This window comes from Grus americana, chromosome 26 (genome assembly GCF_028858705.1).
Source record: "Grus americana isolate bGruAme1 chromosome 26, bGruAme1.mat, whole genome shotgun sequence".
Taxonomy (NCBI): Eukaryota; Metazoa; Chordata; class Aves; order Gruiformes; family Gruidae; genus Grus; species Grus americana.
In genome coordinates, this window is record NC_072877.1 from 2424062 (window position 1) to 2630605 (window position 206544).

The 206544-nt window shown below is 60.2% G+C and overlaps 17 protein-coding genes across 47 annotated transcripts; 6 read left to right on the plus strand and 11 right to left on the minus strand.

Annotated features, from left to right (window-relative positions):
- The first annotated feature begins 8111 nt into the window (after nt 1–8111).
- EGR3 (early growth response 3) lies at nt 8112–10949 on the plus strand. 3 transcript variants are annotated; one of them, XM_054804515.1, is made up of 2 exons: nt 8112–8379; nt 9449–10949. In XM_054804515.1, exons 1-2 carry the CDS (start codon nt 8226–8228, stop codon nt 10486–10488), a joined length of 1194 nt encoding a protein of 397 aa, XP_054660490.1. In that variant the 5' UTR covers nt 8112–8225; the 3' UTR covers nt 10489–10949. The 3 variants fall into 3 exon arrangements, with proteins under 3 accessions (XP_054660490.1, XP_054660491.1, XP_054660492.1); XM_054804516.1 differs by lacking the exon at nt 8112–8379 and adding an exon at nt 8558–8607; XM_054804517.1 differs by lacking the exon at nt 8112–8379 and adding an exon at nt 9024–9140.
- A 5571-nt stretch (nt 10950–16520) lies between these two features.
- On the plus strand, nt 16521–58919 carry BIN3 (bridging integrator 3). The gene is made up of 9 exons (XM_054804636.1): nt 16521–16571; nt 26651–26699; nt 33690–33730; nt 34349–34410; nt 38199–38335; nt 38664–38704; nt 48206–48347; nt 50159–50293; nt 55824–58919. The coding sequence occupies exons 1-9, from the start codon at nt 16564–16566 to the stop codon at nt 55968–55970; spliced, it is 762 nt and encodes a 253-aa protein (XP_054660611.1). The 5' UTR covers nt 16521–16563; the 3' UTR covers nt 55971–58919.
- Nucleotides 57103–61768, minus strand: CCAR2 (cell cycle and apoptosis regulator 2). Of its 16 annotated transcripts, none has more exons than XR_008574202.1 (8): nt 61472–61705; nt 61309–61376; nt 61100–61233; nt 60295–60901; nt 60073–60170; nt 59780–59936; nt 58085–58225; nt 57103–57923 (listed from the first exon to the last, which is right to left on the minus strand). XR_008574202.1 is itself a non-coding variant. In XM_054804632.1 (8 exons), exons 1-6 carry the CDS (start codon nt 61572–61574, stop codon nt 60168–60170), a joined length of 798 nt encoding a protein of 265 aa, XP_054660607.1. In that variant the 5' UTR covers nt 61575–61705; the 3' UTR covers nt 57103–57923; nt 58085–58225; nt 60073–60167. The 16 variants fall into 16 exon arrangements, 4 of the variants coding, with proteins under 4 accessions (XP_054660607.1, XP_054660609.1, XP_054660608.1 ...); XM_054804632.1 differs by lacking the exon at nt 59780–59936 and having other exon boundaries at nt 60073–60195; nt 60295–60596; nt 60819–60981; XR_008574210.1 differs by lacking the exon at nt 59780–59936 and having other exon boundaries at nt 60073–60501; nt 60819–60866.
- Nucleotides 61769–61988: 220 nt separating this feature from the next.
- C26H8orf58 (chromosome 26 C8orf58 homolog) lies at nt 61989–65397 on the minus strand. Its single transcript, XM_054804630.1, is given in 6 exon segments — nt 61989–62173; nt 62255–62358; nt 62445–62532; nt 62620–62832; nt 62882–63366; nt 65349–65397. Coding segments are annotated over 6 exon segments (1023 nt in total). The 3' UTR covers nt 61989–62089.
- A 1293-nt stretch (nt 65398–66690) lies between these two features.
- PDLIM2 (PDZ and LIM domain 2) lies at nt 66691–73087 on the minus strand. Of its 3 annotated transcripts, none has more exons than XM_054804628.1 (10): nt 73023–73087; nt 71232–71338; nt 70577–70728; nt 70128–70197; nt 69955–70046; nt 69811–69856; nt 68043–68197; nt 67583–67728; nt 67401–67506; nt 66691–67251 (listed from the first exon to the last, which is right to left on the minus strand). In XM_054804628.1, exons 2-10 carry the CDS (start codon nt 71322–71324, stop codon nt 67056–67058), a joined length of 1056 nt encoding a protein of 351 aa, XP_054660603.1. In that variant the 5' UTR covers nt 71325–71338; nt 73023–73087; the 3' UTR covers nt 66691–67055. The 3 variants fall into 3 exon arrangements, with proteins under 3 accessions (XP_054660603.1, XP_054660604.1, XP_054660602.1); XM_054804629.1 differs by lacking the exon at nt 73023–73087 and adding an exon at nt 72669–72898; XM_054804627.1 differs by lacking the exon at nt 73023–73087 and adding an exon at nt 71480–72078.
- A 775-nt stretch (nt 73088–73862) lies between these two features.
- SORBS3 (sorbin and SH3 domain containing 3) lies at nt 73863–80956 on the minus strand. Its single transcript, XM_054804731.1, is given in 21 exon segments — nt 73863–74345; nt 74432–74538; nt 74625–74704; nt 74812–75243; nt 75348–75473; nt 75554–75668; nt 75839–75885; nt 75974–76053; nt 76138–76262; nt 77228–77283; nt 77740–77826; nt 77951–77992; nt 78095–78188; nt 78289–78427; nt 78498–78561; nt 78632–78855; nt 78948–79053; nt 79167–79301; nt 80641–80780; nt 80783–80923; nt 80926–80956. Coding segments are annotated over 21 exon segments (2433 nt in total). The 3' UTR covers nt 73863–74283.
- A 2241-nt stretch (nt 80957–83197) lies between these two features.
- On the minus strand, nt 83198–121037 carry PPP3CC (protein phosphatase 3 catalytic subunit gamma). Of its 4 annotated transcripts, XM_054804594.1 has the most exons (15): nt 120883–121037; nt 105344–105541; nt 104922–105046; nt 98952–99063; nt 96776–96921; nt 96456–96595; nt 95806–95883; nt 95613–95707; nt 94811–94936; nt 93784–93861; nt 92930–92956; nt 91937–92018; nt 91344–91441; nt 88615–88644; nt 83198–87265 (listed from the first exon to the last, which is right to left on the minus strand). In XM_054804594.1, the coding sequence occupies exons 1-15, from the start codon at nt 120932–120934 to the stop codon at nt 87087–87089; spliced, it is 1566 nt and encodes a 521-aa protein (XP_054660569.1). In that variant the 5' UTR covers nt 120935–121037; the 3' UTR covers nt 83198–87086. The 4 variants fall into 4 exon arrangements, with proteins under 4 accessions (XP_054660569.1, XP_054660570.1, XP_054660571.1 ...); XM_054804595.1 differs by lacking the exon at nt 92930–92956; XM_054804596.1 differs by lacking the exon at nt 88615–88644.
- A 1473-nt stretch (nt 121038–122510) lies between these two features.
- On the minus strand, nt 122511–134920 carry SLC39A14 (solute carrier family 39 member 14). Of its 4 annotated transcripts, none has more exons than XM_054804643.1 (10): nt 134865–134920; nt 131602–131681; nt 131062–131337; nt 130788–130974; nt 129955–130124; nt 127528–127650; nt 127248–127433; nt 126803–127010; nt 126100–126284; nt 122511–125757 (listed from the first exon to the last, which is right to left on the minus strand). In XM_054804643.1, exons 3-10 carry the CDS (start codon nt 131320–131322, stop codon nt 125611–125613), a joined length of 1467 nt encoding a protein of 488 aa, XP_054660618.1. In that variant the 5' UTR covers nt 131323–131337; nt 131602–131681; nt 134865–134920; the 3' UTR covers nt 122511–125610. The 4 variants fall into 4 exon arrangements, with proteins under 4 accessions (XP_054660618.1, XP_054660617.1, XP_054660619.1 ...); XM_054804642.1 differs by lacking the exon at nt 129955–130124 and adding an exon at nt 128199–128368 and having other exon boundaries at nt 134865–134913; XM_054804644.1 differs by lacking the exons at nt 129955–130124; nt 134865–134920 and adding exons at nt 128199–128368; nt 133742–134339.
- Nucleotides 134921–136145: 1225 nt separating this feature from the next.
- On the minus strand, nt 136146–144648 carry PIWIL2 (piwi like RNA-mediated gene silencing 2). Of its 3 annotated transcripts, XM_054804777.1 has the most exons (22): nt 144269–144648; nt 144092–144191; nt 143522–143695; nt 143313–143423; nt 142885–143002; nt 142617–142741; nt 142428–142508; nt 141955–142068; nt 141546–141734; nt 141326–141410; nt 141093–141179; nt 140825–140965; nt 140615–140728; nt 140050–140238; nt 139804–139905; nt 139579–139698; nt 139275–139363; nt 138835–138940; nt 137880–138133; nt 137650–137757; nt 137011–137170; nt 136146–136846 (listed from the first exon to the last, which is right to left on the minus strand). In XM_054804777.1, exons 1-21 carry the CDS (start codon nt 144483–144485, stop codon nt 137014–137016), a joined length of 2781 nt encoding a protein of 926 aa, XP_054660752.1. In that variant the 5' UTR covers nt 144486–144648; the 3' UTR covers nt 136146–136846; nt 137011–137013. The 3 variants fall into 3 exon arrangements, with proteins under 3 accessions (XP_054660752.1, XP_054660753.1, XP_054660751.1); XM_054804778.1 differs by having other exon boundaries at nt 136146–137170; nt 139804–139899; XM_054804776.1 differs by having other exon boundaries at nt 136146–137170.
- Nucleotides 144649–145577: 929 nt separating this feature from the next.
- On the minus strand, nt 145578–148898 carry POLR3D (RNA polymerase III subunit D). Of its 2 annotated transcripts, none has more exons than XM_054804548.1 (9): nt 148749–148898; nt 148143–148320; nt 147793–147836; nt 147469–147620; nt 147241–147368; nt 146986–147160; nt 146633–146886; nt 146384–146536; nt 145578–146086 (listed from the first exon to the last, which is right to left on the minus strand). In XM_054804548.1, the coding sequence occupies exons 2-9, from the start codon at nt 148305–148307 to the stop codon at nt 145964–145966; spliced, it is 1194 nt and encodes a 397-aa protein (XP_054660523.1). In that variant the 5' UTR covers nt 148308–148320; nt 148749–148898; the 3' UTR covers nt 145578–145963. The 2 variants fall into 2 exon arrangements, with proteins under 2 accessions (XP_054660523.1, XP_054660524.1); XM_054804549.1 differs by having other exon boundaries at nt 145584–146086; nt 147241–147365.
- A 667-nt stretch (nt 148899–149565) lies between these two features.
- Nucleotides 149566–154421, plus strand: PHYHIP (phytanoyl-CoA 2-hydroxylase interacting protein). The gene is made up of 5 exons (XM_054804571.1): nt 149566–149853; nt 151345–151528; nt 152302–152476; nt 152684–152801; nt 152938–154421. Exons 2-5 carry the CDS (start codon nt 151364–151366, stop codon nt 153470–153472), a joined length of 993 nt encoding a protein of 330 aa, XP_054660546.1. The 5' UTR covers nt 149566–149853; nt 151345–151363; the 3' UTR covers nt 153473–154421.
- Nucleotides 154422–155385: 964 nt separating this feature from the next.
- Nucleotides 155386–176822, minus strand: BMP1 (bone morphogenetic protein 1). 2 transcript variants are annotated; one of them, XM_054804646.1, is made up of 20 exons: nt 176582–176822; nt 167361–167474; nt 167128–167280; nt 166915–167032; nt 165781–165959; nt 165561–165666; nt 165065–165189; nt 163324–163439; nt 162922–163024; nt 162278–162394; nt 162054–162199; nt 161540–161735; nt 161328–161453; nt 161063–161223; nt 160741–160921; nt 156997–157122; nt 156783–156910; nt 156481–156694; nt 156127–156377; nt 155386–155903 (listed from the first exon to the last, which is right to left on the minus strand). In XM_054804646.1, exons 1-20 carry the CDS (start codon nt 176718–176720, stop codon nt 155769–155771), a joined length of 2934 nt encoding a protein of 977 aa, XP_054660621.1. In that variant the 5' UTR covers nt 176721–176822; the 3' UTR covers nt 155386–155768. The 2 variants fall into 2 exon arrangements, with proteins under 2 accessions (XP_054660621.1, XP_054660622.1); XM_054804647.1 differs by lacking the exons at nt 155386–155903; nt 156127–156377; nt 156481–156694; nt 156783–156910; nt 156997–157122 and adding an exon at nt 157454–157879 and having other exon boundaries at nt 176582–176812.
- Nucleotides 176823–179526: 2704 nt separating this feature from the next.
- LOC129196823 (collagen alpha-3(VI) chain-like) lies at nt 179527–188318 on the plus strand. Its single transcript, XM_054804789.1, has 33 exons — nt 179527–179631; nt 180452–180600; nt 180719–181035; nt 181147–181225; nt 181311–181459; nt 181535–181630; nt 181925–181978; nt 182087–182158; nt 182246–182272; nt 182532–182576; nt 182702–182755; nt 182847–182909; nt 182984–183049; nt 183188–183250; nt 183354–183386; nt 183482–183544; nt 183626–183688; nt 183821–183883; nt 183969–184031; nt 184185–184235; nt 184354–184389; nt 184483–184545; nt 184620–184682; nt 184803–184838; nt 185011–185047; nt 185288–185787; nt 185896–185995; nt 186074–186727; nt 186869–186965; nt 187127–187377; nt 187508–187549; nt 187743–187918; nt 188091–188318. Exons 2-33 carry the CDS (start codon nt 180525–180527, stop codon nt 188151–188153), a joined length of 3615 nt encoding a protein of 1204 aa, XP_054660764.1. The 5' UTR covers nt 179527–179631; nt 180452–180524; the 3' UTR covers nt 188154–188318.
- Nucleotides 188319–188789: 471 nt separating this feature from the next.
- Nucleotides 188790–190957, minus strand: LOC129196697 (pulmonary surfactant-associated protein C-like). Its single transcript, XM_054804546.1, has 6 exons — nt 190800–190957; nt 190220–190546; nt 190026–190145; nt 189835–189945; nt 189565–189669; nt 188790–189452 (listed from the first exon to the last, which is right to left on the minus strand). The coding sequence occupies exons 1-5, from the start codon at nt 190839–190841 to the stop codon at nt 189574–189576; spliced, it is 696 nt and encodes a 231-aa protein (XP_054660521.1). The 5' UTR covers nt 190842–190957; the 3' UTR covers nt 188790–189452; nt 189565–189573.
- A 1701-nt stretch (nt 190958–192658) lies between these two features.
- SFTPC (surfactant protein C) lies at nt 192659–194211 on the minus strand. The gene is made up of 5 exons (XM_054804738.1): nt 193963–194211; nt 193707–193853; nt 193429–193569; nt 193234–193344; nt 192659–193054 (listed from the first exon to the last, which is right to left on the minus strand). The coding sequence occupies exons 1-5, from the start codon at nt 194194–194196 to the stop codon at nt 192947–192949; spliced, it is 741 nt and encodes a 246-aa protein (XP_054660713.1). The 5' UTR covers nt 194197–194211; the 3' UTR covers nt 192659–192946.
- A 110-nt stretch (nt 194212–194321) lies between these two features.
- LGI3 (leucine rich repeat LGI family member 3) lies at nt 194322–198863 on the plus strand. Of its 2 annotated transcripts, XM_054804737.1 has the most exons (8): nt 194322–195156; nt 195987–196058; nt 196152–196223; nt 196343–196414; nt 196521–196592; nt 196731–196900; nt 196971–197135; nt 197223–198863. In XM_054804737.1, the coding sequence occupies exons 1-8, from the start codon at nt 194945–194947 to the stop codon at nt 198038–198040; spliced, it is 1653 nt and encodes a 550-aa protein (XP_054660712.1). In that variant the 5' UTR covers nt 194322–194944; the 3' UTR covers nt 198041–198863. The 2 variants fall into 2 exon arrangements, with proteins under 2 accessions (XP_054660712.1, XP_054660711.1); XM_054804736.1 differs by having other exon boundaries at nt 196971–198863.
- A 1493-nt stretch (nt 198864–200356) lies between these two features.
- On the plus strand, nt 200357–203672 carry REEP4 (receptor accessory protein 4). The gene is made up of 8 exons (XM_054804547.1): nt 200357–200453; nt 201521–201593; nt 201666–201742; nt 201904–202024; nt 202175–202288; nt 202544–202676; nt 202774–202943; nt 203022–203672. The coding sequence occupies exons 1-8, from the start codon at nt 200422–200424 to the stop codon at nt 203085–203087; spliced, it is 786 nt and encodes a 261-aa protein (XP_054660522.1). The 5' UTR covers nt 200357–200421; the 3' UTR covers nt 203088–203672.
- Nucleotides 203673–206544: the final 2872 nt, after the last annotated feature.

The following is a 206544-nucleotide window of genomic DNA, read 5'->3' on the forward strand; positions in this document are numbered from 1 at the left end:
AAATAGGTCAAGATTGTTAATCGCCATGTGCCGGTGGGGATGCCGCGGCACGATGCGCGGATAAACAACGCTGCCCGTTTTGGGTGCCAATGCAGGGGATTTTCCAGGCAAGCTGAGTACCAGCATCCCCAGGGCACCGCGAAGGGACCAGGCTCTCCAGATCAGCCGCGGGGTGGACGATGGGCACCGCTGGTGGGATGCTCTGGTGCCCGGTGCTGAGCTCCCAGCCCTCAGCCTTGCACTGTGGATACACAAAGCCCCCAGCCCGGGGGTCCCCCACATGCCGCGGTGCACGGCCGGGCTGGTGTGGGTGGTGGGTGCACGCGCTGGGAGCAAGCTGCTTGGCTTCGACGGCCGCCGCGAGGTGCCGGCCGCGACGGACGCCTCCCTGCCGCTCCGTGAGCGGTGACCCGGCAGCCGGGCGGGCCCTGGGAGAGGCAGCCTGGGCTGCGGCAGGAATTTAGGGCTCCTGAAGTAATAGGGGAAGGCGGGCCAGGCGAGGATGGGGCCGCGTCTCCACCTCCGCATGCCGTGCCAGCACCCAGAGGGGACCGGCGGGCAGCAAGGGGCGTGCAGGCTGGTCCTGCAATGATGCTTTTGTTAATTAGCAATAATAATTAGTTCTTACTGGGCCTCCAAAATGCTGCATGTTGTCAGAGGAGCTTTGTGGGGCCGGCTGAAGGAACCCAGTCCCCCTTGCTGCCCCATCGGGGGGGTCCCGGCTCCCCGTCCCGCTCCTGGGGGCTGGTGGCCATCGGGCTCTTGCAGCGCCCTGGGATGCAAACGCCGTTACTGACGGCAGCGGCTGCGCCTGCATGAGAGGCTGCCCTGGATGCCCAGACATCCCATCAAGGGATGCTCAACAAAGACGGGTTTTGTTTCCTCTTTCAGCTCGCTCCCCGAGTCGGTTTGGGCTGGGTTTGTCCTCGCGGAGCTGCAGCCGTGGGAAGCTCGCAGCCTCACCTGCTCTGCTGGGAGCACGAGCACCTTCAGATGTGGTTTGCCCCAAGCGCTCCCCTGTAGGAAAAAGGGTTGTTGATACAGTGGTCCCGGACCACCAGGCTTTGCTCCTGCCCAAAAGCAGCCGTCATCCTCGGTTCGTGCCTGGGTGCCCGGTGCTGCCCTGTTTACGCCCGGCTGTCTGCAGGGTGAGGCAGATGCCTCTCGGGGTTTGCATCCAGAGGTGTGGTGGAAGGTGCTGGATGGCTGCGCGGCTCTGCCAGCCTCCCCTGCCTGCACCACGGGCAGAGGACGGTCTCACCCCGCAGCCCCCGGCCGGCTTGTCCTCACTTGTCTGCAGCGACTGGCTTCCCGTTGCCTCCTCGCAGCCCTGCAGGTCCTCAGCTAACCCCACATTTCCTCATTGCTAGGAAATGGCTAATTCCCCCCGGGCTGGTTTCAGTGGATGTGCAGATCCCTCGCCTTTGGCCTCTCACCAGTTTCTCCTTCGGTGGTTAAAGCCGAGCCCTGCAGCCCTCGGGAGCAACGCTTTCCCAGGCTGCACAGGACGGACATCCATCCCCTCGCACGGCATCCTGAGATGGATACCCCGACTCTGCCGGGCGCTGGGTTCACCCCCTGCTCCGGTTCTCCAGCCTCCGCGTTGCCTTTGCACAAGGTCGAGCCCCTTCTACCAGCACCGTCCTCGGACGCAGTGGATTCGGAAAGTCTCTGCCGTTCTTTGGTGCTGGCTGTGCCACCAGCTCCTCTCCCATTAGGGAACCGCTCACGTCTCCAGGGTTGTGTGTCATGGCACAGTTCTCAGAGCTGAAACGCAAGCATCCATTTCCTCTTTTGTTTCTTGGTTTCAGGTTTAAAAAAGCCTCCATGGTTATCTTTCTGCAAATCCCTCGCAGCAGTTCCCAGTCCTTCTGTGGTTCTTGGCTGGGGCCACGATGCCGAAGTTCCGTAACATCAGCTTGTCCCACAACATCAGCCCTGGCTCTGCGGCCCCGTCTCTGCCAGCCCTGTGCCTGATCCCTGCTAGTGGTCCTCTGGCTGGAAACCCCATCGTTCCCAGTGGTGCTGCTCCCTCGGGACCGCTTTTCGCTCTGGACCTACTATTTACTTTGCCTGCTAATCACACTGTCTCCTTATCTCTGGGTCACACTGCCTCGGCCGCCACTGCTATTGTTTCCCTGCTGCGGGCTGGATAATAACAGGAAAGACCTCCGGGCTTGCAAACTGAAACCTGGCTCGGACTTAGATGACCCAGAGGTTCCCAGCTCCCCGGTGCACGCAGCGGTGTGCCCCTCGCTGCCGCGAGCCAGAGTCACCCGCTGACCCCAGGCCCCGAGCGCAGCAGAAAATTGTGGGATGCTCTGCGGGGTGGCACAGCGCAGCCGGCACGTCCTCGCTGCCGCAGCACCAGGGTGATGTGAGGAAGGGGACAGCGGTGGTGTGGGGACTGAGGGGGGGGGTGGGGGGATGCAGGCAGAGCCTCCCCCAGCAGCCCCCCCTCCACACCCGATGCTGCTGTGGGTGCTTCACTGGCCTTCAGCCGGTTCCCAGTGCTGTCACCTTCAGGGACCAGCCCCGGCCACCCAGCACCCATTTTCCTGTGCAGGGTGCCCAGGCTTGCCCCACTGCCCCAGGCTCTGCAGGGTGGGTTCACAGCTCCTGTCTGCTCCAAAGGGCTTCCCCCCTCCAAGCTTTTCCTACTGCTGCTGCGCAGGGCGAGGCAAGGCTGATCGCTCTCTCCCTCTTGCCAAAGGGGAAACTGAGGCAGGAAAGGGCCTCCCGCAGCCACCCACGGTGCTCCCGCAGTACCCCGCTGCCTGGCTCCCTCCCACCAGCCGCCCTGGGGTTCGGCTCACAGGGACTTGCCCTTTGGGACCGACCCAGCAAAGCAGGCAGCAACACCCCAGGGCAGCAAGTTCTGCCTGCGGGTCCCTTCACCCCTCAAAAGAGGAGGGAGCCGTCCATCTCCTTTGGCATGCATAGTTCAGTGCGAGCGTTTCTGAATATTTCCGGAGGTGGAGGGTGTGTAGTTTTCACAGGCAAATCAGGAAAACCTAGGTGAGGCAGGAGACGGCATTGTGGAAGGACGCAGGCCGTGCCGGGAGGGTGTTGGTCCGGGACCAGGAAGGCTGCCCAGCAGTTTCTCCTGGCTGGAGTTCTCCCAGCCAGAGTTTGGCCTGAAATGAGGATTTCCCACGCCCAACAGCAGCGGAGAAAGTCTCTCCTCCTCCAGAAATTACAGATTACCCTGCATCCCATCCCTGCCGGTGCTGAGCATCTCTCACATCCAGGCCACGGGTTGCCCAGAGAATAAATTGCTGCTGATGCAGCATCTTCCACATCTGGGCAGCTGGTGTTTGCCAGAGGGAGCTGACACCCCCAAAGAGCCGCATCCCGCCCGTGCAGCCTCACAGCTTGCAAACAAAACACTCTCAGCCCTGAGAAACTACAGCGGCTTCATCAGATACCTCCGCAACACCCACCTCGTGGTTCGGGTGGCTGAAAAACTTGGGGTTTGTTTGTTCCCCTTCTCCAAGCTGCTCGAGAAGAGCTTGTGTTGTTGACCATCCAAGCAGCCACCTACGCCTATGGCCCCGGTACAGTCATGCCTGGGGGTAGGAGGGAGGTGACCTTTCAGGTCCCCACCAGCAGCACTCTGTTTACAACTCTGTGACCTTATCAGCCCCAGATCTACATCTACAGCAAATCCAAGGGGCTGGGGAGGAAAGTCCTCATGTTCTGGCAATGTAAGAGCCTCAAGCTTTGTGTCTGCACATCCCCTGTAATCCAGGATCGGAGGTATCACCACCGCGGGTCCCCAGAGCCTGAAACCCGCAGCCAAGCACCATGCAGAGTCTCCCAGAGCTCCTGAGACGCCGAACCACATGGTGGGACGGTGATGAGCATCTCTTCACGTCCTTCAGCCTCTGAGGCTGGGCTCTGTCCAAGCTCAGCTGAAGGCTCAGGACCACCAGCAAGGTTTAGACGTGATTTTAATGGGAACGAGCATTCCATTTGCCTCACCACGCGACATGAAAACCAGGCTCATGTTCTTCTCCCTATAAGTACATTTATGCTGTCATTAATTAGGTGAAAAAAACCTGAATAGTTCCCCTTTCAAAAACCCTGGCGGTCCCTGGAGAGCCGGCATACAGCGTGGCCTCTCGCCCCGGCCGCGGCACGGCCCGGTGCACCTGCGGGGCTCACGGCACATGAATCACCCGGCGGGTGGCAGGGCCCCGTCACAAGACCGAGAGGAGCGGGGAGAAATCACCCGTCAGCTGACAGCACCCAGAGGGACACGGCCACGGCTCCCCCCGGGGGTGCCGGCAAGGGTTTTTGGCATGCCGCGTGCAAGGATGGGTGCGCATCTCTCGCTCTCGGCATCGCTCAGCCCCAAAGGGAGGACCAGGGGCTGGGGGCGGCGGGAGCTGGGGGTTCTCAGCGCTTGCACGGGTGGCTGCGTTTGCTTTCTTGTCCAAGGGAAGCTGCCAGCACTTTCCTGGTGTGGGTATTATGGGGACTGAACCCGGCTGGGACACTGTTAAATAATGCCAGGGCTTATCCCAACCGCTGCACAGGCAGGCGAGGAGAGCCGAGGCGCAGGGGGATGGAGATGGGTGCTGGGGGCAGAGGAGGTTGGGCTCGCCCGTGCTGCCTGGGCATCACGGCATTATTCCTCCCGTTATCTGTGGGGTTAACGAGGCAGCCGTCTCGGCCAGCTCTGCCTTCCTCGCTTTATTAACACGACGTGCTTTCGAAATGCAGGGGGTGGTGTGGGACACTGCATCGGCTTTGAGGGAAGGACCGGAGCATTTCATGCACATGGATCCATGCTATGAGATCACTGATGCCAGCAACGGTTATTTACGTTACAGAGACACCCCGCTCAGGATGGGGTTCGTGTGGCCTTAGACAGGCGTGTGGGATGACCAAAATAAGTGAAAGCTCTCAGCTACAGACTCCATCCAGACCGAGCCACAATTTAAAACTATTCAGAGCATCCCAGGTGAGATTTTTTTTTTTGTTTTGCTCCCTTTGGGTAAACTACTCTGCTCGGGGATACTCCAACCCATTAAGCTGAGCTGTAACTAAGCCAGCCCAACCCCCACGCAGCCATTTTCATGCCAGTCTAAGGCTGCCTTGGTTTATTTTGGCTTAAGGCCGTTCCCCATCAATTGGCATCAAACCACTATTAGTAACTGAGATGGTGTCCGTGCGGGATTAGGCCGTTCTCACAGGCTGGGTTTAGCGGCGCACCTCCCTCCTAACCCAGCTCCTTGTGTAAACCGGGCCCTTATGACTCAGGAGCTTTGAACCAGGCTTAAACCCCGCCGCGAGGGGTTGGGGCGTTATCGCTGCACCCGCAGCCCCAGCTGCCCGGACTTGGCGGGGACCAGCTGCGTTCCCGGCGGGGAGCAGGTGCCACTTGCAGCAGGGGTGGGGTGTGTGGGGGGGGGGGGGGGGTACGGGGACACGTTCACGCACCCGTGGCACCGTCACCTGTCTGCCCACGGCGCAGGGGGTAGATACCCACCTGGGTCGGTACAAGCCAAGCGCGGGGCTGGGCTGCCTGGCACCCGCTGGGATGCCGGGCTGCTCCGTCGCAGGGCGAGGAGCCGGGCCAGTGCCTGCTTGCTCCGGCACAGCAATTCCCAGCGCAAGCCTCGCCGGTGCGTGCCAATAAGGCCGAACAAACCCTCACCCCCTCCACTACGAAGTCTGGAGCAACTGGAGAGGAGTGGTGGTGGTGGTGTTGCTGGACACACTTGGCGGTAGAGGAGGGGCGGCTTGATTTTGGGGTGGGTCTCTGCTCTGATCTGCGTGGGGCTGCCGGTGCCCGTGGGAGCCGGGCATGCAGCGTGGGACCCGCAGCATCCCCAGCACCGCGGATGCAGCCGGGCTCCGACCGTGGGAATGCGCTGGTGAGGAAAGGAGGGAAGGGGGGGTCGGCGGGACCCCCCCTCTTCGGGTCGGGGCGGTGTATGCCCGGGGGGTGCGGGCGGTGGGTCCCCCTCCGCGCCCCGCCGCGCAGCGCTGCCCGCCCGCCCCGCACCTCCCCAGCGCCGGAGGCGCCGGAACCGGCCGCCAAAGAAGGCAGCGGAGGCGGAGCCGGATCCAGACCTTGTATGGTTCTTCCCCTCGGCCGCCCGCCCGCCGCCGCCCCGCTCCGCCTCGCCTCCCCCCCGCCGCCGCCGCCGCCGCGCTCCCCCGGGCCGCGCCGGGCCACGGGTGGGGGGTGACTGGGTGTGGGCTGCGTCTGAGGGGGGGGTGCGTCTGGAGAGGTGCAGCGGGGGGGGGGGGGAGGCAATGGGGGGTGTAAATAGAAGGGAGTGCAAAAGAAGAGGGGTGCCCTGCAAAGGGGGTAGGGGGGTCTGCAATGGATGGAGCGGGGTTGCAAGGGATGGGGGTGCTCTGTGAATGATGGGGGGGCTCTGCGCAGGGTGAGGGTGTTTCTAATGAAAGCGGGGTCCCGAGGTGGATGGGAGACGCTGCAATGGATGGGAGGGTTGCAGTGAAAGGGGGGCTGCAGTGGAGGAGGGGGGGCTGAAGTGGATGGGGGACCCTGAAGTGGACAAAGCACACGGGCCACCCGCCCCCTGCACTCACAGATCGGCCACCGTGGGGGCTCGCTGCCCCCCGCTCCCTGTACATACTCCCCCGCCCCGCGCACGGCAGCATCCCCCACACCCACCCCACACCCCAAACCGAGAGGCTGCTGGCACCGCAGGATGAAAGTCCTCGGGCCTCGCAGCACCGGCACCCTCCTCCTCCGCCCCCCCGGCCCCCCCCGCAGCCGGCAGCGAGTGCCCGGTCCCCTCCAGCTGCAGCACTCCCGTAGCACGGATTTCACTCCCATTGCAAAGCCGGCCCTGCAGGAATTGGGTAAGTGGAGCTATTGCAACACAGCATTTTTCCATACATTTGCTATATAACTCGGAGGGTTTTAAAGATAGCATCAGTTGGCACACTTAGCACGAAACCACCTAATTACTGACGCCTTGGAAGTGCCAAACTTTTAAAGGGGGGAGGTGAGGTTAAAATCACAGGCGACCAACAAGTGTTACCTGTTTTAAAGTATTCAAAGCACTGTTCTCCATGGGACCCGGGGCATGGGGAGGGGGCAGCTGGGTGCAAAGCCATCTCCTCTGTCACCACTAGCTCGGGAGGGAATTTTAGGCTTCTGCAGCTCCAGCGCCTTCCCCGCCGACCCCCTCCTTCCCACCAAACTCGGGGCTCTGCCTGGCGCTGTGGTTTCCCCCGCACATCTCCCATCCCGCTTCTCCTGGGTTGCGGGATGGGGTTTGTGGCCCCCTCCCGCGCTGCTCCCCAGGGAGCGGAGGGATAACACCTCCAGGAAGGAGCCTGTCTCTGAGCATCCCCGGGGGGGGACGCAGGGACGGGCACGGCAGGGGCGGGCTGCCCCGCGCCCCGGCTCCTTCCGGGGGAGAACGAACGATCCGGGCAGGGAGGGCCGGAGCCACCGCCGCCTGCCTGCCCTCTGCGGGGGGACGGCATCGCTCGGCGGGTGGGGTGTGAGTGCGGAGGAGGAGATCCCCGCCCGGCGCAGGGTGCCCGGAGCAAGGTGCCCGGTGCGGGGTGCCCCATGCCCGGTGCAGGGTGCCCCATGCGGGGTGCCCCATGCGGGGTGCAGGGTGCCCCATGCAGGGTGCCCGGTGCCCGGTGCAGCGCTCCCCGTTGCCCGTCCTCTCGCGCGCCGGCCCCGCTTCCTGCTTTCTAATGTTCCATTGTGCGGAGCTTCCATTGTGACGTCTCGGCCTCGGCTCGGCTTTGTCTGTCCATATATGGGCAGCTACGTCACGGAGCGCTCCCGCCGCCCGGATAAATGGGCTGCGGAGTCCCCGGCGGAGCAGTCGGGCGGCAGCGAGGGAACCTGCGAGCGGAGCCGAGCGCGGGAGGGAGCGGGGACGGGGAGCGGGGACGGGGAGCGGGAGCGAGCGAGAGGAGGGGTTAAATCCTCCCACCCGCTTCTACAACCACATCTGCCAGCCAGATCGCCCCCTCCCCCTCGAGGAAACACCACCAGGGACCCACGGAGGACCGCACCCCCCCCCCGCGCCCCCTCCTCCGCGGCCACCCCCGGCTCCCCCCCCCCTCCTCCTCCTCCTCCCCGGCCCCCCCCCCCGCCCCCGCCCCAACTTTTTCTCTTGCATGATTTCCCTCGCACGGATTTGCCACTCGGATGTTGTTTCCTCGGGAGCTGAGCTCGGAGCCACGTTGAACCAGCCTTTTCCTCCAGTGCTATGACAGGCAAACTACTGGAGAAGCTGCCGGGGACCATGAACACTTTGATGAACCAATTGCCTGACAATCTGTACCCAGAGGAGATCCCCAACTCTTTGAATATCTTCTCCAGCAGCAGCGACTCGGTGGCTCACTACAACCAGATGGCTGCAGGTAAGAGGGGGGGGGGGGGAAGGAAAATGGGGAGAAGGGAGGAGGGGGAGCCGGTGGGGCGAGGAGGAGGACGCTGTGGGTAGGGTGTCATGGAGCCTCGGAGGGAAGGGAAGAGCTGGGGCTGGGGAGCGTCCCCCCCCCCCGCACCCACCCACCCCTTTTCTCGCCGTGTCTCCGCGCGATCGCTGCAGGGCTCCGCCGAGCGCTGCTGCCGAGCCGCCGCCGCAGGTACGGGGACGGCGGCCGGGCTCCGTGGGGAGGAGGACACGGGGCGGGGAGGGAGGAAGGGGGAACGGCCGGACCCCCGTGGCGCGGAGGGGCCACCCACTCGCGCCGGGATCCGCGCGGGTGCGGAGGCGCCGCGGACGCGCGTGGCCGTGGCGGCCGCCCCCCCACACACACACCCCGCAGCGGCGGCGGCAGCGTGGGCCCCCCCGGGACGCGGCGCTGACTTTCCCGGAGCCCGGGGTTGGGGTTTGGGGGGGGGGGGGGAGGCGGAGGGGAGCCGCCGGGCCGGGGACATGGGGGGCACAGGTGAGCGCTGAGGGCGAGGGGGGCCGCCCCGCGTGTCCCCGCTCCCACTCGGAGCCTCACCGGGCTATACCATCCCCCGCCCACCCCCCACCCGTGTTTCTCCTCGCCCGGGGCTCGGCGCAGGGAAGGCGGCGAGTCGGTAACGGCGTCGGCGGCCGCAGCCGGCTCCGCGGAGTGCCCAGCGCTGCCGGGGGCTGGACGGGGAGGAAGCCTACCTGTAGCCGCAGGTACCTCCTTCCCCCGGCCCCACCTGCGGGGCGGCGGCGTGTGTCCCCCCCCACCGGGGGCAGCCCGGGTCCGCTCCCCGCGGGGGTGGCGGGGGGCGACAGCCCGGCCCCGCATCGCCGGGACCCTCGGCAGCCAGCGCCGCAGTACGCGGAGAGCGGAGGGGGGGGGGGAAGCAGCGAGAGGGGTAGGAGGGAGCGGGGCGGGGGGGGCCGGCGCATCCCCGGTGCATCCCCGGTGCCCCCCCCCCCTCCCCGGGGCGGCGCGGCCCTCCCGGCTCACCCTGCCCCGCTTCTCTCGCACTTTGCAGATAATGTTATGGACATTGGCTTAGCGAACGAAAAGGCCGGTCAGGAACTGTCCTATTCGGGGACTTTTCAACCCGCCCCGGGCAACAAGACTGTCACCTACCTGGGGAAATTCGCTTTCGACTCGCCCTCCAACTGGTGCCAGGACAACATCATCAGCCTGATGAGCGCGGGCATCCTGGGGGTGCCGCCGTCCTCGGGCGCGCTCACCAGCACGCAGAGCTCGGCGGGCAGCATGGGGCCGCCGCAGGGCGAGGTGGACCAGATGTACCCCGCGCTGCCGCCCTACTCCTCCTGCAGTGACCTCTACCCGGAGCCCGTCTCCTTCCACGACCCCCAGAGCAACCCCGGCCTCACCTACTCCCCCCAGGATTACCAGGCGGCCAAGCCCGCCTTGGACAGCAACCTCTTCCCCATGATCCCAGACTATAACCTCTACCACCACCCCAACGACATGGGCACCATCACGGAGCACAAACCCTTCCAGAGCTTGGACCCCATCCGCGTCAACCCGCCCCCCATCACCCCGCTGGAGACCATCAAGGCCTTCAAGGACAAGCAGATCCACCCGGGTTTTGGGGGGCTGCCGCAGCCACCCCTCACCCTCAAGCCCATCCGACCCCGCAAGTATCCCAACCGGCCCAGCAAGACGCCGCTTCACGAGCGGCCCCACGCTTGCCCCGCTGAGGGTTGCGACCGCCGCTTCTCCCGCTCCGACGAGCTCACCCGCCACCTCCGCATCCATACGGGCCACAAGCCCTTCCAGTGCCGCATCTGCATGCGGAGCTTCAGCCGCAGCGACCACCTCACCACCCACATCCGCACCCACACCGGCGAGAAACCTTTCGCCTGCGAGTTCTGCGGCCGCAAGTTCGCCCGCTCCGACGAGCGCAAGCGGCACGCCAAGATCCACCTCAAGCAGAAGGAGAAGAAGGCCGAGAAGGGTTCGGCTGGGCAGCCCCCCACCGCGCCCCCCACTGCCGCCGCCGCCACCACCTCACCCCCTGTCGCCCTCGCCCCCGCCGTCACCACGTGCGCTTGAGGGACCGCGGGGAGCGGCGCGGTGGCACCCCCTCTCCTCCCCAGCCCTCTGCACCGCTCTGGGGGGGGCCCTGGGGTGGCCTCGCCCCCCAGGTTCAGGATGTCGGGGGCTGCGCTGCACGGGTCCATTCTGCCCGCACCTGGATTGACCGGGTCCAGGCTGCCCGCACCCGGATCCTGCCTGCACTTGGATCGACAGGACCCCGCACTGCCTGGATCCAGGCTGCCTGCACCCGCACTGCCCGGACCTGCACTGCCCGGGTCCCGGCTGCCCGCACTCGGATTGCCTGGACCTGCACTGCCCGCATCTGGGCTGCCTGCACCCGGATTGCCCTGTACCCGCACTGCCCGGATCCCGGCTGCCTGTACCGGCACTGCCTGGACCTGCACTGCCCGGGTCCGGGCTGCCCGCACCCTCCTTGCCCGGACCTGGCTCACCCGGATCCCTGCTGCCCGCACCCCGGTGCCCGGATCCCTGCTGCCTGCACCCGGATTACCCACACTGCCCGGATTCCGGCTGCCCGTACCCGGATTGCCCAGACCCGAATTACCCGGATCCGGCTCTCCCGGCTCCAGCTTGCCCGCATCCCGGCTGCCCGCACCCCGCCGCCCGGATCCCGGTTGCCCGCATCTCCCGGGTCCAGCCCGCCCGCACCCAGCTTGGCCCGGATCCGGGCTGCCCGGGTTGCAGATCCCTGGGATCCCGGCTGACCTGGATCCCAGGTACCCAGCTCCGACCCGCCCGGCTCCCCAGGGCTGGGCTGCTCAGGATCGGGCCCTCCTGGATCCGACCCGCCCGGCTCCCCAAGGGCTGGGCTCGCCCGGATCCGGCCCGGCCGGGTGGGGATGGATGGATGGAGCCGATCCGGCTCCTCTCTGCCCCGCTGGGCCTGGATCCGGCCCCCCGTGCCTCCCCTCCCCGGTAGTTTCCCCCCCCCACACCCCACGCACCGGTTCCCCGAGGCGGAGGTAAGCGAGCTCGGGCCCCCCCAAGCCGGGCTGGCGGGGCGGGGGGCGGCTCTGCGGGTCCCCCGCAACTTCGGGGGGCGGCGGGGAGCGATGTCCCGGCAGCAGCTTTTGGTTTTGTTTGGTTTTTTTTTTCTTTTCTGTTTTTTTTTTTTTTTTTTCAGCAGAAGGGAAATTCTTTACAGAAATGCAGAAAAAAGCCCAGTATTTTGCTGAATACTTTTTATAATGTGAGATATTTTTATTTTATTTTATTTGGTCACTTTAAAACAACCAACCAACTACGGAGGAGAAAAATCAATTAGTCCTCTATTTTATTTTTTTTTTTTCTTTCTCCTTCTGGTATGTGCATGTCATTGCATGACTGCTCTGATTTTTTTCTTCTTTTGTTTTAATAAAACTGTGCTCAGACATTTAAGCTAAACTAAGCAAAAATAATAATGACTTAAAAAAAAAAATCTTTGTTGCCAAAAGGTCGTGCTATCCAGGTTTGATGTCTGCATGTGAAAAAAAAAATTAAAAACGTACAAAAAATAAAGAGAAGAGAAAGAATGCAGTCTAATTTATGTGAACCGAAAGGAACAAAAAAAAAAACCACAATCAGGTTTAACCACACAAACCTAAGGGAATGATATTTTTTGAAAGACTTTTGTATAAAGTTGAGTACTTAGAGAAAAAAAAATCATACCAGATGTAATATATTTTGTGGATGTTTTTATTTCTTGGATTTATAGTACCTTATACTAAGGTTAAAAAAAAAATTATGCTTGATATTGTGAAAAGGTGATAATTTTCACACACATTTCATTTGCTCATTTGTCATGTTGTAATGCAAATATGATAGTTAATGCATACAGCATTTTTAAGGGAAAAAATCAGAAATATTGAACTGATGTATTGTTGTACCATTTGCACTGTGAGCAAATGCTAATGCAGTAAATATATTGTGTTTGCTGACAATCAAAATCTGTAGTAAATATCTTTATTTTACCTTGCTTAAAAAAGATCTATATTGGTTTGAAAAAAAAAAAAGCAAAAAGAAAAAAGAAGTCTCTAATATGTAAGGGGGGATGTTAAAATGGCTTGAAATGTGCAGGACAGTGGGCGCTGTGCCTCTTTACGGGCGACTTTGAAACCTGTTTGTACAATCTTTTCTAGTGTTGTATTTTCTTAAATACTTTTTTTTTTTGGTATGTTTTTTTAAAAATAACCCAACCTTTTCTCAGCCCCCCCTCTCCTTCAGTTCTGTTCGCAGGACGGCGTGGCAAGACCAACCGGCCAGGACGCTGGGTGACCCCGAAGGCGACCGGCTCCGTCCTCGCGTCCCCCCCCTTTCCCAGCCACGCAGGGATGGGGTGCACCCCGCAGCCCCCCCTCTCCCCCCAAACCGCCACATCCTTGGTTTGCCCTTGACCTTGCGTCTTATCTTTCCGCGCTCGTGCCGTCGCCGCCGCCTTGACCCCGTCACCATTTTGCCAGCGGCTTTCGCCGGGTTGCGTCTGTCGGATAACGGTGGGCGAAAGAGGATCGCGTCGCTTCAGCCGGTAATGCCCCCGCGCCTTTCGCCGGCCAAATCACCCCAGGTACAGAGCGGAGAGGGGATTTTTGCCGGGCTGGGTGGCTCGGGTTAAAAATAACCCACCGGGTTTCAGAGCCGGCGCTTGTACGGGCACGAGGGACGGGTAGGAGAAGGAGCAGGACAAGGCGCTTGGGTATTTGGAGTAGGCGCGTGGTGCGATGGTTAAATCCTTCCCCGAGGATGGGGCTGGAGCCCTGGCTCTCCTGGAGCTGGGATGGTGCTGGAGGTGCAGGATGCTGAGGGGCTGGGGGTCCCTTGGTCTGCACGGGTCCAGCTCTGCTGGGCTGCAGCGTGACCGGAGCAGTTGAGCATCCCCGAGCTTCCCCTTTCCCCAGGACTCGCCGGCGGTGCTGGCGGCAGGTGTTGGCACCGCGGTCTTTCCTGGTGTTCCCGGGACGTGGAGGTACCGGCACCGCCATCAAATCTCCTGCTTTTTGATTTGCATCCGCAGCCGGGCCCCGGAGGAGCTGCTGCTCCTGCCAGGCCAGGGCAGCTCTGCGTGGCCCTGGGGTTGTGCTGAGCTCCCTGGACTGGAGAGCCTTTAATTTTGGGGAGAACCCGAGGGCAGACGGTGCCCGGTGATTCAGGGAACGCCTGGCCCAGCCCGGGACGGGATCTTGTGGTGTTGGGGGAATTGGTTCCGGAGCCCACAGGCACTGCGCCGGGTGGGCTCCTGCGTCCCCACGTGGATTCCCGGGCGGTTGAGCCTTTGCGACCATTAAGATGAAGCCAAAGTGGTGGCTGGATTCGGCATGGGGGGCGGTGGGGGCTGCTGTCGGTGGCGTGAGGTCGGGGCGACCTGGGGTTGCCCTCCCCTCGGTGCTCCGAGCATCTCGGAGGTCCTGCAGTGCACGGGAGCTGCCTGCTGGTTTTGGAGCTGCCAGCCCCTGCGGTGTCCCCTTGCGTGGCTCGGACAAGCAGAGGTGGATGGGTAGGAGCCAGAGCCGCCGTGGACACAACCGATGGCACAGGGAGAGCCACCGCGGCCCCCAGCGTCACCTGAAGGTGCTGTGGTGGTGGTTGCGCCCGTCTCCGCTGGTGGCTTGTGCTGGAAGACGTTGGAGATGGTGGGCACGGGCAGGCTGCCGGGAGCTGCCACACCAGCATCACCGCGCCATGGCGAGGAGCCACCCAAGGTTGCTCCAATGCTTTGGGCTCCTTCGCTGCGGGCGAGGAAGAGGAGGAAAGGAGTCCACCAGGCATCGACGGGGCATCCGTGGCCCCAGTGCCAGGCTGGGGACCTGCTCTGCCACCTGGGCACAGGCGTCCCACCGGGCAGGACCCCTCCCCTGCATGGAGCAGGAAGGTGAGGAGCACCCTTGGGTGGCAAAACGCATGGAGTGCGTGCAGCACCTTGCACGAAAATGTTGGTTGCTACGGAAACACGGCACTTTCCATCCCCGTTCTGGGCTATCTGTGTTCTGGGGAGGAGGGAAGGGCTTGCCAGTCACGTACCAGCTCAACACAACTTGCTGCCTTTCCCTTCTCGACGGTGGCTCGGGGTTCCCGAAGAGGCCACCAACACCTCGCTCCTCTCTGCTGAGGGTCTTCAGGGCTTTGCAAGCTGTGGTTGAAAGCCAAGAGCTCTCCACGGGACGGGATATGCTTCTGAGGAGGAGCACCAAGAGCTGAGACCCCGTCCCCGGGGTCAGGAGCGACAAGGACCTGCGCCCAGAAGCTCCTGGTTTACAGCTGGTAGATCTTGATGCCACAGATGGCGGTGGGAACTTCTCAGCCTCTCCTGCTGCCTCGGCAGGAGATATCTTCTGCAGAAGGTCTGGATGGTTTCTGGATTGCCTGACCCTCGTCTCCCACCCTGTGCTGGCACCGTGCAGATCCATCCCCCCCCCTTCCTCCCCACCCCTGGCCGAGGTGCCAGGTCTGACCTCTGCTCTCAGCAGACTGTTTCGGAGGAAGGTCCCAGACTCCCCCCCCCCAGCACGTGTCCGGGCCAAGGTGCCACACGGGGCAGAGCCTCCACGGAAGATGCTCCCGTAGCCCCATGGCCATCGGGACGCCCAGATGCCAGGACCTGCTTGTCCCAGCTCTGCCCCCGGCCCTTCCCCACTGTGTCCCTGGCACCCTGAGGTGCCGGTGTGGGGCACCACAGTGGGAACGGCGGCCGGGAGCAGCAGTGTGTCCCAGCGGGCGGTGGGAACCGCCAGCAAACCTTTCCTGGCACCAGCCTCGCTCCATCCTTCCTCTTCCTCTTCTCCCTGCCCACGCCTTGGCCGGGGGGCATAGTGGGGTCCTCCTGGCTGCCTCCCCTTGGGGTTTGCTCTGACACCCCATCAGCACCCCAAAATCGATTCCTTTCCACCATCCCACCACCCCACCTTACATCCTCCCCTCTCCGCTGCTGCCCCCGGCTCCTTCCCCCCATCCCGGCACAAAATGGGTGCTTGGGGTCCGTGCCGCCCCGGCCCTGTCCCCGCTGGCTGCCTGCCCAGCTCTGCCCCCTCCCTTCGCTCCTTTTCGGCTAATCCCCTGTCCTCACCGGTGTCGGTAACACCTTCCCAGTTTAGCATCATCCTCCCTGGCTGTAATTACCGCGCTGTTTACCTCCACCTGCTAATTGATAAAGCCACCCCTGGCGCCCATCCCAGGCCTCCTCCCCTCGGCCCCGTGCGGCGGCACGTGCCGTCGCCAGCCCAGCGTCACCAGGACCAAGCCCGCACCCCACCGGGATGTCGCCCCTGGCTGGCAATGGGGGTCCGAGGGCACCCAGAGCTCGGAGGGTGTTTTGCTTCATCCCGCCATGGCTGGTGGTGGCTGATGGGGCCGGTGCTGAGGTCGGGGGGGGGGGTGGTTTTGGTCACCAGAACAGCTTCGCTGCCCCACCTGCCCCCCGCCCAGCCTCCTGGAGCCGGATTTGGGGGGTTCCTCCCCAAACCTGGGTGCTCCTGCCCTTCCAAACGTGCCGCACATCCCTGCTGCCCTTCCCTTGGACCTCCTTGGCTGGGGCAGCCCTGCCCCTCCCCATGCTCTCATCCACCCCAGGGTGCTCCCGGGCACCCTGCGCCCTCGCCCACCCCAGGGTGCTCCCGTGCATCCCCTCCCCGCACCCTCGCCCACCCCAGGGTGCTCCTGGGCACCCCGTGCTCATGCCCTCACCCACGCCAGGGTGCTCCCGGACACCCCTCCCCCTCGCCCACCCCAGGGTGCTCCCGGACACCCCCTCCCCTCGCCCACCCCAGGGTGCTCCCGGACACCCCTTCCCCTCGCCCACCCCAGGGTGCTCCCGGTTTTGGGAGGCCGCCTCGGTTTTACTCCAACACCCCCCGCGCCCTGTTCCAGGGGTTTGCACCGAAACCGGAGGATTTTAAGTGTTTTCTCCCCGGTTTCCCCTCCGGACGCAGCTCCGGACCCCCTCCCCTGCCCCGTGACGTCACGCCCCTCCTCGACGTCACTCCCGGCGCGGCACGCGGCGGGTTAACGCTCCCCGCTCCTCCCGCCCTGTGGCGGTGATACCGGAAGGGGCGGGGCGAAGACGGCGGCACTTCCGGGAACGGCGCGGGGCGGCGGGGGACCATGAGCTGGTGAGTGCGGGACCTCCGGGCCCGGCCCGGCCGCGCCGCGCTCCGCTGTGCTCCGCTCCGCCACCGCGGGGCCCCCGGGCCCGGCCTGGGGCTCCCCATCACCCCCGGGGCTCGGCCCAGCCCGCTGCTGCCCTCGGTCCGCCAGGCCCCGGCTTCTACACCGCGGGTGCCACCGCGGCTGGCGGCCTAGGGAGGGCCCGGGGCTGGCACCGGCGTGGGCCCTGGGGCTGGCACCGGCGTGGGCCCCGGGGCTGGCCTGGCGGGGGCCCCGGCGCTGGCTCCGTGCGGGCCCCGGTGCTGCCGGACTTGGACTTGGACCCGGTGCCGGCCCCGAGCGGGCCCCGGTGCTGCCGGACTTGGACCCGGTGCTGGCTGGGCTTGGCCCCGTGCAGGCCCCGGGGCTGGCTCCGTGCAGGCCCGGTGCAGGCTGGGCTTGGCCCTGAGCAGGCCCCGGTGCTGCCGGGCTTGGCCCCAGTGCAGGTGCCCCGACGCCCCGTCCATAGGCACACGTACGGTACGTGGGTGTCTAACGGGTGTGCACCCAGAGGGCCTCTTGCCCGTGCCCCCGGCAGCTGCTGCCCGACCGGTGAGGGGGAGCACAGCCCCCTGACCCCCACCCCTATCGCTGCCCTGTGCCCGGGCGCCGCTGCAGGGCGAAGGGTTCGCTGTGGGGAGCTGGGGGGTCCCCAAAGGTCCCTGGTGGCTCTGTGCATCTGAAACGCAGTGAAACTGCCTTGGACTCCATCACAGTAAAACTTTTTGGTTAAAAACAAAAGAATTCCCACGTGTGTCCGCATCAGACTTGTGAAAGGCTGGGTTTGGATGCGGCGGTGCCTTTAGCGTGCTGCTTCTGCCTGTCTCCCCGCCGCTTGTTTAAACTAATTATATCAGAAATTAATCTCGACTGCCGTGCGCAATATCTCATCCTGGATAGTGACGTAGAGCCAGCGCCGTTACGAGAGGTGAAGGATGCGATGGTTTAAGGAGGAAAAGGCCTTCCCCTTGCCTGGCAGTCTTGGGCTGAGTTTGCCGGGGCGGCGCGTGGTGAAAATTGAAGATTTTTTTTGGGTTGGGAGTGGGGGAAGTTGTGGTCTGGAAACACACTTCAACAATATAATGACGTGGATGCAGGTACTTATTAAAATGGGGCCTTTTGGTTAAAAATATGCACTTATCCACCAGGTTCATTTTTGTTCTGCTTTACTCAGAGCAGCCATGATTATAGGCAGCCTCGGTTAATGAGGGTCTCGGAGCCGCCTTTTGCACGAGGGCCCTCGAGAGCTCTGCATGGCCTGGGGGCTGGTTTCGGAAAGCTCTGTGGTGGAAGAGACCTGCTCCGCTCTCCTGGGCTGGGAGGAGCTGCAGAGCTGAAAACGTAAGAAATCAATATTCCTTTCATGTGATGGATGTGGAATAATTCGCGGCATCGCTTCCCCTCTGTGCTTCCCAGTGTCCGGCCGGCCACGCTGCTCCTGGGGACTTCGCCTGGGGACCGTAGTTTATGGTGTCTGGTGGCTTCCCTACGACACACGTGGCTTTTGCCAAGAGATTGGGTGGTTTTGCCTTTTGCTGGGGAAGAATAAAAGGTCATTGCTGGAAGGAGGGGGGCACTCCACTGAAATCTGAGTCTCCTCTTTCTTCATCCAGCAGCGTCAGTCCTTCGGCGCGTCGTGGCTCCGCTTACGCGCGAACGCGAGGGGTTCGGACCCCGCGGGGCTTCGGCGCCGTGTCAGAGACACAATCGCTCTCAGTTCGGCCGGCCGGCCATGCCAACCCTCCTGGCCGATAATTCACGCAGCCGCCCGCCCCGGATGAATCGCCCTATTCATGGGGGGGGCCCGGAGTTCAGCGCCCGGCTGGCAGGCACGGCCTCGGCGTGACGTCCGCCTCGCCACCGCAGCGAGGGGTTACGCTCCCACCGGCAGCGGGCAGCGGTAACAAATGCCGGCATGCGTGCCGGGGAGGGGAACCGATTGTGCTAGGGTCGTGCCCTGCTCCTCAAACGTCACAGTAAAACACGTCCGGCCATGATGCCGCGGCTCTGCCGTCCCCGCGGAGGGAACAAGCTTTGTTCCAGCCCGGCGGGGTGGGAGGTTGTGCAGCAGAGCGTGTTTGCTTAGTTTGCACGTGCGTGTCTCTCTCCGGCAACGGGCACCGTTAAACCCGGGGCAGCGTTGATTAAAAGCCCTTTTTTGCAGGGGTCGGCTGTCGCGGCTGATCAAGCGGATGGAGCTTCATCCTCAGCTCTGTCCCGCAGAGCAGGCTGGGGAGGCGGGACGTAACTCTGCCTCCAGTTGTGCTTCTGTACGCTCGTTACCTTATGCATTTTTTTGCAGAGGCCCGGGCGAGATCCCTAGAGATTAAAGGGCAAAGAAGCTGTTTGCAAGCAGGATGGTGGATGCTTTCTGACTTGTGTGTGGTTAATCCTTTGCTTTCCCTTGCTCTTTGTGAGCGCTTGATGGGTTGGGGCTCTCTGCGCTGTGTCGGGACTGGGAACACAAGTGATGCTTGTTGTACCAACATGGGAAAACTCTGCTCCAGAGAGTAGAGTAACTTGCTGGTGACAGAGACTGGACTAAACCCCTAAATTCCCGACTCCTGCACCTAGGCAACTAGGCAGTGCTGTCTTTCTAGGCTAAGCTTTATTTAGAGCAGGAGTAGGCTTGTTTTGGGAAGCAGCCTTGCATGGGCAGATGAGATGTTTTCTAAATCTTGGCGGAGCTTGGTGGCTTCCTTTAGGTTTTTGCTGTGTGGATTGGGGTCTCTTGAACACATTCACATCCCCCTCTTCCTCACTGCTCACCTACAGCCATGCATTTTGGAAGAGAGAGGGGAAAATACTCCAGTGGTTACCTTGGCCATCACTCCTTTAAAAAAAAAAAAAAGGGAGAAATAGAGTGATGGCTTTTACTGTATCATCACACTCAATTGCCGCAAGCATCTAATTTGTGACCATGTAAAGGATTTTTTTAAGGTTTGTGGAACCGCATAGAACCAAATGTTGTTGCAGCTCATAACCAGGCTCCCAAATCCCTCTTCTTTTGGTTTCCCAGCTCCTGCAGGTGATTTTACAAACGGGAAGGGGGTTTTAGTAGTGTGACAGCTCGATATCCGAGTGCTGCCTCTCGGCACCGCTGCAACAGCTGGTATTTACTGGGAGAAAAAATATGTTAAGCAAATGTTGATAGTGAGGCAGTGCGAAGCACGTGTTTTCTTGTTGCACTGCAGCGTATTATTGGTCTGCATGGGGGGTTGCCGTTGCCGGACTGCTAAACCATATGCCTCTTGGCAGGGAGCTCTTGCTAAGTGGACTAAGGAGCTGGCATCGATTTAAAGTCGGGAGTGGAACTGTATGGTTATGCGCTGTTTAACTCCCCACATCTTTCTCAGATGCAAGGCAGAGTTAACACGAATGTGTTTTCAGAAATATTAGGGTGTGGAGGTGAAGAAGAGGAGCTGCCCGTCTCAGAAGGGACGGTTGGCTGAATGGGTTTATGCCTGCTAGCAAGGGAAGAGGAGAGCGCGGGGAGGTGTCAGGCATCGCTGGGTTGTAGCGTAAGAGTAGGTTTGTTGGTTATTCATTTTGTTTTCCGTGTTTTGGAGCTGTGCTGTGGCCATGTTGGGCAGGTGCGATGCAAACACAGACCAAGGCGCCGTTTTCTTTCCAGTGAATCAATATTGATATTTTTTCGGAGCCCGAATTGCAGTCGCCTCGTGGTCAATGGCAACGCTTCCCCTTCTCTCCGGGTTTCAATGAAACCAGGATTTGGAGATGAGCACGGGATAAAATTAGATTGGATGAAGCAACTGGATACCAAAGCGATGAGCGAGGTGTGCGCAGCTCCCAAACACCTCCCTGCACGGTGCTGCTGCGCGTGGCACCCGTGCAAGGCGGTTTGCACATCCCAGAGGTATTATTGCAGCGAAACCGAAACGCTGGCGTGCCCTTCTGCGAGCCGGGCAGCACCGGCACCTCAGCTCGTCGCAGCATCTCCCGGGGTGGAGCGGCCGACAAGGGCCGTGCGCCGCGTCCTCCGCCGCGGTGGGAGACGGCAGCGCCTGGCGTGGTCCTCAGAGCGCGATTAGCACGTGGTTGTTTCTTAATTATTATTTTTTCCGCCTTCTTTGTACAGGTAGCTAAAAAACAGTGTTATAGTTGAGCCACAACCGTGTTTCACAACCATGCTTAAAATGGATATTTTTGTAGCATAGTCAGGGCCTAAAACAGCCTTGCAAAATTCTGCTCGCCCACGCGCCTGGCGTGAGTAATTTTCTTTTGATGGGTGAGTAAAATATCATTATTTTTTTCATGCTCATCTTGGAATGGGTGGGAGAGTAGATTCTGACATTATTTTTGATTTGCTTAACACTGACACCGTGCTTGGCTCTGTGCAAGATGCAGAGATACGAGCAGCCCCTGCTCCGAAGCGCTCGCTGTCTGCAGGCACACCTCTCCGCTGCCGAAGTTGAGGAACGTGCCTTGTTTCCCATGCCTGACCTAAAACATAAAATGGATGTTTACGTCTTCTTTTTCCCTTCTCCCCTGTGCAGGGGCTCACCCTGACATCCATTTGTGGCTTAATGCCTACAAGTTCACAGGGATGGGGTTGAAACGCAGATGGGAGCGCATGTCTGTGGGGATGGATGCATTTATTTTGGAGGGACCGTATCCCCGCATCGCTCCTCGCCACCCCGTGACCTCCCCTCTTGTCTCCACCGGAGAGAAAACCCAAACCAGAATTTGGCGCAGAGTCTCCCTCGACATAAGCTGTTTGTGATCCGTTTGAATAATTTTTTCCTTTTTTTGCCTTCGTGCTGTGTTTGGAGCGGTTGCTATGAGTTCCTGCGAGGCGGGGGGAGCGGGGTGGGACGATGCATGCAGTTTCCATGGACACGATGTAGTACAGCGAGGCATCCGGAGCGATGCTCGAGATTAATGTCTAACCCGCGTCTTGCCTTCGTGCCTTTCTCACCTGGGGCAGGGCTGGGTTTCACTCCCTGGGCGCTGGGGCAGCTGACATGGCCATGGATTTACAGCTTTTGGTGGTTTTTAGGAAGCCCAAAGTGGTGACACCCGTGGTCCAGGTGCCCAGAGTTGGTTTGCACGTGTGCAGCACCGCGCGCCCTGCCAGCCTTCGCCGCGTTGTCTCTCCTTGGGTCCTGCGCAGGCTGCGTTCAGCACTCGTTAGGACTTGGGAACGCTAATGAGATAATTAGTCCTGTTTCAGGAGCTACCGATGGTGGTTGCAGCTGCCCTTGAACTTCCGGGGTGCCCTGGCTTTCCCTTATCACATCACGGAAAGCTCACTCAATAACAGTAAAGTGAAAGTTGTTACCTCCACGTTCGCATCCTTCCTCGGATGCTCCCGACCTTCCTGTTGATGTTCGCAGGAACGCTTTGATCTCTCTCAGATAGCAGCTAGTCCCATCTCCTACTGCAATTACGCCTCGAGCTGAGTCCTTTCCCAAGGCAGGAGCTCAGCACAGCTTGGGCAAAGGGAAGGACCCCTGAATGTCACAGGGGGAGTTTCTGGGGTGGCTTAGGGCCAGTTTTTGGCTTCATGGAAGATCAGGTATAAATGGATGGTTTTATTTGGGTTCTTCTTTTCGGAAGACCGGCCTCGGGGTGGGTTGGGGTCACCCCTTGCAGCATGGGAGGCTGGGTGTCGTCCTCCTGGCTGCAGGCAGAGAGAGGTTTCTTTCTGGTGAAAGAATTGAGATTTTTGGTGGAATTTCAAAGAGTGAAAAGCTTTGGCAGAAATCCAGGCTGTGCTGGCTTGCTGGCGCTTGGGGTTTCGATTGAAAATAAAAAAAAAAAAACAACCAAAACCCAAAGCAAAACCCCTGAAACTTTCCACGGGAAGCAGGCACTTTTCACAAAACATGAATTTAGTTGATGCTCTGACAGTGGTGGTGTTACCGATAAAAACCAGTCATTACCACGTTTAGACTGTGGGTCCCTGGCAAACGCCGCCCGTGTCCACCACCGCCCGTGGCAGAAATATTGATTTTGATGGTGCCTGGTTGCCAGAGACTCAGCGTTACTTTTCCTAAGCGTCTGGGTAATTAACCTCCAAAATGTGGTGTGAGCGAGCACATTGCCCCGGCTCTCCCCGCTCTTTCCCTGGCGTGCTGGTTGTCAGTCCGTCCGTCTGTCCATCCCTCCCTCTCTCCCCAGCCCCTGGTTCAGCAGCAAGTGGCTGGGCTCGGCATCCCCAGGGGCAGCGGCTTATCAGCTGTGGGTGAAAACGCTTCGTGCTTATCCCTTGCTTATCTTCCAGGAGTCTTCTGGGGCCTGATTAGGAGTTGCAAAGCGATGTTCAGATGAAAGGTGCTGTGGGGGAAAGGGTCACATCCGACGATTATTTATCCCCTGCGCGCGCTCCGAACGCTGGCCGTGCTCCAGGCCGGGGATGGAGCCAAGGTTTGATGTCCTGCTCGGTCCAACGCGGCAAAAGGACCATCGTCTCCCTAAATTAGAAATTATTTAGTCTGATTCACGCTGGCAATTCCTGCGTGCCTTCGTTTCAGGGGACTGGCGGAGAGTGGGAGGGGGAGCTACATGTTTTAAACTCCAGCTCCCCGCAGACCTCATTGAGCTGTATTCCCCCCTGCCTGCGAGGTTTGTTTGCAACTCTCCTGTGCATCCAGAGGAGAACTAGCTGCTTTGGTGTGTGGCCCTCGGTTTGCACATGGAAAAGCCAAGTAAATATATGACATTGCTGGGGAAACTTCAGAGAAAATTAGCCACAGCTTCTCCCACCTTCCCCTCCCTGGGGTTCCTGAGCATCCCCGAGTAGAAGCTTGCAGGATTCTCTCCACCCACACTTTTTTTCCTACTTTAAGCTCTTCCCACCCCCTCCCTGCAGTACTTTGCCCTCCTCCCTCCTGGCTGAACCCCACCGCTTTCCCAAACTCCTGACGACCTCCCCAGGGGAAGATGCAGGTGGCCTGTCCGGGGGCCGGGATGCTCCCCCAGCCCTGCAGCGTGGCGGGGACCGGGGTGGGAACGCTCCGGCTGTGACTCAGCGCGCTCGCGCTCTTCAGGAACAGGATTTCAAGGGATTTCACACCCCAAACACAACCCCAGCTTTCTCTCGCTCAGCAGAAATGAGAGATCAAAAAAATCCACCGATTCTGGTTTTCCTTTCCTGTGCTCAGCTCTTAAGGTAACGGTGATAACCGTGGTACACCAATAATCCACGGCAGTAAGAGATACCGACCCATCCCTCTCCAACTTCTTTGCACTATGCCCATTGTACATTTTCTAAACAGAATAAAACACCCGGTGGCTCTTAATTTTTAAGCAAATGGTTGTAATGTGGCTATATCAGGCATATGTTGTCCCCCATCATTTTGCGGGCTGGGACGACGATTCACGGAGGGACAAAAATTCTCGGTGGTGGCAGCAGCTTGCCGTCGCGTTTCAAAGCACGGGGTGTATCCATTTGTTTTAAAAGCTCGATGAGATCCATACCTCTCATCTTTTTTTTTTTTTTTTCTCTTCCTTACTCCTTTTGTTCCTGCTTATGCATCTTTTTTTTTTCCCCCCACAGAACCATATTAAAAGGCAAAGATTCAGAACCTAGGAAGATTATCTCAAATTGTAAAATAGCAACAAAAAAAAATAATTGGTGAATAGACTTTACTTGCACGGGGTTATTTTTTAGAGGTTTTACTGAGACAGACATAATTAGCCAACTGGCATCACGATGCTAATAGAGATATTTACTGCTTCAAAGTGTATTTGCAGCGTTGTGAAGCGCTCCAGTGACTTTCTTTTGTTCTGGAAGAAAGTAGCAGGGATTTGGGGTTTTTTTCCCTTCCCCTCTGCGGTGCAGCGGAGATGGGGAATGGGACGGGACCCTCTGTGCTCCCCGCTGCCTTCCCCTCGGCTGCTGCTGGCTCGGTGGCACCCAACTGATGCTGATTCACAGCTTTGCCCTGCCTGTTCCCTACATCCCTCTTATTACCAGAATTACCTCGATTTACCACAGCTTGCCAGTGGACAACAGCGGTTGGGATTGCTTCTCTAAATAACCTGTGTCGGCAGGGTTTGGCCAGACAAGGGAGAGGGGAAGGTTGTGTGCAGGTAATGCTTTAATCGCCCTTTTAATTGTGCTTTCCCGTTAGGAACCAGCCTAGCTCCAGCTTAAACCCTGTGCTTGCTCCTGTGCTGCCAGAGATCGCCCAGCAGCCCCCATGGCTCGTCGTGCAAGCTGTTTTTTCTTGGGGTGACTGGGTAAAGACCGCATCTTTTTCTCCTCCTTCCACCCAGATAGGTTGATGCCATCACTGCCAAAACCATCGAGTGACGGCACCTGGCTGCGGATGGGACAGCCTGTGCCTGCGAGAGTAAGGGAGGTGGCTCATTTTAGTTTATATTTGACCCATGTTGGAAAACACAAAGAAAAAATCCTTATTTTTTTTTTGCTTTCTTCCTGTAAGGCACCACACACCCAGTTATTGACAGGATAATTATACACCAGACGAGTGTTTGTTTATAAAAGAAGTGTGATTCACGGCTGCCGGGCCTGCCACGGCAGCTGGAAAGGGTTAACAACCTAAAATTATATCGGTCCAACCAGAGAACCATAAACAGGAAGTTCTCCAGAAAAATTTAAATTTAAACCTGGTGACTCAGGTTGGCTTGTGCTCCCTGAGCCGCTCAGGAGGTACGCACGGGTTGCAGCCCCGGTTTATTACCAGTGGCTAATTACACCGTTGGTTTGAAAAAAAAAAAAAAAAAGCAGCAAAGATGGGCAGAAGCAGGGCCGGGAGGGATCAGGTTGGTGGATAATCTTGGTTTTGCTTCGTCCGCATGGATGGCGTGTCGCTTCGTCGCAAGCGCTTCCTCCCATCGTGTGGCGTTGTTCATTTTACAGCGCTTCATGCTAATAAAATTGTTTTCTGGGGTTCCAGTTGTCCGATTGAGCAGTGTTATAGCAGCGCCGGTGCAGGGGAACTTGTAAGTGAAGCTGATGAGAAACAAATGGAGAACTAGCCACGTGTTTGCTGCCCGGCAGTGAGAAAAGCCAGCTTGGGAGGCAGTGTGACCAGCAGCCAAGCCAGAGTCCTAAAATGCATGTTATTAGCTTAGACTTTGGATAGCAGTGTGGGAATTTGGACTGGTCCAAGAGGGGACTTGGGCACCTTCCCAGGACGTGCCTGGTGCGGATTTGCGATGAGATGCTGACTGATGAGCTATAGGCAAGCTCTAGGTGAGGCATCTCTGGGAAAAAGATACTTGCATTTCGTTATGGGACCAATTTTTCCTCTTTAGTTAAAGCAGTATGGTGCAGAAAACATTGGGAGATTGTGGATGAGATGCTTTAACCAAGCAGCACCTCTTTAACTTAATTAAATACATTGAAAACAGCAATTGAATTCCTGGATTTTTATGATACTGATAGGTGAAAGAAATCCAATTATTTTCAGGATGGCTGCGTGGCTGTAACCATCTGACCCAGCCACCCTTGCATATGTTGTGTAATTTATTTTGAGTACTCTTCACCTTTGAGCTAGCTCGCGTGGGGAAAATCATTCAGGTAACCCAGATTTTACTAGCAACCATATTAAAGATTTTAAGAATGAAGGCTGTTCTGCTGGCAGGTGAGCCGCTCCTACAGCTGTTGTATCAGAGAAATCCTTTGAAGCAGCTCTCAGCTCCAGACACTCGGGTTGTTACTTTTTTTAATATCCTCTTTCTAAATATTTACAGGGTTTGTTATTTTTTGATTTTTTTTTTTTCCTCCCCTTCCGATTTGTTTTTAAACATAGCGTGTTCTTCAGTCGTTTTATTTTGCCAGGGAGTGCCTGGAGCATCCATTGCATTTATTTGCTTTTCTAGGATGGTGGGAGGGTGGGGAAGGGGGCACGCTGCGGCTGGAGATGGAGGTGCTGGCCTCGGGGGAGACGCCGGCTCTCGGAGGGGGAACACGCTGTACAAAAAGGGGTGCTGCTGCCCCAGGATAAACTCTGCTCACCCCAAAACCCAGCCCCGAGGACGAGACCTGCGGGGCTGGGCTCTTTGAGGCCAGCGTCGCTTGCTTACACGTTCCCTCTTCTCTCTTTTCCAGGATACCGTTCAAGATCGGGCAGCCCAAGAAACAGATTGTACCCAAGACAGTGAGTAAACCAGTTCCCCCTTTTTAGATCCAGCCTTTGATCATGTGGCTGATGAGTCAAGCCGGCACTTTGACTCGTCCCATTTTGTGAGCGTGTGCGTGTGCGCGCGCGTGGGAGGGAGATGTGAGCGAGCAGAACCTGTTGCCGCGTGTGACCAGCACTTGGTTCCTCGTGCGAGGAGTGAGGGGGAGCCCCAACCAGGGAGAGTATTTTGGTTTGGGATCGGTTTCTTTTTTTTTTCTTTTTTTCTTTTTTTTTTTTTTTGGGGGGGGGGGTGAGGGGAAGAGCTCTTTTGGGCTGGCACAGTTTTCCTCGGAGATGGCTGAACGGGCTTCCTTCCTTCCTTCCTTCTTTCAGCAATGGCTTGTTTGTTCATCCTTTCTGAGCAGATGGAGGAGGAGGAGTGGTTCAGATCGCTGAATATAACTGTTTCCAAAGAAAGGCTTATAAGCTGAGATGCTTAGTGCTCGGGCGTGAATTAATTTGTGCTGCACAGCATTTGCTTTAAAAGCAAATTAAAAAAGCATTTTGTATTCTCATGTATTTGAGACTCCTATCCCAAGTGCTGTTGCTTGCAGCTGGCTGTGGTATTTTCCCTTCTTAAGCAGATGGTCTTTGCCTTTGTCCCGTGCAAAAAAAGCTGTGGGACCTCACTGTAGCTGTCCCTGAAAACCAACCTGCGTACCTGCTCTAAAATAAGTGCCCCGACAGCGAGCGCGGTGGAGACCTTGTCTTTATAACGGCATTGGTGACCTAATCCCTTGAACAGACTAACATCTCTGATCCTTCCTCTCTGGGACACTCATCGCGGCTAATTCCTCAGGATGCGTGGGCACTCGTGTTTACGGGGCAGTTTCTCCTTGGGACATGACATTTTCCCCAGGAGGCAGAGGGCTAATTCTGCCACTCCCTTTATGTCTTGATTGTCATGTTTTATTTTAAAGGATTTGGTAGTTGTCTGCTGCCGTAGAGCAGCAATTTTCTGTAACAGCTCCAAACTGTCAGTACAAAATTTAAGCCAGGCAGGCGATGAAGACAAGGACTGATAAAATCCCTCATCAGTGGTTTTTGCGTCTCTTTGGTTGCCCTTTTTCCAGGGGCTGGTGACCAGCCGGCAGAAGGTCCTGCTGTCTGCAGTCCCCCAGAGCAGCAGCCCACCAGCCTCAGGTCTTCACACCCGTTCCACTTTGTTTCAGGAGCCCCCACATTGCCTTGCTCCACAAGATTTTGCCTCTCGTCCTCTTTCCCAGTGTTTCCAACACCAGTGTCCTTCCAGGCTGTTGCAAGAACCAACTACTCTGCAGCTCTGGGTGTCTTGGCCAGCTTTCTTGGACATCTCCATGCAATCCGTTCTCACATCCTTGACTATATTTTTTTTTTTTCTCTTGCCAGCACTTGCTGATTTCCCTCTGCTCCTGCCGTGTTTGCTGTTGCGAGATTTTTGTCTGAGACACCTTGTACGGATGGAGGCGGCCCGGCTGACGCGGCCAGTCTCCCCTGTGCCGTGCTCCATTGCTGAAACCAGCTGTCCCCGAGCTGTGGCAGGAGCTTGGGCTCTGTGCAGATGAACAGTTACACTTTTGAGAGCTTTCCTTCCCCTGAGCTGCTGGTATCTGCTGAGGCAGTTGGCAGGCATTGCTTGTATATATATGTGTGTGTGTGTGTGTATTAAGTAGAACAGCTCAGAATATCCGGCAGGCAGAGGTTCATTCAGCAGCGCGATCGTTTCCAGTCCTTTTCCCTTTCCTTCCTTCCTTTCCTCCTTCCTTCCCCCTCTTCCTCAGCTCCCCCCAAAACAACAAGTTTTTATGTCAACGACTCAGTAGCTCAGAGTCGGATGTCGATTTTTAAATGCTTTCCACTTGCCATGGATTGATGATGATGATACTCTCCAGGCAGCAGATACGTGGAAGGCGGAAAACAGGAAGCCCGAAGCCTTGTAACGTCACAGTAAGTGTAAAGTGCAGCTCTTCAAAGAACAAACGGCAGGAAACCACCGATCTCCCCTGGGAGCGAGGCATCCAGCATCATGGTGTGGAAGTGTTGGGGCTGCTTTGTAGCTTTAGCGAGCTCGAGGCCCCCAACTTTACCTCCCAGTTGCAGGCTGAGACGCTCCATCTGTGCGGGCTTTTGGGAACAGCGGTAGCAGCCGAGGTCTGTGATATTCCAGATGTTGGCCTCTGGAGCCCGCTGCAGGAAGTGGGAAGGTGTGGCATCTCCAGGGCTGCATCCCAAGCCGATCAGAAGGGAAGTGGTTGCGGGTAGAGGATCTCCCACTCACAGAGACTGGACCACAAAAGAGGAGGGGGGGAGAGAGGGAAAAAAAAAAAGCAGCATTTGTTAGGATCTAACTTATTTGGCTCTCCATGAGGCATGTAACTCGAGTGCAGCAGAGGGGAGAATCGCTTTGCTGACAGAGGCTTCGTTTGCTAGTGAGCCTTTTTTTTTTTTTTTTTTTTCCTTTTCTTGATGAAACGATGCTGGGGCTGGTGTCACATCTAGGCCGGCAGTAGTACTGAAAAGCAATTTGCCTAGGCTGCAGTGGGAATTAGTCATGACTCCCTATGCCCACTCGCTTCTGATCCTTTGAAGAAGGGCATGGTGTCAGCCGCAGTTTAGCTCTTCAGGTAGAAGGAAACCCCCATAGAAAATATCAGCTGGTGAACTGAAGTGATCTCCCACCCCCCAGACATGCCTCTGCTTTGTTTCCACCTTAACCTGGGCAAATCCGATTCCAGACAGCATAATCTCTCCCCTCCTCTCCCCTGAAAAGAGCAGCTGTCACCGGGCTTGCCGAGAGGCCAGGAGCCGGGTGGGAGGATCTAATGCGCAGAGAGGACCTGCTGTCAGCGGAGCCACAGAGGACACAGTAACACAGCCCAATTAAACTAATGCCCAGTGATAGGAGTTAAACCTGTTAGAATTATATCTCTCTGCAGAATGTTTATTGCTCAAATCCGATGCAGCGATGAAGCCTCTTACAGCAGAGATGTTCTTCCCTCCCCCAGGACAACTTCGGTCCGAGCAGAGGTTACGCTGGAACCAGAGCTGTTGTCTTCTGAGCTCTGTCGCGGCTCCAGCTCGCTGAAGTTCATCTGCGTCACCCCGAGCTTGTACCCTGCTCTTCACCGGGGCTCGGGTTATCCAAGCCGGCAGGTAGCCGGGAAGAAGAGCCGGCCGCGTGTCCCCACAGGGCGCAGAGCCAGGTTGGCAGTCGAGGGAGTCAGACAGCTCTTGGGATGGAGCAACCCAGCACGCAGCCCCTTCGTGTCCCCCAGGTTTTACCCCTCCCTCCCTCCCTCGGCAGCGCTCTGGGCTGACTCAGATGGCTCGCCTTCCTCCTCCTCGCTGGCTAACCTTGGGTGAGTCAGCTTGGCAGGGAGCGGAGACCTGAGCTGTGGGCCCGCACGCCTGCCAAGCCTCCCTTCCTTGAGTCATCCCAGCAGCTCTGCCTTCCCCTGGGATGTCGGACGGAGGAGCTCCATGAGCAGGAGGATTCCACTGCAGCTGCTGGCCATCAGTGCCTTTCCATTGGGCTCCACCAGCAAGCTGGAAATCCCAAAATAACGAAGTAAATGTTGCAGAAATGGTGGGGTGAAATCAAGTGACACCAGTTAAATAATTTTGCTCATTTTCACTCTCTTCCTTCAATCTTCAGGGGGACGTCACCAGTCTCTGCACTTTGGAGGTGCATCCTTTTTCCCTTTTAGCATGCCACCTAAGCAGCTTTTCTTGAAAGCTTTCTTGCTAGATGGGGATTTGGAGAGCTCGCTGGGTGGCGAAGCCCGTGAAGTCCCAGATACACCTGCGCTCTGCAGCACTGCTTTAGCTCAGGGCTCCACTGTCAGACACAGAGTGAATATTCACCCACATTACTTGCCTTGAATCTCCTCTTGCTTGATGGGATGGCAAAAGCTCAGCAGAAGTTCCAGGTTACAGCAGAATTTCTGGCCTAATTATATGGGGTTTTTTTTCTTTTGCAGAGGAGGGAGGAGGAAGCATATGCTTTCCTCTTTTTCCCCAAGACCCACGAAGAGGGTGAGACCACTGGAACATGTAGAAATCAGCTAGTCCTCCTCCTCCAGGAAAAGAAATTAACCTCAGGGGAATAAGAAGGTTCATCACAGTCCCTTATTTCCATCTCTTTGTAGTATTGGCTTTGGTCTTGCTTCGTTGCCTTGTAACCATGGTGTCGATTATGATATTGCCCTTAAAGCAGGAGGGATGTTATCGCAGGTGGAAGGCCCAATGTTTGTAAACAAAAATAACTGGGTGAAAAAAGAAGAATGTCGTTTTATTTCAGTGCTTTTAAGAACTCGTCGTTCTTTATGTAGATTTATATAAAAACCCAGAGACGAGCAATCTTGCATTAACTAGCCTGTATGCCTAGAAGAAAAAGCATTCGATACAGAAACACGTTTTGATTTTTGAGTTTTCAGAAAGAGGCTGCAGAGAAGTGGGATTATTTAAATATTACGGAAACTTCCCTTCAGGATATTGTAATTTTCTTGCTTGTACTTCTTGTTCTCGTTACTCTTAACGTGATAATCCTATCCATAGCCTTTTGCCGTAAGTGTCAGATATGTGTGGCCATTGATGATAGCTACTGGGAGCGGGAATTACTGCGTACTCTGCAAAATGTACTTGGCTTGCTCTCAGCTCGTCCTCCTTGCACGCCTCTGATGCGCCGGTCGCTGCTGTAAATCTGCACGGTGGGAGCACGTGAGAGCAGGTCTTATCTGTCTAGTGCCCTGCTCCTCGCTGCTTCTGTCGTATATCTGGGCTCCTGCGATGCGAACGAGAGTAGCGGTGACTGGGAGGGCTACATCAGCCTGCAGACTGTGATGACTGGTAGCCAGTTGCTACTGTGGGCGTGAAAAATAAGAGCAATCCTTGGGCAGCTGTCTCTGCATAGATGGCACTGGAGACGTGAGTCAGGCCGGGCAGCTGAAGTGCTGCCTTGTAGAGTCACCTCGATCGTATGTAGAAAGCGCACGGGCAATCTGGGTTGGGTGTTTTGGGGAAGCCCTGGAAGATTTGGGGGCTCACATCACCCGGAGGGTCGCAGGGTGGGGAAGTTTTGCCTTCATATCCATTAGGCAAGGATGCCTTTTGCTCATCTCCGCTTGTTGCACAGTAAACGGGGGAATCAAACAGCAACAAAGATACGGTGAATCTTCGCAGGTAGTTTCATTTCATGACCAAAACCTCCGGTTCTTGGAGGAACCGACTGCTGAGCCTCCCGAACCTGGAGAGGGCTGGAGCTCCATGCCAGGGGAAGGATACCACCAGCCTTCAAAGGACATATTTTTGAGTCGTGCCCGACCCTCTCTGATTTGCAACCAAAACAATTCACACATAAGGCATATAAATAGAGTGCAATACTCCCTGGTTATTTTAGCAGCCGGAACAGCCATAGAAATCGAGGGTGATTTTTACTATGTGCTGGTTACCTGACCTCCAGGCACCAGCTGCTGCGGATTTCTGCAGAACTGTGAACCAGGCAGAAGTCGTGTGAGCTGCCCCCACACTGCTCCATGCCTGTTCTCCAACGACCATTTTTAGCAGCACGAAAGGGAATTGGGAGCTCGGTGGAGGTTTTTCATCGGCAGAGAGAGCCAGCATGCATCCCCCGGATGGTGGGAGCTGATGGTGCGGACAGCTGTCCGCTGGGGATGGGGCTGAAACTCGGCACGCTCGCTGCGCCGGTCACCGGCTGCCTTCAGATCGGGCTGGTCGTGTCGCTGTGGAGTTCGAGCGTATCTGAAAGTGCAGACCAAAAAGATATTTAGAAAAGGAGGTTTCAAGAAAACTGGCATCACTAGGCTCCATCTTAAAACACTGGTCTTTTAATAGCAATTTTGATTGAAAAGCAAATGTCCCTATTAAGCTTTCTGGTTTCACGTAATGCTGTTAGATTGAGCCTGGGTTTGAAATCCCGAGGACAGCATGAAGATTTGGAACAAACCTTTGGATCCTTCTAGTCCTGGCTGCTTGCAACACTTTGCATTTCCTTAATAGCATGGTAGCTTGACAACACAAATGAACCTAGTTTTGATCCCATGACAACAAAAGCGCATGTATTTACTCTTGGCTGGTCAATTGAAATCCATTTGCTTATTTGGTCGACGAGGTGTGGAATGAATGTTTAAGTGTGTGTTAAAACAGTCAGCATGGAAGGAAAGTTCCTTAAAATATCTTGTATCACTGGAGATTTGCTGCCAGATAGCAAGTAGGAGGAAGCAGTCATTGATGTAGCATCGGGAGAAGGCTGTTCTTTAGCTCTGCGCTCTTCGCCAGCGCAGGTTTCTCCTCCCTTTGCAAGGTGTCGCAGTCCGCTCGGACCGCTGCTCCAGCTGAAGTGTTTCATCAGAGGGAGCTGTTGTAGGAATAAGGAGCCTTTCGAGGGGGCAAATAATACGGAGACTGGAGGGCTCGGTAATGGCTTGTGGGTTTTTGGGGGGAAAAAGCCCCCGTCCTGTTGAGGATGGGGAAGGAGAGAGCGGCTCGGAGCGAGCCACTTGCAGACCCACCGCAGGGGTCCTTTGCAGCATGCTGCTGGACGAGAACCGGCTCCTCTCAGCTTCCGGGACGATTGTGTCGCTGGAAGAGAAAACGGGCTCGTCCCCTGCCAGCACCGAGCTGAGCTGTGGGTGCCTGCGTCAGTGCGTGCTAAGTTGCAATCTCTCTGCTTTTAAGGCATTCCCATTTACTCTATCAGCTTCCAATTCATGTGCTGGAGCACATCCTTGGAATGAGCTGAGGCAGTTGGTGGCGGTGTCTTTTGCTCTAAGAGAGTCTGGAGGAAAAAAAACAACAAAAACTGAGACTTCATTTACTTTTGAAGCCTAACTCCCATTATAGCTGCAGCGTATGCTTCCCTGCGTTCACGTAGGCATTTCCCGAGGACAGGTTTCCCTGCGCAGGTTGTTGCCACTCCGGGCTCTGCTGCAGTGGCTTTGAGCTGATTTCCATCTCTTCTTTCCACAGGTGGAGAGAGACTTTGAAAGGGAATATGGAAAGCTTCAGCAGTAAGTATCAACCGCACTGGTAAAACAGGAACAGTAGCATACTTCTCTGTTGTGCCCTCTTATTGCATCTTCCCAGGAAATTTTAGCCAGTTATGCTCTTCCCAACAAATCACTCGCTGCCCTGTAATTTCTAATTCTTCAGCGTTTCTCTGGTGGCTGGGTGTTCAAAGGTGCCCTAAGAAGTATTTCCAGTGGGGTTGAGGTTTGCAGATTATGGCAGCTCTAAAGCAAAGAGTGTAAAATTACCAGAAAACCGTGGGGTCACCGAACAGCTCAACACCTCTGAGGACGAATATTGGTTTTACCATACTGACTGTGTCACATAAGCTCACGCTTATCATCTGGAAGCATTTGACTTTCCCATTTGTGGTAAGTGTGAGGACTTAAGAAAATATGTGACTTTGAATAAGAGATTCCCAACCTGAAAAGGTTGAAAAGCATCTGAAAACAACCAGAAAAGGTTGGGCAGCGCTGAACTTCATAGAGCCTTGCCTGGATATTTTTAACTCACAACAGAAGCCAGCATATTCAGCCCGTAAATGATTTGTTGCATGTATGATACACTTCGGTTTGTTTCTTTCCAAGATTCAGACTTTGCCTTGTTCTCCCATCTTTCAGATTGGAAGATCAGACCAAAAAACTTCAGAAGGATATGAAGAAAAGCACAGATGCAGACTTGGGTATGTGACTGTAGGATACATAGACTGTGAACTTGGCCACAAAGAGATGAAGTGACTTTCTCAAGATCACATGAGTAATCTGTGACAAGTCTGGAAAACAAATCTAGATCTCAGTCCCACTCAGTTTGCTTAGTTACAAGGCCATCTGCATGAGGGCTGCCGAGCAGTATCTCAACCGAGGGAACAGAAAGTATGTTATGGGCTTCGTCCCTATCTCTTGAGCTGCGGCTTGCTGTGTGGCCTTGGGCAAGTCACTTTCTTTTCTTTGCCTCAGTGTCTGCAGCCAAAAAATAGGAGTAATTATTCCAGTTTTCATGTTAGACAGGCAGGAGCAGTCTCCAGCTGAGCCTGTTGTGTCAAGCCGTGCATATTCACCTACTTCAGTTGAGGGCTCCTTGTGCTATCTGAAGCCAAAGGGAGGTGGGACGAGGCTTTGGGGGGATCTGTAGAGCCCTACGTATGCATCGCTCTACGTGTTTCACGTGTGGACTGCTGACCTAGCAGCTCTCATTCAGGAATAACCCTGCTCGTTCCCTTGGTGGCTGCTTGCTTTGGCTTGACCTCGTGGCAGTGGGCGATGGAGGAAGCAATAAACAAGTCATCTCTGCCTGCTGCTGCCTGCTGCTGCCTGCGCGGGGTGACATCAGCCCTGCAGGTGTCCTGTCCCAAGGCACGGCAGCTCCTGCCCGCTCCATTCATAGCTTCTTCGGTAGGAAACCGGTGTGACCGCACCACGTGGCACAGGCTTTAAATGACGATGGGAGAGAGGAGAAGACAGAGCGATCTGGCGGAGGGGAGCTGGGAGAAGTGGATTTGGTGGATGCTGGTTATTGAACTGAGCAGGGCAGCCTGCAGAAACATGCAGCAAGGAGCTGTTTTAAACACAGATGGTTTTTCTCAGCATGTGGTTTGGAGTAGTCCCTATTTGTACCAGGCCCCCACGGCTCCGGAGCCAAGGCAGATGCACCAGCACAAACAGGTGTGGGCTGGACTGGTCCAACACTCATCTGGTGGGAGTTCGGTTCACGGAGGGGCAGAGGAGTGGGAAGGAGCCCCGTTGGGCGCTTCGCCAGCGGGAGGGCTGGCAAATTTGGGGCTTCCCGTAATACAGGTTCTCACCTGTATGTATGTGTGTGTGCATGCTCCGATATTGCCAGACGTAAACACGGATCCCAGCTCTTGCCCGCGCTCTCCCACCCTGCCCAGCGCCGTGCTGGCACGTGCGTGTGCTTGCACAAGGGGAGCAGTGGGAAAGGCACTAGTAACCAGTGCTGCCAGGACTCCTTTCCAGGGTGAAAACTGCCCTTTCTGGGGACTTTGGTCATTGTCAGGGATCCTTGGTAAGTTTTTCCTTGTTAAGGATTCCCCTCCCCTCCCTTGCAGTGGGCGTTGTTTATATGGAGCATTTCAAGTCCCAGAGGAGCTGTGGGAGGACTTTCTTTTTCCGTTCTGCTACATGGCAGAGTCACAAATGAGCCTTGGCCAGATCCAAGATCTGATTTCTCATTTAAACGCATGAAATCATGAGTGTAAAGGAAGATTTTGAATGTGGTCCGATGAAGACTGGGTGAAGGAAAAAGGAGGTAGATCTGATCGAGCACTGAGGACAGCTTTCCTCACCTGGCAGTGCCCATTCCCGAGAGGAGAGAGCTGTGCTTGCTCAGCCAACATCCAGCCCCCGTATCTGATGAGGATGGCAGTGTATCAGCATTGTCATGTCCTCCGGAGCGTCTTATTTCTTCCACTGTACCTCTGTGTCGAGGGGGTTGATTATTCACTGCTTGCAAACACTCCCTAGCAAACTGGACCTAGTAGCTTAAGTCTCCACCTTCTGCCAAAAAAGACTCAGCTTGAAACGAGACCGATTCCTCTGTCTGCACGAAAATGTTCCTGCGAGGCTCGGCCGCTGCCCTGCCAGCTGCAGCAGCATGGCTGGGAACAGGGTACGGGTTATTAGCAGCACTCTCTGTACTGTGGCTAAAGATCACTAACCCCTTTCCCCACCCTCTTTCCGAACAAAATATGATCTTAAGGAGCAGGAGGATGTTCTTTAATTGGAGACAAAAGCTTTCTTTTTGAGTTGAAGACAGGACTTGTCACCGAGCATGTGGAGCTGGGACCGGGGGATGCCCTCCCGAGGCCCCGGGTTTCTGCGCACAGTTGGGGACACAGCGTTTGCTGGGGTCTGCGAAGCTGCCGTGGAAACCGCAGAGCCCACCACGGCTGCTTTGTCAGAGCTGTTCAGGTGAGGGGAAGTGCCTTGCCCAAAGTTTCGCTGAACGTGCCTGAAAAACCCCAGTTTCTGGCCTCCCGGCGTGACCCCGCTGCTCGCTGCAGCTCCCCTCGCTACAGTATGCTTTCAGTCCTCTCCTTGTGAAGGGAAACTAATTTTTCTTCCAGCTGAAGGAGTTCTGCCATTCTCAACTCCGTCCCATTTTGGCACAAATCCTTCCTCAGATGTGGTCACACATATGGATTATATCCCATCTGTTTAAAGGTTTAAATGCCTAAACCCTTAATGTTTGGATAATAGACGGATACGGTAGCTTTGTTATTCCGTAGTTAGCATCTCGTTCTGCATTGAGCTTCCCAGCTATTTAGCTTCTGAGCTCTCTGTATAATTGTGTGTAACCTTTAAATCAGAATGTTTAACCCCTTGATTTATGATCTTAAGCCCCATTACTCAGATGACTTTAACTTTTAATATCTGAGTGAGTACAGTAGGAGTCTTTCCAAAGCTCATCTGTAGCATGGCTCAAGCATCTGGCTTTCTGATCTTAAACTGGAATAACTTCCAGCGACAGTGCTGATGAAAAAGAACACTTTTTTTTTTTGTACCATTGACTTTTTTTCTTCTTCTTTATTCCCATTTATATTGATGCTTGCCTTTTGCTTCATCTTTTTTTTCCATTCTGTACCTTAGCTATTTTCTTGCTCTTTTGTAGAGGTACTGTCATAGAGATTTAATTTTCCTTTTGAAGACCAAGCGCGTGGATAGGAAGAGAGATGTGTCTGATGGAAAACAAGCAAAAGTGCTCGGCGAGACAGGAACTGAAGCCCGTCAGAGTGTGACCCGGTGTTTCTGGATTTCTCGGTGGCTGTCTCGGGGTCTGAAGAGACTTTGGCCTTTGCATTGTCCCCTGGCTTGTGGCGTTGGTCTCCACAGGCAGAAAATTTAGGCTCATTGCGGGAAAGTGCTTAGCCAGCTTGTGTCTCTGCTGCTTGTGTAGTGCTTATTTTGAGAGTAAAAGAGAAACCTCGTCTTCCAGTCCTGTCAGTCTGGTCCTTTTCCACCAGCACTAAATCCACTTCAAATATATATTTTTGTAAAGCCATTTGAAAGACTTAATGGACTGTGATTTTTCTCATTGTGGAAGAGCTGTAGTGAGACTGAGAGTGACACTTAATAGTCTGTCGAGAAAAGACGTATAAAAAAACCCATCTACATTTTTTTTAAGAGAACAGTGCTTTTGTTAGTCTGGTATTATTTCTGGCAACATCACAAGCCGTACATCGGAGCGGTTCAGACTTAACTTATATAAAAACAGTTCTCTGGGTGTTTACGTGAATGAATTGGTGGCTCTTCCTTTCTTTTCTCTCAACCAGCAGTGAATATCTTCCTGGAAAGTTGTGCTAGCCCCTCGCTTTGGTGGCTGAAGTCCCCGATTTTTGCCCGTGGATGCAGGTGCCAGCCCTGGCAGTCAAGGGTTGTATGGCTGTCCCACCAGCAGGCAGCTGCTGAGACGTGACCCTCTCTGCTTTCCTTTGCATGCTCCTGGTGCCCACAGCCATGTCCAAGTCGGCTGTCAAAATCTCTTCGGACCTGCTGTCTAACCCCCTGTGCGAACAGGAGCCTGCCTTTCTGGAGATGGTCACGGCCTTCGACACAGCGATGAAGAGGATGGACTCTTTCAACCAGGAGAAGGTGAATATGGGTTTGGCTGAAGAAGGGGAGGCCAGGGTGTGCCAAGGTGCTGTTGGTATCTCCTCCTTCCCTTTTTGTCATTGTCTCCAAGATGCTTCTCACACGAGTTTCTCTATAATCTTACTTTTCTTCTGACTCGGGCTGTACTGGGGATTTCAGCTCAGCCCAAGCACGTGGGAGAAGTTTGCTATTTTTTGGTTAAAGGGCATTGTGGTTGTGCTCAGAAGCCCCCATCGTCCTATGGTAGGCACTGTGCAAACATGTATCGTTGTGCAAACAGGCTTTTTCAACAAGCCTGACATATAATCATCCCTTTTGCTTTCAACAGGTGAATCAGATCCAAAAGACAGTCATAGAGCCTTTGAAAAAGTAAGTACCAACATTGTCTTATGAGCCATATCGAGTGTTTGTCATAACTGTGTACTTTAGGGATGTGTATCATCGAAAGAGGAGACGTCAGGTTAGAAATCAGCCCTTCCTAAAGAGGTAGTAGTTCACAGCCCTGTGACAAAATGCCACCCTCCTTGCTTCGCAGCCGGGGCATGGGGAGGTGGGATGGTTTAGCTGAGCCCGTACTCTTATTCTGTGGCAAGGGTGAAGACCTTGTGTCTTAGCCTGCCGGATGTCTTTATCTGTACTTTAAAGAACACCTGAGATGAGTAATACTGAATGCATTAAAGCGTCCAGCTTCTCTCTCTCTATACGTTGGTTACCACCAACACTTTGCTCCATCCAAAGGACAAAAATTGGCTGGGGAGCTCCCTGGCGGGCAGCAGGCACCGACCGTGCCATCCAGCCCATGGCAGTGAGTATTCCGGGGTTTGAACAGAAAGTTTCTTTCCTTTGGAAGTTTTCTAAATTAAAAAAAAAAGCAGCTTGCTTTTAGTGAAAGTTCTTTCATGTTTATAAATAATATATCCATGCAGGAAAGAAAGAGATGTTACAGAGCTGTTGTAGCTAGAGAGTGAGCAGGTGGGAGGTACGGACAGAAAACCACCGGCATCCCCTGTCCCGGGCTGGTAACTGATCCAGGACGGGATGTCTCGGACCCTGGAGAAAGTCTTGCAAACCTCTGCAGGAAAAGCTTCAGACCGTGTGTGGTCCAAAGGGCCAGCACAGAGTGCCCGTGGAGGGAAACCCACTGGATTTGGAGCCGGACCTCGCTCCAAACCGTGCCTGTCCGCAGATTGCATGGCTTGGAACTAAATCTTTATCAGAGAGCAAGAGCCGGAGCTGTTGACAGTATTGTTCTGGTAGCAGGTTTCCATATTTCCCCCCGTTCCTTGCTAGCTGGTGCCATACGGTGCGTCAGTACTCAGTCATGCCTCGGCACCGCTGCAATTTTGTCACCTAGGTCTCATCTGGTGCAATTCCCCACTGTCTGCACAATTTCCACTGGCGTTAGCAGCCATTACCGGTGTCACAGGCTGTACCCCCTAAACGTTTAAGGAGTGCTTCAGTTGCTATACCAAATGTCTTCTGAAATCCTGAGATTTGCTGTTTTGTTACAAGAACAGAGCAAGCGAGCGAAAATAAAATAAAATGACTTTAATATGACAGTAAGTGTTGCAAATTGCTGAATAACAATTTTAGTTTAGGTTTGACACAGGGTGGTTGGTTGGTTTGGGTTTTTTTTAAGTTGTTGTTTCTGCCCAAATCTGAAAGTAAAATCTCATATACCACTTAGCGCATGAGGTTACCGTGTGTTTCTATCTGGGGGATGTTTGGTGACTCAAGTTTTACCTTGGTCGTCTATCCACGACCAGAAATTCTTGATTATTTAGGGGGAAAAAAAAAGAAAAGAAAGAAAGAAAAAAAATCCCAGGCTTGTGCTGTGGAATTGTGTTGCTTATTATCTAGATTGTCCTCATGAAAGATACATTAACTTTTTCTTCCAGCATTCTGTTAAAATTGGAAGAAGGGCTTGTGTCTCTGAAATCTTCATGGGTTTTTGGTTTTTTCCCCCCTCAACTTGTGTTAGTTGATGAAATGAAAGATAATACCTTTCCCTGCAAACCTCGCCTTGTGTTTTAAACCCTGGGCAGTGCACGGGGCCGTTAATTCAAGCCAATAAAGCCATTTCCACATCGCTGATGTCATCTTCTGTGTTTGTGCAGCGTTTGGCTTGGGATGCTGTAGCACAAACAGAAGGAGAAAGACCCCGTTCCTCCTGCTTTGGGTTTGAGGCAGCTCTGTGAGATCTCATTGTATTTATTATTCCTGCCATAGGGAAATAGTGGAGTTTTGCAGGACACGGGGGCAGTTGGTTTGTTCCTCCTTGGCTCAAGGAGGGAGCGCATCTCACGAGGTGTAATGCTCAACTCGCTGGTTATCAGTCCAGTCCTTAGTTAAACATTAAGGGTGTTTACTTCAGCGTCCTGGCTTGTTTCCAGCCTTGGCAGTTCTCTCAAACTTCCTAAATTTCCATTGGACTCGAATATGGTATTTTTTTTTCCCCCCTTCCTGCCCTTTGGCACCTGCAAACAGTTGCTGTGTGCTCTTAAACAGCTTATGTTTCATGCTCAGAGAGGCTGCATCTCCACGCCGAGCAAAAAAAGAAATAAAAATGTTCCTTTCGTTCCCTCTTTCTGCCTCTCCTCGAGCGTCGGTACGTGCATGGCCGAGCCGTGCAGCCAGGAACATTTCTGAGGAGCCCAAGGGTCCATTTTGAGGCTAATGAGATGCAGGAGAGAAATGCAGAGCTTGCACCTCCCCTTGTCCTGCTGGCAGATAAACCCCAGCAACGCTTGTAGGATAAAAGTTTCAGCTTAATGAAAGCTGCCTTGAGGAACTCTTCTTATTTCCAGTTAGGTATTGCTTCCCCTCGCAGAGACAGTCCTCCCCAGCCTCTCCCAAACTTGCTCTGACCTAGAAAAAGGCTTTTTGCTACAACAGCTGCACTTTATTACATCTTCACTGGTGGTCTTTTATAGTTTATTAGCCAAAGAAACAGATAAGTATAATCCAGGCAATTATCATTAGTGGTAATATATTGTAATCGGAGGCACATGTGCAGCAAAATCTCCATTCAGTTGTCCAGGGTTATAGGTTTCAGACAAATACTGGAGAATTTGCTAAACTGTGTAGAAGAAAGCGGTAGTAGATTTAGAGGGGGGGTGAAGGCTTGTATTGTTTAAATCCTTCTGCTTCTGGGGACGTAGGGTTATTCAGAGTTTTGCTTTTTGAGCCCCAAGAAGCCCTTGGCTGGGAATCACTCATTTAACTTCAGGGAAAGAGCAAAGCCCTAGTGAGAATATTCCATATTTCAGTGTGTGGGTTGGGCGAGGAGCTGGGGTGGCTGGGAAAGGTCGGGAGGGATCTGCTCTCCTCTTTGGGAGATGCCTGCATAAATTGCACGCCAGATCAGCGGATTTGGGGCAAGGGAGGAGGAAAAACAGCTGGTTTTTACTTCACTCTTCCAGTTCTTTGCTCTGGCTTGGCTGAGCAGCAAGGTGTATTGGTGATAGACGGTGGACTGTCAGCTCGGTATTACAGATTGTGTGTCAGTATTTAAGGAAGGAAGCAGCTTAAATAAGCCGGGTGGTTTGGAGATCCATGGCTTCGAATGCCTTTCACGTTCGGAGCCGATTTTTGTTGCCGCAGGGTCTTGAGTTAACAGACTCTAGCTGTCTGAACCTCCCCGAGCATCGGGGACCATCCCCTGGGCTCGGAGTGTGGTCCTGCTCCTGCAGCCGAAGCTGGGCAGGGGTGTCACAACGGGTGCTGCCGCCTGGGTGCCGTCAGCCGGGGCTGGGTGTCAGCACAGCAGGAGGTCCCAGAGGCACAATCCAGGCGCGGTTCACAGCAGATTGATGTACAAATTCAATTAGGGCTGTATGTCAGGAAATATCTGCCAGCGATAGCAACCGGTGCTTGGCATCTACGGAGCGGGGGGGTCGTCGTCTTCTTCCCATAACCCTGCCATTAACGTGAACCCTCGAGCTGCCTTTCCTCTCCGGCTGCCGAAGCAGATAACCGGCCTCGAGCAGCCCCAGGGGTGCCGGGTACCGGAAGCAGGAAAAGCCGCTTTCATGTCCTTAACGAGCCCCTAATGAGGATTTCATGCACAAAGCTAGCCACATGGCTGCCTGGCCCCCTCCCGCCGCGTGGGGCTCTCAGCCTAATCCCCCAGCTCGCTGCTTTTTTGTACCGTCATCTTCATTTCTGTTCCTTTTCGCTCTAGACGGAAGGGCTGGTTTTAATTTCCCCCTTCCTGGTGGGTGGACGGGCCCACGACGGACGTGTGGGCACGGGCTGAGGAATGGCAGGCATCCCCGAACATAGCCCAGATGCTTTGGCCTCACGCTGAGCCATCCTTGTGCCTCTCCAAACTTCCTCCTTGTCTCATCCACCATCGCTTTCTTTTGCGTCTCACGCTTCCCAGCTCTGTTATTCCTTTCTCCCCTGTCCGGTGCCAGCCGTAGACCCTGCCCCGCTTCCTTTTGCTTTCATTTTCCAAGCCGTTATCCCTAAATAACGCTATAGGAAAGAGCGCACATGCATGCTGGCCTAGTCCAGCTCACGGGGAGTGCTTGAGACGCTTGCAAAGGGGGAGGAATAAAGGTTTTACTATTATTTTTCCCCATGCCAAAGCCCCAGCACCTCTTTTGCATCGCTGACACTAAAAATGTGGGGCTGGAGGAAGCCGCTTGCCAAAGACCGCAGGAAGAATATTGGGACGAGCATCGGGGTGGAGAGGGAGAGGAGGAGACGCGTGGTTCAGGGACCTGCGGGCAGGGAGGTGATGGGATGGTCCCACTCCTCGAGCATCCCCGCAAAGCTGGGCTCGCCAGCAGCCTCCCGCCAGAGAGAGAGAAGTTTTCAATATTGAAGCACCAGACTTGTCAGCTGGGCTGACTAACGAACGAATCCGGCAGCGATGGGAATCCTGATGGCACTTTTTATCTTCCATGGCAGTGTCTCTCCAGCCCCGTCCTTTAATTACAGGAAGCTGATGGGAAGCTGGCGTGGAGACGAAGTGGCAACATGATTTATAATTCAGAGAATCGGATGATTTTTTTTTTTTCCAATGCTAAACTGTCATCCTAAGAGGAGTTCACCGGTACGTTCCCCCTCTCCCCCCCGCCCCCCCCCCAGCAGTGGGGAGACAGTAATTTGTATTTTCTTTTAGTTATCCCTGCGTATCTCCCCTCACCTGCTCCTCTTAAGCCGCCTGTACTATAATCCCCTCTCAGCAGCCTTGCCTAAAAAGTGACAGGGAACAACGGCGGCTTATTCTGCAAGCTGCTTTCATGGCAGGGGCTTTAATGCCCTGTGCTGCTGTTTTACCTTCACTCCTGCTCTGTGCTTTTAGCACCGTACCCACCAAATTTTCCTTAAGTCAGCTTCAATTTGCTTTGCTTTGCATTAAAAAAGAAAGTATCGAGTAACAGAGAGCGGTCCTGGGGAATTTGTGAGTGGGTTACGGCTGTCAGACCCTCTCATGCCCTACAAAAGCAGGGTCGGGGTGGAGCGTACGGAGGAGGATGGTGCTGGGCTTATCAATAAATACCCACACCTACTGCAGGGCTTTTCATCTGTGCTTCTCGGAGCACTTTGCAGCAGGAGGAGTAGTTGCCCTTGCTCCATGGGTGGGGGGAACGGTTGGGTGAAACGACCAGGGTTTGCTTGTGAGGCTTCCCTGGTCCTGCTAAAACACAGCCTTTTCTTCTGGGCTTAGTTGTTTTAACTTCATTTCCAGAGCGGCGGATGCTGTTTGGATGTTGCTCACCACCCCTGGCACTAATGATGGTCCTTGTCCCTTCTCTCCTGGCACCGCTGCTGCCGGGATGGTTTGCGATGCTCAGCCAAAGGCTTTGGAAAAGATTTGAGATCCTCGTAGGGTTGTTCTTGCAGGGCTTGGGAGACCTGAGGGATGTGTTTGTGGATGGCAGGAGCTTTTGGAGGGTTTGTAGACAGCCTTTCTGCCAGGCTTTCCGCGAGGAGCATTTGTAAATAACATGCATGAGATATTTGTGAAGACACTGGGGTGACTTGTGAAATGCAGCAATTTATTAAGTCATCAGAATAACTTGGCAGTGGCGGGAGCCCGTATCTCCCTATCACCCTTCACGGGTGTTTACCACCCCTGGCACTTCGCTTGAGATCCTATTTCTGTACACAAGGGGAGAAAAACCCCGGGCAGGACTTCAATGTGGGCAAGAAACCCACTCCTCTCTGAACTCCAGGGGAATTTCAGAGCTGCTGGGTTGACGGGGAGTTCATTTGGAGTAATTCCTTCAGGAGCTGGAGGCAGCTTCGCCTCAATCCAGATCAGTCCAAGGAAGGAGCATCCTTCCCTGCTTGAGCTGAGCTAATCCTGCGTGAAAATTAAACCAGGTGACTCACGGGGAGAGGTCAGTCAGCATGGGGAGAGCTTGGTTGGCACGGGGAGAGCTCAGTCGGCACGCTGGCGGGGTCTGGAGGAACCACGGCTGGCCTGGTCCGTCCTGCTGGTGCCGGCAGTGAAGGACCACCGCGCCGAGACGACCTCAGCTGCCACGTGGAGTTTGCAAGCAACTTAGAAATCCCCACACCGCTTCGCTGCTGGGCTGCAGCTGCTGAGGAAAAACTCAAGTGGGTTTCAACTTTGCTGCTCACAGCCCTTAAAAGCCCTCGAGCATCTCTGGAGGGGCGGGGGAAGTGCGTTTTGAGCCCCCTGCGCGCGTCCCTCAGCAACCCATCACTTAATGCTGATGTTTCCAGCGCCCAGGCTGGAGCCTGGGGCACCCGTGGGAAGGTGGGTTGGAGCCAGGGAGCTTTTTATTAATGGCAGCTTGTGGAGCTGAGCTGCCCCCCCCCCTCTAAAATACAGCATATTATCTATGCATTAAAAGTCCTTGTGAGACAGTAGTTGCTGTGCCTACACGGTAACAGCCTCTTCAGATCCAGCGCTGTAGATATTTTTTTAAAGCACTGCCAGAGTGCAGTGTCCTTCCATTACGGGCTGCAAAATTGCACCGAGTTGATATTATGAATAAGAAGGGGGGTGGAAATCAAGCCTTTTTCATTTTTAAAACCAGATTTAACTTCAAAGTAAATGGAAACTGTGTCGCTGATCGTCTTCTGCGTTCTCACTCGCTGCGTTTCTGAGCTAAAGGGTTCACTCTTCCCCTGCAGTAGCGAGTTTGTAAGATGTAAATGGCTGCGTGCTAATTCTCTGGTGTCTCGTGGCTCTTTTAATGTACGAGCACCGTGGAAGTGCCGAGCATGGGAGAGCGTGCGAGAGAAAGGGCTCAAAAGCTGAGCCATCAGAAAAACGCCATTTAGAAGCTAGCGTTGGGTACGAATGCAAGGCTTGGCGTTTTTGAGGCATCTTCTTGATAAGCGTTTTCCAAGAGTTGATGGATGCGTGGGCAGTGACGGCCACATCCAGACCACGCTGATGGCTTGGCAGCCCCGGAGGGGACGGCCACGGCTCAGCGTTTGGTGCACAGACCAGGGAAGGGAGGATTTCCCAGCCCCAGGCCATCTCCTCCCATGTTTCCCAGGCCCGGAGGCACATTGTGGAGGAGCAGCTCGGTTCACCCCCATAGTCCTTAGTGAGCTGCAACTTGCTCCTGCCCTGCTTTTGGGTGCGATGCAGAGAGGTGGTGTGCCGTTACCAAACCTGCCCCCAGCAGGGATTTAACACACAAATAAAGCCGAGAGCCTCTGGCCTGATGGGATCCTTCCTTTCCATTGCCAACTCATTAATAATTGGGAAAAATTTCTGCAGAAGCCGCAACCTCAAGCTGCTGACGTTAAGTGTGCGCCGTAGCAAAGAAGGTCTGTGCTTTTATACCGAGGAGACCTCCCAACCTGGGTACCCCTTTCCCTTCCTCCGTGCAGTCCTTACAGCCCGTCCCTATTTCCCCAGCCCTCTCACGGCATATTTTTGGACCTTATGTAGAGGGAGGAGGTATTTTAGCAGCGGCCCATAGCCCAGGAGATGGTAAGTCCGTGCTTGGAGCCCGGCACAGCCAGGAACCGTAAGCCAGCGCGGCATTTAAATATAATGGGGAGCCGTATGCGAAGGTTACCATAAAAAGCAATGTCAGGGCAGCAGCATCTGATCCGCGGGCGGGCAGCTGGGCGGCAGGGTGACGCTGGGCAAGCTCCCTGATGACTTTTGCAGGTCGCTCCTCGTGCCGCGGTCCCAGCTGCAATAGTCTGGGTCAGGAGGAGAATATCATCGGGGGAGCGTGTGAGAGCATTGCTGGTTCTGCACGGACCGGCCCTGGTTGTCCTCGGCCAGCGGGACTGGGAGAACACAACCCCGGTTCACCATCTCAGTGAAGGATGCTTGAACACACGCAAATGCTTGAACATAAATGCTTGAACACAAATGTTTCCCCTTCCCCCTCGCTTCTGGCACTTGCCCTTTGCAAAGTGGGAAAGCTGAGGGACAAAAGCTTCGCCTCTGCGCCCGCCAGACCGGCACATTAGCACCCTCCGGGGTGAGCACGGCGTCAGAAAATGAGATTTTAATAGGGGATGGAGTGGCTGTGCAGGGCTGCAAATGCCCGTGGTTTTGTTTGAACCCGAATGCCTCTGTCTTAGCCCTGCGTCTGATTACATCCAGAGCAAATTACAGCCGTAAAGTGAGATTTGTGTTTTTCGTTTTGCTAATGTGTCCCCCAGCCTGGATTATAGTTGGTTGGGGTTGGTTTTGGGTTTTTTTCAATTTAAGGAGATCAGAAAGCTGTTTGCTTGCCTCTCAGAAGTAAAAATCATCACCAGGCTGTTCAGACACATTTTTTCACCACCGGTTCCTGGCCTTGCCCCCTCCCCAAAATGACCCTATAGTTTGCGGAGAGTAAATTAATATATCCAGAGGCAGCGTGACCTGTTTCGTACAAACCCATAGCCCAGCACCAGCGCAGTCCCCCTCAGTATAATTTGATTTACTGAAATTTGGGAGACAAGAACAATGCTCCAGTTTCTGGCTTTTCCTCTTCTGTCGCATTCAAAAATATTCTCTCTTGTCTTCGCCGTCAGATGTTCATGTTTCCTCAATTTGTAACACATTTTAATAATATGAATCTTCCCGTAGCCTGGCTAATTGTTGGCTGCTGTTAATCCTTCTGCGTGGGGTACAGAGCTCCTCTTCAGCTGGGCAAGCCTTGCTGTACGGCAGGCTGGGGTTTGCAACCCCAGAAATTACCCGAAAAAGCAGAAGTTGCTGCAGTTAATAGTTATTTTGCACTTCCTATTTATTTTCCCCGGACTTTTGATCCAACTCTTCTCCCTGCTCATTCCCTTTCCAAACATGTAATTGGGGAAATACCACATTAGCTAATTATATATGGGGGAAAAGTTGTTTATTTTTCTCTCTTTGGTTTGCTCGGTGGAGTTAACAGCTTTGTTTTCTGCAGCAGCTTCCGTCCCCCGTCCCAGATAAGGCAGCTCTCCATGTTCTCAAATACAGCAGCTGGAAGAGAGAGGGAAAACTGTTAAAAATAAAGAACTAATGGCAAAAGCATAAGGGCTGGCAGGAGAACTCAGAAGCAGGTTGGGACCTTCAAAGTACTTTTACCAGGCTTTGCAGAATTGGCTCAATTTTTATTATTATCATTTAAAAACACACCCTTCGACACATGAATTGACCCTCACAAAAAAAACCCCAAGCATGTGCTTCTAGCTCTCCTCTCAAACACCGTACCCTGGCAAGGCTTTGCAAATCTTTATATATAAACTTTATCCTTTCTTCCAGTCTCCTGGAAGATTGCAATGAAAGCTTTTGTGTTTGGAATGGGCTTTGTTTAAACCCATGGCTATTTTTGGTCTGAATCCTGAATCATTTGGGGGCTTTTGGCTGGGGGGATTGTCTTGGATGTTACATCCGACTAAAGATTTCCCCCAAAAAAACCCTTCCCATCCTTTCACCAGGTTCAGCAGCGTCTTCCCCAGCCTGAACATGGCAGTGAAGAGACGGGAGCAAACGCTGCAGGACTACAAGCGCCTGCAGTCCAAGGTGGAGAAATACGAGGAGAAGGAGAGGACCGGCCCCGTCCTCGCCAAGCTACACCAGGTACCGAGATGCTCACGGACCCAGAACCCAAGCAGGGTCACCAGGAAAACTCGGGAAGAGCTTTTCTCTTGGCGTTTGACATCCGCGCCAAGCCCCCGTGAAACAGAACGTTTTGGAAGGATGTCTTTTGTCGATGTAAAATTGCCACGTAGGGTGCTTGGTAACAGAATTGTGAATTAGAGCGCTCGGTGAAGGGAAAGAGCCAGTTTTCCAAAATAAAATGGAATAAAAGCCACGGGGGCCTGGGATGCTCAGAGGAGCGGCCAGCGCTGAAGTTTGTGGACAGGGGGTTTCCCCCGACCTCCGCGTCTGAGCAGGCAGCTGGATGTGAAGAGGGGAAGATCAGAGCGTTTTCAGGCTTTATGTTTGCCACCTGTTACAAAAATTCGTCTTGGAAAATTGCTGTAATTGGTTAACAGGAAGCTTTGCCAGATTCTTTTCTCTCTCCAAAATTTTAGCGAAATCATGATTTTATTCTTTTTTAATTAAATCTACACCAGCATTTCTCCCCAAATCTGTCACTCCTGCAGAACGTTGCTTGATCCTCGAAGGAACAGTTGACTTTCTTGGCGTCAAAGAACATGTATTTTCTGATGACTTTCCCCACAAAAATTAAGTTTTGTGTTAAAGAATAGCCCTATCAGCCTTAACAAAAGAGACCTCCGATTTAATAGTAAGCAGCTTACTTTGCTTAGCCTCGGTGACTAAAGCTGTGGCTGGAAAAATGTGAATGCTTTTGTCCTCGTGATTAAGCAGGTTTTAGTTATTTGAGGGGTTTTTTTCCCTTAATGAACTTCTGTGGGATCTAATCCCCTCCCCCCCAAAAAAAAAGATCTTAACTAACCACTGCGTGAGCTTAAACGCCTGCAGGAGCCTTAAGCAATCCTGAACCTGGGGCATCTGAGAGGTCCACAGATTTGATGGAAAATACCATAATCTCATCCAGGTATTTTTATTGAGCTGCAAATTTGCATCTTCCCTTCAGAGCTGTTTGCTCAAAGTCTTCTGCTGTTTGGTGCCCCACGTGAACTCCACCCCGGGAGTCGAAACGCTCCTTGTTTCATGGCAGACAATGAATTTGCTCGTTTTCCTCTCAGACCTACTTAAGCCTGATATGATTTAAGGCTTTGTCCGTGCCATCCCTCCGGCGTGCCGTCACAGGGAGCAGGACCGGCGCCGCGGCTGGGCTGGGCTCGCCGGCTTTCTCCCGCATCCCCCTCCCGTCGGAATGGCACCGGGATTAAGTGGCAGACTTGAACCGGTCTAATATTTCACAGCCCACCCCCTCCTGCCCTTTTCCACACCATCTCAGAGACATTTCCCTTTCTCCCCACGCTTCTGTTTAAAGAAGCCAGTTGGACGCACTGAGCTGAAGGTCATGGGCGAAAAAGACGGTGGGGGCAGGATCCTCTGGCGATGCTCTTGGGAATCGCAGGGCGAGGGGACGCAGACGTGGATAGGGACGTTCTCCAGCCTGGCTGAGCTTTGGGGCTGGTTTTTGTTCCTGTTCTGAAGGGGAGAAGACCAGCTGGCTCGTGATCTCTCCAGCAGCCTCTCTAGATGTCCCATGGCTTTCCCCATGGTCCAGGGTCAGAGCTTGGGTCCCACCAAGCTCCATTAGCTGGTCGCTTGGGTCCTACCAGGCTCCATTGGATGGTCTATGGGTCCCACCAGGCTCCATCAACCCGTCACTGGTTGTCCTTGGGTCAAAGCACAGCAGTCTGCTGGCCTGGGGTGGCCTCTGTGCAGGTCTGCCCAAGGGAAGGGCATTTTCCCAGGTGTCTGACTCCCCATCCTCTCTCCGTTCCCAGGCCCGTGAAGAGCTGAGGCCGGTGAAGGAGGACTTTGAAGCCAAAAACAAGCAGCTCCTGGAGGAAATGCCCAAGTTTTATAGCAGCCGCATCGATTACTTCAAACCCAGCTTTGAGTCGCTGGTCCGGGCGCAGGTGAGATGCTGTCCCCTGTCTGCCAGGTGTCCCTTCCATGGGCAGCCTCACTGCAGAGCATCGGGGGGTCCCACCTGGGTGTGACGTGCTCTTAGAGCAAGGTACCTTCTCGAGATGAGTGTTATACACTGGTAACACACAGCAAACCTTTGCCCAAATGCCGTTACCTCCAGGAACCTCCACACCGAGCGGTGAGAGGGCATGGGGAGCAGTGGTGGGACAGGTGGGACACTGGGCAGGTAACCGTTGGACCTCGTGCTGGCAGAAGGGCAGGTTGGCATCTGCCTGTACCTGCGGCGATGCTGGATAGAAAGGACAGCCGGAGGTGAGTTTTTGCTGGTTTATATGGATCTGCCTCGTATCAGGGACGCTCCTGGTGTGCGTATGATGTCCCGGCCCATGAGATTGTCTGCGTAACGCAGTTCGAGCCCTGGTTATACATTAGCTGCAGGTGTTTGATGGCTTTATTCATCCGGGTATGTCGTCTCTTTGCATTTGTAGTCCTGAGCTCGGGGTTGGATCTTTTTTGAGATGATGATGCTCATGGCTCATCTTAAGGGTCTCTTCTGGCTCTTGGTAACCAGAGCCGGCGTGTGCTGGCAGGGAAAGAGGAGGCTGCTGCGTAATCTCCACACCAAGGATTTGCAGCAAGGGGTGGCCTAAATAAACCACAGCCTGCTTTAATTTCCATCCTCCAGCTTCCTTCTGTGACTTGCTGTCGCTCCTCCTCCATCTTCCTTCTCCTCTCGCCCTTTTTTTAAGGCTGGAGAGGAACATTACCAGGATCTAATCTAGCTTTGAACTTCTGGCATCTTGGGCGTACGTTGTGCCCTGGATCACGGGGTGGTCCAGCGCCAGGAGGTGGGCGAAACCACGTGCACGGGCGTTTTCCTATGGTATTTTTTGGAAGGGAGCTGCTGCAGTGACACAGGTGCAGTGGGGTGACTGCAAGGAGGTGCAAAGAGCACGTGTTTCATCTCACCTCCGACTTGGGGCGGGGGGGGGCCCTCTCCGCAAAGCTGCCAGCAAGTTGTCTGCAGGCTGATTCACCTACCAGATGGTGCCGATGCACCCTGCCGCCGCCTGGGTGGGTGCTGGGGATGCTGTTCTTGCTGTTCCCTTAGCAATCGGGCACGCGGGGCTCCCTGTTCCAGCCATCGCAGCCGAAATAACCAGACTCCCTGGAGCCACCGCAAAGTCTCGCTGGCCCTTCCCCTTGCAAACCCTCTCCAGCCACTCGCTGTGGGTGGGTCGTTTGGATGAGACCTTGAAACCCGAATGCCGCCGGCCCCGTCTGGGTGTTTGTGATCCGCTGGCAGTTTCCTTAGAGAGCGGCTTTGCCCCTCTGTCCTTGGCCACGATGTCCCTCGCTCTGCTCGTGCTGGCTCCCGGCTGCCAGCTGGCTCCTGCCTCGGCTCGTCGGCAGCTCGGGGGGGAGCGATGCGCTGGGGGCACCGGGAGATGTGAGCAGGGAGCGGCAGGGTGCCGTTGCCAAGACTCTCCATTCATCCCCTCTTCTTTCTTGGGAATCCTCTATTTTGTTTCTTGGCCGTCTGCCCTGCCTCTCTTCAGGTGAGGATTTTTGTTAGGAAAGGCGAGTGAAATCTCGCTTTTAATACCCAAAAGGCAGCATCATAACAAAGCTGATGCATCTCCCGTAGGCTAGACTGAAGCTGGTCCCAGATGGATGCTAAAGCATGTCCCACCCCGCCCTCCCTGCCGACCTAGATGGGAGCCGCGTCCCTCTTGCCCAGCGCTGGCTGCATCCTTCCACCCCCCCAGGGAGGGACACACCGGCACGACGGCATCTCTGCTGCCGGGAGGAGAGCTCGGCGCTCCCCTGATGACTTGTTTGTGCCAAGGTTGGGCTCAGGCTGTTCTTCCCCCCCCCCCCGCCCCGGTCAGGAGCTCTTACCTGGCAGCTGCACAGTGTTTCCCCCATCACAGGTGGCTGAAATAAAAAAGAAAAGGGAAGTGACTTGCCCAAGGTAACTTAATGAGTCAGTGGTGAGCCAGGAATAGCACCCAGGAGCCCTGACTCACCACGGTGGCTGCTCACCTGCAGGGACCTGGGCAGGGGAGGGCAGCCAGAGGGGCTGCCATGGTGATGCCGGGAGCATCCCCATCCCCACATCCCAGGTGTGAGCCGTGACGGGAGGCATGCGAATACAGGCGGTGCTGCCGCCCCTGACCAGCCCCATTCATCCTGCTGCTGCTTCCCGGCTTATCTCTCCCTCCATGGCTCATTGAGCTTATTGAGCATCTTGAGGGTTTCGTGTTACCCAGTGGAATTTCTATTTTCAACCTCTTCTGTGGGTACCACTAGGAGCGATGGTTGACCCACGGGGCTCAAGCGTGCATCCCTCAAGGAAAGGGACAGATGGGGACTGGGAGGCTGGGGCTGCCTCTGCCCTTGGCCGCAGAGGCTGGCACCGTGCTGGGGGCCGTGATTCCGGGGTTGTTTGTCCCCGGGTCAAACCCACCATTCAAAGGTGTCCCTGGGTGTAAAACCATCTAGTTTTTCCCTTTTTTTTTTTTGGCCCTGGAGAAAGCAACAGGTTAATGTGAGACAAGTGTGTGACAAGTGGCACCGGCTAGCGTGACGATGCGCTGCGAACGGACCGGCTGCCTTGCTGGTAACGAGCTGTGCCGTGGCAGGGGGAAGGACCCCGCTTCAACCCAGCTCCGCAGCAGCAGCTTTATGGCTTTGACCCAACGAGACCCCCCCAAGACCTTCTCGCCAGGCGGCTGGGTTCCCATGGCACAGCTTGGCCACGGGCCCCAGTGCCGGGTGTCTCCTGACAGCGTGACATGCCGTGAGCTCGCAGAGGCTGTAACATTCAACACCAAATACTTCTGTCCACCCACGTGCCTGGGTCAAGCCAACGGAGACAAATATTTCCCTGGCTGGGGACTTTGAAGTGGCCACATGAAGATGAAAGGGGGGAGATTTAGAGCTCCGTCGCTGGTGTGAGCGCACGAGCAACACTTCCTTCCCGCCTTGCACTTTATTTTCAAGCTAGAAAACATGATATTCCTCTGGGTTTTTAATGAAATGGGGGAAAAAAGATGGGGCTTGTGAGGCAGGACTGTCCGTGGGGCAGCGCTGTGGGCTGGGGTGATCTACCGCAGTCCATCCCTGGCAGCGACCCCGGGCTTTTGTTTTGTGTAGGGCTGATACGAACACGAACCGCTGCTGCCCGGCTGCGGCATTGTAAACGCGATCTATAGAAAATCAGGAGAACACGGTGTCCCGAAACAGAATTAGTTCAAGACAGGTGGACTCGGGGCTGTTGGCTCGGTCTCAAAGGCGAGTTGGAGATGGGATTTGATGGGATGGGGACGGAGCATATGGTATCCATAGCTGGAAAAGTACTGAGCTGCAGGCAGGCGCGGGGCTGCCGGCAGCAGGTACCGTGACGGCAACCGTGGGGCGAGCTGCCTGCGGTGGGGCAGGTCCCCCCCCCGCTGCTGGGACTGTCAATGCCCATCGGTCTGGGCTGCATCCCCTCCCCAGCACCCACCCTGGTGCAGGGACACCCCCCCCACCCCCCCCGCCCCCCCCTCCGCATAGAGGCAGAGATGGTTTTCACCCATATTTCAATGGGAGAAAAGCACCGGGGGGATCAACGCCTGTGGGATCTCGTTGATAAAGCACAGGGGACTCGGATGGCAATGCACGCCAGCGCCTTGAATGTCTGCCTACTGGTTAGGCACTGGGTCCTACTGGGGGAGAAGAGCATCCCCAAGGAGACCCGCTGGGCCCTGGGGACCTGGCGTCTCCTGCAGGAAGGGCTCAATGGCTGCCACACGTGGGCGGGGGGGGGGGCGGGCAGCGGCCAAAATGTTTGCTCTGCTTTGCCCAGTCAATACAGAGTGGATGCTGGCATGCCCGGGGCTCGGGGGGGGGGGGGCAATCCTCGGGGGGCAGTGGCTCCCCCCCCGGCTGCACGCAGCTGCCTCTGGCCCTGCCATCCCGGGGAGATTCGTTTCAACGTGCCGGCGCCTTTTCTGTGCCGGAATTGGCAGCACCGCTTGGCCATATGTGAATGAACTGAGCCCATCAGATGCCGGGCTAGGGACGAGGGACACGGGGGGGGCTGCTCCAGAGCGCTGCACTGTCCATCCGGGCTCTGTGTCACCCGTGACATTGCCAAGGGATTTTATTATGGTGGTGGCGAGTGTTTTCGGCACGCTCAGCTTGGAGCAGCATCTCTTGCTTGTGTGGGACTGGGGCTGCAGCCAGCGGGGAGGATGCACTGGGGTGACCTGGCTGTGGGATTGCGGTTTGGTGGAGGGGGCTGCAATGGCAGTGGGTGGGGGGGTGGGGGGGTCCCTTACCCACACGCCTGTTGGCTCGGCCCTGCTGCCGTGGAGCGGGGTTCATTAGTCACTGTGTAAATGAGCATTGATGCTGAATCACAGCGCCCGCTGCGTGGGGAGACCCAGCCCCAGAGCAGCCCCTGCCGCACCCCAGTACGGATGGACCCGAGGGGGGGGGTGGGGGTGGGGGTGGAGGGGGATGCAGGCTGCTGGCAAAGGCGTGTGGGTCCCCAGCATCTCCCCTCGGCCCTGCCCAAAAGCAGCATCATTTTGAGCGAGATTAGGGGAGCCGGTCTCCATGGAGACTGTGCATGTCTCTGCACCGGGGCTGCTGGAGATGCTGGGGCCGGCCCCGGGTGCCCACCAAGCCTCGCCTGTGCCTCTCTGCAAAATGGGGGCAATGTCTGGCCTGGGGGGCAACACTTTCCCGTCTGTCCCTGCCAGAGCTGGAAGGATGCCCAGGCCAGGCATCCCCATCGCCCTCCTCCCCGCGGGGCACAGCAGCCCTCCGAGCCGGGGGCCCAACTCTGCCACCCTGCCCGCAGCACCGGGTGCTCCCGCAGGCAGGGCTCGCCGCCAGCACCCGCCGGGCACCACGGCTCTCCTTCAGCAAGGGCCCGCGCCCGAGCAGGCAGCCCGGTGCCATCTGCCTGCGCTGACCCACTGGCTTCCACTCCGGGAAGCGCTGCTCGCTGCCGGAGTTAATTGGCGGTGCTAATTAGCACATTATTAAAACACCCCTCCCCCTGCTTCATGCAGAGTATGGCGCTGCCAGGCGCGATGCTCGCCACGTTTGCCGTGCCCCTGCCCGGAGAGCAGAGACCTGTTGCAGAGCCGGGCAGCGTAGGCAGGCGGCTCGCCCCGGTGCCAGTGACACCGGTGACAGGCAGGGGACAGCCCGGCTGCGGCACGGGGCTGGCGGCTGTATGACGGCGCCGGGTGCCGGCGGTAGCCCCGTGCGTGCAGCTCCCCAGATGGGAAGCGAGCAGAGAAGGGCAGGGTGTTATTAAAATGTGTTGAGTTGTAATAATCTAAGGGGGTGGTATTAACACATGGGAGGAAGCTATTTTAGAAACAGAAATGCTAAGGCGAGGGGCTGGCTCGGGCAGCGCCGCACCTCTCCTCTTGGTTCCCACGGCGGGGTGGGAGGAGACCCCCCAGCCTCCTGCCCCACTCACCCCCATCTTTTGCGCCCCCCCCTCCCCAGGTTGTCTACTATACAGAGATGCACAAGATCTTCGGGGACCTTACTGCACAGATCGACCGGCCTGGCTTGAGCGATGAGCAGCGGGAGCGGGAGAACGATGCCAAGCTGAGCGAGCTGCGGGCTTTGTCCATCGTGGCCGATGACTGAGCAGCTGCCGGTGATGGGGAAGGGGCTGGGGATCGCACCCCCCTCCCACAGCCGGGCTGCTCCCCATCTCCTCCCTCCTGGGGATGGACTCAGGGGCTTTAGCCGCTGGCTGCTCCCTTTGCCCCGTGCCTGCCAGGACAAGGTATTACCTGGGGCCAGGGTGGGGGGCACAGCAGGGCTCCCCTCTCCAGCCAGGCAGTTTCCATAGGCAGCGTCTGGATCGTCTCTGCACCCCTGCAGCCAGGCTTTGCCTTAAATAGGGGTTGGCAGTGGAGCAGGGAAGCGAGCCGTCCCGTTCAGCTAAAAACAGGAGGCAGGCTGGGTGCTGCCAGGTATCCCCAGGCCCAGAGGCTGCACCATCACACTGCTGCATGCTGGCCCAGCACACCTCAGCACTCCCTGCATCCACCCCAGGTCCGGATCAGGCCCAGGCTCCTTCCCTTTCTGGCAGGAGGACGGCACCACTCCTGCTGGGCCATTCTTTTTATGCCTTAGGAGCCTAGTAGCGCCCCCGGGGAGGGTAAAATCATTCAAATTCCATTTTTTGAGGCATCCAGAGAGGGTGATGAAAGGGCTGCACGTCCCGCACAGAACATCAAGCAATGCCGCAGTCTGGTTCTGCCCCCGTTCAAGCAGGAATGGTACAAAGTGGGTGCAGGGAGGCGCACACCTGCACAGCAGTGGGTGCCCACTGAGGGGTACGGGGGAGCCCAGACGCAAGGGGAGTGGGGCCAAGAAAACCGAGGGGATGCAAAAGGGAAACGCAGCCCAGCCGGGAGCAACCCCAGGGAAAACCTGGGCCGGGGGGGGAAGCCACAGGCTGCTGTCGCCACCCCACAGTGCCTGGCAGGGGACAGGGGCTCTGCTGCTCCTCTCCAATAAAGTTTTTGGCAGCGCAGCGCCCGGGTGTGTGTCCAGCGCCGGGCTGCTGCCGCCCTCTGCCGCCGCCTGCCAGCCACTGCCGCCACGCAGGGACGTTCCCCCCGTGGGACGGGGCTGCCACGGCCCCCCAGGGCCCCCGGCTGCAGCGCAACACTAGCGGAGGTGCAATTTTAGGAAAGGTGTTAGGGGGCTGGAGGGAAAGGGAAAAGAGAGATTAAACAGCACTAAAGAGACACAGAAAGGAAACGGCTTCAGCAAAGCACGAGAAAGACAATTTTACAGTTGGATACAGTGAATTCCATCCTGAGCTGGTGCCTTTCAGCACATGGAGAGGCTGCAGGAGCCCTCCCTGCTGCTGTCCGTGTCCTGGGATGAGCCGCTGCTGCGCAGGACGAGGGGTTGGAAACCAATTACAGGGCTGGCACGGGGTGGAGCTGGTAACTGCAGCAAAGAGACGCGCTACGGGCACAGCAGCATCCAGAGACAACTCCAAGCTGCCGGGCAGCCTGCAGCACAGCGAGCACCACCCCTGCGTTTGGGTCCCTCCGTCCTAAACAAGCCCATGTGTCCCCCACTTGTGCGTCCAGCTCAGAGCACCAACGTGGCCCATGGCCCGTCTCTGATACGTGCATGGCTGCAAGATTTCCTACCAAAAAGGTTTCCATTAAACACAGACAACCGGTCAGAGCAAACCCTGCACATCCCTAAGGCTGCCCGGGCTCTGCATGCCCAGGGTAGGAGCCAGCTCAAGCCCATCAGGAACAGCTGGCAGGGACCGTGCTGCCATCCACGACCCCGCTGCGTGACGTTTGGGGGCTTCACTGTCTCCAGGTGGAGATCTGGAGGATGCTGGTTCCTCGTCTAAGCAGTCATTAGTCTAGAAGAGAGGAGAGGGGGTGACTGGCAGCTCACAAAGATGGCACCCCATGTCCCAGCACCCTGGCTCACCCAGCTTGATCTCCACGTGTGGATTTTGCTCTCCAGGTGGAGCTGGCTGCTCTGCTTTCTCCAGAAAAAAACCAAAACACTGGGAGACCTGGGCTGGGGCAGGAGGCAGCAGCGGGAGGTTTCCTGGAACAAGAACAACTCGTTACCCATCGCACAATCTCCAACAGCACAGGCTCCACCATACCCCCCAGCATCCCTACGCCTACTGAAGGGCTCCTCTTCCCAGAGCGCCCAGGACAAGCAGGATTGAACCAGGGACACTGGGCTCCCCCCTGGCTACCTACCTATGTCTGCTCAGCCTCCTCCTCCGCCGTTTTGGCAGCCCTTTCTGGCTCCAGGTTCCTGGTCTCCGGCGGCTCTTCCTCCTCCGGCAAGGCCGGGAGCGCCTTGTAAGGTTTGTAGCCAAAACCCCGCATCAGCATCTCCTGGAAGAGTTCAGCCACCGTCACAGCCGCTTCGGGGAGGGAGAAGGGTACAGGGGACCTGTGCCTGCCCTGTGCCGAGCCTGCCTCGCAGCAGAGCTTCTCCCACCACCCTCCTGCACTCCAGGAGGGTGGCGGAGGGAAATGTCGGAGCAGGCAGCCTGCCCGTCCTGCCTGGCCAGGTGGGGATGGGCCATGAGGGCTGGTTCCCAGGGGCTTCAGGCTCCAGCAGTAGCTCGGTGCCTGCGGCAGCCCCGTACTGTTCGGGAGCCTCCATCTCCTGCCAAAACCCACCCTGTTCAGGTGGGAGTGGGAAGAGATGGTGCTGGGAGCTGTCACCCAGAGCAGGACCTCACCTTCTCCAAAACACAGCCCTTTCCAAGCACCCGCAGAAATGAAACTGCCTTTTGGGACTGTGAAGACAGGAGTGGAAGGGATCAGAGTCCTGACGGATCACGGAAAGGCTGCTGACCGTCCCCAGCAAGGCCATTTGCACGGACACGGAGCGAGGCCCCAGCCCGAGAGCATCCCCTGCCCAGCCCGCACCCGGATCCCGTACAGCCGCTGCTGGGACCCAGCCAAGCCTCCTCCCCCAGCACGGAGAACTTCATCTCCCCTCAGCTGTTCCTTCCCAACCGCATCACATGCCGGGCCAGGTTTAAGCAAAATAAAATCAGTTGCCACGGTTACCCGGAGCAGGGATGCTATATATAAACTGCCACGCGAGGAGCCGAGCCCATGCGAGGGCCACGCTCTTCCATGGGCAACGCGTGGGGAGCTGAGCCCAGGCAGACTCCACACCGGCTCCCGAGTGGGCAAAGGTCCGTGGCAGCCCCGCGGGGGGGGTCTGCAGTGCCCTGGGTGGGCAGCGGCCACGTGCTGCCTCTTGGCCAGCTGCTCCGTGGCCCGGAGGTGCTGCATTCCTCGCTGCCTCCTGGATTAAACCCCACCTGGGCTCTCCTAAATCCACCTTGTTTCCCCTGTGGCTTCGTCTGCATCGCTGTCACCCCACGCAGGGCTGCCAGCCCTCCCCTGCCACCTGATGCCCAGCAACCTGCCTCTCCTCCGTCCAGCGCATCCACCCATCCTTACACCCTGCGGTCCCAGAGCTGCTCAAAGCCCAGCTCCTGCTCTGTGCTGTCAGGTCCTCCTGCCGTCCCTGCACTCAAGAGAGGGATTTCACCCAATGGAAACTTAACCCGAGGATTCCCAGCGGTGCAAACTCTGCTCTTGTCTGGAAACTGCTCCTGAACAAGCAGCCCTTTGCCAGGGCTGGGTCTGCACGCTGGCAGGGACACACGCTGCACGCTCTCTGTGCTGGGCTGGGGAGGACGACTCCATCTTGCACGGTAAAAAGTGGATAATTACTGGTTTCTCGCAGCACCCACAAGATCCCAGCATTAATAGCGAGTGCTTGCAGAAAGGGAAAACTAACTCTGCAGTGAGGTGCTCCCAATTTCTGAAGCACTACTGAGTGAAGTACGTCAGCACTCACACCTCCAAAAAGCAGAGGGAGGCCATGCCACCTTCAGAGATGCCCAAGCTGGTGGCACTCACCGCTTCATGCAGCCGCTCAGGTCCAGCCCAGCCTACGCCACGTGAATGGCCATGCGCACCAGGACCGTGGGGTCAGTGTCAGGATGGGGCCATCCCGTGATGGGGACCGTTCCGCACTGATGGGCGCAGCTTCGTCCTCTTTCCTCCCCAGCAGTAACTAGGCAGAGACAGGCAGTGAGCCTGGCTGCATCGCAGCATCCCAGCTGTCCCCCTTCCTCCCCAAAGCCCCTGTCGCCCTTGGGGACAAATGGAGATGATGGCATACCACCAAACCTGAGGGCTTTCCCCCATACCTGGGTGAATTAGCCCTCACTGGGACCGCCCAGTCCAGCACACACCTGGGTCCACACCTCGGTTTGCTTTGTCGGGTGTTCAGGAGTCCATTTGCTCACTGGAGTCGTCGATAGAGAACAAACCTGGTGAGACACCCTGCTCCAACGATCTGGGGGTATCGGGGCCATTGCCTCATAAGCCAGGCCCCTGCGCCGAGAGCAGTCCTCCCTCCTCCTCCTCACCTGAAAGCAGAATCGGCATCATCCAGAGTGGCCTCAGCATCCTCCTCGCGGTCAGCCCCTGGGATGTGGCTGGGGTACTGCCAGTGAGGGGGCGGGTGGGGAGGGGAGGGGGCCAGCCAGCGCAGGCAGAGGTGGTAGAACCCATGGGGCAGCCGGATGCTGCCGTAGCATCTCCCTGGCATCGCAGAAGGGGCTGGAGGCAGAGAACTGCCCCGAGGGCGATGGGGCTCGCCCTGAGTGGGCTCACCCGCCAGCGGTCCCCGTGCACGTGGTGTGGGAACACAGAGCTGGCTGCCCTGAGACTTAAAGAAACCAGAGAGATCCTCTCTGACCACAAATATCCCCCCCCACTCCCCCCAAAATCACTGCACGGCCAGAGCACCCAGCAGGGAAGGGCCCCGTGTCTTAAGGTCTGGCCCAAGTGAAGGTTCAGCGCTCCGGAAGGCACAGGCAGTGCAGGGCAGCAGGGGAGGGGGCTGCCCAGATGCCCACCCCACAGAGGGAACACACATCCCAATCCTTACCATCTGCCCGAGTCGCTCTTGCTCCTGTCCTTGCCCCGGGCATCTCAGCTGAGCGGATGGGGGTGATGGGAAGAGGTTCACTGCTGGGGGGGGGGGGGCAACAAGGATCCTAAGACCCCGTGGCACCACCCAGGAGTGAGTCTGCTCCAGAAAACCTAAACACCTGCAGCACCCCCTCGTCACGCTGTGCTCACAGCCAGCCTTCCCCGGGGTCATGACAGGGACCCCTGTACCACCCTCGGTGCCCGGATCTGTCCCCCGCATTAAGGACGAGCACTCACCTTTCCGGGGAAGGAGCGGCGGGATGCGGTAAGGCTGGAACCGGCGCTGGGCTCCAGGGATGCTCTGCTGCTGCCCAGGGGTGGCACGGGTGGGAGCTGTGCCGGGGTCTCGGGAGAGGCTGCGGGATGCACGGCTGGGAAGGAAGAAACCCAAGTCACAGTAGGAAATCGCCAGGATAGAGGGGGGATGGAGACTATAACGGGGGTACCTGGTCGGAGAGAGCCCAGGGCTGCAGGCAGCTTTCACCAGCATCTTCCCCACCTGCGGTACCCGGCCCTTCGCCGCACAGACCCGACGAGACGATGAGGGGCTCCATCAGCACCAAAACACCGCGGCGGAGCATCCCCCCCCCCGCCCCGGCCCCTCCTCACCTGAGCTGGAAGAAGAACTCATCCACCCCCCCAGGCGCTCCTGCAGGCTGGTGACCACCGTCTTCCTCCCACCCGCGATGCATCCCCTCCCCGGCGGGGACATCCCCACCCCGCACCACCTCCCCACCCACCCGCGGCAGCAGCTCGGGGGGAGAGCGGGGGGCTCAGCAGGGAGGTTTTGGGGGGGAAGGACAAGATTTACACCCCACCCCCCCGCGAGGCATCAGGATCCCCCGGAGCTGACCGAGGAGGGGGCTCGGGGGAGGACCCGGGGTGGGGGCGGCAGCCGCTTGAACCGGGCCGTGGGACCGGGGCCGGGCAGACAAAAGGGGCGGAAAAACCGTCGGAAGTGATGTGGCCGTGACGCGTCCTCGCGTGACGTCACGCCGGGTTGAGAAGAGTGACGCCACCGCGCAGCAGTACATCACCTCGCAAAGAGCCGCCTCTTTGGCAGTGAAAAGGCTTTATTGTGGGGAAAAAAAAAAGGGGGGGAGGGGGGGCGCCGGGCCGGGGACCGGCCCCGGGTGGGCGTGACATCATACTGTGGCATGTGATGCAATAGGTGCAGTGCAGTTCCTCCATCCAGGGGCGGCAGCAGGACCGGGACCCCCCCCGGCCCTACCTGCACCGGCCGCCCCGCAGCGAGCGGCGAGTCAGGCGGGTGAGCAGCACCTTCATCCGGCCCCAGTGCGAGCGCCCGTCCTGCCGGGGAGACGCGGCCATCAGCGAGGGGGGACCTGCGGGACCCCCGCCCGCCTCCCCCCGCCGCCCCCCAGCCCTTACCTTGTCCGGTGTTGGGACACCCGCCCGGGTCTCGGAGGGGTCCAGCAGGCTGGGGGAGCTGGCCGAGTGCCCCCACATCCTCTGGCACGGCCCAGGGTCAGGCGCTGCATGGAGGGGGGGGTGGGAACAAAGCCGGTGTGGGGGTCTGGCTGGGCATGGCCCCACCGTCCCCACATCCCACCCCACTCACCTGGTGCCTGGCTGTCCGAGCAGGAGCGTGGCCGGAACCGCTCAGCCCTCCACACGGCCACATCCTGCCCCGGAGCCTCCTGGGTGTGCTGTGGGTGAGGAGAGGCAGGGTGTAAGCTGGGACCCCCCCAGAATCACCACCACCTCCATGCACCCCACATCCTGCCAGCCCTCACCGTGGTGTCAGAGCAGGTACGCCGGGCATCCGCCGCCTGCTGCCGGAGGAGCCGGTTGTCCTGCTGCAGCCGGGCCAGGCGCTCCAGCATCTGGCAGACGTGCTCCAGGTACCGCAGCCCCTGCCCCGGCACGGGCAGCACCGCCTCTGGCACAGCCTGCAGGCGAGCGAAGGCTCAGGGGCTGCTGGGGGGCCAACCCCCCCCCACTCCGAGCTGCAGCCACCCCATCCCCGGCACACACCGCTCCCTCGGGGTCCTCCACGCTGGGCTCCTCCGGCTCCCGGGGGTCCCACGCTGGCTCTGCCCGCAGGTTGGCCGTGCTGGCACTGCGCCGGCCGAGCTGTCGCGGGCAGCACCCGGGTGCCCGCTGCCTTCTGCTGCGCTGCGCTGCCTGCACCAGCTTCTTGCTGGATGAGCGGCTGCGGGGTGGCCGGGGGGGCTCGGTGCCCGGCTCCTCTCCAGGGGGGCTCTTCTCCGGTGGGAAGCCGTCGAGGGAGAAGCTGCTCTCTGAGCCCAGGGGGGTGGAGGGCGAGTGCTCGTTGCTGGCCATCTCCACCCCGGAGTCCTCTGACTCCGACTTGAGGAGCTGCCCACTCACCGGAGGGCTGCCGGGGCAGAGGGGTGGCGGTGGGGGGGGGCCCCAGGAACTCATCCCCCCCGGGGGCTGCCGTGGGCTCTCCTGCAGCCGGCGGTAGACGCTGGCAGAGGTGCGCACCACACAGCTCTCCACCGTCTCCCAGGGACCATCTGCGGGGCGAGGGAGGCCGGGTGGTGTCAGATGGGGGGGTCCCTGGGCAGACACAGGGCAGGGTGCTCCCAGCCCCCGCACACCTGGGCGTGGGCCCGCCACCCCTCCCAGCCCCCCGAGCCACCCCGCGGCAGCTCCAGCCATGCCCGTGGCTGCTCTCCCCGCCACCGTGCGGAGTTACAGCCCCCCCTTGCCCGAGGACCCCTCTGCAGAAGGTCCCCGCAGCCCTGCCCGGTGCCGGGGATGCTCGTATGATGGCGGCGTGTTGTTGCTGCTCCCCAAAAACATACCCCCATGCCCAGCCCCATCCTCCCTCCCCGTGCTGCTGAGCTGCCTGGGCAGCACCCGTGGTCCTCTACCCGGACGGGGCTGCACGAGCAACTGCTCTCGCCGCACCCTGCTCCGGCTCGGTGCCGGCCAACCCAGCACACAGCGGGGCCAAGGGGTCCATCCTCCCCCGCCACGGGATGACTCCAGGGACCACCAGCTCCTCACACTTGTCCCTGCAGCGTGGGGGGCATCGCTGGCTGGGATGTGCCCACCATCGCCCTGCAGCTCAGGGTGGGATTGCAGCGTGGCGGCAGGGGTCTCGGCTGTCCTTGTGCAAGCACTCACCTCCCTTCCCAGCCTGGCCACGGCAGGGGGCTCGGGGAGGTGGGGAGCGAAGCTTTGGCACCCTCCTGGCACTCAACTCGCGATGCAGAGCTGCCCGACCCCCCGACAAGCCCCTGCTCGGAGGCTCACGCCCCCCCACACACACTCACAGCAGCTGAACCTCCTCTTCCAGATGGTGCGGGAGCCACCCCACATCGCCGAGAGCCAGAGCCGACTGCCGGGCGCGCGTCCCGGCGCTCCCTTTTATAGCCACCCCAGCCGGCGACGGGCCCTGTATCCAGAGGCACCTCATTACAGGACTGGTTCCCAACTGGTTCCTTTCAGGATTTGGGATCGGCGATACTGGCTGGGCCGGTGGTTAAGGGCTCCCTTCCCACCCCAACCGGGAAGGCAAGAGGTTTATTTGGGCACCGGCAGGCTGCAGGCAGACAGCCGGGTGCCGGATGAATCCCACCGCTTTGGGGAGAGCCTGCTCAGGGCCGAATCCAGCGGCCGGGGGTGCCTGGTGCTCCCAAATTCCTGCCCCTACGCAGCCACACCGCTTCAGCCAGGGGCTGGAGCCACTCACCACGCATCCCTCCTGGGCTGGCGAGGCCGGTACCCACACGGCACAGGAGCCGGTACCGGGAGGTCACGGGCACCCGGGCAGACAATCCCGCTGTTCAGCGGCCGTATGAATCCCAGCAATGCCGTGGGGCGGCCCCTCCGCCCCGGCACAGCCGGCTGCCAGCAGCCCCGCTCCCACACACCGAATTTCCACGGGCTGCTGGGGATGCGCAGGACGGCCCCACGCGCCGAGGGGCTGCTTTCCTCCCGGCCACGGTGCTTCCCCCGCCACCATGGGGGCTTCACCCCGGCTCAGAGCCCTGCCAGGGTGGGGGGCACAGGGGGTCCCCATCACCGGGGGAGTTCAAAACTCCCCTGTGGGAGCTGCTGCCGCGTGCTGGGGGTTCCCCTCGAGTCCTGGTACCTCCCAGGCTCTGCTGCTGGAGGGGGGTCCCAGCATGGCCTGACCTGGGAGCGCACAGAGATGGGCTGTGGGTTACTGGGCCCCCACACCGCATATGGGACCCGGCAGGCTCGATGCCAGCGCAGGCAGAGGCCAGGCAGCCCAAACACACACTCAAAGGCAAAGCCTGGTTTGAAGTCCCAGCACAGGCAGCACCCTGGGGGGGGGGGGGGGGGGGGGAGCACAAACTAGGGGTCCAGGGACCCCCAGAAACCCCCTTCAGCACAGACACCCCAAATCAGGGATCCCTGAGGATCCCTTCCAGCATAAACTTCGCAGGCTGAGGACCCCAGGTGACCCTAAATCCAGCCCAGACCCCGGGGGCGGGGGGGGGCTGCGCGGGGGTCCCCAACTCACCGCGGCCGCAGAGCGGCTCCACGCTGAAGGCTCCGCGGCGGCGCAGCATCCCCGGGCGGGGGTGAACCGGGGTGTGGGGGTGGGTGGGGGGGGGGGGCACCGGGCCGAGCCGGGCACAGCGGGAGCCGGGCAGGACGGAGGGGGTGGCCGCCTTGCTCCTCCACCGCTTTATGGGGCAGGGCTGCGGGGCGGCACGGCCCCGGGGCGGGGCGGGGGGGGGGGCGGGGGGGCCGCCCCCTGCCCGGGCAGCACCTTTGCCCCCAGCCCCGGTGCTGTGCTACCCCCGAGGGGGCTCACGCCCTCCGGTTCCTCCCCGAGGCAGAAGCGTTTTTCCCTCTTTTGCCCCTGCACCGAGGCCGTGCGCAGGCTGCCGGGCTGGCAGCGAGGGCAGGAGAGACGGGCAGGACCGTCCCCATCCCTCCCTGGGGATGCTCAGTTAAAGCTGTCCTGTACATCGAGCACTGCAGGCCTGGGGCTGGCAGGGGGCTGAGCCTGCCTGCCCCCCTGCCTGCCCCCCTGCCTGCCCCCCTGCCTGCACAGGACCCAGAGGGACCCCTGGCAGAGGGACCCCCCTGGCTGGTGCACGGGCAGACCCGCACGTGTCCGGCAGCGAAGGGCTGATCCCTCCTGGGGGGCTGCGGGAATTTGGTGCCTCGATGGCAAGAGCTCGGCTGAGCCCGGGAACACATGGGGGGGCTGCAGTGTACCCCAAGAGGAGAGTGGGCAGTGGGGTGGGGGAGCCAGCTGGGGACGTGGGGAGCCGTGGGACGTGGGAAGGGGCTGATCATCACCCAGGCTCAGCAGGGAGCTGGCGATAACAGCAAAGCCCAGATAACAGCAAAGCCCATCTCCGTGCAAACAGGCACGGAGGGTGGAGAGCAGCGATAAGAGCCCACCTGGGCCTCTGCAGGACAAAGGGCCAACAGCCCACAATAAAGCCCCAACACCTCCCAGGGACGACCGGAGCAGGGAGGGGACAGTCCGGCCCCGTGGGGAGCCCTGACCTTCCCGGGAGCAGCGCAAGGCCAGTCGGCACCCAGCCCTGAGCATCACCCGAGCACCGGACCCGTGGAGCCTGTGCCAAGCCCTGGGCCCACCCCTGGGGTGGGGGGTTTGCTCCCACCTCCCCACCGCTGCTACGGGTGCAGGCAGGAGGGCTGAGGGGGTCCTTGCCTGCACCCTGGGGCTGGGGGGAAGCCCATGGTCCCAGCCCTGGGAGGTCGCAGGCTGCCTGCCCCCTGCCCCGACAGACCAGACACGGGAGTGGAGCAAGTATATATTATATTTATATAGAGATCTGGTTTAATATCTCGGAGAAGCCCTTTGCAGTCAGTGTACAAAGCAGCGCCAGCCTCCTCTCTGGTACCTAAGTGCTCAAGCGTCCCTGTGCCCCCCCCCCCCCATGTCCCCACTGTGTCCCTGGGCATGTGCAGCTGCTGCAGCCCAGGCTGAGAACCGACCCAGCTCATCACACACACACTGACACAGCAAGGGCGAAGGCCGGCAGCTGCAGCGCATTCACCCCCCCATGGCCATCCGCAACCTGGTGATGCCCTCAGCCCCCACCTCGACAACCCCCCACCGCAGACCCCGATCCTACCAAAGCAGCGGGGCTCGCAGGGCATCCCAGGGGGATGGGGTACGCGCCGCTCCCCGGGACACGGTGGGATGCAGGCAGTGAGCTCCCCTCCACACTGTGCCTTGGGCTCAGGAGTGGGGAGAAACGGGGGGGGCAGCAGGCCCCCCCGGGGCACCCTGGTAGCGCAGGCGGGCGTGCTTCTCGCAATAGAGCTCGTCGCCCACCCAGAAGTGACCCCGCATCTTCAGGTTGAGGCCGCAGTCGGCGCAGGTGTAGCAGGACGGGTGCCGGTAACGGCCGTCCTGGATCCTCACTGCCTGTGTCCTGGGGGAGACGGGGAGAGGGGGCATCAGCGGGGCACCCTGTGTCCACCCTGTGTGTCGTCCCCCCCCAGGATCAGCCCTGTTTTGGCCCTGCTGGGAGCGATAGCAGGGACAGATCCTGCCCAGGGAGCCCCCCCCAGCCCCACTCACGCGATGGTGCTGCCACACTTCTCGCAGACGTGCAGCTTCTGGACACCGGCCACGGGCTTGCGGGTGCTGGGCGAGAGCCGGCTTGGGAACGGGGCTGCAGGGCCGGCTGCGAGGAGACGAGGCCATCAGGGTCCTGCCGCCCCCTCGGCTGGACCCCCCCAGAGCCCCCTGTACCCCCTCACCTCCACCCTCATCCTCCAGAGCCTCCTGGAGCAGACGGAAGGTGCTGGACTGCCGCGGGGCCGCCCGCAGCTCCCGGTTCTCCTGCAGCATCTTGTAGACCTCCGAATCCTCCTCCAAGCGCCGCATGGCCGGTTCCGAGCCCAGGCTGCGGGACAGCACCCCAGGGGGAGACGGCGGGGCGGGGTGGGGGGGGGATTCCCGGCACCCGGACGCCTGGGTCCGCCAGGCTGCACCCCGCCGCCCGCCACCTGCTCCCTCCACCCTGGGGACCTGCCCCAGCCTGCCCGGCCCTCCCACGCCCCTACCTACCTCTTAACTCTTTGCATGGGCTCCCTCGGCACGGCAGCACCCAGCGTGCACCCCGGGGTGCGGAGCCGCCACGCTGGGATGGGTGCATGGGGCTGGGGGCTCCCCCATCTCCGTGTGTCCCCCCTGCACAGCCCCAAGCCTGCTCCGTACCTGTTGCACGGGCTGGGAGAGGGCGAAGAGCGGCGCCACTCTCTGCACGTCTCCCAGGGGCCTGGGGGGGCCCCGAGACCCGGTGAGGGTGGGCGGGGGGGTGGAGGCAGGACGGACCCCGGGGAGCTGTTCTGCTGACTCAGGCTTCCTCGCTCCTGGCAGGGGGAGAGAAGTGCTGGGTGCCCTGGGGGGGTGCAGCAGGCAGGGGCTGGCGGGGGGGGGGTGCTGCAGCAGCCCCCCAGCAAGCCCGGGGGTGAGCGTGGCATCTCCTGGGCAGAGCACCGGGAAGGGTGCCTGGAGACCCCCACCTCCTCCTGGGCACCCCAGGGACACCTGGACCTGGCCCAGGGGCTTTTTCCAAGCCCCGGTCCCCAGAGGGATGGGGGCTCCGCTCTGCTCCCCAGGAAGGATGCAGGGATGCTCCACAGCTCGGCATGGGGCAGCTGCTTCTCCTCCGCTCCCGGGCTGGGGCCAGTGGGACCCCAGGGGTCCGGGGGCAGCACCCCTGCCGCTCCCCACGCCGTAACCCTACGCCTGCGCCCGTCCCCTCCCCGGCATCTGCTCCTGCTTAGCGGCTCCGGCGAGGCAGGAAAGGCAAAACCCTGGCTAAGTGGAAGCCGATGTTCCCGGGAGCAGCCGCCACGCAGATGCAAACCCCGGCAGGAGCCCAGGGACGGGGACAAGAAGCCCCTGCCCGGACCCTGCCGAGAGGGCGAGGGGCAGCGCCGCGGCTCTGCGGGGTCACGAGCAGGCGAGGGACGAGCTAAAATTAGGCACGGGAAGAGCTGGGCGCCTCGGCCTCGTCCCCACCAGCCGACCCGCCCTGGGATGCGGCGAAAAGCACGGTCAAGGGCAGCCCTTCCCCTCGCCGCCCCTTTGGGCAGGGGGTTTTCGGGCACGGGATGCTGCACAGCCCCAGCCCCGTGGCGGTGGGGGGTCTCTGGGGCAGGGAGGGACCCTCCGGGGCCGGCACCAAAGCAAATAAAGGGCTGGGGAGGAAGGAGGGAGCCAGCGGCTGGAGGAGCCAAGGGGCGGCTGGGGCCACGGCCAAAGGCAGCTGGGAAGGGCTGTGCTCAGGGCCACCGCGCTTCCCGATTTGGGCTTGAAAAACAAGAAAAAAGAAAGAGGGGAGGGAGGAGAGGAGGGAGACGCCAACCTCAGAGCCAGCAGCTGCCCCGCGGGGTGCAGCAGCCGCCCAAAACCGCGACGGGGAGGGATGGGGCGGCCGCGGGCGTCCCAGGACCAGTCTGGGCAGCGGGGGAGGCATCCCGGCCCCCCGGGCATCCCGGCCCCACTCCCCGGGCATCCCACCATGGCAGGGGCCAGCGGGTGCTGCCGGGGGTGCGTTGGGCCGCGGGTCCCAGCCTTGCCAACGCCCCAGCCCCCCAGGCTCACGGGAGCGGGGCCGGGCCTCCCCAAACTGGTTTGGCCTCCCCAGGCTGGTGCCGTTGCCAAGAGGCGCCGGGTAGGAGCGAGCAAAATCATCCCCGGCCAGGTGTGCCGGTGCCCGCGGGGTCCGGCGGTGCCTGCCGGTGCGGCGAGGAGCTGGCCGGCGGCACCGGTGGCGCGGCAGACACAGTCCCCGAGGCAGAGCAGGGCTGGGCGATAATGCGGCAATGGGGCTGCAAAGGGGGGGTGGTTTGGGGCTGCAAAGGGGGGGTGGTTTGGGGCTGCAAAGGGTGACAGTCTGGGGCTGCAAAGGGTGAAGGTGCACGGGTGCCCCCCCCCAGCACAGCCCCCCCACAGCCCCCCCCAGCTCCCTGCTCACCTGGCGGAGGCTGGGACGAGCGAATTCCTCCTCCAGAAGCTGCGAGCTGGGGGGAGAGGACAGAGCCATCAGCAGGGTCCCCAGCCCTGCCTGGCCCCCTGCCCACCCCCCGCCAGCCCCACACACAGCCGGGTCTGGCCGTACCTGCTGCTGCCGGGCGTGGGGCTGAGGGATGCGGGGCTGGAGTAGGAGGCTCTCAGGGCACCCCGGCTCTCCTCCTGCATCTGCAGCACATCCTGGGGACGGGAGGGAGATGCCAGCAGCTGAAATCAGCCCTGAGCGGGGTCCGGGGTGTGCAGGGGCTGCCCAGGGCTCACCTGGAAGTGTGTGGCCAGCCTCTCCAGTGAGGTGTCCCCGTTGGTGTGGCTGGGAGTTGGCATCGGGGACCTGGGGACCAAGGGAAAGTGGGGGATCCTGCATCTGCCCCAGGAGCATGCAGACCCTGTGCACCCGTGGCACGGCAGCTCCCCAGGGAGGTGGTGAGAAGCAGCAGCCCCAGGCCCCCAACAGGGACCGGTCGGCCAGGTAACGGCTGCCAGGGCTGCCCGTCCTCGTTACCGCCTGACTCTTTAATTACAGAGCCGGGACAGGCTCCCACAGGGATGGCACAGCCCCAAGAGTTGCTGGAGGGGAAAAACAACCCATGCACACGTGGTTGGGGACCCCAGTCTGCGTGGGGAAACTGAGGCACAGCATGGGGACCTCACTTGGCAGCGGCTGGGGACCCAGGCGTCCGGGCTGCCATCCCCACCGTCGCAGCACCCACCTCTCCACCTGCAGCTGGAGCTGCCCGGGGCTCTGCTTGATCTTATTCTGCGCCTCCACATTGAGCATCTCGGCCGCGCTCTCCCCATTGATGGCAACGATGACGTCCCCCAGCCGGAGGTCGCCCGCAGCCGCCTTCCCACGCTCCATCACCTCCACAGAGAAAGGGACACGGGGACATCCCTGGTGTTATCTCGGAGGCGCTGGGGGCAGCAAGCCCCCCGCCAGCCACTCCTTGGCCCCGCCATGCTGGAGGGAAGCAGCCTTTAATTGCAGCATCCCCACGTGCAGCCCTCGTGCATCACTGTGACTGAGGCCCCAGTGCCCGGTCGGGCGCAGCCAGCTTCACGGCGGTCCCAGAATCCCACCCCACTGGAGCGTTCCCACCCATCGGGGTCCCCACGGCCCTGCCAAAACAATGCCAGCCCCTCTGCCAGGGTGTTCACCGGTGAGGGGGGGCCAAGGCCACAGCAACAACAGCCAGAAAGGCGGCACAGCCCTGAGCAGCCCAGAGGCGGCACGAGCCCCCACCCGCCGTGGGACCGTTCCCATGGAGCAGAATCCCTCAAGGACAGTAACAGGATCTGCTCCCCGGAGCAGCTCGGCACCCCGACAGCCCTCCCCAGGGCAAGGGGGCATGTGTGGGGGGCTCCTACCTTGGACACGGTGATGGGTTTCCCAAAGTCTCTTCCTCCGGTGATGCGGAAGCCCCAAGGGGCCGGGCCGGCCAGGGTCACGGTCACCGGCATGGCAGCGGGCGGCTCTGGGCGGGCAGGGAGCCGTGGCGTCAGGAAACCCAGGAGTGCCACGAGGACGAGGCAGAGGAGAGCCCTCTCCCGCTCCACGAGGCACAGCCCAGCTGACCACCCACTGGAGACCTCCCCCCGTCCCCGCTGCACCCTACCGGTCCCCAGTCCCGCACCCCGAGGGTCCCAAGCACGGGGCCGATGGAGATCGTCAGCGCCTTCCTTCCGGGGAGGGGACCCACGTCCCCGTGCTGTCACAGGGTGCCGGCAGCCACCGCCGCTTCCTCTTGCTAACACGGCCAAGGCTGGCGGCTTCCTCCCCGGCCGAGCCCCCCCGGGGACGAGGGGGTCCCAGGCACCCGCTGCCGGCCGCGGTGGTGCAGCCGGTGGGCCGGGGCAGGCGAGGTCACCCCGCCGGCCCCGGGGCCTTGTGCGAGGCAGGAAATCGGTGCCGCCTTGGCGGCGAGGCCGGCGGCTCGTGGCACGACACGGCACGGCAGGGCCAAGCCAGCGGGGTTTGGAGAGGAGGATGCAGCTGCGAGGGCAGCCAGCGGCCGGCGAGGGAAGGATCCTGCTGCTCACCGCGGCGGGGTCCGGACACGCAGCGGGGTTGCAAGCACCACCACCTCGAGTCCTTTGCCCCGCAGCAAACCCACGCTGGGAAAGGATGCTGAGGATCCCCCGGGGATAGCAGGGGGTCCCCGTGGCACCCCAGTGAGCGCAGCAGCCCTTTCCCTTCGATGGGATCCGTGGGAATGGGCAGCCTCCTCCCCTAAATGTCAGGTCTGGCATCCCAGCTCCCTGTCCGGCTCTCCCCCACCAGCCCAGCCCCGTCCCATCCCGTCCCGTCCCGCCGCAGCCGGCAGCCAGCAGCCCAGCCGGGCCCGACCCTGCCGGCACAGCCCCGGGGTGGCCGCGGGAGCCGGGCACCCCATCCGCAACCGCCGGGGAAGGCATTTTAAAAATCCCAAGCACACAAAGAGGGGCTTGAGAGGCTGCCCGGAAGAATTTCCTGGGCTGGGCTTCACAGCGCGGGAGGAAACCCCAAACCCCCTCCCCACGCCTAGCCCCGCTCAGCATCCCTGGGCAGCGAGGTCTGCCGCCCCGGGGACCCCAACACCTGCCTGGGCACGACCCCTGAATCCCCCAAAACTCCTGCACCCCTCCTCCAGCCCTTGCACCCCACCTCGGTCCCCTGCACCCCTCTTCCAGCCCCTGCAGCCCCTCTCCATCTCCTGCACCCCACCTCGGTCCTCTGCACCCCCCCCTCCGTCCCCTGCACCCCACCTCGGTCCCCTGCACCCCACCTCTGTCCCCTGCACCCCCCCTCCGTCCCCTGCACCCCACCTCGGTCCCCTGCTCGGTCCAGGCTCCGTGCCCCGGCGCACAGCGATGCTTTTGTGGCCGTGGCGGCTGGCGGTGCCGCCTGGCACCCTGCGAGGCGTGACTACGGGTGACAGGCGATGCCGGGGGACACGGGGGACACGGGGACATGGGGACACACCTGCGGGACAGGCTGTCCGCACCCCCCCTTCCCCTGCCCGGGGTAACGACACCCCGGGCACCCCCGGGCACCGGGACCCCCGAAAGCTGCATCCCCGAGGGACAGGCGTCCCCCGACAGCCTGCAGCATCCCGGGGCCAGCGCCCCCCGCGCCCCCCGCTCCATCCCACCCGCAGCCCCCCCCACGGGCGCACTCACCGCCGGGCGGCCGAGCCGGGCGGCCCCGTGGGGCGGCGGAGCCGAGCGCGGCCCCGGCGCCGCCCCCTCGGAAGGGGCCGGCGGAGCCCAACGGGGCCGGGCCGGGCCGGGCCGGGCGGAGGCTCCGCAGCGCCGTCTGCGGGCACGGCCGCCCCGACGGGGCGCACGGCGCTCGGCCTGGCACGGCACGGCTCGGCTCGGTGGGGCGGAACGCCCCGGGGCACACGGGCCAGGAGATGCCCTGGGAGGCTGCCCGTGGGCTGTGGGAGGATGCCCCGCGGCCCCACGCAGCATCGCCGCCCCTCGAGCATCACCGCCCCATGCAGCGTTGCCGTCCTGTGCACCGTCACACCCTGCGCAGCATCGGCCCCGTGCGCTGTCGTAGCCCCCACGCAGCCCTGCATGCACCATCGCAAACCCACCCCCGCCCCCCACCCCCGGGCACTGCTGCAGCCCCACGTGCCCCCTTGCAACCTCACGTGCACCGCTGCAAACCCCCACGTGCACCGCTGCAGCCCCGCAGACCCCGTTGCGACCCTGCCAAGCAACACTGCAGTCCCGCATGCACCGTTGCAACCCCCCCACGCGCACTGCTGCAGCCCCATATGCCCTGCTACAGCCCCCCCTGCCCCATGGCAGCCCCCCCATGCCCCGTTGCAGCTCCATGCAGCGCTGTAACCCTTCACAGCACCGCAGCTGCACAGCGTCACCGCCACGCAGCATGACAACCCCACAGGGGCCACCACAGCCCTAACGTGCAGCCCCACCGCCCCACGTCTCCCCGTGGGCATCGTCCCACCAGCTCCCTCCCATCCCAGCACCACCAGGCTGAGCCTTGGCTCGGGCTGAGCTGAGCTTTAATGATGGACAAGAAGCAAACGCATCTCCCGCGCATGGCACGGTCCCGGACCGGCATCTCGGGTCACAGCCGTCACAGTCAGGCCCGGCACCGGCCAGGCGTCCCCAGCACCGGCTGGAGAGGGAGGGAGAGGTACGGCCACGGGCACAGCGGGTGATAAGGCACCAGGCAGTGGTGAGGAAGGGCTGGATTAAGGCACTGAGGTGGGGGAGACCCCCCCGCGCAGGGGGGAATGGTCCCTGTTAGAGGCAGCCCCATAGGGGCGGGAGGGAGCTGGAGGCACTTCGTCCCCGGGGGGGGACACAGAGGGGAGGCAGCGGGGATGCAGGGTGGCCGAGGCGGGATGTCGGGGAGTCTCCGGCCCCACACCGCCCGCCGGGCTCCTCTTCTCTGCACCGCAGGTCACACCGGCGCCACGTAATTGCCAGGGAAAGTGCCAAATTTCTGTGTCCTCCTGGACACGCCTAGGGGGGGAAAGGCAAAGTGATGCAGTGAGGGGCTGCGGTGGCATCCCATCCCCGTCCCTGTCCCCATCCCGGCAGCCACGCACCCACGAACCAGCCATCGTCGCACTGCTGCATGACGTCCACCCGGTCCCCCTCCAGCAGCTCCAGCTCGTCAGCGTTTTGGGGACGGTACTGGTACAGTGCCCGGTACCTGCAAGACAGCGTGGCCAGAGCCCATGCTGCCACGGGTCCCGCGTGGGGACACCATGCCACGGTGCCGCTCCCGGCCCTACTTACGGGGTCCACTGGATTTCAGAGCCGTTGTAGGATGGGGTGGGCTCGGGGTGGGTGCTGGTGGGTGCCCCTGGGGCTGCACTCTGCCAAAGGGAAAGGATGGGTGCAGCGTTACAGGGCAGCACCCACATCCCCGGTGATGCCGGGGCACGATGGCAGGGGCTGGGGGCTGCAGCAGGGGGTCTCTCACCTGCCAGGCTGGGCGGCAGGGCTCCTGGGGATGGGTGGCCGCAGGGTGGGGGGGGCCAGCGGGGGCCAGCGAGGGGCGAGGGGCACCGGCATGGGGCAGCTTTGGGGAGGGGGGGAAGGCGAAGCCGAGGTGGCGGGGTGAGGACGGGCGCCCACTAGCCTCGCCGGGACCTCGCTCCGCCGCCCGGGGGGAGCCGGTGGAAAGTGGGGGTCCCCGGGGACCGGGTGAGCGCTGCAGGGACGGGGAGCCAGCCGGGGGACGAGGGCTGGCGGAGGCAGGCGAGGGTGGGAAGTCCTCGGCAGTGGCTTTCACCCGTGGCTCCTTCAGCAGCTGCACGTAGGTGGCGGGGAAGATGCCCTGACGGCTGGTGCCGGAGATGCGCCCCTCGTACCAGTTCTCGTCCACCCGCCGCACCAGGCAGACCCGCTCGCCCTGGTGATGGGACAAGAGGATGGGTTAGCACGGCATGGCGTGGCACGGCACGGCACGGCACGGCACAGCACGGCACGGCACGGCACGGCGTAGCACGGCGGTACCTTGCGGAAGGAGAGCTCGACGGGCAGCTCCCCTCGGAAGTTGTAGAGCGCCAGGGCCTCGCCGTACTCCAGCACCTGGATGGTGGGTGCCTTGATGGGCTTGGGCACCTCTGTGGGGGGCAGGATCTGTGGGGGGGCGGACATGGGTGACAGTCAGCACCGGGCTCTCCAAGCCCGGCCGCCTCCTCTCCATCCCCTGGGCTCACCTCCACGTAGTTGGAGGGGAAGATGCCCACACGACCGTGGTGTTCGCCCTCCAGCCAGTTCCTGTCCACCTCCTTATGGATGTAGACGATGTCCCCCTTCTGCAGCGTCAGCTCCCTGCAAGCAGCAGCGCTCAGGGACACCGCTTGTGCCAGTCCCAGCGGACACCGACCCGTCCCCAGCCCGGCCAGCATGGCCACCCCACATCCCAGGGCTCCCTGGTCCACATCCACCACCCTGGGGACTGCGGGGGCACAGCGGGGACCCCCGGCAGCGCCGTGACTTACTTGGGTGACTCAGCTTGGAAGTCAAACTTGAGGCGAGCGGCTTTCATCTGAGGAGAGAGAAGAGCGGTTACGCGGGGACCGCCCCCGTCCTGGCCATCCCCCATCCCACATGGGACGGCACCATCCCGGCCTCACCTTCTTCTCCTCCCTCCTGACGGCCTCCGTGGGGTCCCCCATGTCGGACAGGCTGGGGAGGGTCCCTGGCCTGAGGGTGTCTGCAAAGAGTAAGGGGTCACTGGGCGGTGGGGCCATGGAGCACGGGGTGCCCCATGGCACGGCACGGCTCGGGGGGGGCTCACCTCTGCCGGGGGCTGCACGGCTCCGGTCGCTGGCCAGCCCCAGGCCACCCCGCTCCATGCTGGGGCTGGCGGGCAGGCGGCGGGCGGCGGGGGGGCTCTGCAGCTGGCGGGGTGACGGGGGGCTCCTGCGGGGTGAGGGCGGCTCAGGGCAGGGGCTGAGCCCCATGTCCAGCCCCACTGCCATGCACCCCCCTGCCCTCCCCGCTCCTGACCCCACTGCCCTCTGGGGCCGGGACCCCTGGGTCCCCCAGCACCAGGACCGCTGGGTCCCCCCGGGGTCTCGTCCTGGAGGCAGCCGGGCAGGACGGGTCCAAAGTTTGCCGGCGGTGCTGGCAGCACGTCCCTGGCTGCCGCCGAGCAGGAAGCACGGAGCAGGCGAGCGCTGGGAGGGCCGCCTGGCTAATGGATAACCCCGCTCCCGGGGGTGCTTAAAGAGCCCAAATTCCCCCACAGCCCGGAGGAGGGGGTCAGGCAGGGCGACAGCCAGCCCCCCAGCCCCCGTGCACACCCCTGGGAGGGTTTGGGTAGGTCCTACAAGAAGCGGAGCACTTGTTTGTTTTCCTCCCGCTGCCGGGGCAGGGCACGGGGCTGTGGGGATGCCCTGGGGTGCCCACCCCATCGCTCGGTGCGATGGCACTCACCGGCGCAGGTGTCCCCTTCCCCATGCCGGTGGCAGCGGGGACGTGGGGATACGACCGCCGTCACCTCCCCTGGGGCTGAGCCAAACCCTGGGACACGCCGTCCCCGCACGGGCCGGACGGGGGAAAGGGTCAGTCCCGGTCTGGCTCCGTCCCACCCACCGGGCAGCCGGCCCGGCGCCGGGGTCCCCCCACCCGTGGTGGGGTGTGGTGGGGGCGAGGCGGCCAGCGGAGCCACGGAGGGCTCCCTGGGGGGTCCGTGGGGAATGCGTGGGGACCCCCACCCCGCCACGGGAGCTGGGACGCTGGAGGGACGGTCCCGCCTGCCCCCCCCCCCGCACCTCCCCGCCCCGGTGTAGGGCCCCATCCCGCTGCTGCCCCCCGCCTTGAGTGGGGCCCGGGGCAGCGTGATTTGGGGTTCCAGCGTCTGGGGAGCAGCCGGCTCTACTCACCGAGCCGCCGGGGAGGCCGGAGCAGGGGAGCGAGTGGTGGGAGCAGCCGCCGAGCTCTGCCGGAGAGGAGCGGGAGGGGGTGGGAAAGAAAAATTAATCATCCAAGAGGCTGAGTCTCCGCGGGAAGCGAGGGAGTCCAGCGCCTGGCTGTGCAGAGCCAATAACCGCCGGACGGACGGCGCGGCGAGGCAGGGTCCTAGCGTCCCATGGCCACGGTCACGGCCAAAGCCACGGCCACGCCGGGTGGGCCACGGCCACGGCTCCACGCGTCCAACCATGCATGTACCCGGCCGTGCCTGCATCCAGCCGTGCCTGCATCCAGCCGTGCGTGCATCTTGCCACGCACACGTTCAAAAGCCGTGCACGCAGCTGGATGTGCACGCAGCTGGATGTGCACGCAGCTGCACGTACACGCCATCAGCCCTGCGTGTCCCTTCGGTGTGACCCGGTCCCAGGGAGGGACGAGGGGCAGCAGGACGGCCCCGCGCTGGCGTGGGCAGGGGCCGGGGTACCTGGCAGGGGAGCCGGCGCGTCTCCATGGCCCTCATGTCCTTGTCCAGCTCCTCCCCGAGCTGCTCCAGCTCCCGCTCCAGCAGCACCTGCGCGGGCAGGATGGGGCTGCGGCCGGCGAGGCTGGCATTGCCATCGCCCTGCATCCCAGCGGCACGGGCACCGGGACCCCCGCTGCCACCCCCGGCCCCCCGCCTGCCATCGGCAGCTTACCTCGATGGACGGAGCCCGCGCTGGTGGCACCGCTGCCGGGAGCTGGAAAGGGCAAGGGGCTGGTTACGTGTACGCCTGTCGCAGCACCCGTCAGCAGCCCTCCGTGATGGGGCTGGGGGGGCCGGGGGTGCTGGGCCTGCCTACCTGCCGCGGCTGCTCCACCACAGAGGATTTCCCCGGTTCGTAGTCAAAAATGCTACCGGGCTCCGCGGTGGCACCGGTGTCACCCCAGCTGGTCCTGTGGGGAGCCAGGAGGAGCTCAGCCCCAGCAGCCCCCGGCCCCCCACGCGGGGACGGGTCCCCGGCACCATTTAGGTGCCGCCCTGTGCCGCACTCACCAGTCCAGCCCGTTGGACATGCTGGGGGGCTTGGCCGGTGACAGCCCTTTCCTCCATGGCTCTGGGGGGGACGGAGGCACTGCAGTGGGCGAGGGGCCGAGCTTACCCGTGGGGCAGTGATGGGCGTCCCAGTCCGGCTCTGCAGGGATGGAGGAGGAGGTGAGCGGGTGCCGTGCTGTGCCGTGCCGTGCTGCAGCACCGGGACTCACCTGGCAGCTTGCGGTGGATCTGCCGGAACATGCTGCGGTACCAGTCGCGGGGCTGGTCGACGCTCTGCGGGGACACGGCGGGACGGTGAGGGGGTGACAAGGGGGGGAACCCCAGGCCCATGGCCCCGACTCACCGAGCGCGAGGCGATGGGCATCCCTGTCTCATCCACCGGCCCGATGCCGTCGTACTTCACCCAGCGCCTCTCCCGCCGCTTGCTGTCCTTGGTCCAGGTGGCCGACCAGCCCGGTGGCCGGGGGCAGGCGGAGGTGGCACCGGGGCCGGGCATGGTGCCGGTGGGCACCGGGGTGCTGGGTGCCTTTGCCTCCTTGGCCGGCCAGGTCTGGTACCACTCGTTCCCTGGGCACGAGGCGGGTGAGGGTGAGCTCCTTGGGGGAGCATCACTCGGGGGAGCCCACGGGGATGTCCCCAGGGATGCTCGGGGCAGGTACCTGAGCTCCTGGGGGCTGCCCAGCCGCGCTCGGCCACGCTGTGGGTTGCTGGGTCGTGGAAGTCAAAATTCAGTGTGTTGGAGCCGCGGTGGCGGATGACGGGCACCTGCGGCACAAGGAGGGGGCTGGCGCGGGGGCGACGTGGCGGTGGCGAAGGGATGGAGACGGAGCGGCTCCCCAAATCCCCCCGACATGCAGCAGCCCCCCAGCCCCACTCACCCGCGTCGCCGTGCACTGCGGTGGGTGGAAGGGGGACACGTCCTCCACGCCCAGAGCCCGGCCAGCGTCGGGGGGCAGGAGCTGGCCCGCCATGGCCGTGGGGTGCCGGGACGGTGCCCCGGGGCTGCCCGTGCCCTGCAGGGAAAGCGGCTGCGCTCACGGCGGGTCCCGTCCCCTCCGGCGGCTTCACCTCACCGGGCTTTGCCGAAGGGCTGGGGGCTCTGGGGGAGCGTCATCCCGGCCCCATTCCCGCTGCCAGGGTCCGTCCCCTGGTGCTCTGAGGCACCGTGGTGGGGTGACGACCACCGTGGCACCATCCCCAGCCCGGGGAGCCTCGCGGTGCTGGGGAAAGGGGCTGTTCCCAGCCACAAACAGCCCTGGCACGGCTCCCCCGCGTGCTCTGCGTGCCTCAGCCCCACTGCGGCTGGATGCGGACCACCCGGCCCCTCTCCCTGCCCCGGCTCTGCAACACAGATGGATCCAGGCACCCCCCCTGCCCCCCCCCCCACCCCAGGGCTCTTTGGGGAGAAAACACCCCCGGGGTGGGCTGGGGCAATGGCCCGGTCGCCTTGCCCATTCTCCCGGCATCCCGATGCGGCGCGGTGGGATGTGGCTGGTGCCGGTGCCCTCCCGCCCGGGCATGTGGCGGCAGCGGCGTCGGGCAGTGCCACGCCGGGAGAGCTGCCAGGGCTGAGCTTTGCCGGGGCCGAGAAACACGAAAAGGCAGAAGTATTTCCCCGCCCTGCAGCGCAAACAGGGAAGGGAGAAGGGAAGGAGGGGAGAGGCGGCGGGAACGCGCGGCCGGGCCCAGCACCACCCCACCGGGAGGGCAACGCGTCGTGACTCACCGCTGCATCGCCGTGCCAAGGCCGCGGCATGGGGCGGGGGGCAGCCGTGGGGGACGGGACCCCCCGTCACGGCTCCCGACACCATTGCGGGGAGATGTGGGACGGTTCCAGGGGCGAGAGCAGCCCTGGGAACCTTTGGGGGACACCCGTGTCCTTGCTCGTGCCCACCGGGTCACCGGCATCGCCCGTGGGACTCGCGGATGCCGCGGGAGACGTGCTGAGCCCAGCCCGGCGCAGACCCCCCCCCCCCTCGAACAGGGGGGCTGGTAGCCCGGCACGGTGCCCCGTGTGCCACACGTGGGGCAGAGCGGGCTGGGGACCCCCCGGCTCCCGAGACTGCCAGAGGCTCTGCAGCCCGCGAGGCTGTAATTAACGGTTATTAATGCCACGAGGAAACTGAGGCACCGGGAATGACTTGCTCCAGGGCACAGAAAGCGGGGTGCAGATTCCCACCCCGCCAGGGCACCCCAGCCACTGCCACTCCCCAGCGCAGTGCCCCCCCCCCCGCAGCCCCATGGGGCTCAGCCCCATCCTGCTCCTACAGACTGTCCCCCAAAGCCTGGACCCCTGGGGAGCAGGTCCCCGTCGGTCACCCCCTCCTCACCAGCCCCCCATCCAGCTCTTACCTCCTGGGTGGTGCCGGCCGGGGGCCCCCAGGCAGCGCTGGCCTCGGGGGGGCCGGGGGCTCGGGGAGCCCCACAGCGAACGGGACGGAGCTGCGAGCAGCAGGGAAGAAAAATGCACGGCGCAAACTTTGCCGGGGGAAGGAGAGCGGGGGCCTCAGAGCGCTGCCAGCAACCGGCAGCAAGAGCCCCCCAGCAGCATCCCCCGGCCGGGCCAGCAGCCGCCGTTCTCCCCGCCGGCGGGTACCCGCGTGCCCCGGCCCCCCTGGGGCGCGCTCGCCCCCCCAGCGCTCCCCGCTCTGGAGCGGGGCCGGCCCATTCAGAGTTTCCAGTGACATTTCCAGGGACGGGATCCAGGGAGAAGAGCCAAGAGGCTGAACTCATCCCACGCCCCGCGCACGCGTTCCCGTGCACCCGGCCCCCCGCTTACGAAATGGGGCGAGCCCGGTGTCGCCGGCCCCCCACCAGCAGCCACCACCCCCCCACCCCCCCCGCGCTGGGATGGAGCCAGGGACTTGGAGGGGTTTTGGGGAGAGGATGGGGAGGGAAGCGCCCGGCGGAGGTGGGGAGCGGGGCTCCGTGCTCCCGTAGCCTGCCAAGCCTCGGCACGGGGGGGGCATGCTGGAAGCGGAGTCCCTGTCCCCGCTGCCGCCTGCTTTCCCACCGGTGACCCTCCATCCCCCAGGACCCCCGTTTAACACCTCCGTGCCCGGCTTTGCACCCCATTGCCCACCTCATCCCCTCGGGCAGTGCCCGTGCCCCAGCCTCTGCCGTGCTCACCCGCCAGCCGCTTCCTGCTCGCCGCTCCCCAAAACTGCTGACAGCCCCGAAACGGGGCAGCCCCGGCCCTTCCTCTATCCCGCGTGCTCCCACGTGAGCTCAGGCCTCCATGGGATCTCACGTGGGAGGATGGCGGCTTCGCTGCCGACCACCAGCCACCCCTCGGTCCACGCCAAGCCACCCGTCCCCTGCCAGAAGCTGCTGCCGGGGATGAAGGGGCCGATGGCACGAGCGCTGCCCGGCTGCGATGCTGCACCCAGGGGACAAAGGGGACAGGAGCGGGTGTGCTCCCCAATGCCACAACCCTGGAGGACGCAGCTCCCGTCCAACAGCCATGGGGACGGGGCAGCTTGTCCTGTGCACCGGTGCAAGGTGGGGACACGGCAGGGAGGAAACTGTTTGGGGACAGGAGCCGGTCCTGCTGGGGAAACTCAGGGAGACGAGGGCAGAGAGGTCAGCAGGGCCGGGGACAGAGCCACGGGCACCCGAGGAAAGGGTTAAACCCTGCGAAGGGACCCCACAGCCCATCCCCTGCTCAACAAGAGGGTGACGGTCCCACCTCGTGCTGAGCGATGTCTCTGGAGGTCACAGCGCCCACCACAATCCCCTCCCACAGGCAGCGGGGTCTCGGCCACCCCACGCCGTTGCAGCCCACCCTTGGGGGGCAGCTCCCCCCAGCAGGGACCCGACTCACCTCCGCAGCCCCATGCACCGTCCCCTCGCTGGGCGAGCAGTCTCCGAGCCGGCCCTGCCTCCCTCCGCCCGGCTCCCAGCACCAGCCTCCGCTCACAGATAAATATTTATCGCGCAGCCAGGGACAGGATTAACAAAGGGCGAGTGTTTCCTGTTTGCTCGGCGCAGCGATGCCAGCCGGGAGCGCACGGCCCGGCTGGGCGATGGTCTCTGCCGTGAGCAGCTGCCGGAGCCCCTCGATGCCGAGACTGGTGCCGTGTCCTGCCCACGCCGGGGGTCCGGGAAGCCGGGGCTGGGCGGTGATGCCGGGGGAGAGGCAGGTTGCTGGTGGCTCCCCCCCGTTTGGTGGGAACACCCAGGAAAAGGGGTGGGAGAGCCGGAGCATCCCTTCCCCGGTCATACCCTGGGCCACTTCTGGCAGCTGAGGACTGGGGAGGGCAAACGGATTGCACATGGCGAGCTAAAATTCAACAGCGAGATGTTGACCCAAGCAGCGCCAGGGAAAGGCACTGCAGGGGACAAGCCAGATGTGGCAGCCACAGCTGGGGGCCAGGGCACCCCAATTTCCCGGCCGAGGATGGAGCGGGCGATGCTGGAGCCAGGGCGCAGGCTGGGGGACCCAGGCCAGCTGCAGAGCTGTAACCCAGCGGGATGGAGCCTGGCCACCACGAACACCGGGGCTACTAGCCAAAGCCCTGCAAGCCCGTGGCACGGAGGGGGCATCCTGCAAGAGGGACGAGGAAGGAGCCGGGGGGGTGAAACAAGAGCAGACAAATACCATCCTCTTCCTCCTGGCACCCAGGAAGGCAGCGGGAGGAGGGTTATTTGCTCAGCCAGCGGCGGGGAAGGATGGAGGGTGAGGAGAGGGAGCCGAGAGCTCTCCAACAAAAGCGACCGGGAGCGGCTTCGCAAGTGCCGACATGCCGGGGAGGTTGGGAGACGCCGTCTCGGCGCTGCCCCGGCCCTGGAGAGGGGCCCCGAGCGAGGCAGCGGCTGTAAAACAGACCCTAAAACCTTTCTCCCCACAATTCCTTCCCAAAAGCCAGGCACCCTGCTGCACCCCAAAATAAACCACAGCGGAGCCAAGTGACTGTGTCAATTTTTAACTTTTTTTTTTTTCTTAAAGATGACTTCCAATTTACATTAAGACAGTTCTAACAAATTCATTCCTTGTTCACAAAAAAAAAGAAATTATATTAAATAATTTCTGCCAATAAATAACATTTTCACCATTTTTTTTTCTCCTTTAAACATAACTAAAAAAAAAAGAGCAAGAAAAAAAAATAAAAGGAGGCAGTCTCCAGGCAACGGGCGTATGATCCTTCAGCATCGAGAACCCTAAAATCACCATCACTGCACCCAGCACACGTCCCGTGGGGCTTCAGGTCCTCCCTGGCAGAGGCCGGTGGGCCTCCGTGCATCCCTGCCACCGCACCTACCTAGGTCAGATCTGTGCCCGGGCGCCGTGACAGGCTCCCAGGCTGGCATGGGCAGCAAGAGGTTCTCCTAACGCCAAAAAAAAAAAAAAAAAAGAAAAAAAGAAAAGAAAAAAAAAAGAGGAAAAAAAAAAAAGTTTGAACTCAACCCACCACCCGACCCATTGCTGACTCCCCTCCTTGTTACATGCACCTTGCTATAACATGCAAAAAAAAAACCCAGGCTGCGAGGCCAGCCTGCGGAGGAGGCAGCTGGGCTTTCCCCCGAGGCCGGTCGTGCTCCTTGGCTTGCGTTCCCGGAGTCCTGGTTGCCAAACTCCGGGCGACAGCCGGGGAGGGAAAGGGACAGGCGGGAGCTCTGAGATGAGGGGTCTCGAGAGGTGCGTAGCTCCGAGGCGCTGGCTTTGCAGGGGAAGGGGGAAGGAGGAGGAAAGGGGGGGCAAAATCTGCGTATTTCTGGCATTTTTTATTTTGCCGCGGTGGGGATCGGGGCAGGGTGCTCCGCCGGGATGAGCGAGGGACCTCGCCAGCGGCTGCCGGCCGAGGTCTTCATCGCCCTCTTCCCCAAAAGCTGGCGGAGAGGGGATGGGGTAACCCGGCTCGGCGCTGGGGCAGGGGAAAGCTCTGCCTTCCCCGCAGCTCCTGCCGGGATGCCAGCAGGGAGAGGGTTACGCAGATGAGTGTTAATCAATCGAGGGGGTAATTAGCACCCACGCTCCCCATCGCTGCTCCTCACCCCCTCGGGAACTCGTGTCAAGGGAAGGGGGGACCAGCACCGGCGTTGCTACAGCAACGGGAGCCTGCGCTTCGCCTGGCAGTATGGCATCCATACGTGCCGGCTGCCATACGGCTCCCGGGCAGGGCTCCCTGTGCGGGGGGGGGGGGCCAAATCCAGCCATTAACTGCCTGCCTTGACAGGCACCAGCCCCTCCTGGGCCGGGATGCTGCGAAGCTGCGGCCCCACCAGCCTCAGGGATGTTTTCGGCAACACCCGGCTCCAGGGACAGGGGGGGCGTCACAGCTCCTCGCAACGTCGTCAGCCCCCCCCCCCCGCGTGCTTTGCAAGGGCAGCAAACCACGAACCACAAGGGTCAGATAGGTTGGGGGGGGGCATGGAGCTGGCAATGCCGGAGCACGAGAAGAAGGTTGGGGGACAAACCACGAGCAAAGCAAATTCCCCTCCGCAAAGGGACGGTCCCCGCTGAGCCCCCACGTGCAGGCTGCAGGGCTCGGGGCACGAGCATCCCCCCCCCCACCCCGCACCCATCCCAAAGCTCCCGACTAAAACTGCTGCTTGGGTTGAGATCCCAGCCTGGGTCAGAACAACATGCCCGAACATGCACGGGCAGCACCTTTGCACGGTTTTGCGCTCTCAGAGGAAGATACCACACATCGGCTCACTGTGTTTCAGAAAAAGATGCCGTTAAAAAACAGAAGAAATACTCACAGACAAAGGCAATTGGCCCCACGCCTCATATGGGGTTAGAGAAGCTTGCTCAAAACATCTCGCACTTTTTGCAAAGCAGTGGGCGTGTGGAAAAAAAAAAAAAAAGAAAAAAAAGAAAAAAAAAAGTGGAGGCATGCGACTCAAAAGTCTCTTGTGAAAACCCAGTGGTCTGCTCACAGATATGGTTTCCTAAATAGCTGGCATGAAATTAAGTGACACATGATTATAAGACAATTTGAAAGCTTCCTGCAAAGTTGCTGTTTTCCTCTGTCGCTGGAATGGCAGCTTAGGGCCGGAGCACAAAGGGAAGACAGCAAGATCCAGAGAAGGGGCTGGCAAATATCCCTTATTAGAGGCTAAGCCCGCTCACCTGCTGCCCTTGCTTGGAAAAAGCATAATAGACGGTTAAGTGGGAAAAGAAGTGAAATCTGGCAAGGGATTTGCTTCTGAAAGCTGCTGCTCTGACTCTGTGCAATCGCAGGCAGAAGAGGACGCGGCTCAAACGACAAGTGGGGAAGGGAAGCGACCGAACGGGAACCTCACAAAATTCTTTTTCAATACTCACTTCAGGTCAAAGTTTAAGAGAAAGAACGAGGCTCTGCTTAACAGATCCAAGCTTCAAAACCCCTGACACCACAAAGAGGGCGTCCTCTCGAAACCCTCCTGTCTCGCCAGCTCTGCACAAACACCCTTCCAAAATTTCTGCCCAGATCCACTCTGTTCTTCTACCTGCCAACCTACCGTAAAACCATCCTCCCTCCCCTGCGGCCGAGGGAGGGATACGCTTCCCAAACCAGCGGCTTTTTTACCAAAGCCGCCTTGCCACTGGCCAACAAAGCCACGTCTCTATAGAAAACGAGCAGCACCGTCAAACCGTCCTTCCCCAAATCTTTACCACAAGCTGGCGAACCCCCTCCGGCTGCCAGGAAAGGCCGATGTGCCCATGGCTCCTTTGGAGTCGGAGGAATAGCCGCTGGCTAACAAGGGGTAAGCCCAAGCAGGTGAAAGACCCCCCCCCCAAAAAGATGCATGCTGGCTTAGGGGAGAGCAGCTCGCACGCCCACCGCTCACACACTGATCAGCAAGGGCCGATTCGAGAGCCGGGCGCAGGGGAGCACGCCGCGGGCTCTGCAGTATGCGGTGGTGGTTGCGGGGGGGGTCTTTCTGCCCACAGGTAATAAATCGCCCCCTTTTTTCCTTTAAAATTCAGGCGGTGCAGATTTCCCAAAGACCTGCCGATCACTAGAGACCGGAGATAATTCCTCTGCTCTGAGTCAGAGGGATTCCCAGAGGGATTTCTGCTGCACGGGCAGCCTCAGCTGACAAACTCTGGCTGCGCCGAGTCCAAACGACCGAAGATTTGGGAAAAGCTGCAACAAGGGGCAGCGCTTCTCCCGCCTGCCTTCCCCTTCTCACAAAAAGGTTACTTTTTTGCTTGGGGCTCCACTGGAATAAAATTGAATTACTGAAGGAAAAGGTGCTGTGATTGGTATAACACACCGGAGTCCTTTAGAGCTATTCCTGAATATTTTTGAATGTCACCTTTGAAGAGGGACGGATCCCAGCCAGTTGCACCACGCCTTCCACAGAACTGGTTGCTAAAGCAGCAGATGCAGGTAGGCAAGAAGTTGAAGAAAACAACAGCAAACTCTGGGAAGAAGACAGTTGTGAAAAGAAAAACCAAACCAACCCTATCTTCAACGAAAGGACCTGCTTTTGAAAGCACAGGCTAACTTAGAATTGTACCAAAGTCAACGACCCAAGTTGCCTGGGACTGTTTTTTGTTTCTTTTAATCCCCCCACAGAGGTTTGCCTCTCGTGGAGGAGGTCAGCTGTACAGCACAACACTTCATATATGCACTAGCAGTTAGATTGGTTTCTAAATTAAAAAAAGATGGACTTTTTATATATTGAACATAAATAAAAAAATTACAAAATGGTCACCTTTCTTACAGAATGGATGCAAACTGGATTATGAACGTGCCTCCAGGTGAAGTTGGTTTCTCCCCTGCCCCCACCCCACCCCAATAATAAATAAATAAAATTCATTAAGTTTTGGATCCTTTAGTGGTGCAGATTGGGTGCCCGGACCGTTACTGGGCTTTCTTCCCTGTGCCATTCTTGTCCGCAGAGTTTGTTGAGGTTACCAAGTTCACCGGCCCGTCTGAGTGCATTGAATCTTTGCGTGGCGGCATGCGTTCGTTAATGCGATCCAGCCCCCTGGCTTCTTCGAAGCTGCGGATCTTGTGCTGCGGCGAAAACCCACGAATGGCTGCGGAGAGAAGGGCCGAGATAAAAGAGTTAGTCTGAGCTGCGGATTCCCCGGTAGGAGCCCTTTAGCACACGCCAGACACGTACAGGACAGAGTCAGGGCAACAGAAAGCACGTGTCTGGCTACGGGAACCGCGAGATGGGTCCATAGGTGATTTTTGGCATCGCCAGCTCATGCGGGTACCACAGCGCGGCTGGGAAGTTGAACTGCGCTAGGTCACAGCAGCAAAGTCAAGGATCCAGACCCGCAGCGACTCGCTCTGCTCCCTAATGGTTTCTCTTTTAATACAATTTATTAGCGGGAACTTGAAGACCAGACAAGTGCTCCATGTCCCCAAACAGTGAAATCTGAGGAAACTTTCAAAGGTGAAAAACAGGATGCTAAAAAAACCCAAAACAAACCACGAACAAAAAAGGCAAAACCAAAACAACACAAGGAAGACACCACCACAAGGTTTTAACTCCAACACAAACCACACACTGCAACACCAGGAGAGGGAAACAGCTAGTCCTCGGATCACAAACACGAGGCTTCTTGCATGACCAGGAGACGCACAGGCAGTCTCAGGAGTGATGAAATCCCACCAAGGGCAGGCGTATCTCTGTTTCATCACTACGAGGCTGAGGACATCACCCTTGCAGTGATGATACGGACCAAATGTTTAACTTCTTTGTATTACAGATAATTTAAGGAAAAAAAAAAAAAGGGGTTGTGCCAAATCTTTTTACAAGGACTTGGCTGTGTTACAAACAAACTTCCCTTGATAATCAAAAAGTTCTCTACACAGAGGTATGGCCCCATTCATCAGTAGCTGAATGGAGCTATCGAGGAGAAAACCTCCCCAGACAGTAACCTCACGAGTATGTCATTTCCACACGAACTACGGGGAGAAAAACCACTCCTCCACACTGGGACCACCTCAGCCCACCTGCGGGGAAGGCAAGGATTCCATCAGAGACGCGCAATCCGCTATTTCCTAGATGATTTTGACCAAACGTGCTGGCAGCCTTCACCCGATCGAGTTAATCCAAGGGTTGAACTCAGCCACAAGGCATCCGAGATCAGATTGCAGGACCCCAACAGCATAGTCTTGAGACACCAGAGCACAAACCGCTCCGGAGGCAGGGTGCTCTCGGAACAAAGGTATTGCACTAAGCAATAGCCTCATTAAGGCTAAAATAGACTTGAACCAGCACACTGGGTATTTTTTGCTTCCCAGCAGGGGCCCATCCTCCCCCAGTTCTGGTGATGCAAGAGTAAAAAGCTTCCATAAGGCTGATAAAGCTCTTTAAAATTAGCGCACGCACACACAGAGATGATTTGAGTCTCTCGCCGGATTCTAGCCATACCTTCCCGTGCCTCTACCGCTTCTACTGTGGCTGCAATACAGAAGAACAGTGGCATGCAAAAATGAAGACAGAAAAAAAAGAGTGACAGTGAGTGATCTAACATCATCGCTGCGAACGCAGAGCCCACAGCCTCCCAGCCCCAGTGGAGACGACCATAATCAAAACCAACTGGCAAGAGGGAAAAAAAAAGGTGACAGGAGCTTGAGAGGAAGGCTGAAAGGGGACTCCCTCGGGTTTAGCGTCTGCTGAGCACTGACACGGGGGAGTCTCCTTTCCTCACGTTTGCTGGACTCATCGCACAGATAAATCCGATGGAAGAAACAGAGAAGCAGAGAGATGGCTTTCTGCTGCATGCTCTGGAGGGCTCGGGGGTGCAGGCATCCCACTGCAAGGATGGTGATAGTCTCGGACTAAGCCGTGGGTCTCCACCTGCATATACAGTCCCAGTTTGGGGGCTCTAGGGCAGCCTGGCCACCTTCAGAAGGTAAATTATGTGGAATCCACCCTAGAGCAAAGCCCTATCAACCAGAGCCATGTAAGGGAAGTGACCCCAAGGGACGTGATGACATTCTGGAGCAGTGGGGAAGAGAAGGGCAGTTCGTTCTCCAGGGGAGGGCAGGCAGCAGCAGATACCAGGCTGCTCCGCTACCAACGCCTTGAATTATAATAACCCCCCCACCCAAAACCATAGAGGCTGATGCTTTAAATCCAGTTTGGCTTCAACTCCACCTCCTAAAAGCGTTACCAAGCAACAAGGCACCATAAAGCCAAGCAACGTCCCCCTTCCTAAATCTGCTGCAGCAGCTGTCCAAGTTTTGGTAGTCCCTGCCTCAACATCTGGGAGGAGGCACTTCCCTTGAACAGATCCCCCAACTTTTCGCCTCAAAACACCACTTTTTTTTTTTTTTTTTTTTTTGCTTTGGACACAATACAATGGTCCATGAGAGGCCACGGAGAAAGAATGGGAGCTGTGGCTGAACATCTTTGCTCCAGACTCAGTGACTTTACTCAAGCCAATTCTGCTAAGCTGTGCTGTGAAAGGTTGGCAGGAGGCTCAGGGAGGGAAGGGGCAGCCCTATGTCTCCTCTTTTTGGGGTGCAGAGGTGCCACAAAAGGGGGGCAGCCCCCTCCTCTCCCGCCTTGAGCGGGCAGGCTCCCAGCACGGCTGCCGAAGGAGCGCCTGCACCGTCACCAGGATGCTGCTGCGAGCAGACGGCGCGAAGGGACCTGCGCAAGCGGGAAGGGGCGAGAGAAGGAGGCGCGGTGGGGAAAGGAGCGCGACAAGGGCATGAAAAGAAAAGCGGGGTGCTGCTGCGGGGAGCATGGGGCGCCGGGAGCAGCAAAGGGTGGGAAGCCTGCGGCTGCGGGAGGAGGCAGCAGGAAGAGTCAGGTGAGGTTCAGCTTGTTTGTCCTGTCCTGGGGAGATGCACAAATCTCGCCTTCTTACTGGGGGGAAGCTGCCTGGTAGCCCCTTAGAGGACCCCGCGGGAGGGGAAGGTGCAGGAGAGCGTTGCAGCATGACCCCGCTCCCTGTGCTGTCAGCTACAGGGGCAAAGCTGTGGCACCACAAGCGAGCCGGTTGCTCGAGCCGAGCTGTAACAGCCGCCTTCCCACTCAGGCTCTGTTCCCATGCCTGCAGCAGAACTGGGGCGACACAAACCATTATGGTTGCTATAAAAAAAGGAAAGAAAAAAAAAAAAAAAAGCCATACTCCTCTGCAGGCAGAGAAACCCATGAGTTTGGGAGCAATACCGCATCCTCCCCACTCCCCGGAGCGGGCAGCAATATTTACACGTTTCTCACTCGTGAACTATTTAATCAAGGCAAGGCAATCCCAGAACAAGCCCTCTCTTCGGAGCCTGCAGGAAATTACCCAGCGCTGATAGGAAGGGGAAAAGCAGGCTGGTGAGATGCCAGCATTCAAAGGCTGGCGGCAGGAAAGGATTAAAACACTAGATTACAGGATTCCCTCCGGGGACACATGTTACTATGATAACTCATTCCCTGACCATCAGCCAATCTCCCCTGCCCTGCAAGTTTCAAGCACGCAGATCGCCGGCCAGGCCTGCTCTCGGCACACTAATAAGACAGACCAGTTGGCTGCTGAGGGAGGGAGCAAAGAATTTGCCAGCAAGCGCAGAAGAGAAACCTCCAAAACCAGATCAAAAGCAGGGGGCCGAGAGAAGTCTTAATACGAAACATACAGGCCTGGAAGAATCTCCTTGCTTCAACTAAATCTCAGCTTCCTCTGTTTGGGGTTCACGATTTCATAGGGTCAAAATGGGAGGGGTTTCGTTTAACGAAGGACAAACAAGCAGGCGTGTTTACCATTACATTCATATATATGCTATCACACAACAGCAGCAGATAGGTGAAGCAGAGGGTGCTTATCGTGCAGCGTTAGAAGGGAAATAAATGATAAAAATTGTCGCAGAAACATACAATAAAGCAATACACGTGTTAGGCAGGGTGCTGTTTGTTGTCTTTTTTTTCCTCGCGTTCCCCTCCTCGAGGGTACGCAGGGACGTCTTGGAAGGCTCTCCACATCCCCACCTACATTTCTGCTTTTTCCTATTTCTGAATCCTTCCTCCCCGTGGGCCTGAACCATCTCTCAGGTCCCCTGGCACCCTGCGATACGCCTACGGGAACTGATCGAACGGTTTAAGGGCCAGGTACAGAACCGCAGAGGGTGTGCAGTGTTGCAGGGAGGAGGATGGTTCGTACTCACCAGTCTGTAGGGTCTGCCTCCCCCCTGAGAGCACTCCCAGGGGCAGTGTACCTGTGGGAGTCAGGCCTTTGAGAGTCAGCACGCTCTCGCTCTCCTCTCTGCAAATAAGAGGCAACGCAACCAGTTACCGAGAGATTAACGCAACGCTCGGTTAAGTCCACGCAAGATCGTTTAGCGGTGAGCGGCGTGAAAACTGAGGTCTGCCCTGTGCTGACCACAGGCAGCGCGTGTCTGATCTGCTGGGCACCGAGCACAACCCTGCCTCGTAAATACAGGACCTCTGCTTGCTCAGCCACGACGCATCAGAGCTACAGCACAGCAAATGCATCCTGAAAGGGCTAAATATACCTAATCAGCGGCATTTCTGCTGGCAAAGGTGCCGGTGCTTGAGAAGGAGGTTTTTGAGAGTCAGACCGCCAGGCACCACCGCACAGAAAGCACCACCTCGAGCCTTTGCCATCCGCTCAGAAGCGAGAGTCTCTTCAGATTTTTCCCCAGCAGGACTCTGCCTGCCTGGTGCACTCTGACCCATGTCCCCCATTACCCAGACCTCATACGAAACTCAGACCCCAAATCACAAGCTGCTTCCTTACCGAAGAACCGAGAAGACACGTGCCATCTTCCCAATGGCTCTAATCTTATTCCTGATGATCTCTTTACGGACTGTTGTCCCACCTTAGGGAGAGAAAAAACAAAATACCCGCATGTTTAAGGCTTCCTGCTTTCCAGGCACAGGTAATGTCAATATGAAGCACCTGCCTGACTCCAGGAAAAGAAATCATGGTTTACAGATTCACAGTTACACTCTCGAGAGAACAGTGCTGAGAGGATGGCGGTGAGAAGGGCAACACCAACGAGATGACACACGGACTTAAAGGTCTAAAGAGAGTAGAACCACCAAAGGAAACGGATCGGATAGGTCTTGTTCGAAGCTCACCGGGTTTGATCACACTACACAGGATGTAACACAAATGACTCAGCCATGTAGACACAGTTTTGCAAGGCAGAACATTGACGAATCTGACTGCTGATGAACACCGCAGAACGCCGGGGCTGTGCTCGCCGCGGGGAGGAGTGTCACGCAAGCATCAGCTTTGGCATCCAACGCGCACAGTGAACGGCTGGCCGGAGCCTTGCAACTCTGCTTTGACCCCATACAAACACAAAGTGAGATATGTGAACTCCCCTTCCGCTATACAGACCGAACATGAGAGAAAAGCATGGAGGGTAACTGAAAACAAACAAAAAATCAAAGTAAAAGAGGTAACAAATACATCTCCTCTCAGCTGAGATTCCTCACATGGCCCAACTACACATTAGGACAGTACAAGCCAAACCGGAGGTCTAACATGCACCGATGGCTCAGCCATGCACTAAGTGGCTGCATTCAGAAGTCAGATAGAAACGTGACCCCGTTTCTCAAGTTCCTGGAGGAACGCAGAAGGGTTAAAAAACACACGGCGCTTATGTTAAAACTGAAAGGGGATGAAGAGACTGCCCAACTAGTCAGCTATTCAAATCCACTCCAAGGAATCTGGTGGCACAGGCAGTGAAAATTAAGCTTGTAGCAAATTCTAGCTGGGTACCTTTCTGATAGCTTGAAATGTAGTGATCTTCAGGGAGAGGAGACACCAAGAAACAAGTAGATGAAGACAGAGATAGAAGAAACAAATTTAATTTTCATGGGAGGGAGAAAGAAAAAAAAAAACCAAACCAAAAACGAAATGCAATGGGAGAAGCGGGTTAAAGTCTCAACCTGTTGACCGAAGCAGTGGCACCTTGTTGTACCACAACAGTGTTCTGCTTCTCGGCGGGACTGACTGTCCTCCACCTGACACGGATCGGTACAGGCAGCTCCCCCGGCCCCCCCCGCATGCTCACAGCCCCACGTCTGCGCCTCAGCTTCCTCTGGGTCACCCCTCGCTCTCAGGCGATCCCCCCCCATATACAAACTGCAGATCAGCTCAGCAACTGTTCTGCCCCTTTCATGCAAAGCTTAAAACCAGGGCCAAAAACCGCATTCTACTTTTCTGGGGGTGACACAAGAAGCCACTTTACAGAGGAGTTCACTGCAACAGATGAGAAGATCGGGTAGATATTTTGGTGCAGAAAATTCTGAATTGGGGGAAAAAATAACCACTTGGGAAGCAGTCTCTGTAAGGAGCAGGAAATCATTCTCCAGAGTAGCTGGCAAGAAGCGTCTGTCGCAGTGAATGTAATTTAGTTTTTCTGTGACTGAATCGCAAAAGGGTGAAAAAAACCCAAACCAACCAAGTTTCCTACCCAGAACTGCACAAGGGTTGGCCAAAAAGGAACTGAAGACCCTGGCTGGGCATCCAGCTATAAATCAAGCGCTGATGACTCTTGAGCTGGCATCACACACCTTCCCCACCTTCACCCCCCCACTGTTACCAGCTCGGTTGTAACAGCGTTTTTTTACCTTCCAATGTCTCATCACCATCTGAAATCAACTCATCATCGGAGCATATGTTGAGGATGTTAACGAGCATTTCTGTGACTGTAAGAAGCACAGACAGGAAGATTAGAGCGGCCTGGTGCGCACGCTTGGCAGACAGAGGTATTTGGAGGACGAACTGGACAAGCAAACGATTTCAAGGTCATTTGTACTCTGGAAGTGGAAACCCAAAGACACTTTTAGCTGCACACTGCTGGTACCTCGCAGCAGTACCCAGAGCAGACGACATACTTTACACCTTCTGCCGAGGAGGTGGATGCGGTCCAAGCACATCACAGATGAAACAGACGTGAGGAGCAGGGTGCCAACATTCCTGCAGAACAGCCTGGGCTCGCTGAAGGTCCCACCTCCCCACCCCGACCCTCACAACAGGCCACCTGGCTCCAAGAACATCAAATCTTGGAGGGGGGGAATTCAACCTTTGATTCCTCAAAGTCAGAAAAGCTTTAGGACTTCAGACCTTTAAGTCATGCTCCAAACATACAATGCTGGAGTGGAATTTAAACTCATCAGGAGATGTAAAAACCCTTTTGCTGAGAGATTGAGACAACGTCTTGGTCATATTTTAAGCTGCCTCACCTCCTTCAGAATGAAATAAGCCTTTAAATTGAAGTGAATGCTTCCTTTTTGGTGGGCCACAAGCCAAGAGGAGATTTTCATTCCTCTGCTGCAAACCCAAAGCAAGAGAAATGTCTCCAAATTCTGAGGTGGGGCTACACCACCCAAGATCGGCTCCATCAGCAATGCAGAAACAGCAAGAAGGGATCGTTTTATTGATAAAAGCTTTCTAAAACAGGTATCAACAATTATTTCACATGAACTTTACCCAGTAATATGCAAATCTCCTTGAACTACTTTCCAGTGCTATCTGATATTAAAGAGTTACAACACTCTCCCAACACATTTATAGCCCACGGGACAGGTTTCTAACTCTAAGGGTACTACGATCAGTTGCTGGGCAACTCGAAGCAGAAATCCAAATATCTCTTACCCTTTTCCCCTACAAAAGGCAAAGACCATGTGAAGACATCCATGAAGTTTGGAAGCCAGTACGGATGAGGGGAACAGTTGAACTGCCTGATGTTCATGACATTGTTTTCGTATTTCAGTACAGCAGCTAGGAGAGAAAAGGAAAGACAACGCGTGTCCGTAGGCGCCGTCAACTTCTGGGAGCTGTACCTGCGCTAATGAAACTTCATTATCAACACGAGGTTGCACTCAATGCAGAATCAAACTACCAGCCCTCCAAAACGAGAAGGTTTGAGCAATATTTTTCAGTTTACCCATTACGTTGTTTCACAAAAACTTATCATAATAGCCAAGGTCAATTTAACAAAGCTGTTAAAATTTATGCAAATTAGAAGCGATGAACACAGAGCCAAAGCGAGGGGTAAAAAAACCCCACAGTTGAGGAAAGTTCCCCATCATACTCGTACGGTTTTAGGGGCAGAGGGAAGTTAAAAGCTTGCCTATACTAGCAGCTTCTCTTTTATGGCAGCATTCATCAACTGTCATGTGGCTGGAAATGAAAGCATTATTCTAGGCTTTATAACTTGACAGCTAATTGCCACAGTAATACATTAAGTCTTCGAGTCAGAGAACCCAGCCACTTCCAGCTCCCCAGCTGCCGTCAGTTTAACATATAAAGCTCTTTTTCATTTCACGCACAAGAATGCGACTAGAGGAGAGGGCAGAGTGGGCAAGGCGAGGGAAGATGGAGAGGGATTTCCGAAGCGCACAAGGACAGTACTGGCATCAGAACAGCAGCAGAGCGCTGGCCTTGCCGGCCTTACCCTTGTTGTTATAGACATCTAGGTAATTTGGTGCAGAGAAGATTGTGATTAATGACGGAAAGCCTGTTGTTTGGCTCTTCCTGTACATTCGGTACCTGAAAAACAGGTCAAGTGTTAAACACACTGGGCTTGCTAAGGATAGCACGTAATGCAGACGGAACCAGCTCAGCTACTACCAGGCTGCAGCACTTACCCAGCGTCCTGGGCTTCGTGAGCTCGGATTACAGATAACAAACTATTGTTCTGCAAAAATTCACAAACTGCAGGATAACTGGAAAACAAAAAGCGAGTATACGTTAGCATGTGGCACAGGAGAACAGACAGCAGCGTGGTCTTGGTTTCAGGAACCAGCCACTTGCAGCATCCATTCAGTTTGTGGCCAGCATCCCCAAACAAGGCCAGTATGTATTACATCATTCAAAAATTAATTGCAAAGCATTCTGTTAAACAGACCCCTGGTGCCAAATCCTCCCTATCAGCCTGGCTACAGGTCTGTCAGCACAAATGCCTCTCTTTCAGACAGGAAAAGATTATTTCCTAGAGCTCCTTGTACTGTCCAATGCCTGAAAACCTCTCAGAAGGCACCTTGCCAGCTAAAAGAACCATCTCTGCTGTCAGATACCACAATTTCATTGAGCAACATATCCAAAGAGAGCTCAATATTATAGGAGGAGAAAACAAACAAGATTTTGTGCATTAGAGCCAACTGAAGGCTATTCCAGAGCCAGGTACGTTGTAAAGTTCCACAGAGTGATTTGAATAGCAATTTATCTCCCCATACACCTTCGTATAAAGGGAGACAAAAAGCTTTAGTCCATCAGAGTCCCTTAAAACACCACTTACCTGTAGAAATAGGAGCAGCCTCGGACAGTGTTGTGGGCGAAATGCTCCAGCGTTTTCTCATTGCCGTAATCCTCTGATGGATCGGACCAGAGCAGGTCACACATTGGACCAAACGCTGGAGGCTCCTTAAACCTGTCTAACTGAAAAACGTACCCAAAATCAGGACAATGCTGGTGAAAACTGCAGCAGCACATGCACACCTACGGTGTGGACATACAGAGCACAGGAGCCTCAATCTGGAACTCCATGCAGGCGTCAACCAAGCCATTAACCACACCGCTAATTGTAAGCTACGTGAAAGGACCACGGAGATTACTTACTTTCCTAATGTCATCTAGACACGTGATTTCTGGAGACAGTCCTCCGTGAACACACAGAAATTGCTGGTTTAAGAGGGCAGCAAGAGGAAGACAGTCAAATGTATCCATACACGCATCATACACTCGCTCCGAATACTTGATTCGACCTGGAAAGATGGAGAGCAGGGGGAGGAAGAGAGGGAAGAATTGAATTCATTTACACAACAAAGGCTGCTCAGGCTGAAAGCAGAGCTTTTTTTAGTTTTTTTTTTAATCTGTTTTTTTTAAGAGGGAGTCATTCATGCATCCAAATCTACATGATATAAGAAGCATTAAGCACAGCTTTGATCAGCCAAAGTGCTGATAAATAAGTTCAAGGAACCTAACTCCTAAGGTGATATGGAAGCTATGTGTATGGCCCACCAAGTCGAACTTTGCACCTGTGTATTACTGAAAATGCTGACTTACAAAATGCTTGTTGGACATGACAATAGAAAGGCTTCACAGTAATCTGGACATGGTCAAGAACATTAATCTCCTCTTCGTGTTCTTTTCTAGAACACCTGCACTAAGATTAACATGGCAAAGAGGTCAGGAGTTTGCCACAGTAATAGAAAACTTGGGATGCTAATAAATCCACCCCACCACTTTCCTACATTCCTGCTGCACCTCTAGACTCAAAGAATCTTACCCGCCTCAGCTGCTAGGCAGATTATACACCGGGAAATGCAGCAGCTGTTTAATTTGGCACAGCAATATTACACAATCGTTTCAGATAGGAATTGCCTTTTCAGCTGGACACGGGTGCTTTGAGTCAGAATTTGACCAAGATGCCTGCAGTTAAATGGATCTTCACACGGGATCTTTCAGGGCTACAAGTGATCACTATCTCCGCTGGATGCCTCACCTTAACAGAGGTGAAGAGGATGTTTCAATACACTAAGCAGAGATACCAAGGCCCTTCTGAAAGCAGCTTAGCTTTTACAGCGAGCCTCCAAGTACGTTCAGAAATCTCTCTCGACACTTCACGTTAGAATGGAGAGCAGGAGCAGAGATCGCCGCATGTCGAGCGCATGTCTTCTTGCATCTGCAGCCCCTTCGCAGGGCAGCGATATGCTAACATAGCCAGATCTTTAAGAAAGCCTCATTACTGCTATAAAACAAGTCTCTGTCTAAAGCAAAAAAGTGCATGAATGGAAAGTTTGCCTTTCCTCCAGCTTTATTTCAGAGATACTAACAGGATTTTTCAGCTGCATGCTATGATACAGGAAGTGGAAAGGTAGCATTTTCTGTTTTCCAAGGGGGGGGGGAATAAAAAACCATCACCTCTGGCTTTCTGGTTCAAATTCAGCCCAGCTCAACAGGAGCTCATCTACCACCATCTGATCACTACAGTATCCAGCAGAGAGCTGGCTGGTGTTTTCCAACGCATTTCTGAGTAAACAGATGTCATTATCTCGGTACCTATCAGCCTTACTCTGTCCAGCAGCATCCAAAGCTGAAGGGGTAAAGATTGGACTTGTGCCTTGTCCCTAACTATTTCTTGAGCTCGGGTTCTTGAGCAACTATTCCCTAATAAAGAGCTGCACGTTGTTGACGTATACCTTTTTTATTGCTTGGAGGAATCGCTGTCATCCTCAGGGGAGAGGGGTCATTCCCCGACCTTTCATCATTGCTGGTTTAAAAATATGTAAATGCTGCATGAAACTATCTTTAACTCAACTAAAATGATCTTAAAGGTAATGATTCTCCCTAGTGCAAACACTGAGGAACAAATCCTTTATTTGCTTCCAATTGTAATCACTGATCCCAGCTGCACAATCTGGAGCTGAAAGTCATTTGGCAGTAATTATACGTTGCTGGGCCTGAAAGTCAGGGAAGGGGGGTGCGTGCAACTGGCTCATCAGCGAGACAGGGAAGATGCGTTCGCGTTTCTTCCATCCATGCTCATTCTTTGTAACCAGAAGGCCAGATCAACGTGCACTCAGTACTTTACAGGACTTGTATATTTGGGTTGGTTTGTTTTTTCAGCAGGAGCTGAAAGAGGAGAAGAGCTATGTACGCAGGAAAAAAAAAGACGATGGGTTTTTACAGCTCCAGAGCTAACTGATGCCGCTCGTGGCAGGTACAAAAATTAAGACCCACACCTGGTCACAACACATTAATAGATTTAAATCCTTATACTGCTGATACTTACATTCCTGCTTAAAGGTGAAGTATTCTGTGAGGTGCCTGCACTCGTGGTTCCCTCGAAGGAGGAACAATGTTTTGGGATGATTTATCTTTAAACTCCATAAATACAGCACGCACTGCAAGAAAGGAAAGGAGGAGATGGCATGTAATAAAAACCTTTTATAGGGCACTAATCATCCGTAGACTTCACTAAGTGTTTCTGGGAAGACACCCAACAAGCTGAATTCAAAGTAGAACCCTGATAGAAACCCAGCTCCATAATCGGCAGTAGATCTTATCTTGGCCAACTTCACCAGTGGGGGAAAGCCACACTGAGCATTTCTCTATATTAGGCCTGAGTTGGAGAAGTGACAAATGAGATCGCATTCAACTGAAACCAGCTCTGGGCTGGGTGGGGGCAGGTTTTTTTTCTCCCTTCCAGCAGAAACCAAAGCAAAAAGCACCCATTTTCAGAGCAGCAAAGCAAAACCAGCTGCGCAGCGAGATGTGCGCTCCAGATGTCCCACTGCAATCGAAACCAGAGACCATCAAGCATAACAGACAGCCATCTTGACAGACAATTTTATCAAGTGCATTAAACATCAGAAAAATTAAACTTGATCTTCCCCACTGTCTTCCTCCCCCGCCCTCTGTTTTTCTGCTTACACTACAGTCATGTGAAGTTCAAGTTCAAAACAGGAAAAGCCTAGCCAAAACCCAAGCTTAGTAAACCCTTCTAGCTTTGAAGAGGGCTTTCCGCATCCCCTATCTGAGCAGCAGCACCTGTAAAAAGATCGCCTTTGATGAGGCACAGACCAAAGTCAAACTGAAACAATCATTTTCAGCAGGCTCCCACAAATATTTCACGGTGGCTTTCCAAAGAGGCTACGTGAAGAAGGGAAGGGCTGGGAAGCAAGCATGCTCACCCTTCTGTGCTATACGTTGTCGAGCTGACAGCTAAATCAGCTGGTATCTCGTATGGGGAAACGTTATCACATTTCTCTTGTTGATTTTGAGTGCTGGAAGGACAACCCATAATGACAGCAAGCTTGAAGATCTGGATTAAAGTCTCTAATAAGAGCTTACCCTTTAGGCTGACATGCTACAGAAACGACACACACTTTGAGAACATGAACCATGAAGTCTGTCAACAGTTTTACACTTAAAAACATTGCTGATCTGGCGCACAGATCTCCGGGAACCAGCTGTTGTGGCACGGAAACAACCTCCAGAACCAAAAAAACCCCAGTTTCAAGTTAGTTTCCAGTACAGACACCTTAGATATCGTGGTATTTAAGAACTGAACCTGCAAGGTAAGCTCTACGTTAGTCATTGCAGCTACATGCAGGGATCCCTAAAACCTCAAGGAGCTGTAAAGCACCCGTCTGTGTCCAACTCAGAGTTCAAGCCCGCAGAAAAAGACTGGATAGCAAATTCTGAATTTTAAAACTGAACAGAAACAGTGCCAGTGGCAGGTAATTTAAGCTGTGGTTAAGGCTAGCAAAAATAATGGTTTATTGCATCTGTTAACAGGAGGAATGTTCCAAACAAAACCATTTATAATTATTCTCTGATTTAAAGCTTTAACCTCCTGTGTTTGCAACCTGAATGACATTTTTCTGGGCTAGCATGAGAACTGAAAAGTGAAAGTCACTATAAATGAACGAAGCGACTTGCTAAGGACTGGAAAAAGCAACCAGCCCTGGCATCACCGGTTCAAAGCAAAGCAAGAAAGTAGAGACACGCCATCAATCAAGAGGAGGATTTGGGACGTAAGAAGGTCAGCAACTTGCAGAAGAGATATTTAAAAATACATTTGAAGTGTTTTAAAGTAAACCAGAAGTGGACAGAGTCACTCGGCACCACAATTCTTCCTAGACACGCAGCAAGCAAACCACAGATGTTGAGAGCAAACGTCTGTGCTATCGCTGTGGTGCCCCACGGTTTGTAGCTGTTTCACAAGGACCTGGGGGCTGCCAGGTACTCGTGGGGTAACGATGAGTAAAGGACATTCAGCAGCCCTTGCCAGCTCCAGAGGGGCTGGAACGAGGAGCAAGGGAGGTTTCTACACTCGCATGCCTCAGATGCTTCCTGGTGTTTTGTACAAGATCCTTTTCCCAGACTTTGAAGGCACCGTGCCCAGGAATTGATTACTGCGCGTTTACATTAGCCTAGTAGCAGCTCAAGACAATTATGGCTTACTAGGCTTAAACAATCTACTTCTCTCCTTATTCTGGCTATTGGTTCAAAGCCCAAAGCTGAGTGTTCATGCCCATGCCCCCCTTTGGTGCCCCCCCCTTTCGCTCGCAAGGGGAAAGCTCAGCAGGTCACAGTGGGGGAGCCGCAAGAGAAATTGCAACCTGCAACCCATGACAAATGCAAGAGGGGCTGCCTGGAGCAGACACAGAAGAAACAGCTCGGCAAAATTCCTGCATCCCGATCACGAATCTACCTTCGCTCATGCCTTACAACATTGACTGGATCTCTTTAATAATATTCTGACTAAAACAGTGCATTCAACTGTACATGCAATTCTGTAATTAGACAACAGTCCTGTGTCCCATTGTAACTGGGTTTGAAAAAGTAGTCTGGCAAAGGTGTATGCCATTATCACGCCATCTTTACTGACAAATCTACTCTTTCCATAGATTCTATTTTTGGTCATAATAATTGTTTCACTTTATAATTTAATAAAACAATTCTATCTGTTGTATTCTGTCAGTTCTGGCTTCACGGACCAGGATGGTGCCTCATCGACTAACATGGGCACAGACCTCTCTTGCGTAAGGAGATGGAACTAAAAGCTTAAAGCACTTTGAAGGAAGCATCTTTCCCACTTGCAGACTGACGAGAGAGTCCTTCATCTGTCTGATCAGCATCTCCAAATGGAGGTGTTCAGCCCAATTTCCATGCTGCCTGTCAGCCCCATCACTATAACGTGTGAGTCCGTGGCCGGTTAGTCTCGCTGTTGCAGCGGGCTTTGCGGCACCGACTGAAAGCAGACGCTTTGCAGAGTCCTCTTCCGCTAGACATCAGCTTTCACACAGTTGCTTCCCTCCCCTCTCCCCCAACAACTCTTTAAAAAAAAAAAAAAAGCCCCTAACCAAACCACACTTCATGGCCTCATTATGCTTACTGGGAATGAACGTTTTTAAATGAGAATTTCCCTAAGCCAGAGGCCCAGAAATAATTTGTTGAAGACATCCAGCTGAGCTGATGAACAGAGGCTTTCGGGGTTTTTAAAGGTTTTGTCTGAGCCACAAACTGCTCCTTTTACCTTGACAACCAAGTACTCACAGCAATGGGGAAAGCTTGCAAGGGTTGTTTGGGCTGCTAACAAGCAACACGGTTTGCCTTAACACCTCTTTGGCCCCCAGTTTTGCATCTTGTTTCCTGATTGCCTGCATCAGGATGCAATTATACAATTACCTCCTATTTCATTCAGTTAAAAGGTCATGATTATCAGCTGCTCTGGGCAGGCACTCGATAATATCCCCACCCAGCGCATGGATGCACAAGTTTGTGCGGTGACTCATGAAAGCCTGATGATGCTGGCGCTCTCCACCTTCCCAGTGGTGAAAACACAAGGAAACCTGGATAGCTCTCCATCACCTGAGCCTCTGGGATAAAGCAATCACAACTCCAAACCCAAAACATTTACAGATCAGCCATCCCTGCACTTCAGAGGCCAGCTGCTACAGCTTTGCATTTTATAGAAGTCTTTAAAAATATATATAATGCAAAGATACCCATTCGGTGCCGTTAACTCTTTGCTTGTAGCGATCCTCCACACCAGCAGCAAACCTCCTGTTGTTTCACTATAGAAACCAGTTTCTGCACACCCAGGTGGGAATCTCTTAAAACACATCGGCTGCACTTTGCAGTAGGTGGAAAGAAGAGGCACACATCAATAGGAACAAGGGAATCAAGCCTTCTAGATTCTGCTTTATCAGTGACATTTGGATCAGCCCCCGCATGTACTAATCAAAGCCCACCCTGATTCGTGAAAGATCAATGCTAGTTCTGTGGGGTAACGGAGCACTCGGTGGCTTTCCCTCTGCAGACAGGGGGGAAAAAGGGAAGGAGGAGGGTCAAGAGCAGCATGAAAGAAGAACTTTGTGCTCAGAACCGATGAAGACTGATTGTCCCAAGGCTCTCAAGCCCAAAAACACCAGGCTGCCTGGCACAGGCCCTGGGTCAGAGCATCAGGCCACAACAGAGACCTGGTGAGGTTTACCTGTAATTTTCAGACCCTCCTCCTCAAAAAAATAAAACTCTTCTTTCCACCACCTCTGTTCTCCAAGACGGACTCATTGTCCATCCCCCTGGAATTCTTCCCTACTATCATGGCATGGAGGGATGAGGGCACCAATCTGGGAGTAAAATCCCCATGTCAGCTCAACCACAGGGTAAGAGCAAAGAGTGGGAGAAGCACTTCACCACCCAGGATCTGTAAAATTGGTGCACAGACACAGGGTACAACAACTCTCCTTTGAAGGTTTCTTGGTTAATACAAAAAAAAAAAAAAAATCCGCATCTTATCTCAGGAGGAGTTGCTGTGCTATAATATAATCTCTTTTCCAGGTAAAAATACTGCAAACTCAATTTACACAAGCCAAGCCATTTAAACGAGAGGTCAGATGCTCTTCCCCTTCCTCCCTAGGGGTTACGAGGCTCCTCCTGCCAGCACCACCAGAAATCGCAACTCCACCTTTCCAACATCCATCCCCGCTACCCCGGAAACTGCTCATCGTCACACCTTGGCTCAGCGTCACTATTTAGGAACACACGAAGCGCAAGGCTGGAAATAAGCCAGAACGCTGCTAAAGCACAAGCTGTCGGCGGTGCCCTCCTAAATCCTCTGCAGAATCTTCCAAAGAAGCACTTGCATTAACCGCCTTCATCGCTGTCCGTGAGAGTTCCTCCCCAAAATTTAACTGAGAAAGACTCCTCTGCAGACCCAATGGCTCAGCTATTCCTGCTGAATACTGCACACTGTGGCGTGCACCTTCCCTCTTCGAAGGGAAACCACTTACTCTGTTATTCCAGACCAGTTTCGCCACCTTTCATGTCCCCGTTTCCCTGAACAACCCCCATTATGCTGCCTCCAACTGAAATAAGCTCTCCTTTTCCACCAGGCTCTGCCTTTGCGAAACCAGAAGGCTGCAATCCCTTGGGGTTTGCGGCATTTGCTAATAGCTCTCCCATCCTGCCTGCTCTGACGCTCCCAGGTCTTCAGTGAGCCAGCAGCAACCATGGGGACCCATCGATTACTTTGCCCTTTAAGACCAAAAACTCGCAGTTACCCAATACTTGGTCGGCGACATCCCACAGAGCTGCAAAATCCTAACACAATGCCAGATGTTCGGCTGATGTCTGTAAGGTGACAGCGTTATTGCGACAAGGCAGATTGTCACACGGGCACAGCATGGCCAGATACGCAATTAAATGCCTCTGCACTAAGCTCCTGGGTCACAGCGAGACGTACAACAGCCCAGGTGATTTATTGCTCCTTTCTCCTGACCCTGTCTCTGGCTTTGCAAGGTTGATGCTTTCAGGGGGACGGTAGGGAAGCAGTGACTCAGTAGTGTAGCGCTTTCTTTTCCCTGCTAAGCTGAATCCTGCAAGTTTTTAAACATTTGCTTCCCACTGCCTGGTAGGATCCTGTTGCCTGCAACATACAATCAACTCTCCCTCTTGTTCCCCTGACTGACAGCTACAAGTGATATTAAAACTCGAGTTCAGAGCTAGAGTTTAGTCATTAACCCCACCGCTGCTGTTTAACTCAGTCACTGGGTGAGGACCCAATTCAAAATCGTGACATTTGGACATCGCTTTTCTGCCATAAATCATGCCCTAAGTTACCTACGACATGTTCTTTTCCTTGCACGCAAAACTAGGCTAGAGAATGAAATCCAGCATAAGATTGCTAGTTTAGTTCAACCCTTTTGGTTAGTTTAGTACTAGCACCCCCAGGCTCAACTGTATTTGTCACCTCTATACTGAAGTAGCCTCTGTCCACGTAGTCTCCCAGGAAGAGGTAGCGGGTGTTATTGGGTGATCCTCCAACTTCAAACAACTTCATCAGGTCAAAAAACTGCCCATGAATGTCACCGCACACTAGGGGAGGAAGAACAGCACAAAAGAGGGACAGAATTACATGCTAAGAAAAGAAAGGTCATGACAGCAACAACGAGCATAGCATGGCTGTGCACTGACCCAAGCCACCCCTGCTTTACATCCAGCTTCTGCAGAGATGTACTCGATCTACACCAGCAAAATCCTCTCTTCTGAGAGTTCAGGCAATTTAAAAACCTTGCTGATGGAAGGAACACAGCAGAAATCCTGCTTTTCTGAGCCGCTCGTGTTTCCTAGATGGCTCTTATTTAGAACTCCAGCCGCAGAAAGCTCTCTGACCTGTGATGGGAGCCTCCACTTCAATCATTGTCTTCTCATGCCTAAGGATGGCAGCCCCATCGTTGATGATCTTCAGCGCCGCATCCTCTTCCAGGCGCCCTTCCTTTACCAAGTGGCTCTTCAAGACGTCAAGCCTAGGCTTCCCATCCTCAAACACCTCCTTCAGAGTGAGCCGCTGCGTGGGAGGAAATGGGACAGCTGGAAATGGAAGCGAAGAAGTTAGCAACATGTCTCTTTTCGGGGGGGAAAAAAAGAATTACAGTCTTTTCAGCAGGAGGCTTTCGTTCCAAGCCTCAAGACGAGCATACACTCAGAAACATACTTTCACTGAAATTATGCTCTCAAATACTGAAAGAAGAAAAGCTATGCTGCCAGAGCAACTGAATACACCCCTCAGCATGTTTAAAAAGCCACCGTATGCAGACTAAATGCCATATGCATCCCCGGAAAATGCAGGCACCAAAGCTGTCTCCTAGTTCGGTGGGGATAGTTGTCATCATAATGTTGCACTAAAACAGGACAGCATGCAAATATCAGCAAAAGCAGGAGAAAAACACACCGGTTCCCAGGCCCTAGCAATTAAGGTAGGAGGACCAATATGTAAAATTCTTGCTTATCAGGAAACCACATATACCCGTAAAGCAGAAGCTGCCTTTACCAGGCAACAGCCTTGCACCTTCCAGTATGGGCCACTTCAAAAAGCTTAACCCCAAGCTTAGTAATTGGTAAATCTTGATGGAATCCAACATTTAAGGTAAGGCAAGGCCTCAACTATTTGCAACCCGTTCCCTGGTTTTTAACTCTAGATAGAAAAACACCCCATCAAAAGCCACTGTTGTTATTATTTTCGTGTTAGGCAAATGTATTATTTGTGAGAAGGTGATGTCTAGCAGAAAGGACGCATATAAAACAAAAATAATAGTTACAAGTGAGAACCACCTGACCTCCTCATCTACCTTCTCCTAGGCCTGGCTAATTTAAAAAAGAAAAAGATGGGGAACACATGACACCCGCATAGTATTTAAAGGCTATATAGTGTCTTGATTTAAAATAAATCCCAGGAAGGAGGCCTGGATGTTTGAGAAAAAGAGAAAAACTGGAAGTAAAACCCTGTCAAAGACCCCCAAATGCATGGCCCAGCTGCTGGCGGCTCCCGCGCACCACCGAGCAATTTGCATCTTATCACGGCGATGGTCTCAGGTCCCCGGACTCCATTTCCTTCTCAAAACATCTCGAATAACCAGCATCTCCTCAGTCCTCTGGGTTCAGCCCTTTCAACACCCTCCTTGGGCACAGCAGGACCAAAACGGTTATGACCAAGCCCTGCCGAGGGAGCGATCCTGCGGTACGGACAAGGAGATGCTGGGATGGGGTTTGCTTTGGGGTGCTCCCTGGGGTGTGGTATGGGTGAGAAGGAGACGCTGGGATGGAGTTTGCTTTGGGGTGCTCCCTGGGTGTTGCACACTCACGTGGCGCGCACAGCCCCAAGAAGAGCCTCTTACCCCAGCATGGGTACCGCAGGGAGCTGCCGCTCACCCTCCCAGCCTTAGGGACAGGGCAAAAGTCTCAGAGGCACCGCTGTCCGTAAGTCCTCAGGCAGCCGGACAGACCGTCTGATCTCTGCTGGGCATCCCCCAGACTACCCTAAAATCTGGAAGGCAAATGGGCCTTTTACAGCCATTTTAACGATTCCGGTGCCAGCCTGCTTCTGAGTAAGCAGTACCTCCAACACACGCCGCGTGTAACGAAACCCACTCACTAGATAATGTACCATCGCTTCCACATCTCCCGCTTCTGATGCGATCATGTCATGTGGTGAAAGACAGATTTGCACTTAACTGTAATCCAGCTAGAGAAGAAAAATATCTGATATGCAAATTAAGTTGATGTCCTTACCCTTCGCCTAGTAAAGACATCCCATATGCTAAAGTATGTTGGATTTAACAGGCAAAAGGATAGTGCTGGTCAAATAATACAGTGACTAACAGTAATGCAACCGATCTCTTTTAAATGCAAATAGAGCAGCTATTTAGTTTGGAAACCCAGGGGGCAGAGAGAAAAAGCAGAAAGGCAGCGCAAGAGATTCGTTGCAGCCGAACATCAATTTTCAAATAATGTGAAAAATGTAGGACAGAACAAGAGTGGATATAATGAAAGAGGAGCTGGTGTCTGCAATAAGGTGGCCCTCTTTCATCGGTCGCTTTGGAAGTTTCGCTCTGCTGGGTACTTGCTAAGTGCCCTGCATGCCTTGAACGGTCCAGGGCACACACAGCGCTTTCCCCACGGAGCTGCCAATTAAAGAGGTTTAAGCAAGACCCCTGCTTATACCGACACAGGCTGGACAACGTTTTTTTACTACATATATAGCTCATCTCTACAGCCAAAATAAAAAAAAAAAAAAAAAAAAAAAGACCCCTCTGGTTACTGATGAAAAACTTGACATATTGCAGAATTTCACTTTTTTTTTTCCCCTCCGCACTGTCTGGATCTGCGTGAGGATGGCAGCATTTGTGCTGCAGGAGGAGGCAGAAGGAAGCTGCAGGTAGAAATACAAATAGGTTCAGCTGGAACAAGGGAAGCCAAAAGAAGTTGGGTGCAAACGTGGGCACGGGACTCGGAGCGAAGGGCAAGGGAGGCTTTGGGACTCCCTGCCGCTAAGCGACTGGAAAATGATTTGTAAGTACTTCTGCAAACCGGGCCGTTGTCCTAGCATCTGCCATCTGACTCCAAAGGAAGCGAGAGAGTGCTTGAAGGTCAAATGATTTATAAGGAAGAGAAGAGAGAAATAAAATAGGAACCGTTCAGCTCCATATTCCCCCTCGTCCCGGGCCTTCGAACGTGGCCACTGACTCCAGAGCCACCCTAACAAAGTAAAAGGCCCACAGAAGTCAGGACAGAAAGCTTAGTGGAGATGGCATGCAACCACAAGAGCCCGTCACACAATTCAGAAGAGATCCATGAAAAGCTCCTGGCATGGTCTGCTTTGCCTTTTCTTGGTAGCCCTAGCGAGTGCAGTTATGCAAGATAAAACATGAGGCTACGCCGATGCGAGCAGCCAAGAACTTTTATGTAAGTTCCCTCGCTGGCTTTGCACGGCTCCACTCCCACAAGAAGCTGGGCACGATAAGGAACCGGCTTCTCCTCTGCCGTCCCTGTCTGCCAGCCAAGCTGCAGCCAGCACGGAGTGCAGGGAGAAAAACCTGTTCCAGACATGCCAGAGACCCCAGCACCATCCTGGGGATGTACACACACATCGCCTGTTTTCTACTTGCTATGCTTCCTGCTAACCCCCCCCCAAACCCAAGATTTTTCAATTCTCCATACAGTGCTGGAGTAGACACTCGTGCTGCAGTGCACCCAGAGCTGTTGAGCACTTCGAAAGCTTCGTGGGGGCTGCTCGAGCAAACCCTCCACACTGCAGAGAGGCACGAGAAGCATGCACTGGAGCCCGAGCACTGGCAAGCCCAAAACCCCAGCGATGCCCGTTTCCCCCCATGCAGCAGGGGATGAGAAGGAGTACTTAAGTAATTAGCGTTGTCAAAGCAAGTAATCCTGTTAGCCAGCATAACTTGTGTAAGGGCTTTAGCCAACTTGGTGCAATCGGTTATCTGACGCACAAATATCCACTTTTCTAAAGATCTGAATTTTATCTTTATTAACGGTCAATTCTGTTGGAGGAGGGTGCAGAGGAAGGGGGCTCCTGCAGCCAGCCTGACCTGAAGCCTGGTGTGGAGCTGAAACCTCGCATCCCCCGGGGCACTGAGCAGAGTGGAAGAGTCTTGTCTACTTCCTGCTCCTATCTGCAAAATGGGGAAATAACTCCTTATCTCACAAAAAAACGCAGTGGCTTAACGACAGAGTGCCCAAGCAGCAAGATGATACAGTGTGCTAAGCTGATCCTCAGAGCCAGCTCCTTCTGTATACTGCCCACAGACAGGAATTAACAAAAATGATGGATAAAACATTCACAACATTGCGACAGCAAGCGCCATGATCTTCATGCCATCTTCCCTTTGTATACAAATCTATGTGCTGCACCTAGTCTTGTTTAAATAGTGAAATCTTTAGGTCTGGGACTTATAATTTTGCAAGGGCATCAAAACACACTCTGCGGATTGCTCCTGCGAAAAGACTACAATTCCCACTCTACTAACAGGATACACGCTGCATGCCGAACCACAATCAAAAGGACGCAAATGCGAATGAACTTTCAAGGTGTAAAAGGGATTAAAAGGTCAGCTGTGCTTGAGGGACTTCAGTAAGAGTACTGAAATATCTTTGCTAGACTATGGTGCAAGACTCCGTTTACTACAACATTAACGCAGACTTTATTTGACAATCCAGGAGCAAGTGGGTATTCACAGCCCTCCAAGAGGATATGGATAGTTAAGGATGGGAGATTTTGATAAAAAGCTGCTTCTCCACCACCAACTCTACAAAACTAAAGCATCTCAGCCCATTTATTTGTGCGAAAAGGCTATATCCCTCCAGGAAAAAAGCCTGCGCCGTATTTCTACATCCGTACTTAAGCCATGCCCCTATTAAGCTTCATCATGGCTCTTCCAGCACGGATTGGGTCAGAACACCACTATTGTGCATCTTCCTTGGAGAGAAGTTGAAATGAAGCAAAGATCCTCTCCTCCCAGGACCGGAGGCAGTAGCAGCAGAGCAGGGCTGACTGATCCACACCTCCAAAAAGAGCCAGTACCATGGAAGAGAAAACAAAGTGATCCTCAAATTATTGTTTATGTATTTCAGAGTCCCTTGGATGACTGTACAAAGCAACAAAGTGAGATTCATTACTGAAAAAGGAGCAAACGCTATTTGCCTGAAGTGGCTGCTACATGGTTTGTTCCCTGAGCGGTTGGGTTTCTGATGAAAAGGAGGTGTACTCTCACCCTGGGGTGCGCGGGGCTTCGAGTCCAAGAAAGTCATCCAGGATTAAACATGCTCAAGAACAAACTTGAGCGAGATTTCTCTGCAACTCCTGACACCCACCTGGGAGTGAAACTAAAGGGCACTGATGGTGATAGCCTGCTTCCCTGCTTGCTCCTCATCAAATGAAAGATATTACAGATAGATAGTTGAACAGATGGTTACAGATGCACTTTGGGGAGGGGAAAAAAAAAAAAAAAAGTACATTTTGGGTATTCCGAAGCAGCCAGTACAGCTCAGACAAAACTAAGCACAAGTAAAAGCTGTCTTTTCTTCTGCTCAGACACATGTAAGGTACTAACAGCTTCCAACTACGGCACCCTCCCCACCTGTGCTGGAAGGCATCTAAAATATTTGAGTGACGTTCAGCTAAGGGTTTGACGATCGGGGATGACAGATGTCCATCTGCCACGACGGCGATCTGGCTGCCAAGGAAGCCGGACCTGGCTGTCAAAGGCAGAAATGTTCACAGTGAAAAGTCTGCATGGCAGCCATCCGTACCCCCTTTGAAAGGTGGAGAGAAAGCTGTCTCCTGTGTTGAGCTGTGCATAGCGTGAGCCACAGGTCAGAGTTGTTTTGGGTTTTTATCCCCAATTTCCAAGTAGCCCAATATTATTTTTATCAGATATTTCTATTCCCATTCACACCTAACCTACATTCGTCTATTCAAAGTTGAGTCCAGGGCTCAAACGGAGCCAGCTGAGAGGCAATAACCTGGAGAAGCTCAGCAACGAAAGGCAATGGCAATGCCATTTTGTGCTTGCAGAAAGCTTAACTTTCAGGGATCGTGCAGAGCTTTCACAGTCATTAACAGGGAACAAACCCTTGAAGGCAAGTGATGGATGCCGTCGTTACCTACAGCAACGCTCCAGCCAACCACTGCGTCTCTATCGGGAGGTCCAGACCAAAAGCAAGGATGGGCTGAACCTCAGCAGACAGCTAGAGTCAAATTCAAACTTGTTGTTAGTCCTAATATTTATTAGCAACTACCCAATTTTCCATGGAATAATCTTTTTTTTTTTTTAAAGTTATGATCCATACAAATTTCCGGTCATAAAATACCAAGATGTCGTTGCTTTAAGAATCCCTATGCTGGTTTGCATGAAATTTTCTCTCCCCTGGGGTGCCTCAGGGCAAATTTAGGTGAGAGCCTGCAAAAACACGATGTATGCTCAATACCAATTTTTCAAAGCCTGGACCAAGCCCTGACAAATAATCTGTGTCATTTTTCAGTCTAAAGCAGTGCTGGCACAGGCACCCTGACCCTGCTATGTCAGAGAACTACTGCTCTCTCCAGCTACAGAAGCTACGTGGAAACAAAATCATCACAAATTGGAGCGAATATATTGCTCCTCCAAACCATCACGTGCCCCATCCCCATTAACAGAGAGTATCTGGCACACAAGACTTTGAGTATCTCTCTCATCCATTTTGCAAATGTAAATTCCTACTGAATGGCAGCTCCTTGAAATATAGAGGAGCATTAAATGCAGTTCATAATGCCCCAGTTTTATCCGAAACTAGTCAGAGCTATGCTGCTGGAGCTCAAGCCAGCCTCCCGGTGTGCAACTGGTTCAGAGAGCTCGCTCTGCTCCTTACCTTGAGCCAGATTCCTTTTTGTAGGACAACCAGAATATCTCCTCACAATAAGCCTAAAAATACCTGTATTGTACATTGAATTTTACCAAGCTGAATGATTTCTTCGAAGGGGGAGAGACACAGTCATCATGATACTAGAGCCAAACGAAACTGAGAAAGACTAATCAACTGAACCGTTCCCATCAGCAAATCTGTCTTTACCTTATCAACTACCTTTCAGTCATTCAAGGAGTAACACCCAAATTTTGAGGCCATGTCGACTCTCGGTTACCAGAATCTGGCACACAGAGTCTATGCAGAAGCCAGGTGCATTTAATTCCAAAAAAAGCAAGCAACAGCCCTGTGTATCAAAACGCAAATAAAAACATAATGTGTGCCACCGAGCATAACCCAGGCCACGCTTAAAGCTCCCACGGACCCGCAGAAATACCAAGTGCAATGCCAAGAAGCTAGAAAACCATAAAAGCTACCTAAATCAAAGTCCATCTTTGCATTTCGGAAGCCATACAACCTCTAAAACCTTATAGCTACCTGAACTGTGCTCACGGACTCCTAAAAACTTTAATCAGGATAGAAGGTAATTATCCTTAAACTGTTCTGCTGCTGGCAAAACACCTAGCACGGACAGTAAATAGTGTTATCAGATCAGAGGGAAAAAAAAAAAAAAAAAGAGGTGCCTTTGCCAGAGTAAACCACAGCTACTCAAGGAGGGTTCACCGATGGAGTTGTGTGTCAAGTTTTGCCATGGTAGGCAAGCCCAGAGGCGGCTACGATGGCCCCTTGCCGGGCTGCTGACCCACGAGGTGGAGCTGGCACACTGCTCCCTCTCTGTGCTCCTCAAGGAGCAAGGTAAGATTAAAACCGGGAGTATTTAATTAGAACAGAGGTGACTTAAGACTGTCATCACACATCAGCCGCCCAGCTCTCAGCCAGGGGAGCCATCCGCAAAGCTTTCCCTGCAATCAATCGGCTCTTCACGCCAGGGTTCCTGCCCCACCACCGAAAATGAAGCCGAACCTCTGCTGCAGTCGAAACCCAGATCCACGCCGCAGTGTCAGGCCAAAGTGCTCTGCAGCTCAGAGACCGCCTCCAAAACGCGCTGAATCTCCTCAACCTCCTCGGGAACGACGCAGACATTAAAATCGTACTTGCTTGCAAGGTCCGTCAAGTTCCCAGCGCCCGCATTGCTACGCGTAGGTCCCTATCTTAATGACCAGCCCTGATGCGGATTTGCCTGGGATTGTCATTGAGACAATCTGTGCAGAGCCAAGTCCTCTGCCGGGGACACGGGCTCTTTACATCACCAAGTGCCAACTCACCAGCTACTGTCAAGGAGAGCACATAAGCCCTCCACATCAGCCTGGAAAAAAAGTCTGAGACCCTCAAGCTCTGTGGACTTTCCAGCAGTTAAAAATATACTTATTCCTACAAAACGATCACGCGACAGCACACCAACCCACAGCAAACCTGGCGTCTTCCTCTCATCGGGTCCATCGGTGGGACGGTCTCTCAGCCAACTCGAGGGGGTCACTGCTACGCTTGAGTGAAAAAGAGAAAAGAGAAAAGGCCGAGGTCTACAGCAAACAGCTGCAGCTACTTAAAAAAAAGTGAGCTCACCAAAGGAGACGGGAGGGGATTCCTAGATGTCAGCAGGCAGGGAAATTCACCACCTGTTTCACAAGGTTAGCAAGCTGCCAGCGCGTCCACTAATAGATCATTAATACAAGAACAGCGGGGTCTTTGTGTCAAAGGCAAATCCCCCACCTGCTGGTGAATGTAAATCTGACCCCACCAGCGGCAGGGGAGGGGGTGCTGGCTCCAATTTTAAAGCTACTTTAAGCAGACACAATTTTGCACGTTGAGTGCTTTCAAGACCTCGCTCAGGACCACGTCATAGGAAGGAATCGGCTGCTCCATGCGGGAAACCTAAACAAAATTACAGCAGAAACACGCTGGAGCCCAAGCACCGTGGTGGAAGCGCGCAGAGCCCAGCCTGCAGGCCCTTGGAGAAGTGACTGTGTCATTGCATCCAGCAAAAGGCGGTCACATCATCGATAAATGAGAATTTGAGCACTTGCAATCACCACCGCGGGGAAAAAAAAAAAGAAAAAAAAAAAGACCAATTCACACACAACAGGAGTCTCAGTTTCTCTTCCCATCTCACGCCTTAATGCTTCAACCCGAGCTGCATTCGCACTGGATCAACACAGCGCTGGTTAAAGCATTTCTTGCAACGCGCTTACTCCAATGCTCAACATTTATACCCGCGTATCACCTTATAAACACACAGAGGTGCAGACCGTCTGAAGGGAGCTGCAAACTAATTAAAATCTTCCCAGCGGCCACACTGGAGATCAGCCAGAGCACCTTTCTTGCAAACCAAAGAGTAAGTAGCCCAATAAATGGGCTAAATCAGTTCTAGCAATGCTTTCAGAGCAGCTTCACAGACCTTCATGTGCCAGGGACGGAGCTGGATGACAGGAGCCTCCAGTTACAGCTGAACCAGCACAACCAGCCCTCTGCGCTTCTGTACAGGGTCTTCCTCCAGGAAACCTTTGCGATCCATATCCAAGAGATCACCTTTGGGATAATATACTCACTGCTGTTTGAGAAGCCATTTTACCACGTTCACTGCCCCTCAGTAACTGATAAAAGGGAACGTTCTCTAAAGCAGGCTAAGGAAACGAAGACTTGTACTGGGATCACTGTTGACACCACTTCTCCCTGTTTTCCTGAAATTCGCCCCAAACCACTTGCCTTACACAGGGGAGATCCTTGCACGCTCTCACCAGATCTGGCTGGGAGCAGAGAAAGTGTTTTAAATTCACATCCTACAGCCACCACCACTGCAAAGGTATTCACTACAGGGGGAGGGAAGCACTCAGAAGCCAGGAGATTGATGTAGACTTCTGGAGAGATAAACCCCACAAGCCCTCTCCCGACAGCGTATCCAGGCTCCCAGCTGGAGGAGGTCGCATTACTCAACACGCTCGCATCCACCTCTGCTCCTAATGGAAACACAGCGAGATCCTATTAAGGCTTCATAGCTGGAGATGCTGCAGCTAGAGACAGCAGCGAGGTTGAGCTTGGGAGGCTGGGAGGTCTAAAGTCAGAGTGCAGCCCGGATAGTCTGACGCTCCTCCTCCCTCCCAGTGAAACCTTTAAAAGCTGCACAGAGATTTCTTTTTCCCCCACTGATTTTGAGCACCCACTCTTCATCCTCCATCTCACCTCTGGTCCATGCCATCTTAACCAGAGATGCTCCGCATGCAGAGCTGCTCCCCATCCCTCCCTCGGCCCCTACACCGAGCTCCCTGCCCCAAAGGGTTTTCCCAGTACACTTGACCCGGCTCTCAAGTATAATCGGCATATGCCCCTTCGGCACTGCAAGCCTGGCAGACCAGCCTCCGAGAGCCATTCAGAGCCAAGTCTTGCATTATAGGATAATGCTGATGCCTTTATGTAGCCTGTTTCCTCGCTCCCGCTGCTTAATGATGTCTAATTCCATTACCATCCAAGACATTAACGCACTGTACGTCTAGTAAACACGCCCGCCATCCCAATGCAACCTGCAGAGGAGCGCGAGGGATCGAACAGGGAACACCTGGAAAACCAGCCAAGCCGGGAAGGATCCCAGACAAATATAGGTCTCCAAGGAGTATCTTTAGATTAGCAGGCAGCTCTGCCCCCACCGAGACCCCAGGATTTACCTAAATAGCTCCCTTCATCACAAGCAGCCCAGCGTTCATTGCTATTTTAAGCCAGCACCCTGCCCTACTTCCTAAGGAACAGCCTGCCTTCTCCTGCCCATGCAACCCAACGAGCACCAAACACGTTACAGCTAGAGGAGACAAATTCCCCTCAACTCTGCCTTCTTTTATTAAATGAAAAATACTATTTCGGCACAGTACCTAGCTAATCGGAGCTCATTTGTTCTAATTGCTACAGAACGGGCTCTCCATGCAGCCGGCATAGCCTTGAATGGGGAGGAATGGGATTAACCTTTCACAAGCTGATATCCAGATAGCAGGGAAATAGAAAAAAACGTATTAAACACGGGAGGCTCCAGAGGGGCATGACCTTCCCTCCTCTCCGTCCCACCTCCAGCACCCATCCGAAACATCTGGTGTTATTCTGGGAGGAAATAAATAAAAAGACAGCCCAATCTGCTTTGCCTGATGCTTTATTGCAGTTTTCTAAACAGGTTTTAGTACCAAGGGCTAGCCTTGGGGTTTAGATTTTGCCATCAGCGGTGGCACTTCTGTTAATTAACATGTCAGCAGAGCATCTCTGTTACAGGCTACGGAGAGACCTGGCTCCGGGAAGTTTTGTACCAAAAAAAGGTGTCCCTGGCTCTGTTTGGGGCACACAGGCTACACGAAGCGTCTCAGAGCTGAACGGCTTGCATGACCCTACGATGTTTGCAGAAGTGCTGCTTAGCGCTGCATTTGACTTCTGATTCATTTTTGGATAAAGTGCCACATGATCTGGCAAAATCAGCACCAATTCTGCAACATCCAGTCTCAGCGCAGCCAGAAACCCGCCCCTTTTCTTAGCACATCCCATTTACAAATAACGAAGCATTTTTCCTGCAAGGAAAACACCCAAAATACCATATTCCCAAGTAATTCGGAGAGATGCTATGGGGTTCATGCTTTAAGGGCTATCTACACTCAAGACCTTCTTGAGCTCTGGCCAGACAAGTTGCTGTACTATGACACAACTTGCTTTTTAGAGATCCCACCACCGCATCTTGACTCAGACGGTATTTGCACTTTTCCTCTGGCACATCCAAGGTCTGAGAGCATGCACCTTGGCCTTTATCTCCATTTTAAACTATTTTCACGGCTCTTTCCCCCCCGCCAAGTATTTCTTATTAGCTACAAAACGGCAACATTAAACAAGACAAACCAACTAAAGCATTCCAGAAGCCAAACGTGAAACCAACAGCTATCACAGTGGTGGCACGACACATTTCTTCTTTTCAAAAACCACAATTTCCCTTGTATTTAAGATTTGCCTGAGCCTTCCCTTGCTTTGCATGCAATTACAAAGCTACTTTGAGTTTTGTATCGGTGTGCTCTGTTATGAAATTCTCTACCGTTCCCAACCTACTGGAGAAAGCCCAATGCTCAACCATCCAACCGCATTACAGGAGTAGTAGTTTATATTAACAACAAGGTAGGAGGAAAGCTACACATTTTTCGTAAACTGAAAGCATCTCCTGGTATCCACTTGGCAGCAGCCCGGGGAAAGCTCTCCAAAGCCTCTGAAGACGGCATCTATTGATCTGACGCTGGTTTTTGGCTCCCCAGAGGCACGGCTTCTGTTGAAGGCACCGGGAGCCTCACTGAACAAATCCCGCGGGATCGGACTCCATGCCTCCAGCAGCATCTCCGCCACGCTACAAAGGGACACGCTTGCTGAGCGGAGAGAAGAGGAACAGCTCCGTCGGGTGTTTTCTGTTCGAGCGTGACTTCACCCGAGCCGAACACGCACGTGGTACGAGATATTGCTGGGGCAAGTGCGCTCAGATTGCCCCGCCATTCTTTCACTCCCAGAAACCTTAATTAGGTATTAAACAGATGAGTTACAACGTATCTGGGAGGTTGACACCACAAACCAGACAGATGATGTGTAAGAGAGCATCACGACAGGGGTCTTGCACTTTAAATGTATTCCAGCCAGGAAAAAACAAACTAGGTATGCAGAAAGGTGCCTGAAAAAAGCCAAAGTGCTCGTGAAAGGACAGCAAAGCACAAATTGGGAAAACCCACTTGTTTAGAGCACGTCTTTAGCTACGCGGTCTCAGCACCAGCCCCGGCTTTACCACCAGCACGCAATTCCTCAATACCAACCCACCGACGGTGGCTCCGTCTGCCCACGTAGAGAGAAGCAGAGACCCAAGAGCACTTCGTGAAACAGCGCAGGCACTATTGAACAGGACGTGGATTAGGCACGTCACTGACTACTGACACACACGCAACGGCTGCCAAAAAGAGGGCACCAGATCCTAGCTGCTCCTCATTCACCAGCTTCATAATGGTGCAACACTTTAATAATACAGACGTCTACAAAATCGCTCCAGATTATTTGCTGTGGCTCAGTCAGGTGTCTAAATACCAATACCCTGGGGTTTTTTAAAGATTTTTTTATGGATGCAGCTGCAAACACAGTAAGCTGGGTGGGTTTCCACCATTCAGCCATGTTCACGTGTCTTTGGAAAGGATCCTCGCAGCACACAGCAATGCTTACCACTGCCGTTGCTTCCCAGAGGACGTCACACCTTGCAAGCATGATTCGCTGGAGGTGGAACGAAGCAGGATCCATTCCGTGCAATAAAAAGCTCTGCGGGTTTCTTTTCACAGGGTACGGGGTGGGGGGGGGGGAAGGCTCCCACCGTACCCGAGTCCTGAGCTCGAGCATCCAACCTACGTGCTTCGGGGGCACTGCAGCAGCCCAAAGCATCGCGCCCACCTGCCTGTAAAACCTGTATTTCCGATAATTCAAGCCTGTCTTTGGGCTAACGTAGATAACCGGACCTAGCTAATCTCTCAGATTTCCAGCATAACGACCCCAACTGCTCTCATGAGAACGCCAGGTTTGAACATTGATGATCTCGGTTAGCAATGGCCATCGGTTTGCTGCTAGAACTGCGTTGCTAAAAAGCAATTCTTGACGCACACCAAGATTAGAGATTTTAATCACGAATATGAAGTTACCCGAGTACGTACGAGTTTAAGCACAAAACTGAGGCAAATGGAAACACTGTATTTCTCCTGACTAAACATAATTATAGTTAACACTTCTGCAGGGCTCTAGAGATGTAAATATATAGGTTAAACATAGTTAAAATTCTACATCCTACTTAATTGTAGGCATTTCCATTGAACAAAATTAGCTTTTATCTTCAGGTTTAAATTATTAATAACCATGAACAATGTCACCACCTTTAAACAATAATCACAGCCACGGAAGAAGCTTATTTCTCCCCAGATTTCTAGAGGCACTTGAATCAGCATCCCGAGCGTACCTGGGGGAAATCAAATGCTCTCCTTGACAAGTTCCCACGGCTCTCGGAGCATTAGCGCACGGAGCGAGCAGGCTCCAGCCAACACCACGAGCCTCCAAACCCACCTGGCTACGGACTAATTACCAAAATTACCGGGGGCCATCCGGATGCGGTGGGGTCGTCAAGCCCCTGAGCGATATCGGTAACGTCGGCAGGATTGCTGATAGGGTTTCCCAGGATCTGGAAGCCCGAGCAGCAGCAGGGACAGTGTGTCGGTACGGACGACTCAGCTGAATCATAATGGCTGCATTGACATTACCTTCCCCGAACAAGGCCAACCTAAACACACGCAGCTGCCTGGGATTTAGCAGGAGATTTACGGTTCGCACCGGCCACTCGGGCTGCCTGCAGACCTACAAATCACCAAGCCATGCGCACGGCTCTGGGCAAGACCCTGTGTCCCCCAAATCCACGAGCCCTCCAGCCTTATTTCAAGTGGCATGCCGAAAGCAACCCACAAAAAACACCCGCGGGTAGCGCAGAGCTAACCAAGCCGGAGGGGCCTCAAAGTCCAGGCTGCCACCCTAGTCCACTTTCCCTTCGTTTGAGGCCATGGTTATTAACATCTAAACATGTGATCGGCCATATGACAGGCTAAAAAAATCACTTGGACCCATCCAGAGGAGAAGGTAGAGATGGCAGCGTGCATCTCTCTGGTGGGCGCACCTCCATACCCGTATATTATAACCATTCCTGGGAAACTGCTCCTTTCATCAGCTGGCTCAGGGCAGTACGACTGCCTGCAATGATTCGAACCGTCTGGGCGAGAGGCTTTAATAACCGGGCGATTGTATAACTTTGACAGCTGGGTGCCTCTCGGCTACAGCGGTGGGTGCTGAGCAAAAGTTTAAGCAAGCGAAGGCGCGCAGTGGATGTTCCCCGATGCGTGGGTATGACAATGGCACTAGATCAATTAGGGCAGCGAAATGTACATCATACGAGCCTCCTCCTAATCCAGGAGTTTCTCAGCTAACGTATTTCTCTCCTCGTTAACCGCTTCGGTGTCTTCTGCTCTTTCAAAAATAGTACCTACTATAACGGGTCCTGAAGAGGGGGCCAGCTGGCACCCGCCGCAGGGCATCGAAAGAGCGAATCGGGCTTTGGGGGAGGCAAGACACAGGCAAGCAGGCAGGGAGCTGCCGGAATGAGGGCAGGGTGGGCTCTCACCCCCCCTAGTCCTCAGCAGGAGATGCAAGGCAGGGCCAGGCCAGCCCCCCTTCCCACCCAAAGCAGTGTCTCAGCACCCCGGGGGGGGTGGGTGAGTGAGGACCTCATGGGTGCAAGGGGCACAGCGCCTGCTTCAGCCACCCCCCCGCCCCGGCTGGCTCTCCCCAGGACGGGGATCCCCCCCAGCAGGGCAGGGATGCCGCCCCCCCGCCCTTGCCACCACCTGCCAGGCAGCGGCCTCCCGCTACCCGTGTGTCCGCAGCCCCACGGGGGTCTTCCAGCCCACCACCCCCACCTCCCACGCGCTGCACCCCCATCCTTGCACTGCACCAGGCTGAGGACGTGCACCAGGGAAAGGGGGGGGGGGCAGGATTGCTCATTCTCTTAGACCAGGGGTGCTCCCCCCCGGCCAAAAATGCCCCCCCTCCCCAGACTGCCCGCCGACCCACTGCCCCCCCCGGCTCCCCTTAAACTGAGAAGCTCCCCCCGAGACTAAAGGTGCCCCCCCCAGCCTCCTCCGCAGAGCTTTCCACCAGACAAGCGGTACCCCCCCAGCCTGCGCCCCCCCCGCAAGGCTCTCCCTCAGGAGGAGTGCCCCACCAGAACAGTCGTGTGTCGTGTGTCCCCCCCCCGACCAGGGCTCCCCCAGCCCGGGGACACCCCCCCAAACCAGCCCCCCCCTCCACCACAGGGGATCCAGCGCCCCCCGCCCGTGCGCGCCCCCCCGCGCAGACAGGGGGCGCCCTCGCCGCCCCCGGCCCCTCACCCTTGACGATGCGCTCGGTGGTCGGCAGCTTGTTGTGGCCGCGCCCGGACATGGTGGTGATGGTGGCGGTGATGGTGCCGCCGGCCCCGCAGCGGACCGCTCTCCCGGCCTGCCTGCCTCCCCCCCCTCCTCCTCCTCCTCCTCCCCCCCCCCGACCCCGCTCCCCTCAAAAGGAGGGGGGGCCGCGGGGTGCTCCCGGCGGCTGAGCGGGCCCCGGGCGGCGGGCTGGGGATCCGCTGGGTGCCCCGGCGGCGGCTCAGCGGCGCGGCGCTCCGCTCCCCTCCCCCCTCCCCCCGCCGCCACACCGCCCTCCTCCCTCTGCCCCCCCCGCACGGCTACTGCGCAGGCGCCAACCCGCGCCCGCCCCGCTCCGCCGCGCATGCGTCACAGTGCTCCGGAGTCACGTGAGCGCTTCCCAGCCTCTTCCTGCGGCCATCTTGGAGGGGAAGGGGGGTGTTGCTAGGCGACGGGGGGGGGCCGCAACATGGCGGCCGGCCTGTGAGGAGAAGTGCCCTTTCCTGCCTCCTCAACCCCCTGCCACAGCCTCCCCTCTGCCCCCCGGCCTGCTTCAGGGCCGGCATAGGAGAGGGGAAAACATAGCAGGTAAAGATAAACCTCCACGGCACCCTTGTGGCAGCACAGTTTGGGGAATCAAGGGCCAAGCCTGGCATCTTGCTGCATATAGGGAAGCACAGACAAGCATTAAATATCCACTGCAAATAGCGAGAAGGGCTTGAGTTTGTCTGAGGGCTGAGAGCGACTCCAGCCAGCGCAGCTTGCAAGGTTTAACCTTTCTGCTGAGGTGGGTAACTGAGGTCACAGGCATTTATCAAAACATGAGGATTTTGCAGCAAAAAATAGCCCACCTGAAGCCTTCAGGACCACTGCTGCCTGACAGCCCCCTGGAAGCACTGAGCCAGCACTGAGGAGGAGAAAGAGCAAGTCAGACGCATGCTGCAACCTTTCTTCCTTAGAATAGCATTTATTTTTAAAAACCACCACAAAAATTCAAGATTTGTTTTCTTTAGCTGCAACAGGGTTTCTAAAAATTGTGCTTGCTGCTTAGAGCTGGCAGCTCGAGGGTAATGGTATATAAAAAGGCAAAAAAAAAGTGAAGTAGAAAAGCAAAGTATGCTTTCTTTTTTTCCTTTTTTTTTTTCTTCCCCTAATGCAGGGTGGGGAAGCAATGACACAAATAACGCTTCTCCCAGTCAGGCTCCCTCGTGTGAGCTGGAGAGGAATACAACATTCCGCAGACTGGCCTGGAAACCTCAGCCTCCCTCCAGCCAAACGTCAATGCTTGGAAATACATTTTAAAAAAAATTTAAAAATTAAAATTAAAAAGAGCTTTTTGACTCTAAAGGCAACTCCTAGAGTGCTATGCCACGCGGGCAGGCGGGGGGGTGGGTGGGTGGGGGTGTCAGTGCCATCTTCCGTCGGGCATGCCGTACTGCACAGCCCTGGAAATTGGGGCTGGAAAAGCGGGATTGCATCACCCAGCCCTTCAAGCCTGGCCTAAATCCTTCCCCTTGGAAAAATCCTGAACCAGCAGAGCTCCCAGCCCTTCACACCACAACCAGTGCTGGCCACGGGGAGGTTTCCACCGCTAGAGCACGCTTGCAACCCTCCGTCATTACAGAATATATTTTATTTATGGAATTTTACAAATAACTTTACAATTCACGTGACATAAGTTATGTTCTTTGTTTCAATGCGTATCTCCTAACGACACCTGAGTTATTGAAATACTGAGATGGAACTTGAGCTTCGAACCAGACACGGGAAGGGAAACACAGATGAAAGATCCCTAACAAGCTCGATTTGGGTCGCTTTCCCTCCTCATCCTCCCGCCTGCCCCATCCCTTCCCGGATGGCAGGTACCAGCCTGCCTGAGCCAGGGATGGGAGGGAGCTCTCTCCCGCTGATCCTTCGTCAGAAGGAGGGTCCCTCTCCACGAGGAGCCTTGTTTCTGCGAGGGGTTTCCCCACCACCACCCCAAATCTCTGGATTCCAGATTTCTCAAAGTCGACTAAATTAGCAAGAAACAAGGTTAAACTTGAAACGAGAAGATGACGGACTCACAATCCCCGCCGTGCACCAAGGGGCCCATACAGGCTCTGAGGAAGCCAAGTGTCAGTCCTTGCCACGTTTCCAGCTCTCGGGGACGCAGAGGACCACCCGGCCACAGTCTGCAAGTGCCTTGTGGTCCTCAGGGGACAGACAACAAGATTTCCCCCCTTCGCCTCCAACACAGAGGCTTTTCCATCTGTGCGCAGCACTGAACCACTCCTGCCAGCCACGACTTAGCCCTGGCAGCGCTATGGCTGCCCTCTGCCCCATGGAAAGCTGCCAGCAACATGGTGTTTTCCAAATACTTCCTTGAGAGAGAAGAGAGGGCGCATATGCCATTCAAAGGACTCAGTTTTTCCACATCAAGTCGGTCAGACGGGGCTGCAGCTCTCTCAAGCACGGAAAGGAAGTTTCCAATACCACTTTCCTCCCGACTACTGACAAACAGCAGCAACCCAAAGCACGGGTAACGACCACGAGGTGCTGCAGACACGGCTGGGTGCCCGAGCCAGGACAGACCACGCTGCTTTGAGGTGGCTCTGTCCCACGGAGCAGCCACAGAGGGAAGAGCGACTTAAATGACCAAGATAAAGCAAACCCCTTCTCTCCTCGAAGGCATCACCAACAGCTGCAAGCGGCCCAAGGACTGTGTGGTACCTCTGGGTTGAAGGGTGCTCCTGAGCAGCCTCCCTGCTCCTCAACATGCTGATATTTAACCTTCCGGGTGTGGGACAAAGCCAACAGCCTCCTGGGTACCAAGGGGACAAAGTCAATGCCTGGCATAGCCAAAGCCATCGAGAGCAGAGGTGCCGATCCACAAGGATACCGGCAGTGCCACATCTCAACAGGCAGAGACCTAGGGACTCAGGGACAACTGTTAGGAGCCTACGAGGAACATCATCCAGCTGGTACCTAAGGCAGATTAAGAACTGTAGTGAGGTACTGGCAGCCAGCGATCAAACCAGGGTTACGATGCTACTGGATGGTGCTGAGCCTGCCCCAGACCACGCCAAGGGCTGAGGTCCCTTGTCTCTGTTGCGACAGGCAGAAAAAAAAATACCCAGCACACCCTCCGCATTGCTTTCCAACAGGGGTGGAAGAGAAAGTGTGGGGAGCCTCAGCTCCAGCCCCCGGTGCCCAGCAGCACCGAGTCGAGGTGGCAGGATGGCCGTCACTCTGTCACACGCACCCGCAGGCAGGGAGCGAAGGAAGGCGCTCAGTGACAAGCCATCCCCAGCACGTACACCAAAGCACTTCTCAAAGCCATCTGCACCACTCCTTCATCCCCACCCAGCGCCATACCCACTAGGGTAAGCCGCCTACATCGGCTCCAGCTTATCAGCATGGCCACGAACTCACCTCTACCGGGTGCAGGGTGAGGTTTGAGGGGACACGGGGGTGTGAGGGAACCTCAAGCAACACGGGTGGGGTGGGCAACATTATCAATATGATAATAAGTCAATTCACCTAGTGAATTTGGGGAAAGCCAGCCCAGAAGCAGAGCTGTGAAGTGCCTAGAACACCCTTCTCTGGCTACTCCCTAAGGCTGGAAACACACAACCTAAAGAGGTTCACAGTCTATTTTGTTTTTTTTTTTTTTAAAAACACCCCCCACCCCCCAAACCTCAGCAACTCAGCAGCATCAGTGTTTAAGAACCAGTGTCCGTTCCCAGGTGTCGGCATGAGCTTGGTCACAGTGTAAGGACCGATCCCCCAGCTGGGGAGCCTGTGGCCGGGCCGGGGCTTGCTGTCCTGGCTCTGCCTTTGCCCCATGCTGCTCTTGTGCCCTTCTCACTAGCATCACTGCACGGCTGCCCTCATGGAAGAAAAAAGGGTTGGTTTTTCTCCCCCAAACAGCAGCAGGAACCTAAAAGGGAGGTACGGGCATCCTGCTAGCCTTCTCCCAGCCGCTGCCCCACATCCATCAGTCCGACTCACACGGGGTGCAGTTTGGTGTCCTCTGCTCCGAGCGCTGACACCCAGAATGTGCTTTTAAAAAAAAATAATCCTCGTCACCTCACTCTTCCCAGGGCATCGTCCAGCAGAACAGGAGCACAACCAGATGTGGCTCCAGAGACATGCTTCAGAAGATGGCAAGGATGATGCTCGAATCACGAGCCCTGCTCCTCGAGACTCCTCTTGCTCGGCAGCCCTCTGTGTTTGCAGAGCACAGCTCCGAGGACTGGCTGGTAGGTAACTCTCCGAGAAGGGTCTGTCCCGGTCTGTCCCCATCACACACCCCCCGCAAAGGGGTCAGGAGAGTGTCACGTCCTATCACACCACTCCGAGCATGAGGAAGGGAGCAACGCGGCTAGAGGAGCTCCTGTCTCCCAACTCCATCCTTCCCAGGAGATGCGAGGACAGAAGGGATATCACGCTGGAAAGAGATCCTCCAGGCAGTTCGGTCCTATGGCAAAGGGGATTAAGCTCCCCTCAGCCTTAAACCAAAATAAAATGAAGTCTGTGGAATAGCTTTAAAAGCGATGTCTCTTCTTCTATAGTGTGATGTCAGTGCCCGCACAGGTACCGTTGTATGCTTGCAGCAGCAAAAGGAAAGAAAAAAAAAAAGAGAAATACCCCTTCCCCCCCTCAAAAAAAAAAAAAAAAAGAAAAGAAAAGAATGGAAAAACTGGAACAGGGCTGTGCGTCAGGCTGGTCCTACCCGATCTGGATCTGGCCAGAGTACATGGTAAGCAGCACCATGATGGTGAACCCCGTCAGCAGCCCCGCGTTCTGGATGGCGAAGGTGATCAGCGTACTGCCATTCTGCTCGTCCTCCCGGCTGACCTCATTCATTTCAGGGAACTGCAGGGGACAGCGAGTGATGGCATGGCTCAGCGACAGGACCGGCTCCATCCTTCCCTACTGCTTCCCACCCCGTGCCACCATCCCAGCAAATATTCACCACCCGGGTCACCGCGCCACCAGCCCAAGAGGCAAAGCAAAGTGGAGACGAACACTGGCAGCTACCGACAACATCCGCGTTTGCCAGGGAGACAGAGCAAACATCCCCCTGTGCTCTCCGTGCCTGCCTTGTCTCCAGGCTGAAGGCAAGCCAGACCTTTTCCTGGCCAGGCAAAAAAAACCCCAAAAACCCTTGCAAGGTCCCAACTGCGCACCCGGCAGCCCCCTGAGCTCAGCATTTACCATGTCAGCCAGCGCAATGTATAGAAACATCCCTCCGGCCAGAGCGAAGATCCAGTTGGCAGAAAAGTGGCTGCCGGCCACGATGCCGAAGGCCAAGCCCACGTAGCAGCAGCAGGCAGAGATGAAGTTGAAGAAAAGCGCTTGGCGGATGGTCATCCCGGCGTTGAGCAGGATGACAAAGTCCCCTGCAGAAGAGGACAGGGAGGATGAGGAAGGGGCTGTTGCTGTGCGGGTGGCAGCAGCAGTAGCATTGGGACAGCACCTAGGTGCTTGTATTTATCGCTTGCTTTTGCAGGAGGTCAAGCGTGGGCTCCCCATGCCCGCCAGCGCCGAGCACTGACCACACCAGCTGCCTGCCTGCCAGCTCCCGTTCCTGCCTGCGCATAAATTCGGGCATTCAAACCCAAACCGCCGCCTGCCTCCCCCCTCTCAAACCAACGAGGTGTTGGGGTTTTTTTTTCTTCAGATGTCTCCATCTAAATTTAAATCTCAGACATCATATTACCTCGTTATTTTTAGAGCTGTGATTACTCAGTGTAGTTTAAAGCCTTGCCTTCCCCTCCATCATTACTCTGTTTATTCCACCTCACATTTGCCTTTCTCTCAAGAAACAACGGGTAGGACCAGGAAAGCGGCAGGGTTAGCCTTAAAGAGGGGCAGATCCGAGAGCCCTCGCAGCTCCTTTCCCCCAGGACTCACGTACCCAGCTCATGCGGGAACTCCTCGCAGAGGATGGCCACGGAGGTGCTGATCCCTTGGAAGACAGAGACAGTGAAGGAGGCCCCAATGGCCAACCCGTCGATGAAGTTGTGGAGGCCGTCACTGAGGGTGATCATCCACGCCAGCGTGCCGATGTCAGAGTACCGCACCTCCTTCAGCCAGTAACACGCGCTCTGGGAGGCCTGCAGGTCCTGCCACGGCACCCCAATGATGGGTATCAGCACCCAGCTGGTCTTGGGGGGGGTCACCACTCCCTCCATCAGCCAGGGGAACCCACCCCACCAAAATCCACGCAAAGCTTGACCCAAGCCGTTTGCTTTCCACCACCCACAGAGGTGCAACGGGCTTCAAAACTGCTCTTTTTCACCGACAGACAGGTTTTTTTTTTCCATGCGCCCACCCGCAACCCAGTGGGAGGAGGCACTAACCTGGACAGAGAGGGAGCCCACCACAACCTTCTCATCCCCGGGAGGGGTCTTGCACTCCAGCTCGCTGGTTATGTGTGGGATCATGTGGTCCAGGTCCCCGTTCTGCAGCTTCTCGGTGACACCCTCCTCCTGGTCCTTCTTGCACGGCAGAGCCTCAGGGCCATAGTGGCTGTGCCCGTGGTGATGCTGTGGGACAGGGGGGATCCACGGGTGTCAGCCACTCCTGCCATTTCTGTTTCCAACCAGAGCAGCGCTCCGAGCAGCCCCTGCTCAGCCTCACCTGGTCCTTCTGCTTCAGGAGCATCTTCAGGACCTTCTCCGTAAAGAAGAAGAGGTAGAAGCCCCCGAACACCACAGCGGATTTTGAAACGTAATAATCTTCTTGAGGGTTGAATCCAAATGCCTGCAGGCAAAAGGGGACAAGTGACAGGACTGAGGAACAGACCCCAGCAGCGTCCTTCATCTGCCTTTGCCCCTGGCACCTCTGGGACAACACTGCCACTTTCTGACCTCTCTAAGCAGCAGCTGCTTTGGGGCCAAGCTCAGAAAATGCCTTCATGCATCTTTAATCTCCCCTCTCTCCCCAAGCCGAGCCAGCTGTGCCCCAAGGCATTGGATCCACCTCCCTGCACCAGGGCAGGGATGCTAAAAGGCAGCTTAGAAAGCCTCTGCTCTCTTGGCACAAAGGCAACCTGCCTGCAGGGCTAGAAAGGGCAATAAAATAGCGCTTCTCTGCTTGAAGCAGACCAGGGATCTCCCTGGAGCGATTCCCTTCCAAAGAGGAACGAAATGCCAGCTCCGGCCACGGTCCCGAGGGGCTTCCAGCCTCCGTACCTCGCTCTTGGCTCCCCTCCGATGCCGCCTTCCCCTTCTCCAGCCAGCGAGCGCCCAGAGAAAGAGAAACAGCCCCCGAGAGAGAGAAAAGGACAGACCCGACGGTCCTCACCCTACCTCAGGAATGAGCTGGAAGAGGGCGTTGGAGTAGAGAGTTCCAATCGCCAGAGCTATGAAGTAGAGGAGCAGCCGCTTGTAAAAGGTCTTCTTCATGAAGGGCACCACGCTGGCTCCCACCAGCGAGCAGAGGGAGATGACGGTCACGCAGAGGAAACCGTAACCCCAGACTGCGGCGTGCGTGCCAAACCCACCCCGGGGGGAATCGGACGAGGGGAGGTTGTCGGAGGGAAAGGAGATCAACGTGGGGAAGGGGAAGGAGAGGAAGGAATCCACGCCGAAAGGAAAGAGAGAGGAGGGAGGGAGAGGGGGGAGAGAAGAGGACATTCATTAGTGATTGCTTGTTCATCTGGCATTGGTTCAAAAGGGGCAAACCTGGTGCTGAGTGGCTCTGGAAACAGCTCTTTGGGCAGGGTCGGAGGGACACCCTGCTGCGGAGCTCGCACCAAACCACCGGGAGAGGGACCCTCCCTTGGAGCAAGCAGCTTTTAGCACCGGGCTGGAGCTGAGTTTTGGCAGCCAGGCTGTTTCAGAGCCAGCACCCCAGCTCTGCTCCCCGAGCACCCACGGGACATGGGGCAGCCGTTCCAGGGCCACAGAGCGCTGAGGTCCCCCGAGCATCTCGTACACTCCATCCTCATCCTGCAGCCCAGAGAGATGCGGCTGGTCCCCGCAAGCCAGCTGGGACTGGGATGGTCCGACTGATGGCAAGGGTGGAGCGTACGCAAGTCATTTCAGATCCTGGCAGATCAGGAAATACAGGCGCTTGGTTTTTATGTTCAGCAAATAAAAGTCGCAGTTCTGGAGTTGAAAAGGAGTCTTGAACAAACATCCCCCCTGCCAACACGGATGAGGCGTTCGCTGCCTGAGATTAAAGCAGGCAACACCGCTGGGGCAAAACCCAGTGGCGGCAAAGGGTGCTCTGCTCGGAGCGAAGGTTGCACCTCAAATGCAGAGTTTTAAGGCTGGATGTGCAGAAGCTCGGATCCAGCTCGTCATCTACCCAAGAGCCACGAGGGCTCTGCGAAGCCGCCTGGACCGGGGGGGCCCAAGGAAGCACAGGTGTTTCAAAGGTGTCCAATCTAAGAGCGCGTGGCTCTATTTATTCAACTCCGGAACTGTGCAATTACAACACAATTAATTTGCGATGTATCTGTCGGGCCCATCAGAGCACCAGGAAACATCACGTAAGCATAAATCCTTGTGGGAACATTGGTCTTGTAAATCGGAGGGGAACAAAAGGCAATTAAAACATCTGTAAAAGCTGGCTGACTGGAGACGAAGCTGGTGCTTCTCCAGGCTGTTCTCTGTGGTTTTACACCAATGCTTCCTCCGCCTCACAGGTCTTTCCACCTGGCTCACACTGCGAGCGCTGCAGCATCTCAGCAGCCTCAGAGCCAGGCAGCTCTGCACGAAGCAGGGCTGGATACATCCTGCCAAGGGATGAACTCCCTTGTGAAGCAGACGCAGCCCGCGGGCAGGAGCAAACAGCTTCTCCCAGCACCTTCCCAAACCTCAGACCTGACCAGCAGCCTTGCAAGGACCGGGCAGGGCTGGAGGACCCAACAACCTCCCTGCACACTTGAGAGGGTTTCCTGGTGCTCGGAGGGGCGAGAAAAGCCCTGCAGAGCCCTTGAGACAAGCCCTCAGCCTCAGGTGACGGAGGGATCGGTTCGATTCGGCAGGGTGGAGGCAGAGAGGGTGCCCGGAGAGCTGCCCTCAGAGACGGGAGAGAGGCAGGGACTTTCTACCGCACCTCTGGGATGAGCTGGAAGAGCGCGTTAGAGAGCAGCGTGCCGATGGAGAGCGCGATGAAAAACGTGAGGACCCGGCTGAAAAAGGCCTTCTCGGTACACGGTACGATGAAGACTCCAAGCAGGGAGGCCACGTTAATCATTGACACACTGAGAAAACCAAAGCCCCACACTGCGGAACGAGAAGAAACGAGGGCCAGACATTACCGAGGCTCTCGGTGCGGGGAGATGGGGAGGACCCCGAGACCCCGGATCCGGGCAGGTGGAAAAGGCTGGCTCCGGGTCTATGCCCCCACGCTGGGGCCGGCCTCGCCACACCGGAGCGTCTCTCCCTTTGCTCCGGACGCTTCAACTGCGACACAAACCATCATTTTTGTTGCAGGGCAGGTGGAAACGAAGCCACCAGGTTACTTGGAAGATGCTTTCCCGAGCCAGCCCCGGCCTCGTGGCGTGGGAGAAGCTCAGGGCAGCTGATCCAAGACCTTGGGCATCATCAGGACCTGGATGCGTGGAAACTTGTTTAACAGCCGCTGGTGGCTGGAGGCCAGCGGGTCCTTGAACGTGCCAAGCCACCCCCTCCCACCCACACGGACTCACAGCAAGGTCCCCGTGATCCAGCCATCCCAGAGAGCCGTGCTGCAGGCACAGCTCTGACCTGCGGCGCGTGCGATCGGGGGCAAAACCGTGCTGTGAACCCACGGCACAAACGACACCGAGGAAAACCCGTCAGGACTCCTGGCTGCTGTAGGCAAGCTGCCTCCTCTCCTCTCTGCCAGACTCTGCCTGCGCCCCAGAGCTGGGAAGCGCTTGTACCCCCCCCCAGCTCCCCGCTTACCTTCAGCTGAGCTGGGTCTGCTCTCCTCCGTCTGCTCGTTTTCCTCATTTTCCAAGTTCTCGGAGGCGCACGCCCCCGACTCCAGCTGCTGCAGGATGGTGGGGCAAAACTCCTTGAACTCACTATGCCCCACAGCAGAGCCCTCACTCAGGTTGTGGATGGCAAAAAGCTCGACGGAGCTGAAGCACTGGGGAAGGGAAGAGACAGACACATGCCTTGAGCCTCCCACAGCTCTGCAAAGAGGCTTTGGGGGTCTGCAGAGCCCCCGCCTTACCCGGGAGAGGTTCACACGCTGCTGTGGCGGCTGGGAGACGTTGGCGTGCCCCACTCCCACGTCCAGGCGGTTCAGCAGGGCCTTGAGCTGCTTCAGGCTCAGGGTTTCGCTCTCGCCGTACCGCTGGAGGAGATCCTGCAGGAAGGAGGCTGCGGAGAGCGCCGGTCCCACGGCATCCCGGCCTGCCCAGACCCACGGGCAGGGGAGAAGGCAGAGCAGCACGAGCAGGCAGCAGCCTCGGGGGCCTGCGCCAGGGATCATGGTGTCTCAGGGACGCTGGAAGAGAAGCCACGTGCTCCCGTTAGCTTTAGGATCCCCAGTGGCTCCAACCACCGATCTTCCACCCCACAGGAGACGGCAGCTGATTTCTTCCCGAGGGACCCCTGGGCTGGCGGGGGGTGACACAGCTTTGCACAGTGCTGAGAGCACCCGAGTCCCAAGGGGGAACTCGGCATCTTTTCACAAGCGATACAAGACTGGCCGCTTCTCCTCCACCCTGAGTCGAGCCCCTGGCACCACCTCCCCCAGCACCCCGCTCACCGCAGCCGTGTACCAAGGGGTTGGGGGCTGCCAGGACACAGCGCCCAGGGTCTCTCCAGCTCCACAGCACCTCGGGATCCCTGGAGGGAGAGCAGCCAGTGGTCAGAAATCAGGCAGCAGCGTGCAGGCAGGGCTGCAGTGGGGATCCTGCTGCTGAATTCAGCTCTCCGTGGGGTGAAGAAGCCACGCATCGGCCCCTGGCCACGCTAACACCACGTTGGATCGTCCTAATGCCTCTGGGGCCGGGACACGCACCCCTCAGGGACCTCTACCCACCCACGCTGGCGCTCGGAGGACATGGGAGCCAAGGGGCCAGAGGTGGCATTTTCATTAGGTTATATTTTAACTATGATAATTACAACAAACCGGGTCCTCCCTGGCCGCAACTGTAGATGCCTTTATAGTATTTGCCTAGAATCAATCCTTGCCCTCTTGGCTCCTTTCATACAAGCCAGGAATCAATAAAAGCGGGGTGGCGGAGAGCGGGGAGAGCCGGGGTTCACCCGTCGGCACGCGTTGGGTGCAAAGGAACGGGTTCAGAGAGAGGGTGGGAGGCCAGGCACGACCCGCACGTCCACCTTGGGCAGCACCCAAGAGGCTGGAGCGGGGCCCGGGCTGCCTTCCTGGAAAAGCTTCACCGAAAGGTAGACAGTAAATTTGGGATTCACAAGGACAAGCAGAAAATAATTGGCTATCCTCCACCTCCGTACACCCAGCAGCCGTCCCGTTCCCAGCCTGGGGCTCTGCTCCCCTCCCGGGGGCTTGGGCGCACGCTGCCTGGTGGTTTCCCCTTCCCGGGGGCTCCTCGGGGGAAGCGGTTTGCAGCCCCGGGATGGTTCCTGCACCGTTGTGCACGGGGCCTCATCCAGCCCAGCTCTGCCCTGGCACGGGACCTGCTGCCCCAGCCGAGCTGTGCTGCTGCTGCTGCCGGCCTCTCCGGCACCCCGCCACACTTGTCCCGTGCTGACGGCTTGCAGATTGCGGTCTCCTCCGAAAACAAGCCCAAGACATTTTTGAAGCCAGGCCAAACAATTGTTCTGAAAATAACCTGGGGCCGGGTTTGCGAGGCACGGTGCTGCCCAGGGTGGCAAGGCCAAGCCCAGTAGGACCCCGTCCCCCTCCGAAGGTGCCTGCATTCCCGCAGGTTTTACAAGCTTACCACCACTTTGCGAGCTTTGTTCTCCAGGAGAGCACAGGCCTTGGAGGTTTTAGCCTCCTCCTGCCAGGGCTTAGCTCGGATGCTTTGGCTTAACCCCTCTCCTCCCAAAACAGGAGAGCGAGCTCATCTGGCGAGATGCTGGTGATGGTAACACCCTGCTTGGTGGGGGTACCCGAGGGACCTCTGCCTCTTCAGCATCCCCCAGCGAGAGCCGGACACCTTCCTCCGCCTCCCCCCTCCCCAAATCCACCCTTCCAGGCGGGTCCTCCCTGAGCAATGCCCCGTCGCAGCCCCAGGAGCAGCCGCTGACCCAGGTGGCCACGTGGGACATCTGGGTGGCCAGTGACTCCCACAAAGTACACAGATGCCGGCACACAACCCATGGTGGCAAAGGCCTGTCCCGGTGGCACCGCATCCCGGGATGGGGCCGTTGCCTGCCTTTCCCTCTCTGTGCCGGCCGAGCACTCCCCGTGTCCCTCACCCTGCCGGGAGCCATCCTGCCTGGTGCATGCCGATTATCACCAGCCCGTGCCAAGCCACACAGCCCTCTCCAGTGCCAAAATCGCCTCTGGGGATTCTCCCAAAACCGGGCTGAGCTGGGCGCACCCAGGGTGGTAAACCAGACCTCAACTTTTACCCAGCTGCCAAACAAAAGGCAGGAAACGGTTTGCAGGCAGAGCTGGGCAGGGGTTTGAATTACACAGGCTCCTTGCTGGTTTAGGGCAGAAACGAGGTGAAGGAGCAGCCCCTTGGGAAGGAGGGCGCAAGGTGGACCAGCCTGGGGGTCTCGGACCCCCGAACCCCATGGGGAGCCCAGGACAAGGCAGGAGGGTGCCAAACACATCCAAGATCCCCCACCCTGGGGGCAAAGGGGAGCTGCAGCAAACACCCCGGGGACACAGCCCCCTGCTGCGGTCTCTCCATCAGATCCACCAGCTGAGTGGGACCCCCCCAAAGCCCCCCCAGCCTCCTGCCCGCTACCTTCAAGGGCGTCCTCTTGCCAGCCACAGGACCTGCTCCTGGGGCCCGGGGAGCCGCGGTGCCGCGCACGGCCCAGCGCCTGACCTAATTTATCGCTCGCTGCCGCGCCGGGATGGGACAGAGGGAAGAAACCTCTGCCGCGGGGAGGGGATGCCCAGGAGGGCGTCCCACGGGATGGGAGCGATGCCCGGCAGGAATGAGAGCGCGAAGGAACTGCAGGGCCAGGCAAAGCCCCGCTTCTTTCCCATGTCCCTCGGGTTCAGTTCCCAGAGCTCATCGATCCTGATTGTAAACCACCCCCCCCGCCTTCGACCGGGAAGGTGACACCGGGAATGAGAAACGCTGGCAAAGCCGAGCGCGGCCCTGGCGACGTCAGCCCCGTGCCAGACGCTTCCCGAAATCCCGCTCAGGGACAGCTCGCTGTTGCCAACCTGGAGAGGGTCAGCGGGGACCCCCGAAACCCCAGGGCGGTTTGCAGCCAGCGGTCCCCACCTCCTTCCGGAGCAAAAGCCGCTCCACGTGTCTGGCAGCGAAGGCAGGACCTGCCTGCTGGCAGGGAGCGTTTCCATGCCCGGGGAGGCAGGTCCGTGCCCCGGAGGGACAGCAGCCTGCCACGCTCCCGCCGGGCCACCCTTCGCCCCCCCTCCCAGCCAGCTTCTGGCCCCTTAGTTTCCCCCACGCCCCTGCCTGCAGCCCCCGGTGCAGGCAGCAAAGCCAGCTGCCCAGGAGCTACCCTGGCCATCCCACACGCCCCCCCGGACCCCCAGTCCTGCCCGGGCACCCCCCGTCTGGACCCGCCAGCTGCCGCCCCCAGTCCCCGTCCCCATCCCACAGCCGCTCCCCGGCCGCTCTGCCCCCGGCCCCGGAGCCCGCACCGGCGGTGCCAGGCCCCATCCCCGGGTCCTCGGCCCCATCCCCAACGCCGTCCGCACCCTCCCCCGGCCCCAGACCCCCCCACCGCCCCCAGGCCCCGTGACCGGTTCTCGGCCCGGTCCCAGACCCCACGGCCGGTTCCCGCATCCCCGGCCCCAGCCCGGGTCCCCCACCGCCCCCCTCCCCACAGGGCCCCGTCCCCGGAGCCGGTTCCGTGCCAGTGCCCCATCCCGGCCCATCCCGGCCCTACCTCCCGCTCCCGCCGCCGCCGCCGCCCGGTCCCGGCCGCACAGAGCGCACGCTCGGCCGGCGGCACGGGGAGCGTTCCCATTGGCTGGCGTCACGGACGGCCCCGCCCCCTCGCGGTCCCGGTCCCGGCCCCGCCCCCTCCCGCTGTGCAGCGCCGAGCACCGCGGCTGCAGCGTGGCACGGCCGGGGGGGGGCCACGGGGCACCGGGCACCCCACGGGGCACCGGGCACCCCACGGACCCTCCCAGGGGCACACAGGCTGTATGGCACTGAGCAGACCCCCAGGCATCCTTGGGGGGACCCCATGGACCCCCCCAAACACCCCTTGGGGGCATGGGGCACCCCTCAGACCCCCCAAAGCATCCCCTGGGGCTATGGAGTACCCCTCAGACCCCTCCAAACACTCCTCGGAGCTATGGAGTACCCCTCAGACCCCCCTAAGCACTCTTTGGGGGCATGGAGCACCCCACACACCCCCTCCCGAGGGGATGGGGCACCCCACAGACCCCTTGCCCACCTCTTGGGGGTATATGGCACCGCACAGACCCCCCCCAGGCACCATTTGGGGGCCCAGGGCACCCCTCAGACCCCTCACGAGGGGACAGAGTACCAACCAGACCCCACGCGAGGGGACACAGCACCCCAGGGACCCCCCCGGGGCGGGGGCTGAGCCAGCCAGGGGCCATCGCGGCTCTCCCTCTCCTGTCAAGGAGCCGCCAAGGACAAGGCAGCCTTTCTCCCTGCCCGCAGCGGCGACGGCACGGTACAAAAAGCCGCTGGTGAGAGGCCAGGCAGAGCGGGGCTCCGAGCCATCACCCCCCCTTCGGCCCCAGCACCCCCCACCCTGCACCGAAACACCCGCCCCGGCTGGGCAAAAAGCTGCCAAAGTCCGCCGGGCCGGCAAATAAAAAGGGGATAAAAACCTGCTATCGGCGAGGGGTGATGGTGAATGATTAACCCAGGGGACGGGGTGATGGGCTCCGCTCCTGCCTGCCAGGCTCGCTGCCTGCGCCTCGTCCGACGGGCAGCAGCTGCTGTGTCCCCCTGCCTGTCCCCTCCATCCCGGGACCCCCCAGGACAGAGGAGTGAGGGGTCAGGACATCCCCACAGCACCCAGCCCCTGCGCCTGCCGTCACCCAGCTCACACCGAGAGGGAGCAGCTGCCAGCAACACTTTTATTGAAGTTAACTGAAAACTACAGTTACAGAAAAAAAAAAATTAAAATATTTTCCAACTTTTTTTTTTTTTTTTTTTTTTTTAGCATAAAAAGGGCAGGCAGAGGCTGGGAGGGCAGGGGGAGGCTCCTGCCATACCCCCATCCCTGCTGCTGCTTGCACGAGAGGCGGGTTGGGGGCACGCCAAGACAAAATTCAGGTGATTTGGGGGATGTTACTGCAGCCCCCCCGCAGACCCCAACAGCTTCAAATTCAAAGGTCTCAAACATCTCTTGACCATGGCAAAGAAACACCTGAAATAGCCAAAAAACTCAAACACACGTTTTTCCCTTGGGCTATCGCCTATGTTCTCCTACCAGCCTGACAGAATAAAATAAATAAAGACTTCTCCTTGGAAAACCAGTGACTTTTTAAGGACGTGATAAGCAGCCAAACTGGAACTGGGTTTGTTAAACACAAACTCAAAAAAGCAAAAGTAAAATTTTAAACTGGCAGCTGTCTCGATGGCAACGCAAGAGATTGGGGGAAAAAAAAAAAAAAAACACTAGAAATCTTTGGGTTTTGCATCCAGCACCTGCACGGGGCAGGGGGACGGCAGGGAGGAGCTGCAGCCTGCGCCGCTGGAGCAGCGTCGCCTTTGGGGCTCATTTCCTCAAACCCCTTTGCTGGGAGGACTGGGAACCCAGTGGGCAGAGGCTGGTAGCCCCACAGCAGCGGGGTTTTACTCCGGGTTTGTTCCCGTGGAGATGAATCCCAGGAGCCCACGGCTCTGGGGCACCGCCGCCGTGCCGGAGCGCTTCTGAGCATCCTTATAAAACAACAACAACAACGAATCTAAAGCAGAAATACATTTCCAAATAAAAACCCCATACTTAAGGAAAGAAAGTCTCTCTTGTAGGAGACTTAACAGCAGCAGCCGGGGAAGCCAAACCCCAAAGCGAGCCCATTCCCCCCCCCCCGTTGCCAGCGCACCGGCTATAGGAAGAAGAGCTTGTCGCAGAGCTGGGCGCTGGGCTCGTGGTGCAGGACCTGCCCCGAGAGGAAAGCCAGCTTGTGCGCGTATTTACACGGGGCAGGGACCCGGACGGTGCCCGGCCAGTTCCAGTACAGGTGACACAGCTTGAAAGTCAACCTGGGGACAGGGAGAGGAGAGGGCGTTAGTGCTCCCTGGCATCCCGGCGCTGGCAGGATCAATGCTTCGGGGCCGGATCCTGCTCCCTAAGGCAGCGCTGGCTCCACCAGCGGCGAGCTGCAAGGCTAAATCTGCTCACAGGAGTGTTTTCTTCCGAACTGGAGGAGTTGAAGGCCAGGCTCTGCCTGGGCACTGATAGTGGCTGATTATATCAATTACCCAGGTACTGTCTGAACCCGCAGCAGCTCTCCTGCGAGGTCTGGGCGACACAGATTTTCCTTTATCGCATTTGCAATTCACTCTCACCCAGAAAGGAGGCAAGACGGATGCCATCTGCCTCCTCTCCTTCATCCACTGTCAAGTCCCTCCCCACCAGCTCCAGGGGACTGGTTTTACAAAAACCCCCAGATTTGGAGGGGGTCAGACGTGGTTCCTCACGCTGCAGGATGTGGGGGGGGCTGCAGAAATCCTGCCCTTACCTCTGCAGGTGCTCGCAGCTGAGGTTGGCCGTGTTCAGCACGCAGACGTAGCGCGTGGGGATGCTGCAGCCCTGGCGAGAGCGATGGGCCAACAAAAAGAAATCCTGCCTGAGGAGGAGAGAAGGGCAAGATGGGTTTGTTTTGGGGTTTGGTTTTTTTTTTTTTGCACATAAAGTTTTTTGGCACCCCACGTAGCTCTCCCAAAAGCAACTGGCATCGTTGCCACTCACCAGTCCGAGCTGGTGACCGTGTGGTCGATGACCGTCCCCGGAGGAGGGGACACAAATTGCTCCGCCGTCAGGGTGTAAAAGTTGGTGCTGATTTGTTTCTGCACCACTATGACCACCATGCTGGGCTGGTAGTTCTCAAAGGTGTCGAAGCACTTCTGCATCTGCGGGATCTCATACTTGAGCACGGTGTCGAGCTGGCTGTCCGACACGCCGTCCCTGTACACGACTATCTTCTTGGGCAAGCAGTGGTTCATCTGGGGAAGCAGAAATGGAAGAGGTCGCTGGGTTTTTTTTCCCCCTCCCCTATGCCCAGGACTGGCTGGCAGGGGGAGATGCACGCTCTGGCAAGAAGCTGGGCACTAGCTGCCTACCAAATCTCCAGGGCTGACAAGTCAGCGGTGTCATTGCAAGGACAGATTTAAGGCAGGTTGTGAATTCAAGCCGTGCGTGAAGCCCCTGCTATACTCGGCCTCAACAAATGCATTTCAAAACAGGTTTCAGAGGGGCTGGCAGGGCAGAGAGAAGCAACGTTTGCACTAATCCTGCCCACAGGCAAGTGTTCGGTGACCAGCAAACTTCCAGTTTTCAAGGGTGCTTCTGCAGCACCCGCAGAGGGATGGGAAAATCCTGGCCCCCACCCCATCACACGCTGCTTTTCTCACACTGGGGACATGGGACAAGAGGACAGGGCTCAGCATTTCGATGCTGATACGAGCAGAGGTGTAACATGGCACTTCCCCCAGTGCAAACTAATCCTCGAGGCAGGTTCGCACGTTCCCCAGATAAGGGTGAGCCTCCCCGGGCGCCGCATCCAGTCCAAAGGCTGCTGAGGACGTTTGCTCGCTTGCACGCACTCAGGCCGACAGGTTTGGGGTGTTTTTCCCCTTGTTTTGAGGGGATGTTAAACCACGGGAGGGCTTTTTTTGATAGCGCCAGGCTGGGGGTTTGGTCTCACCTCGTGGAAGTGCTGGAGGGCATCAGCCAGGCAGAGCCGCAGGCTGTCGGCGATCTCCTGGTGGGGCATCTGGAAGACCACCCTGGAGTACCACTTGGTGAGGACACTGGGGACAGAGGAGGGGGAGGACGAGCATCAGGCACCCCCTTCGCCAGCCAAAGTCCACCGAACCGTTGTGCAACCAAAACCGACCCTGGCTCGGCGCTTGCGGCACCTTTCCCAGCGATACGGCGCTGAGGGCACACCAAAGGCTGCCGCTGCCTGCGCCGGCAGCGCCCAACATAAACACGCTGGCGGGGGACCTTGCTGAGCACAGCAGTCGGGGAAGCCATCAGCAGCTTTGCCCTTTTCCTGGCAAAGGGGAGGCAGCGGCGATGCTGGTGTGGAAGCCCCCCCGCATCCCCAGGAAAATGTTTTTCCCCTGCTGGGGTACCGCGTACTGATTCATGCTGGCCACAAAGCCGGTGACGGAGCGCATCCCTTTGCTGCGGCAGTGGTAGACGTCCATGCCGATGACCATCAGCTGTTTCTAGGGGGAAGAAGAGGCGGGGGGCAGTTAGGGATAAGTCAGACACCTCCAGGCTGCCCTGCCTGGATCCCTCCAGCTGCGAGGGACGTTGCACGCACAAAACGGAGACGCCAACCCTAATTCTGCAGGTGGTTCCCCAGAGGGAAGCCCGTGACCACAATAATTTATACCCTGGAGCTTGTAAACTCATTGCACACACGTCTCGCCCGCCTTACCAGGGGGATGTCGACCCCCCAGAGCTCGCCGCCCAGCTTGCAGTTCATCTGCAGCAGGACCTTCTGGACCACGCTCCTCATCTTGCCCAATTGCCCCGTGAGGGACTGCGCGTTGATGACCTGTGGGAGGAAAAAAAAAACCCAAAAAACCAGGAAAAAACAAGGCTGGAGATGCCCACAGCTTCCCCGTGCCGGTGGTCCCCTTCCGCCGAGCCCCTCGCTTACCTGGGAGGGCACCGGGGACTGCACGCAGCAGAGTTTCTTGATGGCCCCGTACAAATCCTCCCGGCTGGTGGAGATTATGCACAGGAGCAGCTGCACCTTGTCCTGCGGGGAAGCGCAGCATGGGAGGGCGATGCACGAGCATCGGGTGCACGGGGATCCGATAAGACCCACGGGCTGCACAGCCCTCCCCGGCAGACACATTAACCTTGCGCTAACCCGCGCTGTTCCCCCGAGTCCCCCCCTCACCTCGCTCCCCAAAACGCTTCGGATGCTCTTGGCGTAGGTCTCGATGCGGTCGTCCTTCAGCTCCACCACGGCGGGCCGGCTGACGTGCATGCCGATGGGGCCGCAGACGCTCTCCATGGCGGCCACCAGATCCTTCGCCAGGTCCTGCAGGCGCTTCGGGTAAACCAGCAGCCAGTAATTCATGGCGATCTAGGAGGGAGACAAGGACAGCCCATGCCTTGGGGCCGCGGCTGCCGAATCGTGCAGCTCCCAGCCCTGCAGCAAAGGGAAATCTGGGAGATGGAAAGCGGCCCAAGAGGAACCAGCACACGACAACATCCGATTCTTGCAGTCTGAAAGCTTTCGGCCACTCCAAGAGGAGGTGGGAAAGCAGCTGCTGCAGCCACGTACCTCTAACCTCCTTAGGAAAAACAGGCCAAAGCGTAAAGCCAATATAAATAAGGGAAGTGTTTCAGCTCGAACAAGCTCAGACAGGAGTGGGACAGATGGGATGCCAGCACTAAGAAAACCCATCCCAGTTTTCAAACAAGGGGATGTTGTTGCAAGGGCCAAGCCAGGGGCTCACCGTCGAGATGGAGGCTTCTCGCGTGACCTCCTTGTTCCAGCTCAGGTCCTCGGCGGGGATGAAGGAGCTGTGCCGCAGGTTGATCCTCTCCATGGGCAGGACTCGGCCCTGGGTCTAAACGGAGCAGAAACCCACGGCAGCTCCAGCACCGCCATCGCCTCCGTTCCCAGGGAGGGAGCTCGGAGCCTGGCTCCCCCCCGCAGCCCTTACCCTGTGGATATCCCGGTCCAGGCTGAGCCCCCAGCGCATCAGCTCCTCCGAGGCCTCCGGGCTGTCCTTGATCCTGCGCAGGAGGCTGGTGAGACGCTCGTAGTGCTGCCTGGGGCTCTGCAGCATCTCCCGCATCACGTCCTGCGGCGGGTGGGCATGGGAGGAGGTGGGTTGGGGAACCCCCGGGTGTGACGGGGAGCTCAGCTCTGCAAACTGGGCAACACCAGCTCAGGTGAGCAGGGACCATCAGATACAAATGTGCTCTGACCTTCACCATTCGACTGTCCTTCTTTATCTCGGGGACCCCTGTCATGAAGGTGAGCTCCGGCACGAGCAGCACCATGTCCAGCCGACGCTGCAGGGAGGGGGATAGGCACTGTCAGCTCCCGAGGGGGCTGCAAGCCCCTGCCCTCCCACCTATGGGCAGGACAGGGGCCAGAGGAGCTGAGAAAAGACCGTGGGTCTCAATTTCCCTTCCCCAGGTCTCTGTGCCTGGCTCACCTTCCCGTCAGGCATCTGTTTTTCCCTGGGCCGGTGGATGAGCAACGGCTGGTCCAGCTCCCTGATGGTGATCCCATAGGCTTTGCTGGAAAAACAGCAGGGAGACGGCATCAGGGGAGGTGTTCCTGCTCCTGCTCACCCACCTCGGGTCACAGCCAGGCATCAAGCCCTTCCCCACGGACGGATGCTCATCCCAAGGGATGCTCCAGCAGGTCCCTACCTGTAGTAGTCTACAAAGGTGATCTCCTCACCGCTGGCCAGGGTGAAACTGTCCCTCGGGGTCTTGTTCCAGTCGATGTCGTCGATGCGGTAGGTGCGGTTGTTGTAGCGGGTGATGACCACGTTGCCCACCAGCTGCTTGGTGCACTCGTCCTGGAAGCTGCTGAGGCTTTGCTTGTAGATGGTATGCCTGCGGCGGGGAGAGAGGGAGGAGGAGAAGCTCACGGTGATGCTCCCTGCCCGTGCCACCCCAAAAATAAAATTCTTTTTGCCAAACAGCACCGGTGGCTGTGGGGCCGGCCATCACGGCCCTCACCAAGAGCCAGCCACAACCACGCAACTGCTGGAAACCCACCCTCGTCCCTAAAGCCCTGCCACGGGGCTCCTCCAGGCTTTTCCCCTTCTCTTACATGAAATTCAGGACAGAATCGCTGCGGATGACTTTGTGGATGGCGTCGACCAAGAGGAAGAGGCCACCGTCCTTCTTCCGGATGCTGACGGAGTATCCCGGCCAAATCTGAAGCCTGTGTCCAGCACGGGGAGGGGAAAGATGCCCAACGGTGCCCAGGTTAAAACCAAAGCCGCCTGCACGGCGCTGCCAGAGGAGCCGGGCAGTCGTCCCGCTTGCCAAGGAACGCTCAAAACACACGGGGATTTATTTCCCAGCTGGCTGCCAGCTTTCAGCTAATAACCCCTGAATTGCACTGCAGAAAACAGGCGCTCTGAGGTCAGGCTAACCAGAGCTGGCTGAGAGAGCTGACCTGGCAAAGGCTTCCAAATTTCCAGCCTTGCACTACTGCCGGGGGGGCGGGGGACAGGGACATCCCCGTCTCGTGCTCACGTGCCTGGGCAGCAGCAGGCGGAAACCGAGTCCAGCACCCACCTGTAATGCTGTAGTATGGAGGCCTGGGCAGGTTCAAAGAAATTTCTCCCAACAAGCTTCATATCTAAGATTCTCATCACCCTAGGAAAGAAAAATAAAAGCAGGATGAGCTCAGGCTCAGATGGAGGAGGAAGAGGAGGAGGAGGGTTTCCTCCCCAGAGTTTGGGGAAGGTCTCTGCCATCCCTCACCTCCGGAAAACCACGTTGTAAAAGGGGATGCAGAGATCCGAGCTGGGCTCGAGGACTTTGGTTATCTGGATGGTGATGGCAATCTCCTCCCCGTCGCTCCTCCTCTGAGCCTTCAGACTGACCGGCTGCGGGGCAAGACGGCGCGTTAGCTGGGGCGGGAGAGGTGCTCCCCTACCCAGTGTGTTGACTGGAGACCCCAGGGAGCATCCCCGCACCCCCAAATCGGCTAGAACAACTTCACCCTGGTGCGGATCACATCGGCCCTTACCTGGGGGAGCAGGATGGGCAGGTAGAGGATGGAGCCATCGAACGCAGTCACGTCGCCCGTCACCGCCCGGTGCTCCTTCAGCATGGCAAAACGCACACTCCTGCACTCCACCTCGGGGCTGCCGGACATGGGGATGCATCGCCTGCTGCGGCTGGCAAGTCCTCAGTCCTTTAACCCTCCTCTGGCCCCCCCAGCGAGACCCCGCTCAGGGCCCCAAAAACTCAAAGAGGGGGAAAAGCCGGAGCTCATCGGCTGCACTACCCTGTGGCGGCTCTGCCCGCCGGTGCCGTGGCCGTGCCGGCCGCTCCATCTAGTGGCTACCGGGACAGAGGGAGGGAGGGAGGGAGACAGACAGAGGGCTCTGCCCAGGGGCACCCACCCTTCGAGGGGCTGTGGGGGAGCCTGGCCCCCCATGCCCACGCTGATACCTGAAGGTAACATGGTACTGGTAGACGGCTTCGTTCTGGCAGTGGATTTTAACCGAGTTCAGTCCCACGGCTAAGGTGGTTCCCTTTGCCGCCGGCTTCGTCCCCAGTGCCCTAGGAGAGACACAACAGAGGCAGGGTGGCCAGCCGCGACCCCAGCCGGCATTCTGATCGCAAAACATGGGGCCTGGGCTCGCCGACACGTCACTTACGGTCTGCCAACAGCCGGGGGGGTCCCTGGGGTGGGTGCAGGCGGCAGGGAGGGCTGGGGTCCCGGTGGGCGCAGGGTGCGCGCAGCAGCAGCGTGGGGCTTCCCGTGGGACAGCACGGCAGCATCTCTCCCGGGGGGGCCAGGCAACACATCCCCTCTGCCTCGCCACAGGATCCTGCATCCCCGGCATGGGCAGAGGTGAGCCCCAGCACGCTGGGGACACGTCGGCAGCATCCTGGCTGCAGACCCCCAACAAGAGCATCCCCACCACCACCGCACCGACCCCTGACACAACCCTCCCGTCCGGCGGCCAGGTGACTCCCACCCCACACACGGCGGGTGTTCCTGCCCAAAGATGCTCAAAACACCGAGTTTTGGTGACAAGCCACCGAGCCGGCCATGGCACCGCTGTGCCAAGGGCACGGAGCAGGAGGCGGCACAGGCACCAGCTCGGTCACACCGGTGGCGTTGCTTGCTGAGAGTCCCGCGGCCCCCCCACCTCCAGCGCTGGCGATGAAACCATCAGAAGGGCGCAGGGCCAAGGCTGGGGGGGGGGGGGGGGGCCACTCACCGCCCACGCGTGGGGAATGCTGCCAACGCCCCCTCCTCGTCGTCCTCCACCGCCGGGCCGGGCCATGCCAGAGCCTCCACCGCACTGGTGGTACCTCGGCCTGTGGGAAGGAGAGGGCACGGTGGGCGATGCAGGGAGCAGGCCGAGCCCCCCCCCACCCCGGGCCCAACCACCTACCGAGGGGCCAGTCTCCCGCCTCCAGAGAGGGGCAGGGCCGCTCGCCGAGGCCCAGGCCGCACAGCAGGGTGGAAAGCGGCGCTAGGGAGGGCCGGGGCTCTGGCGGGCCGGGCTGGGGCAGGCGCTGGGCACGACCCGGGAGCCCCCGGAGCCTGCCCGGGGGAGCGGGGGCCGGGCCGGGGCCGGGCAGGCGGAAGGGCCGGGGAGGGGGCTCCATGACCGCCCCGTCGAAGCGGCCGCCCGCCGCGCTGAGCACGCCGCTAAGGCCTCACTGCGCAGGCGCGGCTCCGCCCACCCGCCGTCTCATTCCTTATTGGGTAGCACGCCGGCCACGCCCCTCGCCGAGATACCCCGTGCGGGGGGGGCTTCAGCACCGCGGACAGCGCCGGGAGGGGGCGGGGCCTGGACGGGGGGGGTCAGATGAGGGGGGTCCCCTGGACGGGGGGGGGTGTCAGGTGGGGAGGGGTCCCCTGGATGAGGGGGGGTGTCAGATGGGGGGGTCCCCTGGATGAGGGGGGGTGTCAGGTGAGGGGGGTCCCCTGGACGGGGGGGGTGTCAGATGGGGGGGTCCCCTGGATGAGGGGGGGTGTCTGGTGAGGGGGGTCCCCTGGACGGGGGGGGGTGTCAGATGAGGGGGGTCCCCTGGATGGGGGGGGGTCAGATGAGGGGGGGTCCCCTGGATGAGGGGGGGTGTCAGGTGAGGGGGGTCCCCTGGACGGGGGGGGGGTGTCAGATGGGGAGGGGTCCCCTGGATGTGGGGGGGTGTCAGATGGGGGGGTCCCCTGGATGAGGGGGGGTGTCAGGTGAGGGGGGTCCCCTGGACGGGGGGGGTCCCCTGGATGAGGGGGGGGTCAGGTGGGGAGGGGTCCCCTGGATGCAGGGGGGGGAGCATCAGATGGGGGTGGTCCCCTTGATGGGGGGAGTGTCAGATGGGGGGGGGGGTGTCTCCTGGACAGAGTGGTCCGTCCCCCCCCGCACCCTGCCACCTCCACGCTGCTTCCTCAGGCCACAGCAGGGACCTGCTCCCAGCTGCCTGCCCCTGCCCAGCCCCCCGGGGTGCTCAGCCCCCCAGCACAGCCCTAGAGGCCACAGAGGTGACGGTTCTGCCTGTTGTAGCCCCCCCGAGGGAGCAGTGGGTGAGTACGCAGCCAAGGACGCAGCCCCACGCTGAGCATGGCACACCAGGGCCACGGGACGGGGCTTGCCAGGCTGGTGGCAACCGGTGGGGCAGGGGGCACGGGGCAGTGGCACCGCGGGGGAGAACGGGGAGACAGGACGAGACAGAGCAGCCCAACGTGGGGGGGGAAAAAAAAAAGAGGGTTTTATTCCACATTTCTCCCCCCAGGCACGTGTCCTGCTCTCCCCTGCGCGCATGGCTGCTGGAGAGCTGGGGGGGGACACGACACCGCAGTCCCACACCTCTAGAAAATGTAGGCAGCCACGGACCCTGCCTGCTCTGCACAGGGCTGGCAGCAGGTCTGGGGGACAGAGCCGGAGCCCCCAGCCCCAGTGCTGCCGCCCCGCAGTGCCGTGAAGGAGGTAGGAGCTGGTCCTGCGCCCACACCTGCAGAAGACACCTCCACGTGTCCCCAAGGCAAGGCTGGAGGGGCTGAGCGCTGCAGGGTCCCCGAGCTGCGCAGGGACCGTCCCCACGGGCTGTGGGCATGGGGCTGGGTACCCCCAGCTCCCCCCGGGCTACCGGTGCCGTTGCTCCAGCAGAGCCTCGAAGTCCGGGGAACACACCAGCTTGTGCTTCACGTGGCCCAGGACGATCATCTCACCCGTCCGGTTGTCCCCGATGCCGACGGACACCAGCTCCTTTTACAGTGGGGAGAAACGCCCGTGAGCAGCCCACTCCCACGGGAAACCCTTCAGCCATGGTGGGAGAAGGGGCTGAGCCTGGAGATGTGCCCCCCTACTACCCCCACCCCGGGGAGGGGAGCAGGATCCTTCCCCCCCGTTGCCACAGGGACGGGCTGCCGGCCCCGTCACCTAAGGGCCAGCACCATCCTGCTCCTCCTCCACGGCCCCCGGGACCCCCAAGGGGTTATTTTGGGGTGCAACCCCACAGATCAGGGCCCCAGCTCCCCCCCCCCCCCACCGCAGCCCCCGTACCTGCAGAAAGGAGCAGGGGGTCCCCATGGTCACGTCCAGGGTCACCTTGCCCAGCACCAGCTGCACCTTCCCCGATTTGCGGATGAGCAGTTTCCCCACCTGCCCCTCGGGGAGGTCGGCCAGGGTGCAGGTATTCTCTGCTTGCCTCACCTCCTGCGAGGGACACGGCGGGGGGGACACACACATCACCATGCTGACCCCCATCCCACCCTGCTGCCTCCCCCCCCCCGCCTCTCCCCAAGCCCCTACCTGGCTCTTTTCCTGCTTCACCACCACCACTTGCCCTTCCTCGTTTTGCAGCTCCGTCTTGATGGGTTTGGTGTCCTGGGTGGGCGGCTGGCCGGGCAGCGTGTCGGGCAGCTGCAGGAACAGCAGCTCCTCCTCGCTCGACAGGCTCAGCCGCTGCAGCAGCTCGGACACCGAGACATCTCGGGGGAAACCGGGGGGGCCTTTGGTTTGCGTCGGTTTGGGTGGGGGGTCCTCATCGCACGGTTCTTCTTTCACTGGCGCCGGGGGTGAGAGGCGGCGGGTGGGCACGGGGAAGGAAGAAACCCCCCCCCACCCAGCCCCTGCCCACCGGGTTACCCCCCACCCCAGCGCACCTTTCACCGCCGGTGGGTCCAGCTCCATCTTCTCCTCCTTGGGGCCGTGCAGCCAGGGCTGGGCGTCCTCCTGCTCCGCTGACGCCTCCTCCTTGAAGAGCCAGCCCGAGTGGGCCAGCGGCAGCTGCACCGGCTTGTTACGGATGTCGTTCTTCAGTCCCGGGTCATCGAGGAACTGCGGGGATGGAGGGGGGGGACACACTCAGTGTCAGCCCGGTGGTACCAGAGCCACCCCCGTCCCCAGGTCCCACTCACGTCGTCCTTCTGCAGCATCCGCAGGATCTGCTTCGTCTCCTCGTCCGTCTCCCTCTTCTCCTTCTTGATGTTGATGATGTGGGAAGGACCGAAGTCGGACATGTCCACCGTCTTGTCCCAGGAGCCTGCTGGGAGAGGGGAGCGGCCCCGGGGTGAGCCCCGAGTCGGGCAGGATGTCCCTGAGAACCCCCCAGGAAGGGGTGTGTGTGGGGGGGCAGCTCTCGTTACCTTTCTTCTTCATCATTTCAGCAGGGCCCTGCTCGAAGATGGAGTGGGACTGGATAACCTCAGGCCTGCCCCGGCCCCGGCCGTGCCCATCGCGCTGCCGGTCCCGGTCCCGCTCCTTCTTCTCCTTCTTGACGGAGACATCCTCCCTGGGCCTGGGGAGTGGGGAGGTGGCCTGTCACCCCCCCGGTCCCCTGCCACCCCCCCCCGCCCCCGGCAGCAGGTTCCCCTCTCGGGGCATGTTTTGCCCACCGAGACCCCGCCGTGCAGGTACCCGCCGGCAAAACCGCCTCCGCACCCCACAGAAACGCTTATGAGGCCACTTACTCTTCCTTAATCTTCCTGCTAATTATGTTGGGGGTGAAGGTTTTCTGCAAACGAGAGCAGAGGGACAAGTCACTGCACGAGCCGAGATAAGCAACCGAAACCAAACCGGCTGCGGGGCTGGAGGGGGCGGCTGGGGACCTGGCTGCGCCCCACACGGACCAGCTCCCCCCTCGCACCCCAGAACCCCCCAGGCTGCTGCTCCTGGGCCCCCCCCTTCACACCCCACCGGCACTCTGGGGGTCCCCAGGCACCCATACCCCAAGCGGTGGGGCAGGACACGGGGTCACCCCACAAAGGTTGGTTTTGGGGAGTTGTGTGTCACGTGTGTGTGTGTCCCCCGGGGTACTCACCTTTTTCACGCCTCCCAGGGTGAGGTCTCGGGAGCGGATGGAGGGCAGGCGCCCGGGGCTGAGGGGGGGGGCGGCGGGGCGCCTTCCGAGCAGCCCCCGTGCCCCGGGGAGCCCCGGCCGCAGGCTGCCCGGCGAGCTGGTGTCGCCCGAGCCCCCCTCCGCCATCCTCGGCCTGGCCCTGCGTGGGGTGGGGTGGGGGACAGTCAGGGACGCCCGGCTCTGCACGGGGGGGCTCACACCCCCCCCCCGCACCCCCAAACTGGGCTCATTCACACCTCTCCCCGGGGGGCTCAGCTCCCCCTGCACTCCCAAACAGGGCCCACTCGCACCCCTCTCCCCAGGAGGCTCTGCCCACCCCCATGCACCCCCAGGACCCACTCGCACCCCGTTCCCCAGGGGACTCAGCCCCCGCCACGCACCCCCGGACCCACCTGCACCCCCCTCCCCAGGGAGATCAGTCCCACGCACAGTCCCAAAGAGGGCCTATTCGTACCCCCCACCCCAGAGTGCTCAGCCCCCCCGTCGTGCACCCCCCCCCCCCCGAGGACCCACTCGCATCCGCCCCCCCGTGTCCCCACGCCACGCCACCGCCACGCCGCCCCTTACCCTGCCCGGGCAAACACCAGCTCGCAGCCTCACTGCGCATGCGGACAGCGCGACCTAACTTTCCCGGAAAGACGCCGCTGCCGCCATCTTTATTAAGGGTACTCGGGGTCCGCCAATGAGCCGCCATCTTTGTGTTTGGCACTGCCCGGCCCCATGTGGAAGGTGGTGGCGCCATCTTTGTGGCGGGCAGTGCCCGGTTCTTGGTACTGGGAACAGTGGGCGGTGCAAGGGGGGGGGGACACCAGTCACCCCTTCATTTGAATCCCCCCAGGCTGTCTAGGCTGCAGCCACCCCCCTAGAGTCCCCTGCAGCCCGGGGTGGTGGTGGGGGACACCCAGTCAGGCTGCAGCCGCACAGGGGGGGAGCATACGTGGGCACCCCACGCACTCGGGGGCCGGGGGGGCAATGAGGTTTTTTTTTTTGGTACTTGCCCTCGCAAAACAAGGATGCTCTCCCATCACCAGTCGCAAAACAGCAAGCCCCCCCCCCCCACCTTGGGTTTGCACCCACGTTTCCCACGGGGGTCCCGCGTGGGTGCCAGCATCTCCCCGCAGCCAGTGCACCCGCCCCCGGCGCAACCGGGACACCCCCACCCCCCTCCAAAAAACTGGGGCGCTGAGGCACGAGCTGCCCACCACCCCACCCACAAACTGCACCCACAGCCACCCTCTCTCCTCGCAGGCAGCAGCAGGCAGGAGCCGCGCTGCCTCCATCACCTGACGCCGTCCACAACCCGCCACCCGATTGGCAGAACAAGGCTGTTTTCTCCCCCCCTCCCCTCTTCAAGCTGCTTAGATATTATTATATTTTTTCCCCCCCCTTTTTTTTTTTTTTAAATTTTTTTTTCTCCCTCCTCTGGAGGGTGTTTGCTATTTCCGAGCTGGCTGGGAGGATCCCAGTCGCAGCAACCGCAGGCAGCAGCGCGGTATTACCGGGTACCGCGTTCTCACCGGCATCCTTTACCCTTCCCATTCATTTCTGCCCCACCGGGGCTGCCTGCCCTGCCTGCCCTGCCTGCTCTGCCTTGACCTAACAGCATCCCACCGTACCCCGGCAGCAGACACCACCACCCCCCCCCCCTTCCTCCGGCCCCCGGTACGGCCAGGTAAGGGCATCACCGGCACGGTGCTACCGGTAACCTGCAACCTTCGGGCGAGCGGTAATCGGTTTAACGGGGGCAAAAGGGGTTGTTTGGGGGACGGGGGGGGGTGCACGGGGACACGGGGGACGTGGTGAGACACGGTGACATGGGACATCACCATCTGGATGCGAAGGTCCTGGTGCGGGGTGAGAAAAAACACCCCCCACCCCCCCCCCGCCTCTCGCGACACCACCGGTCACGAGTGGGGATATCGTCCCCAAAGTGGTGACCTTCTGCTCTGCCCGAGGGTGGGAAAGGGGTGTGTGGGAGGGGGGGGGGGTGTGTGTGGGGGGGTGGGTGTGCACGTCGGGTGACACTCGGTTCGGGGGGTGTGTGGGGGTCCGGTGCTGGGGGAGGCTGGGGGTGCGCGGTGCAGCTCGCCACAGGGCTGCGGGGGGCAAGCGAGAGCCCTGCCGTGGGCTGCCGGTGTGTGCTGCGCCTGCCCGCCGGCACCCCCGGCTCTGCGCACACGGGGGACACACACGCATACACACACGACGACCACGCGTGGCCGTGGGCGGCTGTGGAAGCGTGCCCACGGGTGCCCACATGGAGGGTGGATGTGCCCGTGGGTGCCGAGTGATGTTTGCACCGGCACAGCGGTGGTGGTTGTGATGCCGTGGAAGGGGAGGGGGCGTAGGGGGGGACGCACGGATGAGCCCGGGCGTGGGCAGGCGTGTGCGAGTCGCTGTGGGTGTGCGCCCCTGCACGTGGGCGTGTGGGGGGCGGCGGGTGCATCGGCAGCCCCATGGTGCCACGGCTCACGCGGGTGCCCGCCATGGCACTGCCGCTCCGTGCAGGAATCGCACAAGCCCGGGGTTCCTGTACCAGGGTGCGGGGTTGGGGGCACCCACCCACCCACCCCCCTCTCCGCCTCCTTGGCGTGTCCCCTGGCTCCCGTGCCCCCGACAGCATCCCCTGCACCCGTGTGGCCCTCTCCCCGGGGTGCAAAGTCCCCACACACCCACCCCAGAAAGCGGCTCCCCAGGGTGCAGGGGGCGAGCGCAGCCCCAGCCACGGGGAAACTGAGGCACGGGGCGGCCGCGGGCCAGGGCAAAGGCGGATCCAGCTTTTCCGGTGCCAGCCACCTGCGCGCAACCCTCCCCTCTCCCAGCACTCCCTCCGCTCCCCTTGTTTTTCTTTCCCCACCCGGTGTTGAGCAAACCCTGAAACACCCGCTGGCGTCGAGCCGGGGCCCCGCGGCATCCCGGGGGAGCGGCCGGGGCCCCCGCGCAGCCGCTTCCCGAACGGGCTTGTTCTCGGCTTCCCGCTGCCTGCTCCTGCCTGCTTTGCCTATTCCTGGCTGCCGGCCGCTTTTCCACCCCGGTGCCATCTGCTCCGCCACGGGGCCCTTGGTGCGGGCAGCCGCCCGCCTGGCAGCTGCCGCCGTGGGCAGCGGGCGCCCCCGCCGCGCTTCAGCACCCCCCCCCCCCCCCACTCGTGCTCTGCCCACAGGAGCTCAGCCCCTCCGGCCATGGAGCTGCTTTCTACCCCCAAAAATATCGAGATCAACAACATCACCTGCGATTCTTTCCGCATCTCCTGGGCCATGGAGAAGGGGGACCTGGAGAGGGTCACCCACTACTTCATCGACCTCAACAAGAAGGAGAACAAGAACTCCAACAAGTTCAAGCATCGGGTGAGCCGGGGGGGATGCAGGACCCCCCGCCCGGGGAGAGGAGAGGGGTTTTTTTGGGGGGAAACAGGGTTATAGCCCACTCCTACGCTGATTTGGGGCCAAATCCCCCCGGGGGACACGGCCGGTGGAGGGAACCAGGATGGGGACGGGGTGTGACCGACCCCCCATGGGGGAACGGAGCCGCAAACCGCTCGCGCTCCCCCTCCCCCTGGATGCGAGTCACTAATTCAGGACGTTTTTAGCAGCGCGGTTGCCAGGGTGATGCTATTTAATGTTTAACATTATTTTTTTTTTCTCCTCCCCAATAATAAGGGGGGTGGTGGTGGGGGGTGGGATTTTTTTTTCCCCTGTGTCTCCCGACTTCAGCATCCGCCGTTGCCACAGAAACGGCTCTGCACTGCGCTGCTGCTCGGTGGCCTATTGACACCGCGAGATGCTGCCGGGAGCGGGGGGTCCCCAAGACCCCCGGGGGGGACCCCTCATCTCTGTCCCAGCACCGGCTTTGCTGGGAGGTTGCTGGGGCCAGCACAGGCAGCCGGGGAGGAGGGAGCGCTGTCGGGGCCGGAGGCGGGGGGCAGCAGGAGATACGGCAGCCCGCTGCTTTGGGGGTGTCTCAGTGCCGGGCAAACCCCGGCAGAGGCACCAGATGCTGCACCGGCGGGGATATTTCGCGGCGTGCGGTACCCGGCGGCGTCCCCTCGGCATCGGGCAGGGGTGGGCAGGGACGTGGGGAGGGGGATGCCGCCCCGCCTGACCCTCGCCCTTTGGCGCAGGATGTCCCCACCAAGCTGGTGGCCAAGGCGGTGCCGCTGCCCATGACTGTGCGGGGACACTGGTTCCTGAGCCCCCGCACCGAGTACAGCGTGGCGGTGCAGACGGCGGTGAAGCAAAGCGACGGCGAGTACCTGGTGTCCGGCTGGAGCGAGACGGTGGAGTTTTGCACCGGGGGTGAGCGCGGCGGGGGCGGCCGAGCCAGCGCTGCCGGGGCCGGGAGCCGGGAGGACGGGGGCGATGCCGTGAGCTTGCACAAGCCGGGCCGGTTGGAGCGGCAGCTGATGAGTGGGAGGCAGGAGGTGTGGGGAACGGGAGCTGCGGGCAGGGATGGGCTGCCAGGGGGGGATGGAGACGCCCTGATGTCCCCGTCCCCGTCCCCAGACTACGCCAAGGAGCACCTGGCCCAGCTGCAGGAGAAAGCTGAGCTGATCGCCGGCCGCATGCTGCGCTTCTCCGTCTTCTACCGCAACCAGCACAAGGAGTATTTTCAGCACGTCAGGTACCGTCGTCCCCACTTCCCCCCCGCCCCCCCGGGGCCGCCCGGTCCTCGCTGGGGCCGCGTCCCCTGACCCTGCCTCTGTGTCTGTGTGCGTGTCCTTCCTCCTCCTCCTCCTCGCCCCGGTCCCCGCACGCAGGATGCACTGCGGGAACGTGATGAAACCGTCGCTGAAGGACAACAGCGGCAGCCACGGCTCGCCCACCAGCGGCATGCTGCACGGCATCTTCTTCAGCTGCAACACCGAATTCAACACCGGGCAGCCCCCCCAGGACTCGCCCTACGGTCGTTACCGTTTCCAGATCCCGGCTCAGCGTCTCTTCAACCCCAACACCAACCTCTACTTCGCGGACTTCTACTGCATGTACACCGCCTACCACTACGTCGTCCTGGTCCTGGCACCCAAGGGTTCCTCGGGGGACCTCTTCTGCCGGGAGCGTCTACCCCAACTGGACATTTCCTCCAACAAGTTCCTGACGTGCTGCGTGGAGGAGGGCGAGCTGGTGTACCGCCATGCCCAGGACAGCATCCTGGAGGTCATATACACCGAGCCGGTGGACCTCAGCCTTGGCGTGCTGGGCGAGATCAGCGGGCACCAGCTGATGAGCCTCTCCACCGCCAACGCCAAAAAGGACCCCAGCTGCAAGACGTGCAACATCAGCGTGGGGCGTTAAGGGTGGGATGCGGGCAGGGCCGGGGAGGGGGATGGCCGCCTGCTACGGGGGCTTCTCCCATGGACGCTGCTGGGTGGAGGACCTGGATGGATGCGGGGGACCCGGCCAGTGTAAATAGCGGCGTTGCCTGTGCCCCTGCCCGCTCGGGGAGGGAGCCGGAGGGATGCTCCCCCAGCACGGAGGCTGAGCCCGCACTGCTCTGCGCCCCAAGGGAGGAAGCCTTCATCTCCTGGACTGGCTGACCAGCATCATCCTCGCTGGCATGAGCCCCGCGCTCTGCTCTCCGCCATGCAGCCGCTGTGGGACTCATTTCTCCTCCGGTGTCCTCCGCATCCCCCTGGTCCCCTACCCCAGGGCTTGCCCCCCCCACACCGGCAGCGCAGCTCCTGGGGAGCCCCGGCTCTGGTTGGCAGGGCCGGGGCTCCCTGGCCCCCCCAGGGGGTTCGGCGGAGAGGCTGGAAGCACCCCCCACACACACATTTTGAACTGCTCCCGGGGATGGAGGGGTGCTCGGGCAGGGACCCCCCGCTCCTGCCGGTGCTGATTTGGGGCTGCAGTCGTGGTGCGCATGTCCGCAGTGGTGTGGGGGCTGCCGCGGTGTCCCCCCCGTGTCGTGCAGCGCTGTGCCGTGTTCGCTCTCTGCTCTAACCATCGCTGTGCCGCCCGAAGCCCCGGCCCTGAGGCTCAGGAGGCAGCCGGAGGAGCCGGGGCAGGGGAGCAGAGCCGAACCCCCACCCCAACCCCGTCCCCTCCCTCCGCCGCCCCCCCCGCATGAGCCGTCGGCAGCATGGCGCTTGCGTGCTGGCCCCCCCGCGGGCTGCCCGCTCCCCGTCTCTGTGTATCCGATGCACGCTGTAACGGTAGAAGAGAACAACCCCCCGTCCCCGTCCCCGAGCATCCATCCCTGTGCTGTGCTGGCGGTGTATCAATAAACTGTGTGCGGTCGCCACCGGCCGTGTCACGCGCCTCTGTCCCCCGCCGAGACCCGGGAAAGCGGCTCCAGAGCCCGGTCCGGCTTGGGGAGGGGAGGGACAGGGCTGGGGGGGGGGCACACGGGGTGGCACGGAGGGATGCCGAGGGCAGCCACTGAAGCCTGGGTTTGGCGCCTCCTCGCCCATCCCCGGGGCTGCAAACCCTTCTGGATGAAAAGCCCTGGTGCCCATCACCGTCCCGTCCGGGCACATCCCACTGCAGGACATCCCGGTGCGCTTTCCATGCTGACACCGTTGCGTGTCCCCAGCATCCCGCCGCAACGATGTCCCCATCGGGGACACCAGCAGCAAAACACGGGACGAAGGAGGGAGCACGAAGCTGCATCCCCGAGCGGCAGGACCGCGGCGCCGAGGCACGAGGGAGCACGAGGTGGGCGCGGGGGCCCGTGCCGCAGCCCACCAACCATCTGCCGCCGGTTTGCAGCAGGCGCGGGCGGACGGCGCGGCGTGGGGACGTGGCTGGAGCACGCGGTGGCTGGAGCACGCGGTGGCTGGAGCACGTGGCGCCTGTCTAACCCCAAACCGAGGGAGACGACTTTGCTACGGGGCTACGCGGTGCAAAGCAAAGGTGCGGGGTGAGCACCTACCTGCAGAGCTGCCCAAAGCAGAGTCCTGGGGGAGCAGGCGGCTCCCTGCAGCGACAGAGCCCAGCACCCAGCACCCAGCACCCAGCACCCAGCACCCAGCGAGCGACCCGCCGCTGAGCCACGCCGCCTTGCCTCTGGGAGATGCTCGGGCCGCTCCCTCATCAAGGAGGAAGCAGATTGCAATTAGCTGATTGCTCTGCTCCTTCCGCTGCTCCTCAGGGAGCCTGGGGTGCTCTTCCCCCTCCACCCCCCACCCCTGGTCCCGCTCCAGTTTCGGATGCCGTTTTCCTCGGGGGAGGCTGGGGTGGAAGCAAAGAGGCTGGGGCTGCCCCCCTCCAAGTACAAGGGTATTTATTTCATCGGTACAAGAGAGAGACAGCACCTTCTGTGTGTTGGGCTCTTCCCGGTTACTGGTTTGTACATTCAGAGAGCTGCGGCCGGCTCGGCCGGGGCGAGGAAGGGGAGCGGGTCCCGCTTGGTCCCCCCAACGCTGAGGTGTGGGGGGGCGGCTGCCGGCGGAGAGGACCCCCCCCCCCCCTCTGCCCTTGTTCCCGTGGGCGCCCGAGCCCCGGGGCGCCGTGTGAGCGTGTCTGAGTGCTGAGGTTGGCTGTGTGCTCCTCCGTGCAGTCTGTACAGGGCGGTGCTCCCCCCCCTTCCTTCCTCCCTGCCCTCCTCCTCCTCCTTCCCTGCCTGCGGGAGGGCTGGGACCCCCGACCCTCATTTCCTCGTGTGCAGCGTGTCCTGGAACTTGGTGCTGGTGTAGCGAAGGTGGAAACCCTTCTTGTTGATGGTGTCGTCCGAGTGGAAACGGATCATCACCGAATCTCCGGCCGAGTAGACCTCCTCCGGGGGCTGCCAGGGCGAGGGAGAGGGGTGCTCAGGACCAGGGGCATCCCTGGGATGGTGGCGGTGGGGGGGGATTTGTGATGGGGAGGGTGCAAAATCATTGCAACCCCGTGTACAGCCCCGGGGATTTCTCTGCACCGGCTTGGCTCAGCTTCACCCATCGCCTCTGCAGCCTCGCACCTCTCCCCGCTCTGACCCACCCCATCGCTCCCCCCCGTCCCCAGCTCACCCCAGACCCGCAGAAGCGACCGAGACGTGGGGCCGTCCCGTCGTAGCCGTCAAAGAGCTCCATGTAGTCGTAGCCGCAGTCGGCTTCCTCCTCGATCTCAAAGGTCTGGAAGATGAGCTCCACGCCGTAGCCCTCCTCGGCCATGATCACCCACTCGCAGTCCGAGCCCCCCGGGTAGTTGTTATCCCCGAATTGCGCGTGCGAATACAAGTCCTTGGTCTTCACCTCGGCATGGACCTGACCCCCGCACACTGGGGGAGAAGCCGACAGCAGGAGAAGGGGGGGGGCTTAGGAGGGTCCACGTTCTCCCCCCCATCCCATAACCAGGAGGTTTCCCCAGCCCCACGGTGATACCTGTGGTGTGGGTGGCCTCGAAGCCCTTCTTCTGGACCGAGTTATCAGAGACAAACTTGAGGAACATCTTGTTGCCGGAGGAGAGGAGGGGCTCGGGCTCTTTGGCTCCGCAGAAGCGGCCGAGCACCGGGGCTTTGGCATCCTTGCCGTCGTAGATCTCCAGGTGGTCGTAGGCACATTCCTGCTGCGCCTCCACATCCAGCTCCGAGAAGGTCTGCAGAGGCGATGGCCGAGCTGCCGGCGCTCAGAGGGGCTCGGTACCCGATGCTGCCCACCTCCCTACCGGTCCCCCCCATCCCTACCAGCTTGACGCGGTGCCCCGGCGTGGTGGTGATGGCCCAGGTGCACTCCTTCTTGCTGGGGTATTTATCGGGCCAGTTGGGGCTGGTGATGGTCCCCGAGATGGACGTCACCTTATGGTTGCAGCCGGCTGTGGGGAACAGCGCGGGGTCATGGGCACATGGGGGGGATCTTGGCAGGGATGGCGGAGGGGGGGGGTCTGGGGTGCGGACCCACCTTCCTTGCAGTCGTGCTTGTTGTCGTGCAGCACGAAGCCGCTGCGGCACTGGCACTCGTAGCTGCCGAAGGAGTTGAGGCACTCGTGCTGGCAGCCCCCGTTGTTCTTGGAGCACTCGTCCTTGTCTGCCGAGAGAGCAGAGGGACCGCGGCTGAGCGGGCTGGGAAAGCCCGGCGGCCGGCATCCCGGCACGGCATCCCGGCACGGCACAGCCCTGCCCGGTGCGTGCCGGTTCCCAGCCCCACACCGCTGCCCTCCCCTCCCCGGGGAGCGACCAGCCAAGCAAGCGCCTACGGCCAGCAGCAAGCAGATCCGCCGTCCCTTGCCCGAGCCAGGGCAGCCCCCGCGGGTGTACGGGATGGGTCCTCCTCTCCCTGGGCTCACCCATGGGCACAACCATTACCTGCTTACGGTACGGACGGGGAAGGCGGAAAAACACACAGTGACAACCAAAGATGCACAAGAAAGACCAGGACGCGGGAGTCCCTCTTTACTCATCGATAGGGAAATGTCACAGACACGGTAAAAATCGGGGGGAAAAAAAAAAAAAAAAAAAAAAGGTCAGCTGGTCAATGACAAAAACAATGAGGTTTGGGCGGGGTTGCTTAAAACCAAAAAAAAAAAAAAAAAATTAAAAAAAATTAAAAATAAGGCCAACAACCAGTTCTGTCAAGCAAGGGGCTGCCGAGGCCGGTGGCACGGCTCGGCTCGGCTCGGCTCGGCTCGGCCCCGGCGTGCTCCCGCACGGTGCCCGGGGCCGCGGTGTTCCTGAGAAAGATGGAGAGGACGGCACGGCTCAGGAGGGGCCCCGCAGCCGCTTCTGCAGGCGAAACTTCAGGCCGGGCAGGCGAGATTTCGGGGGCTGCAGCTGCTGCTTCTTCTCTGCAAAGAGAGAGGGAGAAAGGGGGGGAACGATGGGGGAGCGGGGGGTGGCGGGGGCCGGCGGGGGCGGTGGGGCATGCAGAGCAGCAGCCGGGGAAGCAGGCAGCAGGGGGGACCCCCGCGAGCCCCTCGTGCAGCCGGGGTTCGGCGGCGAGCGGCTCTGCGGGGAGGAAGAGGAGGAGGAGGAGGCGGCGTGGCTGGCTCCGGGAGGATGAGGATGGGCGTCGGGTGGGTTCCTGGGGGGTGTCCAGGCTGGGGGAGGTGTGGGAATGGCAGCAGAGGGGTTCGGGCTCGCCCGGAGCAAGGCGACCCCCCCGGGCTGGCCATACTTACCTCCCAGTTCCCACCACCTGCCTGATGTCCCTATCGCCGGCGTCTCAGGGCTCGCCAACGCCCCCCCAGAGCCCCCGCTTTGGGGCCGGGGCGGGATGCTCCGTGGCCCATCGCCCCTCCTTGCTCCCCCTCCCCACGGGGCGATGGCTGGAGGAGTGGGCAGCGGCGGGGGGAAGCCAGCAGCAAGCGGGCACCAGCCACCCGAGCACCCCTCTCTGTGCCAAGCTGGCCCCGGCTGGCCCGGGGAAGGGGCGATGCCGGAGGAGAGCATCCCTCCTGGAGCCATCGGCAGCAGCGAGGGGGGGTCCTGTCCCAGCCCCCCCCAGCCCCTCGGGGCAGCCCCAAAGCCCCCGCGGCCGCCTCTCGACCGGAGGCTGTAACCTGAAGTCTCCTAGGTCTGAGAGAGGAAGCGAGGCAGAAAGGCTCGGCTGGGGATGGGAAGGGGCTTCGGACGGGCCGGGTGGGCTCAGAGCAGCTCCGGCACCGCGGGAGCGTGCACGGCATTGCCCCGCCGGCAGGACGGAGGGAGCCTGGGCGGGCGAGACAAGAGCGGAGAGAGTTGGCAGAGGAAAGAAGCCCACCGGGTCGGTGTCTTTAGCAATCCTTTATTCTAACCAGCTTGCTCGCCGTGACCCGGCATTGCTGTGCGCTCACCGTTATCCCGGCGTGCATCCGATGGCTCCGGGTTGCTCACCGCCCCGTAGCCCCCGCCTGCACCTATCACCCCGCTACGGACCCCCCGTGCACCGGGGCTCGGTGGAGAGCCGGGGGGACGTACCTGGGTGCCGACACCGTGGCGGATTCCCCGGGCGAACGCATCCTTACGCGCGAGCCGATGGAGCCGGCTGCTGCCTCCCATCGCCCCGGCCCGCGAAGAGGAGGAGGAGGAAGAAGAGGAAGAGGAAGGGACCACGTCTTCACCGGGGAAAAACGAGCGCCTGGGCGGCCAGGCTGCCCGCGGCACCGAGGGACAGGGCTCGGCGGCTGGCTGCGTCTGGAGCGGCGGGGAAGGAGCGCAGAGACCCTCCGCGGCTAAAAAGGAGCCGCTTGGGAGATGCTTTGCCCAGGGCTGGCCGGGAGCGACCCCGAGGGGGGACCGGAGGAGGGACCTTGGTGTGGCCGAGTCCTCCAGCGTGGTCCTGCTGCTGGGAAAGCCCGAGACCTGAGTGGGGAGAGGCGGAGGAGAGGGTTTGGTGGTCCGGGATAGGGGCAGCCCCCGTGGGACCACCGCACATCCCATCTCGGTGGGGGAGAAGGAAGGAGCCCGAAGCGTGGGGAGGGGAGACTCACCCGGCTGCCCCGCGGTCCCGCTGCCGCTCGGCCGCTGGGCTTTCCCGAGGTCTCGCTTTGCTGGAGGGTGCCGGCTCCCGACGGCTGGGCCCCGCTGGGCCACCTTACTTGCCTTGGTTTTAATTAAAAAAATAAAGCAAAGATACTCTACCCCCGGCCCGCGGGTCTCTGCCGCTCCGGCCAGCTGCCGGGCTGACTCGGGGAACCCCAAGGGCTCCTGGGGATGCCGGCTCCCGTGGCTCTCCGCAAGCCGAGCGGCCGCGCTGCCCCTGAAAAATGGCCTCGACGGGGCCAAAAAGCAGCGGGAGGTGCAAGGCATTGGTGGGCCGGTCCAGCCCAGCCTGTCCAGGAGGTGCTGTCGGTTGCTCACGGCTGGGCTGATGTCGGGGGCGCCGTGCCGAGGGGGACCCTCTCTTGTATGAGGGTCCCGTGGCAGCCCCCAGCCCGGGGACCGGCCCCGAGTGATGCTTGGCCACGGCCAGCGGTGCGTTTCGCTCCGTGTCCCCATCCCTAAACCCCCCCCGCCAAAGACCCTTCCAAAGGTGACACCATCTCCTGGCGGGGTGGCCCGGGAGAGGAGAGAGGACCACAGAACAGACAGGGATAAGCAGGTAATGGTTTTTGGGAGGAGGGACCACTCCGGAGACCTGAGCTGTGGCGGTGCCCGGATGCTGATATCCCCCCTCCCCGGCGCTGCCCGGGATGCGGAGGAAGCCCGTGGCCGTGCAGCGTAGCGGGGTTGAGCAGCGCAGCAGGCAGCAGAGCGGGACGTGGCTGCCCTCCCCACGGCAGCGCCGCCCGAGGGGTGCAGTGCCCGGCCCGCGGTGGGGCTGGGGGTGTGGGGGGGGAGAGCTGCTCCCCCCTGGCCAGCGCTGGCCCCTCCAGAGCCGAGCACATCCCTGTCCCCGGCGCATTTCCCCGTGCCTCTGCGAATGCACCCGCTGGCCATTTGGGGAGCACCCCGGCATCTGAAGTAGGACCCAATTACCCCCCAAAAGAGGGGAAAAGCCTCGAGAGGCAGCAAAATGTGCTGCCAGCCGGGTTGCCGGAGGCTGGGGGGGGTGCTTTCAGACCCCACGGGGCAGACACCCAAGGATTACCCTGCTGCCAGGCTGGGACCGGGGGCTGCACCCCCGGCGCGGGCAAGGGCAGGCGTTAGCGGCGGTTTGGGGGCGCGGGGAGGGTCGGCTCGGCAAGGGAGGGCGAGGGATGCCCGTGCCGGGGCTGGGCAGCTCTACCTGAGAAGAAATGGGCTTTGAAGCCTTTTTTGGAGACGGTGTTGTCGGACTTGAACTCGATCCTCATGTTGTTGTACTGGGAGGTGATGACGTCCGGCTTCTCGGCGCCGCAGAACTTGCCGTGCAGTTTGGAGTCGGCAGTCAGCCCGCTGCGCACCTCCACGAAGTCGTATTTGCAGACCTGCGGGGTGCAGGGGAGGTGGGGGGGATGGACATGACAGACACGGGGCTGGTGGCACGGCTGTGCCACCCTGCAAGCCGCCAGCGGCATCGGGGGGGGGGACACACATGATGGAGAGGGGCTGCTCCCCGGCCGACTCACATCATTGCCCTCGGTCTCGAAGAAGTCGAACTGCAGGGAGATGCGGTACTGGGTGGGGGCCACCAGCTGCCAGATGCAGTTCTTGTTGGGGGGGTACTCCTTGGGCCACCCCGGGCTGGTGATGGACCCGTTGAGCTTGGTGAGGAAACCTCCGCAGGCGGCTGCAGGAAGGGAGGCACCCAGCACCCATCACATCCCCAGGCTCCCTGGATTGGGGAGGGGGGGGGGGGATGGGACTGCACAAGGGCGGGTGGGGGGCACTCACCCTCGCAGCGGCGCTTGTCGGAGGCCAGCTCGTAGCCGGGATCGCAGGCGCACTTGTAGCTGCCCAGGGTGTTGACGCAGCGCTGCTCGCAGCCGCCGTTATTGGGACGTGAGCACTCGTCCACCTCTGGGCAGGAGCAGCGGGGCTGAGCGGGCAGGCAGGGCTGCCGGCCCCCCCCGGGCTCCCCCTCACCCCCCCGGCGCATCTCCTACCTTTGAAGAAGTTGACGGCGAAGCCCGCTTTGTTGATGGAGCCGTCGGAGACAAATTTCATCCAGAGCTTGTTGGAGGTGCTCTTGATGTCATCCGGCTTGTCGTAGCCGCAGTAGCGCCCGATGAGGCTGCTCGACTCGCTGTTGCCATCCCGGATCTCCAGGTAGTCGTAGGCACAGCTATCGTGCCGCTCAATCTGGGGGGGGGGGTTGTTAGCGGGGAGGGGAATGCCATCCTGGCCTCAGCATCCCCAAACTCTGCCTGCCCCTCTCCTACACCCGTGTTCCCAGACCCACGCACCCACCAGCCAAGGAAGCCAGGTTTCTGCGTGGGGAAACTGAGGCACGGAGGATGTGGGTAGCCCAGGCAGGACAGCGGCAGCCCCGCTGCAGCCCCAAGCCTGTCCCGTGCGGTGCATTGGGTCGGGGAGATGCTGCTGGGGAGATTTCCCCTTCCCACCCCCCAGGGAAGGGGGGGAACGGCATGGCCGGGGTGGGGGGGGGTGCTCGCCCACCTCGAAGGACTGGAAGGTCAAGCCCACGTGGAAGCCCTCGGAGACGGTGATCTTCCAGACACACACCTTGCTGGGCCGGTAGTCATCGGGGTAATTGGGGGACTGGATGTGCCCATTGTCCTTCTTCACGTCCCCCCCGCAGATGGCTGGAAGGGAGGAGAGGTCGACTGAGCCCCCCCCTCGCCCCGCCGCCGGCCCCGCGCCCCCTCCCTGCCCGCCCCTACCTTCGTAGACGGCGAAGAAGCCTTTGCCCACCCAGTTGCTGCTGCTCCGAAACTCGACCCAGAGGCGGCTGTCGGTGGAGATGATGGGTTCGGGCAGCTTGTTCCCGCAGAACCTGCCTGGGGAGGAAGGCGTGCTGGGCTGCCGCTGGCCGGGCACACTCCTCTTCCTCACCACCACGTCCCGGTCTCCCCTGCGCCCCCCGCCAGCCTCCTAAAGGGAAAATGCTGCTTCTCCCCGCCCCGCTCCCCTCCAGTTTTTCCGGCTGTTTCACAGAAATTGGTTATTTCAGAGCGTGGGGTCAACTGGGACTTGGGGAATATCCGGTTCAAGATACCGGCATCTCCCTGGGGAGACATGTGCCGGGTCAGCTGGACTGGTTTCACTGGTGTGGGCCAGCAAACTGGGAGTCCCCCTCACCCCAAGAACCCCTCTGGGGCCAGCCCACCCCCCTCAAGGGCTTTGGCACATCACGGTCAGGCAGGGATACAGGCAGAGGAGAGCCCCTCGCCCCGCTGCCTGCACCCGGAGCATCCCCGCGCGGCAGGACAGGAGGTGAGGGCAGCGGGGCAGGCAGCGGGGCAGGCAGCGGGGCGGGCAGCGGGGCAGGCAGTGCCGGCCAGGCTAAGAGCTCCCGGTTGGTTACCTCGCAGCGTGGCCTTTCTCCAGAACCCGTCTCTCACCTCCACGTAGTCGTACCAGCACAGCCGGCTTCGGTAGAGGTCCAGGGTGGTGAAATTCAGGATGATCTAAGGTTGGGGACCAGGGGGGGGAGGGAAAGAGCGTGGGGTGAGCCCCCCCCCATGCCCTGCGGGGTCTCCGTCTGCCGGAGCGTGGTGCTCAGCCACGCTGGGTGCCAGCGGTCCAGATGGTACCCAGACCCGCTCCGTGGTGATGCCCGGCAGCATCCCGAACCACAGCGAGGCACTGGGCGGGGGGGACGCTGGGGTTAGGGGCACCCCGAAAAAAGGGTAGAAGATGGGGCAAGGAGGGGGAGGAGGGCTGGGAGAAGATGGGGTGCCTTCGGTGCTGCACCGGCGGCCGGTACCTTCTCTCCGGGGGTGACTGAGATCCTCCAGACGCAGTGCATGTGGGCAGAGTATCCGTTGGGGAACTCAGGGGAGGAGAAGTTGCCCTGGCTGTCCTGGAGTGTCTCACCACAGGCTGCGAAGGGGGGAAACACGGGGGTCAGACCCCTGGGAAACCCCCCTTTATGGGGACGGATGGACCAGCCACTGCCCCCAGCCCCCCTGCGCCCTTTTACCACCCAAATTCCTGTCCCTGAGGACAACTCCGCAAAAAACCCACCATCACCGCCCTGCTGCAGCAAGCCCCAAAAAGCCCCAAACCTCACCAGAGCAGCTGGTGATGCTCCCGACTCCCCAGCACCCCCTCACAAGCACCGTGCCCCCCATCCGGCCGCTGAGCCCCGGGGGTAGGAGCCGTCCCGTGGCCCCCTCCCTCCCCGTGCCCTGCCACGCTGCGGGGGCCCGGCTCGCCGCCTGGGCTCCAGGCAGGTTTACACGGCCGCGGCTGGATCTGGCCCAGCGTTGCCATCTGGAAGCCACATGATGCCGCGGCCACGGCACACGGCGCTTCGCTGCGGCTGTCGCGGGGCCAAGGCGGCCGCCCCCCACCTCCCGCTCGGGGGGGCTGCGAGATGAAAGGTGAAATGTTAAAAAAAGACAGCTTGAAACCTGGGCTCGCTGCCTTTTTTCCCTCCTTGCTTTACAGTGGAAACAAAGGGAAGGGAAAGCCGGGCTGCAGAGGGGCTTTTTTGGGGGGGCTTCCCCCCCCCCCACTCCAAACTAATCGCTTTTTCTGCTCGCACTCGCAGCCCCGCTCCCCTGCAGCCCCCGGACACGGCACGGCTGGCTGCCGGGGCCTCTCACAAAGGCATCCCTCTTCCAGGCTGCTAATTAGTTGCTGGAATTAAGCGGGAGCGCGCAGGAGCCAAACTCCTTGCAGATGTTGCTGGTATAGTCCCGGAGCACGTGCCTGCAGCCGGAGGACTCGTGCCAGCCTCTCCAGCACCCGGAGCAATGCCACGGCTCATGGGTCATGGTCCTCAGTGCCATTTGAGGTGCCAACACGTGCGCCGGTCGTGCCGAGCATCCCTGGCTCCGCATCGGCCCCGGGGAGGACCGTGGTCTGCGGTGGGACCGTCCTCTCTCATGCCGTCGGTAACAGCCCTGCGTAATGCCCGGCTGTGCCTCATCCAAAACCTTCTTGCTGTTGGGGTGGCTAGGAGGGTGCTCTTGGAGGATGGTGTCCGAGGATGCTTTGCTTTCAGAGGATGCTCTGCTGTCAGAAGATGCTCTCAGGGGATGCTCTCAGGGGATGCTCTGCTCTTGGAGGATGCTCTTGGGGGGATGCTCTTGGAGGATGCTCTTGGGGGGATGCTCTTTTCTTGGAGGAGTGGGAAGAGAGGGCGGCTGAGGGTGCCCTTGCTCACACGGGCAGAGCCCCATGGCTCACCGAGGTCTTGCATTCCGCTTCTGCTCACAAACACCCCAGAAAAGTGCCGTGGATGGAGAAAGGCAACTTGCGTGCTCCTTGCAGGGGGTCTGATGACAAAGAGTACCCCAAAGAGCATTTTTCCACTGGAAACGGGATCCAGCCAGGGTGATGCTTCCTTTCTCAAGTATTGGGGCGAAAGCAGAGCCATTTCCCGGGAGATATGGCCCCAGGCATGCTCACCCCCGGCTGATCAGCCCGGCGGCCGCTCCAGCCCCCCGGCAGTGACACACCGGCCCGGGGCCCGGCAGAGCCGTGCCGGCGGCACTCACCCGGGCAGCGGTAGAGCTTGCGGGCCTGGGCGATGTCCCCTTTGCTCAGACGTGTCCGCTGTCCGATGGCGGGCCGGACCCCGTTCACGTCGTACTTGGGCAGGATGGTGTCGAGGAAGATGCCCCTGGGGCGAGAGCAGGGAGAGGCTGAGCAGCGGCTGGAAAGCACCGGGTCTGCGGCTGCTCCCTGCTGCGGGGGGGAAGGATGCTAAAAACAGCCTGGCTAATTAAAGCCTGCGGGCCGGTGAGTCAGCGGGGACGTGTCCCCTACGGAGGTGACGGTGGGGACAGCACCGTCCCTACCCTGGCGAGGGACACCGCGGGGGTTCATCCTGCCCTGGCACACCGCGGCACAGCTCCGCCAGAACCGGGAGCCTTGCACCAAGCGCGTTAACCCCACGCAGAGCTGCTGATGTGCCACTGGGAACCCCGTGCCACTGTCCCTGTCGCTGCGGGGAGGATGGGGACACGTGGGACAGCCACCCCGGCCACGTACCTGGAGAAGGTGTTCCTGGCGTAGTGCATGATGCTGTCGAAATCGTACGTCTCGCCCAGCGACTCCACCTCCTCCGGCTCCATCTTCAAGAAGTTGTACTCCTGCCCTGCGGAGGCAGGCGGGATGGGGATGCCGTCAGTGGGGACCCCGGCTTTGGCAGCACCCCACGGCAGGGAGGAAGAGGAGGAAGAGGAGGAGGAGGAAGGAGGCTGGTCCGTACCTGGCTGGATGTTCTCCCGGATGATGGAGACGTGGTCATCCCGGTCGGGGCGTGTGTGCTCGTGCCAAAACCCGATGACGTGGCCCAGCTCGTGCACCACGATGCCGAATTTGTCGCAGTTTTTGCCGATGGAGATGGCCTGGGGTCCCCCTCCTCGGCGGCCCACGTAGGAACAGCACCTGCGGGGGAAGGTGGGGGGCACCGGGTGAGTCCCAGCTCTCCAGGGTGGATGCCCCCGCGGTGTGGGCATCCCAGTGCTTCCCCGGGTAAAGACATGAGTCAAGCCGGGAGCATCAGCCCTGCCGGTCCCGCTCGGCGTGGAGCACCTGGGAAGCACCTCGGCTGGCTGGAAGCTTCAGCCGTCCTGCCCACGCAGGGAGCTTGAGCCGTGCCTCCAGCTCAGCTCTGCCTGGAAACTAGGAGAGCTCTGCTCCTGCCCCAGGCTGCCTGGCACGGCACGGCACGGCAGGGCACGGCACAGCAGGGCACGGCAGGGCACGGCAGGGCATGGCATGGCACGGCTGCAAGCAGCCCCGGCATCCCAGGGTGCTGCTCCCATGGGTGCCCATCCCGCACCGTGGATGGACTCTTGCCCGTGCCTGGCAGCTCAGCTGGTCCAACCCTGCCAGACCCAGGCTCAGGGCTTGCACCGGTGCGGGGGCACGGGCCGGCACCCCCCGCCGTCGTGTACAGCCCATTCCAGGGGAAAGCCTCCTCCTAACCACCATCTGCTTGGCTGGGGCTGTGCCCTGACGCGTGAAGACGCTGAGCTCTTCCAAACCCCTGTTTCCTTTGGCACCAGCCCTGCTGCAAGCCCAGGCTGGTGCCGCGCCACCGACCTCAGCCCCCGGTTTGCATCGGTGAGTGCCACGGCTCGGGGAGCAACGAGATCTCCCCAACCACCCGCAGGGACCAGACCCCCGGGACGGGTCCCCTTCGCTTCCCAGACCTCCACGACACCGAGCGGGTCTGGGTCAGCCGGTTAGCACCACGCACACACCAACGTGGGCGTTTTTGTGCCAAGGCACATCAGCCGAGCATCCTACTTAGCGCTGCCACGCTCCCTCTTTGCAGCGCAAGAGCCAAGGGGCAGGGTGGTCCTGGTGCGTGCCCGGAACCCCCCCCCCCACGTACCCGCAGGGGCGGTAGGTGAAGACAATGTAGCTGTCCTCGTCGTTGCGCTCCAGGAAGGTGACGCAGGTGTGCTTCTCCCAGTGCCGCATCGCCTGCCGGAAGATGGCTCGCTGGCTGCCTGCGGGAGGGGGCGGCGGGGGGCCGTCAGCCCGGCATGGGGAAACTGAGGCACGCCAGGGACGGAGCATCCCCCCCCGGCTCGCCTGCACTCACCGCTGAAGTTGCCGCTGATCACGTAGGGGATGACCCCGTCTGGCCACACTCTCTCTGGCCGGGATGTGGCGGCGCGGCGGCTCCGTGCCCGCTGCCGGCCCCGGTGGTGCGGTCGGTGGCCTGGCCGCAGGCTGGCGTTAGTGGTGTTGCTGCCTGCGGGGAGCGGGGGGGGGGTGAGCGCGGGCAGCCCCCGGGGATGGAGGCGGCCGGGTGGGTTGGGGTCGCGGCGGTACCTGAGGAGTTGGTGGGCAGGCGTGTGATGGTGTGGTGGGCCAGGTCCACCACCCGGTCCACCTGGAAGAGCCGCAGGTCCTCCTCGTCCAGGGCGATGTCTCCCAGGAAGGCAGCTGAGGGGCGAGGGAGGAGGTGTGAGCCCCCCATGCCTATGCCGGGGGACCCCAAACCCTGTCGGGGCTGGGCTCCCCACGCTCAGCCTCTCCCCAGCCCCTCCGCAGCTGGCAAGCCCCTGAAGAGGAAGGCAAGCCCTTCCTCCTCCTCCTCCTCCCTCTTTCCTTCAACTGGGGGCCGGGAGGGAAAGCAAGCGTGGTGCCGGCCGGGCTCCCCCCGCTCCCCAGCCCGCCACCGTGTCGGCTCTCCCAGCAGCTGGAGCCAGCCCCGTGCTGACATCTGGTTCGCATAAAGCCCGGTCCATCACTTTTTAGGGTTTCTGTTATTATTTATGTTGCAAAACTCCTTTCTTTTCACTTTGCAAAACCCAACGCTGAGCTCGGGACCCCCTTCCTGCCCAGCTCATGCCCCCCGGCCCGGTGCGAGCTCCGACAGCCCTGGGATGCTCCAACGACTTCCGAGTCATCTGCCACGGCGAAGCAAAGCCATATGGCCCGGGAAGTTCCCGCTGCGCTCAGCACCCGCAGGAACGGAGCCGGCCGAGGGGCGTCCGTCTGTCTGTCCATCTGCCAGCGCCACGAACCCCCCCAGCACAGCTCTGCCACAGCTCCCGCGGGGCCGGGGGTGCAGAGATGCTTCAGCATTACGAAGCTGGAGGACATAACCCCGCACAGCCCTTCCTCCTCCTCTTCCTCCTCCTCTTCCTCCTGCCCTAAGTCTTCGCCCTCCCGCGCGCCACGGCCTTGCCGTGAGTCAACGCTGCAGGATGCGGCTCCCGGCTTCGGCACTTGGCCGGCACTGAGCCCCGGGGACCCGGCTTTTGCGGAAACGCCGTGGCCCGAGCGCGAGGAGTGGCTGAGGTCATGCCGTGTCACCGCGCCAGCGCCGGCATGGAGGTTCTGGATGCAGCCAGCACGGGGTGGAGCTGGGTTTCTCACCGGGTTCATGGGCACCTGGGGCGAACGGGTGGTCCTGGGCACCCCCTGCCCTTGCCAGCCCCCGGGGAAGGGCAGGGAACCGGCAGCGGTGGGGAGCAGGGTGGCTGGACCGGCTCAGGGGCTGATGGAGAGCGGCGCCAAGTTTGAGCTCCAAGCAATTAGCAAGTGGATCCCAAAAGAGCCACTAATTACGAAAGCAAGGCGGGACAATTAGGATAACCCTGACAGGTCCAAAACAGCCTGGGCACCCCAGCTCAACGGGACCCCCCTGGCTTTGTGTGACACCGAGTCCAAACCCCGCTCCGGAGGTGGTGTGGAGCATTTTGGGGTGAAAGAGCCGTGTTTTGGGGCTGTCCCCAGCACCGTCCAGCCTGTGGGTGCATCCCAGCAGAAGAAGCCCTGGGGTGGAGAGCAGACCCGCGGCAGAGCCAAGAGAAGAGCAAACAAGCCGAGGCCGGCACCTCCCCTGGCACCAACCTGCCGCTGGCACGGCCAGGCTGCAATTTGAGGGCAGAGCAGAGGCAGGAGCCGGCCCCGGTCTCCCCGCACCCTCCCCGGGGCCGGGAGAGACGTGTCCGAACGGGCAGCGCGGGGGAGGACCAGGGCCGGGGAGAAGGACGAGCATCCCGTGCCAAGAGCCGCATGGAAAGACAAGGGAAAGTAAGCTCGCTTACAGCCGAGCAAGCGCCGGCAGAGCCAAGTGATATAGAAACCATATGTGAGGGATTTGGGATACGTGAGAGAGCCGGGCAGGCAAACGCGGGGACGTGGGGCTGGTTTCCCAGGCGGTACGAGGCAGCTCGGCTCCCCCAAAAATCCCCAGCGCGAGGGAAAAGGCGGCTTGCTGCTCCCGGAGGGGACGTGGGAGCTGTGGGGCGGTGGCGAGGGGCTGTCCCGGCAGCGATCCCTGTAGGAACACGTTGGGGACAAGCCAAAACGTTGGATTGAAAAACTTCCACATTGGTTTGGGCTCCGGTCGTGTCCTCTTCCCGCTTGCTCCCCACGCACCCTGGCCCCAATGACACGTAGTGGTTTTGGGGGGGGCGGAGGGGGGTGTCTCTGCTTGCCAAAATCCCCCAGATGCTGCTGACCTCCCCGGGGGGGGGGCTCTGTGGGAGCCACTGCCACGCCGCTGACGCTTGTCCCACCCTGGTTCACATCACAGCAGCTCGCTGGGTGAGCATCCTTCCTCCAAGGTGGAGGGGACCCCCTGCAAACGAAGGGGACCCCCTGCAAGCGGGGGGCTTGCGGGCAAAGGTGCTGTGGCAGGGGCAGGATCGGTCCCAGCCCGCTGCCCCAGGCGGCGAGGAGATGCAAAGGCTCGGCAGAGCACAGGTCGGAGCAGCGGGAAATGCACGGGGGAGCTGTGCTGGGCTGCAGCAGGGAGATGCCAGCCCGGCTTTGTGCTCACGGGGGAGCAGACAGCACCCACCGAGGCATCGCACCTCTCAGCACCCATGCCCTGCAGCCTGCACCCTCACCCTGCCGCTCGGGTACCCGAGAGAGCCCAGGCCATGGGGTACAGCTCCCCCAGCCATCCCCGGAGGGGACCCAGTGCCCCCAAGCCGTTCCCAGCCCGGGAGGCCGTGGGCTGTGCTGTGGGTGCTGCCCCCTGCTCACGCCTGTGCTGGCCGCGGAGGGACCGGGGGCAAGGTCCGAGCCACGGCGGTGCCGGCGGGGAGCCGCAGTGCTAGCAGGGAGGATGCAGTGCCAGCGGGGAGGATGCAGTGCCAGCGGGGAGATGCAGTGCCAGCAGGTCACCAGCTTCAAGGGCAGGCACTGGCCACGGGGACACGATGGCCCCATCCTCGTCTCCGTCGGCCAGAGAGGAACGGGGAAGAGGAGAGGGGGAGTGTCCGGGCTCCGGCCATGCACATCCCTCCCACCACCTAGAAAACCACCAGCCGTTTGGGACCTGCCGGCGAGGCTCCCACCGAGCTCTTCCTCACCCCGAAGCCAGGAGATAACTCAGCCCTCCGCTGTTGTTTGACTTTTTGTGCTATGTGTTTTCTTTCGGGTTCTTGGAATGGTGACGTAACCCCCGGGGCTGAAGCTTTAAACAAACAAGGTTTTTCATTCGGATCCGGGCCAACTACTGCAGCACCCCGTCCCGATGCTACAGGCATCTCCTGTCCACACATGGCTCGGTGGCTGTCCCTGTGGGGTCCCTCTGTCCCCCTTGCCACGGCGTGCCAGGGATGCAGGAGCCGCTCAGCATCCTTTATACCCCCGGGCCAGGCAAGCAGTGGAGAGGGGTACCCGTGGGCCTGACCTCTCCAGCGTCACTGGGATTTTGGGATGAACCCGACCTCAGACTCCACCAAGCTTGGGAATCATGTCACAGGAAAAAAAAAAAAAAAAAAAAAAAGAAATAACCCACGGGAAGAGGCCGGGGCACGAACGCGATGTTCTGGTGAGCAGGCAAAAGCAAACAGAGCGGCAGGGAAGCCTTGGCAGGGGAGGGCGGCAGATAAACAGGACGGGATCATGTTCCAGGTCAGTCTGGGGCAAATGAGCCTCTGTGCGCAGCGCCGGACGGGGAGGACCCTCATCCCTACGTGGCTCCGGCCGGCCCTCGAAGCGGCACCAGGCAGGATGGGCTCCTGTGGCTCCACCAGCATCCCCTGCCTGGGAGCAAAGGCTCAGCCCAGCCTTCCCTCGCTGGCTTAGCAGCTCTGGCCCAGCTGCTGCAAGACCTCGTGCGATGCTGAGCCACGAGCATCGCTCCCCGTGCGAGGCAGGGAGCAGAAGGAAGGGTTCGGAGCGTGTGAGGAGGCAGGGAGCGAACTGCTCTGCCCCAGCCAAGGATGGAGGCATCTCCGGGGCAGGATGGAGGAGAGCGGTTTAATAGGTGCATCCCGGCCTCCGCTGAGCTGCCGGGTCGTAAAGCCATGGAGTCACCGGGGCAGCATCCCACTGGCTCGGCAGAGCCGTTAAATATGTGAGGAATGCTCCTCGCGCCGCCCCCTCGCCCCCGCACGCCAGCCCAGCTGCGCCCGCTGCGAGCTCCGCTCACGGCAAAACACGCCGGGGCCACGGCGAGAGGAGCAGGCACCCCGCTCGGCCAGGGCTGGGGGGTCCCCTCCTGGCCTCGGGGGTCTGCCCTGCCCGGAGAGCCCTGGGGCAGAGGCGTGGGTGCAAAGGTGGGGGGATTTGGAGCATCCCAGGGGCCGTCGGGGCGGGGGGGGAGCTGCCCCCAACTGCTGCTGCCTCCCGCCAGGGTCCCCGCCGGGTGCCAGGTCCCCCCCTGCTCCCCGCAGCCTGCCAGCGGCCAGTGGCCCCGCAGAGACCCCAAGGCCAGCAGTGCAGGACAGAGGCATGCAGCGGAGGCGAACCGGGCCGTCTCGTCTCCCCCGGCAGCGATGCAGCCCCTCTCCCGGTGCCCCTCGCCAGCAGCCGGAGAGAGGGAGCAGCCAGCCTGTAAACGCCGGGGCGAGGAATATTTGCTTTCCCAGAGCACCTTCCGACGAGCGCAGCAGGCACAAAGCAGGAATTCAGCCTCGGCGGCCAGGCTGGGAGCCAGGCCAGATCACGGCCCCTCTGCAACCTACGGGGAAACTGAGGCACGGGGGGGGGGGGGGCACGGAGCCGGCCAGCACCAAGGGGCGACCCCCTGAAGAGCCAGCCCTGGCACCCAGCGGCTGTGCTGTCGGTCGCTGTCCCCGCAGGCAGCTTGCAGGCAGCTTGCAGGCAGCCGGGACCCCCTGCCTGCTGCTTCCTCGCCGGCGCATCCTTGTCCCAGCCGGTGCCTTTGCAAGGGCCGGGGCTGTACCAGCACCGCGCACCCTCCTGCCGGCAGCGCTGCTCCCCAGGGTGCAGGCAGAAAGCAGCAGCCAGGGAAGGCAGAGATGCTAAAGCACTCTGTCCAAGGCGGAGGGGTGATCCCCCTCCCCAATTCCCCTCCCGTCTCCCCCGTGCATCCCTCTGCGGTGCAAGGTGCATCCCGCCCCGAGGCAGCACCCGTCTCTGCCGCCACTTCCCTGGGCATCCACGGCCAATCCCCCCCCCCCAGCCCTGGGCATCGGGGTGCGGGCTCCGAGCCCTTTGCCCCCTCCGTGCTGGGTGATGCTTCAGCGTAACGTAAAATAAGCGTTGCGAAGCCTGGCCTCTAATAAACACGGCCCGCAGCAGCGAACAGCTTCCAGCTAATGAACGTCCGGGGGCAGGCCGGGAGCAGGAGGGACGGCTTGATCATTCCAGGGGAGGATTTTCCTTCTGCTTCTCTTCCGTGACAGCAAACGGAGGAGAAAGCCTCCGCCGGGGCTCGGCGTGGAGGATGCCAAACGTAAGGCATGTCAGAGCCCCTGGGAAGGAGTGGGGGGAGCGCTGCGGAGTCGTGTGCAGGGACCGGGCTCTCCCTGCCTCCCCTCTGCAAAGCCAGGTCACCGAGGAAAACACAGCCCAGCCCAGCGGCATCGGTCACTTGTGAAAGGGAGAGCTGCTGGAAAGGAAAATATTTGCAAACCGCTCTGCCAAAGGGACCGGGGAGGTTTGTTGTTGCATTCCCCTCTGAGGAGGGGAGCCCAGCCACAGCGGGGCGAGAGTGGGGACTGGAGCCCATCGGGGACCGGAGCTCATCGGGGACCAGAGCCCACTGGGGATGGGAACGCGCCCTGACACCCGGCTCAGCACACGTGGCGGTAACCTGGGCTCTCTTGGCACGGGGCGGCCACCCCGGCAGGACAGGACCCTGGCAGCGGCTCCCTGCCTGTCCCCTGCCACTCGGTGCCAAGAGGCACCCGCTCCCCAGGGCTCCCAGACCTCTGTGCATCTGCCCCAGGGCTCTGGCTGCAAACATATCCCCCCCTCCTCCTGCTTTTATTGCTCAATCCTCTCCCCACCAGCCCTCCCCAGGCACCGATTAACTCCTTCCAAAGTTTGCTCCAGCTCCCTGGCCGGGCTATTAAACCCTCCTGCAGCTTGTGAGAGGGGGGGGATTTTCTTGTTTCCTTTTGCACGTGTATGGAGGGGGGGGTTGCCATGCAAAGCCCCCCCCCAAGCAGACGGACAGCGGTGACCAACAGCCGTCCAGCAGCCCTTGGGCAGGTTATAAGCGGGACACCCACTCTCCACAGCTCAGTGGGATGCAGCGGGATGCTCTTTTCTCTCCCCACTGCGATGCCGGAGACCTTTGGGAAACCTGGGCAAAGCCACGGACAACCAGGAGGGCACGTTCTCACCCAAAAAACCACCCCCCACGGCACAGCCAAGATGAAAAATTTGGGGAAAACCACCCATGAGCCATCCTTCCTCCTTTCCCCGTATCCCTCCCGGCTGCTTTGTTCTCCCCAGGTCCAGCCGTGGCTCCCCGAGGCCGCCCCGTCCTGCTGGCCATGTGTTTCCCAGCCCCATCACGGCAGCGGATAAAGCCTCAGGAAACGCCGTCTCCCCCCTCGCCACGACCCGCTGGCGTGAATCAGCAGCCAGAGGGTTTCCCAGGAGCCAGGAGGGGAGGGCAGCGACGGCGGGCGGGCGAGCGAGTCCCCTGGCCTCGCCATCGCACACCCGGCCCCCGCCGGAGCACGCCGCTGCACGGAACGGGTGATTACACAAAGATAAAGCAGATCCCGGGATCGGCCTGAGATTTCCAAGGTCTCTGTGCCGTCCCGAGCCCTGAACCACAGGCCTCCCGCCGGCCCCGGCTCCGCGGGTGGATTTTTACCCTGCATGAATAAGTGACATATAACGGCTGGAAAATATTTTTGGGCAGCTTGACAAGTGTGACTGCAACCAGTAGCCTCCGCTGACTACGCCTGGAAAGTGTAATCTAGGTGAAACCCAGGCGGCCGGAGCCAGAGCACTCCAGGCATGGCTGGGAAGCTTGTAGCTCGGGGAGGGGGGCTCGGGCCCCCAGCCCCATCCATGCACGTGATGCACCCCGTGCTGTCCCTGCCCATGGCTCTGCCATCACCCCGTGGGCAGGAGATGCTGAGCTCCCCATGGAGGGAGTGGGAGAGCAGATTCCCCCTGAGCACCCACCCTGAGGGGCTGCATGAGCCCCACAGAGCTGTGCACCCCCGTGTCCCCCTCCCCACGAGCGAGGACAGCAGGGTGACAGCACAGCCGTGGGTGGCAGGCACCCCCAAATGTGGCCATGGAGCCACACATGGGGAGCAAGGTGGGCTGCACCCCTCCCCGGCCAGTGGGGGCACCCGGGGGCTCCTGCCTCCTGTAGCCAAATTGCTCAGCAACCCCCCTGGGTCCCTCGGGACAAGCCAAGAGCGAACGCTCGGACCGGACATGTTTGGTTAGTGCTCGCACAGGCTCTGCAAACACAGCGAGCCCCAGCCAAACTGCTCCCCCAGTGCAGCGGGGGGCGGCGGGAGCGATGCCGGCTGCCTTTCCCGGCCGGAGATGCAACCAGGAGCCGACCCGGCGGCTGCCCTCCTCACCGCCGGGCACTGAGACCTGGATATCCTGCTGACCGGGTGAAGGGAAACCGGGGCCACGGCTAATTCCTCCCTCCCCAGCTGCCCGGGGGCTGGTCCAAGGGCCGGATCTCCCAGCGATCCCGTTTTGGCATCCCTGGAAGAGACACGGCGGCACGGGCGGCTCTTCCCCTGCCGCGGTGGGGATGGCCCGTTGGCACCGGTGCAGACGGGTGGCATCACCGGGGTGGCCGGCGAGCTGTGGGCAGCCATCCTGCCTGGGCAGGCGGCCTCAGGATACCTCTGGCATGAGTTGTGCCGAGGAACCCAAATTCCTCTCCCGGCGCTTCCCCTCCCTGTAGCCTTGCCGGGAGCCGCGGCGGTGGCGGCAAGGCCTCGGTGCTCAGCTGTTTCTGGCGCTGCCCAAAGCCTGGGGGGTTACTCGCGGCCCCAAAACAAAAAGAAGCCCCCGCACGGTTCAGGGGGATGCCCTGGGGGGCTCCAGCTGCCGAGCAGCCCCCCCCGAGCGCTGCACCCCACTGCTGGACCTCACCATCCCGGTCCTGCAGAGCCCAAGCGGGGGTAAATCCCCGGCTCGTGCGGTGCGTGGCAGGGCCTGATCCCCCCCCGGGCCCCCGGGGAAGAGCTGCCGTAATTAAATTAGTCACATAAGGATCTTGTAAAAGCAGGCGGGGAAGGCGGGGTGGGGGGGGAGCAGCCGCCTCGCCGGTCCCGGGGAGGCAACGGGGGTCCCGGGGCGCGTGGGAGTGGGGCCCTCGGCCGCTGGCAAAGCCATCCCTAATTAGTTCGGCTCATCAGCGGGTGAAGCTCTGTCTCTGCTGGGCAGCTGGATGAAGCGGGAGCGGAGCGGAGGCTCCAGCCGGCTTTGCCCGGACAGTTTTGCAAGCCTAGCTGTTTCAGCCCGGGAGGGCAGGAAGGGAAGGATTTTTGGCCAGAAAAAGCCCTCATGTAGACAGAGTTATATCAACAGACGCCTTCCAGTGCAGACAATGCCATTAAAGAGAAACGTGATCCTCCAGCCAGGACCCGCCAGACCCAAGCCCTCGCCCCCACGCTCAGCCCTGGGTGTCCCTCCCATGCCTCAGTTTCCCCCCTTTTCCCCCCAAATCCTTCCGTCCCCTTTATCTTGGTCTGGGAGACAGGGACTGTCCCCCCGCGGCGCCCAGCCTGTTCCCAACCCTTCCAAAATCTGAAGAACAGCTCAGCCACCCCCGATCCCGCACAGAGGGACCCCCCGCCCGTGGCAAACACAAACACCTCCCGGGCTGAGCCCGGCCCGGCTGTCCCGGGACGCTGCAGCTTGGCCGGCCCCGAGGGGACGAGCTTTCTCCGGCTACGATTTGGGAGAGAAGGAGAACGCCGAGGGGCACGGAGCGTGGGGCCGGCTCTGGGGTGGGATGGGGGGGTGGGATGGGGTGGGGGCTGCCCGCTGCCTTTGACAGCTGCCGCTGCGGCCAAGGCTGGGGAGAGAAAGCGGGGCGCCGGGCCAGCCCCCCCCGCCGCTCCCCTCCCTAAGTACAACCAGATGCATCCCCGAGCGGGGCCGGCCGCTGCCCCCCGCCCCCCCCGCCCCTCCAATCCCCCGGGCCGCGGGGAGCCCCCGGGGCCAGCACGGGGCGAGGGACCCAAGTTTCCCCGTGCAAAGCCCCGAAGTTCGGATCCGTGCGGGGCACACTCACACTCGCTCACACACACTCACACCAACCTCCCCGCGCTCCCCTTTGTCTGCCCGCCCGGCCCGGCCGCCCCCCCCCCCGGCGCGCATCCCCCCGGTCCGACCGGCTTTGCAGGGGTCCTTGTAGTCCAGGGGCTCCGCGTCCTCCTCCTCCTCCTCCAGCACGTAGGAATAGTCGGGGAAGTGCATGGCCCGGGCCAGGAGCAGGCAGAGGAGCAGCCCGCAGGTCCGCAGCCCGGCCATGGCTCCGCGGGCAGCGGGCGGGCAGGGGAGGCGGGCGGCTTTTTTTTTTTTTTTTTTTTCCTCTCTTCCCCTCTTTCCTTCCCTTCTTCGCTCCTTTTTTTTTTTTTCTTCCTCTCTCTCTCTCTTTTTTTTCTTTTTTTTTTTTTTTTTTTTTTAGGGAAATGAGATCTGGCGGGGGCGGGTTCAAGCGCGGAGCTCGGCCCCTGCAGCCCCGGGCGCAGGGCTGGGAGCGGGGCCAGCGCCGGGGGGGCGGCGGGGCCGCGCTGCTGCCGGGGACCAGGCTCACAGACCCCGCTCCTGCCCCCCCCCCCCCCGCAGCCCACGGTCCGCAGTCCCCGGACCCGGTCCTGCACTCCTTGGTCCCGGTCGTGCCCCCTCCGTCCCGTCCCGCACCCCCCGGTCCCGTCCCGTATCCCCCGGCACTGATCCTGCCCCCTTCGTCCCCATCCCATATTCCCTCGCACTGATCCTGTCCGGCCCCATCCCATATCCCCCAGTCCCGGTCCTGCACCCCCTCCTGAGCCCCCCAACCTCCACTTCTGCACCCCAGGCTACACGCCACGGCCCTGGTCCTGCACCCCACGTCCCCATCCCGCATCCCTCAGCCCCACTCCTGCATTCCCCAGCCCTGCACCCCGTATCTCCTGGCCCTGGACCCTCAGTCTCACACCCCTGATCCTGTACCCCACATCCTGCACCCCACATCCCACATCCTCCCAAACCTTGCTGGAGCAGGAGGAGAAGGAGGAAGCAGCATCCCCAGCCCATGCACCCTTCCCAAACACCAGTGGAGCAGGCGTTGAGAAGCTACCTGCACCCTGCAAACCCCCTTTCCCCATGTCCCAACGAGGCATCACAAAAACCTGCTTCCTCCCAGGGGGGCTGAGCCCAGCCAGCACCCCCTCCCACCCCAGGATGCCGTGGAAGTGTGGGGCTGGTGCTCCATCTGCCTCCCCGTCCCCCAAAGGCGGCCCTGCACCTGGAGGCACCCAGTCTGTGCAAGTCACAGGCCTGCCAAAAGCTGGGCGAGCACCCTGGGGAGGGTGGACAAGCACCCCTGGAGCGGGGCGAGCATCCCAGGGAGGGCAGGCGAACACCCCAGAAGCGGGGCGAGCACCCCAGGGTGGCCACAACGTGTCTGGACACCAAGGCAGGAGAGAGGCAGCTGGCAGCCCTGCCTGGGCCGCGTGGCTGTGTGTGCAAGCGTGTGTGCACGCGTGTGTGCACACGTGTGCGCTGAGGTCTGTGAGTGACACCTGCCGTCAAATCTCTGCCACTTCAGCAGAGCCCGTCACGGTGAGGTCCCCACGGGCCACCCGGCTCCGCAGCGGGCCATGCCCGGGCATCCCGGGTACCCGGGGGCAGGTGGGGGCCGTGCCGGGGAGGTGCTGGGCACAGGGCAGGACGTACCTGGGATGCTCCCAGCAGCGCTGTCCCGCTCGCTGCCCCCCGGCAGCCCCCAGCTGCCCACCCTGGGGAGCTGCTGGGGGGGTCAGGGGGGCTGTGTCCCTCCACCCGGGGGGGGAAATGGGGTCCAGCTGCCCGCTCAGCACTAGCCAGAGCTCCTTGCTTTACCCGTGCGGGAGCCCTTCTGCCTCGCCCCCTTGCATGTCCCCGTGTCCCTTGTCCCCTCGCAGTGTCCCCCGCGTGTCCCGGGAAGCGCCACAGCAGGGTCGAAGGGCTGAGCGGGTCCCCTCCGGCTCCTGCCTCATCGTCCTGCGCAGCATTGCCTGCTCCTGCTGCTCCCGGACAAGCACGGCCCTATCGTCTTACTTACAATAGTCTTACAACTTGCTTTAACATTATTTTTTAAGTTTTATTAAGTGTTCAGTGTTACTGCATACAACTACTGCCTCTGGGACACGCTGGATGCACACGGCCATCTGGGTTTCGCTCCTTCGCCTGCCCGCTGACCCCCCCAAATCCTCCTTCCCTTTTGCTTTCAGGGACCTCCCGCATTCAGGGCCTGACTCGTTCCCACCAGGCACAGCGGATCGTGGGGAAATCTCCTTTGCGCCTTATCTCAAGCCGTTATTTTCCTTCCCCAACAGCAGATCATCTCGGGATGTGTTTTGCTAGTTAGCCCGGCATTGCAAAACCTACATCCAGTAAACCTTTCCCCTTCAAGCAAATAAATAAACTCCTGAAAACTGGTCTCGCCCTGCTTCCCCATGCTGTCCCCAGCCCACACATTGCACGGTGCAGCCCGGGGATGGGAATGTGGGGAGCAACTGCCCAGTTCAGCTCCAACCTCTAGCTGGTCTCCCGAGAAAACAAACAGATCCCCCGTGAAAAACAAGCTGGGCTTTGAAATACTTTCCGTTTCCATCCCTCTGCTGGGAAGGATGTTTGAGGGCTGAGTCCCCGGATGATGTAAATCCGTTATGTCAGGATCTGGCCGCTGGTTTCCACCCTGATATCACCCCTTTCTCATGGAGCGCTCCGGGGACCCAGGGCTCTCGGTGGAGGTTTTTCCTCCACCTCCCTCCTCACCAGCCTGGCTTTCCCACGCTGGCGTTCTCTCCCTGGGACCCGGCTCCCTTGCGGACGTGGTTTTCCAAGCACCAAAATCTCCCTTGACCATGAGCTCCTGCACCTTTCAGCTCTCCTGCCCCATGAGCTCCTTGCACCTTTCCAGGAGGCGGTGGGCTGCCGTGGGGTGCCGTGGGCCCATGCCCCACGGCAGGCAGCTGCCTGCTCCGGCAGGGCCAGCCCCACAGATCCCAGGAGCCTCTTCCCTGGCTGCAAGGCAGCTCCCCCTGACGTGTTGGACATATGATGTTTTCCTGAGCCCTGGAATAAATAACCCCCCAAACGCACATCCTCCCACGCAGCTCCTGCAGCCCGCGGTCAGCTGCACCGTCCGGCACTGCGCACCGCAGATCCCCGCACCGGCGAAGGCACAGGAGAGGTAAGGGGGGGTTCCTCCGTCCCCAGGCAGTCGCTGCGGGGTTGTGGCGATGCCACAGGTTCGGCTCCTACCGCGGTCTTTGGTCCCTCTGCCAATTCCCGAAGGGGTCTGGGCTCCGGCCGCTTTCTCCCCTCTTGCTCCGGCTGCACGGCCGGGCCACGGGATGGGTTGTGTCCCACTCATGGGCAAAGCAGGCAGGTTGCCGGGTGCGGCAGGACGGGCAGGCAGGGCTCCTGGTGCCCACCTCGGCGCATCGCTCCGTGCCTCCGTTCCCTGCCTCCCGAGCGGCGGGGGGATGGCTGCCAAAACCAGCTCCAAAGCGCATCCCTAAAACCCTTGGAAAAACTGCATCTCCGCAGCGTGCTGCCCGAGGCGCAGCCCCAAAGGCCGAGATGGGGGGAGCGGTGGGCTGCACCGGTGTCCTTGCAGCGCCGGGGCCAAAGCCCGTCCCAAAGCCCTGCCAGGAGCAGTTCAGCCCCATCAGGAGCTCAGCACCCCTGTGTCCTGCCCCGCGTTGCCCCCGCGCCCTCCCCAGCCATCCCGCAGCTCACCAGGAGCGAGCGCTCACAGTCCAGGGGAGCAAAACACGCCCAGCGCTGTCTGCAAGCGGCCAAGCAGGCGGGCAGGATGAGGCCAGCGCTGGCTCAGCTCGGACAGCCACAGTGGCCCCGGGCTGGGCTGCGCTCCATGGATGACCTGTCAGCAGTGATGGATGGAGAGCTGGAGGCAGCTCTGGGCCCGCCGTCTCCCTGAGGCAGGTGCTCTTCTCTCGCCGCTGCCGGTTGCTGCCTGGCCGCAGCCCTGCCTTCACGCCTTGCAGCCGCCAGGCACGGGAGGAGCCGGTTTCCCACCAGCGACTGTGGCATCCCACCGAGCGGTGCCGTGCCGGGGCCATGGGGCCACGCGGGGTCTGCTTCCCCGTGGCTCTGCTCGTCCTGGCAGCTGCGGGGGTCCGGAGCCAGGCGGCGGGTGAGTGAGGATGTCCCTGTGCATGGCTGTGCCAGGAAGGTCTCCCACCATGTCCCCGTTGGGGACACCATGCTCCAGCCCACGTGTCCTGGCTGGTTCTCTGTGCTCTTCCCCGCAGGACCGTGTGCCCTCCACGTGCTGGTGGCCCTGGACGTCACCGACTACCAGCAGTCCAACCTGCAGCCCTACCTGGAGCGGGTCCTGCGGGACCTGGCCGCGCTAGACCACCTCACCTGCAGCCCGCTCAACCTGAGCATCAGCCTGCAGAGCGCGCGGCGGGACGGGGACGCTCTCTTCCAGGATCGGCTGCGAGAGCCCTGGGTGGATGTGCTGCAACGCCTGGTGCGGGCACACGCCTTCCAGCGCTCCTACCTCAACCAGCCGGCCCTGCAGAGCTTCCTCGGCACCCTGGCACAGCAGGCGGCCGACGCCAAGGTACGGCACCGGCACAGCCGTGCCCATCGCTCCCCGTGAGGCTGGGGGACACCGGGTGCTCCTGCTGCCGGGTGCTGCTGCAGAGCACCGACTCCCCCCTTCCTCGCCCAGGTGCTGCTGGTGTTCACGGATGGGCTTGACGATGATGCAGGGAAGATGAAGGAGGCGGCAATGTCAGCTTGGCTGCAAGGTGGGGGCTGTGAGCGGGGAAAGTTAGCAGGGACCAGGGGCCACCCGGTGCGGTGTGACACCCCACAGCACCCTGTCCCCTCCAGACCAGGCGGACCTGCTGGTGATGGTGGCAGTGAACAATGTCACGGGGCTGGGGGACCTGCAGCAGATGGAGTTCGGGCGATGGCTGGGGAGCGGGCAGCAGCTCGCCGTGGACATGCCGGAGGCCGGCGGGCACGTGGCACAGGAGCTGGTGAGGACAGGCCGCGGTGGGATGGGTGGGGGGTCCCTGCGGGCTCTGAGCGGGGATGCCACCCTCTCCCCGCAGCTGGCCCTGGCAGAGCGGATGTGCTGCCAGATGTGTCCCTGCACCTGCGTGGGGCTGCCCGGTCCGCGAGGCCCCAGCGGCCCCCGGGGGGGCAAGGTAAAGGGCTGGGGGAGGGAGGGGATGCGGGAGGGTTGCTCAGCCCAGCCCGGAGCAGGGGGTCTCGCGATGGTCCCCCAGGGGAATTGCACCCCCGTGCTGCATGCACAGCCCCAGATCCCTTTCCCAGGGCCAAGAGGAGCCCTGGGAGCTCAGCTCAGCTCAAGCCCTTGTCCCGCTCAAGCCCTTCCTCCCTGAGCTGGGAAGGGAGCCCAGCCGTGCTGGCTCCCAGCCCGGGGTCCGTCATCAGGCTGGGGGGTCACAGCTGCCGCTCCCAGGGTCTCTCTGTCCTAGGGGGTGACAGGCAGCAAGGGACGCACTGGAGACGAGGGCGAGCACGGGCACAGCGTGAGTTGGCTGTGGGACCGCCGGGGGTGGGAGAGGGTGGCCCTGGGGGCGAGGGGACCCCCGTCACCACGTTGCCACTGTTGGCCTCCTCTCCCCTCCTGAGCACAGGGGGAGCAGGGACCACAAGGTCTCCATGGCAGCCGAGGGATGCAGGGATGCCCAGGACAGTGTGGACCAAAGGTGAGGGGCTGTCCCAGCCCGGCGTGGCTCCGTCCCGCAGCGTGGGTGTCCATCGCTCCCCGGCTGCTCTCCTCTGTCTCTTTGCAGGGCTTCGTGGGTCACCCTGGGGAGCAGGTACGTCCCTGCCTCATGGCTTATCCTGTGGCTCCTGCGGGCGCTGATGGTGGCCAAGGCCATGGACAGTTGGCAGCAGCAGGGAGACCTTGAGGACGGGCAGGGAAGAGAGGGATCCAGGGAGGGGAATGGGAGATGGTCATGATGGATGGAGGGGTGGGTTGGCGCGGGGTGCTGAGGGAAATGGGGCAAAGCTGGGACCCGGCTATTCCACCCTGTGCTGTATAACCTGGTATCAGACTGTGTCACCTCCCTGCAGGGTCCTCCTGGAGAAGCCGGCTCCGACGGCGTGGACGGGGAGCAGGTGAGCTGTGCAGCGGGGCATTGCACCAGCCAGCCGGTGCAACCACCCTTCCGTCCCGGCACAGCCACCGGAGCGGGACCAGGCACAAGCACGGCCATGGGAACAGCCTCCTCTCTCCTCCCCAGGGCGAAGTGGGGACCCCCGGCCGCCCCGGAGAGAAAGGGTCGCGGGGGAGGCAGGTGTGGTGCTGCACGGCGGAGCCTTGGCGAAGCGCTGCCTCTTTTGCCCCCCCACCCAGTCGCTAAACCCCTTCCTCCTGCCTTCACCTAGGGGCAGAAAGGCTCCCGGGGTGCCCGGGGGGACAAGGGCCCCCCAGGCGCTTGTGGAGAGGTGGTGAGTACAGGCTCGCAGCCCGGGGGCTCCATGGGGTGCTGGGGGGCTCGCTGACCCCCCTCTCTGCTCCCCAGGGGCCACCCGGGAGGAGCAGCCCCGAGCCCGGCACCCCGGGGTGGAGAGGAGATGGGGGTCCCCAGGTAAGGGCTGGCAGGACCGTGCTCGGGGATGCTGGGTGGCGGCGGTGGAGCAGCCGGTTGGCAGGACCCTTTGGGGATGAGATGGGTGGGGAGGACGGCCAGGAGCTCTGCTTCCCTCGCAACACCCGTGATTTCCAGGGAGACCCTGGCCAGGATGGTCCCCCGGGGCCAGTGGGACCCCCAGGACCCCCCGCTCACCCGGTAGGTGCCACAAGCAGGGGGACACCAGGATCCGTGCCGGGTGTCCCTGTGCCACGTGTCCCCGTGCTGGGGACGCGGCTGCTGACGGCTCTTCCCTCCACAGACCTCATGCCAGAAAGGGCAGCGGGGAGTGCAGGTAGGGCTGCCAGCGCCCGAGGACGCGGGGGTCCGTCTGCCCCAGGGACCGGGGACATCTCCCCACCGGAGCCTGAGCTGTCCCGTCTCCCGCAGGGCAAGAAGGGGAACCGTGGCAGCCCCGGCCCCGGGGGACAGAAGGGCTACGGAGGTGCCCAGGTGAGGCCAGGGCAGCCCCCACCGGCCCCAGGACCCCTGGGGGGGGGCACCCCGCTGCCCCCCTCTCCTCTCCCTTTGCAGGGGATGCCAGGGCCGCGGGGGGCGAAGGGTGCCACCGGCCGCCTGGGGAGCAGAGGACTTCAGGTGCCATCCCCCTCCTCGTGCTGGGGTCCCGGGCGGGTGCTGGTGGCCACCCCAAGCCGGTGGCCGTGCCGGTGGGTGCCCACCCCACGGCTGCTCCTCAGCATCCTCGATCCACCTTTGCCTTTCGCCCAGGGTCTGCCCGGAGCCGAGGGCTCCCAGGGAGCAGCTGGCCCAGCCGGCCCCAAAGGGGAGAAGGTGAGCAGTACCACGGCACAGCATTTCGCAGCCCCCCCGCCCTGTCCCGTGCACCCCCAGCCTGCAGCCCCGCTTTCTCTTCCAGGGACAGGCAGGAGCCGAGGGCAGGAAGGGGAGCGTGGGACCGCGGGGGCCCAAAGGTGCCCTGGTAAGGCTGTGACCCTCGGGGACGTGGCGTCCCCCCCCAGGGGCACTGCAGCAGGGGAAGGCATGGGAAAGCCGTGGCCAAGGAAGCTTTGGGAAGAGGAGTGTTTCTGTAGGTCCTACAATAATCTGCTTTGGGATTTTTGTCCCTCGCCAGGGTGAGAACGGATGTGACCGGAGAGGTGGTCCGGGCAGGAAGGGGGCCAAGGTACCGGCAGCACGGAGCAGGGATGGCGGCGGGTGGAATGAACACGGGGCAGAGCTCTGTCTCTGCCCGTGGGGCTGCCGGGGGTCCCGGTCCCGCTCATGTGTGCTGCTTCCCCCAGGGCGCTCGGGGCCTGCCGGGGTACCCCGGGGCTCAGGTGAGTGTGGGGGGGGCTGGGAGGGGGCATGAGGCCCGGGGGGGTGGGGTGCTGGTAAGGATGGGGTCGGCTTCCTCCGAGTGTCCCCCCCAGGGTGATGGGGGCGAGAGAGGAGAGCCGGGGGACAAGGGCGAGCGAGGGCTGCCGGGGCGCAGGGTGAGTATGGCGCAGCCCCCTCCCCGCTCCCCCCGCCGCCGTGCCCGCTCACTCAGCTGCCTGGGGTTTTCCAGGGCAAACCCGGGAGCAGAGGAGAAGTGGGCGGCCGCGGCAGCGCAGGACCTCCAGGAGAGATGGTGACTCCCTGCAAATTCCCGTTTCCCTGCCACATTTCTGCCTGCAGCCAGCCCCAGTGCTCGGGGACCTGTGCCGTGTTCATATTTCCCCTTCATTTGTCTCCTCTCCTGCTGCTCCAGGGCCCAAAGGGCTTGCCGGGCATTCCCCCCTCCACGGTACGGGATGCTGGTGTGGGGCCGGCTGGGGATGGGGACCCAACCTCCATGGGTGTCCTCAGGGGACAGCGAGGAGCTCGGTGGCCGCCTGACCCCAGCAAGCCTTGCTGGGTTTGCTGGGAAGAGCCGGGTGGGAGAGCTGGGACTGACGCTGCTTTGTGCATCCCTCCAGCCTTGCGAGCTCAAGGCTTTCATCCGCCAGAACTGCGGTGAGAGCCCGGGACAGCGGTGGGGGTGGCAGGGAGGAGATGGGGACCAGCTCAGTGTGGGGACCGTGGCGGAGGGGACAGAGGGATGGCTGGATGGCGGGGACACAGCCGATGGATGCGTGCCTGGGGGATGCCTGGAGGGAGGCAGCGGTGGATGGGTGGGCATGGGTACCATGAGCATGAGATGTCCTGGGGGGGGGCTTTTTGGGCAGCCCCTGAGATGCCGCCATCCCTTCGCAGTCACCACCTCGCCCTCCTGCCCGCTCTTCCCCACCGAGCTGGTTCTGGTGCTGGAAACCTCGTCCACGGTGCCGCCAGCCCTCTTCTCTCGCATGAAGGAACTGCTGGCCCTGCTGCTGCGGGACCTGCAGGTCTCCCCGTTGGGTTGCCCAGCGGGGGCCCGGGTGGCCATGCTGGCCTACGCGGCCACCCCCACCTACCTGCTGCGTGCCGGGGAGGCGGGGAGCAGGGCCGCGCTGCTGGGACGCCTCCGCCGCCTCTCGCCCACCCGCTCGTCCCGGCGCGGCCGCCTGGCCGCTGCCATGCGCTTCGTGGGGCACCACACGCTCAAGAGGGTCCGGCCGGCCGCCCTGGGCAGGAAGGTGGTCCTCTTCATCACCAGCGGCCGGAGCCAGAACCTGGAGGGAATTGGGGAGGCTGCTCTGCAGTACGAAGCGTTGGGCATCGTGCCGGCGGTGCTCACCTTCAGCCCACTGCCCGAGGTGGTGCGGGCTTTCCAGGTGAGCCCCAGGGCTGGTGGCTGCTCCCCCTGGTCCCTGGTGTCCAGCCCCCCCCCCCCCCCACCCCAGCCCTCACCCCCTGCCCTGGCTCTGCCTCCCCCCACCCAGGTCAACAGCCTCTTCCAAGTGGTCCAGCTCTCCGCAGCAGAGCCGGCCAGGAACGCGGCGGTGCTGCGGGATGTGGTGCTGCCCTGCGTCCTCTGCTTCGGTAGGCAGCCCCGGGGCGGCACCGGGGATGGGTGCCCACCAGCTCTGGGGCTCAGCCTCAATCACTCCCCGTGCCCAGACCTCTGCCACCCTGAGGGCTGTGCCGCGGCCGTGCCGTCCCCTGGCCCGCTGGACGTGGACCTGGCCTTGGTGGTGGACAACGCAGCCCCGGGGATGCTGGCGGAGAGGCTGGAGGCCATCGGTGACCTCTTCCACCGCCTCCTGGGGCACCTGCAGCTTGCAGGGACAGATCCGGCAGAGCACGGTGCCCGCATCGCCCTGGTGCTGACGGGCCCCTCTGCCCCTGGGCAGGGTTTGGCCGAGGTGCCCTTCGGGCTGCCCGGCTCCAGGGAGCAGCTCTGGAACCGCATCCGCCTCGCGCTGGTGCCCAGGGTGGCCGTGGCATCCGCCGGCAGCACGGTGGCATGGACCCTCCGGCACACCTTCCCGCAGAGCTCCGGCAGCCGGCTGCGCGTCCTCTTCGTGGTGTGGACAGGGGCCACGGTGCTGTGGGATGGGGAGGCACAGCAGGCGCTGGCCCCCTTCGCCCGGTGTGAGGATTTCGGTGTCTTGGTGCTCTCCCTGGGGCGAGCCGGGACGGAGCGGCCGGAGGCGGCTGTGCCTGAGGCGCTGCCGGAGTGGCGGTGCCATTCCCTGCGCCTGGGCTCGGTCCACCCGCCCGAAATGGGGTATGCGGAGCGGACGGCGCTGGGCTTCCTCAGGAGGCTGCGGGGTGAGTGAGGTGGGGAGGTCTCGGGGGGCTGGAGCATCTCCAGGTCCCGTCCCCAGCTGCTCTGGGGGAAGGTGGCTTTGATCCCCAAAACCTCCTTGCTGGCACTTCCATCATGCCTCTGCTATTGCTTCTGCTCCACAGCGGAGAGCAGCCAGCGCCCCAGCACCCCAGGGTGCCCCCGGGACCTGCCACCCCCCAGCGCTGGGACCAGCGAGCTCCCCTCGGGGACCCCTGCGCAGTGAGTGAACAGCACCGGGGCCGTCCCCTGCGTGCGCATCCCTCAGTCCCCCGCAGCACGAGTTGGGGGGCCGTGGGGCTGCACCTTCCTCTTCCGGGGAGGGGGTCCTTTGCCCTCCAGCACGTACTGGGGGGGGGGTTTGCTCTGATTTCTCCTCCCAGGACCCCCGCCGTGTCCCGCACTGGGATGTCCATGGCACCCCTTGGCCCCAGCAAGGGCCGGAGGGCTGTGGCCATCCCTGGAGCGTGTGGGCTGGACAAGGACCCCGGCAGCGCCTGCGCCCGCTTCGCCGTGATGTGGTACCACCGACGGGAGACGGGGTCCTGCGAGCGCTTCTGGTACGGGGGCTGCGGGGGCAACGCCAACCGCTTCGGCAGCGAGCGGGACTGTGTCCGCGCCTGCGTGGACCCGGGTAGGTGAGGGTGGGCGTCCCTCCGGGGATCGGGGACGGGGGGGTCCATGGGGTGTCCCCAGCCGGGGCAGGGGGCATGGCTGAGGTTTCGGATCTGCCGCTCGGCTGATGCCGTGACCATCCTGGGCAGGTCTCGACAGAGCCGACGTGGGCGAGAGCAACGTGACGCAGGGTGAGGAGCGTGCGAGGGGGGGCCGGGTGTCTTTCAGGGAGGGGGGGGGTGACTTATGAGCAGAGAGCAGGCAGGGAGGCAGGCAGGGCTGCCAGCTCATGCACCGGCTGGGTCGTGGGGTGCATTTCCCGGCGTGCAACCGTGCCACGCGCTCTGGTTGTGCCGCGAGCGTGCCGTGCCGCCCGCCTTGCAGCTGCCTGCCTGGAGGCGCGGGACGCGGGGCCCTGCCGCTCCTTCTCCCCCAAATGGTTCTTCGAGGGCCGCCAGCCCGGGCGCTGCTCGCTCTTCTGGTACGGGGGCTGCGGCGGCAGCCGCAACCGCTTCGAGACCCGGGAGCAGTGCGAAGCCGTCTGCCTGCCCCCGGGCAGGGTGAGCCCCCCGGCCCCCCGTGCTGCCAACACCTCTGCCTGCACCCCTGCTCCTGGCTGCTGGGGATGACACCCCCTGTCTGGGGTCTGGGGTGCCCCTGGTCCCCCGCGATGCAGCACCCGGAGGTGCAGCACTCGCCCTCTGCAAACCTCGCCTGTCCCCGCCTGCGCAGGCTCGAGAAACGAGGACGCTTGAATTATTGCACAAGGACCTCGGGGTCCTGCCAAGTTTCTGACAGCTCATCTTCAGCTGCTCCATCCTGGGGGAAGGGGGGTGAGCCGGTGGAGCGGGTGCTGAGCCCTTGCAAAACTCTGCTCACCCCCTGCCATCCGCTGCTCCGGGTGGATGCTGGTACCCAGGGCTGGCTGGCCAACCATTTCCAAATAAAAATCCACCCTGTTTTGTGCTCACCAGTGCAGCTGGGCTGGGGGAGGGCAAGGGTTTGGGGGTGGGTGCTCTGGAGCCGCAGGAGGCCCTGGATGGGTGCCCCGCATCCCGGCCAGCCGCAGCTGCACTGTCCCTGCAGGGAGCAGCTTCCCGGGCTGCCAGGAGTGGGGAGCAGGGGCCGGATCCAGGCGCAGGGGTGGGGGGGTTCTGGTGGCCCCCACCCCGGGATGGCCACGGCACCGGTGGGAGGCAGCTGCACTGCTGGCAGGCTCCTGTCCTGGGGGGGGATGCTGCGGCCACGCTGCTCCACGGTCCCCCCCTCTGCCCTGGATGCTCTGCCCTGGGCCAGCATCCCGGTCCTAAAAATGCCCGATCCTAATGACGCCAGCATCCCCGTCCTAAAACTCCCTGTCCTCAGGCAGCAGCTGGTGGCCGTGGCCGCCTTTGGCATGGGCTGTCGCCAGGAATAGCTCCAAGACCTGAATCTTCCCCTAATCCTTTATTCAGTTCTGCAGGGTGGGAGAGGACAGATACATTTTTCAGGACAGCCTTGGTTCTGGCAGGAGAAGGGGGCAGCTCAGGTCGGTCCCATGCCGCGGTGCCGAGCGATGCTTGGGAGGTACCTCCCATGAGATGTGGCTGCGGCAGAAATTCGCCTAAACGCTGCTCAGAGCCTCTAAATGCGTTTTTAAGGCAAAGGAAGATGGCAGCTGCCGGCAGCCGGGCGAGCAGGGAGCGAAGAACTGGAACGGAGAATTTAGTTTCTTTAAATGTCACGTTTTTTTAAGCTCATTTTTGCACTTGGGTTTGGTGAAGCTGAGAAGACTTAAGTGACAAACCAGCTGTCCCCTGGTGCAGCGCGGCGCTCGCCCAAGCAGACACCCACCCACCGCCTCCAGCCCCCCAGCACCGCGGCTGCAGCAGGGATGCGGTGCCGCATGGTGAAGCGAAGCCCCCCCGCACCCCTCCAAAGCCAACCCCTCCGACCCCCCCCAACCTCCTGCCCAGCCCCGCGGCATCGTCTGGGCCCCAGCACTTCCCAAAAGCGGGGTGAGTGAGGTGCTGCTCACGGGGGCGGCTGCGGAGCTGTTGGTGATGCTCCCAGAGGGACGGAGAGGCTGCAGCAACGCTGTGACGGTTGGGGATGCTGCAAGGCAAACCTGGCACCATAAGGGGGCCGCTGGGTGGGCGGGGGTCCCCCAGCCTTCCCTGCCAGCCCCCTGCCCACCCTTGCGGGCAGCGGGACCCTTTGCACTCACCCAGCAGGGCTAAGCCCAGTAGATGGGGACGGTGCTGCAGAGGATGCTCGCCGTGGTGCCCAGGAGGGAGCGATCATCCAGGGGCATGGCGAGCCTCTTGTCAGCCTGGCGAGGGGAGAGAAGGGAAAACACGGCAGCATCAGCGCAGTGCCGCACCCCAGTTCTTCATCGGGGGGGGGATGCACGAGGCATTGTGCCCGGGGCATTGCCATGTGCCCCCCACACCCCATCCTGCCCCGGCCGGTGCTGAGCAGGGTGGCCAGCACTCACCTGCCGCTGCTGGAAGGTCTTGGCGATGGCGTCCAGCCCCGGGATGTTGTCCTCGTCCATGCGGGTGACGTAGCAGGCGCGGTGGAGCAGGGATCTGTAGCTGACCAGCAGCTGTTTGCAGACAGACCCGGGTCAGCTCGGCCCCGTCCGCCCCCTCCCCATCCCCTGGCCGTACAGGGCTCCCTACTTACGTTCTTGTAATCGTAGACGACCGTGGCTGGGTTTCCATCCCCGCTGTCCAGGTAGAAAGTGGCCGCATCCTCTTCCCAGGCCGGTCCTCTCCGCAGCCCCTCCATGGACATCCTCAGGACCTGGGGGAGCGTGGGGGGGGAGCTCACCGCCTGCGGCACCCCCTCCTCGGGGGGCAGCCAGGGTCCCTACTTACGGTGTCGGCGTGCCGCTGGTCTGCGCGCAGCCACATCAGCAGGGCGCCGGCGATGATGACCACCAGCAGGACCACCACCACCACCACGATGAGGAGGCACTTGAGGTGGTGGCAGCTGAGGAGCTTGCGGGGCAGGTAGCAGAGCAGACGAGGCACGAAGCAGAGGGATCGCTTGAGGCAGGCGCAGCCGGGGCAGCCGGGGCAGCTGGGGCATTTGCAGCACCGGGGCATGCAGCACCGAGCGCATTTGGAGCAGCAAACAGCGCAGGGCCAGCAGCAGCAGCCTGGCTTGCAGCATCCCTGGGAGCAGCAGCCCTTCTCCGGGTCCTGTGGGCATGGGAAAGGCGGAGAGTCAGGGGGAGGGAGATGGGAGCTGGGGGATGCAGGTGGGCTGGGGATGGGCTTGCCCCGGGGAGCAGCTCCCATCCTGCTTCCCCTGAGCTCTGGGGATGCAGCATCCCACGTGCACTGGTGCCTCACTGGGATAAACTGGGCAAAGCCCTGTGCCAAGCATCTCTGCTGGGCACTGGGACCCCCCCAGCGTGACCGTGTCACCCTGCTGCGGGTCACAGGGACTCACCTGCAGCTCTTCCACCACCACCTGCTTCATGCTGCTCTCCATGGCGGTGGCTGCTGCCTCCTCCTCCTCCCAGCCCAGGCCGCCCCGCAGCAGCCAGGGCAGAGAGCTTTATACCGGGGTGCTGGGGTGGGGGACGGGGCGGCCCCTCTGAACGTGCCCTGGTGTGCAATCGGGCTCTGACGTGCAATCCACTTCACTTGTGTTTGCCGATCGCCTCCCCCGGGGCTGGATTCCCCTGGGAACCCGCTGGTCAAGAGGCTCTGAGGACACTTGTCCCCAGGGACAGGGGCCTCTCCGCTGCCTCGGAGCGAGGTGTCAGGGCCAAAGCAAACCCTCCCGCGCGGGTTAGAGCTCCCGTCCAGGGTGGAGCATCCGGGGATGGCCGCAATCAAGGCGAGACCTGGCTCAGTGCCGGTGTCCCTTCGCCAGCTCGGGCACCTGGAGCTGCTCAAGGTGGGCAAAGTGCAAACGGGACATCAAAGCTTCCCCCCAAACCGCAAGGCTGGCGCAGGAGCGGGGTCAGCGCAGGGTGGTGGCCGGGCTCTGCGTTCTGCAACCTTGGTCCTGAGGATGCTCGTGCGCCGCGGGGGTTCGTGCTGCCGGTGCTGGGGCTTTCGGAGCTGGCGGCGGTGCCCACGGTGCGGATTTGCTTGGGGTGAGGGGGATCCCAGCTCCGGCGTGTCACCCCGGGTGGTGCGATCAGCAGGACAGGGTGACACCCCTGTGCCTTGGTCTTGCCTGGACGAGAGCCTCTCCCGCAGCGGGGCTCAGGCTGGGACCTCTCTGGCCACCCCTGGGTCCCCTCCTCAGCCCCCCGGGAACCCAGATGCTTGCAGCCAGGTCTGGGGGTGTGGGTGTGCACCCCGTGTTGCACGTTGCCAAGGGTATCGAAGAGCACGGGAGACTCGAGTGGCTCCTGGCTGTTTGCTCTCTGACACCGTGTGCAGGAGAGGCCACGGGAGCCCTTATCGCCTTCCTCGGCTGCACACACCCTTCTCGACCCGGCTCCCTGCCAGAGTAACGTGGGGTCAGGGCGTTTCGGGGAGCAGAGCTGCTGGCCCCATGTTGACACATGGCAACGTGCCGTTTCCCTCCCGTTCCCAGCAAAGCATCAGCCCCCGGGGCTGTGACCCTCCTCACTGCCCGCGTCGGTGGCTGCAGGGACAACCCTGGGTTAGCGCCTGCTGAGAGGCTGAATCACGCTGCCCAGCACCACTGCCCTCCTGGGCGGGCTGCCTCGGGTCCTCCCGGGGTCTTTTTTCTCCCTCCCAGCCCCGTTGATCCCCCATTCAACACTTGGAGGTGCCCCCTGAGGATGCTCCCAGCTGCTTTGGGGCAGAGGAGCTGGAGCTGCTGGGGACAAGGGGGGGGTACGGGGGTGGAGGGGGGCTGGGAGCAAGCGGATCACTCTGTCCATGGATGCCCTGCTCAGTCCCCCATCCGCACAAGGAGGGGGCAGGGATGGGGACCTTTCCCCCAGGGGTGGCCCAGACCCCGCGGGGGTGCCGGGGCTGGCTGGGTGCGCTGCCTGTGCCCGTGGGCTGGAGACGCAGAGGTTGCCCCCGCCACCTCGTCCTCCCCCCCGCGCAAACTGGGAGGGCAGGGGGTGGTGGGGACACTGGCCATGCAGCACGGGAGCATGGTGTGCAACGTGGGGGGGTGTGCCGCTGCCCCGGGGAGGGGGTGTCTGAGCCCTCCCGTGCTCCTCACCCCGGGCTGGACTGGGCACACCGACACGAAGGATGCATCTACCCATGCCGGACCCCGCAGGGACACATCCCTGGGGCATCATGGCGCCTCTCCCCCGCACCCTGGGAAGAGCCGTTCGGCTGGCGCAGAAGGAAGGACGAGAGCAGCACTTGGAGGCAGGGGCACAGGCTTTACTTTGCAGCCAGAAGCGTGAATCCCAAAGCAAATCCCGCTCGTTTATCGCAAGCTCCGTGGGAAAGCCGCAGTGCCGAGCGGTTGCGTGTGGATGGAGCACCCTGACAGCGGGGTGGCTGCCCCCCAGGCCGCACATGGGATGGGGCCGGGGAGGAGGAGAGATGCCTGGACATCCTGCCTGGAAGGCGATGTGGGGAGCGTGGGAATGGTGACATCCCCATCTTGCGGTCCCGTGCTCTCGCAGGAGCTGACCCCAGCCGGCGCTACGCCCAGTAGACGGGGACGGTGCTGCAGAGGATGTTAACGGTGGTGCCCAGGATGGAGCGGTCGGCCAGGGGCACAGCGCTGTCCCCGGCCTCCTTCATCTCAGCCTGCAGGTGAGAGAACAGGGTTGGGAGGGGGGCTACCATCCTCGGCCACCGGCAGCCTCCCCTCCAGCGGACACTTGCCGCAAGCCCAGCAGCCCCGTCCTTCACCGTGGCTGCCCAGGACGGAGGGGTTTGGGTGGGCTGACCCCCAGCCCCAGCTGAGCAGGGTGGCCAGCACTCACCTGCCGCTGCTGGAAGGTCTTGGCGATGGCGTCCAGCCCCGGGATGTTGTCCTTGTCCATGCGGGTGACGTAGCAGGCGCGGTGACGCCAGGACCTGTAGCTGACCAGCAGCTGTTTGCAGACAGACCCGGGTCAGCTCGGCCCCGTCCCCGCCACCCGCCCCACCGTGCCCCGTCCCCGGGGCTGCCCGCGCACCTTGCTGTAGTCGTACACCACCACGGCGGACGCGTTGAGCCCGTCCCGCACGGCAAACGTCCCGGTCCTTTCCTTCTTGCTCATGGAGAGGTGCTGGGGGGTCCCTTCGCCGTCCAGGCCGTGGATGGTCATCCGCAAGACCTGCCAGGCAGGGGGGGCAGTCAGGGAGCTTTGCGGGGTCTAAACCCCATCCCTGCAAAGCGCCGGCGGCCGGTGCCATTTCCAAACCCATCACCGGAGCCGGTGGCACCGTGGGTCCCTCCGCGGTGCTGCCTCACCGTTTCGGCGTGCGTCTCGGTGATGTGCAGCCCCAGGAGGAGGAAGGCGACGATGACCACCACGAGGACGACGACCACCACCACCACGATCAGGAGGCACTTGAGCTGGTGGGGGATGCAGGGCAGGCGGGGGGAGGCCGTGTACCTCTGGGGACACAGGGGAGCACCCGGCTGAGCTGCTGGCGTGGGGCTGGGGAAGGCAGCCGGTGCTTAGCCCCACGCCGGCTCCTTGGGCTGGGTGATGGGTGCTCCTTACCGGAGGTGCCTCCTCTATCAGCGCCTCTTTGGAGCTGCCGTCCATCTCGCCGTGCTTTGCCGTGCGGCTCCTGTCCCTTTGCCAGCCGGAGCCGGGGGGATTTATAGGGGCCCCGGGTGGGTGGGAGGAGGCTGGGGCTGCCCCCGCTGCCAAGTACCACTTGTGCTCTGTTTGCCGAGCCTGGAGAGGAGCTGAGGAGGGCGCATGAAGCCTCCGAGGACCTTTTCCCGGCATTTGGCTGGCAGCATGGGCGGGGGGGCCAAGGCAAACAGCGGGCAGGCAGAGCGTGCCCGCCCTCCGCACCCAGCCCCGGGCTCTGGCCCAGGACCCAGCACCCTTAGCACGCATCCCCGGGGGTGATGCACCCCTGGTCCCTGCAGCCCCGTGCACGGGCAGCTGCGGCCCCCCCAGTGTGGGGAAGGAGCTGGCTGGTCTCATTGTTGGCCGGGAGCGCTGTGCCTGGGACGGGAGGGACTGGTGCCCGGTGCCACCCGGCAGCGCTTGCTGCCAGGCCAGGCAGGGGGCTGGTGCGGGCAGCGCTGCGGCAGGGGCACCTGGGCAAAGCAACGGGGTGGGAGAGCTGTGGTGGCATCACCCTGCAACCCCTGTGGGCACCCTGCCGTCCCCCATCCCGGTGCATCTCAAGAGCACCCAGCTCCCAGTGGCTACCCCCCCCCGGCACTGTGCACCCCCGTGTTTGCACGCCCGCACGCTGCTGAGGACATGCGTCCACGCTGATGCTCGTGCTGTCACTCAGCCGCATCCCTCCCTCCCTCCCTCCTCCCTTCTTCCCGCAGCACAGGAGCATGGTGCGCTGCAGAGCAGCGGGTCGGGTGCCGGCAGCCCCCGCCACCACCGTCACTTCCCCTCCACGCTGAAATCTCCAGGGAAGGAGGAGAGGAAAAGGCTTCGCCGCAGCTCCTGGGCACGTCAGGAGGAGAGGGACCAGCTCCCAGGGAGAGAGCAGCGCTAGGCCGGAGCGATGGAGCTGCAGCGTGGGAGGAGGATGCCGAGAGGCCAGCTCTCCGCTCTCCTCCTCCTCCTCGCCTTGGCCTGGCTCTGGCCGCCGGCGGGGGGTCGACGACCCCCCCGGCCACCACCTTGCCCCCCGAGCTGCTCCTGCACCCGGGACACAGCTTTCTGCGTGGACTCCAAGGCCGTGCCCAAGAACCTGCCTGCCGAGGTCATCTCGCTGTGAGTACCCAGGCAGCAGGATGGGGACGGGGACAGGGAGCAGGTCACGTCCTCGGGGTGCAGGGCTGGCAGGGGGTGCTGGCTGCCCGGGATGGCAGGGACCACCTCTTGCTTTGTGCTGCATTGAGGGCAAACGCGTGGCGGCGTGGGGTACGGGCAGCGCGGGGGTCTCTGGGGGGAAGGAGCGGGCTGGGGACACCCTGGGACTGGTCCCCGTGTCCTGCTGTCCTGCGGCGCTGGCAGGTCTCCTTGCACACGCAGCCACCCGTTGGTGCCAGATGGAGCAGGGCTGCAGCCCGTCCCTGCCGCGCTCCCTGTTTGCCATGACCTTGGGGAGCAGAGCCCCAAGGGGACACGGCTGGCGGGTCCCCGTGCACGGTCCTGGAGACACGGCGGTACACCGGAGCCTCGTACGGGCGTGCGAGTGTGTGTGTGTGGTGGAGGTGTGTGCGTGCAGCCGCGTGCGTGCATGCATGTGCATGCGTGTGTGTGTACGTGCACCTGTGTGTGCGTGTGCACTCGGTTGGGGGGTGCTGCAGGGCGTGGGCATGTGTGGGGTGGGTGCTGTGGGGCCGAGCGTCTTGTCCCCCCCCCTCCGTGCCACCCCCCGCAGGCAGGACTGCTGCTGCGGCCGCTCTCCCATGGGCTGCCCCCCCATCCAGCACCCCTCCCTGGTGTGGTGAGCGGGGGCTGCGCGGGGCTGCACTGGCACGCACCGGGTGACAGCAGGGCCAGCACTGAAGGGCACAGGGTGGCAGAGCCCCCCCTCCCCCCCCCCCCGCTTGCTGTCTCCTCTCCCGCATAGCCCTGAGGCTCCGTCTCGCTGGCAGGACGATGGTGAACGCAGCCTTCACAGAGATCCGGGAGGCAGCCTTCGCCCACATCCCCTCGCTGCAGTTCCTGTACGTCTCTTACACCGGTAACCGGGCATCCCGGTGCCCCCCGCACCCATCCTGCCCGACCCCGGTGCTGACGCCTCTCCCCTGTCTTTGCAGCCTGCTGAACTCCAACAAGTTCACGCTGATCGGGGACAACGCCTTCACCGGCCTCTCGCACCTCCAGTACCTGTGCGTGGGATGGGGACAGGGGGACGGGAACGGCCCTGGGGAGGGCATGGGGAGGGTGGGGGTATCGGCAGGGACCGGTCCCCTCGGGGCAGCCGTGCCACCATCTCCTCCCGCCCCAGGTTCATCGAGAACAATGACATCCAGGCGCTCTCGAAAGCCACTTTCCGTGGGCTCAAGTCCCTGACCCACCTGTGAGTACTGGGGGGTCCTGCGTTCCCTGGGGACACAGGGGATGGCTCTTGTCCCTTCACTGCGGCCAGGGCTGTGTCACCCCCACGGCCCCTCTTTCCCCCACAGGTCTTTGGCCAACAACAACCTGCAGACGCTGCCCCGGGACCTCTTCAAGCCGCTGGACATCCTGAGCGACCTGTAAGGCTGCTGCGGCACCGGGGACCCCCAGGACACCAGGCTGGGGAGAGGGTGACACCGCAGTGCTCGGGGTGCGGGCAGGGTGCTCTGCTTGCTCTGGGCTGGGTGCTGGGGGTGACTCAGTGCCGTCCTCGGCAGGGACCTCCGGGGCAACACGCTGGCCTGCGACTGCAAGATCAAGTGGCTGGTGGAGTGGCTGGAGAGCACCAACACCACGGTCCCCGCTGTCTTCTGCAGCAGCCCCGGACAGTTCGAGGGCCAGCGGATCCGGGACCTGGCGCTCGGTGACTTCCAGTGCATCACCACGGGTAAGGGACCGCGGCCACCCATCACCCCACTCCCGGGTGCCCAGATCCTCACCGCTGCCTCTTCCCCCAGATTTCGTGGTGCACCAGGTCCTGCCCTTCCAGTCGGTGTCGGCTGAGCCCTTCACCTACGCCAGCGACCTGTACGTCGCCCTGGCGCAGCCCGGTGCCAGCAGCTGCGCCATCCTCAAGTGGGACTATGTGGAGCGCAAGCTGCGTGACTTTGACCGCATCCCCGGTAAGGCATCCGGGACGGGGTCCCCTCCTGGGTTTTGGGGGATTCGGGAAGGGCACGGCCCCGGCGTGACGTGGTCCTGCCTGGCAGCTCACTCAGCGGTGCACTGCAAGCCCATCGTGGCACAGAACCAGCTGTATGTGGTGGTGGCCCAGCTCTTCGGCGGTTCCTACATCTACCGCTGGGACACCGCCGTGGACAAATTCATCAAGATCCAGGACATCGACAGCCAAAAGACCCGCAAGCCCAATGACATCGAGGCCTTCCAGATCGAAGGCGACTGGTACTTTGTCATCGCCGACAGCTCCAAGGCGGGCTCCACCAGCCTCTACCGCCTCAACCAGAACGGCTTCTATTCCCACCAAGCCCTCCACGCCTGGCACCGCGACACCGACGTGGAATACGTGGAGAACGACGGCAAACCCCGGCTGATCATCTCCAGCAGCTCCCAAGCCCCCGTCATCTACCAGTGGAACCGGGCGCAGAAGCAATTCACGCCCCAGGGGGAGGTGGGGGAGATGCTGGACGTGCAGATGGTGAAGCACTTCAGGGTGAAGCGGGACCAGTTCCTCTGCCTCAGCCGCTACATCGGCGACTCCAAGGTGGTGCGATGGGAAGGGCAGCGCTTCATCGAGCTCCAGACGCTGCCATCCCGCGGCTCCATGGTGATGCAGCCCTTCTCGGTGGAGCAACGGCAGTACCTGGCCCTGGGCAGTGACTTCTCCTTCACGCACGTCTACCTCTGGGAAGAAGAGAAGCAGAAATTCGTCAAGTTTCAGGAGCTGTCGGTGCAGGCGCCGCGGGCTTTCCGCTACGTGCCGGCTGCCGATGTGCAGCTCCTCCTGGCTCCCAGCTTCAAGGCCAACACGCTGGTCTACCGGCACGTGGTGGTGGACCTCAGCCTCTAGCAGGGAGGCAGAGCCCGGGCTGCCCCCGCGGCCCCGAGCCAGCTCTCGCCTCCCCCGGGAGCTGCCTGCTCCTGCCTGAGGACACGCATGCGCCCGCCAGCCCCTTCCTCCTGCCTGCAGCCGACTCTGGTCACAGCCTGGTGGCAGCCCCCCCTCCCGACCCCCCCCATGTTCATCCACCCCTCCAAGTGCCCACGGGGCAGCACCCAGCCCCACGGCCCCGCTGCCAGGGGAAGCCACGGGCCTCGGTTTCCCCCGGTACTCCTGGTTTCCCCATGTGCAGTGCCCACAGCCACCCCGTCCGGCAGCCCGTGGGATGCGGGCGGGAGGGTGGGACACCCCTCTCCCTGCAGACTGACACCCTTGGGTGCCTGCTCTGCGGCGCTGGCTGGGCTGGCACGGATGGGGGGGCACGGGTGCCTCTGCCCGCTCGGGCACTGGGCAGGAGCTGGAGGTCAGGGGAGCAGGGAGGTCCGGGGGGCACGGCAGTGGGGCGGCAGGCAGGGCTGTGCACGGGCAGGGCCAGACTGCCAGGGCTGGATGGGATGCTCCCGGGATACGGGGTGCTCCCAGGCCGATGGGGTGCTCCAAAGTGGATGGGATGCCTGAGGCGGATGGGATGCTCGAGGCCAGCGGGATGCTCCAGGCTGGCTGGACGCTGCCGAGGCGGTGCCGCCACCCGCAGAAGCAGAGCTGGCCTGCTCCCGTCCCCCTCCGTGCGTGTCCCGCAGCCCCCGGGCAGGACCCAGCGTGCCGGCCGTGCCCGAGGTGTACGTACACGCCTGCCGAAACGCTCCCCACAATAAACACACTGTGACACCCAGCCCTGCCTGCATCTGCCCACCGCCGCCGTGTGTCCAGCCGGTGCTGGCGTCCCCCTGCCCGGGGATCCGGCTGCATCCTGCAGCACCCCTTTCCTTGCACAAACCCCACTGAGCCCAGGATGGGGGGGGGGAACCCCTTGTTTTAGGGTCCTCCAGGCCCCACAGATGGCTTGCCTGGTCTTTTTTTGCTGCAGATACCTTGACCCATGGCGGGGTGGGGGAAGCAGGAGGTGTTTGCCCAGGGAGGGGAGTCCCAGCTGGAGCCTGCTGCACCCCGCGCTGCACCAGCACCCGCGCAGCCGCCCGGCTGGTTTTCCAGGGGAGCATTTCCCTGTCCCCCAGGTATATAAATATGCATGTGAAAAACCACCAATTAAGTTCACAAATAAAGATCCTCTCAAAGGTAACAGGCACCCCGGGGCACAGCCGGCTTTTGGGAGCAGGGTTTGACCTTGGTGGCTGCAGGGTCCAAACTTGGTCCCTTCCCCTGTGCAGCCCCTGCAGCCGGATCCGGCCCTGCCCTGGGTGCAAGGCAAGGCAAAGTGCCCAGCCCTAACTGGTGCCGCAGCAGGGCACTGCCACACTTCTCTGCCTCAGTTTCCCTACCAGGAAAGGGCAGATTTTAAAGCCAAGTGGGAAGCAAAGGGAGCAGCTGCAGAGGGGTGCTGGCACCTCAACAGCGGCTGTGACTGAGATAGGGGAGCAGGCGTGCCCCGAAGCACCACTGGGGATGCGTGGCCAAGGGTAAGGTGGCCCAGAGCAACGATGCCAGGTCCACTGGGGAGGACCCTGAGCCCCACTCTGGTTCTGGGAAGAGGAAGCAGCTTCTATTTTCTCCTGAGCATCTTGCAGGGATCCACGCCCGCCGCAGAGCCCTGGCCCTGGTTCAGCAACACGCCTGAGCTTAAGGTTAAGCGCACATGTAAACCCAGGTGAGGTGCGTCAGGGATGGGATTTTGCAGCAGCTGAGGCTAAACTCCGCTGAATCAACACGTCGGGGTGGTGCCAGCACATCTGACTGCCTTGGCATGTCAGCAGCGCTCCCGCCTCCGCCCAAACCCCCAGCTCCCTCAGCCCTACCCTCCCTGACCTCTTGCACCCCTGGTATTGCAGTGGGGTGCTCAGCACACCCCACACATACCCCACCTGAGCATCACAAAAACGCCACCCTAAAAACAAAAAAGAAGTCCCCAGCATCACGCAAAGGGTCTTTCCTTCCCTTTCCTGCCTGCTTGCTGCTTTAAAAAAAATAGCAATAGTACAAAATACCGACTGTTTTGGTGGGCAGAGGTACAAAGTGACCGGAACCCACCGCTGCACTTGTGGGGTGTGGCCCTTTTAAGAGTCGACGCGGCCCTTTTAAGAGTGTCAGGGCCGGTGGGCCCCATCACGGCGCATGCGCGGTACCGGTGGCTGCAACATTCAAGTTGTTACATTCGCTTCCGGCCGCCGGTGTGGGGGGGTCGGGGGGCCCGGGGGTGGTGGTGGGGGGCACAGCGCGGATCTGCCCGTCCGGGGCTGCACGGCCCGGCCCGGGGCTACGGGCCCGCCCGCACCATGGTGTCCTGGATGCTCAGCCGGGTGATTGTGTGAGTTGGGGCTGGGGGGGAGGGTGCCCGGGGCGGGGGGGGCGGGGTGGCCGGGGGGAAGGGGGTGCCCATCCGGGGGGGTGGGCGGGCTGCGGGGCGGGGGTGCCCGCGGGAGTTGAGCCGAGACTCCGCCGTGGGGTCCGTGTTTAACGGGCAGGCACCCCCCACCTCCCCCCTCCCCGCCCCCGGGGGCTCCCAGGGCCGCCCCCCGGGAAATGCGCCAGTGTCCCTGTCCCGGAGCCGCCCCCCCGGCCGTCCCGGGGGAGGGCGAGAGCTTGCCCTCGGCTCCTTGCCATCCAGCAGCCGAACCCGCTTGCCCCCCCCGCGGTTCCCGCGCTGCGGCCGGTTGGACCGGGCGGCCGGTGGCCCAACGTGCCCGCGGAGTCCCCCGTGGGGACAGGGAGATCCCGCAGCTGCGGGGTGGGCAGCACGGAGATGTGTGTGTGGGGGGGACACCCACGACCCCGTCCCCGGGTGGGATCGATGCGGGAGGTGGTCGGGGTGAGCCTGGGAGAAGGCAGGCGCGGTGCCAGGCTGCAGGCAGGAGATTTCCCTGCCTGTGCCCCGCAGCCGGGCGGGCAGCGGCTGAGTCACCGACCCACGGGGTGCGTGTCTGGGGATGGCACCTCGCCCGCATGCTGCGGGGACAGCGGGGAGGTTGGCACCGGCACCGATCATCATTCTCGCAGGCAGATTCTGGCAGGGGTGCTGGCAGGGCCGATCCTGCCTTCAGAAGGAGCTGAGCCTCTCCTGGCCGGGTTCGGCGGGCTTGTCGCCTCCGCTTTGCCACGCCGAGCCTGCGCTGCGCATCCCGCTCCCGCCTCGACAGGTCGGGCCGGTCCCCGCGGAGGTGGGCGAGTTTGTGGGAGCAACGCCATGTTCACGGCCGGTTCTCCACGGCAGCTCCGGGCTGGTGCCGTCCCTTTTCCTGACGGCCCCGGGGCCGGCGTGGTGCTGGAGGGGCTCAAGGCCAAGCTGCGGCGCTGGGGCAGGCAGCTCTGCTACTCCCTGCTGCTCCTGCTCTATGCGGGGTGGCCCGCCTGCCTCACCCCCCCGCTCCGTTACAGGCTGGTCTTCGGGATGCTGTACCCTGCCTACGCTTCCTACAAGGCCGTGAAGACCAAAAACATCCGGGAATATGTGAGTAAAGTGCCCGGGCGGCTCCTTCCCAGGCTCCGGCCCCGGGCTGATGGGCTCGCCCGCTCCCCGCAGGTCCGTTGGATGATGTACTGGATCGTCTTTGCGCTCTTCATGGCCACAGAGACCTTCACCGACCTGCTCATCTCCTGGTGAGGCTGGTGTGCGGGTGCTGCTGCTGTGGGGGACGCAGACCCAGGTCTCCAGGCCTGATGCTAGGGTGAGGGGCACCGTGCCTCCTACGTGGGAGCAGGATGTGCCCTTGGACCCCCCCAGCATCTGCTCGCACCCATCTTCTCCCCCTTTCTGGCAGGTTTCCCTTCTACTACGAGATTAAGATGGCCTTCGTCATCTGGCTGCTCTCGCCCTACACCCGGGGGGCCAGCCTGCTCTACCGCAAATTCGTGCACCCCACGCTGTCCCGAAAGGAGAAGGTGAGGGCTGCCTGGCCCTGGGGGGTCCCGTGTGCCCTGGGGGGGGGGCTCAGCCTGCCGAGCAGGACCCTGGGCTCCCAGCACTGAGCTGGCGATGCCCTGGGACACGGGTGCTGTGCGTGCTCAGGACCGCCGCGGTTGTCTCTGCAGGAGATCGACACATACATCATCCAGGCCAGGGAGCGGAGCTACGAGACGATGGTGCGCTTCGGCAAGAGGGGCCTCAACATGGCAGCAACGGCCGCGGTCCAGGCGGCCGCCAAGGTACCGGGAATGGGGCAGGCTGCTCTGCTTCCCCGAGGATGCTTCGGCCCCAGGGACCCCAGGAGGAAATTGCCACCCCGGCATGGGTGGGACCGGTGGTACGGGTGTCAGGGAGAGGGGTCTCTGGGTGCGGAGCCCTGCCCGGTGGGATTGCGTCACCCTGGGCTGTTGGTGCCTGGCCCCACGTTCGGGTGCCCCGGTACTTTGGGGTTTGCCCTGTGGGCTCACTTCCATCCTTTCTGCCCCCCTTCCCAGAGCCAGGGCGCGCTGGCCGGGCGGCTCCGCAGCTTCAGCATGCAGGACCTGCGCTCCGTCCCCGACGAGGCCCCCGTGCACTACCAGGACCCCCTGTACCTGGAGGAGCAGGAGAGCCGCCGGCAGCTGCTGGGTGAGCTGGGGGGGGGGAAACAGCAGTGGGGGGCTCGAGCGAGGCCCGTGGGGGGGCTGTGCCGGGAGCTGTTGTGTGCCCCCCTCCCTGTCCCCAGCCTACCGCACGCCCACGGCCAGCCAGCGGTACGAGAGCGAGACGGAGGAAGAGGAGCTGTGGTCGGACTCGCAGGTCTCGCCCGAGCCTTCGCCCTACGACCGGGACCCCAAGCCCCTCTCCCGCAGCCAGAGCCTGCGCGCGGTGAGGAAGAAGACATCGGTCAAAGAGGTACCGTGGGAGGGGGGGTGGGTGCAGCGGTGTTGGTCTGGGGCGAGGGGGACCTGACCCATCCCTCCCCCTGCCCAGGGCTCTTCCCGGCTCTTGCGCAGCCGGATCAGGAAGAAAGCGGCTCCGTCGGAGCAGGACAGCTAACTGCCACGGGAAAACCTTCTGCCAGGAGTCTTAACATGAGTTTGCTGCTGCAGCACCAGGAGGGAGCCACGGTTCGTGCGTCCCCGGCCACGGGGAGGGGGCTCCCCCCTGTGTTACACCGTAAATACCTCCTCTGACCTCTGCGCCTGCCCGGCTGCACTGTGCACCTCCAGCTGCCTCGCGGAGGGGAGGGCAGCTTGCCCCCCCGCCGTGCCCCCTCCCAGACCCCGCTGCTGCGGGTCGGCGCGGGCACCTCTCTCATGGGGTCTGGCCCCCCCCCCCCTTCTCCCACCCCATAAACACTGTGGGCTCTGCTGGGGCCCCCCTTTTCCTGCTGCTGTGATGCCTTACTCCCCACATCCCCTCTTCCCTGCATACCAGCGAGGTGACGTGCCTTGTCCCGTTTGTCCCCTGAAACCAAAGACACGGCCCCTGGCCAGGGCCCCCCCCACGGCTGCAGGCTGACACCCCCATACTTGAAACCGGGGCACCGGCGCCTGACCATGCCCTGCCCGGCACTACGTGGCTTTTAATGTTCTTTCCTCCCAGACAGGGGGTTTTGTACATGGAAAAATAAATGTTATTTCAGACTTTCAGAAACGAGAGTTGTCCCCTTTGCTTAAACGCTGTCCCCTTCCCCGGGAGCTGGGGCTGTGTGGGACCCTGCGGGGTGCACGGGGCCGTAGGAGGGTGCGGGGAGGTGGGTGCTGGGGTGCAGGGATGCATCTCAGCTCCTCCTTGCAGTAGCCGTGTCCCCCACGGCGTGGCAGCAGCAGCTGTGGCCCCGCTGGGACACCCGGGTCCCCGGCACGCTGCCAGGGCTGCAGACAGACGTCCCCGTCCTGGCCACCGGCCCTGGCTTGTCCTGATGGCCCCGGCCATGGGCAGCTGCCTTCTCCCTCTCACCCGGGGGGCGGTCTCGGCTCCTTTTGCTCCTTTCCCCAGGGACTTGTCCCCTGCCCAGGTGGAGGACGTGGGGCACAAAGCTCTGTGGGGCAGGCAGGGTGGCACAAGGTGACAACGCTGCTGGTGTTGCTTCTCCTGTGCCCCTGGGAGCCCTCCTGTCCCCTGGCGCCCTGCTCTCTGGCATCAATCCCCTCGCTCCCAATCCTTCCTGCCCTCACCCCTCGGGCCAGCTTTATTTTTAGCCCCTGGCTGCTTTCTGCCTTCGGGGGTCTTTCCAGGACAGGGACAGTGTTTGTCCCTGCCTGCAGCCCCCCCAGGGGAGGCAGCCATCCCCCCATGGAGCCTGGCTGGGGGCAGCCTGGGGCAGGCAGGGGTGTTGGAGCAGATTAGGTGGAGGTGGCTGGATTAGCCACGTGAAACTGTCTCAGAGACGATTACTTAAAGCAGCGGAGAAGGAAGGCAGGGTGGGGACAGCGCAAGGGCCAGGGGGCTGCCCGTAATCCCCCTAAAGCTGCTTAGGGAGCGCGGTTCCTCCAAGGATACAGCCCAGGGCGGTTGCTGGGGCTGCCCGCCCTGGGTACCTGTGCTGGGATGCTGAGCTGGGTAGCGGGGTTCCCCTGGGGTGGGGTACCCGGCCCCAGGGCTGGCCGGGAGGAGGCTGGGGGCACGCTGCGAGGGAGATGGCAGCAGCGTTGGAGCCTGAGCATCGTCCGTCCCCAGGATGGGAGGTCAGCGGAGGCAGCTCTGTATCCCAGCTTGGGGAAACTGAGGCACAAGCAGCAGCAACTTCTAAGATAGAGCTGGGAAAGAGGAACCAGGAGTCCTGGCACCCGACCCCTGTTTTGGCAAATCTCCTGTGTATTCCCCAGGGAGAGAAACCCAAGGAGGGAACAAAAGCTGCCCGGGGCGGTGCAACCCATCCCCCTGGGGCTGCGGCAGCCCCCTCCAGCGCCAGTGCTGATCCCAGCTGTGTCAGCTCGCGGGCCTGTGCCAGGCTGCAGTCAGCAAAGCCGTAATCTCCCTCGGCTGGCAGTGCCCCAGCCCGGCAATGAAGTGGCTGACCTGAGCTTGCCCGGCCGTGGCGATGGTCCGCTCCGGGGAGGGGGTACCAGGCTGTGCTGGCAGTGGGGGGCTGAGCCCCGGCTGGTACCGCCGTGGGGTCCCCCCATCTCACCCCGGGGCAGAGTCTGTCCCCACCGGAGCGGGGTGAAGCGTACCCCTGCGGTGCACGGGGATTGCAGGAGGTCACGTAAGCCGGGCGGCTTGCGTCCCCGTAAGCAGCTTCCCCGCTGGGAAGGCATTAGTGGGAGCGAGGGTCAGGACGCTGCCCCTGGCTGCCCGCTCCCCTCCTCCTGGGGCTTCCCTGCTCTCCTGCCTGCATCCCTGAGAGCTGGCAGGGGGACCGGGTGACGCAGGGGTGTCCCCTCTCCCAGCGGGACAGGGATGCTTTTGGTGTTCCGGGGAAGCGTGACGCTAAAACCCCAGGCAGCTGGTGCTCCTGGGACAGGCACTGCCTGTTCCTGGTGGGCAGCAGCCTGGACACGGCATGAGCCGGCGCCTTGGCACCGCCAAAGGTCAGTGCTCGGGGGCTGCCGTGGCCGGGTGCTGCTGGGGGTGGCAGCCCTGGCCTCGCTCCCCGTGGCTGGTTCTGCTCCATCCCCGGGGAGCACCGGGTCACAGGGCGGCAGGGGCTGTTACTCATTAACAGGATCTGCCAGACGTCCCTGGGGCTCCGCTGGTCGCTCTGGGTGCCCTCCCCAGTGCCCCGCTGCAGCCACCCCTCAGCATCCTCGTGCATCCCCCTGTGCTGCTGCTGCCGGGTACCAGCTGAGCCCCCCGAGCCCGTGCTGGTGGCACCGAGCGACCCGGCCACGCTCCCGCTGCACCCCCCACCTCCCTCCCTGCCCCTTTCCCAGCTCATTTCACCCCACTGCACCAAACCCCGGGGGCTCCTGCCCTTCTGGAGTTGGGGCAGGGGGGGATGCTGGTGCCATCCCTGGGACTGCCCTCATCTCCCCAAGCCAGCTATTTCGGGGGTCCCTAGCAGAGCAGCACCCTCCTGCAGGCTGACCCCTCCGCAGCACGGGGTCTGGGTGTTCTCTGCCCCTCGGCCTCGCGGGGCTCCCCCCGTCCCCAGCCCCCTCCGTCCCTGCCGCCTGAGTCAGCTGTTCCAGGCAGGAGCCATGTGAGGCCGTGCACACATGGCTCCCCGCGCGGCGCAGCGCTGTATTTTTAGCAGACGGTATCAAAAGCATAATTATGTCTGTTGTTTAAATGCAGCCTCTTTTCTGGCAGCCCCGGGAGCTTTCAGCTGCCTCCCGCTGCAGAGGGCAAGGAGGCGCGATGCGGAGCTGCAGGCAGCACGCTGCCTGCGGGCAGGGGGCTCGGCTGGGCAGGGGCTGAAAGCCCCCCCGGTCACGCCTGGGCAGGTGAAACCTTCCTGCTCCATGCTGGGGGGACACACGGCATCTCTCTTGCACGCACACACCCCCCCCCCATCGTGTCCTCAAACACGCACCTGCCCCCGGGCTGCCGTCACTGGTGAGGAAGA

Bases quoted from the DNA above. Each gene is read 5' to 3' on its own strand.
- EGR3 (XM_054804515.1), top strand. From the start codon at position 8,226: ATGACAGGCAAACTACTGGAGAAGCTGCCGGGGACCATGAACACTTTG. The intron at 8,380-9,448 runs GTAAGAGGGGGG...CGCACTTTGCAG, and splicing joins CTACAACCAGATGGCTGCAG to ATAATGTTATGGACATTGGC.
- BIN3 (XM_054804636.1), top strand. The intron at 38,336-38,663 runs GTGAATATGGGT...TGCTTTCAACAG, and splicing joins ACTCTTTCAACCAGGAGAAG to GTGAATCAGATCCAAAAGAC. The intron at 38,705-48,205 runs GTAAGTACCAAC...TCCTTTCACCAG, and splicing joins GTCATAGAGCCTTTGAAAAA to GTTCAGCAGCGTCTTCCCCA.
- CCAR2 (XM_054804632.1), bottom strand. From the start codon at position 61,574: ATGTCCCCGCCGGGGAGGGGATGCATCGCGGGTGGGAGGAAGACGGTG. The intron at 61,234-61,308 runs GTACCCCCGTTA...CTTCCTTCCCAG, and splicing joins CCTGGGCTCTCTCCGACCAG to CCGTGCATCCCGCAGCCTCT. The intron at 60,597-60,818 runs GTAAGGATTGGG...GGTTTCTTTAAG, and splicing joins AAGAGCGACTCGGGCAGATG to TCTCAGGGCAGCCAGCTCTG.
- PDLIM2 (XM_054804628.1), bottom strand. From the start codon at position 71,324: ATGCCGGTGACCGTGACCCTGGCCGGCCCGGCCCCTTGGGGCTTCCGC. The intron at 70,729-71,231 runs GTAGGAGCCCCC...TTCTCTGTGGAG, and splicing joins AACCCATCACCGTGTCCAAG to GTGATGGAGCGTGGGAAGGC. The intron at 69,857-69,954 runs GTACGGCCAGAC...CTCTCCCCCCAG, and splicing joins CCCACGCCCGGCAGCAGCAG to CTCGCAGCTTCTGGAGGAGG.
- PPP3CC (XM_054804594.1), bottom strand. From the start codon at position 120,934: ATGTCCGGGCGCGGCCACAACAAGCTGCCGACCACCGAGCGCATCGTC. The intron at 105,542-120,882 runs GTGAGGGGCCGG...TTCCATTTCCAG, and splicing joins CACCGAGCGCATCGTCAAGG to CTGTCCCATTTCCTCCCACG. The intron at 95,708-95,805 runs GTAAGTGCTGCA...CCTGTTTTTCAG, and splicing joins CACGAAGCCCAGGACGCTGG to GTACCGAATGTACAGGAAGA.
- SLC39A14 (XM_054804643.1), bottom strand. From the start codon at position 131,322: ATGATCCCTGGCGCAGGCCCCCGAGGCTGCTGCCTGCTCGTGCTGCTC. The intron at 130,125-130,787 runs GTAAGCGGGGAG...CTCGTTCCGCAG, and splicing joins CAGACCCAGCTCAGCTGAAG to TGTGGGGCTTTGGTTTTCTC. The intron at 126,285-126,802 runs GTACGTGAGTCC...CCTCTTCTGCAG, and splicing joins GGAGTTCCCGCATGAGCTGG to GGGACTTTGTCATCCTGCTC.
- PIWIL2 (XM_054804777.1), bottom strand. From the start codon at position 144,485: ATGGAGCCCCCTCCCCGGCCCTTCCGCCTGCCCGGCCCCGGCCCGGCC. The intron at 142,509-142,616 runs GTGAGGGATGGC...TTTCTTTCCTAG, and splicing joins TACAACGTGGTTTTCCGGAG to GGTGATGAGAATCTTAGATA. The intron at 142,069-142,427 runs GTGGGTGCTGGA...TGCTGGACACAG, and splicing joins TCCATACTACAGCATTACAG to GCTTCAGATTTGGCCGGGAT.
- POLR3D (XM_054804548.1), bottom strand. From the start codon at position 148,307: ATGGCGGAGGGGGGCTCGGGCGACACCAGCTCGCCGGGCAGCCTGCGG. The intron at 147,837-148,142 runs GTGAGTACCCCG...TCTCGTTTGCAG, and splicing joins CCCTGGGAGGCGTGAAAAAG to AAAACCTTCACCCCCAACAT. The intron at 146,087-146,383 runs GTACGGGGGCTG...CCACTGTAAAAG, and splicing joins CCCCCTGCTCCTTTCTGCAG to GAGCTGGTGTCCGTCGGCAT.
- PHYHIP (XM_054804571.1), top strand. From the start codon at position 151,364: ATGGAGCTGCTTTCTACCCCCAAAAATATCGAGATCAACAACATCACC. The intron at 151,529-152,301 runs GTGAGCCGGGGG...CCTTTGGCGCAG, and splicing joins CCAACAAGTTCAAGCATCGG to GATGTCCCCACCAAGCTGGT. The intron at 152,477-152,683 runs GTGAGCGCGGCG...CCCCGTCCCCAG, and splicing joins GGTGGAGTTTTGCACCGGGG to ACTACGCCAAGGAGCACCTG.
- BMP1 (XM_054804646.1), bottom strand. From the start codon at position 176,720: ATGGCCGGGCTGCGGACCTGCGGGCTGCTCCTCTGCCTGCTCCTGGCC. The intron at 161,224-161,327 runs GTGAGTGCCCCC...CCCTTCCTGCAG, and splicing joins CGACAAGCGCCGCTGCGAGG to CCGCCTGCGGAGGTTTCCTC. The intron at 156,378-156,480 runs GTATCACCGTGG...CTTCTCCCCCAG, and splicing joins CGAGGCCACCCACACCACAG to TGTGCGGGGGTCAGGTCCAT.
- LOC129196823 (XM_054804789.1), top strand. From the start codon at position 180,525: ATGGGGCCACGCGGGGTCTGCTTCCCCGTGGCTCTGCTCGTCCTGGCA. The intron at 181,226-181,310 runs GTGGGGGCTGTG...TGTCCCCTCCAG, and splicing joins AATGTCAGCTTGGCTGCAAG to ACCAGGCGGACCTGCTGGTG. The intron at 182,756-182,846 runs GTGTGGTGCTGC...GCCTTCACCTAG, and splicing joins AAGGGTCGCGGGGGAGGCAG to GGGCAGAAAGGCTCCCGGGG.
- LOC129196697 (XM_054804546.1), bottom strand. From the start codon at position 190,841: ATGGAGAGCAGCATGAAGCAGGTGGTGGTGGAAGAGCTGCAG. The intron at 190,547-190,799 runs GTGAGTCCCTGT...CCATGCCCACAG, and splicing joins TGGTGGTGGAAGAGCTGCAG to GACCCGGAGAAGGGCTGCTG. The intron at 189,946-190,025 runs GTAAGTAGGGAG...GTCTGCAAACAG, and splicing joins TCGTCTACGATTACAAGAAC to CTGCTGGTCAGCTACAGATC.
- SFTPC (XM_054804738.1), bottom strand. From the start codon at position 194,196: ATGCCGGGAAAAGGTCCTCGGAGGCTTCATGCGCCCTCCTCAGCTCCT. The intron at 193,345-193,428 runs GTGCGCGGGCAG...GTCTGCAAACAG, and splicing joins TGGTGTACGACTACAGCAAG to CTGCTGGTCAGCTACAGGTC. The intron at 193,055-193,233 runs GTGAGTGCTGGC...TCTCACCTGCAG, and splicing joins AGACCTTCCAGCAGCGGCAG to GCTGAGATGAAGGAGGCCGG.
- LGI3 (XM_054804736.1), top strand. From the start codon at position 194,945: ATGGAGCTGCAGCGTGGGAGGAGGATGCCGAGAGGCCAGCTCTCCGCT. The intron at 196,059-196,151 runs GTACGTCTCTTA...CTGTCTTTGCAG, and splicing joins ATCCCCTCGCTGCAGTTCCT to CCTGCTGAACTCCAACAAGT. The intron at 196,901-196,970 runs GTAAGGGACCGC...CTCTTCCCCCAG, and splicing joins CTTCCAGTGCATCACCACGG to ATTTCGTGGTGCACCAGGTC.
- REEP4 (XM_054804547.1), top strand. From the start codon at position 200,422: ATGGTGTCCTGGATGCTCAGCCGGGTGATTGT. The intron at 201,594-201,665 runs GTGAGTAAAGTG...CGCTCCCCGCAG, and splicing joins CCAAAAACATCCGGGAATAT to GTCCGTTGGATGATGTACTG. The intron at 202,944-203,021 runs GTACCGTGGGAG...CCCCCTGCCCAG, and splicing joins AGAAGACATCGGTCAAAGAG to GGCTCTTCCCGGCTCTTGCG.